The sequence below is a fragment of the Dipodomys spectabilis genome, unplaced genomic scaffold, assembly GCF_019054845.1.
Source record: "Dipodomys spectabilis isolate Male_0828 unplaced genomic scaffold, ASM1905484v1 ptg000175l, whole genome shotgun sequence".
Classification (NCBI taxonomy): Eukaryota; Metazoa; Chordata; class Mammalia; order Rodentia; family Heteromyidae; genus Dipodomys; species Dipodomys spectabilis.
In genome coordinates, this window is record NW_024870852.1 from 12,921,111 (window position 1) to 13,186,831 (window position 265,721).

The window sequence follows — 265,721 nt, forward strand, 5'->3', positions numbered from 1 at the left end:
CTCCTTGCTGAATGGGCCTCCGCCATCCCTAGTCCAGGCGCCTCCTCGCAGCCGTCTGAAAGGTCTTTCCTTCTTTGCTAATCGCCCCTAACCTTCCATCTCCCACTCTGATGGCTGTTCAAGGTCGCCGTAAGATGGCCTAGTGTGTTTGGCCAATGGATAAATCGGTCGTTCTCAATGATATTCCAAAGGGAGCCTAGGAGAGATGCCGAGAAGAGACCCTACGGGGGTTGGGGGAAGATTTAGAAAGTAGGATGCAATTATGATTTCCCTTCCCCTCAGTGCCTCTGAACTAGGTGTGGCCTCCCCGGTCAAGCTTCGAAACACGCGGAAACTGGAGAAAAGCAAAAAAATGCTAAGTAGGTTTTGCTTCTCTCAGCCATAGAGGACTTCCTCTCTCTCAAATTAATCTAGAAAAAATACCAGAATTGCTGTTTTTTCAAAAGTGGCCCATTTTCACGTTAAATTGAAGTCTCCCAGAATCCTCTCAGCCCAAGCACAGATTTTACCGCTTGTTTTTGGCTAATACTGTCACAAATAAAAGGAAACAGTTCACTGACTTTTTTCCCCCTCCTACATAAAAAAATTTAAGAACTATGTCTTTAAGCAAGTCACAAGATTAACAGCTTAATAATGGTGGCTTATAAAGGGTTAGAAATGAGACACTTGGTTGATGTAGTTGCTCCAACACTGTAACCTTCAACAAATGAAAGACCAAATCTTTAATTTCCTTCCACAAAAAAGGAATTCATTAGTTACAAGGCTAAATTTCTTGAGACTGACCAAGGCTGAAAATGATCACTACTGGATTCCTGAATTTAAGATGGACCTAATTATGTGGATATTCAGTAAATGAATACTCAATAGAAGTATAATAGAGGAAGTGGCGCTGTGGCTCAAGTGGTAGAGTGTGCTCGCCTTTAGCTGAAGAGCTGAGGGACAGCACTCAGGCCCAGAGTTAAAGCCCCATGACTGACAAAAAGCAAAAAAAAAAAAAAGTATAATGGAGAACAGATAAAATATTTTCATGGGCTGGGAAGGTGGCTCAGTGGCAGAGTGCTTGCCTTGCATGCATGAGGCCCTGGGTTTGATTCCTCAACACCACATAAGCAGAAAAAGCTGGAAGTGGCGCTGTGGCTCAAGTGGTAGAGCGCTAGCCTTGAGCTGAAGAGCTGGGGGACAGCGCCCAAGCCCACAGTTCAGGCCCCATGTTCAGTAAAAATAAATAAAATATTTTCTTCAAAATAAGGTTATTTCTGTTACTGCTAAACATTTGTTTGGCAAAAATGTAGACCAGGGAACAGATGTCTCATGGCTATAATCCCAGCTACTCAGGAGGCCAACCTGGGCAGAAAAATCCCTAAGAGTCTTATCTTCAATTAACAAACAAAAAGCAGGAACTAGAGATTTAACTCAAATGGTAGAATGCCAGCCAGTGAACAAAAAACCTAAAGGACAGCTAGAGACAATGAGTTCAAACCTTAGTACTGTTAAGGTCCGCTCTGCAAAAGCTAGGCTGACTCTTCTCAATTCTTGGCTGTCTCCACCCAGTACCTGTGTCACCTAGGTAACTGGCACACCTGGAGGCAGTCACCTCCCCTCCTCCAAAGTCACATCCTGGGCTACCCCTCCTCCCCCTCCTCCCATGGCCCCATAAGACCAACAGAAGATCCCAGGTCCTGAGGTCACATCCCCATCAGTAATCACACCGTCCCTCACCTGGCCCCACTTTCTCCCTGCCCCTTCTGTAGTTAAGGCCAGGCCTCTCAGATATGCACAGTGGCACAGGCAGTTCAGAATAAACTTCTCTTCCTTCCTGAATACCAAGTGGTGTTTATCGCCCACCCAATTAAACCTACCTCTTTAATAAACCTAACAAGTATGAACACACAAACACAAATACAAAATGTTTCTTCCAAGCATATTGTCAGAATATATTGACACTCCATCTCCAAAAGCCAAGAAAAAAAAAAAGGAAAAGAAACTGGTCTTGGCTCAAGTACTTAAGAGAGGTAACATAAGGCCAGAGTTCAATCCCCAGAAACAACAAAGCTTTGGTTTTTCAGGTTAACTTTCCACACAGAGATAAAGATTTAGCCCAGTGCTGGTGGCTCAGACCTATAATCCTAGCTACTCAGGAAAAGCTTTGAGATCTATCATGGTTTGAAGCTGAATGAGTCAAAATGTACAATTCTTCTTTTTTTTTTGAGGGGGGGGGGGGGGTCCGGTCGTGGGGCCTGAACTCTGGGCCTGGGCGCTGTCCCTCAGCTCTTCAGATCAAGGCTAGCACTCTGCCACTTGAGCCACAGTGCCACTTCGGTTTTTTTCTTTTTTGCTTATGTGGTGCTGAGGAATCTAACCCAGGGCCTCATGCATACAAGGCAAGCCCTCTACCACTGAGTCACCTTCCCAGCCCAAAATGTGCAATTTTTATTTCTAGTTAACCACCTAAAAACTGGAAATGGAGGTGTGGCTCTAGTGATAAAGCACACCAGCCTTTAGGTGAAAAAAGAGCTCAGGGACAATACCCAGGTCATAAAGTTCAAGACTTAAAACACACAAGAAAAAAAAAAAGAGTATTTATCTTACAGGGTTAACAGGTTTTTGTACTTAGTAATACTTGGTTAATCATATAGTCCCAAAGATTCAAATTTTCTTTTTTTTTCTTTTTTTGGCCAGTCTTGGGGCTTGAATTCAGGGCCTGGGCATTGTCCCTGACCTTCTTTTGCGAAGGCTAGTACTAGCACCACTTCTGAGAAATCAAACCCAGGGCTTCATGTATGCTAGGCAAGCATTCTACCATTAAGTCACCTTTCCAGCCCCTCCTTGTATTTTTATTCTCTCTTTCCTCTCCTCTCTTTTCCCATCCCGTCCCTTTCTTCACCCCTCAATATTTGGCTGGATTTGGAACTGTGGACCATACTAGGTAGTTTTCCTCATTTTGTGTGAACCCAGGGCTTTTGTATATATGCTAGGCAAGTATTATACCACTAAGAACTATGGTTACCACATCTTGGTTGTTGGGTTTTTTTGCCAGTCGTGGGGCCCGAACTTTGGGCCTGGGCGCTGTCCCTCAGCTCTTCAGCTCAAGGCTAGCTCTCTACCACTTGAACCATAGTGCCATTTCCGGCTTTTTCTGCTATGTTGTGCTGAGGAATCAAACCCAGGGTCTCATGCCTGCAAGGCAAGCACTCTACCACTGAACCATCTTCCCAGCCCCTTGGTTGTATTTTTTTTTTTTTTTTTTTTGTCGGTGGTGGGGCTTGAACTCTGGGCTTGGACACTGTCCCTTTGGTTGTATTTTTGTTTTACTTTGTGCTAGTACTCAGGCTTGAACTCAGGACCTAGGCACTGTCCCCAAGCTTTTTTTTTTTTTCCCCTCAAGGCTAGAGTTCTACCACTTGGGCCATAGCTCTACTTCCAGTGTTTTGTTGGATAATTAAGAGATGTCAGCCTCAAGGATTTTCCTGCCAGAAGCTACTGGTGTCTAGCTACCTATATAAGTTGTTGTTGTTGTTGGTTGGGAAGAGGGGAGGTGGTTTATTGCTGGTCCTTGGGCTTGAGCTCAGAGCCTGGATGCTGTCCCGAGCTCTTTTTTTCACTTAAGGCTGGCACTCTATCACTACAGCCACAGCTTCACGTCTGGTCTTTTGTCCCTGAGCTTCTTTGTGCTCAAGGCTAGCACTCTACCCCTTGAGCCACAGAGCAACTTCTCGTCTTTTCTGAGTAGTTTATTGGAGATGAGAGACTCATGGACGTTTCGGCCCAGGCTGGCTTCTAACCACCATCCTCAGATCTCAGCCTCCTAAGTAGCTAGGATATAGGCATGAGCCCCCAGAGCCTAGCCATGTAGAAGTTTCAAGTGTCTTAAGTAGAACAGGAAATTGAGAAATAATCTTTTTCTTTTTTTTTTTGCTTTTTTTAATCCATTGTGGGGCCTGAACTCTGGGCCTAGGCACTGTCTTTCAGCTCTTCAGCTCAAGGCTATAGCTCTTATCTCTTAAGCCACTACGCCACTTCTGGTTTTCTAGTGGCTTATTGGAGAAGAGTCTCACAGACTTTCCTGCCTGGGCTGGCTTTTAACTGCAATCCTCAGATTTCAGCCTCTTGAGTAGCTAGGATTACAGCCATAAGCCCAATGCCTGGTGAGAAATAATTTCTAAGGAAAGAACAAACTAACCTTTGCCATCTGTTTTCCCCTGTATTGTTTTTTTGTTTTTTTTTTTTTTTTGCCTGTCCTGGAGTTTGAACTCAGGGCCTGGGCACTGTCCATGGGTTTCTCTTGCTCAAGGCTAGCACTCTACCACATGAGCCACAGCACCACTTCCGGCTTTTTCTATTTATGTGGTTCTGAGGAATTGAACCCAGGACTTCATCCATGCTAGGCAAGCACTCTACCACTCCCAGTTACCATCTTGTAATTTTATGGTGTTTTGTTTTGTTTTGTCATTGTGGGGCTTGAACTCTGGGCTTGAGTGTTGTCCTTGAGCTCTTTAGTTCAAGGCAAGTGTTCTACCACTTGAGCCACAGTGCCACTTCCAGTTTTCTGGTGTTTTTCTGGAGATAAGAGTCTCATGGAGGGCTGGGAAGGTGGCTCAGTGGTAGAGTGCTTGCCTTGCATGCCTGAGGCCCTGGGTTTGATTCCTCAGCACCACATAAAAAAAAAAGAAAAAAGCCGGAAGTGGCACTGTGGCTCAAGTGGTAGAGTACTAGCCGAGCTGAAGAGCTGAGGGACAGTGCCCAGGTCCAGAGTCAGGTCCCACAACCTGACCCCCCCAAAAAAAAAGTCTCATGGATTTTCCTGCCCAGGCGGGCCTTGAACCCTGATCCTCAAATCTCAGCCTCCTGAATAGCAAGGATTATAGATGTGAGCCACCAGTGCCCTGCTACACTATAATTTTATTTAATTATTTATTTTGAGGGTGGTCCGGTCATGGGGCCTGAACTCTGGGCCTAGGCACTTTCCCTCAGCTCTTCAGCTCAAGGCTAGCGCTCTACCACTTGAGCCACAGTGCCACTTCCGGCTTTTTTCTTTTTGCTTATGTGGTGCTGAGGAATCGAACCCAGGATCTCATGCATGCAAGGCAAGCGCTCTACCACTGAGCCACCTTCCCAGCCCTACCCTACCCTATAATTTTAATATTGTAAGTTATTGTGCAAGTATCCAAGCATAAGGTGACCCATAATTTTTTTGGTTTGTCTGGAAATATCACAAGACAAAATTTTACTTTAATCTCTCAACTTCTTGTTTATGAAAAGCATTTATGGCTAAATCATTTGATCAAATATCCCTTAAGTTGTTTTTAGGCCAGGTGCTAGGGTCTCAGACCTGTAATCCTAGCTACTCAGAAGGCTGAGCTCTGAAATCTGACAACTGAATTTCAAAGCTAGCTTAGGCAGGAAAGTCCATAAAACTATTATCTCCAATTAACCAGCAAAAGGCCATGGCTCAAATGGTAGAGCATGATCCCTAAGCAAAAGCAGATCAGAGACAGCCATGGGGCGCTGGTGACTCATGCGTGTAATCCTAGCTAGTCCTAGCTGAGATCTGAGGATCAAAGTTCAAAGCCAACTGGGGCATAAAAATTGCCATGAGACTTTTTTGTCAGTCATGGGCCTGACTCTGGGCCTGGGTACTGTCTCTCAGTTCTTCAGCTCAAGACTAACTCTGGCTGGGAAGGTAGCTCAGCGGTAGAGTGCATGCCTTGCAAGCAGGAGGCCCTGGGTTCGATTCCTCAGCACCACATAAACAGAAAAAGCTGGAAGTGGCGCTGTGGCTCCAGTGGTAGAGCGCTAGCCTTGAGCTGAAGAGCTGAGGGACAGCGCCCAGACCCAGAATTCAGGCCCCATGACCGGACCCAAAAAAAAAAAGAGCTGAGGGACAGCGCCCAGACCCAGAGTTCAGACCCCATGACCGGCAAAAAAAAAAAAAAAAGACTAACTCTCTACCACTTGAGCCATAGCGCCATTTCTGGCTTTTTATGCTATGTGCTGAGGAATCAAAAGTAAAGTCTGTGAGACTCTTATCTCCAATTAACCACTCAAAAACAGGATGGCTCTTTGGCTCAAGTGGTAGAGTGCTAGCCTTGAGCACAAAGAGTCTCAAGGATAGTGCCTAAGCCCTGAGTACAACCACTACTCCCAGTGACTGGCAAAAAATATATTTATTATTATTATTTTTTTTTTTTGCAAAGTGGGATTAAAGTAGGGAAGAATGGAAAAGAGAAGAAAACATTTTCTGCTTTCCATCCTGGAAATAGGAGGTAAAGATAAAAATGTACCATTCTGGGCTGGGAAGGTGGGTCAGTGGTAGAGTACTTGCCTTGCTTCAGCTCAAGGCTAACACTCTACACTTGAGCCACAGAGTCACTCTGGTTTTTTGGTGGTTAATTCCAGATAAGAGTCTCACAGACTTTACTGGCCCAGCTGGCTTTGAACTGTGATCCTCAGATCTCAGCCTCCTGAGTAGCTAGGATTATAGACAAAAGCCACCACCAGGGCTGGGAAGGTAGCTCAGTGGTAGAGCGCTTGCCTTGCATGCCTGAGGCCCTGGGTTTGATTCCTCAGCACCACATAAAGCAAAATGAAAAAAGCCGGAAGTGGCGCTGTGGCTCAAGTGGTAGAGTGCTAGCCTTGAGCTGAAGAGCTCAGGGACAGCGCCCAGGCCCAGAGTTCAGGCCCCATGACCGGACCAAAAAAAAAAAAAAAAAGCCACCACCAGCACCTGGCTCTCTAATTCCCTTTTTAACTCTGGTAATAGTTTCTAGAGTCTGAAACTTTTTTTTGATGTTGTTGGTTGTAGGGCTTGAACTCTGGGCCCGGCTGCTGTCCTTCAGCTCTCCAGCTCAAGGCTAGCACTATAACACTTGAGCCACAGCACCACTTTGTGGTTGAGTCTCACTGACTTCCCTGCCCAAGCTGGCTTTCAACCTCAATCCTCAAATCTCAGCCTCCTAAGTAGCTAGGATTACAGGTGTGAGCCACCTGTGCCTGGCTGGGCTCATTTGTTTTTATATTTGGTGCTGGGGATTGAACCCTGGGCCTCAGGCATACTAAGCATTCTCTGCCAGTGAGATTCTTTTCCAGCCTAGAGTCTAGAATTTAGAATCTAGATGTCAGCAGAGTGGGCATCAGTAATTCATACCTATGATCCTAACTACTGTGGTGGTTGAGATCTGAGATTTGCTTTTCAAAGCCAGCTCAGGCAGGAAAGTCTGTGAGACTGTTTTTGTTTTGTTTGTTTTGTTTTGTTTTTTTGTCAGTTGTGAGGCTTGAACTCTGAGCCTGGGTGCTGTCCCTCAGCTCTTCAGCTCAAGGCTAGTATTCTGCCACTGGAGCCACAGTGCCATTTCTGGTTTTCTGGAGATTCTCATAGACTTTTGGCTGTGAGACTCTTTCTTTTTTTGGGGGGTCCGGTCGTGGGGCCTGAACTCTGGGCCTGGGCACTGTCCCTCAGCTCTTCAGTTCAAGGCTAGCGCTCTACCTCTTGAGCCACAGCACCACTTCTGGCTTTTTTCTTTTTGCTTATGTGGTGCTGAGGAATCAAACCCAGGGCCTCAGGCATGCAAGGCAAGCACTCTACCACTGAGCCACCTTCCCAGCCCCTAGGCTGTGAGACTTTTATCTCCAATTAACTACCAGAATGCTGGAAGTGGAACTGTAGCTCAAATGATAGAGCACTAGCTTTGAAGACAAGAGCTTAGGGACAGTGCCCAATCCCTGAGTTCAAACCTAGGATTGGCGCACACACACATTAAAAAAAAAAAAAAAAAAGAGATTTGCCGGGCGCTGGTGGCTCACGCCTGTAATCCTAGCTACTCAGGAGGCTGAGATCTGAGGATCGCGGTTCAAAGCCAGCCCGGGCAGGAGAGACTGTGAGACTCCTATCTCCAATAAACCACCAGAAAACCGGAAGTGGCCAAAAAAAAAAGAGATTTCAGATGAGGCTTAAGGGAATTGTGGGCTGTTAGGCAAGGTGGTAGAGTGAAGTGAAGGAAGTACTATTTACATCCAAACTGGGGTTGGGAATGTGGCTTAGCGGTAGAGTGCTTACCTAGCATGCATAAAGCCGTGGGTTCAATTCCTCAGTAACACATCAACAGAAAAAGCCTGAAGTGTGCTGTGGCTCAAGTGGTAGAGTGCTAGCCTTGAGCAATAGAAGCTCAGGGACAATGCCCAGGCCCTGAGTTCAAGCCCCAGGACCGGCAAAATAAATAAATAAGTAAATAAACAAACCCACAAGTATAGAACAACTAAGAAGGGGAGAACTAGTATACAGGCAAAAACAAAGGGAAAGAGGTTTGCTCTTCTGTAGCACATGAATTATCCCACACTACTACCCTCATAAGCAAGTAAATACACTGTTAAAATCACATCGTTGTTCTTGGTGCTTGGGGTATGTGTGTTTGTGCCTCCTGAGTAGCTAGGATTATAGATGTAAGCCACTAGTCCAGGACACTACAAGGTTTTTCTTTGTTTTTTTTTTTTGAAAAAAATGTTTACTGAGGCATTGTTTAGAACAATTGGAAATATGAGTGCCCATCAGGGGAGAATTATTTATTTCAGCATTGTTTATCAATAATAAAAATGAAAAAAAACTTTTTTTTTTCTTTTTGGTCAGTCTTGGGGCCTGAACTCAGGGCCAGAGTGCTGTCACTGAACTTTTGTGCTTAAGGCTAGTGCTCTACCACTTTGAACCACAGCTCTATTTCCAGTGTTGTGTGGGTTAATTTGATGTAAATGTCTCACAGACATTCCTGTCTGGGGTGGCTTTGAACTGGAATCATCAGATCTAAGCTTCTTCTTTTTTTTTTTTTTTTTCAGTCATGGGGCCTGAACTCTGGGGCCTGGATGCTGTCCCTCAGCTCTTCAGCTCAAGGCTAGCGTTCTACCACTTAAGCCTCACTCCCATTTCTGGCTTTTTCTGCTTATGTGGTGCTGAGGACTCAAACCCAGGGCCTCATGGATGCAAGGCAAGCACTCTACCACTGAGCCACCTTCCCAGCCCCCAAGATCTCAGCTTCTTGAGTCACCAGTGCCCAATTATGGCTCTTTTTTTCTTTGAGACAGGGCCTGCTGATTTTGTATTCACTAAGTAGCTCAAGCTGACCTCATACAATACTACTGTCTCAGTATTCCAAATGCTAGGATTACACTTATGCTTGACTATGCCAAAACCTCTCTATATAGTTATGTATTTTTTGTACCAATTCTGGGGCTTGAACTCAGAGCCTGAGTGTTGTCCCTGAGCCTTTCTGCTTAAGAGTAGTGCTCTATCCCTTGGGCCAAAACTCCACTTCTAGCTTTTTGGTGGATATTGGAGATAAGGCTCTTGTGGACCTTTTTTCGTGGGCTGGCTTAAAGGGGATTGTCAGATCTCAGCCTCCTGAATAGCTTACAAGAGTAAGTCACCAGTACCCTGCTTACACACACACACACACACACACACACACACACACACACACACACACATTTTGGTCGGTTTTGAGGCCTGAAGTCTGGGCCTAGGCACTGTCCCTCAGCTCTTCAGTTCAAGGTTAGCGCTCTACCACTTGAGCCTCAGTCCCACTTCTGGCTTTTTCTGCTTATGTGGTGCTGAGGGATCAAACCCAGGGCATCATGCATGCAAGGCAAGCACTCTACCACTGAGCCACCTTCCCAGTCCCACATATATTTATGTTAATGTAGAATTTATAATATTTTCCTAATCACTTATTCTTTAGATATCTTCTGGATATTATTCCCTACATGAAGTCATGAAGATCATTTCTATTGTTTGTGATGTTGATCCAAGGGCTTGATCTCAGGGCCTCGGCACTGTGCCAGAGCCTCTTTGTGCTCAAGGCTAGCGCTCTACCACTCCAGCCACCGTGCCACCTCCAGCTTTTTTGAGCAGTTTATTGGAAATAAAAGTCTCACCAGGACTTTTCTGCCCAGGCTGGCTTTGAACAGTGATCCTCATATCTCAGCCTCCTGAGTAGCATGGATTTGTAGATGTGAGCCAACAGCCCCCAACTTCATGAAGATTATTTCTAGTTTAATTTTCCTTTTATTTATTTAATTTATTCATTTCCTTTTCATTTTATTTATTTATTTATTTTTGTCGGTCGTGGGGCTTGAACTCTGGGCCTGGGCGCTGTCCCTCAGCTCTTCAGCTCGAGGCGAGTGCTCTACCACTTGAGCTACAGCGCCACTTCCGGTTTTCTGGTGGTTTTATTGGAGATAGGAGTCTCACGGTCTTTCCTGCCCAGGCTGGCTTTGAACCGCGATCCTCAGATCTCAGCCTCCTGAGTAGCTAGGATTACAGGCGTGAGCCACCAGCGCCCGGCTTTCCTTTTTATTTTTTGGGTCCAGTCGTGGGGCCTGAACTCTGGGCCTGGGTGCTGTCCCTTAGCTTTTCAGCTCAAGGCTATCACTCTACCACTTGAGCCACAGTGCCACTTCCTTGTTTTCTGGTAGTTAATTGGAGGTAAGAGTCTCAGACTTTTCCTGTCCAGGCTGGCTTTGAACCGTGATACTCAGATCTCAGCCTCTTGAGTAGCTAGGATTACAGGTGTGAGTCCCTGGTGCCCCGCTGAGGATTATGGCTTAAAGCCAGCTCAGGAGGAAAAGTCTGTGATACTCCTATCTCCTGTTAACCTCCCAAAAGCTGGAAATGCATGGCTCAGTAGGTAGAGCACTAGCCAGTGAGAGTCAAAGGGTCATGTACCTAATTTGAGTCTCAGTTTTGTACAAAAAAACCCAACAAGACTAATTAGGGGTTGGGCCCCAGTGGCTCCTGCCTGTAATCCTAGCTACTCAGGAGGCTAAGATCTGAGGATTGCTGTTCAAAGCCAGCCTGGGCAAGAAAGTGAGACCCTTATCACCTATTATTATTATTATTATTATTTTGGGTCCGGTCGTGGGGCCTGAACTCGGCCTGGGCGCTGTCCCTGAGCTCTTCAGCTCAAGGCTAGTGCTCTACCACTTGAGCCACAGTGCTACTTCCGGCTTTTTTCTCTGTGCTTATGTGGTGCTGAGGAATCGAACCCAAGGGCCTCAGGCCTGCAAGGCAAGCGCTCTACCACTGAGCCACCTTCCCAGCCCTCTTACCACCAATTATTCACTAGAAAACCAGAAGTGGTGCTGTGGCTCAAGTGGTAGAGCACTCCCCTTGAGCTGAAGAGCTCAGGGACAAAGCCCAGGCCCAGAGCCCAGACCCAGAGTTCAAGACCCACGACTGGCAAAAAAAAAAAGACTAACTTAGGGACAAGAATTTGAGACATATTTTATATTGTATACATTTTATATAATTACTGGTAGTTGAAATTGTGATATAGTTATTTAAATTATATGCCAGGTGTCCTAGTACACACCTATAATCCCACTACTAGATAGATGAAAGCTTGGAAGCAGAAAAGGTTTAAATTCAGTCAGCCCAGCAAAGGTTATCCTATTGGACTGGGAAAGTGGCTCAGTGGTATAGTGCTAGCCTTGAGCTAAAGAGCTGAGGGACAGCGCCCAAGCCCATAGTTCAGGCCCCATGACCAACAAAAAATAAATAAAAATAAAAAAATAAAAAGTAATCCTATCTCAGAAACAAAGTTAAAAAACTGGCTAGAGGCATGATTCAGCAGTAGAGTACCCTCCTGCCAAACTCAAGGTCCTAAGTTGAAACACCAGTGTAGCAAAAGTAAGGGGATGAGGAAACAAAACAAAATAAATTAAGCTTAATGTGGTGGTGCACCTCTATAATCCTAGGAGGATTGTGACTTTGAGGCCAGCAAGCTCCAGAAGTTTCAGGAAAAGTTTGGCTGCACAGCAAGCTGATGTTTCAAAAAAAAAAATATTAAGTTACAAAATGGGAGAAGAGGAGATGTAGAGATTTTATTTAATTAACCCCTTTTATTTAATGAACCTTAGTCCCTGGGGCTAAAATCCTACTCCTTTCTCTTTATTCCTGATCTGGCAGAAGTTTTAACTCACAAGAAACATTTATTATCTATGCCTAAATTACAGGGAGCAGTATTATCTAATAAGGCCTCCCAGGGATACAGTATCACCGTCCTGGCACTTGAAGTAGTCCAGGTGTATTTTATGTCATTAGTGGCCAAGAGAAGAATAAAAAATGTTCTATCCTTCCTCCTTTTCTTTCCCTCTTTACAATACTGCAAAATGCTGGGAATATATTGGAGTTCCTACTTTATTCTGCTTGTCGTCCTCCTCCTCACTAAGAGAGCAGTTTGTTTGTTTGTTTTTGCCGGTCATGGGGCCTGAACTCTGTGTCTGGGCACTGTCCCTCAGCTCTTCAGCTCAAGGCTAGTGCTCTACCACTGGAGCCACAGCGCCACTTCCAGCTTTTTCTGTTTATGTGGTGCTGAGGAATCGAACCCAGGGCCTCATGCTTGCAAGGCATGCACTCTACCGCTGAGCTACCTTCCCAGTCCCTAAGAGAGCAGTTAAGGTTTGAAGAATTTAGGAAGTTTCCATCAAACCCAGACTAGAGAGATTTTGGGCCAGGGCCAAGATTCAACCATCTTCCCTTGAACCCCTGGTTTTTTTGAGGTTCATGAAACTCTGAAATGCTACTGACTGTGGTTTCTAGCTTCCGGAGTTCTCAAACTCAACTTAGAGATCACACCCAACTTCCTGTTTCAGGGACTGACATGACCAAACTTGATGATATTCAGTACCTGGACTCTGAGAGTTAAGAGACTTACTGTTCCAGTTTTTATTCCCCCCTGCCCTATTTTTTCCTTTGACTCAATGTAAGTGCCTTTGGGTTGCATAAGGACAGAGTATAAATGTTTACTGGGTAAGATTGAGAAAGATCCATTGACCATTTCTTGATTAAATAGCTCTTTTTGTACATGTGTATGCCTGTACTGGGGCTTGAACTCAGGGTTTAGGCATTATCCCTAAACTCTTTTGCTCAAGGATAGCACTCTACCACTTGATCCACAGCTCTATTTCTGGCTTTTTGGTGGTTAAATGGAAATAAGAATCTCCTGTTTAGGCTAGCTTTGAACTGCCATCCTCAGATCTCAGCTTCCTGAGTAGCTAGGATTACAGATATGAGCCAGTAGTGCCTGGCTAACTAATCATCTTATTTTATGGTAGGGTCTTTAATTTGATTCTCTTTCATAGAGGTTTTATATATGTGGCATAGTAGACCTTTGGTGCCTAGGGGCATGTGATTACAAGGAAATCACCAATGAGGAAAATCTGCACATGTTCAGGATGCATAGAGTTCAGCTTTCTATTGTTGATACTTTTTTCATAATGTTGCCCAACTTCTGCCAACCCACCTTTCCACAAACAGAATTTTACTTTATTCATGTTATTCAGTATATACTAAGTAGAAAACAACCTCCATAACTTGTGGGTAGGGATGGGAGGGGGAAACTGAGGTAAAGCAAAAAAAGGGGTGACATTGTCCAAAATAGAAAAGCATTCATTACCACAGCACCACCTCCAGTTTTCTAGTCATTAAATGGAGATAAGAGTCTCATAGTATTCATTACCCCTCTGTACAACACTTTAATAAAAATAATAAAATTAGCCAGATGCTAATGGCTCATGCCTTTAATCTTAAGTACTCAGAAGGCTGAGATCTGAAGATCACCGATCAAAGCCAGCTGGGGCAGGAAAGTCCATGAGCCTCTTATCTCCAGTAAACCACCAGAAAACCAGAAGTGGCACTGTGGCTCAAATGGTAGAGCACTAGACTTGGGCTGAAATGCTGAGAGGCAGCACCCAGGCCCAGAGTTCAAGTCCCACAACTGACAAAATAAAAAACAAAAAAAAATTATATTTTGCTGTATTCTGAATCTAGTAAGAAAACAATTGGAAAATTATTTGTGTAGATATTTGCAGCTTAAAATACATTCTCCCATATTATTCAATTTAATGTGATAATTCGGTGAATGGGATTAGATTATTACCCAGTGAAAGAAAAATGTGAATATTGAAGAAAAATAATACTTGGGAAGGTAAAGGCTTCTCCATGTACAGGCTAATTGATCCTCCTCCTCTTCCTCCTCTTCCTCCTCCTCCTCCTCCTCTTCTTCCTCTTCCTCCTTTCTTCTTGTCAATTGTAGGGTTTAAACTCTAGGCCTGGGTGCTGTCCCTCAGCTCTTCAGCTTACAGTTAGTACTCTACCACTTGAGCCACAGAGCCACTTCCTGCTTTCTGGTTGTTAATTGGAGATAAGAGTCTCACAGCTTTCCTGCCCAGGCTGGCTTTGAATGGTGATCCTCAGATCTCAGTCTCCTGAGTAGTTAGAATTACAGGTGTGAGTCACAGGCTCCCGGTTTGCTAATTGTTTCTTGTTTCACTGTAAACCTTGTTTTTGTTTTTTTGGGTCCGGTTGTGGGGCCTGAACTCTGGGCCTGGGCGCTGTCCCTCAGCTTTTTAGCTCAAGGCTAGCGCTCTACCACTTGAGCCACAGCGCCACTTCCGGCTTTTTTCTTTTTGCTTATGTGGTGCTGAGGAATCAAACCCAGGGCCTCATGCATGCAAGGCATGCGCTCTACCACTGAGCCACCTTCCCAGCCCCTCACTGTAAACCTTGTGTGTCAAGAATTTTTTGTGGAGTTTTTTTTTTTCTTCTTCTTCTTTTGGTACTGGGGTTTGATCACAGTGTGTGAGATTGTTGGCTTGCTTTCTTGGCTTGCTTGTCTGGTGTTATACTCTTTGTTGTTGTTGTTGGTCAGTTGTGGGGCTTGAACTCTGAGCCTGGGAGCTATCCCTCAGCTCTTCAGCTCAAGGTGAGTACTCTACCACTTGAGCCACAACACCACCTCCAATTTTCTAGTCATTAAATGGAGATAAGCATCTCATAGACTTTCCTGTCCCGACTGGCTTTGAACTACCATCCTCAGATCTCAGCTGCCTGTGTAGCTAGGATTACAGGCGTGGGCCACTGATGCCCAGCTTGGTGTTATAATCTTTGAGCCACACCTCCAGCCTAGTTTTTTGGTATTTTGCAGACGGACTTTAGTGCCTAATCTGGCTTCAAACACTGATCTGCCAAATCTCAACCTTCTGAGTAGCTAGGGTTACATATACTCACCACTGGCATGAGGCTTGAGTTTATCGTTTTATGGACTATGGTTTGGAATAGACGGATACTTTCTGAAGTTGAGGCTGCCATTCCTTCAGTCACTCATCTAAAACTATTTATAAGGAAAGATTTCCTAAGAACTGGGAAGATGAGACCAATTATGATTAAGAAGCTGTACAAGGGGGGAGGCTGGGAAGGGAGGTGAAGGGTAAACAAAGGAGGAGGCTGCAATGCTTGGTAAGAAATGTATGCATTATCCTGACCATGTAATTGTAACCCCTCTGTACAGTATGTTCTCAAATAAAATAAAATAAAATTTAAAAAAAAAAAAGAAAAAAAAAAGAAGCTGTACAAGATCCTAAGGCAGAAGGTAGATGCATCTAAAAACACAGTGGCAAAACCTGGTCTTTAGACCAAAACTTTTTTTTTTTGCTGGTTGTGGGGTCTGAACTCTGGGCCTGGGTGTTGTGTCTCAGCTCTTTAGGTCAAGGCTAGTGCTCTACCACTTGAGCCCCAGTGCCACTTCCAGCCTTTTCTGCTTATGTAGTGCTGAGGAATGTAACCCAGGGCCTTATGCATGCAAAGCAAGCACTCTACCACTTAGCCACCTTCCCAGCCCCAAACTTTTGATTTCAGTGAGTGTTCTCTCCCTCCCTCCCTCTCCCTCCTTCTGGCCTCTCTATTTTCCTCTTTCTCTTCTTTTCCTTTCCCTTTTTATCTTTCTTCCACTTCATTGGAGATCAAACTGAGAGCCTTGCTCAATGTAGCAAAAACTCTACCACTAAGTTCCATCCATAACCTTATGCTAGTTTTTGCTTTTTTGGAATACAGTGTTGTGGTAGCCCTGCTTATCTCAATCCTTATGCTCAATTTTCTGTATATTGGGATTGCAGGCACAGGCCACCATGCCTGCATTGCAATTTTTTAAATTAAAATGAGTTTAGCTGGGTGCTAGTGTCTTATATCTATAATCCTGGCTACTTAGGAATCTAAGATCTGAGGGTCTGGATTTGAAGCCAGCTTGGGCAGGAAAATTGGTGAGAATCTTATCTCTAATAAACTACTAAAACAAAGCCTGAATTGGAGTTGTGGCTCAAGTGGTAGAGCACTAGCTTTGAGCAAAAAAGCTCAGGGGCAGAACCCAGGCCCTGAGTTCAAGTCCCAGAGACAACTACCCCCCCCACCCCCCCACCCCCCCACACCCAAAAAGCTGGGAAGGTGGCTCAGTGGTAGATTGCTTGCCTTGCATGCATGAGACCCTGGGTTCTATTCCTTAGCACCACATAAGCAGAAAAAGCCGGAAGTGGTGCTGTGGCTCAAGTGGTAGAGCACTAGCCTTGAGCTGAAGAGGTAAGGGACAGAGCCGACCAAAAAAAAAAAAAAAAAAAGGTTTAAGTCCTAGCACTCAAGAGGCAAAAGCATAAATTGAATGTGGGTTACATGGTAAGTTCCAGGCTACTCTGGGAGTGAGAGTGAGACTTTGCTTCAAAAAAAGCCCCCAAAAAACAAAAATGAAAAAGTTTAATTCTTAATTTTTTTTTGTTATTATAAAGGTGATGTACAGAGAAAAAAGTTTAATTATTAAGGTACTCTATATCAGGTTATTTTTGCCTTCGCTCTTGATTTCCTTCCCTTTTAGAAAAATAGCCTTAGGGAAAGATCACTCTTCTTTCTCTGGCAGACTGGACTCATCCATGTGACCTAAGATTGGCCAATCAACAGTGGCTGCCAGCCAAGACTTTGCCTCTTGAGCAAGTGACTCAAAGACAAAGGGATATTAGGACTGAATTCCAGCAGTGCTGCCAGGAGCAGCAGCTGCTGTTTCTTGCTTGAGCTGCCCTTCTGCCTCCTTGTTTTTGAACTCCTGTTGCTGCTCAGGCCCCCTGATGTCCTTGTAACATAGCTCTCTTTTGCTTGTGACTACAACAGTGACAGTGCTTCTATTTGCAACGACAAAAATAATTTTAACTTACAAATTGTGACCATTTGTTTACTAGGCTGTGAGTTCCTTGATAATAGGGTCTAAATCTCATTCTGTTCTGAGTCTTTGGTGTTCAGCCTCACTCCGAATATCACTATCTGTAGGTGGAATAAGAAATAATATTTGTGTTGAACTACTTAGTCTGAGATTCTTGACATTATTATCCTGGAGCAAAATCTCCTCTATGTGCTACCATGATCATTAATATTTGAAAAAATCAGACATTTAGAAGAAGGCAAGAGCCCATGACTCATATATGTAATCTAACTACTCAGATGATGGTGGTTTAAGACCATTCAGGGAGCTGGGAGGTGGTGGCTTATGCCTGTAATCTTAGCTACTCAGGAGGCTGAGATCTGAGAATCAAGGTTCAAAACCAGCCCGGGCAGGAAACTCCTTGAAACTCTCATCTCCAATAAACCACTAGAAAACCGGAAGTGGCTCAAGTGGTAGAGTGCTTGCCTTGAGTTGAAGAGGGCAGGGAAAACACCCAAGCCCAGAGTTCAAGCCCTACAACCAACGAACCAAAAAAAAAAACAAAAAACAAAACATTCAGGACAAAAAAGTTCTCAATACTTTATCTCTAAAACAATCAGCAGATCCTAGGGCTGGAAGTATGGCTCAAGAGTTACAACATCACCAAGAACTGGTGGCTCGTGACTGTAATCCTAGCTACTCAGGATGCTGAGATCTGAGGATTAAGGTTCAAATTTGAAGAAGGATGTCTATAAGACTCTTTATCTTCAATTAATCAGAAAGAAAAAGCCAGAAGTAGAGCTGTGGCTTAAATGGTAGAGTGTTAGCCTTGAACAAAAGAGCTCAGGTTCAGGGCCTAGGCCTGAAATTAAGCCCTAGGACTGGCACGTGTCTGTGAGTGCGCCCTCTCTCCCTGTCCTCTCTCTCTCTCTTCCCTAAAGTAAAAAGGGCTGGGATCATGGTTCAAGTGATAGAGCACCTGCCTACCAAGTATGAGGCTCTGAATTCAAACTCCAGTACCATATCAAAAAAAAGAAAAAGAAAAAGAAAAAGCTAAGTGTAATCTGGCTGAACTGTATTTCCAGTGTGAAACTTGATTTTTTTTTTTTCCCCCCAGTAAGAGTAATTTTAGCATTTCTCTGTGGCAATTGGGAAGTCCTACAGGGGAAACATTTCAGACTCTTCAGTAGGGCTGCAACTTTGATCTTGGTCCCTAGAGACAAAGTGCAGTTCTTTTTTTTCTCTTCAGCAATTGAAATTCTTTCCTGTGAGGTAATGACCCAAAGTGGAGGAGAAATTAGAGCAAAGGTGCGAAGGAAGCAAAGGTGAGAAGGAACTTGGCTCATTTGAGGACCTGAACCTGTAGGGAAGCTGGACAAGTGACAAGGAAAAAGAGGAAAGTTAAAAACTCAGATTATTGGGCTGGGAAGGTGGTTCAGTGGTAGAGTGCTTGCCTTGCATGCCTGAGGCCCTGGGTTCGATTCCCCAGCACCACATAAGCAAAAAGAAAAAATCTGGAAGTGGCGCTTGGCTCAGGTGGTAGGGTGCTAGCCTTGAGCTGAAGAGCTGAGGGACAGCGCCCAGGGCCAGAGTTCAAGCCCCACAACCGGAACAAAAAAAAAATAAAAAATAAAAACTCAGATTATGAAGGGCTGAGTAGAAAGTCCAAGTGAAGATTTCGACGTGCGGGGAGCCGGTGGCTCACACCTGTAATACTAGCAACTCAAGAGGGCTGAGATCTGATGATAGCGATTAGGAGCCAGCTGGGGCAGGAAACTCCGGGAGACTCATATCCAATTATCCACAAAGAACAAGACCTCTGGTTCAAGTGAGTAAAATAAGCTCAGAGCCAGCGCCCAGGGCACGTCCAAGAACCAGGGTGCGCGCGTGCACACACACACACAATTTAGATCTGAATCTGAAAAGAAGAAAACAAGCCTTTGAGCAGGGCATGGCGTTTTAAAAAGCTGTATGTGAAGAATAGATTGGAAGATGGGAGAGTAATTGGGTGGAGAGACCTTTGGAGACCAGGGTTGTGACCGGGGAGGGAGGGAACTTGAATGGGTTTGAGATGCAAGTAGGAAGCAGAACGAACAGTGGAGACGGATAGTGTCCGGTCACCGGCTTCGCCGGATTTCAATGGTTACTGGTGAGTAGGGACTTCGTGTTCCTTACCGGGCGACGGCTTGGTTCCCGCGCGGCAAGGCAGTGGGCGTGGCCTTCGCGAGCCGTCGCCACGGAGATAGGAGGGGAGGGGCCAAAGGCGGGGCCACTGGGGCGCTGCGTCACTCAGTGGTGGCGATAGTGCGTGTATGTGGGGGGCGGGGGATACGCTGGGCGCGTCCCAGGGGTCACGTGGTGCGCAGCACGCAGAATCCTTCTGTCGGTTGGTCCTGGAGCGGCGCAGCAGGAGCGGGGCCGTGAGGTGAGCTCGCGGCGTGGCGCGGCTAGGCGAAGCCGGCTGGTCAAGGCTGGGTTGGGTCGTGCTGGCGACGCGCGCGCGCGGTGCGGGCGGGAACGGTGACGGACGCCACCGCTGCTCTGGTCCCCTTCCCGGCCCCACTCCCCGCCTGGCTCCGCTCGCCTAGCCGGGAGGGAGGCCCGGGGACCGCTGCTGTGAGCGTGGCGGGCGTGCGAGCGGCGCCCAATCCCCGGGGCTGTCCGCGGGAGTGATGGCGGCTGTGGCCAATCAGTGTCGCCCGAGGGGGCTGGGCCGCAGGGTGCGGGCCGGGGCGCGGAGCTGGCCGTGTTGCGGGTGGGGGTTAATCGCCTTAGGGCCTGACCCTGAACTGTGTTGGCTCTCCCGAGCTCCATCACCAGCCCCCTGCTGTCGCCTTCTGGTTTGGGAACGCGGCTTCTTTTATTATCTCTCTCATCCTATTCTGGGGTGCACACCCCTTTCTCAAGACCCTGAATATGGGAGTGTCCCTTTTCTCAATAGTTTTGAAAATGTGGTCGGCGCACCCCTTTCTTAAGCTCTGTCCCTGGGATTTTATCTTTCTCTGAATCCCTCCGAATTGAAGGTTGCGCTCTCTTCCTCCCCCACACTCTCTTTTTTCCAAGCTTTCAGTTTGAATATTCTCTTCGATTTGGGGATTCGCCCTGTTAAAAGGTCCTTCAGACCTGAGGTTCGGTAACTAAAGTTTTGATATATTTTCTTATATCCTCACAACTCAGCTTTCTAAGCTCAAATATGACACTTGTTCAGTTTTTAAATTTAGGGGCTACTTCCTTTTTTTAGCCCTCCAAATCTGGAGTACATCGCATTTTCAGGTTCGTGTCCAAATCCTGACGTTTATGGGGACATAGTCCCAGTTTCACAAATAAGGGGATTAACTGCCTTTTCCTTAACTCTGTCTTTTGGGTTGCACCTTCTAAGTTTCCCAAACGGCCTTATTCTTAGGAGAGACTCATTTATTTTCTTACCTAAGAGCATATTTGTTTCTTATTCCTCGTAAAGTTGTACAAAATGCACCACCGTTAATACAAATGCATTACTCCGGGGATAAAGCCATGTTTTTAAAGCTATTCCTATGCTTGAACTCTGGGCCTGGACATTGTCTCCAAGCTTTTTTTACTTCAGGCTAGAGCTCTTATCACTTGAGCTATGGCTCCACTAGCTTTTCTGGTGCTTAATTGGCCCCACGGTTTTCCTGTCTGGACTGGCTTTTGAACCGTCGTCCTCAGCTCTCAGCTTCCTGGTTAGCGAGGATTACAGGTATTAGCCACCTTCTGTGAGGGGTGTGAGTGTGTGTGTGTTCGTGTGTGTTAGGTTGTGTACGTGTGCGCTAGTCTTGGAGCTTGTATTTAGGCCTTAGGCGCTGGTCCCTGAGTTTTTTTTTTTTTCCCCAGTTCTGGGGCTGGAACTCGGCCTGGAATAGCGCTCTCTACCATTTGAGACACAAGGCCACTTCCCTGCGTTTTCTGAGTGGTTTATTGGAGATAAGAGTCTCATGTACTTTTCTGACAGCCTAATTTTGAACTATGATCCTTACATCTCAGCCTACTGAGTAATTAGGATTACAGGTGTGAGCCACCAGCACCCACCCTGAAGTTTTTTTTTTTTTTTTTTTGGGTCCGGTCAAGGGCCTGAACTTTGGGCCTGGGCGCTGTCCCTCAGCTCTTCAGCTCAAGGCTAGCACTCTACCACTTTGAGCCACAGCGCCACTTCTGGCTTTTTGCTTATGTGATGCTGGGAAATCGAACCCAGGGCCTCGTGCATACAAGGCAAGCGCTCTACCACTGAGCTACCTTCTCAGCCCGTTTTTTTTTTCTTGCTCAAGGCTAGTGCTCTACTACTTGAGCCACACTCTACTTCCCACTTTGTGTGTATGTATAGATGTGTGTGTGGGGGGGGGCAGTTAAAGTGGAGATAAGTCTCTTGGACTTTCTTGCCTAGTGTGGCTTCGAACCTTAGTTCTCAGATCTCAGCTTCTTTAGGTATTACAGGTGTGAGCCACAAGATCCTGGCTGGTCTGTTGATCTTAAGAGTGGTTTCCTACCCTTTATAGCAACTCAAGATTTTTTCAGGCTAGGAAGGTGGCACAGTGGTAGAGTGCTTGCCTCACATGCATGAGGCCTCTGGGTTTGATTTCTCATCACTACATAAGCAGAAAAAGCCTGAAGTGGTCCTGTGGCTCAAGTGGTAGAGGGCTAGCCTTGAGCTGAAGAGCTGAGGGACAGGACAATGCCCAGGCCCAGAGTTCAGGACCCATGACAAACTCAAAAAAAAAAAAAAAGATTTTTTTCAGTCCTCTATTTGCTTCCCTCTTTGGTACCACATTCCCTTTTAGGTGCTCTCTCAGTTTCAGTCCTCTAAGTGAGGATCTTTGCACTTCCTGTGCTTCTGTGGTCTTCTGAGCACACTTCCTATAGTCATACCTCTTGAATTCCCTCTCCCCCTGGGATTCCTTTCCTAAAGTGGCACCTGCACATGGCCTTGTGTGTGTGGTTGTGTGTGTGTGGTTGTGTGTGTGAGTGTAGGTCTTGGGGCTTGAGTTTAAGGCCTGAGTGTTTTCACTGAGTTTTTTTGCTTAAGGCTAGTGCTCTACTACTTGAGCCACAGCTCACCTTCTAGCCTGTTCCTGGTTAGTTGGAGATAAGAGTTCCATGGACTTTCCTGATCATGCTGGCTTTGAGGTATGATCCTCACATCTCAGTCTCCTGAGTAGCTAGAATTGCAGGCATGAGTGCCTGATGTCTGTTTAACCTTTCTACAAGCAAGAACTCTTCTTTCATAGCTTGCCTTATGCCCAGGCATTTTCCAATTTCTGCTTCCCTTTGGACACTGTTCTGCTTACTAAGTGATTGCAGACTCCTCAGGCCTTCCTCTTGTGTTGGAGATGACCTCCAGACTAAGTCTAACTGACCATTTGGCATTGGATTCAAACTGGAAAAGCATCTGCTTGCATTTCTTTGGCTATTTACTGTATTCTAATCCTCTTTGATTGCTTGCTTCCAGTAAGATTTTGGTTAGATGGGTTGTTTTCTCCCTGTGCTGGTATGTGTATGTGAACCTCTCAAGAGATTTTTTTCCCCCCTAATATTATATAGTTTCTAACCCATAAGATTCTTCCTCTACTGATTTTCTTTTTTTTTTTTGAGTCCGGTCGTGAGGCCTGAGCTCTGGGTCTGGGCGTTGTCCCTGAGCTCTTCAGCTCAAGGCTAGTGCTCTACCACTTGAGCCACAGCGCCACTTCCGGCTTTTTGCTTTTTGCTTATGTGGTGCTGAGGAATCGAACTCAGGGCCTCTGGCTTGCAAGGCAAGCACTCTACCACTGAGCCACCTTCCCAGCCCCTCTACTGATTTTCTTTCTTTATTGTTCGGTTGTGGGACTTGAACTCTGGGCCTGGGTGCTGTCCCTTAGCTCTTCAAGTCAAGGAGAGCTCTACCCCTTGAGCCACTGTGCCACTTCTTCTTCTTGGTTTTTTTTTTCTTTTCTTTTTTTTTAAAATCAAGAAATGAGGGCTGGGAAGGTGGCTCAGTGGTAGAGCGCTTGCCTTGCATGCTTGAGGCCCTGGGTTTGAATCCTCAGCACCACATAAGCAAAAAGAAAAAAGCTGGAAGTGGCGCTGTGGCTTAAGTGGTAGAGTGCTCGCTTTGAGCTGAAGAGCTGAGGGACAGCGCCCAGGCCCAGAGTTCAAGCCCCATGACCGACAAAAAAAAAAAAAAAAAAAAAAGCAATCCACCACTTGAACTATACCGCCAGCCAAATGATCTCATTTCTTTTTTTTTTTTTTTTTTTTTGGGTCCGGTCATGGGGCTTGAACTCTGGGCCTGGGCGCTGTCCCTCAGCTCTTCAGCTCAAGGCTAGCGCTCTACCACTTGAGCTACAGCGCCACTTCCGGTTTTCTGGTGGTTTATTGGAGATAGGAGTCTCACGGTCTCTCCTGCCCGGGCTGGCTTTGAACCGCGATCCTCAGATCTCAGCCTCCTGAGTAGCTAGGATTACAGGTGTGAACCACCAGCGCCCGGCTGTGGATTGCTTTCTTAGCATTTGTGGATGTCCTAGGTTCTATCCTCACATAGCTTTGGGGAGGAAGGAGTCTGTGTGTGTGGATATTTATCTCTTCCTATCTCTTCCTCTCTTTTTCTCATCTAATTGATAATCTCCTTTTTTCCTACCCTTCTTCCCCTTTAAAAATGTACAAATACTTGGCAAGCTTGTCTTTTTGGAGCCTTTTAGTAGGTATTGGTATTTCCTTTTCCCTTTCCAAATCTTTCTCTGGGTTTTTCAGGTCAAATCCCAAACAGATTAATTTCTCCACAGCTGGAAACTCAAGTGCTTAGGGGATAATAACACCTCTGACCTCTCACTCTTTTGGGAAGTACTTGATTATGCAGCTGCGTCTTGAGAAGCTACACCAGTAGGACAAGGCAGAAATACAGCATTTTCAGGATCAAGACCTGAATCTCATTTGGAAACTGGACATTTGCCAAATATCTGCTTCCTAGGGATGCTATGAGATTTAATGACACTCCCAAGAACCTGTAGGAATTAGTGGGGCTTGTGGGGAAATGGTCTGAATTCAATATTGGAACTTGAATAAGATTAACTATTGCTATATTTTCAGAACAACCGAGCTTGTACTGTAACAACTTTTTTTTTTTTTTGTTGGTCATGGGGCTTGAACTTTGGGCCGGGGTGCTATCCCTGAGCTCTTCAGCTCAAGTTGAGCGATCTACCACACTTGAACCACAGAGCCATTTCCAGTTTTCTGGTGGTTAATTGTAGATAAGAGTCTCATGGGCTTTCCTGCCTGGGCTGGCTTTGAACTGCAGTCTTCAAATCTCAGCCTCCTGAGTAGCTAAGCTTACAGGCAGGAGCCACCAGTGCCCAGCACAACTAACTTTTTGTGGATGAGAACCGTAGAACTAAAGTGTCTTAGATTCCACATTTAGATATCTGCTAGTTAGTAAGTACTAAATTTATGAAACAAATGTGTTGGAGTTGTGCCTCAGTTGGTAGAGCACTAGTCATTGAGCGAAAGCATCAGGAGTCTAGTCCCAGTTTTTGTTTTTTGTTTTTTTTTTGGGTCCAGTCGTGGGGCCTGAACTCTGGGCCTGGGCACTGTCCCTCAGCTCTTCAGCTCAAGGCTAGCGCTCTACCACTTGAGCCACAGCGCCACTTCCGGCTTTTTTCTTTTTGCTTATGTGGTGCTGAGGAATCGAACCCAGGGCCTCGAGCATCCAAGGCAAGCGCTCTACCACTGAGCCACCTTCCCAGCCCCTAGTCCCAGTTTTGTATCCAGTAAACAAATGAAAAAAATTGAGGTCTGTTTGAGCAGTATCTAGTAAAATAAGGTATACTGAAAATGAACAGATACTTTGTCTATTTATTTGGCTGTTTGATATTTACTTGTGTATTGCTGTATATTGCATTCTTAGTGTATCCTACAGTGCTTCTCAAACTTGAATACAAATCACCTGGGGTCTTGTTAACATGCTGATTCTAATTTGTTAGATCTATGAAGTGATGTGAGTTTTTGCATTTCTAAATTGCAGGTGATTCTAATGTTACTGAATTGCAACTTTGAGTAGCTAGAGATTCCATACACAAAGCCAAAAGAGTTTTTAGTGAAAATAGAAAGGTAATGGTTAGCTTTATGCCAGGGTATTGTTTTCATTTTAGCATTTTAGTTTCATCCATATACACATTCCATAAAGTTTGGACAAGGCCATTATTTCCTTCTGAGGATTTTTTTTTTTTTGGGTGGGGTGGGGAGCTTGAACTCAAGACTTCACACTGTTGCTCTGTGTTCTATCGTTTGAGCCGTTTTCAATTCCTTGTTTGCCTTTTGGCACCGGATCTCTGTAGCTTTGCCTGATCTGGATCTTGCTATGTAGCTCAGGATGGCTTGAAACTTAGAATATGGGGCTGGGAAGGTGGCTCAGTGGTAGAGCGCATGCCTTGCATGCCAGAGGCCCTGGGTTCGATTCCCCAGCACCACATAAGCAAAAAGAAAAAAGCCGGAAGTGGCGCTGTGGCTCAAGTGGTAGAGCGCTAGCCTTGAGCTGAAGAGCTGAGGGACAGTGCCCAGGCCCAGAGTTCAGGCCCTACAACTGGACCCAAAAAAAAAAAAAAAAGAAACTTAGAATATGCATGCCTTAGCTTCCCAAGTTGTTGGGATTACAGATGTGTACAACCATGTCTGGCTTCTGAAGACTGTTAGTTGTACTCAGTTATAGTTCTGGTCTGTTTGCCTGCCTGCTTTCCTTTCCTTTTCTCCCTTCCTCTCTTCCTTTCTTCCTTTTTATTTATTTAGAGAGTTGGTATGTTGTTCTAAGTTATCCTTGAATACATGGGTTCGGTGATCTTTCTGGCTTAGCTTCCTGAGTAGTTGGGAGTATAGTTTTTAAAGTTATACTTAAAGCTGGGTGCCTGTAGCTGACACCTATAATCCTAGCTACTCAAGAGACTAAGATATGAGGGTTGTGTTTCAAAGCTAGCTCAGCCAGTGAAGTCCGTGAGACTCATTTTTTTTTTGTCAGTTGTGGGGCTTGAACTCTGGGCCTGGGCGCTGTCCCTGTGCTCTTCAGCTCAAGGCAAGCGCTCTACCACTTGAGCCACAGCACCAGTTCTGGTTTTCTAGTAGTTTATTGGAGATGAGAGTCTCAGAGTGGAGCTATGGTTTTAAGTGGTAGAGTGCTAGCTTGAGTAAAAAAGCTAGGTTCAGTTCCCAATCCTGAGTTCAAGTCCCAGGACTGGCACGAGTGTGCATGAACACACATACACTAAAATCTAAAACTTTTTTTTTTCTTTTTTGTCGGTTGTGGGGCTTGAACTCTGGACCTGGGCGCTGCCCCTCAGCTCTTCAGCTCAAGCACTCTACCACTTGAGCCACAGTGCCACTTACAGTTTTATAATTGGTTTATTGGAGATGAGAGTCTCATGGAGTTTCCTGTCCGGGCTGGATTTGAACCGTGGTTCTCAGATCTCAGCCTCCTGAGTAGCTAGGATTAAGGTGTGAGCCACTGAAGCCCAGCAGCCTTTTTATTTTCTATTTATATTGTGAAATTTATGTGCTTGAGTATTAAATATTTTACGCTTAAATGTGAATTTTTTTTTTTTTTTTTTTGTCAGTAATGGGGCTTGAATTCTGGGACTGGGCACTGTCCCTAAGCTCTTCAGCTCAAGGCGAGTGTTCTACCATTTGAGCCACTGTGCCACTTCCAGTATTTTCTGGTGGTTAATTAGAAATGAGTCTCACAGACTTCTTCCCTGGGCTGGCTTTGAACAAGTGTGAGCCACCAGTGCCTGGCTAAATGTGAACTTATTAATTTATATTTTTTTGTGGGTCACAAGACTTGAACTCAGGGCCTGGATGCTGTTCCTAAGCTTTTTTGATGAAGGCTGGTGGTATTCTATCATTTTGAACTACAGCCCCACTATCTGAATTTTTTTTTTTTCCTTTTCCTTTTTGTGATACTGAGAATTGAAGCTACTTTGTGCATGCTAGTCAAGTGCTCTGCCGTTGAGCTATATACCCCAAGCCCTCATAATTGTTGACATAGAATCTTTCTTTTTTTTTTACTTTTTTTCTTTTTTCTTTTTTTTGTCAGTCCTGGGGGCTGAACTCTGGGCCCGGGCACTGTCCCTCAGCTCTTCAGCTCAGCTCTTCAGCTCAAGGCTAGCGCTCTACCACTTGAGCCATAGTGCCACTTCTAGCTTTTTTTTTTGCTTATATGGTGCTGAGGAATGGTACCCAGGGCCTCATGCATGCGAGGCAAGGACTCTACCACTGAGCCAACTTCCCAGCTCTAACATAGTTAGCTTGTTTCTGTGGCTCCTCATCTGTATTCCTATCATATTAAGGATTGAGATATCCCAAATCAAGCCTTAGATGATTGAATTTCCAGAGTCCTTGGTTTTCTAGGTTCTGGAAATGTGCCTGAGAAAAGCCAAGGTAGATGGGAGGAAAAGGAGGATATAGGAATATAGTAAAGCAGCAGATTTGCTCAAAGTAAACTGTACACATCTATTATTACAGGCTGGAAATGTGGGTTAGTGGTAGAGTACTTACCCAGCATGCATGAAGCCCTGGGTTTGACTCTTCAATACTACATACACAGAAAAAGCCAGAAGTGGTGCTGTGGCTCAAGTGGTAGAGTGCTAGCCTTGGGCAAAAGCTCAGGGACAGTGCTCAGGCCCTGAGTTCAAGCACCAGGACTAACAATAAAAAAAAATTACAATGGAGGCTGGGATAGTAGCTCAGTGGTAGAGCGCTTGCTTTGCATGCATGAAGCCCTGGGTTCGATTCCTCAGCACCACATAAGCAAAAAGAAAAAAGCCGGAAGTGGCGCTGTGGCTCAAGTGATAGAGTGCTAGCCTTGAGCTGAAGCACAAAGGGACAGTGCCCAGGCCCAGAGTTCAGGCCCCACAACTGGACCCCCCCAAAAAAAATTACAATGAAATCTCTTATGTTGTTAATGTATGCTAATTAATAACATTAATATTAAAATAATGTTAAAAATAAATGTCAAGGTTAAAGTAGGTGGCTGAATCTTGAATGGACTGATTTGTTGCTAAGTGGGTGCTCTAGAAGATGACATTCTTTCATGGGTTCATGATTCTGATGTTCTCTCTCCTTCTGTACCCATAGGTCTATTCTAGGTTTCTCTGGGTTTTTCCATTCTTAATGTCTTAGATTGTGTGTTCCTGTTTCCCTGACTGTTATCTTTCATGGCTTTTTCTAGTATGATCCTATTCTAGGGCCTAATCAGGATGAGCCTGAATAACTAGACTATTTTTTATCCTTAGACCTCCCATAGCCCCTCTGTTATTCTCATGAATGTCAGATCATCTCCAGTAGCAGTTTTGATGTGGATTTGGCTCTGGTCCTAGCTCTTCTACTCACCGTGAGGCCTCAGGCAAGTCATTTAATGCTACTGGCCCTTCTCCCCATTTGAAAACTAAGGGGCTGATTAGATAATCAAAGTCTCCTTGTTTTGAGTCTCTGTCATTCCCTTGCTTAGAAACTCAGTTGTCTATGGAGCTGTTGTAGAAGATCTGATTTCCTTCACATGCTTTGTTAGGCAGACTGCCAGTCACTTCCTTGTCTGAGTAACTTCTGCCACTGTCTCTTTTCTAGCCTCTAGTCCTCACACCCAGCTTCAACATTTTTATGCTTCCATGTCCTCTGCAAGTTGTGGGCTATATTTCATTCAAAAACTGCCTAAAATGCTCATGTCTGCCTGGAGTTCTTGTCAATGATAGATGCTTCCCTGTATCACTAAGAGGGAGGCTGGATTTTATATACAATCATACCAACTTATTTTTTTCAGTAACATAATTTTGTTATCTCAGTTCTTTTCGTGGTACTTGAGTTGGAATTCGGGCCCTTATACTTGCTAGCCAAGTGCTCTAGTACTTGAGTAACACCTATGTGGCTGCTGGTGACTCATGCCTGTAATCCTAGCTACTCAGGAGGTTGAGATCTGAGGATAGTGGTTCCAGCCCTCAAGAGACCGAGGAAGGCTTTTGAATTGAAGGCCAGCCTGGACTACATATTAAGACCGTGCCTCTGTGCTGAAGGTGGTAAACCACCTGCCTAGCAAGCTTGAGGCCCCACTTCAGTAACACCAAAAAGAAAAAAAAATTTACTCCAGAGGGACTCAGGATGTAGCTCAGTGGCAGAGCACCTGTTTAGCATGTTTGAGACAGTACACACACAAACCTTGATTTTAACTAAATAACAAATGAGTAAATAAACAGTTCTTATTTGGAGAATAATTGTTTATTCTTAGTTGCTGGTGCTACCTGGAATTTAAGATTCAAAAGCAGGCAGGGAATGTGGCTTAGTGGTAGAGTGCTTGCTTAACATGCATGAAGCCCTGGGTTTGATTCCTCAGTACCACATACACAGAAAAAGCCAGAAGTGGTGGTATAGCTCAAATGGTAAGAGTGCTAGCCTTGAGCAAAAAAAAGCTCAGGGACAGTGCCCAGGCCTTGAGTTGAAGCTCCAGGACTGGCCCAAAAAAAAAAAAAAAAAAAAAAAAAGCATATTTATTTTTTGGCCAGTCCTGGTGCTTGAACTCGGGGCCTGGATGCTCTCTGTCCCTGAACTTCTTTTGCTCAAGGCTAGCATTCTACCACTTGATCCACAGTGTTACTTCTGGTGTTTTCTGTGTATGTGGTACAGAGGAATTGAACCCAGAACTTCATGCATGCTTGGCAAGCACTCTATCGCTAAGCCACATTCCCAAACCATCAAAAGCATATTTCATTTCCTGCCTTCTCTCCCTTTATCTTTCTAAGAAGTAATATAAGGGACATTTGTATTTTTCTTCATTTTGGCCCAAATATATTCTTAGTTACTCATCTTGATTAGATTATAAATTTAGAGAAAGAGGATTATGCTTGTCATATATATATACTTTTCTCAGGGACTTTCTACTATATATAGGATGTTGACTAACAGTGGGACAATGTAATCAAAATTGAAATCTTGTAGCCAGGTACCGGAGGCTCAAGCCTAGAATTGTAGCTACTCAGGAGACTGAGATCAGAGGACCATGGTTGAAAGCCAGCCTGGGCAGGAAAGTGCATGAGACTCTTTTTTTTTTTTGGGTCCAGTCGTGGGGCCTGAACTCTGGGCCTAGGTGCTGTCCCTCAGCTCTTCAGCTCAAGGCTAGCACTCTACCACTTGAGTCACAGCGCCACTTCCGGCTTTCTTTCTTTTTTTTGCTTATGTGGTGCTGAGGAATCGAACCCAGGGCCTCATGCATGAAAGGCAAGCGCTCTACCACTGAGCCACCTTCCCAGCCCTGCATGAGATTCTTATTGCCAATAAACCACCAGAAAACTGGAAGTAGTGCTGTGGCTTAAGTGGTAGAGTGTTTGCCTTGAGCTGAAGAGCTGAGGAACAGTGCCCAAGCCCAGAGTGCAAGCCCCACAACCGAAAAAAAAAAAAAACCAAAAAGGAAAAAAAAATTGAAATCTTGATTTTTTTTTTTTTTGGGTCCGGTCGTGGTGCCTGAACACTGGGCTTGGGCGCTGTCCCTCAGCTCTTCAGCTCAAGGCTAGCCGCTCTACCACTTGAGCCAGAGCGCCACTTCCGGCTTTTTTCTTTTTGCTTATGTGGTGCTAAGGAATAGAACCCAGGGCCTCAGGCATGCAAGGCAGGTGCTCTACCACTGAGCCACCTTTCCAGCCCTGAAATCTTGATTTTATAAGAAAAATTTGTTGACTGTGCTAGATCTGCCAGTCCTGGGGCTTGAACTCAGGACCTGAGCACTGTCCCTGAGCTTCTTTTGCTCAAGGCTAGTGCTCTACCACTGGAGTCACAGCACCATTCTGGCTTTTTCTGTTTATGTGGTACTGAGGGATGGAACCCAAGGCTTCATACATGCTAGGCAAGCATTCCACTACTAAGCTACCTTCCTAGCCTCTCTACAGCTATTTTCTTTTTTCTTTTCTTTTTTGTCAGTTGTGGGGCCTGAACTCTGGGCCTGGGAGCTGTCCCTCAGCTTTTCAGCTCAAGGCTAGTACTCTACCACTTGAGAGCCATAGTGCCACTTCCGGATTTTTTTTTTTTTTTGGGTCCAGTCGTGGGGTCTGAACTCTGGGCCTGGGCGCTGTCCCTCAGCTCTTCAGCTCAAGGCTAGCACTCTACCACTTGAGCCAGAGTGCCACTTCTGGCTTTTTTCTTTTTGCTTATGTGGTGCTGAGGAATTGAACCCAGGGCCTCATGCATGCAAGGCAAGCACTCTACCACTAAGCTACCTTCCCAGCCCCGACTTCCGGATTTTTCTGCTTATGTGGTGCTGAGTAATCGAACCTAGGTCCTTATGCATGCAAAGCAAGCACTCTATCACTGAGCCACCCATTCCCTCTGGTGGTTTATTGGAGATAAAAGTTTCACCAACTTTCCTGCCTGGTCTGGTTTCGAACCGTGATCCTATGATCTCAACCTCTGAAGTAGGTAGGATTGTAGGTGTGAGCCACTGGCGCCTACCTTCTCTGTACTTCTACCACTGAATCATATCCCTAACCTCTTTTTAAAAAAATTTTTATTTTATATTAATTAACTTATTAATTAAATTATTATTATTATTTTTTGGTCAGTCGTGGGGCTTGAACTCTGGGCCTGGGTGCTGTTCCTGTGTTCTTTAGCTCAAGGCTGGCGCTCTACCACTTGAGCCACAGTGCCACTTCTGGTTTTCTAGTGGTTTATTGGAGATCAGAGTCTCATGGACTTTTCTGCCCGGGCTGGCTTTGAACCTCGATCCTCAGATTTCAGCCTCCTGAGTAGCTAGGATTATAGGCGTGAGCCATTTGCGCCTGGCTTTTATATTTATTTTTTGAGACAAGACCTTGCTATATAGTTCAGACTCACCCTGAACTCAGGATCTTCCCATTTTAGTTTCCCATGTACTGGATTATAGTCATAGATCACTATGGCCAGCTTAAAGGTCTTGTATATTTCTGATCTGGTTCTTGGGCTTGAACTCAGGGCCTGGGTGCTGTCCTTTTGTTAATTTATTGGAAATAAGAGTTATAAACTTTGGTGCTGGGGCTGGCTTTGAGCTGTAATCCTCAGATCTCAGCCTCCTAAGTAGCAGGTATTTTTTGTTTATTTGTTTTTTGGTAACACAGTGATGCTTCAGTTAAATACAGTAAGAACAGTTTAGTCAGATGTGTTTAAGACTCTTTCTGAGAAGGAACTAACACATAACTCACTCCAGAGCTAAAGACTGTATAGACTGTAGAGGCTAAAGCCTCCAGGATCTGAGAAAAGTTACAGCATTTTTGTCAGGCGCCAGGATTGTGGCCTGTCTTCAAGTGCCTCATTCCCTGTGCTTTTCTTCTTTTCTCCGATGGATTTGTAACAATTCTTATTCTTATCCATGGAGAGCACTTCTCAAAGAGCTTCCACATGATTAGGTCCTTTAATCCCTACAAAAGGATGATTCTACCCTTGTCCAGTGAGAAAGCTGAGGTTATCTCACTTAGCAAACATCTGAGTGCAATCTCAAGCCACTGCTTGTTAAATGTCCAGGAAAAGTTCTTCTCTTGGTAGAGATCAGCTCAAATAGGCAGTCTTAGTGTTGAGTGATGAGTGCTGTAGAAGGTAGGTTAGGCTGTCATGGGAGAATGTAGGAGTGTACTCTGATCCACTAAGCCCTTCAGGAGGCCATGATTAGGACCAGGGAGGCAGAGGAAGTGAACTGTTTTTGTTTGCAGAGGTCCTGGAGGTTGTAACTGCAAAGAGTACATGTGGCAGGAGTAAGGGCTGCAAGAACAGTTAATAACTTGGAGAGCCTATTGTATGTCAGGCTCTATGCAATTCACTATTGCCTTCAAATTTTTATGAGAGAATGCAACAGGGACACATACTGTCCCTGATTGTTACACAGACGAGGAGCTTGAAGCTCAGAGAGGAAATGATGTGTGTAAGATTATCTGAAAAGTAGTGCAAAGTAGGCTGGGAATGGGCATAGTGGTAGAGTGCTTGCCTAGGTGTATGAAGTCCTGGGTTCGATTCCTTAATACCACTTAACAGACAAGGCCAGAAATCCTACTGTGGCTTAAATGGTAGAGTGCTATCCTTGAGCAAAAGAAGCTCAAGGACAGTGTGCCCAACACTGGCAAAAAAAAAAAAAAAAAAGTCTGAACAGTATGGAACGAGGATCTAAACCCAAGCAGTCTTACTCCAGAGTTCTGGTTTAAAATCTCTGTGTGCTAGCTGGGCGACAGTGGCTCATGCCTGTTATCCTGTATAGTCAGGAGACTGAAATGTGGGGATTACGGCTTAAAATCAGCCCGGGCAGGAAAGTCTGAGACCTTTTTTTTTTTTTTCCCAATCCTGCAGCTTGCATTCAGGGTCTGGGCTTCTTTTGCTCAAGGCTAGTACTCTACCATTTGAGTCACAGTGCCACTTTTGACCCTTTCTGTATCTGGGGTACTGAGGAATTGAACCCAGGCTTTATGCATGCTAGGCAAGCACTCTTCCATTAAGTCACATTCCCAGCCCCTGTGAGACTCATATCCAGTTAACACCAGAAAATCAGAAGTGGAGCTGTGGCTCAAAGTGTTAAAGCACTACCCTTGAACAAAAAAGTTCAGGGACAGCACACCCTGGCTCTTGAATTCAAGCCTCATGACCATCTAAAAATAAGTAAACAACAAAAAACAAAAAATGATATGATGATATATATACATGAAATATGTAAAATAGTATTTGTTGGTTGGCTAGGAATGTGGCTTAGTGGTAGAGTGCTTGACTAGATTGCATGAAGACCTGGGTTCGATTCCTCAGTTCCACATAAACAGAAAAAGCTGCAAATGTGTACTGTGGCTCAAGTGGTAGAGTGCTAGCCTTGAGCAAAAGAAGCTTAGGAACAGTGCTCAGGCCCTGAGCCTCAAGTCCAGGACTGGCAAAAAAAATTTTTGTTAAATAGGCATTGAAAATGTCAATTCAGGGGGCTGGGAAGGTGGCTCAGTGGTAGAGTGCTTGCCTTGCATGCATGACGCCCTGGGTTCGATTCCTCAGTACCACATAAGCAAAAAGAAAAAAACCGGAAGTGGCACTCTGGTTCAAGTGATAGAGCGCTAGCCTTGAGCTGAAGAGCTGAGGGACAGCGCCCAGGCCCAGAGTTCAGGCCCTACAACTGGACCCAAAAAAAAAAAAAAAGAAAGAAAATGTCAATTCAGGGGCTGAAAAGGTGGTTCAGTGGTAGAGCGCTTACCTTGCATGCATGAGACCCTGGGTTCGATTCCTCAGCACCACATAAGCCAGAAGTGGTGCTGTGGCTCAAGTGGTAGAGCGCTAGCCTTGAGCTGAAGAGCTGAGGGACAGCGCCCAGACCCAGAGTTCAAGCCCCACGACTGGACCCCCCCTCCAAAAAAAAAAAAAAAGAAAGAAAATGTCAATTCAGTAAGATGATACTGTTTTAGGTCTAGAGAGTTTATCACAGAGCTGGGCATTGGTAGCTCACACCTGTAATCCTAGCTACTTAGGAGGCTGAGATCTGAGGATCACAGTTCAAAGCCAGCCTGGGCAGGAAAGTCCATGAGACTCTTATCTCCAATAAACCACTAGAAAACTGGAAGTGGCGCAGTGGCTCAAGTGGTAGAGTGTTGCCTTGTGCTGAAGAGCTGAGGGACAGTGTCCAGGCCCAGAGTTCAAGCCCCAGGACTGACCAAAAAAAATCCTCACTGGAGGATTGTTCTGTTGAGTTGTAGCATTTGCTTAGAAACTGGTAGAGGCAGAAACTAGGCTACCACTCAGAAAATGGATGCTTTGAAGTGGGTTCTATAAAATGATGAGTAATGGAAAAAGAAGACAAAATGAATGAGAGTGGGAGATGGGGAAGGGAGGTGGTAAGGACATTGCCTGTATAGCACAATATGCTCTACAGACCTTAAACTATGATGAGAAAAGAAGGCACTTTTCAGGGTAAGATGATTAATTCAGTGAATTATGTAATGTGCTACAGATCTTAGAACAAAAGTAGTCTGTAGTCAGGTGTGTGTGCCCAGTACTGGAAGGCTGGGTAGGAATATTTTGAATTCAAGGCCACCTGGGATATATAGCTTAAAACAAAAAGCCTTTGAGTGCTTCTGAAAGATCTAATGATCTAAACACCTTATCTTCTGAATGAATAAACTCAATGCAAGTTTGCTGTCTGTCTGAGTTTTAATTATAGTAGAAAAAAAAACGGCTTTTGGAGAAAGCATGTGTGTAGTATGAGTGTGGGCATATGCAAATATACATGCTCTCTTGGGGTTTGAACACTGGGCCTGGGTACTGAACTTGAGCTATCTTGCTTAAGGCTCGCATTCTACCACTTGACCCATAGCTCCACTTCCAAATTTCCGGTAGATAATTGGAGATAGAAATCTCATGGATTTTTCTTTTTTTTTTTTTTTTTTTTTTGGGTCCAGTCGTGGGGCCTGAACTCTGGGCCTGAGCGCTGCCCCTCAGCTCTTCAGCTCAAGGCTAGCGCTCTACCCCTTGAGCCACAGCGCCACTTCCAGCTTTTTTTCTTTTTTTTTGCTTATGTGGTGCTGAGGAATCGAACCCAGGGCCTCATGCATGCAAGGCAAGCGCTCTACCACTGAGCCACCTTCCCAGCCCCTCTCATGGATTTTTCTGCCTAGGCTTATTGAACCAGGATTCTCGAGATCTAGATCTCAGCCTCCTGAGTAGTATTACAGACTGAGTCACTAGTGCCTGGTTCTGAGACACCAGTGCCTGGTCATGCTTGTTCCCTCCACTCCCACCCCCATCATGTGGCCTGTGTGCTGTCCCTGAGCTCTTCAGCTCAGGGTGAGTGCTCTATCACTTGACCCACAGCCCCACTTCTAGTTTTCTGGTGGTTTATTTGAGATAAGAGTCTCACAAACTTTCCTGCCCAGGCTAGCTTTGAACCTTGATCCTCAGATCTCAGCCTTCTGAGTAGCCAGGATTACAGGAGTGAGCCACCAGCACCCGCCTCTTTTTTCTCTTTTGTAGACAGATTCTCACTATGTTGCCTAAGCTGGTCTGGAACTCCAGGATTCAAAAAACTTTCTTGCTTTTGCCAGGTACCAGTGACTCACACATATAATTCTAACTTCTCAGGAGCCTGAGATCTGAGGATCCTAGTTTAAAGCCAGCCCTGAGCAGGAAAGTCCATAAGGCTCTTCAATTCACTACCGGAAAACTGAAAGTGGTACTATGATTCAAAGTGGTAGAACTCATATACAGCGCCCAGGCTCTAAGTTCAAGCCCTGTGACAATGAACACCACCACCAGCAACAACAAAATTTCTGCATCAGTCTTTAAAGTAGCTAAAACTATTGTTATATACTACTGTTCTTATTGATGGTATTCTTTATTTCACCTATTAAGAATCTATTGTCCAGATTATCATGCAGTCCTGCTATTTTTTTTTTTTTTGTCAATTGTGGGGCTTGAACTCTGGGCCTGGGTGCTGTCCCTCAGGGCTTCAGCTCAAGGCAAGGCTCTACCTCTTGAGCCACTTCTGGTTTTCTAGTGGTTTATTGGAGATCAAAGTCTCACGGCTTTTTCTGCCTGGGATGACTTTGAACCATAATCCTCAGATCTCAGCTTCCTGAGTAGCTAGGATTACAGGTGTGAGCCACCAGCGCCGGTCCATGTAGTCCTGCTATACTGAGTTTTGTGTAAATACTAAGTTGGATTTTGCTTTTTTGTTGGTTGGCATAATTCACTTGTTTTTAAAGTATGATCTATATTTTCTCCAGAAGTGCTTGTAAACTGCTCTTTGTTTCTTCTCATTTTCATTCATGATTTATTTGTATGCCAAGTTGTATTCTTCAGATTGAAATAACTGAATTACAGATTATAAGCAGTTTTACAGTTTGTTCCTTGTTTTTAGATTGAGTTAAAAAGATGGCTTGGGGAGGGAAGGGATAGTAGCAGAAAAACAAAGAAGGGAGTAACAATGCTCCATAGGAAATTACTTTACTCATGTAACTGTAACTCCTCTGTACGGTATCTTTCTTTTGTGGGGCTTGAACTCTGGGCTTCGGCGCTGTCCTTGTGCTCTTCAGCTCAAGGCGAGCGCTCTACCCCTTCCGGTTTTCTAGCGGTTTATTGGATATAAGAGTCTCATGAATTTTCCTGCCCGGGCTGGCTTTGAACTGTGATCCTCAGATCTCAGCCTTCTGAGTAGCTAGGATTCCAGGTGTGAGCCACCGGCACCCAACTCTGTACAGTATCTTTACAACAACAAAAAAATATTAAAAAGAAAAGAAGATGGCTATGGTGAGTGCCTCAGGCAGTATTCCGGTTTTCCTGCTGGGCCACTGTTAGCTGTTGTCTTCTCTGGAAATCTAAAATATTTTTGCTTTTAATAAAATGGTGTAATAACATTCAAAAAAGCATCTAGTTGCTTTATCATTTGCATTCAGATTCTGTTTATTTCTTAAGGCATGAATATAAACATAGCAACAACTTTAATAAAGAGGAAATGGTTTGTTTTCCTGAGATAATGCTTCCTTTGTGTGTGTCTGTGTGTATGTGTGTTTGTGCCAGCACTATGGCTTGGATTGAACTTGGGATCTTATTGTCTTGCTTGACTTTCTCAACTATGGCTGGTGTTTTATCACTTGGGCCAGACCGACAGTCCAGAATTTTTGCTGGTTAATTGGAGATTGAGTCTCTTAAGACTTTTCCTCCTGAGTAGCTAGGATTACAGGCCTGAGCTATCAATGGCCTTGCTTTTACTTTTTTTTTTTTTTTTTTCCAGTTGGTCCTGAGGCATGAGGCTTGAACTTAGGGCTTGTGGGCCCTGAGGTTTTTTTGTTTTTGTTTTTGTTTTGTTTTTCTCCAGGCTAATGCTCTGCCACTCAGTGCCATTTCCAATTTTCTGGTGGTTAATTGGAAGTAAGAGTCTCACAGAATTTCCCACCCAGGTTGGCTTTGAACCATGATCCTCAGATCTCATCCTCCTTAGTAGCTAGGATACAGGTGCAAGTCACTGGTACTGGGCTTTAGTTATTATTTTTTAAATATAATTTTGTTGTTATTATTAAGGTATTGAACAGAGGGCTTACCATTTCATAAATCAGGCAATGTGTACAGTTCTTTTTGGACAATATCAGACAATCCTGTTAAATTTTTTAAATTTACAGTTTAGGGAGGGTCCAACTCAAGGCTTTGCATTTGCCAGGCAATTGCTCTTCCATGGAGGCAAATCCCCAATCCAGTTACTTTTTTTTTTTTTTTTTTTGGTCAGTCCTGGGGCTTGAACTCTGGGCTTGAACCCTGAGCTCTTCAGCACAAGGCAAGCACTCTATCACTTGCGCTACAGTGCCACTTCTGGTTTTCTGGTGGTTAATTGGAGATAAGAGTGTCACAGAGTTTCCTGCCTGGGCTGGCTTTGAACAGGGATCCTCAGATCTCAATCTCCTGAGTAGCTATGATTGCAGATGTAAGTCACCGGCGCCCAGTTCCTGTAACTTCCAGTAAGAGAAATGTTTCCTGCCTTAAAGAGCTTTGAAAGTTGTTGGCTCCTGAGCATCTCAGTTTCTTCCGTTTCATTTCTGTACTGTGGAAATATTACATTAATTTTTTTTTTCCTTTGGTCGTGGGGCTTGAACTCTGGGCTTGGGCACTATCCCTGTGCTCTTCAGCTCAAGTTGAACGCTCTACCGCTTGAGCCACAGTGCCACTTCCGGTTTTCTATTGGTTTGTTGGAGATAAGAGTCTCATGGACTTTCCTGTCCGGGCTGGCTTTGAACTGTGATCCTCAGATCTCAGCCTCCTGAGTAGCTAGGATTACAGGCATGAGCCACTGGCACCCGGCTAGTTTTGATTTTTTTTATCTGATTGTTGCAAAGATTCAATAAGAAAGTTATAGGTATATAATTCTTGTATTAGGCTGAGAATGTGGCTTATTGGTAGAGTGCTTGCCTAGCATGCATGAGGCCCTGGGTTCGATTTCTTAGAACCAAATCAACAAAAAATAAAATTAAGTTTTAAAAATAACAAAACTTCTTACATTAAAAAATTTAAGGGAGAGAAAAATGGGGAGAGAGCAAGGGGAGGGGTGACATTGTCCAAAAAGAAATATATTCTTTTTTTTTGATGGGTTGTGGGGCCTGAACTCTGGGCCTGGGTATTGTCCCTGAGCTCTTCAGCTCAAGGCTATCAGTGCCACTTCTGGCTTTTTCTGCTTATGTGGTGCTTATTCTGGGCCTGGGTATTGTCCCTGAGCTCTTCAGCTCAAGCCACAGTGCCACTTCTGGCTTTTTCTGCTTATGTGGTGCTGAGGAATTGAACCCAGGGCCTCATGCATGCAAGGCAAGCACTCTATTACTGAGCCACCTTCCCAGCCCTGAAATATACTCTTTATCTGCCTTTTGTAACTAATCCCTCCGTATATCACCTTTATAATAACAATAGAAAAAAATTTTAAGAATTTATATAAGATGGTTCATGCCTGTAATGCTAGCTACTTAAGAGGCTGAGATCTCAGATTTCCTGCCTGAGCAGGAAAATCTATGAGACTTACCTCCAATTAACCACCAGAAAACCAGAAGTGGTGCTGTGGCTCAAAGTGGTAGAACACTAGCTTTGAGGGCAAAAACTCAAGGATAGTGCCCAAGCCTTGAGTTCAAGCCCCCTGACCAATTCCTCTACCAGCCAAAAGATAGTTTTGTGCATGCTTCTACATCATGGAAAGTCTCATTGGCTTTTCTGCCTCATCAGGCTTTGAATTTCAATTCTCAGATAGCCTTTTGAGTAGCTCGAAATATAAGCATGAGCCATCAATACCTGGCTTAATATTCCTTTTAAAAGTAGTGCAGGGCTGGGAAGGTGGCTCAGTGGTAGAGCGCTTGCCTTGCATGCCTGAGGCCCTGGGTTCTATTCCTCAGCACCACAAAAAGAAAAAAGCTGGAAGTGGTGCTGTGGCTCAAGGGGTAGAGAGCTAGCCTTGAGCTGAAGAGCTGAGGGACAGCGCTCAGGCCCAGAGTTCAGGTCCCACCACCGGACCAAAAAAAAAAAAAAAAAAAGTAGTGCAATATTCTTTTGTATAGATGAACTATAGTTCATTTAATTTTTAGATTTTTATTTATTTTTGCCAATGTTGAAGCCTAAACTCAGGCCCTAGGGGCTGTCCCTGTGCCTCTTTGTGCTCAAAGCTATTGCTGTACCATTTGGGGTCCGGTTGTGGGGCCTGGATGCTGTCCCTCAGCTCTTCAGCTCAAGGCTAGCTCTCTACCACTTAAGTCACAGTACAACTTCCGGCTTTTTTTTTTCTTTTTTTTTTTTGCTTATGTGGTGCTGAGGAATCGAACCCAGGGCCTCAAGCATGCAAGGCAAGGCCTTTACCACTGAGCCACCTTCCCAGCCCCTTGCTCTACCATTTGAACCGCAGCCACACTTTGGGCTATTCCTGAGTAGTTTATTGGAGATAAGAGTGTCATGGCCTTTCCTGCCTAGGTTGCCTTCAAAGATGATCTTCAAGTCTCACCCTCCTGAGTAGCTAGGATTATAGGCATGAGCCACCTGTGTCTGGCAGGAAATATACTTTTAATGAACTGACAGTGGGTTATCATTTCTACAGAGTGTAAGTATGTCCTAAACTCTTGATCCTCTTGCCTTACTCTTTCTTCTGAGTACTGGAACTACAATGTGTGTGCTGCCACCCCAGGTCATTTTTTGCCAAATTGAAACAAGATTTTTAATTTTTTTTTTGTTTTTTGCCTGGGGATAGAAATGTGGCTTAGTTGTAGAGTGCTTGCCTAGCATGCATGAAGCCCTGGGATGGATTCCTCAGTACCACATAAACAGAAAAAGCCAGAAGTGGCGCTGTGGCTCAAGTGGTAGAGTGCTAGCCTTGAGCAGAAGCAGCTCAGGGACAGTGCCCAGGCTCTGAGTTGAAGCCTTAGGACTGGCAATTTTTTTCTTTTTTAACCAGTTCTGGGGTTTGAACTCATGTTCTCAAGCTTGCTTGGCTCGGTGTCCTACCACTTGAACTATGTCTCTAGTTTAGCATTTTACTAGTTATTTGTAGTTTTTTTTTTTTTTTTTTTGGGTCCGGTCGTGGGGCCTGTACTTTGGGCCTGGGTGTTGTCCTTTAGCTCAAGGCTAGCGCTCTACCACTTGAGCCATAGCACCACTTCTGGCTTTTTTCTTTTTGCTTATGTGGTGCTGAGAAATCGAACCCAGGGCCTCAGGCATGCAAGGCAAGCGCTCTACCACTGAGCCAACTTCCCAGCCCCAAGTTATTTGTAGTTTTCTGCCTGGGCTGGCTTTGAACTGCCATTCTTCACATCTCAGCTTCCTGAGTAGCTGAAATTAGTGGCATGTGCCACTGGTGCCGGCTTAAAACATTATTTTGATATGTGTCAATTTAACTTAGGGTGAGGTTATATGGATATAATAGTATCATATGCCTATTAGACCTTTGCATCTCCCCATCTCTCATAATGTGACTATATATATCTATATCTATCTATATGTATATATATATATATATATATATTGTTGTTGTTGGTCGTGGGGCTTGAACTCTGGGCTTGGGCACTGTCCAAGCCTTTGGGCTCTTCAGCTCAAGGCAAGCGCTCTACCGCTTGAGCCACAGCGCCACTTTCGTTTTTTTTCTAGTGGTTTATTGTAGATAAGAGTCTCATGGACTTTCCTGCCCAGACTGGCTTTCAACTGCAATCCTCAGATCTCCAGAGTAGCTAGGATTACAGGCGTGAGCCACTGGTGCCCAGCTTAATGTGACAATTCTTATACTTTTTTGTCCTTACACAGAAAAAGATCTGTGTGCCCCTGTTAATAAAGGCAGTTAGCTCTTCATGTTATGTGTTGCAGTTACTTTCTCTCCTGGTTTGTTGTTTGTGAAAATGCCCTTTGAACTGTGCTACTTATATTAAAACTTCCATTATCATGGATGTAGGGGACATTGACTGAATACTGTACTTAAGGAAATAAACTAAGCTTTCTGTGTGTGGAGCAGTGGGCTCCCCTTTGGGGAAATTTGGATGTAGAGGAGTAATTTGAATTCTTGCCAAAATCTTGATAATGGAATCCTACATGAATACCGATTGCATCAGACTTTTTTTCTCTTGTGAAATTTCCCCTGTGTCCGTATTGAACGGACTTTCTTTTCGTTTCATTCTGCAAGCTGAAGACTTTTGGAATAAAGAGCTAAAGCTCTGGAGAATTGATAAGTTAAAATGATTTGTGTTTAAAAAACTAAATGCAAGTAGTAAAAAAATGTACTTCTTATTTTGTTTTTTAAGTTCCTTTATAAAAGTTCTTGCTTTTGCCAGGCACCAGTGGCTCATTCCTGTAAACCTAACTACTCTGGAGGCTGAGATCTGAGGATCGCAGTTCAAAGCCAAACCGGGCAGGAAAGTCCATGAGATTCTTATCTCCAATAAACAACCAGAAAACTGGAAGTGGCACTGTGGCTCAAGTGGTAGTGTGTTTGCCTTGAGCTGAAGAGCTGAAGGACAGTGCCCAGGCCCAGAGTTCAAGCCCCACCACTAACAACAACAAAAAGACCAACCCCCCCCTCCAAAAAAACCCCTCCAAAATTCTTGCCCCCACCCCCACCTTCCCTCCCTCCCTCCCTCCCGCCCTCCCTCCCTCCCTCCATTCTTCCCTTCCTCCATGATGGGGCTAGGCCCTGTCCCTGAGCTCTTCAGCTCAAGGCTAGCACTCTACCACTTGAGCCATAGTGCCACTTCTGGCTTTTTCTGCTCATGTGGTACTGAGAAATTGAACCCAGGGCTTCATGCATGCTAGGTAAGCACTCTATCACTGAGCTACCTTTAGCCCTATCTACTCCTTCCTTATTTACCTTCCTCCCCTCCCACCCCCCCCAGGTGCTGGCACTTGAACTCAGGGCTTTGAGATTTAGTACTGTTTTTTTTTTTTATTTTTATTTTTTTGCTCATGGCTGGCGCTGGCACTTGAGGTTTTTTTTGCTGGTTAATTGGAGAGAAGAGTCTCTTGGAATTGTCTGCTCCAATTGGCTTTGAAATTCTATCTTCAAAGCTTAGCCTCTTGAATAGCTATGATTATAGTCATGAATCATAGGAACCTGGCTCTATTGCTGTATTTTAGTGGAATAAATTGGGCAGATCTGGACTTTTGTTCTGGAGCTGATTCTTAGCACCTGAATTTCAACCAGGTTACTTTTTCTATGTGCAACAATTCAACTATTAATGGCTACTTACTTTATACTAGCCTTGTGCCTTTTACATGGATTGGCTCATTTAATCTCCACATCCACTGCTTAGAGATAGACATTAGTACCACCATTCCATTTTATAGGGAGGAAACAATCATAGAGGTTAAGTTTAGAAAGTCATCCACCTATGTAGCTGGGGACTGAAGGCCTACCATTTACTTCTACTATATCAAATTACATCATCTTACAAGAATCTGACAAAAAGATGGCAGCTCAGCACATTTTCAGTCTGTCTTTTTGTCAGATTTTTTTTTTTTTTTTAAATTTTGTCACTAGGACTGGTTAGGTGGCTCAGAGGTAGACTGCTTGCCTTGCATGCATGAGGCTCTTGGTTCGATTCCTCAGCACCACATAAGCAGAAAAAGCTGGAAGTGGCACTGTGGCTCAAATGGTAGAGCACTAGCCTTGAGCTGAAACAGTGCCCAGGCCCAGAGTTCAGGCCCCACAATGAACACACACACACACACAAAAATTGTCACTACAACATATTTATAAGATGATTCTTTTTGCTTTGTTCCTCCCCCATGGTATAATCCCTGTTCTCACTGTATTTGATGTTGGTATAATTTGTGGAGGGGAAGGGCAAAAACAAACCGCTTAAATAGGGATACAGGTGGACCTATTGCAACAATGAGATGTACAAGTTGTTATGTTGAAAAACGAACTTTAAAACTTGGGAGTGGGGGTGGGGTGGAGGTAGGGGTGGGTGGGGGGGAGATGGGAAGGGATGAGAAGGGGAAAGAAAGGAGGAGGCAACAATGCTTGATAAGAAATGTACTCATTGCCTTGCCCATGTAATTGTAACCCCTCTGTACAGTATTTTCACAATAAAAAATTAAAAAAATGTCACTACAGCTTGAATTCAGGACTTGAAGCTTGGCCTTTTTGACTACAGCTGGTGCTCTACCACTTGCACCATACCTCTAGGCTAGCTTCCCTCTCCCTTCCATTAAGGAGTCTGGTGGTCCTTTCTGCCTATTGGCTTTTTGCCACAGAGCAACTTTCGGTTAATTGGAGATGAACCTTAGGGCTTTCCTGCTCGGGCTGGTTTTGAATCATGCTTCTCATATCTCAGCCTAATAGTTGGGCACTGGGCCCCAGACTAGCTTTGAATTGAAATTCTAACATCTCCCTCTCCTGAGTAGGTAGGATTACAGAACTGTTACCAGAGCCTTTTCATGTTTTTTTTTTTTTTTTTGGGGGTGCTGGGGATCAAATTGGGCCTGGTGCACTGTTGGCAGTTGTTCTGTCCCCGAGCTGCATGACTTATCCTTGCAATACATTTACATATATGTAATCTGATAAACTATTGATTGGAATGTCATATTACTTAAGCTAGACATAGTTGAGCCAGGACAGTTATCCCAGCTCTTGGAGGCAGAGGCAGAGAGGATCACCAGTTGGAAATGGGCCTGGCCCACACAGTGGGACCCTATCTTGAGACGCATACATACATACAATAAGATGAGTATTGCTTGGTATGTATGAGGTCATATGTAAAAGGTAAATGATTTGACATGGGCAAGCACAAATGAGTAATTTCTTACTGATTATACTTAACATGTCAGAGTTGATTTCCTGGTGAATGTTGTCATTGTTCTCAGAGTCCATATAGTGAAAACACTAATAAAACTTTCAGTTTATTATATTTCATCATCCTTAGTTATAACCATCAACTTTCTGTACTCCAATTTGGTTTCCTTCTCAATATCAACCCTTCAGAAGGTTTTTCTATTTCTTTTCTTTTTAAAAAAAAATTATTTTTTTTTTTGGGGGTCCGGTCCTGGGGCCTGAACTCTGGGCCTGGGTGCTGTCCCTCAGCTCTTCAGCTCAAGGCTAGCGCTCTACCACTTGAGCCACAGCGCCACTTCCGGCTTTTTTCTGTTTGCTTATGTGGTGCTGAGGAATCGAACCCAGGGCCTCATGCATGCAAGGCAAGCGCTCTACCACTGAGCCACCTTCCCAGCCCCCAAGAAAAACCTTTTTTTTAAAAAAAAAAAAAAGAGGACTGGGAAGGTGGATCAGTGGTAGAGCGCTTGCCTTGCATGCATGAGGCCCTGGGTTCGATTCCTCGGCACCACATAAGCAAAAAGAAAAAAGCCGGAAGTGGCGCTGTGGCTCAAGTGGTAGAGCGCTAGCCTTGAGCTGAAGAGCTGAGGGACAGCGCCCAGGCCCAGAGTTCAGGCCCCATGACTGGACCCTCCCCCCCCCCCCCCAATTTTTTTTTTTGAATGGATAAGAAAAAGTAAGCTGGGCACTGGAGGCTCATACCTGTAATCTTAGCTCCTCCTCCTCCTCCTCCGCTTTCTTCACCTCCTCCTCCTCCTCTTCCTCTTCTTTTTCTTCTTCTTCTGTCATGGGGCTTGAACTCTGGGCCTGAGCGCTGTCCCTCAGCTCTTCACCTCAAGGCTAGTGCTCTACCACTTGAGCTACAGTGCCACTTTCGGTTTTCTGGTAGTTTATTGGAGATAAGAATTTCACAGACTTTCCTGCCGGGCTGGCTTTGAACCTCGATCCTCAGATCTCAGCCTCCTAAGTAGCTAGGATTATAGGCGTGATCCACCGGCGTCCGGCTCCCCCCTTCTTTTTTGCAGTGGTACAGTGCTGGGAGTTGGTGGTGGAACCTAGCAGCTTGTACGTGCTAGGCAGGTACTCTTATCACTGAGCTGTAGAACTTTCTTACCAGCCTTTGGAAAGTAGAACCAGGTATCTGTGTCTCAGCAGGATTGTTTATTTTGTTGAGTTGGGGTCTTGTGTTTCCCAGGCTGCAGATTTCTGCCAAAGCTTCCCAAGTAACTGGTAGTATAGGCATGTACCACTTGGCTAGTATCTCAGCTTTTGTTTGCTTTCTTTGCCCTTAAAAATCAATTACAGCTTGAAGTTGTTACTTTTATTGGATAAATTTTTGTCTGAAGGCTACTTGAAGACAGGAACTGCGGATGTTTTGGTCATGACTTTTTCTCAGTAGTGTCTGAGTAAATATTTGTTGAAAGAATCAACAAAGGGTTGAATTTAACCATAGCCCAACTTGGTTTCTTTTGAAATTCTGAGGGAGTGCTTCTTGTATATAGGAGTCCCTGGTAAGCATTGTCAAGGGAGAGTCTCCTACATTTCTAGAAACCACAGGATTTGACATGATAGGGGATGAGCCATAAGAGGACAGGGAACCAGCGAAGGGATTCCTGTGTTAGAAAGAGGCAGGAGGAAAAGAGAAGGTGCTGACAGGGTTCATGGAGCTTTGTGTTTTGAATGCCTGTTTTTTTACATGTAATGAGTGCTGCTATACTCTGGGCAGACTTTGCCTAAGTTTCATAAATATTTAATTGGCTTTTTCAGGAGAATAAAGGCAGCCCCATTGATGACTGAAAATGACAAAGCATCCACCTAACAGACGAGGAATCAGCTTTGAAGTGGGAGCCCAGTTGGAAGCCCGGGACCGTTTAAAAAACTGGTACTTTTACATTTTTTCTGTTAATTAAAGGTTGTTGTCGGAAGTGATAAAGAATGGTAGCCTAGGCTTTTCTGTGGTGTTTTCCAGCTTAAGTTTAGAATATGGAAATATCCTTTCTGCTGTGTGTGTGTGTGTGTGTGTGTGTGTGTGTGTGTGTGTGTGTGTGTGTGTGTGTGTGTGTGTGTGTGTGTGTGTGTGTGTGTGTGTGTGTGTGTGTGTGTGTGTGTGTGTGTGTGTGTGTGTGTGTGTGTGTGTGTGTGTGTGTGTGTGTGTGTGTGTGTGTGTGTGTGTGTGTAGGGACATCCTGTGACCTTTCCGTTATACTTGTTCCCTTTTTGTCTGTTCATCTGAAGGAATTAGGGGAAAAGAAACGTGAGTGTCCACAAGGAAGGAAAGAATTAACAGTGGCAGCATTCTTGCTCTTGGGTGCCTGTCTGGAAGAAAAGAGGAGAGAAAGATCAGAAAGGGAAATGCTCCTCTGTTATGCACAGCCCCTCCTTTTTCCTGAGTGTGATTGGTATGGCTAATATATGCTCATCAGTAGTGCTCTGTAAGAGCTATTTGATTTAGAAGCTGAGGGATGTGACTTTTGGACCTGATACTGTTTTGATGTCTGGCTGGTAGTTACTTTGTAAGTTGGCTTCATCTATAGATGTAGGTACTGTAATACTGGTTACATGGAATTTTTCTGAGAGTAAAATTATTATAGAGTATATGGGGAATGTTCTTAAAAACAAAAGATATTGTGGTTCATGCCTATAATCCTACCTACTCAGGACACTGATACCTGAGGATTGAACTTTGGAGCCATCTCAGTCACAAAATTATCTCTATTAGCCAGCCAAAACCTGAAACTGGAGGTATGGCTCAAATAGTAGAGCACTAGCTGTAAGTGAAAAAGCTTATTAGCAGAGCTAAGTGGAAACTCTAGTACCAGTATTCAACAAACAAGAAGAAAAACCCTATGGTTGTGGTAGTACACCTGGAATTTCACCACTAGGAGGATTATGATTTTAATGCCAGTCTGGGGTATATATCAAGATTCTGCCTCAGTTCTCTCATATACAGAAGCTAGATCTAAAACACACTGGGACATGATAAATTATACAGGACTCTTGGCATTTATACACTGAGATGAAAGGAGAATATTCTTAGGAGAGGAATACAAAGGCACAATGCCTATGTGTATTTGATCATAAAAACTAATATTTATAGCCGAGTGCTGGTGGCTCACGCCTGTAATCCTAGCTACTCAGGAGTCTGAGATCTGAGGATCAAAGCCAGTCCGGGCAGGAAAGTCCATGAGACTCTTATCTCTAATAAACCACCAGAAAACCGGAAGTGGCGCTGTAGCTCAAGTGGTACAGTGCTTGCCTTGAGCTGAAACACTGAGGGACAGCACCCAAGCCCAGAGTTCAAGCTCCACGACTGACAAAAAAAAAAAAAATTATCAAACTGAACTTCAGGAAGTGGAAACAGAGGTTTTTTCTTTTTTGCTATTTTTTGTCTTGTTAGTTCATTTATCTATCTTTGGGAGGGTGGTAGGGGGACAGAAATGGAGGGACAAAGGGTGAACAAATGCAGCAGTGGTATAAACTAGGCACTGTTGAAAATGAACTGTCCAACAACTTGGGGGTGGGATGGAAGGTAAAACTGGGGAGACTAAGGCGAGCATTGCCCAGAAAGAAATGTATTCTTTTTTTTTTTTAAATTTTTAAAAATTTTTTTTGGTCCGGTCGTGGGGCCTGAACTCTGGGCCTGGGCTCTGTCCCTTAGCTCTTCAGCTCAAGGCTAACACTCTACCACTTGAGCCACAGCACCACTTCCGGCTTTTTTCTTTTTGCTTATGTGGTGCTGAGGAATCGAACCCAGGGACTCAGGCATGCAAGGCAAGTGCTCTACCACCTTCCCAGCCCCAAGAAATGTATTCTTTACCTGACTTATGTAAGTGTAACCCCTTTCTACATCACCTTTATAATAACAATAAAACTTAAAAAAAAAAAAAAGGCATTGAGAGCCGGAGAGAGGGAGAAATTGTTGAATAGCTTCTATCCATATGTTTTGGGCCTTAACTTACAAATGAATTATAGGGAAGAACCCATAGGGGAGGTACCTGATGCACTGCCAGTGCTTCAGAGGCCTAGGAATAGGGAACTATCGTTTTCACAATCAAAACTGGAAATTGTATAATATAAAACATTGACTTATAAACAGTAAAAAGATTCTACAACTTCTAAAAAGAATGGTTTGAGAAGGCTGTAGGAAGGAAGCCTGAATTGTGAGAAACATGTGGGTTCCTAATAAAAACAAATGTTGACTTAAAAAAAAATTCTGCCTCAGTTAAAAAAAAAAAAACGGGCTGGGAAGGTGGCTCAGTGGTAAAGCGCTTGCCTTGCATGCATGAGGCCCTGGGTTCGATTCCCCAGCACCACATAAGCAAAAAGAAAAAAAGCCGGAAGTGGCGCTGTGTCTCAAGTGGTAGAGCACTAGCCTTGAGCTGAAGAGCTGAGGGACAGTGCCCAGGCCCAGAGTTCAGGCCCCACGACTGGACCCAAAAAAAAAACAGAAAAAAAAAACCAACCAAAAAAACCCACAACAACCTTAAAACCCATGTAAATGGTATCAGATTGTATCCTCTCTATAGTTTACATTTATTTCTTTATTTCTTTATGTATTCAGGTCCTGGGGCTTGAGCCTGGGTGCTTTCCCTGTGCTTAGGGCTGGTGGTCTACCACTTGAGCCATAGCTCTACTTCTGCCTTTTTTAGTAGTTAATTGTCATGAGCTTCATGAATGGCTGGGAAGGTGGCACAGTGGTAGAGTGCTTGCCTCACTATGTGTGAAGCCCTTTGGGTTTGATTCCTTAGCACCACATAAGCAGAAAAAGCCATAAGTGGACCTGTGGTTCAAGCGGTAGAGCGCAAGCCTTGAGCGGAAGAGCCCAGGTCCACAGTGCAGGGCTCCAGGACTGACCCACCCCCCCCCCAAAAAAAAAAAAAAAATAAAAAAGAGTCTCAGACTTTCCTGCCCAGGTTGATTTTGAACCATAATCCTCAGATTTCAACCTCCCAAGTAGCTAGGATTACAGCCAGGTGCTCAGCTGTAATTCACTTTTCTTTCTCCTTCCTGCCTTCTTCCTCCTACCCTCCCTCCCTCCCTTCCATCTGTCTTTCCCATTTTTTTTTTTTTTTTGTCGTTGGTTGTGGGGCCTGAACTCTGGGCCTGGGCACTGTCCCTCAGCTCTTCAGCTCAAGGCTAGCGCTCTACCACTTGAACCACAGTGCCACTTCCAGGTTTTTTTGCTTATGTGGTGCTGAGGAATCAACCCAGGGCCTCATGCATGCAAGGCAAGCACTCTACCACTGAGCCACCTTCCCAGCCCTATCTTTGCCATTCTTGAACTCAGGGGCTTGAACTCAGGGCCTGGGCACTGTTCCTGCTCTCTCTTTGTTCAAGGCTAGTGTTCTACCACTTTGAGACATAACGCTACTTCCAGTTTTCTAGTGGTTAGTTGAAGATGAGAGTCTCAGGGGGACTTTTCAACCTGGGCTGGCTGTGAACTGTGATCTTCAGATCTCAGCCTCCTAAGTAGCTAGGATTATAGGCATGAACCACAGACACTGGGCAAAACTTACTTTTTATATCCAACATGTTTGTGATTTTCCTATGTGATAATAAAATATTTACCCTAAATTCTGTTTAGAGTTTCATGAATATATCATTTGTTTTCTTTCTTTTTTTTTAATATATTTTTTATTGTAAAGATACTGTATAGAGGGGTTACAGTTACATGAGCAAGGTAATGAATCCATTTCCTATCGAGCATTGTTACCCCCTCCTTTGTTTTTCCCCTACCATCCCTTTCCTCTCCACCTCCCCAACTTCCCCCCACCAAAGTTGTAAAGTTTGTTGTTACAGTAGGGTCATTCTGTATCCTTATTTCAGCATTTTGGTATTTCCCTTCTCTCCCCAAATCAGAAAAATGTATATACAAGATGCAGGGCACCAGAATCAAATACAGTGAAAACAGGGGTTATACCATGGGGGAAGAACATACAAAACAAAAAAAATCACATAGTACATTATAATACATTAAAAACAACAGCAAAAAAGATAAAAACCCTTGTGTCCCTATCTTGGTTTATTTTGCTTAGCATCATCTTATATGGTCATATATGCATAGCTTTTGACCTTTTCTGCTTGTCCTAAACATACACTAGTTAACCATGGGACCTATTATAACATATTTTTATTTAGGCCCCTACTGATGGACATTTAGATTCTTGTTTTTTTTTTTTTTTGTCGGTTGTGGGGCTTGAACTCTGGGTTCCTGCAGGCTGGCTTTTTTTTTTTTTGTCATGGGGCTTGGACTCTGGGCTTAGGTGCTGTCCCTGCGCTCTTCAGCTCAAGTGAGCGCTCTACTGCTTGAGCCACAGTGCCACTTCCGATTTTCTAGTGGTTTATTGGAGATAAGTGTCTCACGGACTTTCCTGCCCAGGCTGGATTTGAACTGTGATCCTTAGATCTCAGTCTTCTGAATAACTAGGATTATAGGTGTGAGCCATTAGTGCCAGGCTGCTTCTTGTTTTTAATTTTTTAAATATTTTAATTTTTTTTTTTGGCTCTGGGCCTGGGCACTGTCCCTCAGCTCTTCAGCTCAAGACTAGCGCTCTACCACTTGAGCCACAGCGCCACTTCCGGCTTTTTTCTTTTTTCTTATGTGGTGCTGAGGAATCGAACCCAGGGCTTATGCATGCAAGGCAAGTGCTCTACCACTGAGCCACCTTCCCAGCCCCTTTGTTTTTAATTTATTACACAATGCTACTATGTATATCCCTGTAAATGTCTGTCCATGTTCATATGCAAGACTATTTCATAAGCTCGGCGCCGGTGCCTCACGCCTCTAATCCTAGCTACTTAGGAGGCTGAGATCTGAGGATCGAGGTTCAAAGCCAGCCTGGGCAGAAAAGTCCGTGAGACTCTGATCTCCAATAAACCACTAGAAAACCAGAAGTGGTGCTGTGGCTTAAGAGGTAAAACGCTCGCCTTGAGCTGAAGAACGCAGGGACAGCGCCCAGGCCCAGAGTTCAAGCCCCATGACCTACAAAAAAAAAAAAAAAAAAACTATTCTTTTTTTTTTTTTTTTAATTTATTGTGAAAATACTGTACAGAGGGGTTACAATTACATGGGCAAGATAATGAGTACATTTCTTATCAAGCATTGTAGCCTCCTCCTTTGTTTCCCCTTCCCGTACCTTTCCATCCTCCCCTGCCCCCCCAATCCTCCCCACTCTCCCCCCTCCACCAAAGTTGTAAAGTTCGTTTTCGACATAACGACTTGTACATCTCATTGTTGCAATGGGTCCACCTGTATCCCTATTTAAACGATTTGTTTTTCTCCTTCCCCTCCACAAATTATACCTACATCAAATACAGTGAAAGCAGGGGTTATACTGTGGGGAAGGGACATACAAAGCAACAAAGAATCTTATAAATGTGTTAGAAACAATCGCATGAAAGAAAAAAAACTTTTGAATACATATCTTAGGGTTCATTTCTCTAACATCACCTTATCTGCAAGACTATTTCTTAGGTAATCACTTCCAGTTTTCTTTGACCCAAACTCACATTAAGAAAAGTATGTTTAAAATTTTTTTGTTGGGGCTGGGAAGGTGGCTCAGTGGTAGAGCGCTTGCCTTGCATGCATGAGGTCCTGGGTTCGATTCCTCAGCACCACATAAGCAAAAAGAAAAAAGCCGGAAGTGGCGCTGTGGCTCAAGTGGTAGAGCGCTAGCCTTGAGCTGAAGAGCTGAGGGACAGCACCCAGGCCCAGAGTTCAGGCCCCACAACCGGACCCCCCCAAAATTTTTTTTGTTTTATTGTTATTATAAAGATGATATATAGAGGGGTTACAGTTGCATAAGTCAGATAATTAGTACTTTTTTTTTTTTTTTTGTCCGTCATGGGGCCTGAACTCGGGCCCAGGCCTGGGCCTGGGCATTGTCCCTCAGCTCTTCATCTCAAGGCTAGCACTCTATCACTTGAGCCACAGCACCATTTCCATCTTTTTCTGCGTATGTGGTGTTGAGGAATCGAACCCAGGGCCTCATGCATGCAAAGCAAGCGCTCTACCACTGAGCCACCTTCCCAGTGGGGGACCCCACTTTTTTTGTCGGTCATGGGGCTTGAACTCTGGGTCTGGGTGCTGTCCCTCAGCTCTTCAGCTCAAGGCTAGCACTCTACCACTTAAGCTACAGTGCCACTTCCCACTTCCAGCTTTTTCTGCTTATGTGGTGCTAAGGAATCCAACCCAGGGCCTCATGCATGCAAGGCAAGTATTCTACTACTGGCCACCTTCCCAGCCCTAGAAGGGTATTCTTTTTTTTTTTTTTTTTTGGGTCTGGTCGTGGGGCCTGAACTCTGGGCCTGGGTGCTGTCCCTCAGCTCTTCAGCTCAAGGCTAGCGCTCTACCACTTGAGCCACAGTACCACTTCCGGCTTTTTTCTTTTTGCTTATGCGGTGCTGAGGAATCGAACCCAGGGCCTCGAGCATGCAAGGCAAGCGCTCTACCACTGAGCCACCTTCCCAGCCCTAGAAGGGTATTCTTATGCTTTTATCTGCACCACCTTGCTTCTGCCCTGCCCCTCTTGGCACCTCCACTTCAGCACTGACTTCATTCCACCTTGCACCAGGTTTCTCCTTCCACAATGCCAGCTGGGATAAGTTGTTTTAGGTTAATGTAAAAGACTTCAAATACTAGATGAAAACAAAAATACCCTCTTATCTGTCTGAAAGGGCTTCCAAGACCAACGAACCTTCCCCCCTCAATCTTCTACTGAGCCACCTTCCCAGTCCCCCTCCTTTTTTTTTTTTTTGTGTTTGTCGTGGGGCTTGAACTCTGGGCCTGGGCTCTGTCCTTCAGCTCTTCAACTCAAGGCGACTGCTCTACCATTTAAGCCATAGTGGTACTCTTGGTTTTCTGGTGGTTAATTGGAGATAAAGAGTCTCATGGACTTTTTTACCTGGCTGGCTTTGAACTGAGATCCTCAGGTCCAGCTTCCTGAGTAGCTAGGATTACAGGTGTGAGCCACCAGTGCCTGGTTAGTACTTGGCCTTAATATGTGCATTACCCTCTGAACCAACATTTCTCTCCTTACTTCTCTTTTATCTTTTCTCCTTTTCCTCCTTTCTTTTTTCCCCTTTTTTCTTTCTCCCCTTTCTCCTTTCTCTTTCCTCTCTCCCTGCTCCTCTCTTCCCCTCTTTGTGCCTTCCTCTGATGGGGATTAAACCCCGGGAATATATACTAGGCAAGCCCACTGTAGAATATTGATAAAAATGCGTATTTCAGGTTTGGCATGGTGGCTCTTGCTTATAATCCCAGTACATAGAAGAGAAAGTAGGAGCTTTGTGAGTTTGATGAAGCTACACAGCAAGTTCTGGGATAGCCTGGGCTACATAATAAGAGCTTGTCACAAAATACCCCCAAATCTAACTTTGGAGTAGATAGAAGGCAAGCTGTTTGCTCTGCCTAATGCCTCCCACCTTCTCCTTGTCATCTGTCAGGAGTGCACTATCTACCCCAAGCAGTAAGCTGGCCTTTGCTGTTCTTCCTATGAACACAGTGAAAAAGCTCCTTTTGTGTATTGCTTTCCAGTCTTTTGGCATGTTTACATTACTTTGTTTCCAGCGATCACAGTTTTCTTTGATTTCACCTACAAATGATTTAAAATTTTTGAGTTTTGTAATGTGTTCACATTCTTTTGTTTGTTTTTCAATAGAATTATTTGTAAGATCATGTCTGAATGTTTATGTTCATACTTCTTCAATTCTTATACCATTTTTTAAAAGAAGTCTTTTTTTTGTTTTCTGTAAACATGTACTAAATGTCTGTGGTGAGTCAGGCATTATACTGTGTACTGAGTAATAAAGACAAAGTCACAGGTCCCTCAAGAAGCTCACAGAGATGAGCCATTGTTTTTGGCTTATAGCATTGATTGACAAGGGTTATTAATCAATATATTTATATATTTCTGTCTTTTTTATTGTCTCACATTTAATGATTTGTACTGTATTAGGCACAAATCTAAAAGCTTTGCATGTAATGTCTCACAATTTTATGAATTAGGTACTTTTTTGTTTTTATTTTGATTTGGTGGAAGAGAAATAGATTTATTTAAAGATGGCCCTGAAAACAGAGAGGAGTCTATCTGAATTGTCTGGTTTCAAGAGGGGTTAAGGCATAAAGAGCTTTCCTTTTCTTTTTTTGTTGCGATATTGGGACTGGAACTTGGTATCTGACACTTTGCTCATTGGCTGGTGCTCTACCAATTCAGCCATGCTTCCATCCCCACAAAGACAACTGGGAGTATAGCCAGTGGGCAGCCAGTAGGCAAGAAGTCCACTCACTGGCTGGTTTTTATCATGCAGAGGTATGTCTTTCTGTTCTGGCAGGAACTTCAAAGTGAATAGGGTACATTTATTATTCCCATTTTGTATGTGAGGAAACAAACTCAGCAGTTAATTAGGTTGCCTAAAGTTAAACGCTAGTACACAAGTGCTTAGAATTGAAGTTAGGGCTTTGTTCTTGCTAAGTTGCTCTATCACTGAGCTATTCTTCCAATCCCCTAGAGTATGACTTCAATCCCAAGTTGAGTCCTGTCCCTAGAATAGAGAATGAAGTCCTCAAATTAATTATGTCACCAGGAGATATTACTCTGTACAAAGTTCATGTAAAAAAAAAACTGAGAGAAAAATGTCACATGTGATCATTCAGAAGTCTTTACAAGATGACTTTTGAAGCCAAATCATTCATTTTCTGCCAGATGCTGACGATATAGGTAAGATTGGGATAGGCATAGTGTGGTCTTTAGGAACTGACATTCAGTGGAGGTATACAGATCACAACAAATTGGTATGCATAAATTATCCCTCAGATGGGCTTTGTTTTGAGAGGGATTTTGGAGAGGAAGATATGAAGTATTGTTATCACACCATATTAACAGTACTTACTGTCACTGTGGTTTATACTTGTTGATATTCACCTTGGTCACCTCTCTGGTTTCTCCACTGTTACTTCTTTTCTTCCTTCCCACACATTTTGGAAGGTAGTCACTATGTGCTTCTACATATAAAAAGCAGAAACTTTTGGTTGATTATTTTGAGAGAAGCATTGCATAAATTATTCACAGACATTTTTATTCATTTGTTTATTCAGATATTCAGATTATCTGTATCAGTGTATTCCTTAAGGTTTGGGTTATAATCCAGTACCACTTAATTTATTGCAAATATTGTTCTGTTGGCAGCTCTTTCAGTTAATTCCTTGGTCTGTTTGACATATCTATTACCACTATGTGTGTTTTTAACAACTCCTTTCTGGCTCTGAAATTTATTCCAGATTTTCCTTATATATTTCCTTCCCTAACCTAGAATCAAACATTTCTCTGAGCCTCAATTCCATTTATTATAAAATGGAATTGAAAAATAAGATCTAGGTATTAGATCAAGCTTGTGGTACACATCTGTAATCTTAGCACTCAGGACCGGAGACAGAGGTACTATAAGTTTGGGATCAGCGTGGGTTATATAGTGGGACCCTGCTGAAAAAAAAATCTGAATATTTGGTGTATTCATATCTAGTGGGGTGGGGTTTGGATTTATTATTATTATTATTTTGCTAGCCCTGGGGCTTGAACCAGGACCTGAAAACTGTCCCTTAACTTTTTTGGCCAAGGCTGGAGCTTTCCCACTTGAGTTATAGCTCTACTTGTAGCTTTTTTTTTTTTTTTTGGGTCCGGTTGTGGGGCCTGAACTCTAGGCCTGTGCGCTGTCCCTCAGCTCTTCAGCTCAAGGCTAGCACACTACCACTTGAGCCACGGGGCCACTTTCAGCTTTTTTCTTTTTTTTTTTTTTGTGGGTCGTGGGGCTTGAACTCTGGGCCTGGGCGCTGTCCCTCAGCTCTTCAGCTCAAGGCGAGTGCTCTACCACTTGAGCTACAGCGCCACTTCCGGTTTTCTGGTGGTTTATTGGAGATAGGAGTCTCACGGTCTCTCCTGCCCCGGCTGGCTTTGAGCCGAGATCCTCAGATCTCAGCCTCCTGAGTAGCTAGGATTACAGGCGTGAGCCACCAGCGTTTTATAATATATATATATATATATATATATATATATTTTTTTTTTTGTTTGTTTTGTTTTGTTTTTTTTTGGTCCAGTTGTGGGACCTGATCTCTGGGCCTGGCCGCTGTCCCTCAGCTCTTCAGCTCAAGGCTAGCACTCTACCACTTGAGCCACAGCGCCACTTCCGGCTTTTTTCTTTTTTTCCTTTTTTTTTGGGTCCGGTCATGGGGCCTGAACTCTGGGCCTGGGCGCTGTCCCTCAGCTCTTCAGCTCAAGGCTAGCACTCTACCACTTGAGCCACAGTACCACTTCCGGCTTTTTTCTTTTTGCTTATGTGGTGCTGAGGAATTGAACCCAGGGCCTCAGGCATGCAAGGCAAGCGCTCTACCACTGAGCCACATTCCCAGCCCTTATTTGAAGCTTTTTTTGTGGTTAGTTGGAGACAGTCTTATGAACTTTACTGTCTAGGCTGGTTTCAAACCATGATCCTTAGAACTCACCATCTTGAGTAGCTAGGATCATAGATGTAAGCCATTGGTTACCAGTTATGATAACTTTTACATATGTATAGCCTTCCATAACCACTGAAATCAAGCACTAGATCATTTTGGATACCTCAGAGAAGTCCTTTTATTTTCTCATACAGTCACATAAGCTCCTTCTTCTCCAGAAGAATGTTCTTCATTTATTTATTTTTTTGTATGTTTTTTATTGTAAAAATACTGCACAGAGGGGTTACAGTTACATGAGTAAGGTAATTAGTACATTTCCTATCGAGTATTGTTGCCTCCTCTGTTTTTCCCCTACCATACCTTCCTTCCCACCTCTACATCTACCCCCCTCCCTGACAAAGTTGTAAAGTTTGTTTTCAACATAGTGTCTTGTACATCTCATTGTTATAATGGGTCAACCTGTATCCCTATTTAAGCATTTTGTTTTTTCCCTTCCCCTCCCCGAATTAGAGAAGTGTATATCCAAGATACAGGGCACTGACATTAAATACAGTGAAAACGGGGGTTATACATGGGGGAAGAACAATCAAACAAAAAAATCACATGGTACATTATAAATAAGTTAGAAACAATAGCAAGAAAGAAAAAAGATACTTGGGGTTCATTTCGCTTAACATCATCTTAATGGTCATATGTACATAGCTTTTGACCTTTTCTACTTGTCCTACACATGTACTAGTTATTGAATGCTCTTCATTTAAAGTGAGCCCTATGGGCTGGGAATGTGGCTTACTGGTAGAGTGCTTGCCTAGCATGCATGAAGCCCTGGGGGTTGATTTCTCAGTACCACATAAACAGAAAATGCCTGAAGTGGCGCTGTGGCTTGAGTGGTAGAGTGCTAGCCTTGAGTAACGGGATAGTGCCAGACCCTGAGTTTAAACCCCGGGATTGGCGCGCGCACACACACACACACACACACACACACTGGCACACACACACACACACACACACACACACACACACACACACACACACACACACACACACACACACACACACACACACACACACACACACACACACACACACACACACACACACACACACAGTGAGCCCTAAAGCCGAGTGCCCGTGACTCACTCCTGTAATCCTAGCTATTCAGGAGACTGAGATTTGAGGATCAAGGTTCAAAGCTAGTCTGGGCAGGAAAGTCCATGAGACTCATATCTCTAATTAATCACAGATAAAGCCAGAAGTAGCACTGTAGCTTATGTGGTAGAGTGCTAGCCTTGAGCAAAAGGAGCCCAGGAACAGAGCCCATGCCCAGAGTTCAAGCCCCAGGACCAGCAAAATAAAAAATAAAATCAATAAAATGAACCCTAGCAGCCTATTTTTTTCTGGCTATGTTCAAAGTCCTGGTGGGTACAGGAATGGAGAATGTGGAAAGTTTGAGGTAACCAGGGTTTTGAGGTAGTTGTGATGGAGAGAGAGGGGCCAGGAAGTTGAGCATATATTTAAATTATATTCAGGATGAGAGTAAGTGTAGCAGAAGTAACAGGTCCTTAACAAATGTTCAGGGTTTTAGCTGGGTTTTGGTGGCTCACACTTGTAATCCTAGCTACTCAGGAGGCTTAGGTCTTTTGAAGCCAGTCTGGGCAGGAAAGTCCATGAGACTGTTACTTTCCCTCTCTATATCTATATCTATATATCTGGAGGTGGACCTGTGGCTTATGTGGTAGAGTGCTAGCCTTGAGCAAAAGAAGCTCAAGAGACATCACCCAGGCCCAGAGTTCAAGCCCCAGGGCTACCACAAAACAACAAAAAAACAAATCCAGGGCTTGAAAGAACATGGTATGTCCTTGAGAGTTCAGAGGGAATAGAGTAGGAATGATGGGAGCTGCAACTGGAAGGGAAGGTTGAAAGCAGGGAAAGATATTCACATCTCTGTTAGGAATCATCAAGTGGTTCTGTTCTTTCAGACACTGAGGATTTACTGAGTAGCAGCACTGCTTCAGGCCTCTGCTTCTTATTCATGGAAGGGTTTCTGGCTCTCTATTCACTGCTCCTAGTGAAAGATTACTGAGATAAGGGAGGGAAAATGAATTTAAATCCTGTTAGAAGTGTCAAATGTTGACTAATGAAAGTAGTGAAAGGATGCCAGGGTGCTGGTAGTTTACACCTATAATCCTAGCTATTCAGGAGGTTGAGATCTGACAATCATGGTTCAAAGCTATCCTAGGCGGGAAAGTCCATGAGACGTTTTTTTTTATTTCAGTAGGTCGTGGGGCTTGAACTCTGGGCTTGAGCGCTGTCCTTGTGCTATTTAGCTCAAGGCAGGCTCTCTACAACTTGAGCCACAGCGCCACTTCTGGTTTTCTAGTGTTTTATTGGAGATAAGAGTCTCATGGACTTTCCTGCCCGGGCTGGCTTTGATCTGTGATCCTCAGATCTCAGCCTCCTGAGTAGCTAGGATTACAGGCGTTAGCCACTGGCACCCTGCTTCCATGAGAATCTTAACTCCATTTAACCACCAGAAGACCAGAAGTGGCTCTGTGGCTCAAGTGGTAGAGCTGGCCTTGAACTGAAAAGCTGAGGGATAGTCACCAGGCCCAGAGTTCAAGCCCTACAACCAACCAAAAAAGAAAAGAAAGTAGTGAAAGGGTAAGGAAAGAGAAGACATGCCAAACAGCAATTTTCCTGCAGCCTAATAGTCAACTCTTTGTCTTTCACTAAATATATCTTCCTTTCTCATCCTCTCTCTAACTGGTGATGGCTTAGATTGTTACTTTTGTGCATAGAAATCTTTGGCTTCTGGTGTATGCCCCAAGCCAGAAATAGAGGCATACTCTGATTGCTGAAGCAAGATGAGTGGTCTATTGCAGAAAGGCTATTTATATAAGGAACAGTCTGGAAGCAGCCTGAATGCCTTAAACCAACCCTGGGTGAAAATAGACAATTCTGTGCTAGCTACTAGATGGACTTTTAGGTAGCTAAGACAGAAAGTACTTCTACTGATGCATCACTACAAGGTTATTTACATGTGAAATCAAATTAAGAGCAGAAAACCCTTCACTGGGTTTGGAACTTTAGCTTCTGATCTTGGTGTTTTTGTTTTTGTTTTTTGTGGTTTATTGTGCTGGTCCTGGGGCTTTAACTCAGGGCCTGAGCCCTGTCCACAACCTTTTTTTCACAAGGCTAGTGGCCACTTGAGCCACAGCACCACTTCTTGCTTTTTTATGGTTAATTGGAGATAAGAGTCTCACAGCCTTTCCTGCTTGGAATAGCTTTGAACTTCCATCCTCAGATCTCAATTTTCTGAGATGCTAGGGTGTAAACCACTGGCATTCAGTTTTGACCTTTTGTTACATCAGTGTTTTTGTGACATTTATGGGAACTCAGTTGGGAAGTGATATCCAGATTATGTAAAGTACAATTGAAACATTCCTCATGGAGACCTGGGGATCAACAACTCTGTTTGCCAATATCCCAGGACATGGACTGCAACCTTCACTTAAAGCCTATCTGTCTATCCATAAGGTTCCAGCAGGATCCAGGATCCACTACACAGACTTGCTGTTTCTTTTCTCATCTTTAATTTCTCAAACTTCTTTGTCGTGTGCTCTTACCTCTGGGTGTGCTATTATTCATGCCATATCCTTTTCCCGAAATACTCCCCAACTTCACTGCATTTTTTTTTTTTCTTTTTTTCATTTTGTTGGTCGTGGGACTTGAACTCTGGGCCTGGGTGTTCTCCCTCAGCTCTTCAGCTCAAGGCTAGCACTCTACCACTTGAGCCACAGCGCTACTTCTGGTTTTTCTAGTGGTTTATTGGAGATTAGAGTCTCGTGAACTTTGCTGCCTGGGCTGACTTGGAACCAGGATCCTCAGATCTCAGCCTCCCAAGTAGCTAGGATTATAGGTGTGAGCCATTGGCACCCAGCTTCATTGCATTCTTGACCACCTGAAAAATGCCTACTCATCCTTCTGACTTGAGATCAGATGTGCCACAACCCCAAGTTGTCTGGGCCACCTTTGGTCCTCTCTTCTGCCTTTTGATCATCTGTATCCTACTTTAAGGAGTCTTCTGTAATTGCAGCTGTCATTCTTTGTTGTAATTACAATTACTTGCACTTGTAGACACAGGTTACTCTTCTGAGGATACTGTAATAAATAAGAGGTAGATGCCTTTAGAGGTGCTTTATCCCCTGGGAATGCAGCATTTACATAATCAAGTAAACAGAAGCAAATGAAATGATTATAGATTGGTCAATTCTATGAAGGGAGTAAGCAGCAATCTGACACAGATAGGAAGGACATGGGTTCTCCTGTAGCATGACTACAGTTTAAGGTTGTTGTCTGGAAAGAGTAGGCAGGGCTATTGTTTACAGGTAAAGGAAGCAGACTGGATATGGGAATATGTCTCAGAACTTGAAAAGCCAGTCTGTTTTGTATCTTTTTTTTGGGGGGGTGTGGGGGGTCTGGTCGTGGGGCCTGAACTCTGGGCCTGGCTGTCCCTCAGCTCTTCAGCTCAAGGCTAGCACTCTACCACTTGAACCACAGCGCCACTTCCAGCTTTTTTTTCTTTTTGCTTATGTGGTGCTGGGGAATCGAACCCAGGGCCTCATGCATGCAAGGCAAGCGCTCTACCACTGAGCCACCTTCCCAGCCCCTGTTTTGTATCTTAGGGTCTATCTTCTCTTCCTTCCCTTTCCTCTCTTCTTTCCCTCTTCCTCCTCTTCCTTTTTTTTTCCTCCTCCTCTCTCTTTTTTTTTTTTTTTTGTCGGTCATGGGGTTTGAACTCTGAGCCTGGTTGCTGTCCCTCACCTATTCAGCTCAGGGCTAGCATTCTACTACTTGAGCCACAGCACCACTTCTCATTTTCGGAGTGGTTTATTGGAGATAGCCTCATAGCCTTTTCTGCCAAGGCTGGCTTTGAACCACAATCCTCAGGTCTCAGCCTCCTGAGTAGCTAGGATATAGGTATGAGCCACTGGCTCCCAGCTTCTTTTTTTTTTTCCCCCCCCAGTAGGTCTTTCTACTGCTGGCCTACGGCTCACTATGCAGCTGGCTTTGAACATGTAATCCTCCTGCCTCAGCCTCCCCAGAACTTAGATTTCCCGTTTATGTCAGGTGTATATGTCAGGTGTGTCACTGTGCTCAGCTATGTCACACATCTTAATAGATTTGGTTCTACATTTCCAAGTCCTAGCACAATTCCTAGCTTTTAGAGTACATGCTCAAAAAGTTTCTGAGGAATTTTGGTTTGGTGTCATTCTTTCTCTAACTTTTGGCCATTTTCATCCTATTCTGTTTGATATTAACTGTAATACATAGCTGGGAGCAACAAGTTAAAGGAGAAAAAGGTTTTCCTTACAGTTTCTGAGGTTTCTGTCCATGGTTGTTGGTTGGCTCCATTACTTTTAGGCTCATCTCAAGGCAGAAACATCATGGAGGAAGGGCACTGCAGAGGACAGCTGTGTACTTAATGGCGGCCAGGAAGCAGAGAGGTCACAGGAAGAGGCAGGGGACAAGATAAATATTTAGGATGAAATTTGAACCCTGGTCTTTTGCCCTCCATAATTTGTTATCTGGTCCAATTATGTAGCATTTGTAAATGTTAGGACTTCAATACTTTTGGGAATATGCTTCTATGGGAACAGATTTAGAAGGATGCTGTTTTGGGTGGGTGTTAAAGGAATTTCAATTTCTTTCTGGCTTAGGTATCCAGCTCACATAGAAGACATTGACTACGAAGAAGGAAAAGTACTCATCCATTTTAAGCGTTGGAACCATCGTTATGATGAGTGGTTCTGTTGGGACAGTCCTTATTTACGCCCTTTAGAGAAAATACAGCTGAGGAAAGAGGGCTTACAAGAAGAGGATGGATCTTCTGTGAGTAACAAGGCTGGGGGGCTATAATGAGCAGGGACAGCCGTTGGGCAATTTAATGTTCTTTTGTGAAACTTAATAGCTGCTGCACAGTCCTTCTTTTGGCTTGTAGTTGTAACCCTGAGATCTCTGTGGTGCCTAGGGCTCTTTCTTTTGTGTTTTTGTTTTTGTTTTTGTTCAGTCATGGAGCTTGACTTCAGGGCCTAGCCACCATATGTAAGCATTCTTGCTTAAGACCAGCACTCTACCATTTTGAGCCATAGCTCTACTTCCAGTTTTCTGGTGGTTAATTGGAGATAAGAGTCTCACAGACTTTTCTGCCTGGGCTGGCTTTGAACCTTTATCCTCAGATCTCAGCTTCCTGAGTAGCTAGAAGTACAGGCCACCAACAGCCAGCATACCTGGGGCTCTTGAAGAATTCTAGTCTTCATTTGTTTAATGTGATTGATATTAACAGCTCCTAAACTTAATTCCCCTGAGGCCATATTGATGATTAATGATTACTTGTCTTTTATACCATCATTTTTCTGGCCTCTAGAATGCTGCCTGGCACATAATATGTCCTCAGCAAGTATTTGTTGAAAGGCTAATGAATAAATGAATTTTAGAGCAACTGTGTCTAGAATACTGTATGTATACTGGATATTCTAGATCATTTATTAAGCTGATCTGCTCTCTTTTATTAAATAACAACAATTTTATGCATGGATTCTGTGTTAGTTTCATATGCAAGGTCTCTTATAAGCCTTGAAGAATTTGGAATCAATTGGACTATATTTCTGCTTTCTAAATTTTATCATTGTGCCTGGAGCTTTTATTGACTGCAATATGACATATAATAGAGGATTAGTTTTATGTTTTTTAAGTACATATGGAAACATCTGTAGTAGTCTTTCCACTTTGGATTTGCTTCAGCCTGGATTCTGTTTTCTATTTTAACCTTCACCAGGGAACTTGATCTCTAGCTGGCCTTTTTTGTTTTATTTATTTTTTTCTTTTAATTTGGGCTTGTTCAATAGTGTTCCTTTTGATTATTCAGTACTCATTCTACATAATTTATCAATGCAAACTATGTGTTGGGAAGATAGTACAACATATGAAAGGTGCTTCCCTTGGCAAAAGACCTTTGTGGAAATGTGAATAGTGTTAAATAGCATGAATGCTGCCTCCCTGAAGATGAAATAGCTTTATTCTCTCCAGCTCTTGAATGGAGTGTGCTCCTTGGTGTCCCTGGGCTCTTAAGACTTGCTTTCAATATATATCCTAGATAGGGGAGGGTTAGTCTCAGAATTGTGCTGTGCCTGCCCAGATCTCCCTGGCTTGGAGAGGTCTTGTGTCTCACAGCCTTCTTCTTCTAACTCCCTATGCTGAACATCAGAATCTTATTCCTACATTTCAGTAGCTCATTCCCTTCCCATTCTCTTATCTATCCAATCTCTTATGAATTCTGGTACAATGTACATTCTACGAAATTTAGGTGATAACAGGATCTTTTATTTTAATTTTTTTTAGGAATTTCAAATAAACGAACAGGTGCTTGCTTGTTGGTCTGATTGTCGATTTTACCGGGCCAAAGTCACTGCTGTTAACAAGGATGGTAAGGCATTTGAGTTGTTATTTTCAGTCCTGATATAGGGGGAAGTGTGTAATATGAGAAACTGATAGTACATTGTCATTATTTATTACCTGTGAGTCCTCTTCAACTTATGCCAGGAGTTAGGAAGAAATTATAAATGGACATCAGGGGTTTCTGCTCTGGTTTTACTCCTTAACACTGTATAAATGAAGGGGGGGAGGGTTTAACTCTTTGTCCCTTTCAGCCCTTGTGTTTTAAACTAGTCATCGTTTAGTTGTCACTATGATGGGAAGTATGTGGATCTTCGCTGTCTAGAAGTTCATAATATAATTGGTGAAATAAATTCCTGTGGTTCCTTTACTTCATTTTGTAATATTTTAAAATATGATTGGATTGAGGGTGAGAATAGAAATTCAGATCCTGGCAGACACTGAGTTGAATTCCTTTCTCAGTGCATAGAACGTGTGAGGAGACAGGACATGGAACTTGACTCAGAGAGCCTCATTTTGCTAGTGTCAGGGAAGGAGAAGGTACTGAGGCTAATATGCCTCAGAAGTCAGAATCCTGCCATTCAATTCTGGGTGCCAGTGATACTTTTTCTATCAGGATGTTTGCAGTGTGGTTATGAATGTGTAGAGCTGTCAGGCCTGTTCATGCTGTTGTTAGAGGTGATTGCAAAGCCTGTTTGAGAGGCTGATGATGTAGTTCTGTGGTAGAACATTTCCTAGCATGTATGTGGTCCTTTGTTCTATACCCAGTACTGCTAGGGAAAAAAGTTAAAAAGCCACACTGATTTTTTTTTTTTAATTTAGTGAAGTTCTTTGAGTATTTAGTCAGTATGCTGCTAATTTCTTAGCACTGGCCTGACCAGTGTTTTTTTGTTTTTGTTTTTCTCTTTCTATTTCCTTCCCCCGCCCCCCACCCCCCCCTTGGTTGTTGGGCTTGAACTCAGGGTCTGGGCAGTCCCCGAGCCTCTTTGTGCTTAAGGCTAACACTCTACAACTTACCACAGTTGCCAAATTCAGTTTTTGAGTGATTAATTGGAGAGAGGAGTTTCACGATGACTTTTCTGTCCATGCGAGCTTTGGAGCTTTGAACTGCAATCCTCAGATCTCAGCCTTCTGAGTAGATAGGATTACCGATGTGAGCAACCGGTGCTTGGTTCAATTTTCTTAATTTCCTAGGATGTGCATTGAATATTATGATTGTATTCTCTCCCCTCAAAATAACCCAACTTATTTTTGGTTTTAAAGCTTACATATTATTTTAAGTCTTTTAGGAATAGACTTAATTAGGTATTAAGAAGAAATTAAAACTATACTTTGCCTTTTCAGAATTTTATTTCTAGGATAATCTTTTACTGACTTTTGAATTTATATGATATGAAATACATATAAAATTTTTTAGTTGATGGGCTGGGAAGGTGGCTCAGTGGTAGAGCGCTTGCCTTGCATGCCTGAGCCCCTGGGTTCGATTCCTCAGCACCACATAAGCAAAAAGCAAAAAGCCGGAAGTGGCGCTGTGGCTCAAGTGGTAGAGCACTAGCCTTGAGCTGAAGAGCTGAGGGACAGCACCCAGGCCCAGAGTTCAGGCCCCACGACCGGATTAAAAAAAAAAAAAATTTTTTTTTTTTTAGTTGAATGTTGAACAATATGCAATTAATTTTTTTTTTTTTTTTTTTTTTTTTTGGTGCCAGTAGTTGGGCTTGAATTCTGGACTGCCAGCTCTTACTTACCTTTTTCTGCTTATGGCTAGTACTCTACTATTTGGAATCATACCTCCTCTCTTCTAGCTTTTTGTGTTTAAATGGAGCTGAAGAGTCTCAAGGATTTGCCTGCCTGGCTACAAACTTCAGTTCTTAGATCTCACACTTCTGAGTAGATAAGATTATAGGGAGTAGCTAGGGAGCCACAGGTACCTCATGTATATTCTTTTTTGTATGTATGTGTGTGCTGATACTGGGTCTTGAATTCAGGGCCTCTTGCTCAGCTTTTTTTGTCCAAGGCTTATACTTTACTATTTAAGCCACATCTCCACTTTTTGAAATATGAATGCTGAGGATTTTCTTTTCCCACTGGCTTCAAACTTCGATTCTCAGATGTTAGCCTCTTGAGTAGCTAGCCACAGATACCCGGCTAATGTATATTCTTCATGAACATAAATGTGCTTCTGAAAAGTCTGTAACTTTATTTATGCTGGTAAATCATTTTCCCTCTAAATAATATCAATTGGAGGTCTGAGTCCTTGGGGAATGCTTGACCTTGAACTTAGATGAAAGTGCAAGGTAGGCCGGGCGCTAGTGGCTCACGCCTGTAATCCTAGCTATTCAGGAGGCTGAGATCTGAGGATCGCGGTTCAAAGCCAGCCCGGGCAGGAGAGACCGTGAGACTCCTATTCCAATAAACCACCAGAAAACCGGAAGTGGCGTTGTAGCTCAAGTGGTAGAGTGCTCGCCTTGAGCTGAAGAGCTGAGGGACAGCGCCCAGGCCCAGAGTTCAAGCCCCATGACCGACCAAAAAAAAAAAAGAAAGTGCAAGGTAGTGCAGGAGTCACTCTCTGGTACCAGAGAGAAGGGAACATTTCATTTTTGTTCTAGTGATGTCCTGGTGAACAGAAATGGAGGTAAGGGGATTAGATTCAGGAAATGCAAAGGAGGGGAAGACTGAGGGGGGAAGGTTTGTTGGTCTTGGAAGCCCTTTCAGACAGATAAGAAGGTATTTTTGTTTTGATCTAGTATTTGAAGAGTCTTTTACATTAACCTAAAAGAACTTATCCCAGTTGGCGTTGTGGAAGGAGAAACCTAGTGCAAGGTGGAATGAAGTCAGTGCTGAAGTAGAGGTGCCAAGAGGGGCTGGTCGGAAGCAAGGTGGTGCAGATAAAAGCATAAGAATACCCTTCTAGGGCTGGGAAGGTGGCCAGTGGTAGAGTGCTTGCCTTGCATGCCTGAGGCCCTGGGTTGGATTCCTCAGCAACACATAAGCAGAAAAAGCCGGAAGTGGGAAGTGGCACTGTAGCTTAAGTGGTAGAGTGCTAGCCTTGAGCTGAAGAGCTGAGGGACAGCACCCAGACCCAGAGTTCAAGCCCCATGACCGACAAAAAAAGTGGGGTCCCCCACTGGGAAGGTGGCTCAGTGGTAGAGCGCTTGCCTTGCATGTATGAGGCCCTGGGTTGGATTCCTCAGCACCACATAAGCAAGAAGAAAAAAGCCGGGAGTGGCACTGTGGCTCAAGTGGTAGAGCGGTAGCCTTGAGCTGAAGAGCTGAGGGACAGCACCCAGGCCCAGAGTTCAGGCCCCACGACCGGACCCCAAAAAACAAAAATAAAAACAAGAATACCTATCTACTGGTTTTGTTGGGTGTATGGGTTTTAAGGTTTTTGAAATTGTTATTTAAGGACTAAATGTCATTGGGGAATGCTTACATATTATTTCAAGTCCACATTATTGGCTGTAGTTAATTAGGATTAATTAGGAGGTTGAGATCTGAGGCTCACGGTTTGAAGCCATTTTGGGTAAGAAAGTAGGTGAGACTCTTATCTGTAATAAACTACTCAGAAAAAGCCAGAAGTGGCTCAAGTGATAGGGTGCTAGCCTTGAGCAAAAAGAGGCCCAGAGACACAGAGACAGCATCCAGGTTCTGAGTTACACACACACACTCTCTCTCTCTCTCTCTCTCTCTCTCTCTCTCTCTCTCTCTCTCTCTCTCTCTCTCTCTCTCTCTCTCTCTCTCTCTCTCTCTCTCTCTCTCTCTCTCTCTCTCACTCCCCTCCCAAACCTGGGGCAACTAGAGCCTTCCAAAAAAAAAATGAAGGAACTTTTTTTTTTTTTTTTCTGTCGGTCGTGGGGCCTGAACTCTGGGCCTGGGCACTGTCCCTCAGCTCTTCAGCTCAAGGCTAGTGCTCTACCACTTGAGCCATAACACCACTTCTGGTTTTTTCTGCTTATGTGGTGCTGAGGAATTGAACCTAGGGCCTCATGCATACAAAGCAAGCACTCTACCACTGAGCTACCTTCCCAGCCCCCATTTTGTTTTTTTTTGTTGTGTTTCTTCCGTGAGATAAAATTAGAGGAGGGGTAGTCTTTAGGTTATAGTGTTCCTAAATGGTCATTTCCCACCCTAATCTGTTGGCTCGGTATGCTCTGAATTACAAAGATTTTTAAATCATTGAAGGACACGAAGAATGAGTAGAGATTTCTATCAAAACCAGCTTTCCTAAGTCTGAAGTTCCATATTAAGTATACTAGTGGAGAGGCTCATTGGAAGAGGGATGAGAGAACACAGGCTTGGGAAAATGCTGATTGGAGGTTAGTGGAACAATCAGGTATGTGGTACTGTGATACTGTAGTACCGTTGCTATGGTGTGGATGGTGAAGGAAAGCCACCGTTTAGGGGCTCAGAGCTGTGGCTGGTTTAGAGATAAAGGCAAGTGATTCTTCTTTTGGAGGTGTTTATTTATTTATTTTTAATTTTTGGGTCCAGTCATGGGCCTGAACTCAGCCTGGGCGCTATCCCTCAGCTTTTCTGCTCAAGGCTAGCGCTCTAGGGCTTGAGCCACAGAGCCACTTCCAGTTTTTTTCTTTTTTGCTTATATTGTGCTGAGGAATCGAACCCCGGGCCTCAAGTATGCAAGGCAAGCGCTCTACCACTGAGCCACCTTCCCAGCCCTTGGAGGTGTTTAGAATGGAACCTAGGACCTCAAAATGCTATGCAAATGCTCTGTCACTGAGCCCTGCCCTTCAGTCAAAGATGATTGTTAGGTACTGTGTTTGTGCTTAGAATTGGAAGACTGTGTCAGAAAGAGTTCTGTTAGTAAGGTGCCCCCCTTCAAGTGGCACTTCTGTCTTGGTGCTGCTAGTAGGAGGCTGAGTTAATGAAGTGCATTCATTTTTTTTTTTTTTTTGTGGGTTGTGGGGCTTGAACTCTGGGCCTGAGCGCTGTCCCTCAGCTCTTCAGCTCAAGGCTAGTGCTCTACCACTTGGGCTACAGCGCCACTTCCGGTTTTCTGGTGGTTTATTGGAGATAAGAGTTTCATGGACTTTTCTGCCCAGGCTGGCTTTGAACCGTGATCCTCAGATCTCAGCCTCCTGACTAGCTAGGATTACAGGTGTGAGCCACTGGCGCTCCGTAAGTGCATTCATTTTTGACTTGATTTCTTGCTACTCTTTACCTCCTTGATGGCTTTACTGAGGCTCAGCTTTGACTGATCAAGCTAGGGAGGGACTTTGGTCAGAGTTGGAAAGGAGCAACTGCTGGCATAGGGAATTTGGCATGATTGAAACATCTAAATACAGTTTGAGAGCACTTGGAAGAGAGGGAGGACAATACTATATTATTTAGTTTTTTTGCTTTTTGTTTTACACCTGTAGAGGTTCTTTGGCATGGGAAACAGGCCTCATTTAGTGTGAAGCAGTCACAGTTGGTAGGCACCCTTGTTAGACTCTCAGTCCATGCTGTAGTGAATGATACGATTTTGCTTTTAGGAATTTTTGTTTCAAAGCCATCACTGATGATGGTTTTTGCCAGGCTCTTTCTGGGGACTGTTCTGCTCTTCCCTAACTTTTGATTGTGGAATCTTGTTATGTTGCCGAGGCTCACCTTGAACTATTGGACGTAAGCAGTCCTCTTGCCTTAGCTTCCAAGTAGCTTGGGTCTAAGGCATATATCCAGCAGCTTCCCTTTTCTCCATGGGTGAAGTCAGAGTGACATGTCCCTCAGTAGTGGACCACTCTGTTTGTAAGGCATTCTCTCTGGAGAAGCTGCAGGTTGACTAATGTTTACAAAAGAATGGAGGATTCCTTTCTGTTGAATTGTGGCTCCCCTCGCCCTGTCTTTTAAATTTGTGCCTGTAGTAGAGCTAGAACTCAGGGCCTGGATACTTTCCCTAAACTTTTTTTTTTTGGGGGGGGTCCAGTTATGGGGCCAGAACTCTGGGCCTGGGCGCTGTCCCTCAGCTCTTCAGCTCAAGGCTAGAGCTCTACCACTTGAGCCACAGCACCACTTCCGGCTTTTTTCTTTTTGCTTATGTGGTGCTGAGGAATCGAACCCAGGGCCTCAGGCATGCAAAGCAAGCGCTCTACCACTGAGCCACCTTCCCAGCCCACTCCCTAAACTTTTTTTTTTTTTTTTTGCCGGTCATGGGGCCTGAACTCTGGGTCTGGGCGCTGTCCCTCAGCTCTTCAGCTCAAGGCTAGCGCTCTACCACTGGAGCCACAGCGCCACTTCCGGCTTTTTCTGTTTATGTGGTGCTGAGGGATCGAACCCAGGGCCTCATGCTTGGAAGGCATGCACTGTACCACTGAGCTACATTCCCAGCCCCTCCCTAAACTTTTTTACTCAAGGTTAGTTAGCCCTCTACCACCTGAGCCACAGCTCCAAACCTTGATTCCACAGATCTCAGTCTCCTGAGTAGCTAGGATTATAGGTGTGAACCATCATTGCTTGGCTTGAACGGTGATTGTTTAACTTGTGTGAATGAATAGATCTGGTCCCTCTACCTAATAAAATGCTTACTTGGGGACCATGTGGTTCCCCTTCTCCCAGCTCAGTGTCTGAGCCAGTACTTGCAGTTTGCATTCATAACAGGAGGTGCCGTGGAAATGGGCTTACTTCTCCAATCTGGCCTCAAGAATTACTAGTTTTTGTTTTCCTCATATATCTCCTCTGATGTTTGAAATATAGGGAGGTTGGTGCCTTGTGAACAGCTTTTCACAAAGGAAAAAAAAGGCTTAAGCTCACACACGTAGGAACTAACTTCCTTGTTTTTTTTTTTTTTTGTCGGTGGTGGGGTTTGAACTCTGGGCCTAGGTGCTGTCCTTGACCTCTTCAGCCCAAGGCAAGTGCTCTATTACTTGAGACACAGTGCCACTTAAGTTTTCTGGTGTTTTTTTTTTTATTTTTTTTTTTTGGGTCCGGTTGTGGGTCCTGAACTCTGGGCCTGGGCGCTGTCCCTCAGCTCTTCAGCTCAAGGCTAGCGCTCTACCACTTGAGCCACAGTGCCACTTCTGGCTTTTTTCTTTTTTGGCTTATGTGGTGCTGAGGAATCGAACCCAGGGCCTCAGGCATGCGAGGCAAGCGCTCTACCACTGAGCCACCTTCCCAGCCCCTCTGGTGGTTTATTGGAGATAAGAGTCTCACAGACTTTCCTGCCCAGTCTGGGTTTGAACTGTGATGCTCAGCTCTCAGCCTCCTGAGTGGCTAGGATTACAGGCACGAGCTTTCGGTGCCCTGCTTTCACTTGACTGTTACTCAGGTGAGGGAGGGTTGGTTCTTCCCTTTTAAAGTAATTTGTTTGTGTCTTTTTTTCTTTCTCCCTGCCTTCCTCCCTTCCCTTCCCTTCCCTTCCCTTCCCTTCCCTTCCCTTCCCTTCCTTTCCCTTCCCTTCCTTTCCCTTCCCCTCCCCTCCCCTCCCCTCCCCTCCCCTCCCCTCCCCTCTCTTTCTTTCTCTTTCTCTCTTTCCTCTCTCTCTTTCTTTTCTTTCTTTCTCCCTTTCTCTGTCCTGGGGCTTGAACTCTGGGCCTGGGCACTGTCCCTGAGCTCTTCAGCTCAAATCTAGCACTCTACCACTTGAGCCACAAATGCCACTTCAGTTTTCTGGTAGTTTATTGGAGATAAGAGTCTCCTGCCTGTGCTGGTTTTGAACCGGGATCCTCAGATCTCAGCCTCTTCAGTAGGTAGGATTACAGGCATGAGCCACCAATGCCTGGCTATGATTTTCTTTTTAAGTTAAACATGAAATCATGAAAGTAGGTTTTGGACATTATTCCAGAAGTGGTCCTAGGCCATTATTACCAGCTGTTCTTTCTGATTTCTTCAAGCCCAAGTTAGGCTGTATTTAGCATGGTTAAGGGAGGAAGTTTCAAGATGATCCCCTATACTCCTTTGGAGGTAAAGGATCAGGACTAGGAGATTGATATCTAAGATCAATGGCCGCTGAGCAACTTTGGCATAGTTTTGGTCATTTCCAAGTACTAGTTTGCTCTGGATCTGTGGTTTGGACTTAGACTGTGGGGCTTGGGCAGTAGGTAGTGTGAGGTGATTGGAGAATGTCATTGGTGAACAAGCAGGTTTGTGTTCTAATACTAGCCCTTAGACTTACCTTATTTCCCCCTTTTTTTTTTGGGTCCGGTCATGGGTCCTGAACTCTGGGCCTGGGCGCTGTCCCTCAGCTCTTCAGCTCAAGGCTAGCGCTCTACCACTTGAGCCACAGCGTCACTTCCGGCTTTTTTTCTTTTTGCTTATGTGGTGCTGAGGAATCGAACCCAGAGCCTCATGCATACAAGGCAAGCGCTCTACCATTGAGCCACCTTCCCAGCCCCCTTACTTTCTCTTTATAGAGCTTGTCAACAGGAATAAGCTTCAAAATTGACTTTAAAAAGCTGATATTAATTATTACTACTTAGTATTGACCTTTGAATATTTGAAATGTCTGTGAAAATGATAGTTTTCATTCTGAGGTAATTGAGCTTCCTTTGTTGATAATATAGTTGAAAGTATCGCCTTAGGAGGCTTGTCAGCAAGTATAGGAGTATTTGTGATCCCAGCACTGGAGAGGCAGAGACAAGAAGATCTTGAGTTCAGGGCCAACCTGAATTACACTGTGAGACCCTGTCTGAGCTGCTTCATGTAGAGAATTATTTATGCTTGCTTCCTTTATTATGGCCTGCCATCTAGTTTCTGTTGTTTTCTGGCCTAATTGTAAGTCCTGATACTTTGTTTGTTAGTCACTTTCCATATTAGTGAAAGCTATGATATATATGCATCTTTATGTTGTAATACCCAGTTGTAAAGGTCAGCCTGTCATTTGTCTGTGACTGTGGTTCTGAGATTTGAACTACATGAGAAGTACCTGGAGAACTTCTGTGCCTCACTCCCAGAATTTCTGATTTAGAAATTGAGGTGGGAGGGTTAGTTGTGGATGGCTTAGTGGTAGAGTGCTTGCCTACCATGCAAGAAGCCTTGAGTTCGATTCCACAGTATCACAAAAAAAAACCCCAAAATTGGGGCTGGGAAGGTGGCTCAGTGGTAGAGCGCTTGCCTTGCATGCATGAGGCCCTGGGTTTGATTCCTCAGCACCACATAAGCAAAAAGAAGAAAGCTGGAAGTGGTGCTGTGGCTCAAGTGGTAGAGCGCTAGCCTTGAGCTGAAGAGCTGAGGGACAGCGCCCAGGCCCAGAGTTCAGGCCCCACGACTGGACCCAAAAAAAAAAGAAAAAGGAAAAAAAAAAAAACAACCAAAATAGCTGAGTACCAGTGGCTCATGCCTGTAATCCTTGCTATTCAGGAGGCTGAGATCTGAGGATCGTTGTGTGATGCCAGCCTGGGCAGAAAAGTCCCAGTTAGACTCTTATCTCCAACAAACCACTCAAAAACTAAAGTGGTGCTGTGGCTCAAGTGGTAGAGCACTAGCCTTGAGCACAAAGCAGCTCAGGTACAGCACCCAGGCCCTGAGTTCAGAACCCTTAACCAACCAGAAAAAAAAAGTCAGGGGTGGTGCTGTGGCTGACGTGGTAGAGTGCTAGCCTTGAGCAAAAGAAGCTCAGGATCAGGGGGCTGGGAAGGTGGCTCGGTGATAGAGTGCTTGCCTTGCATGCCTGAGGCCTTGGGTTCAATTCCTCAGCACCACATAAGCAAAAAGAAAAAAGCCGGAAGTGGCACTATGGCTCAAGTGGTAGAGCGCTGGCCTTGAGCTGAAGAGCTGAGGGACAGCGCCCAGTCCCAGAGTTCAGGCCCCACGACCGGACCCAAAAAAACCCCCAAAAAACCCCAAAAATCAACAACAACAACAACAACAAAAAAGAAGCTCAGGATCAGTGCCCAGGCCCGGAGTTCAAGCCCCACACTGGCAGAAAAAAAAAAAAAGGAAAAACTGAGATGTGGCTGGTAAATTATTACATTTCTGACAGGTTTCTTGGAATAACTACTGCTGCTGAGAAGCACTGCTTTGTTATGAGCCAGCCTCTGTGTGAGGAAGAAACTGTGAGCCATGGGCTCTGACCATGAAGAATTTTCTTCCATTTGGGATTTTTATTTATTTGGATGTAGACTTAGTGCTAAATCTCTTTGTAGGGCAGTTGCCAAATGAGTTTTTTAGAGGTTAGAGCAGGAGGAATTTACAGTAGCTGGGACACTGTGGAATTGTGGTCATTTGAGTTGGCCACCTAAAGATCACTGAATTGCACATTCTAGACAGGACACCACTTTGATCAAGATGTGGAGATGGATATGCTACAGGAAGTTTCAGTGGGTCGTAAGTAGCAGGTAATGAATCACTTTGAATTGATGGGTATTTGATGCTTTTCCCCTCTCCCTATTGCTAATGATAAAAACTAGGAAAGTACACTGCCACTGAGCTGTATCTTCAATCTCTAATGTTGGTAAAGAGAAATAAAGAGAATAATAATTGGGCTCATGTTGCCTTGGCCTTTGACTACCTAGGCACAAGCATTTGGACTTGACTTAGAAGGGCCTAGTCATTGACAAGGCCCTACTTAGGACTGGAGGACTGGAGGACAGATGGGGAAGGGACAGAATGGACAAGAAGGAAGTAAAAGCTACCTGTAGTAGTGGATACTTGTAGTCCCAGCTATTTGGGATCCTGAAGCAGAGGATTGCTTGAGCTCAGGAGTTTGGGACCAGCCTGGGACATACACATTTCTTTTCTTTTTCTTTCTTTCTTTTCCTTTTTTTTTTTTTTTTTTTTTTTACCAGTCCTGGGGCTTGAACTCATGACCCGGGCACTGTCCCTGAGCTTCTTTTGCTCAAGGCTACCACTCTACCACTTGAGCAACAATGCCACTTCTGGCTTTTTCTGTTGATGTGGTATTGAGGAATCAAATGCAGAGCTTCATGCATGCTAGGCAAGCACTCTACCATTAGGTCACATTCCAAGCCCCGAGGGTCTCATTTCTTCAGAGGATAGAGTAAGGAGATAACTAAGAACACTACTTACTTCTTGTATTCTACCTCTTGTGGCTTTTTTTTTTTTTTTGGGTGGTGTATGTTTGTAAACCCAAGGCTTCATGCCTGACAGAGAAACACTCTACCACTAAGCCACATGCTAGGGTTTTTCAAAAAAAAATTATTTTTATTTTTAATTAGTTGGGAAATAGGGAGTATAAACAGAACTGTGTTTCCCAGTATGAACCCTGATGTGGTTACCAGTTCTTCCCTTTTTTTTTTTTTAAATTAACTATGATTCTATTTTTAAATCCCCATGACAAAAAATGGAGTGCAAAGGTAGGATAAGAATTATTTCTAAGGTGGGAAACTTTTCAAGCTTTGGTTTGAATGGACCTAATGAGAATTTTTGTAGCTGAATGTTCTATTAAGATAAGATTAGCCAGGCACTGGTGGCTCATACCTATAATCCTAGCTGTTCAAGAGGCTGAGATCACGGTTCAAAGCCAGCATGGGCAAGAAAGTCTGTGAGACTCTTATCTCCAGTAAACCATTCAGAAAACCAGAAGTGGCACTGTGGCTTAAGTAGTAGAGCACTCACTTGAGCTGAAGAGCTGAGGGACAGCACTCAGGCCCAGCGTTCAAGCTCCATGACCAACCCCATCCCCCTAAAAAATCCATAATGATCCTTTGTTGAACAAATAGCACCCATCACTATTTTGGTGTACTATATCTTAAAGTATTGCAACATGAATTTTGAGATTAATACAACCTCTAAAAACTATAACCTGCAGTAAAACCTTTAAAGTTTGAAAGATATTATTGACTCCAAACCCAGAAAACAAATATTCCATTACAGAAATTAATTATGCATCAAGAAATAAATCTTCATTTTCCTCACATATGTAATTGTTTTACTGTTCCTTGTTCTTGGTCTAAATTTGATTTACAAATTAAAATTGTGTGTGTGTGTGTGTGTGTGTGTGTGTGTGTGTGTGTGTGTGTGTGTGTGTGTGTTGCCAATCCTGGGGCTTGAACTCAGGACCTGGGCATTATCTTTGAGCTTCTTTTTGCTCAAGGCTAGCACTCTACCACTTTGAGTCACAGCTCCAGCTCCACTTCCCAGCCTTTTCTGTTTATATGGTACTAAAGAATTGAACCCAAGGCTTTATGCATGCTAGACAAGCACTCTGCCACTCAGCCACATTCCCAGACCCTTTATTTTTATTAAAGTAGATAAATGAATTTTCTAGATAAACAACAACAACTAATCTTGACTAAGATGTTTAGGCAAGCATATAGTTTCTTGGATATAAGACAATTGAATTTGATTTTTTTTTGTTGTTGTTGTGGTTCTGGGAATCAGACTAAAGGCTTTGTGCATGCCAAGTACGCATTCTATTTCTGTACTACATCATTAGAACTGTGAGTCTTAGATTTTTTTTTTTTTTTGGTCGGTCCTGGGGCTTGAACTCTGGACTTGGGCGCTGTCCCTGCCCTCTTCAAATCAAGGCAAGCACTTTACCACTTGAGCCATAGCGCCACTTCTGGTTTTCTAGTGGTTTATTGGAGATGAGAATCTCACGGACTTTCCTGCCAGGGCTGGTTTTGAACCGAGATCCTCAGATCTCAGCCTCCTGAGTAGCTAGGATTACAGGTATGAGTCACCAGCGCCCAGCTAGATTTTTTTTTGGGGGGCGGGGGGTGGTGGTGGTCAGTAGTGGAGCTTGAACTCTTGGCCTAGGAGCTGACCCTGCGCTCTTCAGCTTAAGGCTAGTGCTGTACCACTTGAGCCACAGCGCCCACTTCTGGCTTTTCTTTGTATCTGGTGCTGAGGAATTGAATCCAGGGCCTCATGCATGTAAGGCAAGCACTTTACCACTGAGCCACCTTCCCAGCCCCTCTTAGAAAATTTTAATTCATGCCAAGTACTGGTAATTCACACCTATAATCCTAGCTACTCAAGAATGTGAGATCTGAGGATTGCAGTTTGAAGCTAGCCAGAGTGGACAAATCTGTGAAACTTCCTCTGCAGTTAATCAGTAAAAAGCTGGATCTAGAGATGTAGCACAAGTGGTAGAGTACCATCCTTGAGCAAAAATGCCAAGGGGTAGTAGAGGCCCTGAGTTCAAACCCCAGTATTGACGACCAAAAAAACCCCAAAACCCATACGTTTATTATGTGGTTGGAACTCCCTTGTGTTTAATAGGTTGAAAGTTGCTGCTTTCATGAAACTGTGAGTTAAAATCCTATCTTCTTGAATTTTAGGTACTTACACTGTGAAATTTTATGATGGAGTAGTTCAGACTGTCAAACATATTCATGTCAAAGCTTTTTCCAAAGATCAGGTGAGAATTGTGGTTTTGTGCTTTGTGTTATGACAATGCTAACATTGTACGTTGGTTTCTCAAATAAAGAGATATTTGTTTATGATGACAAGTCTTTATTTCCTCCATCTGACACATTTTCACCAGAAAGTAACACAGATTTTCAAAAGTTGTAAATATTTGTTTCTTTGCCAGTTTTTTTTAATGCTTAAAATTGTTGTTATAAAGGTGATGTACAGAGCGATTACAGTTACATAAGTCAGGTTAAAGAGTACATTTCCTGTTTCTTTTAACACATATTCTTTTTTAAACTGAATGCCTACTGCTTTTCTCATCTTTTCTCAAAAGTATCTGATACCTACTGTTTCCTTTTCCTGGAGATAGCCTGCTTCCACAGATGCTTCCCATTACAGGGATCTGTTGAACCATTTATCAAGACCTAGAACATATTTTCTCTTCATCTTCATGACTTAGGACCATGACCTTATGGTTTACAGAGCTATCCTGTACTATTGACTTAGCAGCCATTTTAGCTTAGATATGCCTGGTTTAAGAATCTTGTATTTGGAAGTACTTTTCCTGCATATGGAGTCTGAGTGCTGATACTAGAGATAGGGTCCATAAAACTATGAGCCCTTTCTTTCTTTCTTTTTTCTTTCTTTTTAAGTCTCTTGTATTTATCTTTTAATGAAAAGTTGAGGGGAAAATGGAGACCAAAATTTTGATATGTGTTTTTTTTAATTTTTGATTGATATTCATGTGTTAGTTGTTGATAGTTAAGCAAGTTAGCAAGAGTTTTTGTTTTCTGTTTTGATCAGTTGTGAGGCTTGAACTCGGCCTGGGTGCTGTCCCTGAGCTCAAGGCTTCAGCTCAAGGCTAGCGCTCTACTACTTGAGCCACAGTGCCACTTCCGGTTTTCTGGTGGTTAATTGGAGATAAGAGTCTCACAAACTTTCCTGCTGTGACTACTGGCTTTGAACTGTGATCCTCCATCTCAGCCTCTTGAGTAGCTGGGATTACAGATATGCATTACCAGTGCCCAGTTTAGCAAGGTTTTTTGTTTTTGTTTTTGCCAGTCCTGGGGCTTGAACTCAGGGCCTGGGAACTTTATCTGAGCTTCATTTTTTGCTCAGGGTAGCACTCTACTACTTGAGCTACAGCACCACTTGTGATTTTTTTTCTGTTTATGTGGAACTGAGGAATCGAACCCAGGGTTTCATGCATGCTAAGCAAGCACTCTACCACTAAGCCACATTCCTAGCGCCTTAGCAAGATTTTTTATTACTGGTTACTCATCTTTGGTTGATAGTTGTTGACACAGTATTTAGTAATTCTCTGACCTCTTGTATCTTTTCTTGTGATGACAATATGCTTCAAATTCTTTTGTGTATTTATACATTGTATATGCACACATTGAAGTTTGAGGCATAACTTTTTTTTTTTTTGGTCAATCATGGGACTTGAATTCTGGGCCTGAGTGCTGTCGCTCAGTTCTTCAGCTCAAGGAAAGCGCTCTACCACTTGAGCCATAGTGCCACTTCCAGTTTTCTAGTGGCTTATAGGAGATAAGAGTCTCACGGTTTTTCTGCCCAGGCTGGCTTTGAACCCTGATCCTCACATCTCAGATCCTCACATCTTAGCATCCTGAGTAGCTAGGATTACAGGCGTAAACCACTGGCACCTGGCTGAAGCATACTTTTTAAAATATTTTACTTTGTTTATTTACTCTTTTTTTTTTTTTTTGTCAGTTGTGGGGCCTGAACTCTGGGGCTGGGCGCTGTCCCTCAGCTCTTCAGCTTAAGGCTAGTACTTCTGGCTTTCTCTGCTTATGTGGTGCTGAGGAATCGAACTCGGGGCCTCATGCATGCACGGAAGCACTCTACCACTGAGCCACCTTCCCAGCCCTTTATTTTTTTTAATGTACCAGTACTGTGGCTTAAACTTAGGGTTTTGAGTTTTCACTTGGCTTTTTTCCCCAGTTAGGGCTCTGTCACATGAGCCACACCTCTACTTCTGGCTTTTTGCTGGTTATTTGGAGAAAAGAGTGTGATGGAATCTTCTGCCTTGGCTGAAACAGAACTTCAACCCTCAGCTCTCAGTCTTTTGAGTAACTAGGATTACAAGCATGAGCCAAGTCATTAGTACCTGTCATGGCTACCTTACTACTACTGTTGCTACTACTACTACAATTACAACAACAACAACAACTGCTGCTACTACTACTATACTACTATTACCAGTATTATTAGTTGGGGAGGTTGTGCTGGTACTTAGGCTTGGTACTCAGGGCCTGGACACTGTCCTGTAGCTTTTTTGCTCAAGACTACTGCTCTACCATTTGAGCAATAGCTCCATTTCTAACTTTTTGTTGGTTAATTGGAGGTAAGTCTCATAAACTTACCCATTGGGCTTGCTTTGAACCACAGTTCTCACCTTCCTAGTAGCTAAATTTACAGATATGAGCCACCAGTGCCTAACCCTGTTTTTACTTTTTATTTTTGAGTTAATATACTTTTGAGATAAGAAGGGGTTTCATGGTGATATTTCCATACATGCACTTAGTGAGAACATGATACTTTTAAAGATAGACTGAATTTTTTTCAAAATTATCTCTTTTTTATTTATTTTTTTTGGGCTGGTCATGGGGCTTGAACTCTGGGCCTGAATGCTGTCCTTCAGCTCTTCAGCTCAAGGTGGGCGCTCTACCACTTGAGCCACTGCACCACTTCTAGTTTTCTGAGTGGTTTATTGGAGATAAGAGTCTCATGGACTTTCCTGCTCATGCTGGCTTTGAACCATGATCCTCAGATCTCAGCCTCCTGAGTTGCTAGGATTACAGGCATGAGCCACCGGGGCCCAGCTAAAGTTATGTCTTTTTTAAAAGTTTAATTCAAAAAAAAAAAAAAATGTACAGAGGGGTTACATAAGTCAGGTAAAGTTACATTTCTTTTTGGATACTGTAACCCCTTCCCTAACTCTCCCCCAGTTTTTTTCTCCCATTCCACTCATGTGTTGTATATAGTTCATTTTCAACAGTTTCTTGTGAGTACCACTGATATATTTGTTCAGCCTTTGCCTCCCTCCATTTTTTTTTTTTTTTGCTTCCCTCCATTTCTGTGACCCTCCTTGCCCTCCCAAAGACAAATGGACAAACAAGACAAAAGAAAACAAAAACAACAAAGAAGGGCTGTGAAGGTTGCTCAGAAGTAGAGCCCTTGCCTTGCATGCATGAGGTCATGGGTTCGATTTCTCAGCACCACATAAGCAAAAAGAAAAAAAACCGGAAGTGGCGCTGTGGCTCAAGTGGTAGAGCAATAGCCTTGAGCTGAAGAGCTGAGGGACAGCGCCCAGGCCTGTAGTACAGGCCCCACGACCAGACCAAAAAAAACAAAAACAAAAAAAACAAAGAAAAAAAAAGCCTCTTGTTTCCACTTTCTGGTGATCATTTCAATAAACATTATTTTGTATGATCAGATGCACATAGGCATTGTGCCATAATGTTCCTCTTCCAAGAATGTCCTCCTTTAGTTTCACTGTGTATGAGTTTTTTTTTTTTTTAACTTTTTCTGCTTTTCCTTTACAGTATTGACAAAATTACAGAATTTTGGCCCTGGATGATGCTTTTGCTTTGATTATTTGCTTCCTAGGCATCTCGAGGAGCCATACTGTATACTATAACATTATTTTGCCCTTTAATATGGAATTTTTGGTGTTAAGTTTGTACAATGAGTTAATCTCGAGAACTAAAGTATGAACCTATCTGAATTGGCAGATTGTATTCTGAAACTCCCCCAGTAAAAATTCAGGTTCCCCAGAGTGACAGGTGTTAACTGTTTATTTAGTAAGTTGGTTAATAATATCACAGAGCTTTGGCTTGGAGATAGAACCTTAGTGACTAAGTTTTGTGGATGTTTCACTTCTTGAGTTTTGTGTGTGGCTCCCCTGATAACAATCCAGGCCAACCACCACACACAAAGCGAAATGCCTCCTGGACTTTGATTTTTTAAGAGTATAATGCTTTGACTAAAGATAGCTGACATGTACAGTTTTAAAGTTTTTTCACACAGTATTAGAATAGATTGAGATTTTCTTTTTATTTAGTAATGTTTTTTAGCTTACAAAAACAATATTTATTGTAGAAATCTGAAAAGTCTCATCATCCATATATAATATATATACATACATGCATATATGTATGTACACATGTATAGTCTATATTTGCTCTTATATATTATATATATTTGCCCTCGACATTTTGTTACATATCCTTATGAATTTTTTTTTGTTGCTAACATTATATACATATGTATCTTTCCAAAATTGAACTCATATGGTATATTACTATTGTATAACTTGGTCTTTTCTCTTAACAAAATAACATTTCCCCAAGTTTCTCAAACTTCTTGTCTTTTTAATAGCTGTGCAGTATTTGTAATCTGTATACATCTGTCCTTTAACCAATTCCTAAGTGGGCATTAAGGATATTTGTAGATCTAGGTTCGAAGTCAGATCATTCTGTTAGCAAATGACATTTCTTGATATTTTAGTTTACAAGTATAAACAAAAAAATTAACGGAAGCATAAACTTTTAAGTCAATCAGATTTCTTATATATCCCTTTCTAATAGGGTAGTTGGACTTTATATTTTTGCCTGACAGGTACTAAGAGTATCTGGCTTTTTTCAGAATAATTTTTGGGATTTGGGAAAATGTCATTTCCCCTAGGGAATAATTTTTTTTTTTTAAGTTTTTCCTACCAAACAGATTAAACCTTTACTTCTATTGTGTACTACATGCTAAGGATGTCAGGTTCTTTCTTAAAGGACTTGTTAGAGAGATACGCAGACTTAATTGTAACTTAAATTATCCAGAGACTTCAGAGCTGGCTTTATTATGAGACACTTACACTGGGACACGAGATTTTTAGGTTAAATTTTAAAATAATTCAAGAATAAAGTAACCAAGAAATATTACTTGCTTCCATTGGACAGAAACTGAATAGCTTAAGACTACAGGAGGTAGTTTGTTGAGCTGAGCACAGTCTTTATCCAGGGTAGGACGCTGAGACCATAATTCTAGGTAGAGCATTCTCAGCAATTTGGGTTTTGTTTTTTGTTTGAGTTTTTCCTCCAAACTGGGCATTGACATATATTGGCAATCTGAGGTAAGGCCACTGAAAACCTTGGGTAAGGGTAAGAAGGATAGAACATGAAAGCATTTTCTTAGAACATCTGTCAGAAAGATTGCTTTCAAAAAAGGATTTTGCCTAGTTGCCTGACCTTTTAGTCTTTAGTGACTTAGTCATCACAATAAAGGAGAGCTTATTCAGTCTGAGATTGAATATGACATTTGTTTTAAGTTTAGTATTGGTTCTCAAAAACAAAGCAAAAAAACAAGATTGATTCTGAAATCTAAGTGCAGGTGGATATTTTCAGATACTTTCCATTATGTAACCTGGCATATGTCCTCTCTTAGTATCTTCATTTGTCTTCATAAATTTGCAAGCAATCTCCTCATTTTATGTTTGCAAGTAATCACAAAGTGTGTTTCATCACTATTTTGCTCATTTTAGAATATTGTGGGTAATGCTAGGCCTAAAGAAACTGATCACAAAAGTCTTTCATCAACTCCTGATAAACGAGAGAAGTTTAAAGAGCAGAGAAAAGCCACCAATGTGAAGAAAGACAAAGAGGACAAAACCAAGACAGAAAAGCGACCCAAGCAGCCTGACAAAGAAGGAAAGCTAATCTGTTCTGAAAAAGGGAAGGGATCTGAGAAGAGTCTTCCCAAGAATGAGAAGGAAGATAAGGAGAACATTTCAGAGAATGACAGGGAGTACTCTGGAGACGTCCAAGTGGATAAGAAGCCTGAAAATGACATTGTGAAGAGTCCACAAGAGAACTTGAGGGAGCCAAAGAGAAAACGAGGCAGACCCCCTTCCATAGCTCCTACTGGTGAGTTTCCCAAGTGGGCTCTGCAATGGGCGATGCCAGAGTGCTCTTCTGTGGTTCTTGCGGTTCTTTGTATCTTCTGTACTTCAGTCCTTCCTTCGTGTTTGTGACTGACTCTGTCTTGTGCTCTGAGAACAAGTTGTGCTGTGGAGCTGAATTTTAGTGAGGCATCTATCCAGATGGACATATTGGGGAGCGAGGCTGTGATCAAGCTTCTAGAATAGTAGTTTACGGTTCTCAGATACTCCAGCTTACAGACAAAGCCAAAGGAGCTAAGGCCTTCTGCTGTACCTGTACAAATGGTCTCTGTTTAAGGAAGCCTGATAGAATCTGGGATCAGGAAATAGACTTTTACTGAGACAGACATGAAAGAAGAAAGGAAGAAGCTTGCCTGGTGATACACCCCTGTAGTCCCAGTTACTTGAGTCCGAGGCAGGAAGATCGCCAGTTCAACGCCAACCTGGGCAAAGTTAGTGAGACCCTATCTCAAACAAAAATGCAAAAAAACACAACAGCAGCAGCAGCAACATACAAAGGAGCTAGAGACATAGCTCATGTGATAGAGCGCTTACCTTAGCATGTGTGAAGTCCTGAATCCATATCCAGTACCACAAAAAAAAGAAAGAAAGAAAAAGAAAAAAAGAAAAGGGCATCTGAAGAGATGGATCCAAACAATGTTGGATCAAGGGAGGCATGTGTACATTCTGAAATTGAACTCTTCAGAGAGTTATTATTGGTTGAGGAATTTTTATAGCCTAAGTAAAAAGGTGAGATGGCTAACTAATAAGACTCATGGTTATGGTTAAAAATACACAGATATTTAAGGAAATATGTAAATGTGTGAAATTCTTCTAGAATCACCAGGAATGAAACAAACACTGATTTCTTCCTAAGCCAAATGCTTATTCTCCAGAATGACTCATTAGCATGAAGATACTCTGCTTCCCCATGTGTAGACTAAACCTGTTCATGTTTAAATAAATATATGCTTTTCATTGGTCTTTAGACCTTCTTGCTTATGTGTTCCCTACATGAATATTGACAACTGAATCCTCTATCACATTTTCAAGAAATAATCTATTTGTCACTCAGATACCTTCAACGGATATATTTAAAATATAAAATTTGAAGGTTGGAGGCATGGCTCAAGCAGTAGAGTACTACCTCTAAGAAGTGTGAGGCCTGACTTCAAACTCTAGTTCCACCAAAAAGAAAAAAGCAAATAGAGCTGGAAGCATGGCTCAAGTGTTAGAGTGCTTACATAGTAATCATGAAGTCCTGAGTTCAAACTAATACCACCAAAATTTAAAAAAACAATTTATACTCCCAACTAATAATTTTCTCACATCTGAATTTTATAGGAAATAAGATAATGGATTGATTTGTTCCCACATGAAATAAAGGACCCTCTCAGTATTTGTAATTGGGTTTTGCCTTCAAAAGCTGAGCTTGTTGGACTTGTTTGTAGATCTAAATAGAGTTTAGATCTATAATGTCTAAAATGGTAGCCACTAGCCACTTGTGGCTATGAAATTGACTAGTCTGAATATGGATGTGCTGTAAGTATAAAATGAACATGCTTGACCTCAAACATTTAAGACTGTAAACAATATAAAATATGTGTTTATAAAATGATTAGAAAGTAAATTAATTTAGATTTGGGGGTAGTGGGGGGCTTGAACTCAGAGCCTGGGCCTTTATGCTGTCCCTGAGCTTTTGTGCTCAAGTTTAGTGTTCTATCACTTAAGCCACAGCTCCACTTCTGGCTTTTTTGGTAGCTAGCTGGAGATTAAGAGTCTCATGGCTTTTTCCTCCCTAGGCTGGCTTCAAACAGTAATCCTCAGATCTCAGCCTTCTGAGTAGCTAGAATTATAAGTATGAGTCTCTGTTGCCTGGCTACAATAATTTAGAATTTTAAAGACTGTAAAATATTTTTTGTTTTTATGTGCTGGGATTGAATCTAGGGCCTATACATACTAGGACTAGGCTCTAGCACTGAGCTACAGCCTCAGATCTTCACCCTTTCCCCCACCAATTTTGTTTTATGTTGACCTAAATATATTATTATACTCGGTTTCATTTTCAAACTTTTTTTTTTGTTGTTGTTGTTGCTCCAGTAGTGGGGCTTGAATAATGGCCTTCCCTGTACTCTTGCTTAGCTTTTTATTTATTTTTGGTCATGGGGCTTGGACTCTGGGCTTAGGTTCTGTCCCTGTGCTCTTCAGCTCAAGGCAAGCACTCTACTGCTTGAGCCATAGCACCACTTCCAGTTTTCTAGTGGAGATAAGAGTGTCTTGGACTTTCCTGCCTGGGCTGGCTTTGAACCATGATCCTCAGATCTCAGCCTTCTGAGTAGCTAGGATTACAGGCATGAACCACTGGTGCCCATCTTTTTTTTTTTTTTTCCTAACAGCTGGTACCTTAACATATAAGTCTCACTTCTAGTTCTTGCTTTTTGCTAGTTAATTGGAAATAAGAGCCTCTTGAATTTATCTGCCTGGGCTAGCTTCGAACCACAGTATAGCTACTAATTTGTTTATTATTTTTATATTACTGGGGTTTATACTCAGAGCCCATTTGCTTGATGGGCACATACTCTGTCATTTGAGTCACACCCCTAGCCATTTTTGTTTTGGTTTATAGCTTATGTTAGTTATACAGAAGGGATTTTATTGTTATATTCCCACACAATATTCACCCTTTCTTTTGGCTTTAGTTAATTTTTTTAATAGTTTTGCTTTTTGCATGGATGGCTTGAGTCACCATCCTCTTATTTATACTTCCTGAGTGACAGTCATTTACCAACACACCCAGCTATTTATTGGTTAAAATAAAGGCTCATGACCTTTTTTGCCCTGACTTGAATCCCCACCTTTGAACAGCTAATATTACAGGTGTGAGCCAATATGTCCAGCCTAAATTTTTTTGTTTGTTTGGCAGTTCTGGGTTTTGATCACAGGACCTTGCACTTTCTAGGCAGGCTACCACTTGAGCCATGTCCCTGCCTATTTTACTTTAATTATTTTTTAGATTGAGTCTCAGGTTTAGCCCAGGCTTGCCTGGACCATAATCCTCCTACTTAGGCTTTCTACATAGTGGGGATGACAAGTGTGCACCAAGCCCAACTTTTTAATGGTTGAGGTTGAACTTCACAAACTTTTTGCCCAGGCTGGATTCAAACTATGATCCTTCTCATCTTTGCCTCCCAAGTTGCTAGGATTACAATATTAGATACAGTGCCTGAATCAGCCCCCCCTTTTTTTTTTTGGGTCAGTTGTGGGGCCTGAACTCTGGGTCTGAGAACTGTCCCTCAGCTCTTCAGCTCAAGGCTAGCGCTCTACCACTTGAACCACAGCGCCACTTCTGACTTTTTGTTTACGTGGTGCTGAGGAATTGAACCCAGGGCCTCATGCATGCAAGGCAAGCATTCTACCACTGAGCCACCTTCCCAGCCCATCAGCCTAAATTTTTAAAAATCACATATGGCTTACATTTGTGGCTGTTACTGTATTTCTATTGGACAGCATTGGCCTTAAACATATTTACTTTAATGACAGGCTTCTGGGAGAGAAGCCCTGAGGCTCAAGTGAATTGAGAAAATAACCTCTGAGCATCTGTATTCAGAGGAAGAACCCAGGCAATATACCACTTTAAGATAGGTGCTGAATGAGAAGTAAACTTGTTATGCAAAGTAGAAGGACATTTATGGAAAGAGAGGTGAAAATGTGAACTGGTGAGAATTTGATGTATCCTTAGCTTACTTTGGGACAGAATATATGTGAGATTGATGCTTCTTTAGTTAATGATCCTCTGGCTTGTACCATCTGGGATACATATCTAGGGTAGTTGTACTCCAGTTTGCAAACTGCTGTTATGAAGCCACTTGATGTCATTTATTACCTTAATTTTATAAGTGTAGAATTTCATACTATATAGGATAAATTTAACAGAAAAAAAATTTTAATCCTTAACATTAACTCTTGCCTGAAGCATTTGTAAAAAGCTTCTAGCTATACTTCAGTCCCCCTCAAATCAGAATCTCTGCATGGAAACTTGGAAATACAAATAGTTAGCAAGCTTCCCCAGTGGTTGTTATTATTAGGAGAGTTTAGAGAACATTTATTTGTATGGTCAGTCTTCATTTGTATATGACTTCAATGGAAAGAAGGCTTGCTAGATATCTTGTACATAATTCAAATCCCCTTAAAAGGTTGGGTTAGGGGCTGAAGGTATGATGAAACAGGTGGAGTACCTGCCTAGTTAGTGCAAAGTACTGAGTTCAAAGCCTAGTACCAGAGAGAAAGGGAGAGAGAGAAGACCGGGAGAGAAGGAGAAAGTGTGTGGGGAGAGAGATTGGTGATACAACTCAGTGATAGAGTGCCTGGCTCTCGGTTCAGCCTCTAACAACTAACTCTCTCTCTCTCTCTCTCTCTCTCTCTCTCTCTCTCCATCCTGAGTTTTACTTGGTATAAGTTCATCAGTTTGATGGAGTCTTGAGTTCTCTACTTGAGTAAATCTGATTGGGAACAAAATTTCAGCTACTAAGAGAGAGTTGTGTAGCTGGGTGCAGCAGTATACAGCATAAGTAGGAGCACAGGTGGGGAAAAAAATAAAAGCAAGGTGCTAGGAAAAAAAAAAAAACAGAGGGAAAAGAGCTGCTTCAGTTGTGGCTCAAGCAGTAGAGTGCTTGTCTAGCAAGTCGAAGGTCCTGCGTTTGAACCTCAGTACTGTCAGAACAAGTTTGTGGGTGGTATGGGAAGAGGGAAAGAGACTGAGAAAGAGAAAGATGTTTGTTATTTGTGTTTAACTTGGAGTCTATGTGTTCTAAAATTTACCACCTGCAACAGAATGATATTGATTGACATGTTGGGAAGATTGAACCCAGCAAGTCCATGAATGAAGGTTGCCTTCTGATAGCTCAGGTCTGTCTCTTGTTCAGCCAGTTGACATGGTAGATCTGAAGTTACTGATCTTATGAAGAGTTGTTTTCTTCCCCTTCCCTCTCCACCTCGTCTTTTCTTCCTTTGCTCAGTTCTTTTTCCTTTTCCTCCTTCTGCCTTTTTGAATTTTCATATTTCTGGATTGAGGAAGAGAGTTTTACATTTTGGGCTTAGAAATAGAGTAAGCACTTTTCAAGGCTTAGCATCTGCATTGCTAAATTATGTGGAAGCTGAATTCACTGGGAATCAGCAGTCTTGCTTGGAGCACTGATAGCCAATAGCACAGTCTCCTGAGGTTTATCTAGGCTTTTTTTTTTTTCTTTTTCTTTTTTAAGAGAACATAAATGTTGATTTTGGGGACTCTTAAGGAACCAATAATAATTAATTTAGGAATTAGAGATTGAAAACAATAACTAAGCCTTACAGGCCCTTCCCCTTTCATCCCCTCTTTTTTAGTCTGTTGTGGGGTTTGAACTCAGGGCACTATCCCTGAGCTTTTTCACTCCAGGCTAGAGCTCTGCCACTTTGAACCACAGCTCTACTTCCAGTTTTCTGGTGGTTAATTGGAGATAAGAATTTTCTGTCCAGGTTGGCTTTGAAGTATGATCCACAGGCCTCAGCCTCCTGAGTAGCTAGAATTATAGGCATGAACCACTGGCACCCAAGTTTTCTTTTCTTTTGGACAGGATATCATTAGAGCCCAGGCGGGCCTCAAATTTGTGATCTTACTGCTTTTAGCCTTCCAAATGCTGGAATTATAGGTGCATACCGTTATACATTTCATCTTTACTGAGATGATACAATGGTATTTTAAATGACCGACAAGTGCCAGCAGTTATCCTTACTACTTGGGAGGCTGAAGCAATAGGATTGAGAATCGAAGCCAAGAGGCAAGAATTTGCCTCAAAAGAAGAAAGACTTTGATTTTGCTCATATTCATATATATATATATAATATATATATGTTATATATTATATATGTAATTTTTTTTTTTTGGTCATGGGGCTTGAACTCTGGTCCTGGGCACTGCCCCTCACCTCTTTGGCTGAAGGCTAGTGCCCTACCATTTGAGCCAGAGCCCCACTCCCGTTTTCTGTTTGTTTGTTTATTTGGTGCTGAGGAATCAAACCCAGAGCCTCATGCATGCGAGTCAAGCACTCTACCACAGAGTCACCTTCCCAGCCCATATTTTCATATTTTTAAGCAGTCATATTATGGTATGTTAAGGCGCTGGAAAGTAGATTATAGACATCCATATAGTGATTCAAGAAGATGGCCTGCAAGGTGTCATGATCTTCTGAAGTAATTTTTCTCTCATTTTAATTTTGCTTTTACCTTAAGTAACAATACTCTTTTCAAAGGTTGGGGTTTTTTTGTTTGTTTTTTGTTTTTGTTGGTCATGAGGCTTGAACTCTGGGCTCAGGCACTGTCCCTGTGCTCTTCAGCTCAAGGCGAGCCCTCTACCGCTTGAGCCACAGCACCACTTCCAAAGGATGGGTTTTTTTGAGACATGGTATCACTATGGCTGATGATTTGTTTATAGTTTAAGGGTGTTTTGGATATAAGATATATATGTGTGTGTATATATATATATACACACACACACACATAGGCAAAATTGGGTATTAAAAATTGCATGCCTTTTGTGTGCTTTTGTATACGTTATAGCTGTGGATTCAAACTCTCAAACTTTGCAACCAATAACATTGGAATTAAGAAGACGGAAAATATCAAAAGGAAGTGACATCCCATTAAAACGACCTCGCCTTGACAGAAATTCATGTGAGTCTCTGATTTTTGTGTGTGTGACTGCAATTTGACACTGAGTCTTCCCTATGTCCATCCTGTCCCGTATTCCTTATAAATTCTAATCACAAGAGCTAATAGGAACAGGATGTGATTGAATTCAGAGTGTTTGGTTGAAGATGCATAAACTGTGTTAGGGTTGAGTGGTAGCATATCCATTTCTATAAACCACATTTGTTTGGATTCCTCTGGAAGTTTAATGGCTTAGAATAGGATGATTTTATTTATTTATTTATTTATTTTTGTGTCCGGTCGTGGGCCTGAACTCTGGGCCTGGGCACTGTCCCTCAGCTCTTCAGCTCAAGGCTAGTGCTCCACCACTTGAGCCACAGCGCCACTTCCGGCTTTTTTTTTCTGCTTATGTGGTGCTGAGGAATCGAACCCAGGGCCTCATGCATGCAAGGCAAGCGCTCTACCACTGAGTTACCTTCCCAGCCCCAAGGATGATTTGATATGCTGAGTGAAACTCAAAAAATATTACTTAATGGTTAGAAAATTAACTTTTTGGCTTCAAGGAGAATTTTGTGATATCTCTCTTTTTTTTTTTTTTATTTTTTTGGTTGGTCGTGGGGCTTGAACTCTGGGCCTGGGCGCTGTCCCTGTGCTCTTCAGCTCAAGGCGAGTGCTCTACCACTTGAGCTATAGCGCCACTTCCGGTTTTCTGGTGGTTTATTGGAGATAGGAGTCTCACGGTCTCTCCTGCCCGGGCTGGCTTTGAACCGCGATCCTCAGATCACAGCCTCCTGAGTAGCTAGGATTACAGGTGTGAGCCACCGGCACCTGGCTTTGTGATATCTCTAAAAAAAGATGTGGGGTTTTTTTTTGGGGGGGGGGGGGGGGATGGTCATGGTGCTTGTACTCTGGGCCTGGTCGCTGTCCCTGAGCTCTTCAGCTCAAGGCAAGCACTGTACCACTTGAGCCACAGCACTACTTGCAGTTTTCGGGTGGTTTATTGGAGCTAAGAGTCTTATAGACTTTCTTAGCCAGGCTGGCTTTAAACTGCAGTCCTCACATCTCTGCCTCCTAAGTAGCTAGAATTTATAGGTGTGAGCCACCAGCACCTGGCTTAAATAAAGTTCTTGACTCTGGAAGTTAACATATAAGATTTTTTGGGGGGGTGGGGGGAGGTCAGTCATGGGGCTTGAACTCTGTGCCTGGGCACTGTCCCTCAGCTCTTCAGCTCAAGGCTAGTGTTCTGCCACTTGAGCCACAACACCACTTCCGGTTTTCTGGTAATTTATTGAAAATAAGAGTCTCACAGACTTTCCTGCCCAGGTTGGCTTTGAACCATGATCCTTAGACCTCAGCCTCCTAAGTAGCTAGGATTACAGGTGTGAGGTGCTTAGCTTCATATAAGACTTTTTGTTGAGAAATTCCAAAGTAGAACTTAGTTGTTAAGATTGACACATGAAGCCAGCTGCTGGTGGTTTAAACCTGTAATCCTAGCTCCGTAGGGACCTTAGATCTGAGAATCACAGTTCAGAGCCAACCCAGGCAGGAAAGCTTGTGAGACTCTTATCTCCAATTAACCACCAAAAAGCCAGATGTGGAGCTGTGGCTCAAGTGGTAAAGTGGTAGTCTTGAGCAAAAAAAGCTCAGATAGCACCCAAGTCCAGGTTTCAAGCCCCAGGACTGGCACAGAGAGAGAGAGAGAGAGAGAGACAGACAGACAGACAGACAGACAGACAGACACGGGGAGAGGGAGAGAGGAGAGAGAGAGGACTTGGTATCTATTTTTAGACTGAATCTTGAATAAAGTAAAATTCTATCCTCACAAAGAGACTTTGCCTTTACTTAAAACTGGGAAGGTATATTGTATATTAATTTCACATTCTAAAGTCTTTTTAAAGGCAATCAGCCTATGTACTTGTAGAAGCAGAGTTATTTCTTCTTGTTGGTATTTGGACTCCATCTCTCTTAATGGTTTATAGCCCAGGAAAAGTCAAAAAACTGCTCTGAAAACACTGACAAAGACCTATCCAGGAGACGGTCTTCCAGGCTGTCTACTAATGGGACCAATGAGATCTTAGATCGTGGCTTGGTTGTACCAGATTTGGTTGATACAGTTGATACGGATCCTGTAAAAGACCCATCTTCTAGTACCAAGCAATCTGAAGAAGGTAAGTCAGAGCATGTTAGAAACTGTTGTTTGTCCATCTAATGCCTGCCTAATGAGAGTAACTCTAAATTATCATTTATGTACTGGTTTCCATAAGTGTTAGATTATCTTAAAATGAAATTACTGGAATGGGCTGAAGTATTCTTGTAGTATGTTCTTTTCTGTTGATTCATTCCTTCAATAGCAAGCTTTGGATGCATTTGTATGGTTTTGTTTTGGGTAGTTGTTGTTGTCCCTCCCTCTTACCCTCCCTCCCTCCCTCCCTCCCTCTTTCCCTCCTTCCCTCCCTCACTTCCTTTCTCCTTTTTTTTTGTGGGGGGGGGAGGGAGGGGAGGGTCCTGAGGCTTAAATTCAGGGCCTAGGCATTGTCCCTGAGCTTCTTTGGCTCGAGGCTAGCACTCTACCACTGGAGCCACAGCACCACTTACGGCTTTTTCTGTTTATGTGGTACTGAAGAATTGAACCCAGGGCTTCATAAATGCTAGGCAAGCACTCTGCCACTAAGCCACATTCCCAACCCCTCCTTTTTTTTTTTTTTTTTCTCTCTCATTTACTACTGCATATGGATTGGAAGCACAATGCTTGAAGAGCTCTGCCTCACTGTCTTTGTGGTGCCATCTCATTCCATGGCTCTGCTTTTTGGTTGACCTCCTTTCACTTTAGCCCTGTTCTTTGGAATTACCCACAGCCCTGACTAGAATGTGTTAGACTTGTGAATGTATTCTTGCCTGTTGTGAGATGAATGGCTTCTTCTAACAATTCCCTGCCTTGTTTAGTCTGTTGTTTTCCAGATTTTGTGTGTGTGTGTGTGTGTGTGTGTGTGTGTGTGTGTTGTGTGTGTGTGTGTATGTATCAAGCTTTTTTTTTTCCCCCCCAGGTCAGTTGAAGTCTACTTTGGAAGCTAGCCAGGTTTCATCTGCTCTAACTTGCCACTCCTTTGGGGATGAATTGGGGTTTACAGACTTGGAATTGAACTGCAAGTCAATGGGAGAAAACAGTATGAAAACGGAACCACCATCTCCCCTTGCTGAATTACAAGAGGTTTCTGCTGTGGAAGGTTCATATTTATAGTTAACTCACTCTTCTATTTATATATACTTGTGTTTCTACTCTGATTTGTGAACTGAAAAAGACTTTTCTGATATTTCCTCCCTTTTTAAACAATCTTTATTTTAATGCTGTACCTTGCATTTTTTTTATTTGTTTCTACCGTTTCTCCAGCAGTTGTAGTTGCATGGAACATTGTCTCCTTTCTTCATTCAGTAAGACTGAGGGCTTCTTTTGGAATTATAGCTACTAGTGTTATTGACTTGAACTTGCTTCTGGGCAAAAAGGCTGAAAAAAAAATTGGGAAAACTTGCTTACACCCCTTTTATTTAAAGAAGATATTTAGGCAGTGCTGGTGGTTCATGCCTGTATTCCTTGCTACTCAGGAGGCTGAGATCTGAGGATCAAGGTTCAAAGCCAGCTAGAGCAGGAAAGTCCATGAGACTTTTTTTTTCTTTTTCTTTTTTGTTGGTTGTGGCACTTGAACTCTGGGCCTGGGTGCTATCTCTGTGCTCTTTAGCTCAAGACAAGCAAGCACTCTACCACTTGAGCCACAGCACCACTTCTCGCTTTCTGGTGGTTAATTGAAGAGTCTCACAGACTTTCCTGCCCAGGCTGGCTTTGAACTGAGATCCTCAGATTTCAGCCTCCTGAGTAGCTAGGATTACAGGCATGAGCCACTGGCGCCCAGCTCTGTGAGACTCTTGTCTCCAATTAACCACCAGAAAACTGGAAGTGGTACTGTGGCTCAAGTGGTAGAGTACTTGCTTTGAGGTGAAGAGGTCAGGGACAGCGCCCAGGCCAGGAGTTCAAGCCCCACAATTGACAGCCCCCCCCAAAAAAAGAAGCCCAAAAAACAAAAAAAAAACCCCAAGCCCCACCTAACATTAATACACAGCCTTAGGAAATGGTATACTGCTATGACCACATGGGAATTTTTTTCTCTCATATAGCTGTTGCATTGGTAGCTAATGGGATGTAAATAATGCAAACACTTAGTTTTGATAATGTCAGGCTTGTGAACCCAACTTCTCTTTCTCTCTCCTTCCTTCCTTCTTTCCTTTCTTCCTTCCTTCTTTCCTTTCTTCCTTCCTTTCTTCCTTCCTTCCTTCTTTCCTTCCTTCCTTCCTTCCTTCCTTCCTTCCCTCCTTCCTTCCTTCCTTCTTCCTCTCTTTCTCTTCCCATTCTTCTCCTTCTTTCTCCACCACCCCCCTCTCTATCTGGAATGAACTCAGGTCCTCTAGCATGCTAGGCAAGTGCTTTACCAGCTAGATGTTATTATATGTGTTTACACATGTTAGTATTACATATTTATATTTATTTTCTTTTGTTTGTATAGGTGTTTTTCTATAGCATAAACTTTTTTTTTGGGTCTGGTCATAAGGCCTGAACTCTGGTCCCTCAGCTCTTCAGCTCAAGGCTAGCACTCTACCACTTGAACCACAGCACCACTTCCGGCTTTTTTTCTTTTTGCTTATGTGGTGCTGGGGAATCGAACCCAGGGCCTCATGCCACCTTCCCAGCCCCTATTAGTTTTATTTTTAATGTCATTTTCACTATTGACTATATATCTACAGAATTCTATAACTCAAATTTGTTTTATTTGCTAGTACCTGGCCAAATGCTAGGAAGTTACCATCAGTGTTGGCAGAGCAGCTGTTTCAAAATAGTGAAGTTGAAAGTATTTAAGAATTAATTCCAGGGGCTGGGAAGGTGGCTCAGTGGTAGAGTGCTTGCCTTGCATGCATGAGGCCCTGGGTTCGATTCTTCAGCACCATATAAGCAGAAAAAACCGGAAGTGGCGCTGTGGCTCAAGTGGTAGAGGGCTATCCTTGAGCTGAAGAGCTGAGGGACAGTGCCCAGGCCCAGAGTTCAGGCCCCACGACCGGACCCAAAAAAAAAAAAAAGAATTAATTCCAGCCGGGTGCCGGTGGCTCATGCCTGTAATCCTAGCTACTTGGGAGGCTGAGATTTGAGGATCGTGGTTCAAAGCCAGCCTGAACAGGAAAGTCCGAGAGACTTTTTTTTTTTTGGGTCCGGTCGTGGGGCCTGAACTCTGGGCCTGGGCGCTGTCCCTCAGCTCTTCAGCTCAAGGCTAGCACTCTACCACTTGAGCCACAGCGCCACTTCCAGCTTTTTTCTTACGTGGTGCTGAGGAATCGAACCCAGGGCCTCGAGCATGCAAGGCAAGTGCTCTACCACTGAGCCACCTTCCCAGCCCCGGGAGACTCTTATCTCCAGTAAAACACCAGAAAACTGGAAGTGGCGCCATGGCTCCTATGGTAGAACATTAGCTTTGAACTGAAGAGCTGAGAGACAGCACCCAGACCCAAAGTTCAAGACCCATGACTGACCCAAAAAATAAAAATAAAAATAAATAATTCCATGAGTAATTCCATGGGATGGCTTAGTGGTAGAGTGCTTGCCTAGCATGCATGAAGCTCTGGATTAGATTCCTCAGTACCATATAAACAGAAAGGCCAGAGTGGTGCTGTGGCTCTAGTAGTAGAGTGGTAGCCTTAAGCAAAAGAAGCTCACAGACAGTGCCCAGGCCCTGAGTTCAAGCCCCAGGACTGGCAACAATTGCCACCATTCTTTGGTGCTTTCTTTGTCCAGCTACGTTTGATGTTGTGTCTTAGCCTCCCAAGCATTCTTCTTTTTCTTACTGGCTCCTGTCAGCATTAGGGTCCTTTTCCTCCAGCCTGCTTTTCTCTCATCCACCCCTGAAACTCTTTTAAAGATGACACATATATAGTGAGGTGGAAATTTATTCTCAGAACTCTGTTATGTTTTTTAAGAGAGTACACTAGATGACAGCCATATCCCTCATAATGCAGCAAACTAAGCTTTTAATATGGTGTTTTGGGATGGTGTTGTGTTAGACATCACTTGAAATTAGCAGTTAATGTTCCTGCACCGCAAGGAAATACCACATGTATGAGATAAGTGAGAAAACTAGGTTAGAACTAAGTCCCGTGCTTGTTGTAAAGTTGCCATGTTTTCTAGGGTCTTAGGATATCTTGGCAAAATATAAATACATGTTCACTTTTTGTATTATGTCAAATATTTTGGTATGTCTTTTGTTTGTAGAGTAGGCAGAAATAACCCAAAGGACAGATGATATACATTACAGTGATGTTTACACCAAGAACAGAAGTGTGGAAGACAGCAAGGCCAGAAGGGAGTATGTGGCATGTCTTTTGTCAATACTCTAGGATGGTATTTGGAATTCTTTACTTGTTTTTTGGGTTTTTTTGGGTCCGGTTGTGGGGCCTGAACTCTGGGCCTGGGTGCTGTCCCTCAGCTCTTCAGCTCAAGGCTAGCACTCTACCACTTGAGCCACAGCGCCACTTCCGGCTTTTTTTTTTTTTTTCTGTTTATGTGGTGCTGAGGAATCGAACCCAGGGCCTCATGCATGCAAGGCAAGCGCTCTACCACTGAGCCATCTTCCCAGCCCTTGGAATTCTTTAGAATAAGGGGGAATGTGTTCTGTCTGGAAGTAGAATAGTATTCCTGGCGTTTCTTTTGGAACAGCAGCTTTTTAGAAGATACAGGACAATCCAGAAAGATTGCTGGGGAATGGAGGGCATTGAGGACTCATTCACCAGGAATGTATTTTGTAAGTGAGCAGGAAATTGTGTGGCTTGTCATCAGAGCCTCCAAATGGGAGGGCTAGAGACTTCCTTAATCATAGTTTAGTGATGGTTGCCCCAAGCTGCTGCAGCTTTGACATTTCCAAATGGAGCCAGTGTCTGAGAAAGTGTGGGAGAGGCTCTAGGTAAGAGGAGGAACTGGCAAAGGAAACACATGTATTTATTTCCCAGTAGAAGAAAGGCATTTGGCCCACCCAGCCAAGCTCTGGCATTTGATGCAGTGCTGCCATCTTGTGGAGTAAATGTTCAATGTTTGGTTGGGCCAAGTGCAGAGATCTGCTTTCTGGGGAGAATCATGAAATGTTCACCAGTACTATGGGTTTCAGGAGCTCTACTTGAGCCACAGTGCCACTTCTGGTTTTCTGGTGGTTTAGTGGAGATAAGAGTCTCATGGACTTTCCTGCCCGAGTTGGCATTTTTTTAAAAATATATATATATTTTTTATGTAAAGATACCATACAGAGGGGTTACAGTTACATGAGTAAGGTAATGAGTACATTTCCTATCAAGTGTTACCCCCTCCTTTGTTTTCCCCCTACCATCCCTTTCCTCCCCAACTTTTCCCTCCCCAAATTTGTAAAGTTTGTTTCCAACATTTTATCTTGTACATCCTGTTGTTACAGTGGGTCATCCTGTATCCTTATTTCAGCATTTTGTTATTGCCCTTCCCCTCCCCAAATTAGAAAAATGTATATACAAGATGCAGGGCACCGGAATCAAATACAGCGAAAATGGGTTATACCATGAGGGAAGAGCATACAAAAGAAACAAAAATATCACATAGTACATTATAAATACATTAAAAAACAGCAAGAAAGATAAAACTTCTTGGATCCCTATCTTGGAATTTATTTTGCTTAGCATCGTCTTATATGGTCATAGTACATAGCTTGTGACCTTTTCTGCTTTTCCTAGACATACAGTAGTTATTATAGATAAGGGAAACCATGGGACCTATGTTTCTTTGGGCCTGGCTTACTTCACTTAATATAATTTTTTCTAAGTCTTTCATTTCTTTCTGATGGAGGCATAGAATTCCATTGTGTATATATACCACATTTTCTTGATCCATTCATTTACTGAGGGGCATCTGGGTTGGTTCCATATCTTAACTATGGTGAATAATGCTGCGATAAACATAGTTGTGCTGGTAGCTTTAGTATGGCCTTGTTTGTGATTGTTTGGGTAAATGCCTAAAAGTGGGATTGCTGGGTCATAGGGGAGCTCTATATGTAGTCTTTTGAGGAACCTCCATACTACTTTCCAAAGTGGTTGAACAAGTTTACACTCCTACCAACAATGCAGTAGGGTTCCCTTTTGGCCACATCCCCTCCAGCATCTGTTGTTATTAAATTTCTTGATTATAGCCATTCGGACTGGGGTGAGGTGGAATCTCAATGTTGTTTTGATTTGCATTTCTTTTATGGCTAGAGAAGTTGATCATTTCTTCATGTGTCTATTGGCCATCCTTATTTCCTCTTCAGAGAAGTCTCTCTTTAAGTCTTTAGCCCACTTATTAATCGGGAGGTTGTTTCCTTGAGGATTTGTTATTGGGGATTTAAGTTTTTTTGTTTTTTGGGTCTGGGGCCTGAACTCTGGGCCTGGGTGCTGTCCCTCAGCTCTTCAGCTCAAGGCTAGCCTCTACCACTTGAGCCACAGCGCCACTTCTAGCTTTTTTTCTTTTTGTTTATGTGGTGCTGAGGAATCTAACCCAGGGCCTCATCATGCAAGGCAAGTGCTCTACCACTGAGCCACCTTCCCAGCCCGGGGATTTAAGTTTTTGACTTCTAAGTATGTTTTAGATATGAGACCCTTGTCTGTTGTATGGCTAGTGAAGATCTTCTCCCAATCTGTGGGCATTCTTAGAATTAAGTAACTCAGTGCCATTATGTAATCTCAGTACTCAGGAGACTCAGGCAGGAGGATAGTATGTTCTAGGCCAGTCTGGACTGCAGAGTAAGCTCCAGGCTAGCTTGGGATATATCAAAATCTGTCTAGAACAAAACCCCAAATCCCAGCACTGGGCATTTAAGATGGGCATGTTAACTTATAACCCTCTTGTACACCATTTGAAATTCAGAAAAAGTAAAACAAAAACCCACAAGAGAGTTACATAATAAGGATGGGTGTGGTGGTAGGGGTGGAGGGTGGTATTGGGGCTTGAACCTAGAGCCCAGGCAGTCTGCCACTTGAGCTATGCACACAGTCCTTGTGAACATTTGGTCGCTTAGTTTTCTTTTCTTTTCTTTTTTCCCTATTCTAAGCCTTTGGCTGGCTTATGAATATTTAATCACATTTGTGTTTCTCTTTGATTGCTTTTTGTTGCTTCAAAGCTGAGAAAGTTACTCCTCGGATCTGAAAAACATTTGTTATCATGTTATAGCAAGGTACATGACTCGTCAAGAGGCATTAAACTATTGGGCCTTGTGGTATCACTGCTGATAGGAATACCAGCTATGCTGGATCTTGGTTCTGAGGAAGACAGTGAGAGTGGCTCTTTTCCTCTGGCTAGAGGTGTGTCACATAATAGGATCCAGGAACAGATGCTCAGTGCTCATGATGAATTGCAGCGGATAGTCATTTGTGTTAGGTGTGGATGACATGTACTCCTTGAGAGCCAGGGCCATCTGGATGCCTTCCTGAATGTGGAGTAAGCTGAGTCTGGATGTAATTTAAGACTTGCCTGAGCCAAGGAGGAATGGCAAGGAGAAGGCACAGGACCAGCAGAGGTGTGACTTTAAATTTAAAAGGTAACTGTAGAAGTTAGGGTGAGGGCATTGTGAAAGGAAGTCTTCTCTGAACAGTTAGCTCCTCCTTCCCTCCCTCCCTTCCTTTCTCTTTCCCTTTCTCCTTCTTCCCTTACTTCTGTACTTTCATGTATGGTAAAACAGTAGTGTATGGTGAAATTACAAGGATTCAACACTAAAACTTGTAACAGTTACATCCTACATCATTTTCTCTAGTTCTCTCCATACATATGATGGTGAATATTAATTTTATCCAACTCATGAGTAGCAAGTGCCAGCTTGAGATCTCTGCATTTTTGTTCTCCCATGAAGTCTGTGAAACCTTGAGAACTTAAAGATGTTTAAATAAAAACATGTTAATGCCTTTCTAAAGACAAATCATAGTTGTTTACCAGAAGTTGAATTCATTTTTTCAGACAATAATTTGTGGAGGTAATAGTAGTCTGCTTGATGTCTCAGCTAGGTACAGGTTGCTCTTGCACTTTGCCTTGCTATATGCTAGTACTGCCTTTGTAATGACTAATTGCAAGGGATCTTGTTTGTTTTCAGCACCAAATACATTTAAGAAAACAGAAGATGTCACATCTAACTCACCAGCAGTGGACCTAGACCACAAGTTTCGATGCAAGGTTGTAGACTGTTTAAAATTTTTTCGCAAAGCTAAGCTGTTGCACTATCACATGAAATATTTCCATGGAATGGAGAAGCCCCTGGAACCCGAGGAGAGCCCAGGGAAGAGGCATGTTCAAACAAGGGGCTCTTCAGCTTCTGACAAGGCCAGCCAAGAGAACCTGACCAGGAAGCGGGTCTCAGCCTGTTCCCCAAGTAAGTATCTTAGTTCTGTGTTGTATTGTAGAGGCCTAGGGATCTTCAACCTGAGTAATGGAGGAGTGACTCTCCCTGGCAACCCACTCAAGTCCTTGGGGGCAAAGAAGGTGTTTCCAGGCAGAGCCAGGCCAAGAATTCAGCTTTGCCGCTTGCTTTATCTCTTCCTACTGGACTTGCTTAAGTACTTAAGAAAACAGCATTGGAAATAAATTATTATGATTCCAACACTTAGTCATGTGTTTCATTCTAGCTGCAAAAGACAAGGAAAAGAATAAAGAAAAAAAATTCAAAGAGTTTGTGAGAGTGAAACCAAAGAAGAAAAAGAAAAAGAAAAAGAAAACCAAACCTGGTAAATGCTCTTGAGGATTCCACTTGGGTTTCCTTGCCATGGCTAGAAAAGTGTCTTCTTCTCCCAATGGCCTCTGAGCTTGCACTTAAAGTGGAAGGACCCAGGGGCTGTAGATTCAGCCTAGTACAGACCCTGGCAGGAGAATGATGTGGTAGGACATTCACAGGCCTTACTGCATTTATAAAAAGCCCTCTCATTTGCCACATTGTCCAGTGTTCCCTGTCAGAGGGTGGTATATATGAAAATATCAAAGAGGGGATGTGCAGGTGAATGAATGTCTGTTTTCATATACAGCTTAAAACACACATCCCCCTAAGAGAGGGTACATTTTCAAAAAAATGTGTCTACCCCCATAAAAATGTTTAAGAGAGCCTCTGTTTCAACACTGGAAGTTAAAGGTATATCATGTTTTATTATTATTTTTTGTTTTTTTGGGTCCGGTCGTGGGACCTGAACTCTGGGCCTGGGTGCTGTCCCTCAGCTCTTCAGCTCAAGCCTAGCGCTCTACCACTTGAGCCACAGTGCCACTTCCGGCTTTTTTCTTTTTGCTTATGTGGTGCTGAGGAATCGAACCCAGGGTCTCATGCATGCAAGGCAAGCGCTCTACCACTGAGCCACCTTCCCAGCCCTCATGTTTTATTCTCAGTATTGCTTTTGGCTTAGGAAAGAAAACTTATCAGAAAAGGGGGAGGGGATGATGGTGAGATGAAAGTGTTTGGAATTGAGATTCTCACAGGTAGTTGCAAGTAAGAGTCCCCATCTGCCCTCAACATCTCTGGGTGGTTACATTGTCCTCCAGCCTTTGAGCTCTTTGGACAGTAGGCTTGTTGGTTTAATGACATCTACTCCAGAACCCTTCGATGATGTCTGAGGTCATTCCTTCCTTCCTTATACCATTACAGAATGCCCCTGCAGTGAGGAGGTCAGTGACACTTCCCAAGACCCTTCTCCACCAAAGGCATTTTCTGTCACCAAGTCTGGGACCTCACACAAGTCTGGGGTCCATATGAGCCCACAGCTCCATGGCTCAGAATCTGGAAACCACAAAGGGAAATTGAAGGCATCTGGTAAGCTGATCACTGATCATTTGGTAGAAAATAGTACTTAGACCAGTGTCTGTGACAGAATACGCATGTGGCAAAGGTAGCTATGATTGTAACTAATGAGGTGTACAAAGACCTAGTGATTCTACTGTCCCTGGGATCTTCTTCTTCCTTCTTTCTCCCGTCTGCAGTGTTAAAGATGGCTGTGGAAGGACACAGATGACTGTAAAGTCATGTCCTGACTAGATAGGGAAGAATGTCTTAGACCATGTTAGGGATATGGGAAGTTGAAGCTCCTGTGACAGTGAATGCTATGACCTGAGTGCCCACTGACTTTGGGCTTCATGCTCCTGGGAAAATGGAGTTCAGTTCATTGCCAGGGAGCATGCTTAGTTTAGACTGTTACCAATAACAAACTAGCATTCCCATTTTTAGCCCCTTGGGAAGTTTCTGCAGAAGTGGATCTGTAAGGTCATTTCTGGATAGTCTGGGCTTCTTAGGAATTTTATAGCTAAACTTAAAATTGTGACTGTTGTCTTCCTTCTTCCAGAGGAGGATAATTTGAGTGAGTCCTCTTCCGAGAGTTTTCTTTGGAGTGACGAGGAGTATGGCCAAGATGTCGATGTGACCACCAATCCAGATGAAGAGCTTGATGGCGATGACCACTACGATTTTGAGGTGGTCCGTTGCATCTGTGAAGTCCAGGAGGAAAATGACTTCATGATTCAGGTATATAGAGGTTTCACAACATAGGTCTAAAAAGCATAAACTAGTCCTTGGGGAAAATGTTGAGACCAATAACAATGGCAAATCCCATTAGGAAACCCCAAACATACCTTCCTAATAGCAGCCAACCAAGTTTGTGTTTTGTCTCAGCTTCCTGGGAATTCCAGGCTGCCATAAATAGCCCATTGATGGAATAAGAGAAAGCTTGAGGACTGATCGAGTCCAAAGAGGAGAGACCTTGCCTGTAGCTACCTAGTAAGGAATTAGCAGAGACTCAAACTTTGGGGTGGCCCATGTCTTATTGAGGTAAATTTTCCCAGTAGCCTGAAGAAATGGAGAGTGGTTTTATAAATTGTTTATTTGCTGTTATTTGCTTGAAATTTCTGCCATCTTCCTTTTTGGGTTGTGCTTGTGCGGTGAGACCTCCTTACCTAGTTAGGGGAGACCATTACTGGCTTATCCTCCCCTTCTCCTGCTGTGACTAGATGGAGACTATTGCTGTCTGGTGACACTTGAGGCTGTCAGAGATATACTGGGGATTTGGGTAGCTGTCCAGCTGGCCAGGAAATCTGAGTTTGTCTTTTTTTCTGTTTTTTTTGCCAGTCCTAGCGCTTGAACTCTGGGGCTGGGTGCTGTCTCTGAGGTTCTCTTTGCTTAAGGAGAGCACTCTACCATTTGAGCCACAGTGCCACTTCTGGCTTTTTGAGTAGTTTATTAGGTGATAAGAATCTTCTCTGGCTGGCTTTGAACCATGATCTTCAGGTTTCAGCCTCCTGAATAGCTAAGATTACAGGTGTGAGCCACTGGTGCCCAGCCTTTTTTTTTTTTTTTTTTTTTTTTGTCGGTGGTGGGGCTTGAACTCTGGGCCTGGGCACTGTCCCTCAGCTCTTCAGCTCAAGGTGAGCGCTCTACCACTTGAGCTACAGCGCCACTTCCGGTTTTCTGGTGGTTTATTGGAGATAGGAGTCTCACGGTCTCTCCTGCCCGGGCTGGCTTTGAACCGTGATCCTCAGATCTCAGCCTCCTGAGTAGCTAGGATTACAGGCGTGAGCCACCAGCGCCCGGCCAGCCTTTTTTTTTTTTTTAATACCTGTCCTGGAGCTTGAACTCCAGGCCTGCATTCTGTTCCTGAGCTTCTACCACTTGAGCAAATAGCACCACTTCGGGCTTTTTCTTTTTATGTGATACTGAGGAATTAAGCCCAGGGCTTCATGTATGCTATGCAAGCACTCTACATTCCCACATTCCTAGCCTTTGTTTTTGTTTTTTAAAGTCGGTCATGGTTATGTTAGGATTAAGTTACAAACATTAGTGAGAAAATAAACTGGGTCCTAAATCTCAGAGGAGGGATAGAGCCAGGCTCAGAAGCATCAAATGCCATCGTTAGGAGTTTGGTCTCTGAAATTTAATCTCCAGATTCCTGATGGAGCCAGTTTGTTCTTTGTTTGTATTTTTTTTTCTTTTCCTACTTACTTTCTTGGAAAGTGCAAAATGGTCATCCACAGCCTCTTCCTACCTTCCCTATTTAACATTTTGTGTTCAAAAGGATAGATAGGCAAGGTTGGAGTCTCAGTCCTAAATTCCTTGGCCAGGAATTCCAGCCAGGTTTAGGTCGGATATTAGTGTTCAGGAACAGTCACTTCTGGGGAGTGGGAAGAGGCTTGTTCTGGGCTGAAAGCCCATAGTTGGTCTGATCATCTGCTTTGATGGAGGTTGGGATATCTGGGCAGATTCACATTGTATGTAAAAAGGCTGTCTGGGGCCCATGTCTGTTGCTATGTAGATGGGTCATAATGGTTCCCAGTAAAGGGGTAGTTGCTCATCACCAGGTTGCCTGCCTAATTTATGGAGATTGTGAGAAAAAGGGCCAGGCTTCTTGGCTTCCTTTCTGTTAGAACTTTGTTTTTTTGTTTTTGTTTTTTTTCTGCCTGTACAGTCACATTTTGAAATTCACTTTTGGTCTTCATTTAATATTCATTGAACTTATGTGTTTTATTTTTGCATTTGTCTTTTTATAACTCATAAGGCTTTACTGTAGTTTAAGTTTTCAGGACCAAAGTGAACAAACCCACTTGATTTTTTATTATTTACCAAGTACTTACCTTTGCTCATGTTGCTTGCTTAATTGGTGCACTCCCATTTGAGCTATACCTAGCCTGGGTTTTTGCTGGATAATTGGAGATAAGAGTCTTGGACTTTTCTTACTTGGCTGGCAGACACTTCAGTAGCTTATTTTCAGTTTTTATTTACGTGTTTTTACTTATTTTTTGGTCAGTCGTGGGGCTTGAATTCAGGGGCTTGGCACTGAGCTTTTTTGCTCAAGATTATTGCTCTACCACTTTGAGCTGCAGCTCCACTTCTGGCTTTCTGGTGTTTCATTGGGCTTTTCTGCCTGGGCTCATTTTTTAATTTTTTTTTTTTTTTTGCCAGTCCTAGGTCTTGAACTCTGGCTCTGGTGCTGTCTCTGAACTACCTTTTGCTCAAGGCTAGTGTTCTTCTACTACTTTAGCCACAGCACCACTCAGCTTTTTTTGTAATTAATTGGAGATAAAAGTTTCATGGACTTTTCTGCCTGGGCTGGCTTTGAACTGTGATCCTCAGATCTCAGCCTCCTGAGTAGCTAGGATTACAGGCATGAGCCACCAACACCCAGCTGTTTTTACTCCCCCCCCCCCCCCCCCTTTGGTCCTGGGACCTGAATTCTGGGCCTGGATGCTGTCCCTCAGCTCTACAGATCAAGGCTAGCGCTCTACCACTTGAGCCACGGCACCACTTCCGGCTTTTTCTGCTTACGTGGTGCTAAGGAATCGAACCCAGGGCCTCATGCATGCATGGCAAGCGCTCTACCACTGAGCCACCTTCCCAGCCCCTGTTTTTGAGACAACTTCTCACTATACCCCTGAGGCAGGCTCAATGTTAGCATTCTTTTACCACAGCCTCCCAAGTTCTGGGATTATAGTAGGCCAGAACCCTGTGTACAGCTTCATTTCTTTCTTTGTATGTGGTTATGGATCAGTAGACAAGTTTGATGTGCATAGTCATTGTCAGGGTGCCTTTTAATTTTGTGTATGTGTGCACTTGCTAGGGGGCCCTCTGGCTATAGTTGAATTAAGGTCTTTTTTGCTCAGGCCAGCCTGGACCAGAATTTTTCTGTTTATGCTTCCTATTGTACTTGGGATGGCAAGTGCATAGCACCTAGCTATTAATAGACATGTGGTCTCATGAACTTTCTTTTTGAGCTGGGCTTAAACTACAGTCCTGGTCTTAACCTTCCATGTACCTAGGCTTGCAGACATGAGCTACCAGTACCCTACCAGTGCCCATTTTGGATGATTTTTCATAAAACAGCATGCTGTGTAGTCATGTTGATTAATTAGGAATAGAAGGAAAAACTTTGTTCCAGGACATTTTAACAGTGAGCTAGTTTGCCAGTACAAAATTGTGTTGCTGGATTCTGTTGTCTTACCATTTGGCTTGGAATGTGTTCAAGTGTGTAATTTTAGTTTTGTTTTTTAACTAATCCCATTTTTTAAAAAAATCCCACTTTTGCAGAACCTCTGAAGCTTTGTAGATACCACTAGAAAATTATGTGACATGATGACTACGTGTGTGTGTGTGTGTGTGTGTGTGTGTGTGTGTGTGTGTGTGTCAAAAATATATATAAGCCCCAATCCTGGGGCTTGGACACTGTCCTTGAGCTTCTTTTGCTCAAGGTTAATACTCTGCCACTTGAGCCACAGTACTACTTCAGGCTTTTTCTGTTTATGTATACTGAGGAATCAAACCCAGGGCTTCATGAATCCTAGGCAAGTATTCTACCACTAGCCACACGCCTGGTCTCACTACTAGGATTTTTTAGTAGACATTTCAAATAAGTTTGTTTTAAAAGGCTGGGTGCCTGTGGCTCACACCTGTAGTCCTAGCTACTCAGGAGACTGAGATCTGAGGATGGAGTTCAAAGCCAGCCCGGGCAGAAAAGTCCATAGACTCTTATGTCCAATAAACTACAGAAAACCAGAAGTGGCCCTTTGGCTCAAGTGGTAGAGTGCTCGCCTTGAGCTGAAATGTTCTGGGACTGTGCCCCTTTGTTTCAATTCTTATCTCTGGGTGTATGCTAAGTTTGTGCCTTAGTAATCTAATTGGATTTGGCCCTTGTCTGTTTGGAGTGGGCAATTAATGCCCCTCCTAGTAGGACTGATCTTCCAGTATGAACCATTTCTGATGTTCTATAGTACTCTCACCACAGACCTTTCTCAGTGTAGAGACTAGAAAGGTAATGGGATATTAGAAAGTAGAATCCCTCCTTTTTTTTTAAAATGCTGTTCGTGGGGCTTGAATTCAGGGCCTAGACACTGTCTTTGAGCTTTATTGCTAAAGGCTAGTGCTCTGTCATTTAAGCCACAGCTCTAATTCTGGCTTTTGGTGGCTAATTGGAGACAAGAGTCTCTTTTGGTGGATACTTGGAGATAAAAGTTTGACAGACTTCGTGCCAAGGCTGGCTTCAAACTGTGATCCTCAGATCTTCGTCTCCTGAGTAGCTAGGATTGTAGGCATGAGCCACCAGCCCTCGAACTCAATTTTTTTTTTTTTTTTGGTTGGTCATGGGGCTTAAACTCTGGGCCTGGGCTCTGTCCCTGTGCTCTTCAGTTCCAGGTGAATGCTCTACCGCTTGAGCCACAGTGCCACTTCCAGTTTTCTAGTGGTTTATTGGAGATAAGAGTCTCATGGAGTTTCCTGCCAATTCTGGCTTTGAATAGCGATCCACATATCTCAGCCTCCTGAGTAGCTAGGATTACAGGCGTGAGCCACTGGTGCCCGGCTCAAACTCAACTTTTTTGATTCTTCAAATTAGGTGAGGATTGAACAATTTCATTCATTCCACAGAGAGTGATTAGGCAAATAAAAGCTTTAGAAATGGAGTGAAAACAGTCATAATCTGACATGAGCACTGCTCATTTGATCTAAATGTTCTTTATCTGTGCTGGTCGGTTCAGTAGCCAGCCATGAGCCTATGTGGTGGTCATGCACCTAAGCTGTGGCTCATGGGATTGAGGTAGTGAATGTTTAAACTTGTTCACTGAAATGTATTAAATGTATAGCCTCATGTAGCTAATGGTGGCTATATTAAATAGTGTGTTCCTGATCTGTGATTATAGCTCTGTTTAGTGAAAGTCAGTAGGGCATGCTCATTCTTCTCCTTCTCCTCTTTGCCTCACCTCCTCCATCAAATGGTCTTATTTTGGATGAGGATGTCTTCTGAATTTAACTTTTGTTGTCTTTTCAATTTTCACAGTGTGAAGAATGCCAGTGTTGGCAACATGGGGTCTGCATGGGATTACTGGAAGAAAATGTGCCCGAGAAATATACCTGTTATGTTTGTCAAGACCCTCCAGGTAGAGTTTTCTGGAGTAAGAGATGGTAATAGTATGTAGTTTTTTTCTTAAAAGCACAGCTGGCCATGAAATAATGCTAAATGTGGTCACAAGATACATTTCTTTGGTATTGACTAGATTTCAGCTCCTCTAGCCTACCTGGTGGCCAGCTCTCTTGAACTTAGCAGGAAAATAAATGTGTATGGAAAGACTCACCTAGTAGAAGGACTGCCTTGAACTAGAATTTAGGAATAAGCAAATATGCCATCTAAATAAATACTGTTTATACACAGTATGATATTGCTAATAATAAATACAGTGTTGTGCTACAATGTAGAACTATAACATGGCCTGACTAAAATTCTATGAAGAATTTTGACTGCTTTGTGAATGTTTCCTTGCTTAGGTTCCTGATAATCTCTATGCTGCTCACTATATTGTAGAAGCTGCTGCAGTGAACATCTTTTCTTTCTTTTTTTTTTTTGGTCCGGTCCTGGGGCCTGAACTCTGGGCCTGGGCACTGTCCCTCAGCTCTTCAGCTCAAGGCTAGCGCTCTACCACTTGAGCTACAGTGCCACTTCCAGCTTTTTTTTTTCTGCTTATGTGGTACTGAGGAATCGAACCCAGGGTCTCATGCATGCAAGGCAATCGCTTTACCACTGAGCCACCTTCCCAGCCCCCCCCCCCCTTTTTTTTTTTATTTCAGTATTGAGGATCATACTTAGGGCTTTATGCTTGCTAGGCAAATGTTGTATGATGGAGCCATTTTTATCTTTATCCCCACAGTTCCTTTTCTTGAAGAGCTCATTAGTATGGGCATATGGTTCTATCTTCTGTAGTGGCATCCATACCACATTGTATCACCACCACTGGAAGGGATACTCCTTAAAGGAAAGGCAAAGGTGTGATTGCGGTGTGCTGTAGGATGGGTCTGGTGGGGCTTCTACTCCTGTTTCTGCTTGTAGAAATTCATTTGCCACATAAACAAATGACTTTATCATTTCATAAAGTAACTGGCATTAAAACTGGTTGGCTGGGCCAAATCTCTAAATTCTGCTGGTTATATAGCAAAGACTGACTACTATGGTTCTGTTGTTGTTGTTGTTGTTATTGTTATTGTTGAACTCAGGATCTGGGTGCTGTCTCTAAACTTTTTTGCTGAAAGCTAGCACCCTGTCATTTTGAGCCACAGCACCACTTCCAGGTGGTTAATTGTAGATAGTCTCACGGATTTTTCCTGCCTGAGCTTCCTTTGAACCATAATCCTCAGATCTCAGCCTCCTGAGTAGCTAGGATTACAGGCGTGAGCCACTGGTACCCGGCTATCTTGGTTCTTTGTTCAGCAAGCAGGTCTCCTCTGAGCCTGAAGACCTCTGTTGTAACTTGTCTTAGATTAGTCCATAGAATAATCAGTCTCCATTTGCCTTTTTATCCTAAGGGAAGAATGTGGTCAGGTGATTAGACAGGTGAGCAAACACAGGCCAGGAAGGGATTTGACTGAACCAAGGTGACCCCACCATTTAATGCTAGGCAGGTGATGGGAGCCACTTGTCCCTAATTTTGTCTTATAAACAGGTAGTACTGTTCTGAATCTTGCTACTATGACTTCTGCTTATAGTGATTGTCCCTGTCATTTCCCTGGAATCCTGAGGATTTTGTAAGGGCAACTTTTCAAGATTTTTTTGGAGCTGGGAGCATAGCTTAAGTGTTAGAGGACTTGCCTAACATGCATAAAGCCCTTGGTTCAGTGCCCAGTACTGAGGCTGGGGGAAATCCTCCAAAAGAAAAAGATGGGTTTTGCCCTGTCTTTCTCTCTACTTTTGTCTCTTTAGAGAATAGAGATGATATATTCCATTTTCATCAAGTCCTGTACATTTTCTGAATTTCTTGTGTAACCCTGATCACCAAGGCCATGAATATTCTCCCTTGAATAGAGCCCCTGGTATCGATACAAGGTCTGTGTTTGTAACTATTGGACTCTGTTGTGATTTGAGCCAAACTTTAACAGGGCTGGGGATGTAACTCAGTGATAAAGTACTTGTCTGGAATGGAAGTTTAACCTAACAGATTCATGTCTTGAAGGTTACTTATATATATATATATATATATATATATATATATATATATATATATATATACATATATATATATATTTAACAGAATCTATGTGTGTTATTGCCATGTGCCTTGGTAAAACCAGAAAAGGCCCAAGGAACCTCATAGGAATAACTTGTTTCACAGTTACTAACAGATGAATAATATCTTCATTGGTTAGGAGCTGTTCATTGGGCTTTTTGAGTAGGAAATGCTGCTGAATCCTGTGTTTATGTTATCAGTCCTTTCTAAGGAGTCATAATAAGCAGGACCACTGAAACCAGGTCTTCATCTACCATATAACAGATGGGAAGCAGAAGTGCAAAGGAGGAACTAGGCTTGGTCCTCTAGTTAAGTAGTAGGTGGTACAGCTAGAAAGGGTGTTAGAGCTTCTTTCACTTATTTGATAAATCCATCCATAACATTTTTTACCAGGCTCTGGGGCTGCAGCCCTGAAGGAGATGGTTTCTATTCTGGCTGTTAGTAGGACAGAGAAATAAATAGATGTTAAAGCAAGCTAAATAAGCAAGACTTCATTGGGTGCTAATGGTTCATGCCTAGCTGCAACAGGAGGCTTAGATCTGGAGGATGTGAGTATGAGGACAACCCAGGTAAAGAAGTCCTTAAGACTCCCATCTCCAGAGTTACCAGAAAAAAGTCTGGGCTCGTGTGGTGGCTCAAGTGGTAGAGGATCAGCAGAGCAAGCAAGCCGAATAAGTGTGAGCCCTTTGGTTTTAAATACAGTTCTAGTCCCTTCCTCCCCCACCAAAAAAAAAAATGGTTAGGCCCTGGTGGCTCATGCCTGTAATCCTAGGTACTCAGGAGGCTGAAATCTAAAGATCTAAAGCCAGCCCAGGAAGGAGACGCTTATCTCCAATTAACCAGAAAACTTGAAGTGGGACTGTGGCTCAAAGTGGTAGAGAGCCTTGAGCAGAAGAGCTCAGGGACAGTACCCAGGCCCTAAGTTCAAGACCCACGATTGACACACACCAAAAAATTATGCTGACTATGGTAGGTAGGGTTGGAGAAGTAAGAAGAGAGGGAATGACTTAGGGTCCTTGAAAAGGTTTTCTTAACTAAGGGAGTTGTGAAAGGTCTCTCTCAGGAAGTGGTGAGGAGCCAGCCATGCAAAACCCAGTGTAATAGTGCTCAGACACTACAGCGAAGAGAGACCAAGCTTTGGAAATGCATGTGCGTGTGCGCTCTAGAAACTCAAAGAGTGCTACTATAAGGATGGGGGGAGGGAGGCAGGAAAGTTGGGTTGTGTGGGCCTCACTAATCCTTGTTTGGGCTTTAGGTTTTCTTTTGTAAGTAGTAGAAAGTTGTGGAAGGTTTTAAATGGAGGAAGGAAGGATATGTTTCAAATTTAAAGAGCTAATCCAGACTCCTGTTCCACCTCTGGTGTGTTCCAGGAGATGAGGTTGTGTACCTTATTCACTACCTTACTACCAACACCTAGTAGATGCCAAGCAGATGTTCATTGGTTAAGTGAAGACAGTGATTGTGTAGTGTCAAGGAGATGGCTTTTTTTTTTTGTTGGTGGTGGTCCTGGGGCTTGAACTCGGCCTGGACACTGTTCCTGAACTCTTCAGCTCAAGCCTAACACTCTACCACTTGAGCCATAGCCACTTCCAGTTTTCTGGTGGTTAATTGGAGATAAGAATCTCATGGACTTTCTGCCCAAGCTGGCTTTGAATTGCAATCTTCAGATCTCAGTTTCCTAAGTAGCTAAGATTACAGGAGTTAGCCCACTGACATCAAGGTGGCATTTTTTGTTGTTGTTGTTGTTGTTTGTTTTCAGCCATGTTTAACTCTCTCTGTGTCACTGCTTTAGGTCAGAGGCCTGGCTTCAAGTACTGGTATGACAAGGAGTGGTTGAGCAGGGGACATATGCAAGGCCTGGCATTTCTAGAAGAGAATTATTCCCATCAGAATGCCAAGAAGATTGTGGCCACCCACCAACTTCTTGGTGATGTGCAAAGAGTGATTGAGGTTCTGCATGGCTTGCAGCTCAAGATGAGCATCTTGCAGTAAGTGTAGCACTTGTAGCAAGAAAGAGTCTGCTTTGGTGTCAAGTTGAAAGTGGGGTGGAATGGGTGATTTAAGAAATTGGGAAGGGCTGGGAAGGTGGCTCAGTGGTAGAGCGCTTGCCTTGCATGCCTGAGGCCCTGGGTTCGATTCCTTAGCACCACATAAACAAAAAGAAAAAAAGCTGGAAGTGACGCTGTGGCTCAAGTGGTAGAGCGCTAGCCTTGAGCTGAAGAGCTGAGGGACAGCACCCAGGCCCAGAGTTCAGGCCCCACGACCGGACCCTCCCCCCCCCCCCCCCAAAAAAAAAAAAAAGAAAGAAAGAAATTGGGAAGCCACAGAATCAAGTCAAAAGACCAAAAAGTTTAAGAGTTTTACTAAAAATTCTATTACTTATTATATAGCTAAATTGTAGACTACTTATCTAGCATGTGATAGGACCTGGGTTTGATTCCTAGGCACCACAAAAAACAACAAATGAACAAAAAACCAAACCCTTAGTTTTATATGACAAACATTTCTTTTTCTTCCTTTTTTTTTTTTTTTTGGTAGGTCATGGGGCTTGAACTTTGGGCCTGGGTGCTATTCCTGAGCTATTCAGCTCAACTAGTGTTCTAGTGTTCTACTACTTAAGCCACAGCACCATTTCCGGTTTTCTAGTGGTTTATCAGAAATGAGTCTCACAGACTTTTCTTGCCCGAGCTGGCTTTGAACTGCAATCCTCAGATCTCCGTCTCCTGAGTAGCTAGGATTACAGGCGTGAGCTACTGGGTGCCCTACTAAACATTTCGTTTTCAAAGGAACTGATGTCAGGCTTAGTGGCTCATCCTAGTTTCTTGAGAAGTAGAGATTGGAAGCATTGCAGTTTGAGGCCAGCATGGACAAAAAGTTAATGAGATCCCATCTCAGTACAGGGGTGATTCATGCCTGTAATCCTAGCTAGGCTGAAGGCAGAGGTAGGAGTATCATGGTTGGAGGCTGGCCCTTATCTGAAAAATAAATTTAAAAAGCAAAAAGGCCTGATACATGTCTCAAGTGGTAGAGTACCTGCTACTCAAATGTAAGGCTCTGAGTTGAAACACCAATATCACTAAAAAGGAAAAAAAGATAAAAATTGACTTTATTGAGGTTACCTATTTAAGGGCTTACTGAAGCCAGGCACTTGTAGTTCATGCCTTAGAGGCTGAGATCTAAGGATTGTGGTTTGAAGCCCGAGCAGTAAAGTCTGTGAAACTCTTCTCTTCAACAACAGAAAAGCCAGAAGTGGAGCTGTGGTTCAAGTGATAGATCATTAAACACAAAAGCTCAGGGACAATGCTGAGATCCTGAGTTCACGCCCCTGAACTAGTACTGGCAGGGGAGCATGCATGCTCATGCACACATACACACATATAAGAGCTTTACTTAATTTTTTTTTTTTTTTTTGGTCAAGTCGTGGGGCCTGAACTCTGGGCTTGGGCGCTGTCCCTCAGCTCTTCAGCTCAAGGCTAGCACTCTACCACTTGAGCCCCAGCCCCACTTCCGGCTTTTTCTTTTTGCTTATATGGTGCTGAGGAATCAAACCCAGGGCCTCAGGTATGCAAGACAAGTGCTCTACCACTGAGCCACCTTCCCAGCCCAAGAGCTTACTTAATTTTGACAAATGTATGCAATCAGTACCATGTGTCTATTGTATGTTTTTAAGGTAAAATATACATCACACAAAATTTACCATGAAGTCCTTTTTTTTTTTTTTGAGATGAGGTCTTGTTCTGTTACCTGAACTTGAGCATCTTCCTCCTGCCTTAGTTTACAGAGTAGTTGGGATTATAGGCACATAATACTGCCTGGCTTCCATCTCAACCACATATAGACTATATATTTATATAAACTGTTAGGATTATTGTGACTGTTTATTAAGTATTAATAACTAATTTGAAGAGCACCAGCTAACATTCCCATTCCTTACCCCTCTAATCTTTATAAAACTTGGTATGAGTGGCAAACAGATGTCTACTCCAGTTTCCAGAGGAGGAAGTGGGAAGGAGTCTGGTTGAGGAGACAGCCCTGCTGCTCAGTGACTAAGTCCACGCATGTTATGCCTGCAATGGACATTCTTGGGAAGTGCTCTCCTAAGAGACTAAAGATGTATACTTCCTCTTGTTTAGAAAATGGTGTGGTGTGTCCCAATGGCCTAGGGGGATGCTGCCCTCCCTTTTGGGAGAGCATTTGGGAATTGAGAAACCTTGTAATGGTGCCAGTTACCCTAGAGTCCTTCCATTTTTATTTCCCAACAGAAGCAGGGAACATCCTGATCTGCAGCTGTGGTGCCAGCCTTGGAAACAGCATTCAGGGGAAGGAAAAGCTCATTCCAGACACATCCACATCACAGATGCCAGGAGCAAGGAAGAAGCCCCAAGCTATAGAACTTTGAACGGGGCAGTAGAAAAGCCCCTGCCCCGGTCTGTGGAAGAGTCTTATATCACCAGTGAGCACTGCTACCAGAAGCCCCGCGCCTATTATCCTGCTGTGGAGCAGAAGTTGGTGGTGGAGACTCGGGGCTCTGCCCTTGATGATACAGTCAACCCCCTCCGTGAGAATGGTGATGATTCCCTCTCCCCGCGCCTAGGCTGGCCTCTAGACCAAGACAGAAACAGAGTGGACAGCGACCCCAAACCCAGCTCCCCAAAGGTTTGCGGTTTACTTGAATTTGTCCATCATTCAGTGCTCGAGGGGTTCTGAGCTCTCTACCTGGGTTAAATATGTTATAGAAGACAATTCTTAATAGGACTGCATTGGAGTTTATTATATTTTTTTGATCTAGTAAAATGGATATAAGTTCATTAGAGCCACTTAAGCCAAAGATCATTGGTTCCAGGATACCTCACAAAATGACAGCCAGTGGTGGTAGATCTCAAGGTGAGAAATAACAAAGAGACAAGGGATGATTGCAACTTGAAAAAGTATAAATTAGGAATATTTGTCTTTTTTTATTTTAAAAAACATTGTTAGGTTTTGTTAGGCAGGTTTTTAATATAATTGTATGATAGCCAGGTACTAATGGCTCACACTTATAATCCCAGCTACTTAGGAGTCTGAGATGAGGATTGAGTTCAGAATCAGCTTGGGCAGGAAAGGCTGAGAAACTGCATCTCCAATTAACAAGCCAATTCCTGGACTAGAGGTGTGGCTCAAGTGGTAGAGTTCCGGCCATAAGCCAGGAAGAGTGATGGAAGGTCTTGAGTTCTGGTATTGGCATTCCCTCCATATGATAATTTTGTATCATTTATAATTTCACAGCCCTGCCATGGAAGGGTATGTTTCAGAAAAATATTTGCAGCTTTCAACAGTTTTCTAGGAGCCAGTCTGTTTTATATCCTTCAAGTCACTATCTTCCTGAACCTCCTGAACATCCTCTTTGTTGTTGTTGGTGGTGGTTGTGGGGCATGAACTCTGGGCCTGGGTGCTGTTCCTCAGCTCTTCAGTTCAAGGCTAGCGCTCTGCCACTTGAGCCACAGCACCACTTCCAGTTTTCTCAGTGGCTTATTGGAGATAAGAATGTCACGGAGTTGCTTGCCCGGGCTGGCTTTGAACCGTGATCCTCAGATCTCAAGCCTCCTGAGGAGCTAGGATTACTGGCTTGAACCACTGGCATCTTGCACGGAACATCCTCTTAATTGCCAATGTTGCCATGCTTAACTTTTCTCCCCTTTTGGTGCCTGTCCTTTGTCAGTGAGGTTTTGTGTGAATTCTTGGCTCCTATGCCATTGTTGTCCTTACTTTCACAGACTTTATCCTGTGAAGTGGTGTTACCAGCAAGTCTATTGCTACACTTTGCTCCAAGGGTGGGGATTGTACTACATTTAGTCTTTGCCCTTGTCATTGTCTAAAATGGGTTAGGCCAAGGTCATGCAGACGTACTTTGTTATTCCGACCTGGCTACTTTCCCTCCTGATTCAGTCCTGCTTCTTTACCTATAGAATGGGACATGGAAGCAGCAGGCATGTGTCTACTCAACACACAATGTATGTGAAAAGCTCTCAGCACATTGCTTTGCACATAGCACTAAATCAGTGTTGGCTGGAATTTGTTTCTTTTCAAATGAATGAATGAAGGTTGTGATTCCAAAATGTAATAAAAGATTGCTGTAGTGTGGACTATGCAAGTTTCCTAGAGGTGTCCGCCACATACTACAAAGTCAGGAAATACCCCACCTAAGCAAAGCAAATCTTTTCCACTACTGGTGGGTTGATAAGTGCTGACACCTTATTCTATTTAATCCTCATTATCCTTCAAAGTAGATTTTACCTCCTCCATCTCTAAATAGAGACTCAGACAAGGAAAGTAGCTTATCAAGGCCTGAGGAAGATTTGCCAACCTTGAGTAACTCCCGCATGTTAACCCTTGCCCTTCTAGGCCTGTTCTAAGCAACTGTCAGGCCATTGGGAAGTCTGCTTTAGGCTGTGCCCGCCAGGGGAAACAGTCCTGTGGAAGTTGCATTAGTGCAGCCAGGAGGATTCCTCCCAGTGCCCACATGGGACATTAGGGTCGGGATCATTCATGCTATAGCTGCTTTTTCCAAAGGTTTCCAACACAGTTGAAAAAAGGACTGGAGGTTGTCTAGACTCAGTAATTTATGTCATTGCTTCTCCAGGTGAGAGAATATGTCTCCAAAAAGGTCTTGCCAGAAGAAGTCCCCACTCGGAAGCTGCTGGACAGAGGTGGAGAGGGGCTTCTGACATCCCAGCACCAGTGGCAGTTTAACCTGCTGACTCACGTGGAGTCCCTTCAGGATGAAGTCACACATCGGATGGACTCCATTGAGAAGGAGCTGGATGGTAGGCACTTCCTTGGCCCCTATCTCATGGCATCACTTTGAGCTCCTCCTTCATGTTAGCTGTTTCTGAATACTCTTTTCCCCACCTCAGTAAGGCAACAGAGTTGTCGAACAACTCTGTTCTTGTCTCTTCTTTCCATACTCACTGCACCTCCATTCTCCCCCCAAAGTGGACAAGCCTTACTTGAATTTATTGGGCACATACAGGCTCATAATGTCAGGGGTCCTGCCTCATGTGGTTTGTCCCTTCTGCAAAGGTTAGTATGTAGAGCTAGTAACATAACTCAGTGGTAGAGTAAAGTTTAGTATGTGGGAGGCTCTCAGTATAATCCCCCGCATCACATACATACATTCTGCATATACCTTGTGTATATGTAAAAGAGAGAAGTAGACTTTTTGTTTTGTTTTGAATTACAGCCTAGACTTTTTTTGTCATGTGCTTTTTATTCAGCCTGTGATGAAATCTAAGATGAAGTCTTCTGTTTAGCTGGTACAGAATTTCAGTGAGTCATTTTTGTAGCTCTGGGGATTTGTCTTAGGTGGGAGTGATAATGAGCAGGCCTGAATTTGTGAGAATGGACATGATTAAATTTGATCTCTCTTATTTTGTTTTGTTTTTGGGTCCGTTCGTGGGGCCTGAACTCTGGGCCTGGGCGCTGTCCCTCAGCTCTTCAGCTCAAGGCTAGCGCTCTACCACTTGATCTACAGCACCACTTCCAGTTTTCTGGTGGTTAATTGGAGATGAGAGTCTCATGGACTTTCCTGCCTGGCCTGGCTTTGAACTGCAATCCTCAGATCTCAGCCTCCTGAGTAGCTAGGATTACAGGTGCCTGGCCTATTTGTTTTTATCTTAAAAATTGACCTAATTAGTCAAGTGATGGTGTTCCATGCCTGCAATCCTAGCTACTCAGGAGGCTGAGTTCTGAGGATTACAGTTTTTTTTTTTTTTGTCGGTCATGGGGCTTGAACTCTGGGCTTGGGCACTGTCCCTGTGCTCTTCAGCTCAAAGCAAGTGTTCTACCGCTTGAGCCACAGCACCACTTCTGGTTTTCTAGTGGTTTTATTGGAGATAAGAGTCTCCCGGCCTTTGTTGCCCGGGCTGGCTTTGAACTGCAATCCTCAGATCTCAGCCTCCTGAGTAGCTAGGATTACAGGCGTGAGCCACCAGCACCTGGTTTAGGATTACAGATTCATACCAGCTCTGGCAAGAAAGTCTGTGAAACTCTTATCTCCAATTAACAAAAAATAGAAAAAAAAAATTAAAAAAAAAAAAGCCATAAGTATGGCTCCAGTGGCAGAGCACTAAACTTGAGCAAAAACTTGAGCATAAAAGCTCAGAAACAGCACCCAGGACTAGCACAAAAATCAGTCAATCAATCAGTCAATCAATCCATCCATTCATCCCCAAACATTTGACCCAATTAAGAAATAAATGTTCAATTTGGTGATTCTGGGTATACTCAAATCTAGGATGATTATAACTGGAGATATCAAGTATATATAAAGTACCTCAGAGAGAAATGACTTTGTTGCCAAGCATCTATGGTTCATACCTAAATCTGTTACCTGGGAGGCTGAGATTGGGAAGACAGCAGTTTGGTGATAAGAGTCTCAGGAACTTTCCTAGCTGGCTGGCTTCAAACCATGATCCTCAGACTTCAGCCTCCTTTGTAACCTGGGATTACAGGTATGAACCCTTGGTGCCCAGCAGTTTCTGCCTTTTTTGCTAGTTAATTGGAGTTGGTTGTCTCAGACTTTCCCATCAGGGCTGGCTTTAAATTGTGATCCTCAGATCTCAGCTTCATGAGTAGCTTGGATTACAGGCATGTGAGCCACTGCATCCAGCTCTTGAGTGCAATTCTAGAAGGCTGATTTTTTTTCTCTTCTAAATTGCTTTGTTGGGCTCCTTAAAATTTTAACTGGTACCACTGTCTATGAAAAATAAGCTGAGAAATTTGAATGCCACAGTAGAAATTATAAGTAGAGGTATTCCTGGGTCCCTAAAAGAGGCTTAGCTCCATGGAAATAGGGTGAAGTTCTGGTATTACCAGAGGTTCCATCCTTAATAGAAGAAGTCAGAGCCTGCACAGACAGTCCTTACCTCCTGCAACCCTAATCTGAGTGGACAGTGGGGTGAGAGGGTAAAACCAGGTGCTCTGTGATCTTTCAGAGCACCTCTCATATGGCCCACTGATTTGGGACCCACATATATTCTCTCTCTTTTCCAGCCCTTTAACAAATGGATGACTTTTTTTTTTGTTGGCAGTATTGGGGTTTGAACTCAGGATCTTCCTGTTCACTCAGCTTGCTTGCTCAGCTTGCTTGCTCACAATCTGTTACATGAGCCATGCCTCAAGCCTAGCGTTTTGATGATTATGTCACATGGAATCTCATGGATTTGTTGCTTGGGCTGACCTCAAATCCCTCTCCTGTGGATCTAAGCCTTCTGAGGCTTGGATACAGGAGTGAAACACTGCAACCCAGCTAAATGGATGACTTTATTAAGAAAGCAGTACAAGGACTGGGAATGTGGCTTAGTGGTAGAGTGCTTGCCTAGCATGCAAGTAGCCCTAGGTTCAATTCCTCGGTACCACATAAACAGAAAAAGCGGGAAGTGGTGCTGTGGATCAAGTGGTAGAGTGCTAGCCTTGAGCAAAAAAAGAAGCTCAGGGACAGTGCTGAGTTCAAGCCCCAGGACTGCCAAAAAAAGAAGAAAGCAGCACAAGACAAATGTTTACCTCAGTCAAACTGTTGAGGAAAATAAAACATGTACAATTCCTTACATGATGCTTTGGTTTAAATATTATAACATCAAAGTTAGACTTGATGTTTGAAGAAACAAATATAAGGAAAGAATACAAACTATGATGATATAAACTTGCATAAATGAATGTAAATATACATGTGACAGTTAAGGAAGGTTGAAGCACAGGAGAGAGTCTTAATGACGTTGACCACCAACACAGAAGTAATCAGCAATGTGCTTCTTACCTTCCTTGAGGAGGTTATGAGCAAAACAATCTGCACTATAGGAAGGTGAACTGAAATACTGTTTTGTCAGTCTAACTCAGACGAACACATACAGGACCACTAGTAGTATTCATGAGCTACCTTTAAGGTATACGGAGTGTTCTTCGTGGTTTCACTTCATCTTTAGATGTGTTTTGTCCTCATACAACAACTATATTCTGTCAAGATTCTGTTCTTATCTACTCCATGAAATAATTTGTTTTTCTCTCTGGGTTTGGATATAAATTGATAGCCTCTCATTAAATTCCAGAGCTTCAGGAAAGTATTGTGCCAATGATAATTATGTACCAATCAGGAATATAAATCAGAAATGACAATGATAAAAAGCAGATAGTTTCCAGTCCCTGTAGATTTTTTTTTTTTTGGTGCCAGTGCTGGGGCTTCAACTCAGGGCGTGGGCACGCACTGTCCCTGAGCTGCTTTTGCTCAAGGCAAGCACTCTACCACTTAAGTCACAGGGTTACTTCCTGTTTTCTGGGATAAGAGTCTCACAGACTTTCCTGCCCTGGCTGGCTTTGAACCGTGATCCTCAGATCTCAGCTTCCTGAGTAGCTAGAATTACAGGCATGAGCCACTGGTGCCTGGGTTACAAGCCACATTTTAAACAGTCAATAACTACATATGGTAGGGCTAGTGACTTATGTATTCCACAGCAGAAAATTCATTTTCACCACCAGAGACTCTGGTGTAAAGCATTTGTGTTAATTTGTTGTCACAATGACCAGATATCTAACAAAAACAACTTAAAAGAGGAAGAACTTATTTCTATTCATGTTTTTAGAGTATTCAGTCCATGATCTCTTGGTTCCTTTAACTTGGGTAGAACATGATGGTGGCAGTAGTGGAAGACTGGAAGCTGGTGGGGGTGGGGGGGGGAGTGGAGGACTGATAGCCTGATAGCCAGGTATAAATCTGTAGAGGTACATCCCCACTGACTTACTTGCTTCAGATAGGATCTACCAATATCTACCACCTTATACCAGCTAGGGACCAAATGTTCAACACCTGAGCCTTTGGGGGACATTTTATATTCAAAATCATAGCAGCACTTGGAGCTTTGTCTCAGAAGTGATACAATATAAAATGAAATGATCCTCCCTTCCCTCCCACATGAGTAGTCTGATGGGATAAGTGAAACCTTAATTCTTGTAAATTAAGTTCTGGTTCTTTTTCTTTCTTTTGCCAACAGTGCTGGAAAGCTGGCTGGACTATACAGGGGAACTGGAGCCCCCGGAGCCACTGGCCAGGCTTCCACAGCTCAAGCATTGCATCAAGCAGCTGCTGACGGACCTGGGCAAGGTGCAGCAGATTGCCCTTTGCTGCTCAACTTGAAACTGGGCCTCTAAGACTTAACAGGGGCACAATCCTGGGCACCTGCAGGAGGAGCTAAGCGTATTTAAATAAATAAAACTAGCATGCTGAATGCACGTGACACCAACCGACTTCAGGGATATGGCCAGGAGTGATGAATATTGGACAGAGACCATTTTGGCTGCCAAGGGCAGTTTCTAATCTGGAAACCTACCAAGAAGGCAGCAGAGAGTCTTGGGATCTTTTTTTTCTTCTGTGCACATCATTAAATGAAGAGAATCTTTGCACAAACTTGACTTGAAATCGTGCCACTGATGATAGATGGAATGAGAGCCAAAAGAGTTTAGTTGGAAACAGATGTAAATTCAATTTCCAGTTTATTTAATTGACTTTCCTGTCAGGTTGAGGCACATGCCAACCCTTCTGGTTTCTGCCTGGTATGGTGTTTAGGCAGCCAGCATCATTTTCATTTTCAGCTTCACAGGAATGTTGGGACTTTATTGTGCTGTGGAGGTTAGGGAGGAGGAGAGCAGCAGAGGCCTCAATTGCCCTGCCTTCTTAGGACTTGTCACTTTCCTCACCACATCTCTTGCATGACTTCATGGTACTGGGGATAAGTTTTTTATGCTTTTCATGTGAGTTGGCTGAGTGTGGCTTTTGTTACAAAGCCCATTCAGCTGATGGAAGAACTAGAATCTTACTATAAAATGAATCTAGAAGGAATTCCAAGTGGAAGCAGGCAGGGTCTGGAACCCAAAGGACAGCATTTTCTACCACATCATATTGATAGCTTCCCAATTCTATTTGAAGTCCAAAATAACCCTTTTTCCTAAAATTTTGAACTCTTCACTGTAAAGATTTGTTACAAAGAATGTGGTTTGGAGAATTACCTTATTTTATATTGTCAACGAACTTCAGATTCTGTATGTGCCACTTTTTTCCTTCCCTGAAGGTCATGTTCAGTAGTTGGCAGTTTCAGGATTGCTGACACTTTAACACTTTAAATTTTCTGTTTGTATTACTTTGTGAGATCAAGGTGATTATGCTGCTTAAAGTCCAGGTACAACTTACTTGTACCTTTCAAGACAATGTTGTGTTACTTTGGAGGTTATGATTCCATGTGTAATTGCTATATTTGTTTCTTACTAGGCAAAGTTAAAAAAAAAAAAGTTTCATGCTTTGAGGAGTGACCTGTTCCACTAGTTTTCTTATCACTAAAGGCAAAAAAAAAAATCAGTACAGTTTTCCATTAACTCACAAGTTAATTATGGGTTTATGAATCTGTAATGTTACATGCCGCAAATATTTACTATGTAAACATGAAATAGCCAGTCTCTCAATAACAATGACAGTATCTCCAGTGACCTTTAGAATGGTTAGGTATGAGGCACGAGTCATTGTCGTCATGAATTCAGGCTTCTGTGCTAAGATCTGTTTCAGGGAATGCTTTGTCTAGTGATTCATTCATCTGATACAATGAATTATAGTTTTTATTGACTTGTTATAGCTTATCCATCAGAGAGAATACATGCAGCTTTAATATCTAATGAGGCCAACACAATTCCTCTACAAGAGGCTGTTTCCCATTAACATTGGTGTTTTTGGTGTGGGAAGGAAGTTTGTATCTGCATGGCAACCATGTTCTGATTATCAGACAGCTGCATTAACAAGAAGTGTGTGATGCTTGTCTAAAAAGGGAAGAAACAGGATCATTTTTTTAATTACCACAATTGTGAGGTATGATGATTGTTATATGTGAATGATTTTTCTGAAACTACATTTGAGTATCACATCTGGGGAAGTGGTAATGTTCAAGGTAAGTTTCATGTCTTATTGCAGATGGAAGTGGAAACTGAATGATCCTAATTTTGCTGAGTGGCCATTACTAGTTTTATCATTTAGGATTTGTGAAGGAAATAACCCATTTTTACTCATTGTGACTTTTGTTCTTAGGGAAGTAGGGAAGACTCCCCATATTCTCTGTACTTCCCTAATTTGAAGCCATTTGAGGGGCTCCATTCCCAATTCCTGGGTCAAGATGAGTTAACCCCAAGTTGGAGCACTGGAAACTTATTTACAAACAATGCCGATACCATTTAGAAGTATGTGCACTACCTAAGTTTTGTCTTTTGAGAAAAACTATCCATCCAACTATAAAAATTGCCTTGACAAAAATAGTTCTGGTTTGAGTAATTATTTTGCTTTAAGTGATGAGTGTATGCAAGATGGATCCTTGAGAACCAATACTGCACCGTGGATACATGTCTATTGTTTATGTGCTGTTAGAACAGAAGGCGCTGTATATACAACATTGCTTAGAAAAATTGCTTTAAAGCAATATTTGCAAAACATGCAAACTATTGTATCTGTATTTGGAAAAAATAAAAAATGGGTTCTTGTTGCTATATTTCAGTCATATTACTGAAATATAATTTTTAGTCTTTTGGGGGTTTTTTTTGGAGGGGGATGTGGTCAGAGGAAAGTAAGTTCTCATGTAGCCCAAATCTTATTATGTAGCTCAAGTCTGGCCTTGAACTTGCAAAATTACAGCTCAACTTTCTGAGTGCTGGGATTACAGTTACCATGGCCCAGGAAGTCTAAAGTTCTTTACCCAATTGTTATAATATTACTTGATCATTTGTAGCCATTACCTTGTAAAAGAAACCTGCATTTTTCTTTTTGTGCTGTTCCTGAGGCTTGAAGTTAGGACCATTTCCTCCCATTTTTCCTTTTCTGCTTAAGGCTGGCATTCTTGACACTTGAGCTTTTACTGCCACTTCTGGCTTCTTAGTAATTAATTGAAGATTAGAATCTATCAGATTTTCCTGCCCAGGCTGTCTTTGAACTATGATCCTCATGTTGAAGCCTTCTGGGTAGCTAAGATTATTTGTGTGCGCTACCAGTTGCCCAGCTTGTTTTTTTTTTTTTTTTTTGGGGGGGGGGGGTCCGGTCATGGGGCCTGAACTCTGGGCCTGGGCGCTGTCCCTCAGCTCTTCAGCTCAAGGCTAGCACTCTACCACTTGAGCCACAGCACCACTTCCGGGTTTTTTCTTTTTGCTTATGTGGTGCTGAGGAATTGAACCCAGGGCCTCAGGCATGCAAGGCAAGGGCTCTACCACTGAGCCACCTTTCCAGCCCCTTGTTTTTCTTTTAAAAGATTTTGGAGGCAGAAACAAATTGCCAAGAAATCCTATATGCAAAATACTTTTGAATGTCTCATATTTCAAAGCAAAATGCCTTTTCCTAGCTTTTCAACTAGTCTGGTCTGTGAATTATGGTGAGGAGTTTCACGTTTATTATTGGAAGCAATACAAGGAAAATAAGCCTGGCCTTTCTTAGAATTTCAGTCTTTTCATCCAGAATAATGCAAAGTAACATTGTTATTTTTTTTTTGGTAGTACTGGAGATTGAACTTAGAACTTTCTGCATGCTTCTCCGCATGACCTACCTTCCTTATATTTTACCTAAAGGTTCTGGGACCAAGCCAAGTTGGCTATGCATCCCAACTAGCTCCTCTCTAGTCAGGCAACAGCCTCAAAGGCAAGGCAAGGCTTTCATATTTTATAGAATGTCATCATCATCACTTAGCTTCTTAATTACATTGGTTAGAAAGTTGGGTGGGTGGCTGGGAAGGTGGCTCAGTAGTAGAGTTCTTGCCTCACTGGTTCAATTCCTCAGCACCACATAAGCAGAAAAAGCCGGAAGTAGCACAGTGGCTCGAGTGGTAGAGTGCTAGCCTTGAGCCTGTAGAGCTGAGGGACAGCGCCCAGGCCGAGTTCAGGCCCCATGACCGACCAAAAAAAAAAAAAAAAAAATTGGGTGGGCAACAGGTGCCAGCGGCTCACACCTATAATCCTAGCTACTCAGGAGACTGAGATCTGAGGACTGCAGTTTGAAGCCAGCCCAGGCAGGAAAGTCCATGAGACTCTTGTCTCCAATTAGCCACCAGAAATCTCGAAGTGGCTCAAGTGGTAGAGTAGAGCACTCACCTTGAGTTGAAGAGATCAGGGACTGTGCACAGGCCCAGAGTTCAAACCCCATGACTGACCAAAAAGAAAAAGAAAAAAAGAAAATTGGGTGGGTGGGGGCTGGGAATGTGGTAGAATGCTTGCCTAGAATGCATGTAGCCCTGGGTTCGATTCTTCAGTACCACACACACAGAAAAAGCTGGAATTGTCGCTGTGCCTCAAGTGGTAGAGCAAAAGCAGCTCAGGGACAGTGCCCAGGCCGAGTTCAAGCCCCAGGACTGGCACACACACAAAAAAAACAAGAAGTTGGGGGAGGGGGAGAGAAGGGTGGTACCTGTGGCTCATGCCTACAGTCCTAACTATTCAGGAAGCCAAAATCTGAAAATCATGGTTCAAAGAGAGTCCAGGAAGAATCCTAGATTCTTTTCTCCCATCAACCAGCAAAACTGAATGTGTGGACTTACAAGCCAAGCAACAACTGGAGCCTGAGCTCAAATTAGCACAAATAAAGATAAATGAAAGTGTTGGGGCAGATTTGAGAGGCTGAGTTTGGAGGACCCTATCTCAAAAAACAACAAAACACAGCCGGGCAACAGTGGCTCAAGTCTGTAATCCTACTCAGGAGGCTGAGATCCGAGGACTGCTATTGAAAGCCAGCCCAGGCAGGAAAGTCAGTGAGACTCATCTCCAATTAACTACCAGAAAATTGGAAGTGGCGCTGTGGCTCACCTGGTAGAGCTGAAGAAGAGCTCAGGGACAGCGCCTAGGCCCAGAGTTCAAGCCCTATGACTGACAAAAAAAAAGAACAAAACGGGTTTGGGGATTTGGCTCTGGGGGAAAAAAACAAAAAAACTAGGAGCGGCTGTAAGGGAGTCCGCTGGAGACATTATTAGCAACATTATTATAAGTAACCCAATAGCTCACTGAACCCAGGCCCAAGCTCATCCTATCCATGGGAAAGTCAATCTGGAGACAGGTTGGAGAAAGGCTGTATTCAGTGACCAATGAATGGAGAAGAGAGTTGTACTCACAAAGCTTTTCCACTCCAGGGGTTTCAGATATAGGCTAGGAATAAGTGAGAGAAGCTAATAAAGGGGAGGGATACTTCTGCATTTTCTGGGACTATATGGATGTTCCACTTCTTTAGTTGTTTTCCTGTCTTTAGCTATGAAGGGGAGTGGGGGGGACTAGTCAAGGATAGGTTAACCTTGTAGTGTTGGACAACCATTTCTCCAATGTTCAACAAGATACAGAGTAGAACCTAGCTCAAAATTTAAGGGAACAAAGCACAATATGAAGACAAGTGATGCTGCTAAGCCTTTTCATCCTGTCCTGAGTCATTCATTAGACAGCTACACACCAAAGAGAAAGTTAGTGTCATCAACAAGTGACCTCAGGTTCCTGAAAAGAAACCTAGACAAATGTTACTATAGCCCATAGACCAGAGGTGTTACCTGCAGCAAAGCTAATGGAAAACCAAAATTAGTCATCTTTAGCAGCTAGTGAAACTAAGGAAGCTATGTTTTCCTTCAGTAACACTTCTGAATAAATCCTACCTCAGAATAGAGAATTGGCAAAAGGGCTAGGAATGTGGATTAGTGATAGAGGGCTTGCCTTGCATGCATGAAGCCCTACGTTCAATTCCTCAGTACCACATACACAGAAAACGCTGAAATGGCACTATGGCTCAAGTGCTAGCCTTAAGCAAAAAGAAGCTCAGGGACACTGTCTGGGCCCTGAGTTTAAGCCCCAGGACTGGCAAAAAAAAAAAAAAAAGGGGGGGGGGGCGGGTGGAGAGGGGACAAAAAAAGAAGTTGATCAATCTAGAAGAATAAATGAGATGACAAGACCTGTCCTAAATGTAAGGAACAGGGGCTGGGAAGGTGGCTCAGTGGTAGAGCGCTTGCCTTGCATGCGCGAGGCCCTAGGTTCGATTCCTCAGCACACATAAGCAAAAAGAAAAAAGCCGGACGTGGCACTGTGGCTCAAGTGGTAGAGCGCTAGCCTTGAGCTGAAGAGCTGAGGGACAGCGCCCAGGCCCAGAGTTCAGGTCACACTACCGTACCCAAAAATAAAAAAAATTAAAAAAAATAAGGAACAGTAGTAAAAACGTTTCACATTATGCCAATGGCTCACACTTCTGTAATCCTAGCTACTCTGGAGGGTTGAGATCTGAGGATCTCGGTTCAAGGCCAGCCCAGGAAGGAAAGTCCCGGAGACTCTTATCTCCAATTAACCACCAAAAAAACCGGCTGAAGTAGTATTGTGTAAGCCTTGAGCTGAAGAGCTCAGGGGCAGTGCCCAGGCCCAGAATTCAAGCCCCTACAACCGACAAAAAAACTGGCCCCAACAAAAGCCTTTTGGGAAGCCTGTGCCCAAAGGGCAGGTAGGACAAGTTGGTAGTGATATTAGAATAGATATGTAGTTAAGTTAGCATTCAATAGAGCCAATTATTTTGCCTGCTGGATCCCCACAACTACAGTACTCAGGAAAACGAGTTTAGATGCTAGCTGCTAAGCAATACAGGTGGCATGGAATTCAGATTCCTGGAATCTTCATGACACAGCCTACTAAAAACCCAAGCGGGTCCTTTGAATCTAGGTTCAGAAAATTCTTTGCAGATGTAAAGGGCTGGCCCAGGTGTAACCGACACTGAAAGATCAACACAACAGCTTACGATGGTCTTATTACATAATTCTTGGGTTCTCAATTTATCAATTCGGTTTTAAGAAATTTAAGGACGAACGATAGAAACACATCAGACAACAGCAATTGTCAAACCTTTTCATTAACTGTCAAACTTTTTCATTAACACCAAGTGGAGAGGGGTGGAGTGCCAGATTCCACCTCCGACCCCGTCAATGGCACCAGTCCTGGAAACGAGACGCTCGCTCCTCCCGGTTCAGCCGGTGAGGCGCACGTCGGGGCGGCGCCGGAGCCGCCGGGCCCGGGCCAACTCGGGCACGATGGCCATGAGCTGCTCCTGCACCAGCATCTCCACTATCTGCTCCTTCGTGCGGATGTCGGGCCGCAGCCACTGGCGGGAGAGCTCCCGCAGCTGCCGGAACGCCTCCCGCGGGCCCGCCGCATCCTGGTAGCGGAACTGCCGGAAACGCTGACGGAACGTCTCGGGGCCAGGCCGGGAACCGCCAGGGCGTGGCGGGGAACGAGCCCCGCCGTCGGCCTGAGGCGCAGGAGCCGCAGGAGCCGCAGGGCTGGGCCCACGGCGGGGCTCCCGGGCCGCCACTGCCTCCGCCACCGCGGGCTTCTCCTCCGCGGCTGCGGCGCCGGGGCTGGAGAGCGCCGGGGCAGGCGGGGAGGAGCCCGCCGAATTCAGCTCAGGGTCTGGGCTCGGGCCGGGCCCCTCCGCCGGCAGTGGCGAGGTCGCCGCGGGGTCCTCCGGGGCCGCCATGACTCCTCTCGACGTCACTATTCGGCCACTGTGGAGTCAGCACCGCGTCTGCACGGGAGTAGGGCGATGAAAGAATGTTTCCCGATAGGGAACCGAGTCGGCGCGACCCTCGTCTGGGGACGGACGTAGGACTCAACCGACAGTTCGCAGGCTGCTTACCTGTGAGCGGCGAGGCTCCAACGGAGGCCGGAAGTGGGTGTCTGCGCTCCGGTCAATATGATTGTACGGCCACGGAAGCTTCCGGAAGTGGAGTTTCGGTTTCCGGAAGTGGAGCCTCAGAGAGTTGGTCGGCTGCCAGTGGTGGAGGTTGCAACCTTCCGGGAGGAGCTGTCCAGTAGCGACGAGCAGTTGAACTGGTTCAGTGATGTCGACTCCGATGAGGACTGGGATGTGCCGGAGGTGCCGATGGAGCCGTTGGAAGTGTTCAAACATAGAAAGGTAGACGTCTGGGTTGGAGGAAACGGGCGCCCACCAGGAATGCCGGCTGCTCGGTGTGGGGTGAGGGGTGAGGGGTCGGGCCGCCGAGGACTCGTCCGGGGTCGCCAGATGAGCGGGGCCGGACAGCACCGGGTCTCCGGAGGACGGCCCGGCTCACAATGACCCTCTCATCTGGTCCAATAAGGAGAGCAACAGTAGCACCCATCTTATTTTGAAGAGGACAAAATGTATCCGTGTAAACCCTAACAATTGACAGCCGCCAAGTAGATGCTCGTGAGCGCCAGGCCCCGATTTTGTGTGTCTTCTGAAACTTTGTGGAGTGTGAACTCAGGACCTGGGCGCTGTCCCTCGGCTCTTCAGCTCAAGGCTAGTGCCCCACCACTTGAGCCACAGCACCACTTCCTCTACCTTTTCGGATGTAGTATATATACTCCATAGACTTTCAGGTAAGTTGCATATATTCCTGGATCTATCCAGAGATCCCAGATTAATGTCCTATTCTTCCACATTTTGCAGGAGACATCAAGAGGCAAAATGAAGTTTTGGAGGAACATCAGAACTTTAGTAAGTGACTGAGAACAGAAATCTTTTTACTTCTATTCCAATACTTTTTTTTTTTTTTTAAATCTGTGGTGGGGCTTGAACTTTGGACCTGGGCACTGTCCCTCAGCTCTTCAACTCAAGGCTAGCACTCTACCACTTGAGCCACAGTGCCACTTCTGTTTTTCTGGTGGTTTACTGGAGATGAGTCTCATGGACTTTCCTGCCCAGGCTGACATTGAACCATGATTCTCAGATCTCAGCCTCCTGAGTAGCTAGAATTACAGGCATAGCCACCGGTGCCCTGCCCCATGAACCTTTTTCAATTTGTTTTTTTAATTTGGAAAGAGTACCCAGTGTGTCTCTTGGTACTCTTGATCCTGTTTTCCCCAGTACACATCCTGCATAAATATAGTACAGTATCAAAACCTGGAAATTGTTGGATACTGGTAGCTCACACCTGTAATCCTAGCTACTCAAGAGGCTGAGACCTGAGGATTGCAGTTCAGAGCCATCCTGGACAAGAAAGGTCCATGAAACTCTTACTTCCAATTAACCATAAAAAGCTGGAAGTGGAGCTGTGGCTCAGTGAGAGTGCTAGCCTTGAGCTAAAGAATCAAGGACATTGTCCAGGCCTGGAATTTAAGTCCTGTTACCAGAACACACACACACAAACTCTGGAACTGATATAGGTACAATCCATAGCATTCTCCAGTTTTACATGCTAGCATTTTGTTTACATATGCATGTATATATCCATATAATTTTATGTAGATTTGTGCAACTATTATGTTAATCAGTATCTAGAACTATTTGGTCACCACAAATACCCTTTGTGCTTTTTGGGGGGGAGCGGGGGGGGGGGGGGGTCAGTCATGGGGCTTGAACTCATGTCCTAAGTGTTGTCCCTGAGTTCTTTTGCTCAAGGCTAGCCCTCTATCACTTTGAACACCAGCACCACTTCCAGTTTTCTGGTGGTTAGTTGGAGATGAGTTTCACAGACTTTCCTGCTCTGGCTAGCTTTTAATCCTGATCCTCAGCTATCAGCCTCTTGAGTAGCTAGTTATAGGTGTGAGCCACCAGCGCCTTTCCCTTATTTTTATTGCTGGTAGTTGTTCTCTTACTGTTGAGGGTGTTTATTGCTTTTGTTATTGTTTTCTTTATCCTCTTGCCTAGACTAGCCTTGAACCACAATCTTCAGATCTCAGCCTCCTGAGTGGTATGAACTACCAGCACCCAGCTTTTTGCATACATTTTTTGGACATTTTTAATAAAATATACATAGCATAAAAACGATTTGAAAGTATACAGTTCAGTGGCATTAAGTACATTCACCTTGTGGTATCACCATCCTCACTCTCCATCTCCATAACTTTCTTACTGTCCTACAATGAAACTCTGCCTGTTAAACCTAACTCTCCATTCATCTTCCTACTAGTCCCTATGACCACTATGTCCCTCTTATAAGTGGAATAATAAAATTTGTCCTTTTGTATCTGTCTTATTTCACTTAGAATAATGTCTTTAAGTTTTATCATGTTGTACCATTATCAGAATTTTATGCTCTTTTAACAGTAATATTTATATGTATGCATGTATATTTACATATATTCCATGCTTCTTAATTTTGCAGATTAAGCTAGCAAGTGTTCAAAATGTGAAGGAGCTGACCAAAGTAAAAAAACCTAGTATGTCATTCCATTTTAATTATCCATTAACATGTAGTGGTTATTTTTGCACATTCCTACCTTTTGGCTATTGTAGATAATATTGCTAACAATATTAGTGTATAGATACCTGTTTGAATCTCTGCTTTTATTTATTTATTTTTTATTAATTTTTTGGGGGGGTCCGGTCATGGGGCCTGAACTCTGGGCCTGGGCGCTATCCCTCAGCTCTTCAGCTCAAGGTTAGCGCTCTACCACTTGAGCCACAGCGCCACTTCCGGCTTTTTTCTTTTTGCTTATGTGGTGCTGAGGAATCGAACCCAGGGCCTCAGGCATGCAAGGCAAGTGCTTTACCACTGAGCCACCTTCCCAGCCCCAATGAATCTCTGTTTTTAATTGCGTCAGATCTCTATCCAGAAGTGGAATTGCTGGATCATATAGTAATTCTATAACTTCCTTTTCTATTTTTTAAAATATTTTTTATTATTATAAAGGTGATGTATGGAGGGGTTATGGTTTCTTAAGTCAGGTAATGTTGGCTTGAACTCAGGGCCTAGGAGCTATCCCTGAGCTCTTTTGCTCAAGACTAGCACTCTACCACTTGAGCCACAGCACCACTTTTGGTTTTCTGGTGGTTAATTAGAGATGAGTTTCATGGATTTTCCTGCCCAGGCTGGCTTTCAACCACAATCCTCATAACAGCCTCCTGAGTAGTTAGGATTATAGGCATAAGCCACCAGTACCCAGCATGAATACATTTTATTTGGATAATGTCACCCCTTCCTTCACTCTCTCCCAGTTTTTCCCTCCTGTCCCACCCAAAAGTTGTATAGTTCATTTTTTTTTTTTTTTTTTGTCGGTCATGGGCTTGAACTCTGGGCTTGGGTGCGCTGTCCCTGGGCTCAAGGCAAGTGCTCTACCGCTTGAGCCACAGCGCCACTTCTGGTTTTCTAGAGGTTTATTGGAGATAAGAGTCTCACGGACTTTCCTGCCGGGGCTGGCTTTGAACCCTGATCCTCAGATCTCAGCCTCCTGAGTAGCTAGGATTACAGGCGTGAGCTACCAGCGCCCAGCTTGGTAGTTCATTTTCAACAGTGTATAGTGAGTACCCCTGCTGCATTTGTTCATCCTTTCTCCCTCTATTTCTGTTCCCTCCTGATCTTCCCTGGGCACTGTCACTGAGGTTTTTTGCTTGAGGATAGCACTTGACCACTTGAGCCACAGCTCTACTTCTGGCTTTTTGATGATTAGAGATAAGATTCTCATATATTTTCCTTTTTTTTTTTTTTTTTTTGGGTCCGGTCGTGGGGCCTGAACTCTGGGCCTGGGCGCTATCCCTCAGCTCTTCAGCTCAAGGCTAGCGCTCTACCACTTGAGCCACAGCACCACTTCCGGCTTTTTTCTTTTTGCTTATGTGGTGCTGAGGAATCGAACCCAGGGCCTCATGCATGCAAGGCAAGAGCTCTACCACTGAGCCACCTTCCCAGCCCCTCTCATATATTTTCCTGTCTGGGCTGGCTCTGAACCATGATCCTCAGATCTCAGCCTAAGAAGTATCTAGGATTGCAGGTGTGAACAAGCAGCACCTGACTAGTAGTAGTAGTAGTAGTAGTAGTAGTGGATTTTGAACTCTACTAGGCCTCCAGCCTAGTAGGCAAGTGGTATATTGCTTAAGTCACATCTTCAGCCTGAATTTTTAAATATAAAGTATTAAATAGATGCTTTTGCTGGACATGATGATGAACATGTGTAAATCCCAGTACTTAAGAAACTGAGGCAGGAGGATTTTGAGGTTAGCCTAGGTACATATCTACACCCTGAGGTCACAGAGTTCTAAGCCTCACCAAGCTAAGATGTTCAATATCCTTAGTTGTAGCTAGAAGCTTTATGCTTTCTTTATGAGGGCCCCATGACTTCAGTAGTCATTTAGCAACTTTGAACCTGAGTTCTCATGCATGGATTTGGTGTTTGTGAAGATTAATTGAGATGATGTAAATGAATATTCAGTAAATTGGGCTTTCAATTCTAACCAAAAAAGACTCTTTGTCCATCATTTTCTTCCATGACATCAGTATGTTCTGAGAAAGAGATTCAGTGTCTTTTCCTTCCTCTAGTCTATGACATCAGGACATTCTGAGAATGAGGTTTTCTGAGATTGAGGCTTCCAATGACTTGGGAGGATAAGAGGTATAGAAAGGAGTTCTCACTTGATGTCGAACCTTTTTTTCCTCCTTGTATAATTGCATTATTGGAGGAAGATTTGTTTTTCTCTCCTTGAAAGGCAAAAGGGCTAATTGCTCCATTTGCCAACTCAGGAACTATGAGGAAATATCTAGTGTCTCATGCCTGGCAGCTCCTAAAGAAGGAACAGGTAAGCAGAGTCAAAGTCTCTGGGGAGGAATTTCTGAGCAGAAGAATTTCTAAGGAAGAAAGAGGAAGGTTTAAGAGGGACCTTGGGTGAGTAATGGCCATGCAGTGCCTTTTGTAGTCCATGACACAAAGGAAGGACAACCAGATGAGGCTCAGAGGACTAAATTCTGACATCTGCCAAGTTACTCTCTGGACACTGTGCTATACTCTAGCCCCTATATTTTCTTTAGAAATTTCCTTTTCCTTTTTCTTTTTGTGCGTCGTGGGGTTTGAACTCTAGGCTTGGACGCTGTCCCTGCACTCTTCAGCTCAAGGTGAGTGCTCTGTCTCTTGAGCCACAGCGTCCAACTCCTGTTTTCTGGTTGTTTATTGGAGATAAGAGTCTCAGGGACTTTCCTGCCCAGGCTGGCTTTGAACTGAAATCCTCAGATCTCAGCCTCCTAAGTAGCTAGGATTACAGGCGTGAGCCACCAGTGCAGAGCTGCTGCTGCTGCTCCTGCTCCTCCCCTTCCTCCTCCCCCCCTCCTCTTCCTCCTTCTTCTCCTCTTCCTCCTCCTCCTCCTCCTCCTCCTCCTCCTCCTCCTCTTCCTCCTCCTCCTCCTCCTCCTTCTTCTTCTTCTTTTTCTCCTCTTCCTCCTCTTCCTTCTTCTTCTTCTCCTCCTCCTCCTCCTCTTCCTCCTCCTCTTTCTTCTTCTTTCTTCTTCTTCTTCCCTCCTCCTTCACCCCTGTGGAAATGGAATAGATTTGAGCCTGTTTGGGCCTCAAACTCAATTTTTTTTTTGTTAGTTTGTCTTGGTACTAGGGCTGAACTCAAGGCCTGGACTCTGTCCCTGAGCTTTTATGCCCAAGGCTAGTGCTCTCTACCACTTGAGCCATAGCTCCACTTTTGGTTTCTTTGGTGTTTAATTGGATCTAAGAGTCTCATGGACTTTTCTGCCTGAACTGACTTCAAACCACAATCTCTCAGGCATGTAGTAGTAGCTAGGATTACAGGTGTGAGCCACCAGTGGCTGGCTAACTTTTCTACCTTTAAAGGTAACCACATTCCTTGGTTTGTAACTCTTTGACATTGGAGAACCTCAAACATCAGTGTTGCATCTGTCTGACCATTCTTCTCTCAAAGTTCAGGACCTTTGTTATCATTCCTACATTGTCTGCAATTACTTGAACCATTTATTTATTTATTTATTTATAGCAGAAGTTAAGGACTTAACATTTAGCTAGTCCTGTGCTAGGGAATAGTTAACTGTGACTGCTGGGAATGTCCCAGTTTGTTGTAGCTGCCAAATTTTTTGGCATAAATACTCTGAGTCTCAAGCTATCAGTATAAATTCAGTAGGTTTTCAAATTTTTCTGTGAAGACTGAGAAGGTAGCCAAATGGTCAAGCCTCACATGTGTCGCCATGGTCTTAACCTCCAGACAGCAGAACTAAAAACAAAAACAAAGGGAGGAATGAGAGGGAAAGAGGGAACAGCTTACACTAAGCAAAAGAAAAGAAATGTAAACTTTACCTGATGTGGAACAAATAATTGTATTGTCAAAGCTCATAGAATTCACAGATTTTATGGACCATGATAAAGACAATTTGCCTTGTGGAGGTTAAAATGTGTTTGTGACTTTAAGTATCACTATTCCACAATACTGTGAAATATGTGAAATTTATGTAATCGCCTGATCTCAATTTTTAAAAAAAAAAAGAAAAAGTGAGAGAAGGGATGGGTTAGGAGTGATGGGTGAGAATGTTTTCAGACACCTTGTATTGATATACTGTTTTGTAGAATGGGAACTTCTTTGTACAACTACTGAAAGATAAAAATGAGTTAAAAAAAAAAGACAGCAGGGCATTGGTGGCTCACGCCTGTAATCCTAGCTATTCAAGAGGCTAAGATCTGAGGATCACAGTTCAAAGAAATCCTGGGAAGGAAAGTCCGTGAAACATCTCCAATAAACCACCAGAAAACAGGAAGTGGCTCAAGTGGTAGAGCACTTGCCTTGAGCTGAAGAGCTGAGGGACAGTGCCCAGGCCCAGAGTTCAAGCCCCATGACCAAAAAAAAAAGGCAAAAATTCTACAGTTTCCTGAGAATGTAACCATTGCTCCAGTATAACACTGAATTTAATCCTGTTAAAGTTCACCTTGTTCAGAACTGAGCAGCCTTCTGCTGCCTGTTGGCAAATAGATGCTTTCCATTGATCTTCTTTGCTTATTTCATAGGGACTGTACCAGCTTGCCATGGATATCATAACGATGATCCGAGTGTGTAAAATGTTTCGTCAGGGCCTCAAAGGATTCCGGGAATATCAAATCATTGAGGCTGCTCACAGAACGCACCCTATCTTCTCCTTCTGGGATGTAAGCATCCGGGCTTAGCAGGATTATTAAGATTTAAGGTAGTCTAATAAATAGCATCCCACTTCTTAGCTTATGCTAAGAGAGAGACGAGAAAGGGTAAAACAGGTGGGAACTCCACCTGTCACCTTTATTAGTCAAGCAAAAGAGTTACCTAATATGGAACCCCAATATTATCCCTTTTTGCAGCAGTGGATGAAGCCTGTTTCCAGTGTCTTGTGTATCCAGGATTATAGCATGAACCACCATTCCTGATTTAGGACTTTCTTTCTTTCTTTCTTTCTTTCTTTCTTTCTTTCTTTCTTTCTTTCTTTCTTTCTTTCTTTCTTTCTTTCTTTCTTTCTTTTTCTTTCTTTCTTTCTTTCTTTCTTTCTTTCTTTCTTTCTTTCTTTCTTTCGCCAGTCCTGGCGCTTGAACTCAGGGCCTGGGAACGGTCCCTGAGCTGCTTTTGCTCAAGGCTAGCATTCTACCACTTGAGCCACAGCACCACTTCCAGCTTTTCCTGTGTATGTGGTACTAAGGAATCAAACTCAGAGCTTCATGCATGCTAGGCAAGCACTCTACCACTAAGATACATTCCCAGCCCAGATTTAAGCTTATTTTAAGATGATATTCTGGTCAAACTGAACATGAGATCGGGAAGAGATGGAGTGGAGAAATTATAACTTGAAAGATTCAAGTTTGTGCTCAGGAAAAACATTCTATTATCAAGGTGGCATGCAAAAGAGACTGAGTGGTCCTGGGGAGGGGAGGGAGTCAGATGACTGGTTTCCAGGAGGCTGGAGTTGGTATAATTTGGAAGCTGATAACCTAGTGTAAAGCTTGGTGTGAGGAAATGTGAAGCCAGAGCCAACCACATTGCCCAGCTACATGGCCACACACCAGAAACCTTTCAAGGACAGCACAGGGTCAAGTGGAGTAAGCTACTACAGTCTGAGTGTTTCTGAGCATTGCCTCTTCATAAGCTTTTTTTTTTTTTTTTTGGTCGGTCGTGGGGCTTGAACTCTGGGCTTGGGTGCTGTCCCTGCACTCTTAAGCTCAACGCAAGCGCTCTACCGCTTGAGCTCCACTTACGGTTTTCTAGTGGTTTATTGGAGATAAGAGTCTCATAGACTTTCCTGCCCATGCTGGCTTTGAACCGTGATCCTCAGATCTCAGCCTCCTGAGTAGCTAAGATTACAGGCCTGAGCCATCGGCACCCAGCTTTCATAAGTTTTTCTGAAAAGCACCACATGGATTCACAAATGATAAGTAAGGAGTGGGGAGAAAGCAGGGACTGGGTGGACTCCAAGGAACGGTTTGAGGTATGCTCAGAGAGGAGAATGGTTTCCCTGGTTTTGTCTAGGGTGCGTAGGTTTGTCTTTTTACTTTTCCCTTTTCCCATTCCTTCATCTTCTCTTTCCCTATCCTCTGTTCATCTATCAGAAGATAGGGTTGGATTACTTCATCTCTGAGATTGCTTAGACAAAGCTTTCAGTTCAGATTCCCAGTGGTCCTTGGAAAAGTCTTTTGCCTACCCTACATCCAGTGTGAGTCCAGGGGCTTGATGAAACTTGCTTTGTCCCAATGACTGAAAAGAGTAAGAAAGGAGCTTTGCCATGCTTGTCTTGCTATGGACACTTAACAATACTTGTCTTTATTTGTTCCTTTTTATCTCTCCTTTTTTTCCCTCTATATTTTCCTGTTAGTTGTTGCTTTTCCCTCTTCCTTTTTTTCTCCAACTGGCTGATTTCTCTGTACCCTCCATTCCCTTTCCCTACCTCCATGTTTCTCTGTCTTCACAATTCTGTTGTTGATGCTCAGCCCACATATAGGAATGAGTTGGGGTTTCAGCCGAGGTGGACATGATAGGGCCAGTAGATAAGAAGTTTCCCATGGCTCTCTGCCTGCCATAGTGAGACCCGAGTTCACAGATTTAAGATACGGAATTCTTATAGCCAGTCTTACTGATTCTCCCTCGTGTCCTGTTTTTTCTTTCAGAAAAAGAAGCAAGGCCGAATCACATTTGATACCCTGGACTTCATTGCAGAAGAGGTAGGCATAGCTCTAGTTTATGTGGGGAGGAAGAAGCACTGTGTTGGGCGTCAGGAGAGCTAATTTTGGCCCAGATTCTGCTAGTGACCCATTCTGTCACCTTGAACTAGCTATTTAGTTTCTTCATCTCTAGAGTGGCTGATCTCAGTGATCCTGTCTAATCCTGGCATGCCAAGACTGTGAGCATCCTGAACCAGTTGTCACTTTATAACTGAGGGGAACCAGAGTGGGAGAATTCCTGGGTTTGGACCTGTGGGAAAATAGCAACAAACAGAATGGAATATGAGAGGAACAGAAGGAATAGAAAGTAGCCAGGTGGTGAGAAAGGCATTAGACTGTGTGTGCATTCTGGTTCTGTCCTTGAACTCTGAGAAAAATGCTGGGCAGACTTGTCCCACACCTGAATGTTGGATGTACTTTTAGCTTTCCCATTCTAATGAGGAATGCCTTTATATCTGTGTGAGGTTTGGGGCCATGTGACTTGTTCTCTGAATTTCAAGCATCCTTTTTTTTTTTTTTTTTTTTTGGGTCCAGTCGTGGCCTGAACTCTGGGCCTGGGCACTGTTCCTCAGCTCTTCAGCTCAAGGCTAACACTCAACCACTTGAGCCACAGCGCCACATCCGGCTTTTTTTTTTTCTGCTTATGTGGTACTTAGGAATCGAACCCAGGGCCTCATGCATGCAAGGCAAGCGCTCTACCACTGAGCCACCTTCTCAGCCCTCAAGCATCTTTATCATCTTCCTCATACCCATTGAATTATGGAATATTAAATTTTAGAATCAAAATTTAAATTCAAAGAAATTTATCTATTTACAGGAAAAGCTGTTGTTCTAACTAGTACAGACCTGACTTGACCCCAGTCTGGAAGTAGGTATGTTTTTTTTTTCTCTCAGGGAAGAGGAGAGAACAACTTTTACTGGTACCTGAACCACCAGTGCCATCTCTTACCATACCTCTTGTCCCCTTGGAGATAGGGCACAGGTATATTCCCTGCTTCTTCTGGGCACTTGTTCTCATGTCCCCTCATGGATGAAGTGTAATCAGATAAGTTATTTCAACTATTCTGTACCTTCAGTTCTTCAGGCCTGCCAATGCTTGACATTGGGCATAGAAAGTTACTCATGTTTTACCCTTCATACAAGAGAAACCAAGGAACCGGGCGCTGGTGACTCACGCCTGTAATTCTAGCTACTCAGGAGGCTGAGATCTGAGGATCGCAGTTCAAAGCCAGCCTAGGCAGGAAAGTCCGTGAGACTCTTAGCTCCAATAAACGACCAAAAAACTGGAAGTGGCACTGAGGCTCAAGTGGTAGAGCACTTGCCTTGAGCTGAAGAGCTGAGGGACAGTGCCCAGGCCCAAAATTCAAGCCCCATGACTGACAAAAAAGGGGGAAAAAAAAGTCTATGATCACGGTGTTCATGTGTTGAGGAGACAATTGAGTCCTGGAGCTTAAGGAGCCCTGTACTGTTGGCAAGAGGTAGGAGAGGCCTTGATATGTAGCAGATCTACTCATAAACCTGCCTGAATCTCTTAATCTCCCAGTGATACTTGAGCTGCAGAGGATGCAATTAAAAGGGCATGCAAGATGCCTAGCTCTGTCCTTGGCATACAGTGAGCCCTCAGTATGTACTATTACATGGAACAGGAGAATATATTAGCAGGAATGTGGGGAATTGCCAGCGATAGCCTTGTGTGTCATTCATTGTCTTTCTCCCCAGGGTCACTTCCCTCCAAGGGCCATTCAGATTACACAGAAAAAGCCTTCCTGGAGGACAGAGCAGGAGATCCAGTCCCTCTGCAACCTCCTTCAGGTTATGGATAGTTACCGGAACTATGATGAGCCCCTACAGATGCTTCTTGCCAAAGTCACACGCTTTGAACGGTCAGTGAGAGACCGTAGGGTAGGAGGAGCCCAGCTGAGTAGGGGTGGCAGGTCCTTCCCATACCTCTGAAGATACCAGCCATAAAATCTATCAGTTTACCTGAGTGATCACTGTTACCCTGGTAGCTTAGTTAATCTCAGTCATCTATTACTGAGACTGTAATTCTAGCTACTCAGGAGGCTGAGCTCTGAGGATCACAGTTTGAAGCCAGCCCAGGCAGGACAATCTGTGAGGCTATTATCTCCAATTAACCACAGAAATAAAAAAGAGAAAAAAAAAATGGAGCTGTGATTCAAATAGTAGAGTGCCAGCTTGGGAAAAATAATATTCAGGAGCCAGGCACTGGTGGCTCTTGTCTGTAATCTTAGCTACTCAAGAGGCTGAGATCTGAGGATCGCGGCTCAAAACTAGCCTGGGCAGAAAAGTCTGTAACAGTCTTATCTCCAATAAACTACTCAGAAAAAGCCAGAAGTGGTGCTGTAGCTCAAATGGTGAGCATATAGCATTAGCCTTGAGCACAAAGAGGCTTAGGGACAGTGCCCAGGCCCTGAGTTCAAGTCCCAGGACCAGCAAAAAAAAAAAAAAGGTACATTGAAATGAAGAGGACTGGCAGTAACCCCTGAAAGGATCTATTCCTATTTCCTCACTTTTCAGTTGGGGAAACTGGGGTCAAGGTAGGGAAAGAATCATTGTATCACCCAGTGTCTTGGTCTATAATCTCCTACTAATAATAGTACCATAGACTATGAAGTTGTAGAGACTAATTTCATCAGGGCCTGGTGGTTCATACTTGTAATCTTACCTTTTCAGGAGACAAATTAGAAGTTCAAGATTCTAGTCCAACCCTGGCAAAAAGTTAGCAGAAAGGCTGGGCGTTGGTGGCCCACACCTGTATCCTAGCTTCTCAGGAGGCTGAGATCTGAGGATCTCAGTTCAAAGCCAGCCCGGGCAGGAAAGTCCCTGAGACTCTTATCTCCAATAAACCACCAGAAAACTGGAAGTGATGTAGTGGCTGAAGTGGTAGAGCATTAACCTTGAGCTGAAGATCTGAGGGATAGTACCCAGGCCCGGAGTTCAAGCCCCACAATGGACAAAAAAAAAAAAAAAAGTTAGCAGAACTATTATTTCAGTAAAAGCTGGGCATGGTGGCTTGTGCCTGTGGTCCCAGCAACATATGGGAGGTTATAAGTAGGTAGGTAGGATGGATCTTGGTCTAACCAATGCATGCCTGGACCAAAGCATGAGACCCTACCTAAAAAATAACTAAGGCTATGGGCTGGCATTGTCTTTTCCCAGGTTTGGTCGAAGGCGTGTGATCGTCAAGAAAGGACAGAGGGGTAACAGCTTTTATTTCATCTACCTGGGCACAGTAGCAGTGACTGATGATGAGGATGGCAGCAGTGCCTTCCTAGACCCCCACCCGACATTGCTGCACAAAGGCTCCTGTTTTGGGGTAAGCCTAAGGGAAGAGATTTGCCTCTGGGTTGGCATGGGGGTGGGGAGGTCACGGGCTCTTGCTCCAACCTGTTGAACAAGGCTCTATCTTGCTTTATCAAATGCTAAATAAGTTGGGTCACGTAATGTCCAAGGCAGATCTTTTCCCACTTTATCCATTCAGAGAGGCGGTAACTTGGAAGCACAACCCCTCCAGCTTTCTCTCCTCTGGCATGTTCTGGCCTGTTCTCTTTTTCAATAGACACTACAGATATAAGGACTATGAACAGGTTGTACAGCTCATACTTGCCTTTGTCCCTGTCTATCCAACAGGAAATGGGCCTTCTGAGTACAGCAGTAAGGAGGGCCACAGTGGTCTGCATGGAGGAAACGGAGTTCCTGGTTGTTGACCGTGAAGACTTCCTTGCTAATCAGCTGGATGAGGAAGTTCAAAAGGAATCTCACTATCGGTTTAGCTTTTTTAGGTAATTTCATTAAACATCTTTTTCCACTCTGTGTGTGTGTGCACACACCAGTACTGGGGCTTGAACTCAGGGCTTTCACTTAAGGCTGGTACTCTGCTTGATCCACTGCTTCACTTTCTTTAGTGGGGTTTTAATTGTTTTGGTCTGTGGACCCACATTAAGGCCTAATTCAAATGCATGGCTGCAAATTCTAATAGACTTTGCAGTGGTATAACTTTGCATAAGTCACTTCATTTCCCTAAGCTTTAGCCATCTGCTGTGTAAGATGAGAGTAATGATACTTCTCGTCCAATGTCATGGTAAAGATGGAGTGGGATGATCTTGGGAAAGTGTGGTCCAGTGCATGGTACATAGCAGGTATTCTTCCTGTGAGGTGACCCTGTTTTTTTCTTTTCCTGTCTCCAGATCCTTGTCCTCATAGACCCTGTTCTATTTTGACATTTGAACTGGACTTAGCGTCTTTGAGGCCTGAATCACCTTATATTAACCTGAGCTAATTCAGTCAGCCTGAGTCAGTTGGGTTTTGAGCCCATAAAGGTTGGAGCTGAGAAAAGTCTAAGATGATTATTAGTAGCCCCACAAGCCCTCACAAGCACATGACAGATTGCTGGTACACAAGATGAGAGGAGGGGACAGTCACCGCAGAGTGGGTCTTCAACCACAGGGAACAACAGGCAAAAAATTTCCTTCCTCGGGCTAGGAAGGTGGCTCAGTGGTAGAGTGCTTGCCTTGCATGCATGAGGCCCTGGGTTCAATTCCTCAGCACCACATAAGCAAAAAGAAAAGAAGCTGGAAGTGGCGCTGTGGCTCAAGTGGTAGAGCGCTAGCCTTGAGCTAAAGAGCTGAGGGACAGTACCCAGGCCCAGAGTTCAGGCCCCACAACCGGACCCAAAAAAAAAAAAAAAGTTCCTGAGCCAGCTACCAGGGCCTGTATTCCCAGCTACTCGGAAGTCTGAGATCTGAGGATCATGGTTCGGAGACAGCCCGGACAAGAAAGTTTCCACTAAACTACCAAAAAAGCCAGAAGTAGAGCTGTATGGCTTAAGTGGTAGAATACTAGACTTGAGCAAAAGAAGCTCAGGGACGGAGCCCTGAGTTCAAGCCCTAGGACACACACACTATGCCCCTGGGTGAGGGCATAGTGAGAAAAGCAGTGAGCTGGGTCACCCTTAGGACACCTGATCAGCAGCAAAGAGGGGCACTTGCCTGGAAGAAGTCCTTGAGGAGGGGATGTACAAGGCTGGCTCAGGCGAGGTGAGGCGACTGAGTGGGTAGTATGAAATCTTCCATCTAGCAACTATATCAAGAGTTTAAAAATGCTAAGGTCTGGATGCCTTATAGTATGGAGAGTGATGACTTCTAACAGGCTTTTCCTCCTCAGGAAGTTAGATCTATTTAATTCTTGGCCTGATGAGAAACTCTGGAAGCTTGTCCCTATGGGGAAGGTAGAGAAGTTTGCTTATGGGCAGCTGATCACAAAAGACTTTGCAGACTCATCCTTCCTCATTTTTATATGCAAGGTAAGAAGTTTGGTGGGCAAAATGAAGTTGGAAAGAATGGGCCTAACATAACATCCTGTAGCCTGGAACACAGGTTGAGCCTGATCTGCAATACATACGCTTCACTTCCTTTTCTGACCTTCCACATCCTAGCTGTATAAAGCAATGTCACATTGGCTGGCTGGCCTCAGACGTTGTTGGGAACTTTGAGATGTAGAGTAGTCCTCCATTATTGGAAAGGATGCATTTCAAGACATGCAGTGATAGCTGAAACTGTGGATAGTACCTAATCCTCTATGCACTTTTTTCCCTACATGCATATATAACTATGGTAAAGTTTAACTTTTAAATTAGACATTGTAAAAGATTAACAATAAGAAAGCATAGTATAAAACAATTACAATAATATACCTTAATAATAGTTATGTGGATGTGGTCTTTAAAAGTCTTACAGTGCTATACTCACTTTATGATGTAAAATAATCCTTAAAGGAAGCAGTTTAAGACTTCTCTCTGGCATATTTGAGTTGCCAGCATTACTTGGTGGTCTTATGCTTTGAGGCTATTACTAAATAAATAAAGGTTACTTAATACAAACACTATCATACCAAGACAGACTGTGTGATAACTGAGACAGCTACTAAGTGACTAGCAGGCAGGTAGCATTTGTAGCATGAATAATACTGAACAAAGGGGTCATTTATATTTCAGGCAGAACAGACTAGGACAAGATTTTAATCATGCTATCAGAATGATGTACAGTTTGAAACTTATAAGTTGCAAGTTATAAGTTCTGGAATTTTCCATTTAATGTTTTTGTTAAGCAATGAATAACTGAAGCCACATTAGTCATGCTTCACCTGGTATTTAATTTCAGTCTCATAATAGCCCCGAGGAAGTTAGTATAGTCATTATTCCCACTTTACAGAAGAGGAAACTGAAGCACAGGAAGGTTAAGTGGCTAAGGTCACATAGTTGAGACAAGAGGCAAAGTTCAGCTCAGGTCTGTCTGGCTCCAGAGCTCTTCTCAGGAGTTGGGATTTGAGTTGCCCTGGCAGTTCCTTACATCATAAGCCACCACAGATATTTGCTGAGTTTTTGCAAAGGTCATGCCGTATTAGTACAGGATACAGAAGAATACAAAAATGGAATAGACTGATTAGATATATAGACAGAAAGATAGGCAGGCAGATAGAATGGAGTATAGAGAATTTTAAATTTTGGTAAGCATGAAAATGTCTTGGATAATTTGTTGTGGGTTTTTTTTGTTGTTGTTGTTATGGGGCTTGAACTCAGCACCTAGGCTCTGTCCCTGAGCTTTTTTTGCTCAAGTCTTAATGCTCTACCACTTTGAGCCACAACTCCAATTCCAGATTTTTGGTGGTTAATTGGAGATGAGTTTCATGGAATTTCCTGCCTCAGCTGGCTTCCTTCTCAGATCTCAGCCTCCAGAGTAGCTAGGATTATAGGATTACAGGCATGAGCCACTGGTGCTGTGCTTGAGTTTTTTGTTTTTTGTTTTTTTTGTCAGTAGTATGGCTTGAACTCTGGGCCTGGGTGCTCTTCCCTCAGCTCTTCAGCTCAAGGCTAGCACTCTACCACTTGAGTCACAGTGCCCACTTCCCGCTTTTTCTGTTTATGTGGTGCTGAGGAATTGAACCCAGGGCCTCATGCATGCAAAGGCAAGCACTCTACCACTGAGCCACCTTCCCAGCCCCAAAAGTTTACCGTTTTAAAAATCACTCAGGAGCTGGCGCCAGTGGCTCACGCCTGTAATCCTAGTACTCAGGAGGCTGAGATCTAAGGATCTCAAGGTTCAAAGCCAGCCTGAACAGGAAAGTCTGTGAGATTCTTATCTCCAATAAACCACTCAGAAAACCAGAAGTAGTGCTGTGGCTCCAGCGGAAGTGGTGCTGTGGCTCAGGTGGTAGAGCACTAGCCTTAAGCTGAAGAGCTGAGAGACAGCGCCCAGGCCCAGAGTTCAAGCTCCAGAACCGATACAAAAAAAAAAAAAACAAAAAACAAAAAAACACTCAAGGGCTGGGAAAGGTGGTTCAGTGATTGAGTGCTTGCCTTGCACGCGTGAGGCCCTGGGTTCCGTTCCTCAGCACCACATAAACAGAAAAAGCCAGAAATGGGCACTGTGGCTCAAGTGGTAGAGCGCTAGCCTTGCACTGAACTGCTGAGGACAGCGCCCAGGCCCAGAGTTCAGGTTTCACGACCCATAAAAAATAAAAAGGTAAATTTCTGTCTCATGCTAGGCAATGATTTATTGTTTCAGAACCTTTATTAGAGTGAGTGCTGCAGGGACTTTAATGCAGGAGAGCTTGGATTTCATGGTGAGAAAAGCAAGAGATCATATTGTTAGACTCGAACTCGAGACCCCCAAGCGACCCCCAGAGACCATGACCAATGCAAACAGCAAGAGTCGTTTATTTGCAAGCTTGAGCTTGGACTCAACAATCGTCACCGACGCAGCAGGTCAAAGTTGTGAGCCCCGACCCCTTGTCCAGCAGGGTTTTTATTGAGTATGTAGCAGGGAAGGATGTCAAGCTTTTTGGTTAAGGGTATGATCATTTCCAGTAAGGACATGAACTTTCTAGCTTAGCAGTTACGGGATAGGTTAAATCATACATCATTGGATGGATAAGTGGGGCTAATCACAGGAATGCTGAATTATATCTTATCCTAAATGTTTTCTCTACAGAGTTGGGGGAGAGACTGCCCAAATTCCTGCACTGGTCAGGGCAGCCTGACCCCTTAATAATGCTTACTGTTATCTTGCCTTGGTGCAGGATCTAACACTTACTTTCCAGTAACAGATGACAAATGATTTAGTTTTGTCTGAAATTACTGCTTAACTTTTTTTTGTGTGTGTGTGTGTATATCCGGTCGTGGGGCCTGAACTCTGGGCCTGGGCGCTGTCCCTCAGCTCTTCAGCTCAAGGCTAGCGTTCTACCGCTTGAGCCACAGCAACACTTCTGGCTTTTTTCTTTTTTTTTTTTTTTTGCTTATGTGGGGCTGAGGAATCGAACCCAGGGCCTCAGGCATGCAAGGCAAGTGCTCTACCACTGAGCCACCTTCCCAGCCCCTGCTAAACTTATTTTTGGTCTCTCAATATCACCAGATAAATTGGGTTTGGCTCTTTAAAACTTTCACTAAAAGCCGGGCGCCAGTGGCTCACGCCTGTAATCCTAGCTACTCAGGAGGCTGAGATCTGAGGATCACAGTTCAAAGTCAGCCCAGGCAGGAAATTCGTGAGACTCTTATCTCCAATAAACCGCCAGAAAACTGGAAGTAGTGCTGTGGCTCAAGTGGTACAGTGCTTGCCTTGAGCTGAAGAGCACAGGGACAGTGCCCAAGCCCAGAGTTCAAGCCCCACGACCGACCAAAAAAAAAAAAAAAAAACTTACACTAAAATCTGATAGTTAATGTGAAGCTTTTATGTAACAATTATAATTTCTGGTTTAGAGAATTCACAGGAACTGGAAATTGCAGGCTACACTACACTACCCTCTCTTCCCCCCCTAACCCCCCTTTCATCTTCCACCCCTAGAATTGAGAAGCTCCTTCCCATTGCCTTCAGGGTTCTCTTTTGGGTAGGAGGTAATCTCTGCACTTCCAACACCTGTACTTTTAATGCCACTAGGGGGCAAAATCAACAGCTGGAGGCTAGGCATCCTTGGGATTGAGGGAAGTTGGGAAACACGATTTCTGCTGGCAATGCAAACATGATGAATACCCATGATGAATCCAGTCTAAGCAGCTTTCTCATTTGGGGACACACAATGAGACTCCACGGATACAGACACAAACAAGCATAAAGGAACTTTCTAAGTGGAAACTTCACATTTTTCTGGTACCTTTAGTTCTTGGGTGATGAATGTTACATAAAGCTCCAAGTGCAATGGCTGACATGTAATGAGGGCTTCTTAAATATCTGCTCCTGGAGCTGGGAAGGTGGCTCAGTGGCAGAGCGCTTGCCTTGCATGCATGAGGCCCTGGGTTCCATTCCTCAACACCACATAAGCAAAAAGAAAAAAGCCAGAAGTGGCACTGTGTCTCAAGTGGTAGAGCGCTAGCTTTTTTTTTTTTTTTTTTGGGTCCGGTCATGGGGCCTGAACTCTGGGCCTGGGCGCTATCCCTCAGCTCTTCAGCTCAAGGCTAGCACTCTACCACTTGAGCCACAGCGCCACTTCCGGCTTTTTTCTTTTTGCTTATGTGGTGCTGAGGAATCGAACCCAGGGCCTCAGGCATGCAAGGCAAGCACTCTACCACTGAGCCATCTTCCCAGCCTAGAGCGTTAGCTTTGAGCTGAAGAGCTGAGGGACAGCACGCAGGCCCAGATTCAAGCCCCACGACCGGACTCAAAATAAATAAATAAATAAATAAATATCTGCTCCCTTCTTCCTTGTCAAAAGGAATCTATCTTTAACTACAAAAATTCATAATGTTTCTCTTAGAGATCCTACTTAAAAGTAAGATTTTATAAAGATAGGAAATTTAAAAAGAGAAATTACCTCTCCTCTTTTCTTCTCTCTTCTTCTTTCTTCCTTTCTTCTTTTTCCCTTTCTTTTCTCCTTTTCCTTTTATTTCCCTCCTCCTTCCTTTTTTTCCTTCTTCTCTCCTTGCCTCTCTTGTCTCTCTCTTTTTCCCTCTTGCTCCATATATGCTGGGCAAGTGCTTCACTACTGAGCTCACAGCCATGACACATCTTTCTTGCCTGTCAAATTGTCAAAATAAAAGGACTATGAAGTCAGGTACTGATGGCTCACACCTGTAATCCTAGCAACTCAGAAGACTGAGATCTCAGGATCCCAGTTCAGAGCCAGCCTGAGCAGGAATTCTAAGATACTCATATCCAGTTAACTACCTGAAAATTAAAAGTGATGGCTCATAGTGCCCAGGCCCTAAATTTAAACCCCATGACCACCACCAACAACAACAAAAAAGACTATGAAAACATAGTGTCGGCAAAGATTTTCACATCGTAAAAAGTTCTGCCATGTACTGTTGTGGGAGTAAATAATGAGCCATTGGGTTTTTTTGTTTTGTTGTTGTTCATTGTGAGGCTTGAAATCTGGGCTTGGGAAACTCCCTCAGCTCTTCAGCTTAAGGCGAGCTCTCTGCCACTGGAACTACAGTGCCAATTCCTGTTTTCTGGTGGTTAATAGGAGTTTCACAGACTCCTGCCTGGGCTGGCTTTGAACTGTGATCATCAGGTCTCAGCCTCCTGAGTAGCTAGGATTATAGGTATGAGACCGGTGCCTGACAACATTTTAAAAGGGTTTTCCTTCAGCTCTTCAGCTAGAGGCAAACCTACTACTTAAGCCATAGTACCACTTCTATGAACCATTTTTTTTTTACATGTAGGCTTTTTTTTTTTTTTTTGCTTATGTGGTGCTGAGGAATCGAACCCAGGGCCTCAGGCATGCAAGGCAAGTGCTCTCCCACTGAGCTACCTTCCCAGCCACGAACCATTTTTTTTTTTTAATGCCAGTGCTGGAATTTAAACTCAGGGCCTTGAAATTTGTTCAGGACTGTTGCCCTACTACTTGAGCCTAGCTTCTTACTGGTTATTTGGAGATAAAAGTCTTGAGGAAATGTCTTTCCAGGTTGTTTCCAAACGTTAGTCCTCAGATCTTAGCCTCCTAAGTAGCTAAGATTATAAGTGTGAGCCGCAAGCATCTAGCTTGAGTTAACTTCTCTGGAGGGCAGTTTGACAAAATTTAAAACATGGATACCTTTAGGAAATATTCTCAAAGAGATAATTAGATGTGGATATTAAGCTAGGATAAACTATGTTGTAGTTATAAGCATTCTTCAAGTCTTAATAGAGTGACTAACCAAGATTTATTCCTTCATCACATTACTTGCCCAAAGCAGGTAACCAGAAAGACTTGCTGGGGCTGGGAAGGTGGCTCAGTGGTAGAGTGCTTGCCTTGCATGCATGAGACCCTAGGTTCAATTCCTCAGCACAACATAAGCAGAAAAAAAAAGGAGGTGGAGCTGTGGCTCAAGTGGTAGAGTGCTAGCCTTGTGCTTATGAGCTGAGGGACAGTACCCAGGCCCAGAGTTCAGGCCCCATGACCGACAAAACAAAAACAGAAAGACTTGCTTCTCATGGTTACTCAGGACCCAGGCCATTGAGATTCTCATGTTCTCTTCTCTCTTTTTCTCTCTCCTCTAAGAATTATGATATATACATATCATACCTGCTGTCTGTAACCACATGCAAGTGGCTAAATAGTAACTTATTTTTTCATGTAATAATCCATCTAGAACTAAGTATTACAAGTTTAGAACTGTTGTAGAAAGCCCGCCAAAACTCAGGCTTCCTCCTGGTTTTCCTTGCCCTATTATTCATCCTATCATCCTAGTATTCACAGTGTAGCTGCTACTTCTGTAGCCATCATGTCTAAAGGAAATAAAAGCAGCAAGGCAAAGGAGAAAAGATAGTAATGACTTTCCTGGGAGTTTTATCCAGCAGTCATACACTTTTTTTTTTAATCCCATTATAGAGCCTGAACGCAGGGCCTGGGCACTGTCCCTCAGCTCTTCAGCTCAAGGCTAGCGCTCTACCACTTGGGCCACAGAGCCACTTCCGGCTTTTTCTGCGTATGTGGTACTGAGGAATCAAACCCAGGGCCTCATGCATGCAAGGCATGCACTCTACCACTTAAGCCACCTTCCCAGCTCCTTACACTTACATTTCATTGAACAGAACTAGGTCATTGTCAGGGCTGGGAAGATGGCTCAGTGGTAGAGCACTTGCCTTGCATGCCTGAGGCCCTGGGTTCGATTCCTCAGCACCACATAAGCAAAAAGAAAAAAGCCGAAGTGGCGCTGTGGCTCAAGTGATAAATTGCTAGCCTTGAGCTGAAGAGCTGAGGGACAGCTCCCAGGCCCAGAGTTCAGGCCCCACGACCGGACCTAAAAAAAAAAACTAGGTCATTGTCACCCCATTGCAGGGAAGATGGTGAGGTTTTGTTTTAAAACTGGGGACTTTGTTTTCCTGAACAAAATTAAGAGTCATTTATATATTACTGACAAGTTAAGAACAGCTAAATAATAATATTTAATAAAGCTGGGCACCGGTTGCTCAAGAGGCTGAGATCTGATGATCATGGTTCAAAACCAGCCCGGGCAGGAAAATACATAAAACTCTTAACTCCAATAAACCACCACCAGAAATCCAGAAGTGGTGCTGTGGCTCAAGTGTTAGAGCACTTGCTTTGAGCTGAAGAGCTGGGGGACGGTGCCCAGGCCCAGAGTTCAAGCCCCATGACTGACAAAAAAAAACAAAAAACCTCAGAGAACAGCACCAAGGCCCTGAGTTCAAGCCTCAGGACTGACCAAACAAACAAAACCTATATTCTAATATCCAGAAATAATTAGTAGTAACATTAGAGAATGTTTTTTCTAGATTTTCTCTATATACATACAAATGGTACATGGTAAGTTTTTTTAAGTGAGTTATTCAGTAGGCTTGTAAACTTTTTGAACTAATATATTGAGAATATCTTTTTGCTCAAAGCTAGCTCTACCATTTGAGCTACAGCTCTACAGATTCTAGCTTCTTTTTGATAGTTTATTGGAGATAAGAGTCTTAAGGATTTGTCTGCCTGGGCTGGCTTTAAACTATGATTCTCAGATTGTAGCCTCCTGAGTAGCTAGGAATACAAGCATGAGCAGCAGGTACCCAGCGAATTAATGTAGTTTTAACTACATTAATGTAGTTAATTAATGTAGTTTTAATGTTGCTTTGAATAATTGTATAAATTTTAATTATAATTTTAAATTTATAGAAAAAATTATAAGAGCAATACAAAGAACTTCAGAATATTCATCCAAACCACCAGTTAATGTTTTGCCAATTTGCTTTCATGTTTTTCACTGCCTAAATTAAGAATTAAGTTTCATTCATTGTGCTCATCTATCCTGTTAACTTGATGGTTGGTGGGGGCAGTAATAGGGTTTGAATTCATTCTTGAGATTGCTAAGGAGGCCCTCAACCACTTGAGCCACACCCTCAGCTAGTTGGGTTTTGTTTGTTTTGTCAACTGTGGGGATTGAACTCTGGGCCTGGGCACTGTCCCTCAGCTCTTCAGCTCAAGGCTAGCACTCTACCACTTGAGCCACAATACCACTTCCAGATTTTTCTACTTACATGGTATTGAGGAATCAAACCCAGGGCCTCATGCGTGCAAGTCAAACACTCTACCACTGAGCCACCTTCCCAGCCCCACTCAGCTATTTATAACAGATAGGGTCTCAAGTTTTTGCTTGGAATGGGCCTCACAGACTTTGATCCTCCTACCTACAGCATCCCATGTAGCTGGAATGTCTCTAGGATATTATCTGAAACAAACTCTCAGTTTTTGTCTGGCCTGGTCTTAAACCATGGTTCTCTCATTGTCTGCCTCCCAACTAGCTACAAATAGGCATGAGTTCTGCCTGTGACTATTTTCTGATACCAGAAATTAGCCACAGAATAATTGCAAAATGCAGAGAATTTTAGTATTCATAGACCTGTATAATTGGCAAGTTTATAGTGCATTTCACTGTAAACTGCCCCAATAATGACCTTCATTGTGATACTTGTTCGTGTTAGCATTGTATTTGTTTTTTGCTACTTTAGCTGTTTGACTTTTTATGGCAAGCTAATATTTTTATTAAGAAAACAAAGGACAATGTCAGACACCTTGTACTCATACTGTTTTGTAGAATGGGAACTTCTTTGTACAACTACTTAAAGATAATAAAAAAAAATTTTAAAGAAAACAAAGGAACATGAAACAACTGCATTGAGCAAATAAAACAAAATGGGGTCAGATACAATACAGAGGGCTTATTTGAGAGCCTGGTCAAGCAGAAGCATCCCAGCTTAACCCTGTGTTTGTGTTCTTCTATGTGTACAGGGCAGCTGTGAAATCTTGAGGCTGGTAGACCTTGCCTCCTCACTTTCCTATTACAAGTGGATCTGGCAGTGTCTGGAGCTGATAGACGACAGACCTCTGAGGGCTCACCTCAAGGGTAAGCCAGATGGCCACATCTGTCAGCCAGCAGCACAGCAGGGAATATCCAGGCATCGCCTGGCTCTAGTTTCCAGCCCGAAGAATTCCAGACATCTGGAGCTCAAAGGGCCAGACAGGATGTCTGGTTTGATTCCTTCTTCTACCAGTCATGGGAACCTGGTTTTTAGGCCCTGCCTCCTTTCCAGCCTCTTCCGTTGTGCTCAGCAGGTTCTGCCTTGTGGCTGTCTACTCCTTGCCTCACACATCCTTTTCCCTCCCTTTCCTCTTTTGCCTAGATCATTTCTGCCATTTAAATTTTAGATTAAACATTCTTTCCCCCAGGAATTCTCCCTGATTCTAATGCTGGATCAGCATCTTCTTTCCTCATTATAGCCCATTCACGTACTCTGCTTTTCTCTTCTATGCCATTTAACCCCACTGAAATATAATCGACTCCAAGATTATTAAATAGCTGTCTCCTTGGAATTTAAGCCCTATAAGGACTTTATATTCTCAGGGCTTAGGGCCATTCCTGGCATCTAGTAGCTACTCAGAAGCAACTCAGTTAGCTACTGTGTCTGGTTTTAGATGCATCCCAAGCTGCAAATGTTCATAGACAATCTCTAGATTCTACCCAAACTCATAAATACATTAATAGGGGTAGCAGCATTAATGATTGTATACCAAGTATCTAGCTTAACAGTTTATATTAGCTTTTCAAGAAGGTGTGATTATATCTCCATTTGACAGGTATAGAAACTGAGGAAGAGCAGTGACTCTTTTCTTCAGATCATAGGAGTAATAACAATGGAGGACTTCAGAGTCCTGGCCCAGCTGATTCCAATGACTAGCACCCTTTGTGATGTTGGACAAGTGACTCTGTTCCATATGCCATGTCCTCAGGGTCTGTAAAACATGAATTACAATCCTACCTTATAGGATTGTTAGAATATTAAGCCTGCTAACATACAAAACTCTACCTGGATGCATTAGTTACGTTAGTTATCATTGTCATGTGGCTACAGGGAGGCTGAAATGAATGATGTATATTCATGGGGCTTAGTAAATGTTTACTAGATGTCAGTCCTGTCATTTTGTCTTTTCTACTGCCAAACTACTAGAGATTTTGATAATGTCATGTTTTCATTGTCATTCAGTTCAAAATATTTTTCAATTTCCCTTTTAATTTCTTCATCTTTGACCCATTGAATATTTAGAAAGGTTTCCAAATATTTTGGGACTATTCAACCATCTTCCTCTTTTTGATTTCTAAAATAAAATACTTTGGGTAGTTGGAATGTTTTTAGATATATAGAAACTTGTTTTATGGCCCAGAATATAATCTATTTTGGTAAATGCTTCATTTACATATCAAAAGAATATGCTGCCATTGGATGCAATGTGCTATGAATGTTAATCAAAGTTAGTCTGTAGCCTTAGTCATCTGTATCCTTCCTATCTTTCTCTACTTGCTATATTGATTGTTAATAAAGAGTTGTAAACATTTCCAATTGTACATAATTGTAGATATATTTTCTCCTTGCATTTCTATCCTATTTTGCTTCATGTATTTTGAAGTTTTATCTTTTAGAGAATTGATGGTTAGACTTGAATTCTGTATCACTATAAACTTAATTTCTAAGGCCAGGCGCTGGTGGCTCACACCTGTAATCCTAGCTACTCAGGAGGCTGAGATCTGAGGATCTCGGTTCAAAGCCAGCCCAGGCAGGAACATCCATGAGACTCTTATCTCCAATGAACCACTAGAAAATCAGAAGTGGCGTTGTGGCTCAAGCGGTAGAGCGCTCACCTTGAGCTGAAGAGCTGAGGAACAGAGCCCAAGCCCCACAACCAACAATAAATAAATAAATAAAATTAATTTCTTTGCTCTAAAACCTTTTTTGGGGGAGGGAGGACCAGTCCTGGGGCTTGAACTCAGCTCAGAGCTTAGGCACTGTCACTGAGTTCTTTTTGCTCAAGGCTAGTGCTGTATATCACTTTTAGCCTTAGCTCCACTTCCAGTGATAATTTGGAGATGAGTCTAACAGACTTTTCTGCCTTGGGCTGGCTTTGAATTGTGACCCTCAGATCTCAGCCTCCTGAGTAGCCAAGATTACTGGGGCTTGAACTCAGGGCCTGGGCATTGTTCCTGAGCTTTTTTTTTTTTTTTTTTTTGGTCGTGGGGCTTGAACTCTGGGCTTGGGCCCTGTCCCTATGCGTTTTAGCTCAAGGCCTACTGTTTGAGCAACAGCGCCACTTCCAGTTTTCGAGTGGTTTATTGGAGGTAAGAGTCTCATGGACTTTCCTGCCCGAGCTGGCTTTGAACCGTGATCCTCAGATCTCAGCCTCCTGAGTAGCTAGGATTACAGACGAGAGCCACCCAGCGCCCGACTCCCTAAGCTTCTTTTGCTCAAGGCTAGTGCTCTACCACTTGAGCCACAGCACCACTTCTGGCTTTTTTTGTTTATATGGTACTGAGAAATTGAACCCAGGGCTTCATGCATGCTAGGCAAGCACTCTACCAATAACCCACATTCCCAGCCCTCTTTTTTTTTTTTAATACTAATTTAGCCACTTCTTTTGATTTAGTTTAACTTCCTTATGATTAATATTAGTTTGATATATCTTTTTTGTATCCTTCTATGTTTATTTTATTTGTATGTGTAAAGTGAATTTCTTGCTGGAGATAGAGTGCTTGCCTAGCAAAATGAAAGGCCTTAAGTTTAAATCCCAGTGCTGAAGGAGCTGGGGGCAGGGGTGAAGTGGGGGTTTTAGTTTAGTTTTGTTTTTTTTGTGCCAGTCCTGAGGCTTGAACTCAGGGCCTGGATGCTGAACCTAAGCTTTTGTGCTCATGTCTAAGTACTCTTGAACCACTTGAACCACAACTCCATTTCTGGCTTTTTTTAGTGGTTAATTGGAGATGACTCTCACAGACTTTCCTGCCTGGGCTGGCTTTGAACTGCAGTCCTTATATCTCAGCCTCTTTGAGTAGATAGGATTACAAATGTGAGCCATGGTGCCCAGCTTAAAGTGCATTTTCTTAGCAGCAGTACAGAAAAAAACTAGGTTACTTCTTTTTTTTTTTTTTTGGTTGGTCGTGGGGCTTGAACTCTGGGCTTGGGTGCTATCCCTGTGCTCTTCAACTCAAAGCGAGCACTCTACCACTTGAGCCACAGTGCCACTTCCGGTTTTCTAGTGGTTTATTGGATATAAGAGTCTTACGGACTTTCCTGCCCAGGCTGGCTTTGAACTGAGATCCTCAGATCTCAGCTTTCCTGAGTAGCTAGGATTAACAGGCGTGAGCCACCAGCACCCTGCTAGGTTACTTTTTTTATTATTATTAGTCAGGCTTTTCTCTCTCTCTCCTCCGATCCCTTCTCCCCTTTCTTCCTCTCTCCTTCTCTCCCTCCCTAGCAAGCTCCCTCTTGGCCCTTCCTAGCCACCTCTCAACCCTGGCCTAGGCAACCACTTTCACTATACATTAGGCTTCTCTTTCCTGGGGTTCCATGGAAGTGGAATCAACCAGTTTGAAGTCTTTGGTGTCTGGATTCTTCCACTAAGCATACTATTTTAAGCATACTATTTTAGAGTAGTTGATTTGTTCATTATTTCCAAACAATATTTCTTTTCAATAACTGTATGGAGGGCCTGTTATATGCTAGCATTATCCTAGGCATCTACTACTTTATCTGTAATTCATTCTTTCTCTTTTTGTTAGCATACAGTTAGTGTATGAAGGGGTTTCATTGTGATATTTCCATACATGCAAACTCAGCCCCTCTGTTACCCTGTAATTCTTTCAATAATGCTGTGGAGGCAGCAGCAGGAGTGAGCGGGGCTCTACAGATTACATGATTTAACCAAAGTTCTGTGCCAGTCATCCCGCCCCACTCCCTCTCTTTGGTGCAGGCACTGGGGCTTGAATTCAGAGCCTGGATACTATACCTGAGCATTTTAGCTGAAGGCTGGTGCTCTACCATTTGAGCCACAGCTCCACTTTGGGCTCTTTGCTGCTTAACTGGAGAATAGGTGTCTCATGGACTTTCCTGCTCAGGCTAGCTTCAAACTATGATCCTCAAATCTCAGTCTCCTGAGATTTGTTAGGAGGATTACTGATATGAGCCACTGGCATCTATCTCACCCATCTCTTATTACTGTATCTTCCCCAATATTGAACCCAGGACCTTTTTTATGCTAGGCAAGTACTGTACTATAAACCCCCTTTGTGTCCTAATTTGGAAGGCCAGTTTGAAAGCCAGGGAAAATATGATCTATTAATAGAAAGATACAAGCTTTGAAGCAAATAGATCTTAGTTTAAATACAACTTCAACCCTATTCAAGGCAACTTGTTATCTGTGATGTTCATATTACCTCTTTTCTGCCTAATTGTACTTCTCTGGATGGAAAGTTCAAGCATAGGGTACACACCAAAGGACATTACATGGAGGCTATCATGTTTTTCTTTTCTTCTACATTCTCTTATTGCCATGTTATTGAAGGCAGGTTACTATAAACTACACTGTTACATTGCAAATACCCATTTAATGTGCTTTCCTGGGCTTTCTCTAACAGAACCATATCCTGAGAAGAGATTTAAAGAATTCCAGATTAAATCATATCCTCTACAGGACTTCACTGCTTTGAAACTCCTACATCTCCAGAAAGCTTGTGAGCAAGAGGGGACAAGTTTAAATGAGAGGTTCCAAGACCCAGAAAATACTCTGCCAAAGATAATGGGCCCTAAGATCAGGTAAGCTCAGCTCTTAGCAAATAAAAGACTTAGTGTGGCTTGGTTTTTTTTTTTCTCTTCCCAAGGCCTTATGTTTTCTAGCAGGCATTATCTCTCTGAGCTATATCCCCAGCTCTACAGATTTGATTGTAGAAGGGGTAATAACTTATAGAACAGAATGTCAGGGATTCTGGGAAGGAAGTAGAGGTGGCAGATAGGCTATCCCCAGCGGGGTGGGCACATGTAGAAGATAGCATAGAAAAGTCCTAAGTTTGACATCCAGGACCTGTGTTCTCTGCCTCAAACTAACAGGCCCACTGTTTTTTGGCAGTCAGCTACATCTTTTCTCTGACCTCAGTAACCCATTTAAGGAAAGCAGCAGGAAAAATCTTCTGGCTCTTTATATGTATTACTAGAGCTTCTTCAGAAATTCTGTTCTGCTAAGAGCACACTGTAGCACAGCAGATTAGAGCCTGATTATCAGTTGGCTCAACCCAGGTTCTCAATCTGGCTTGGACACATATTTTGGCTGTTGACCTCTCAAGTCTTATGTTTTTTTTTTTTTTTTTCTTTTTGGTCGGTTGTGGGACTTGATCTCTGGGCCTGGGCGCTGTCCCTGCACTTTTCAGCTCAAGGCGAGCGCTCTACCGCTTGGAGCCACAAAGCCGCTTCCGGTTGCCACTTCCTGTTTTCCAGTGGTTTATTGGAGATAAGAGTCTCACAGACTTTCCTGCCCTGCCCGGGCTGACTTTGAACCCTGATCCTCAGATCTCAGCCTCCTGAGTAGCTAGGATTACAGGCGTGAGCCACCAGCACCCAGCTTCAAGTCTTATGTCTTAATAGAAAGTCCCAGGGTTGTTGCAAGCCAGGCAAATGGAGTAATAACTATTATAGGTGACACAGAATGCTTCTGTACCTATTACTGTATTATCTAATTTAATCCTCACAAAAACTCTAGGAGTGCTATTATTATCACTTCATTGTTTAGGTGAGAAAACAAAGGGTACAGAGGGTGAGTTGCTTGTTCAAGGTCACAGAGGTAGGAAGAGCGAGTGTTCAAATCTGGGAAATAATCTTTATCATCCCAACAGCATAACCTTCTATCCCTTGTAATTTATAAAACCACCAAAGAAAGCACAATGGATTGTATGTGTGAAATTAAACCTACTATTAACAAGGTCTAGGGTCTGTAGCCTACCCAGGGAAACAGACAAATCACCTCTCCTCTGTCTTCCTGTCCAAAAGAGCCCCTAGTTTTGCTGCTGTAACCAAGGATATAGCAATCTTTTCCATTTCTAGACAGCTCTGACTCTTAGATATTCCTTCCTCCACCAAATAATCCTGAGTACCAACCCTTATCCAGATCCCTTGGACTCTCTAGACTTCTAACCCATCAGGCCTAGTTCCACTCATGAGATCATCAGCCCTTTAAGTAAACAGCTTTCAGGTGTGTAAGGAGTCCTTGTTCCTAAGTCTCCTCCCTATTCCACTTCTCCAGCTCCTGACTGTTTGATCTGTGTCAGAGCTTCATTTTGAATTTTCTCACCTTCAGGAGGCAAGGGTTCTCAGTGTGCAGTAGTCAGGGTGATTACTCAAACCTTATGAGCTGTGCGTTAGAGTTCTCTCTAACAAGCTTTCATGTTTCAGATCCAGGTTTCCTTATCCAATCAAATGTTCTATGGTCAATACCAAGTTTGGTGAGCTCCCCAAGGAGGCTGTAGTGGGGGTCTATATGAAAGTCCATACTGTGGAAGAAGGAGAAACTGTGGTAAGTGCACAGGGAGCTCTGTTCATGATGTAGTGTGTAAAATGATTGGGCTGGGAGTGTTGGGCACTGAGAGATTTAGAAACATCCCTCTATATTTGATGATACTTGGAAATACTGTTGATTTTTAAAAGGGTAGAAGTATATTGTGGCTATTTTTTTCCCAAAAAGTTCTTATATTTTGAAGATAAATGTCAAAATACTTAAAGATGAGCTAGGTATAATATAATCCCTATAATCCCAAAACTTGGGAGGCTTCACTCAGGAAGATTGTGAGTTCAAAAAGTCAGAATGGTGCTGGGAATGTGGCTTAGTGGTAGAGTGCTTGCCTAGCATGCATGAAGCCCTGGGTTCAATTCCTCAGTACCACATAAACAGGGGGGAAAAAGCTGGGAGTAGCACTGTGGCTCAAGTGGTAGAGCACTAGCCTTGAGCACAGAGAGGCTCAGGGAGCCCAGGCCATGATTTCAAGCTCCAGGACTGGCAAAAAAAAAAAAAAAGAAGAAGATTAGAAAGGTACACAGATCGTGTTGGGTGCCAGTGACTCAAGCCTGTAATCCAAACTACTCAGGAGGCTAAGATCTGAGGATCACAGTTCAAAGCCAGCCCGGGCAGGAAAGGCCGTGAGACTCTTATCCAATTAACCAGCAGAAAACCAGAAATGGCACTGTGGCTCAAGTGGTAGAGCACTTGTCTTGAACTGAAGAACTCAGAGACAGCTCCCAGGCCCAGAGTTCAAGCCCCATGACTGACCAAAAAAAGAAAAAAAAAGTGGGGGGAGGGAGGGGTATATAGGTTGGTAGATAGGTAGGTGGTGAGGGGGAAGGAATGATGCTTAGTTGTGGAATGTTTGCCTAGCATTTATAAGCTTTGGGTTTGAATCCAGCAAAACACACAGACACACACACACACACACACACACACACACACACACACACACACACACAATTATAGATGAAGTGATATTCCCACAGAACTTGCTTTAAAATAATCAACAAGGGCGCTGGGAAGGTGGCTCAGTGGTAGAGCGCTTGCATGAGGCCCTGGGTTCGATTCCTCAGCACCACATAAGCAAAAAGAAACAAAACAGATTTTTAACTTACATTTCTGCAGGCTAGAAGTCTAAAGTCACCAGATCATGTTCCTTCTGAAACACAAGATATTCCTTTCCCTTCCTCCCTCTCTCCCTCCCTCCCTCCCTCCCTTCCTTTCTTCCTTCCTTCCTTCCTCTCTCTCTCTAAATATAAAAATAAAATAATCAACAAGGCCACGCCAGTGGCTCACGCCTGTAAATCCTTGCTACTCAGGAGGCTGAGATCTGAGCATCATGGTCCAAAGCCAGCCCGGGCAGACAAAGCTGCAAAACTCTTATCTCCAATAAACCCCCAGAAAACCAGAAGTGGCTCTGTGGCTCAAGTGGTAGAGCACTAGCCTGAGCTGAAGAGCTGAGGGACAGTGCTCTGGCCCAGAGTCCAAGCCCCATGACCGACAAATAAATAAATAAATAATCAACAAGTAGTAAGGCAAGGATGTTCTCTGTTACCACTCCAGACCAACATTTTGTTTTGTTGTTTTTGTACTGGTCCTGGAACTTGAACTCCAGTCCTGTAGTCTTTGTGGGTTTTTGCTCAAGGCTAGCACTCTACCATTTGAGCAACATTTCCACTTCTGACTTTTTTGGTGGTTAATTGGAGATAAGTCTCTCAGGGTTTTCCTGCCTGCACTAGCTTCAAACCATGATCCTCAGGTTTCAGCCTCATGATTAGCTAGCATTACAGGCATGAGCCTGCAAGTGCCTGGCTCTTGTCCAACATTATCCTGAGACTCCTAGCAAGTCATACATTAAGCGGGGGGGGGGGGGGGGGGGGGGGGAATAAAAAGTATATAGGCAAGAAGGAAGGAAGAAATAAAATTGACTTTATTTTCAGACAACGTGATTATCTATGTAGATAATTCCAAAGAATCCATTTCCGAACTAGTAAGTAATTCCAATGAGGCTGGTGGATAGAGGATTGATGTTAAAGACAGTTGTTTTCCTTATTCTAGCAATGAAAATTGGAATTGAACTCAGGGCCGGGGCTCTGTCCCTGAGCCTCTCTTTGTTCAAGGCTAGTGTTTTACTACTTGAGCCACAGTGCCACTTCCGGCTTTTTCTGAGTAGTTTATTGGAGATAAGAGTCTCATGGACTTTCCAGCCCAGGCTGGCTGGGAATTGCAGCCCTCAGATCTAAGCTTCCTGAGTAGCTAGAATTATAGGCATGAGCCACTGGTACTCAACTAAAATGTTCAGATTCTTTTTTGTGTGTTTGTGTGTATGTGACAGTCCAGAAGTGGTTTGAACTTAGGGCTTTTGGATATTGTCCCTGATATTCTTTCTCTCAAGGCTGTTACTCTCCACTTAAGCCACAGCACCACTTCCAGAAAAAACATGAATTTCTGGGCTGAGCACTGGTGGGTAATCATTGCTACTCAGGTGTCTGAGATTTGAGGATTGCTAGGCAGACAAATCCAAGAGATTCCTATTGTTTGTTAGCCAGCCAAAAACTGGAAGTGGGGGGATGCGGTAACATAGTAGAGTGCCATCATAGAGCAGATAATCTAGGGAGAGCATGAGGCCCTAATTTCAAGCTGTCAGAACCAACACACACACACAAATTCTTAGCTATAAACCCAACAAAATATGTTGAGAATGTACATGCTGAGTATGTAGCTCAATGGTGAAACCCATACTTGGCATGTGTAAAGCACTAGGTTTGGTCCCCAGTACCTCTCTACATACACACACATCTACGTACACAAAGAACATATATGTAAAACTACATAAAAGATTAAAGAAGCCAAGGAGGCTAATGTGGTAGTATATACCTATATTCCCAGCACTCAGGGGGCTAGGGCAGAAGATGGGGATTTGAGGCAAGCCTAGGCTACATAATATGATCTTGTTTTAAAAGAAAACAAAGCCGGGTGCTGGTAGCTAGTCAGGAGGCTGAGATTTGAGTATTGTGGTTCAAAACCAGCCCTAGGCAGGAAAGTCTGTGAAACTCTTATCTCTAATAAACTACTCAGAAAAAGCTAGAAGTGCCACTGTGGCTCAGGTAGTGATAGAGTACTAGCCTTGAGCAAAAAGAGCTCAGAGACAGAACTCAGGCCCTGAGTGCTCCACAACCAACAACAACAACAAAAGATGAATAGAGAAAGTGCAGGGGACTTCAGGCACAGTAAAATTATTCTGTTTGACACTGTGATGGCAGAAATAAAGCCATCACTTTTTAAATTGTATAGAATTTATTTTATTTTTTATTTATTTTTGTTTAGTTGTGGGGCTTGAACTCAGGGTCTGGGTACTGTCCCTGAGCTCTTTGCATAAAAATTAATGCACTAGCTGGGCGCTGGTGGCTCACGCCTGTAATCCTAGCTACTCAGGAGGCTGAGATCTGAGGATTGCGGTTCAAAGCCAGCCCAGGCAGGAGAGACCGTGAGACTCCTATCTCCAATAAACCACCAGAAAACCGGAAGTGGCGCTGTAGCTCAAGTGGTAGAGCGCTCGCCTAGAGCTGAAGAGCTGAGGGACAGCGCCCAGGCCCAGATTTCAAGCCCCACGACCGACAAAAAAAAAAATTAGTGCACTACCATTTTGTTTTTTGTTTTTTGCGGTCCGGTCGTGGGGCCTGAACTCTGGGCCTGGGTGCTGTCCCTCAGCTCTTCAGCTCAAGGCTAGCACTCCAGCCATAGCGCCACTTCCGGTTTTTTTTTTTTTTCTGCTTATGTGGTGCTGAGGAATCGAACCCAGGGCATCATGCATGCAAGGCAAGCACTCTACCACTGAGCCACCTTCCCAGCCCGTATAGGGTACTCTTACATCCAATTAACCACAAGAAAACAGCAAGTGGTACTGTGGCTCAAAATGGTAGTGCAGGGGCCGGGCGCTGGTGGCTCAAGCCTGTAATCCTAGCTACTCAGGAGGCTGAGATCTGAGGATCGCGGTTCAAAGCCAGCCCGGGCAGGTGAGACCGTGAGACTCCTATCTCCAATAAACCACCAGAAAACCGGAAGTGGCGCTGTAGCTCAAGTGGTAGAGCACTCGCCTTGAGCTGAAGAGCTGAGGGACAGCACCCAGGCCCAGAGTTCAAGCCCCACGACCGACAAAAAAAAAAAAAAAATGGTAGTGCAGGGGCTGGGAAGGTGGCTCAGTTGTAGAGCACTTGCCTTGCATGCATGAGGCCCTGGGTTCGATTCCCCAGCACCACATAAGCAGAAAGAAAAAAGCTGGAAGTGGCGCTGTGGCTGGAGTGGTAGAGCAGTAGCCTTGAGCTGACCCATGACTGGACCAAAAAAAAAAAAAAGTACCCTAGACCTTCCTGTGTGGGCTGGCAGTCCTCAGATCTCAGCTTCCTGAATAGCTAGGATTAATTGAGCCACCATTATCTGGCTAAAGCCCATAGAATTTTATGACGAATCAATTTTTTAATTTGTTTTAATGAGACCAAATATCGCTCTTTAGCCCAAATTGGCCTCATATTCTCTCTGCATAGCCAAGGAAAGCTACAAACTCAAGATCTAGCGCCTGGCTAGAATGTCCTTCTTGTAAAAGACTAGATGAGCCGGAATAAGTCAAATCTTAATTTCTAAGATTTCCTAAAAAAAGAAACAAGAAGTCAGGTGCCAGTGGCTCATGCCTGTAAATCCTAGCTACTCAGGAAACTGAGATCTGAGGATCATGGTTCAAAGCCAGCCCGGGCAGGAAAGTCCGTGAGACTCTTTATCTCCAATAAACTACTAGAAAACTGGAAGTAGCGCTGTTGCTCAAGCAGTAGAGTGCTCTCGCCTTGAGCTGAAGAGCTCAGGGACAGCTCCCAGGCCGAGTTGAAGCCCTACAACCAACCAAAAAAAGAAAAAAGGAAACAAGAAATCCTTGGAGAAATGGTGGATGCTTCTGGTACAAGAAATAGGTAAGATGTGCCTAGAACATTTTGTCATGCCTGAAAACAAGAAAGTGTTTAGAACATAAAACCTATATGGGAAGGCTTTGAAATCAAAGGAATCTGAAGGTTAATAAAAGAGCTCCCACTGGTCAAAGCTGGAATAACTTGAGTAACAAAACTACTGAATTGCCAACCCAAAGTGTAAATTAAACATCATGAACACATATTGATATAAATGAGTCAACAGGAAAATTAGTAAATGGAGAAGAGACAAATTTCCTTGCAGAATAATTCCACATAACTTTTCAGATACCTTGCCCTTGAGGGAGGCATGACTCTTGATACTTAGGTATGAGCTGTTCACGTTGACTTCCTTCTGAAGAGAACAGAATGGAAAGGGGGAGAAAGGTGCCAGGTGATGAAAGGCCAACATCAATTCTCATACACAGTGTTGCCTTGGATGTGATGTGATGAAAATGGCACTTTAAGCCAGTACCAGTGGCTCACACCTATAATCCTAGGTACTCAGGAGGCTGAAATCTGAAGATTATGGTTCAAAGCCAGCTTGGGCAAGAAAGTCCATGAGACTTATTTCCATTTAACCCTCAGAAAACCAGAAGTGGTACTATAGCTTAGAGTGGTAGAGCACTAGCCTTGAGCAAGGTAGCTCATCACTTCTCTTTTCATCCTTTTAATAGCCCATAACCCCTATATAATAAGCAAAAGAAAAGTATCACATCCTACAAAATTCCTGATGGGTAACTTTTCATACTGGAAAAGTAAGTCTAAAACTGTCACCACTAAGAGGTAGCTGAAGAGACACAATAATTAAATATATCCTGAATAGTTTACCAGAAAACAACATTAGGTTAAAAACAAATTAACTCATTGACTTGGGTTAATAATACATTAGTAGTGGTTTCTTCAGTGTAACAAAGACATCATATTTATGTAATATGCTGGTAATGGGAAACTGGGTGTAGAGTGAATGGGAGCTGATAATCTTTTCCGTTTTTCTGTAAACCTAAAACTGCTCTAAAACAGTTCATTACAAGCTGGGTTCTGGGGGCTCATCATAGTTATTCAGGAGGCTGATATCTGAGGCTTGTAGTTCAAAGCCATAACAGTTAACCATCAAAAAGGCCATAAGTAGAGCTTTGACACAAGTGATAGAGCACTTGAGAGTTCAAGCCCTAGGAACAGCGTGCTTGCACGCATGTGCGGACACACACACACATACACACAGAGCAAAATTAATCTAGTAGCAGGGGAATGGGTATGGATGAAACAAACATGGCTATGAGCTGACCACTGCTGGGGATGGTGGTAGATGTGAAGCTGAGAAGTTGGCAGAGGTGGAACTGGCCAAAGGCCTTTCTCAGCCTGACTGGGAAGGGCTCATTTTCTTAAGTCACTGTGTTTGGTCATCTGGGGCCTAGGAAGGTGCTCCATCTACAGGCACTTTCAACTGTTCCTTAGTTACAGTGTTTCCAAGGTCATCTCTCTGTCCTTCTTTCTCCTGCTGTGTTTCATACTCTCTTCTCTCTCACTGGCCAGAGTCACAGAGGTGGTCTGCAACTTTAAACTAGTTCCTTTTTCACCCTCCCCACCCCCAAACAAAACAGAAGTATATTCCCTTGCCATTAGATGGCCCCTTAGGTATTTCAAGAATGCTGTTTTGGTTTTCATTGAGCATTTCTGCAGCCAGGCACAGTGCCAATATTCCATTAATGGATCCTCTTCAGGCAGCACATCTTCCATTCCTCCAACTGATCTTCATGTGGCATAGTTTCCAGCCCCCTCATTGCCTTGCTTTTTAGCACTTTGTCAGTGTTTCAGAGCTGCTCAGAACTCAACAAACACAGGCACCAAGTGAAGGAGCTGGATATGCTCTGGATCCTTGTGCAGATGGAGGGAGGTGCAATAGGACAAGTTGATGGTGACTGACAGGGAGAAGCTATGTAAGGTATGACAATGCTAGAGTGGGGAGTTTGAACTTGATACCCCAGGAAGTCCAAGGAGGCTTTGAGAGGGGCACAGGCATGTAGCAAGAACAGCCCTGAATTGCCCCTCCCCTTTAGCACTCCTCAGCCTTATATGACCTCTTTTCCCTTTGAGGCCTTGTTTTTCCCACCTGGAAAATCTACTGGTAGAACTGTCTGCGGGCTAAGGGCTAGTTTTTTGTGTTTCTCTAGGGTTTTCACCAGGCCTTCCTCCCAGGGGCCCAACGTGACTTGCGACCCATGGGTCTTATGAGCCTAGGAGCTGAGCTGATACGGGTGAGAAGAGAAAAATTTTGTGAATTGATGGATAATGAAACAAAAGAAAAATTGTTAAGTACCGAGATTGACTACCCCAGGTCAGTGCAGGAAATGTGTTTATGTCTGATCAGATGGCATGAACAAGTTTTTCTTTGTTATTTTAGTAAAAGAAAAAATGATATCAAATGCTGGGACAAGGGTGAAATGAAACAGGTAGTTTTTACACTCTAAATTGGTGTGGTCCGCCAGGCACCAGTGGCTCATGCCTGTAATCCTAGCTACTTAGGAGGCTGAGGTCTGAGGATTATGGTTCAGAGCCATCCCGGGCAGGAAGGGCTGTGAAACTCTTATCTTCAATAAACCTCCAGAAAACCGGAAGAGGCGCTGTGGTTCAAGCCATAGAGTGCTAGCCTTGAGCTGAAGAGCTGAGGGACTGCACTCAGGCCCAGAGTTCAAGTCCCATTACTCAAAAACAAAACACAGAACTAAAGTAGATACCTTAAGTAAGAGAAACTGGATAGATTTTTTTTTAATCAAAAGCAAATTGAAAGGACAGGTGATATAAGTAGAAGGTTTCTGGCGGCATCTTCCAGCACAGAGATGTCACGCTGCTCTGTTCCTTACATTTTAATATGGAAAACAGCTACTCAGCATGGCTTAAAGAAAAATCTTAGGAGCCTCAGCTTGATTGCTGCCTGGTTGGTTTGGTGTCAGTGTTTGTGAAATTTCAGTTCCACTAAGGTTCACATTGCCATGATTGCACAGATGTTTGAACTCTCAGCCTTGCACTGTCCAGTCAGCATTCTGTAATGCTAACAGGCAGGATCCTTATTCATTCATTGTTGAATTCATGGTTTCCTACACTGCTAAATCAATCAGGACATACCCATTATCTAGCTCAATCCCTGTGTTGAGGGATCACAGAGTTAGTGGTGAGATTACATATCCTATCAATACCATGGGCTAGATCACATCTCCATACAACCCAGGGCATGCTATGCCTGAGCCACATTTGTTAAAAAAAAAAAAAAAAAGTCAGGGGACTCCCCAAGGCCAAAGTAAGCAGTGTGATCTAACACTGGTCTTGTCCGGTGAGGGTATAAAGGGCTATGTGTCTGAAGTGTCAGGCCTCTGAGGACAGGAGAAAAACCTCAGCTTATGTGATTAATACCAGACCCCCTCATCAAGCTGAGGCTCTGGAGTGCTGTTCTAATTAGTGAAAAGTAGACTAGAAACCAGTGTGTCCATCAGCATCTGAAAGGGGAATCTTGTCTGTATCAACTTAGCCTCTGGTTACATAAATAAAATGATGCCCTAAAAAGTTGTAATCAAGCTGGGCTTGGTGACTCATGCCTATCATCCTAGCTACTCAGGAGGCTGAAATCCGAAGATCATGGTTCAAAGTCAGTGGGGCAGCTAAGCTAAGTCTGTAAGACTCATCACTAAAAATATCAAAAGATCTGGAAGTAGAGCTGTAGCTCAAGTGGTAGAGCACTAGCCTTGAGCACAAAAGCTCAGACAGCGCCTGGGCCCAGGGCTTAAGCCCCAGGAGTGGCAAAGAAAAGAAAAAAACAAAACAAAAAACGTAATCACATGCTTTGCTTCTTTGATCCCCAGTTTCCAGATTTGTTAAATGGATTGGTATGAAAATTGAGTTAACCAGTGTAAAGTACTTGTTTGGTAAATACTAGATCAGGGTCTGACATTGTTATCCATTATTGAAGACATTGGGAGTTCATGGAATTTTTTAAGGGGAGATTATCCCATGACACACTGGTAAATGTTTCACAGCCAGCCGTCCTGGAGGTAGAAGACACCCTCACTGGCAGTGTTTGCTCGTTTCTGTAGTATGAATTTGCCCACATGGACAGTTTCAAGCTGCCAACCTAATGTCACTAAACATGGAGTTGAGAAGTGCAACCCAGTTAGCTTTCTTGAGCTGGCTTTGGCTCATCACTGAGACCAAAAGGACTAGCTTGCACCCTATTCTACTTTTAGATTGTTTTTCCTTAAGTTGATCGCTGTGGATCATGGTTGACTTTGTTCTGATTAGTAATGTCCTGAATCTGTTTATCACCTGTTAGTGAGTTGTTAGTCTTACCCCATTGGGTAGGACAATGAAGGAAAATCAGCAGAGGTTTGATATGCCCTGCTCTTACAGTGAGCCAAACAGTGCTGAGCCTGTCCTGATGCCTCACCTCTCATGTTCTGAGGGGAGGGGCCAGGACTTAGTAGGTTGGCAACCACCAACCTACTGTCTGTCTAGAGTTGCCTGTTTGGACATTACATAGAAACAGAGTCATACATTATACACACTCCTTCCTTTATCCACTTGCCATTTAGTGAACCTGTGGGCAATTTCCACATTTTTAGCTATTATGAGTTACGCTGTTATGAACATTCTTGTAGCCACTGCTGTGACTAAGCACCTGAAATGTGTTTAGTACGAAGTAGAGCTGTTTTTTCAAGTTTGTGTATGGACATATATTTTTATTTCTGCTAGGTATCTGCCTAGGAATGAATGGCCCAGTCATATGCTGTTTAACCTTCTGAGGGGCGTGGCTCCATCCATTTATATGCCCCCGTCAGTGTCAGGACCCTCATTCTAATATTTCATGTCCTCACCAGAACTTAACAGCCAGCCTTTTCATCATGGTAGCCATCCTAGTGGGTCTAAGTGGTATTTCGTTGTGATTTTGGTTTAGATTTCCTTGGTGGTTAATGATCACAAATATAATTTACACTTTTTTAAATATTTATTTATACCAGTTCTGGGGCTTGAACTCAGGGCCTGGGTGCTGTCCCTGATCTTTTTTTTTTTTTTTTTTTTGGGGGGTCCAGTTGTGGGGCCTGAACTCTGGGCCTGGGCGCTGTCCCTCAGCTCTTCTGCTCAAGGCTAGCGCTCTACCACTTGAGCCATAGTGCCACTTCCGGCTTTTTTCTTTTTGCTTATGTGGTGCTGAGGAATCGAACCCAGGGCCTCAGGCATGCAAGACAAGCACTCTACCACTGAGCCAACTTCCCAGCCCCGTCCCTGATCTTTTATTCAAGGCTAGGACTCTACCACTTGAGCCACAAAACCACTTCTGGATTTTTCTGAATAGTTTATTGAAGATAATAGTCTCTCAGGCTTTCCTGCCAGGCTGGCTTCAAAACTACAGTCCTCAGATATCAGCCTCCAGACTAGCCAGGATTATAGGCATGAGCCACCGGTGTACCTCAAGAGTACATTTCTTGGGGAGAAAGAGGGGGGAGGGGGAAAGTACATTTCTTTTTTTCTTTTTCTTTTTTTTTGTCAGTTGTGGAGCATGAACTCTGGGCCTGAGCTCTTCAGCTCAAAACTAGCACTCTACCATTTAAGTCACAGTGTCACTTCTGGCTTTTTCTTGCGTATGTGGGGCTAAAGAATCGAACCCAGGGCCTCATGCATACAAGGCAAGCACTCTACCACTGAGCCACCTTCCCAGCCCCAAGAGTACATTTCATTTTATACAATGTCACCCTCTCTCCCAGTTTTAATTTTTTTTTTTAGTCAGTTATGGGGCCTGAACTGTGGGCCTGGCTACTGTCCCTCAGCTCTTCAGCTCAAGACTGGCACTTTACCACTTAAGCCACAGCACCACTTCTGGCTTTTTCTTCTTATATGGTTCTGAGTAATCAAAACCAGGGACTCATGCATGCAAGGCAGGCACTCTACCACTGAGCCACCTTCCCAGCCCTTAATGTAAATTTTTAATTTAAATTTTTAATAGCTATAAGATCTAAAAAGAAATTATTTTTAATGTATTTACTAGATTAAGAATCTTTAAAGTATTATTGTTTTGACATATTAATATAAAATTATTGATATATGTTTCATTCCTTTTTTGGTGGTGGTTGTAAGTCTTGAAACCTGATATGTATTTTACATCCACACTACAGCTCTAATTCAGGCTGACCACATTTCAGGTACTCAGTAGACACATGTAGGGTGTAAGGGAAGGTATATAGGAAGAAGGGATTAGGTCAGTAGAGCAGGAGGCAGGAATGGAGGGGCAGAGGCTAAAGTTCTGTGCCTGCCCTTCAGTGATGAAGAGTTATGCCAGAGGTTCCTCAAGGAGAACAACTGGAACGTCTTTCGGAAGGACCTGATACGGCTGCTTGTGGAATCTCAACAAAAGCCACCATTCATCCCAAGCTACCCCAGGAAGAAAGAGATCTACAACCCAAAGTCTTTGATCCTGGATTTGTGTAACATCAAAAAAAGGAGTAAGCCATGTCGCCCAGTGTTTATGGCATCCCAGAAGTACCTTCCTCCGTTGCGAATTATCCAGGCCATCTCAGCACCTCGGCATAAAATCCAAGAACTCCTGCCTCAGTATAAGAATGCAGGGGTTCTTATTTAGCACTAATAAAAGATTTTGTTGTAGTGGCTACCATGTTTTCTGAATGACATGACCTCCGAGGGATTTGGACTGGGAGGGCTGATGTGGAGTCAGGAGGGTGGTGTGTGTGAATTCATCACTGGAGTTGGTGTCAGGGTGGGAGGAGCCTTCTTACAATGAACAGAATGAGACGTTATAAATGCAAATACCATCATCACCAGACAGGTCATCTAAAGAAAAAGAGGGCCAGGGTTGTTCTTTTCTAACAACTCACTCTTGAAATACCTAATTTTGATCCTGTGACCTACCTTAATCCAGTGAAGGGCAATCCTCAGGACCCAGTAATCCAAGGGACTCTAGCCAAGTCTGACCTCTTAAAGGTCTCACTACTTCTTAACATTTCTACACAGGAGACCAAACTTTTAACACATGGACCCTTGGGGAACCCATTCAAAATCTGTCCAAATCACAGAAAAAGGCTGTTACCCTAAAAGTATTTCCTTGGCAATGAACTAGGTGGCATCATCCCATGTGACAGATGGGAAGCTTGAGGCCCAGTGAAGCAAAGGCCTCATCTCAGCCGTGTGCTACCAGGCGCAGAAAATGTGTTCACTTTTGCTGTAGCTGGTACCATCCTAGTCTATCAGCTTGCTAGTGTGTGTGTTGCAAACGCCATTGCTACTCATCTAGCCCCCACCTGTTTGCCCTGAGACTGTGCTAGTGAATCCATTCACTCTGCAGTGATTTTTCCATATGGAAACAGGCATAGTCATACTTGGAGAGGCACAACTAGGCCCTGTGAGCCAAAAATAAAAGCCCCAACTTTAAAAGCTTCCACTATTTGAGAAAAATGAAAAACCTATTTGAAAAATAAACACAGAAAGTGTTGCCAGCACTTATTATAGGAAATGTTTAAGATTCCATCTTGGGGCTAGAGGCAAAAGCAATCTTAAAATCCTCTGTTCCAGCAGGGAGCTGGTGGCTCATGCCTATAATCCTTGCTACTCAAGGGGCTGAGATCTGAGGATCATGGTTCAAAGTCAGCCCAGGCATGAAGTTCCGTGAGACTCATCTCTAATTATAACCACCCCAAAACCAGGAGTTGTGGCTCAATGTGGTAGATTGCTAGCTTTGAGAACAAAAGCATGGGAATTCAAGCCTCATGACTGACCAAGAATATATATATGTGTGTGTGTAGATACAGATATACATACACACACACATACACACATATCCCTTCTGGGGCTGGGAATGTTGCTTAGCAGTAAAGTGCTTGCCTAGAATGCATGAAGCCCTGAGTTTGATTTTCTAGCACCACACAGAAAAAGAAGTGGTGCTGTGGCTCAAGTGGTAGAGTGCTAGCTTTGAGCAAAAAGCTCAGGGACAGTGCCCAGGCCCTGAGTTAAAGCCCTGGGACTCGCAAAAAAAAAAAAAAAATACAGAAGAATTCTCTGTTCCTTCTGGTAAGTCATGGGGGGTCATATTACCTTCCAGTTAAAGCAAGTCTAAGGGGTGAAATGGGTCACAGGAACACTTGTAGGATACTGTGGCTTGAAGCCACTTTGCCCATGTGCCTGCCTGTGTGCTGTTTGGGGCACTGTTTAGACTTTGGCTACAACTGACCCTGAGCAAATATTGGAGGTGGCCCCAGATTCTAGATGGCTGAGAAGTAGCACCAAAACTGGTTGGTTGCAGGGCTGTGGCAACAGCCACTGTGAGAGCCGGGGACAGTGAGAAGTGGCAGTCAGCATTGCTGTATGGCTTCCAGGGAGAAGTGTTCCTCTCACCTGGCCTAAAGGGCTGGCAGGGCTATGACCCTCTCTTGTCTTGCCCCAAACATCCTATTTCCAAAGCCTTGCCTTACTCATCAAAAGATCAGGATCAAGATGAAAGCAGAGGGCTAGGGGCATGGCTCAAGTGGTAGAGTGCCTCCCTAGCAAGCTTAGCACCTTGAGTTCAAACCCCAGGAAGAATAAAAGGAGGAGGAGGTGGAGGAGAAAGAAGAAAGAAAGCTGGGCACTGGTGGCTCATACCTGTAATCCTACTACTCAAGGAGGCTGAGATCTGAGGATTGCAGTTCCAAGCCAGTCCTGGCAGTAAAGTGTGAAACTTTTTTTTTTGGGGGGGGTGGAGGGGGTATCCAGTCGTGGGGCCTGAACTCGGCCTGGGCGCTGTCCCTCAGCATTCCAGCTCAAGGCTAGCACTCTACCACTTGAGCCACAGTGCCACTTCCAGCTTTTTTTTTTTTCTGCTTATGTGTTGCTGAGGAATCAAACCCAGGGTCTCAGACATGCAAGGCAAGTGCTCTACCACTGAGCCACCTTCCCAGCCCCTAAAGTGTGAGACTTCAATTAACCACCAGAAAACCAAACGCAGAGCTGTGGCTCAAAGAGCTCTAGCCTTGGGCAGAAAAGCTCAGGAAACAGCGCCCAGGCCAAGTTGAAGGCCCATGACTGACCCCTCCCCCCCCCCAAAAAAAAAACCAATGACAGACTAAGGACCTTGGTGACAATTGTGTACAAATGAACTGTGAGTAAAAGAATAGTATTATCTTTGCTGATGTTAACTGTACTGAGTTGTGTAAGAGAATCTTGTTATTGGGAAATACATACTGCTATACTTCGTGGTTAAAAGAGATTTCTCCATGCCTGTAATCCCAGCACTTGGGAGGCTGAGGCAGGAGGATAGGGAATTCCAGGCCAATCTGAGCTAAAGAATGAGTTTGAGGCCAGCCTAGGCTTCATAGTAAGACCTTGTCTCAAACACAAAAAGAATTCTTTGACTTACTCAAATTATTTGCAAATATATATATACTTAAAAGAAAATATAACAGTTGACACGTTTGGGTGAAAGATTGAGGTGTGTTCTTTTGTTGTTACGGAGCTTGGGTTCTGTCCCTGCGCTCTTCAACTCAAGGTGAGCGCTCTACCACTTGAGCCACAGCGCCACTTCCAGTTTTCTAGTGGTTTATTGGAGATAAGAGTCTCAGGAACTTTGCTGCCTGGGCTGGCTTTGAACCGTGATCCTCAGATCTTAGCCTCCTGAGTAGCTAGGATTACAGGCGTGAGCCACCTGCTCCCGGCTGTTGAGATTCTTATATCCAATTTACCAACAAAAAGATGGAATTGGAGCTGTTGTTCAAGTGGGGCTGACTCGTACATGCCCCCCCCCAAAAAAAAACACTGATATTTTCATTAATATCTTCAGATAGCTGTACAAGGATGTTTCCACTTACCATGCACACTTATATGTACAATGTATCTTAACCGTAATCACTCCTTCCATCCTTCTCCCTCCTACCTACCCCTTCCCCGCCTCAGTCACGTCGTTTCCTAATTTCAAACCCTTCCAACTTTTCTCATGTCCATTGAGTTTTATGTATTCGGTTACCTCTTTTCATTTATCTTTTCCCTTCCCATTACCTCCTGCTCCCAGTCAAGACATGTTTCAGCTTTCTTTTTGCTACACTGCCTGTTAAACATTTAATCATTTAAAGGGGTCAGACTTGGAATCTTGTGGGATCTTGTGTTTACTATAGTCAGTTTCATACATATACATGTATATACATACATATTATGCCTACCATGTATATACATGTATATATACCTTAATGTGTATGTCTACATATGCTTGTGTATATGGCCATGCATATGTTTACCATATACATATATATATATATATGTTTTCAGCATGAGAGAGAAAACTTGCCCTTTGTCTCTCTGAACCTGACTTTACCAAATCTATCCATTTCCTTGAAAACTGATAATTCTTCCTCTTGGCTGAAAAAAATTCCAGTGTACATGTACATGCTTATACATATATAAATATATACATACACATAAAATATACACATACATATGTCACTTTCTTGATCTGTGCCATCAGTTGTATGGCATCTGGGTTGTTTCCATACTTTGTCTATTGTGAGCAATGGTACAGTGTACATGAGTGTGCAGGTAAGTGCCTTTATTGTATCCTGATTGACATTCTTTAAGGCAAATGCCTTCTTAAGGCATTGAAACCAGGACCTGACACTAGACCAAGTGCTCTACCACTTAAGTCACACCCTGAGTCTGTCGAGGCCATTTATTGAACTTTTTCTGAGTCATTATACAAATCTTTCTACATTTCTGTAAACTGGCTTATGTCCTTTTGACAGGTCTCCATTCCCCTTTGAGCACTTTCTTGCCAGACACTTCAGGATGATCTTATCCTTTCCCCGATGCAGCCCTGTAACTAGCCAGTTCCCCAACAATGGTTCCTTTAGTAGAGAATGGCATTTAGAAGCTTCTGACCACAGCTTTTCCACTGATAAAACATGGCTTTGGAAGGCTCTTAGATCTGGAGAGGCAAACCTCATCAACCAAGCCAGACCAACTTATTACAAGACTAAGCCTTGGACAAAGGACAGTTGTTTGTGGACCTGGGTCACCATGTGACCAGATTCAAGAAGTAAGTGCCTTTCTGAAGCCTGCCTCCAGTCAGCTCATGCCAGTCTTGGGGTCCAGACAGGGGTCCAGGCATTTAGGCAGTTAGAAAGCCACTGCCTTCTTCCATCCGCCCTCAGGATCCCAACTACCCAGGTTACAGCAGCACCCAGAGAAACTACTTTCTACACCTAGAGGTCTAAGTGGAAAATAAGAACTTTAGTGCTATTGAAATGTTTCCTGTACCTGACAGGCAGATGTCTGATTTGTGCATTTGGCCTTGGGCCTCCAGTTTGATAAAACCTGAAGAGCCCTGATTATTCAACTTATGCCTATAACCACAATGCCATCAGCGGTATGTGAGCTTGTATCTGTCATGCTCGGCAGAGTGCCTAGACACCTGCTCCCCTTCAGACATTGTAGTGCACCCTATGGCTGTGTAGGTGGCTTAAAGGTGCCTTTCAGGAAACAGTGGCACAAGCAGGTTCCAAATTCAAGAGGAACAGGTAGGGGCTGCAAAGAAGAGGACACACTTTAATTCTGGGATATCAAGTTCTTATAGGTAAGACTTCAGAAATTAGAATCTGATTGGAATTGAGTCCTGAAAAATGACTTTACCAAGTGAGCCATGAGGAAAAGGCAACATGGGCAGAACAGCATGAATAGAACATGCGCTGCTCCAAGTGCAGGGTCCTCATGCGAAGCAGCACAGCACAGGATGGGGCTAACATCTAGGCAGTGAAAAAGGCCTTTAACTCAGAGTGCAGCCAAGGAGCAGAAAACACTGCTTCCATGGAACACACTAGCTTTATTCCACAAACAATAGGGACTGCAAGTGTTTGTTTTAGTCCTGGGGCTTGAACTTATGGTCTGGGCACTGTCCCTGAGCTTCTTTTCCTCAAGGCTAGCACTCTACCACTGGAGCTGCAGCGTCACTTCTGGCTTTTTCTGTTTATGTAGTTCTGAGGACTCAAACCCAGAGCTTTATACATGCTAAGCAGGCACTCTACCACTGAGCCACATTCCCAGGCCTTCAAGTTTTGTTTTTTTTAAATAACCTTTATTTAACATGTGAGTTACAGAAAACATATTCGCAAAGTGCAAAGTATTACTGCCACAAGCAGTTCAGGTGGACATGACTGTCTAGATCCTCCATGTACATACACCAATCCCTTTTTAGGTAACAGATCTATGGTTTGTGTCATGCTTTTCCAAATGTTACAAATTCACCAATTCAAAATCCCAAAGCTACATGAATATTTTGATAACCAAGAATAAACTACACAAACTCAATCTGTTTGGTTAAAAAATATGCATTCCTGCTTTTCTTAGGGATAAAAATTTCACTGAAGACAAAAACAGCAACAGGCTTCTAGACAGAAGTATTGGCAGAGTTACAATTAAAATACTGAATTTCCTTTATGCTCAATTTAAAGAGACATAAAGCAAGATATACTAAGCAATTTCTAAACTCATTAGTAGGCTTATAGCATACTATTAAAATATTAGCAAGAATGTTTCTACTAAATATATGTATCCCTAGGGGACAACCAGAACCATATACATCAATGGTTCTAATCAAAGTAAAATTCTGAGCACACCTGCACACATCTCTCTCCCTGCAGGCTTCCTATTCCTACCCTCTGCTGCCAGCCTCTAAGTAAGTCCTGACTTCATTGCCCAGAGGTGGCACAATCCATCCAAGATGGATCTGCTGATTGTAACAGGTATTTACAAGTTATTTAATTCACTACTTCTACTTTTTACCATACATTATCTCAGGATATCTATAAAGATTAGATGTTCTGAAATAATGAGAGCTTTGTGTACAATGTAAGTATTTTACCAAAAACGCACATCTTCTAGATGTGGCGGTGCTAACAGAGCCCTTCCCCCACCTTCCTCTTCCCCCTCACCATCTCTCCAGACACGCTGAGATAATTCACTCCTAGGAGACAGTTTTTCCTAAAAACTAACAGAAGGACATTTCTATAGGGATTATTTTCTACTTTTTACTTTTAGCATTAAGACTTAACCCTTAATACTTGATAATATTAACTAAAATACACATACAAAACCAAGTCTAGACCAACAAAACAGGCCCGAGATAGCCTTCTCTTTGCACAGTTCCTCCCCAACCCCACCCCTGCTGCCACCCAGTAAACAGCATAGTCTCTAAGACATTACAATTCATCCCAAATTCAATCACAAAAAATACTTCAAGGGCATTATGTTAGCCTTCTACTTTTACAAGGTTATACACATTTGGACATCTAGAAAAACTAGATGCTTCTAATAAGGTCTTAGGTTTCCCACCAAACAAACATACAAGTAGTGCCAGATAAAGCACACACACTTAGCAAAAGCTCTAATTTGAAAGAGAAGATTCTGGCCTAGAACCCTTCCCATTTCCATCAACCCAATGTCAGGGTTATTTACACATCTATAATATTTCAAGGGGATTTTTAATAATTTTACTTTAATGTTTAAAGTCTTTAAATTTTAACACAAAATGTACTCAATGTGTTAGCTTACTAATTCTACTTTTGTCACTGGCAACCTCTTTAACATCTAGCAAGACTAGATATTCTAAATTAGGACTCATCTGTCCTTTATATACACTATATACAGAACAAAATTAAAATGCATAGACGCAAGAGACAATGGTCAATCTTGCTTCACCATAAACCCACTGGTAGAGAGCCCTCCGCACTTCTCCTCCCTCCCTCCCTGAACCAGAACACACACACACCTTGCGTACTGCTCAGAAGCCGTTTCATCATTCCATTTCCAAAAGACAAAATGTCATTATGAATTTTAGCAAAACAGTATCTACAAAATGAATTATTTACTACCTCTACTTTTAACATACTTTGTGCACTTCTAAACATCTAGAGAGACCAGATGTTTCAAATAAGGACTTACTTGTCCACTATATACACAGTAGTGTTGAATAAGCCACACACATGTAACAATGGTTCTATCTGAAAGTGTCTTCTAGGCGGGAGCAGTCTAGCCTAGATCTTTTCATTTCTTCCAACTCCTCTCCAGTATCACACTTGATACTTACAGTCACTTACAGATGTTACAATTTTGCTTCTAAAGCCTTTTTCAGAAGACAGCCTTTCTATGAATTTTAACAATGCATACAACATGTGTTAGTTTACTAACTCTACTTCTGTCATACACTGGCAACCTCTTTAATATCTAGAGACTAGATATTATAAAATTAGGACTCATTTGTCCAGTCTGTACATAATATATACAATACAGCAAAATTAAACGAAATGTACGTAACGTAGAGGGTAAGGGATAAGCTGAAATTTTCTCACACACACTAACAAAATTAACTTTTGCAGCAGTTTCCTTTCCATCACCTTCAACCCAGTGAACAAGTACAGACAGTACACTGTTCACAGAGGTGGTTTAACAACTCCATTTCCAAACACAGTATTTCCCAAATTTTGCAAAGCTATTTACAGTTATTCTACTTCTACTTTTAAGTACACCAAACACTTCTAAATACCTAGGACTGACTATTTCATAGGCAAACTTGCTTGCTGTGCTCACAGCACTGGTAAATACAATTGCACATGCAACAGTGGTTATAATCCGAGGTATCCTCTAAATACGGCCATTTTGGCCATGGGCCATTCCCTCCTCAATTCCTTCTATCTGCCTTCAAACCAGTAGACCAGTACAGGCATATGTAATGCTTAGAGATAGTTAAACAAATTCATTATCTAATTGTCATTTACAGAAAAAAAGCTTCCTATGACATTTTAACACAAAGTACACAAAATGTGCTAATTTTACTACGTTGTCATACACTGGCAACCTCTTTTAACATCTAGAGACTAGATGTTGCAAAAGTTGGGCTTTTTTTGTCTATTATATATACACTATATACACAGCAAAACAAAATGCACAATACAGAAAAATGGCATCTGAGGATGTCCAGGTATGAATACACTAGCACATTACTTTTTGCAATTGCTCACTTCCACCTCTCCTCCAAACCAATAAATGAGTACAGTCAGTACCTGCCATTCTGCTCACAGAGGTGGTTCCCCCATTCCATTTTCTAAAGACAGTGTTTCATGTGAATGTTAGCAAAAAGATACCTAAAAAGTGATTATTTTACTATCTCTACATTTAACATACGTTGGGCACTTCTAAACATCTAGAGAGACTAGATGTTTTCAAGTAAGGACTCAGTTTGTCCACTATATACACGGCAGTCTTCACTGACTGCACACATGTAACTAATTATAATCTGAAAAATGTCTTCAAAATATGAACATTCTAGAACCTTTGTCCACCTACCCAGTGGGCTAGATTGCTCAGATTTTCAGAAGACCTTTTCTAGGGATTTTAACACAAAACATACAAAGTCTACTAATTCTATTTTTGTCATACACTGGCAACCTCTCTAACATCTAGAAAGACTAGATGTAAGTTAGGACTCCTTTGTCCTTTATATACACTATGTACACAAGAAAGTAGAACAAAATGGGACAAGGTTCCTCTTCCCTGTAAGCACTGGAGTGGCCCTCTTTACATTTCTTTCACCTGGGTACCAAGGCGTAAGCACCACGCCTACAACTCAAGCGGTTAACCGTTCTCCCTCCCCCCCCCCCCAAATGCATTTCACAAGACTTTTAATAGGGACGTTTACAAAATGTGTTATTTTCCTACTCCTACTTTAAAAATACATCAGGCACTTCAGAATATCAAAGGTACTTAAGTGCAGTCAACTCTATATACAGCAAGGGGAATGAGATGCACACAGATCAATGGCTGTCACTGGAAAACGTCTTCGCCGATCCCCTCTTCCTTCTCACGGGTCTTCTATTCCATGTCCTCCAACCACCGAACGGAACAAACGCGGACGAGTGTGGCTCTGGCTGTGTCCTCTGGAGGTGGTCTCACACCGCCATTCCAAGTCACTTCCAGAAGACGTTTCTATGGTCTTTACAAACACATGGGCATTGACAGGTGCGACTTTCTACCTCTACTTCATCATACGTCGGCAACCTCTTCGCATCTGGAATGCCCAGATGGACTCAAAGTCGTCTTTTAAAAGGTTGGGGGAAGTTGAGAGCAGCTTTTTCATATTATATACACAGGCCTGCTAGCGGCCAGGAAATCTTCGTGGGCTTCCGGTGGGCACCCGTGGCCATCACTCTACCGTTTCTCCGCGGGCACCAGCCCAACCGCCGGGGCCGCCAACCGTTGCCCCTGCCGTCATCCGGGGCTCCGCTCACCTGCCAGGACCGTTAGGGCCTTCGTGTGTCCTTGTCGCGGGGTGCGGCCTCCCTGTGGGGCAGGGAGGTCACCCCAGGTCCCGGATCGGCGGCCTAGAATGCGGGCGAGCTTCCAAGGCCTCCTGCGGTCTCCGTCCTCCAGCCCGTCAAAGCCTCCGCCGCCGCGGTGGCCCGGCTGCGCCATGCCCGCCGCCACCAAGGGCGCCGCGTCCTCGGCAGCCGGGCGAGGCCTCGATGACCCGGCAGGGTGGAGCCCGGGCTCGCTGGGGCCGCCGCCGCCACCAAGTCATTGCGGCGGGGATGCGGGAGCCCGCTGCCGCGAGTGCCCCCGCCGGTCCCCGGGGCCCTCCGCTCGGCCTCGGGCCTGGGGCCGCAAGGCGCCGAGGGCCCCGGGGAAGCAGGCCGCGCTCCGCTCCGCTCCTCTCCGCGCTCTCGACCGGAACTGACTTGGCACTTCTCGACGCGGCCAAGAGAGGAGCGGAACCGGAAATGCTCTTGAACCAGAGCCAGAGAAGTACGGTTCCGGGATCCCAACGTTCCGGCACGGAAGAGTGGCAGTGCGAGCGGTCAGCCCGGCCTCACCACCCCCGCGTCTTGCGCCCTGCAACGGTTGTTACCGGCCGCGGAGTCCCGGAGCCCCCGAGCGCCTCGGTTTCCTTACTCCCCCTCCCACTGTGGTAGGACGGCAGTCTTCCTCTCACCGCGTTTCTCTTGCGCACCTACTGTGTGCCCGGAAGCATTGTGGAAGGCAGCAGGGAAGGAGGAAAAAAACAGAAGATGAACATTTTTGCTTTCCTAGAAAACACAATAAGCAAGAGCCTTACGATTAATAAAGGGCAGGGCTGGGAAGGTGGCTCAGTGGTAGAGCGCTTGCCTTGCATGCCTGAGGCCCTGGGTTCGATTCCTCAGCACCACATAAGCAGAAAAAGCCGGAAGTGGCGCTGTGGCTCAAGTGGTAGAGCGCTAGCCTTGAGCTGAAGAGCTGAGGGACAGCGCCCAGGCCCAGAGTTCAGGCCCCACGACCGACAAAACGGGGCGGAATTAAAAGTGAGAATACGAAGTGTGGGTTTGGGATGTTTTAGGTGATGGCCAGGTGGCTTTTGGACAGACCTGAAGGACGCAGGAAGCCAGTCATGGGAGGAATTGTGGTGGGAGAGCCTAACGGAACAGAGACGCCGGCAAACACCCCAGAGACTGGGCCTCTCCTTCACAGTGAGACAAGAATCTGAGCCAGGGGAGTAGTACTAGAGAACAGGGGTGGTGAAGTAGAGGGGAGCTGTGGCAAGTGACACAGAGCAGAAGGACTGATGGCCTCCTTTCTGAGCTTCCACAGGCTGGTATTCCTGCAGTCCATAACCATAACCATTACATGTCACTAAATATACTTCAAATGTGCCAGGGTCTCTATCCCACTTTGTTCTTATAGTAGCTATGAATTGCACAAGGATATTTATGTTTTAATTAAAAGTATAATGAAATTAAAAATTCAGTGCTTTGTCAACATTAACCAAATTCCAAGTTCTCTGTAGACCATGTCTGTTAGCCTGCCATCCATCTCAGTCTCAGCCCCTTCCACTTCACTTCCTGGAGTAGCTTGTATCTGCCCCCAGCTGCATCAGCAGAACACCCTACACCCAAACCTGAACTGCACTTTGCCCTTCACAAAGAACTCTCTGGGGGCTCCTGCCAGTTTCCCTCTCTCTGCCCAGATTTAGCTGTGCACACAGAGTACTCCCACCTCTATCCCTAGTGTTACAAGGACGTCCCTAGATATGGACAGGCGCCATTTTGCTCCCTCTCCTGTGGGGGAGATGGCCATGTCAGCCCCTCTGGTAAACCTCCTTATAAGCCTTCCTCTCTTGTATATGACAGTGTCCACGTAGGCTTTTGGGATAGCTGCTTTCAATGTCCACCAGCCCAAAATGTCTGTTGGACAGTGTTAATCTATAGTCAAATCCAAACCAGCAGCATTGCTCACTTGGATGCCTCTGAGTTGTTCTGACAATTCCTATTGTTCCTCATAGTTCCCTATCTATCCTACAGAGGACAGTTAACTTTTAGTCCAAAATCAGATCTTGTATTGTTAGCCTGACAAGTTCCTTTCCCTAAGACTGGCCAACGAAGGGCCCTTTTGGTGCAGGCAGCTGATAACCAACTTTCTCCCTCTCACCTTGAAATAATATTCCATCTGGTCAGTTACAGATACAAATGGTAATAGCAGGCCCCCTTCTCTACTATTCAGGCAGCTGCCATAAATCGTAGCTCACCATCATGAAAATCTCTGCTCAAACATTTCACATGAATCCCTGCCCTTATCTCCTGTAGGTTATAAATACCCCCTAAATAAAGGACAGGCACCATTTCTCCCTCTCTAATGAGAAAAGTGGCCTTGTGAGCCCCTGCTGACAGTAAACTCCTTTTGCTGGCAAGGGTGCTTTCAGTTACTCCTGCATAAGCCTTGAGGGCTTTAATCCCACTTGGGACAAAATCTAGACTCTCCCATGGCATTTAACCTCTGCCTCCCTCCTTCCTGTCTTGGACCACTCTCTCCATCTATATAATGACAGCTACATTATAGAATGTAGATGGTATATCACAGCCACATTGCGAATTGGCCTAGCCATTCCTTCCACTATCCAAGCTCTGCTGTACAAATGTCCTCTGGGTAACCTGGCTCTTGATATGGCTTTTTTTTTTTTTCCAGGTCCTGGGGCTTGAACTCTGGCGGCCTGGGTATTGTCCCTGAGCTCCTTTGGCTCAAGACTAGTGCTCTACCACTTGAACTACAGTGCCACTTCTGGCTTTTTCTGTGATTAACTGGAGATAAGAGTCTCTTGGCCTTTCCTGCCTGGGCTGGCTTCAAACCATGAACCTCAGATGTCAGCCTTCTGAGTAGGTAGGATTACAGGCATGAGCCACTGGTGCCTGGAGGGCTTTCTTCTTAGCCTACAGTTCTCATGTCTGGTAGGTCTTACCCCCCATCACATCCGAATCCGGTGTGGCCACACCTTCTTCCGCCCCTGGACTTGATAAGTCTGACCTGGCTTTGGTTCGATCCTTTTTATTCCTGCTGCTTGGGCTTCCAACTTGGCCAGAGGTGCCCTGCAAATAAACCTTTCCCTTCCCTGAATAACACGTGCTGCTCTCTTTAGTCAGCTGCCAATTTAATTTACCTAACACAGATATCATTACCACAGGTAGGTTTTGGTTTTGTTTTGCTAGTCCTAGGGCTTGAACTAAGAGTCTGGGCTCTGTCCCTGAGCCACAGCTCCACTTCTGGATTTTTTGGTGCTTAATTGGAGATAAGTGTTTCACTGCCCAGGTTGGTTTCAAACTCTAATTCTCAGATCTCAGCCTCCTGAGCAGTTAGGATTATAGGCATGAGCCACCAGTGCCTGGTCCTGGTTTGCTTTTTAATCTTGAACTGTGATCCTCCTATCTCCACCTTTTAAATACTTGTGATTACAAATGGGTTCCTAATACCTAGCTCTGTGCATCTCTTATATTCAGGTCATTGGACCATGGACTTAGTTTCAGATGCTTCAGTTTTCCAATGAATTTAGTGGCTTATTTTATTCTTTCCCCCTATGTCTCTAACACCAGTACAGTGGCTGGTATATAGCAGGCATTAATAGTTATGAAATAGACTTACTGAGCATAGCAGATAACTAAGCGCTTTACATATATTATCTCAAGTTACACAGCAATCCTGTGAGGTACTACTACTGTGCTCTTTTTGCAACGGAGAGGCTAGGTAACCTATGTGGAACTTATTAGAGAAAAGCAGGATTCTAATCCAAGACATGGTGAGGATGTGGGCCTGAACACACACTAACCCACAGCTTAGATTAGATTCAGGAAAGCTAACAGGTTTGTGTGTGTGTGTGTGTGTGTGTGTGTGTGTGTGTGTGTGTGTGTACACATGTATATATAAGCTGGTCTTGAACTCGGCCTCATGCTCTTGCTTGGACTTTTTTCGCTCAAGGCTGGTGCACTCTTACCACGTGGGCCACACCTCCATTTCCACAGACTCCTTTCTTAAAGACCTATTTCAGATCAGAACAGAGATTCTAGAGTGTCACTGTTCCAACAGGAGGCAGATTCCGGGCCTGGACTCAGGGCTCAGGATTGTGCAGTTGGGAAATCTGAATGTTACAATTGGATTCTGACCAGCCTCAGTGAGGCTGGCTTGAGGCCCCTGACACTGCAGACAAGATGCTGAGCCAGAGGTGCAGCAGCATTGGCAGCTGAATCTGCTGGTTCCATCTGTCTCTCTCAGACCAAGGATGATGCAAGAGAAAAAGTAAAAATAACGAACATCCCTAACACGTCTCCAGAAACATCACATGTCAGCCCTGTGACACACAGCCCTGTTGATTAAGCCAAGGCTCTAAGCTCATTAGCAGGCAGGGTGCTGAGCTGCCAGCCACCCACACCGCTCACTTGGGAAACAAACACAGTGTGCCCACCCTTCGCTGGGCGTGGGCCTGGGCCTGGGGCTGCAGTCCCATCTTTATCCACAGCAGCACACATCTGCATCCAGGCAGGTCAGATTGGCAGCAGAGCCCTGGAAATAAAGGAAGGGAACGGACAGCCTGCTCATGATCCTCATCAGGATCACCAATGTCTGAATTTAGGACTCCATTGTGCCCACATGTAGAATTTCTTAGACTTGAATCATTCCCAAATCAATATACTTCCTTTCTCTCTGTGTAACACAGTGTCAGCCTGTTCAGGCTGCTGTAACTAAACACCATTGACTGCTACATCAAAATAACATCAACATCAGAAATGTCTTTCTCACAGTTCTAGAGGCTTGGAAGTCTAAGATGATGTGCTAGTAGACAGTGACTGGTGAGCAATGAGTCCTAGTTCATTGACAGACTTCTTTGGCTGGCCAGGCTCCTTCCAGAACCAGGCTGGTTTCATTGGTGCACGATGGCCTACATCTGATGGCCCAACTGGGTCTGGCCACAGCCACCATCACTGCCTGGTAATCCAAGTGTGTCTGGCTCTGTCTGACTGAGCATGGATTTCATGGGTGCCTGACAGACCAAGACTGCCTGATCTGTCCACCTGATCACAGTTGACTGCACTTACCAGGCTAATGGCATCTGGGCCTGACAGGGTGTGTCTGACCGAGGGAGCCTCACTGCACCTGACTGACCAGGCACCATCTGTGCTTGACAAGCTATGTCTTGCCCTGCCTCTGTGTCTGACTGACCTCAGCTTACTGACTGATTCCATTTGTACCATGCTCTTGATCACATCTCTGTCTAATCAACTCCGATGGGGGAACCGACAGCTTGACCACACCTGGGCCTGAGTTCTGTGACTGGCTTCAGGAGACTTAAGATCACCTTGCCCTCTCGGTCAGCCTCAACATTGAGATGCATGGATGAGACACACCTGCATGGACTCCACCCACATCTGGCCCTCAAGTTCAGGCTGACCACCCACCTATATTGGGCCTACATGTAGTAGCCATTCAATAGATGTTGGTACAGTCAGATTGCTGGCCTTACCAGCTGTCTGACAGGATCTCTGAAATTCCTGTCACACATGGCCTCTTTCATCATCATATATATATTCTGCCGGGCATCAGTGGCTCATGCCTATAATCCTAGCTACTCAGGAGGCTAAGATCTAAGGATTGAGGTTCAAAGCTAGCCTGGGCAGGATAGTAGTCCTTGAGACTCTTATCTCCAATTAATCACCAGAAAACCGGAAACTGTGGCTGAAATGGCAGAGCCCTTACCTTGAGCTGAAGAGCTCAGGGACAGTGCCCAGGCCCAGGGTTCAAGCCCCACAACCCACAAGTCCTAGGAATTGAACTCAGAAACTCGTGAAAGCTCCACTACTTGGGCCACACCCCAGTCCTTTTGCTTTTTAGAGTTTTTGCTTTGTTTTTCCTCCCCTATCCCAAGATAAGGTCTCTTGCTTTCTTCCAGGCAGGCTTCAAACCACGACCCTCCACCTCAGCTGGAGTTATATCTGTGAGTCACCATACCCAGCCAATGATGGCTTCTGAGGTGTTACTTGTGCATGGCCTAGAACCTGACATCTTCAGCTATAAGATGGGGCCTGAGGCTATCCAATGCAAGTGCCACAATGGGGAAGGAGGTTCAGAGCAGGCCCCTCCCAGAGCAGGGGCAGGTAGCTTGAGAGGACTTGGGCCAGGTCAGAAGCAGGTAGAAGCATGTTGGCTGAACAAAAGGCTTTGGGATCTCAAGGCCCTTGAACTCAGGGACATAATTCTGTAGCAGTCAGTATGTGGGGGAGGTGGCTTGCTATGTGGTGCCTAAGAATAGTGTTGAATGACTTTGCAAACCTTTTGTTCCCTGTTTGTGGGAAATCTCTGTCTTCTGCTTGGCAAGGGAACATCCGGTAGATCCCAGATTTCTGAATTTAAACCTTTTCTACTATACCTGGGTGTGTGTGTGTGTGTGTGTGTGTGTGTGTGTGTGTGTGTGTGTGTGTGTGTGTAAAACACCCAGGCAAACTCATAGAAAGTTTTCCCCTCTGGAGAGAAGTTCTGTACTAGAGTAAAGAGGAAGAAATTACTAATTACTGCTTAGAGGAACTTTTTTTTTTTTAAAGCAAGCTTATTGATTGCCTGGATATGCTATGAATTATATCTGTTGCTATTAATGCTAATAAAATGAAAGCAGTGGGGCTGGGAAGGTGGCTCAGTGGTAGAGCGCTTGCCTTGCATGCTCAAGGCCCTGGGTTCGATTCCTCAGCACCACATAAGCAAAAAGAAAAAAGCCGGAAGTGGCGCTGTGGCTCAAGTGGTAGAGCGCTAGCCTTGAGCTGAAGAGCTGAGGGACAGCGCCCAGGCCCAGAGTTCAGGCCCCATTACTGGACCCAAAAAAAAAAAAAAAAAAATGAAAGCAATGGACTTGCTTGTCTGGATGGAACTCTAGCCTGCTAAGATGTTGTCTCTCCATTAATAACAGGGGCTTGGCTGACTCATTGATTACATTATAAGCCAGGGGAGGTATAGGAGAAAATGAACAGCTTCCTTCCCAAGGGTTCTCACAGTCTGAATTTGGATTTCAGCCAGGGAAGCCAAGGGTCTTCCCAGGGGCTGGAAAAAGAGGCAGCAACAAATTGCATGGAGAACTTTGCATCTCATTTATTTATGCATTCGTTCAACAAATATTTATGGAGTATTGTGGTGCAGGCACTGTGCTAGACTCTTCCCCTGTCCTCGGGGAACAGACTCAGGTTCTAGGAAGCCTTTGCTATGTCCCTAAAGGGCCTTCTTTCCAGGCTATCTAAATAGCTAAAGTAGTAGAGTAGCAGAGGGTAATGCTTCTCAAAGTAAGTATCAAGATCACCTGAGGCTGGAATGTGGTTTAAAGGTAGAGTGCTTGCCTACCATGCATGAAGCCTTGGGTTCAATTCCTCAGTACCACATAAACAGAAAAAGCTGGAAGTGGCACTGTGGTTCAAGTGGTAGAATGCTAGCCTTCAGTAAAAGGGATAGTGTCTAGGCCCAGAGTTCAAGACCCAAGACTGGCAAAAAAAAAAAGTCACCTGAGAGCTAATTAACATACAGATTTGAGGCCTTGCCAAAGAACACTAAATCAGAAACTTTTAGGATCTGACATAATTATTTCTATGTTTGTTTGTTTGTTTGTTCTCAGTTGTGGGGCATGAACTGTGGGCCTGGGCGCTGTCCCTCAGCTCTTCAGCTCAAGGTGAGCGCTTTACCACTTGAGCTACAGCACCATTTCTGGTTTTTCTAGTGGTTTATTGGAGATAGGAGTCTCACGGTCTTTCCTGCCCGGGCTGGCTTTGAACCGTGATCCTCAGATCTCAGCCTCCTGAGTAGCTAGGATTACAGGCATGAGCCACCGGCTTCAGCTTATGTTTTAAGACAGTCTTAGGCATCAGTGGTTCATGCCTGTAATCCTAGTTACTCAGGAGGCTGAGATCCAAGGATTGTGGTTTGAAGTCAGCCCAGACAGAAAGTCCTGGAGACTCATCTTCAATTAATCACCAGAAAGCGGAAAGTGTAGCTATGGCTCAAGCAGCAGAGTACTAGCCTTGAGCAAAAAATGCTCAGAGACAGTGCCCAGGCCCTGAGTTTGAGCCCTAGGTACATGTGAGTGCACATGGGCATGCGTGGGGGGGGGGGGGGGAGGGAGAGGGGGGTGCAGCCAAGTAAGACAATCTTGCTATGTAGCTCAGATTAGACTCAAACCCCATTATCCATGTTGAGATTATAAGTGTATAATACCAACCAGACCTGTCTGTCTGTCTGTCTGTCTGTCTTTCCACACACCCTGCCCCTGCCCTGTCTCCCTTTACTAGGGATTGAACCCAGGATTTTACACTTTCTTTTTTTTTTAATTGTGAAAATACCATACAGAGGGGTTACAATTACATGGGCAAGATAATGAGTACATTTCTTATCAGGTTTTACACTTTCTAGATAATCATTCTACTACCTGAGCCATACTCTCAGCTCATCCTCTATATATTGTTTGCTTTGCTTTTTAAATGTTTTAATTATTATTATTATGTTTATATTATTGTACGGAGGGGTTACAATTACATAAGTCAGACAAAGAGTACATTTCTTTTTTTTTTTTTTTGTCGGTGGTGGGGTTTGAACTCTGGGTTTGGGCACTATCCCTGTGCTCTTCAGCTCAAGGCGAGCGCTCTACTGCTTGAACCACAGCACCACTTCTGGTTTTCTAGTGGTTTATTGGAAATAAGAGATAAGAGTCTCACAGACTTTTCTGCCCGGCTGGCTTTGAACCATGATCCTCAAATCTCAGCCTCCTGTATAGCTATTATAGGCGTGAGCCACCGCTGCCCGGCTAAAGAGTACATTTCTTTTTTGGGGAGGGGGTCCGGTCGTGGAGCCTGAACTCTGGGCCTGGGCGCTGTCCCTCAGCTCTTCAGCTCAAGGCTAGCGCTCTACCACTTGAGCCACAGCGCCACTTCCGGGTTTTTTCTTTTTGCTTATGTGGTGCTGAGGAATCGAACCCAGGGCCTCAGGCATGCAAGGCAAGCGCTCTACCACTGAGCCACCTTCCCAGCCCAAGAGTACATTTCTTATTGGACAATGTCACTCCTCGCTCTCTCCTAGGTGTTCCCTCCCATCCCAGTCACAAGTTGTATAGTTCATTTTCAACATAGTGTCTGGCGAGTATCATCTTCTATGTTTTAACAAGCCCCCCAGGTGATGCTGATATATGAGACCTACTAGTAGAATGATTGAATATTTAGCTCTAATTTTTTTTTTGCCAGTCCTGAGCTTGAATTTAGGGCCTGGACTCTGTCCATGAGCCTCTTTGTACTCAAGGCTAGCCCTCAACCACTTGAGCCACAGTGCCACTTCCAGCTTTTTCTGAATAGTTGATTAGAGATAAGAGACTCATAGACTTTCCTGTCTTGGCTGGCTTCTAACCGTTATCCTCACACCTCAGCTTCCTGAGATCTATAATTCTATAATCTTAAGATTATAGGCTTGAGCCATTGGTGCGCCATAGGCACCAGGCAGACTTCCCTTCCTGAATCTCAATTCTACTTCTTAAGAGCTGTGTTACTTTGACCAAGTCATTGAACCTTTCGGTGTTTTGGTCTTTCTCATTTGCATCATTAGTATACTTATCATTGCCTTAAACAGTTGCATTAAGTCAGATAAAGAATTTTCAATGCCAGCGGGGCGCCGGTGGCTCCCGCCTGTAATCCTAACTACTCAGGAGGCTGAGATCTGAGGATCATGGTTCAAAGCCAGCCCAGGCAGGAAAGTCTGTGAGACTCTTATCTCCAATAAACCACTAGAAAACCAGGAATGGGGGCTGGGAAGGTGGCTCAGTGGTAGAGCGCTTGCCTTGCATGCCTGAGGCCCTGGGTTCAATTCCTCAGCACCACATAAGCAAAAAGAAAAAAGCCGGAAGTGGCGCTGTGACTCAAGTGGTAGAGCGCTAGCCTTGAGCTGAAGAGCTGAGGGACCGCGCCCAGCCCAGAGTTCAGGCCCCACAACCGAACCCCCCCCCAAAAAAAAAACACGTAGAAAACCAGGAGTGGTGCTGTGGCTCAAGCGGTAGAGTGCTCACTTTGAGCTGAAGAGCTGAGGGACAGCGCCCAGGCCCAGAGTTCAAGCCCCACGACTGACAAAAAAAAAAAAAAAAGAATTTATAATGCCAGGTACTCACGTCTCTAATCTTAGCTACTCAGGATGCTGAGATCTGAGGATAACAGTTCAAAATCAGCCTGGACAGGAAAGTCCATGCAACTTATCTCCAATTAACCACCAGAAAACCAGAAGTGGAGCTGTGACTCAAAGTATTAAAACACTACCCTGAACAAAAGAGCTCAGGGGCAGTGATCAGGCCCTGAGTTCAAGACCTATGACACACACACACACACACACACACACACACACACACACACACACACACACACACAAGAATTTACAGCTACTTTGAAGGTAGAAATCAGGAAGATCAAGGTTTGTAGTCAGCTTGAACAAAAGTTAGCAAGACCCTATTTCAACAACCAAGCTGGGTGAAATAGTTCACACCTGTAATTTCAGCTTCCTGAGAGGTATACATAGGAGGATAGAGGTTTGAGGTTGACCTGGGGCAAAAAAATAAAAAAGGACTGGGACATGGCTCAAATGGCAGGGTGCCTGCCTAGGGGAAGGTTCAAGTTCAAATTCCAGTATTGTCCAAAACACCAGGGTTTCGTATGATTTTTTTGCCAGTCCTGGAGCTTGAACTCAGGGCCTGGGCACTGTCCCTGAGCTTTTGTGCTCAAGGCTAGCACTCTACCACTTGAGCCACCGCATCGCTTCCAGCTTTTTCTTTTTCTTTTTTTTTTTTGTCGGTCGTGGGGCTTGAACTCTGGGCCTGGGCGCTGTCCCTCAGCTCTTCAGCTCAAGGCAAGCGCTCTACCACTTGAGCTACAGCGCCACTTCCGGTTTTCTGGTGGTTTATTGGAGATAGGAGTCTCACGGTCTCTCCTGCCCGCGCTGGCTTTGAACCGCGATCCTCAGATCTCAGCCTCCTGAGTAGCTAGGATTACAGGGGTGAGCCACCAGCGCCCGGCTCCAGCTTTTTCTGTGTATGTGGTACTAAGGAATGGAACCCAGGGCTTCATGCATGCGAGGCAAGCACTCCACCACTAAGCCACATTCCCAGCCCGTTAGCATGATATTTATTCTAGGGTTATGTCCTGGAGACATTCCTTCACATGCTGAATGATATATGTACAGTATATGCACTGCTAAATTGTTTATATTAGAAAAGAATCATCCTAAATATCTGATGGTAGAGGATCATAAATCATAGTTCTATCATAAGGAAAGAGGCAGCTCTTTCAGATTTTATATTTGTGTGCTTAAGATGGAGCCAGGGGGTTCCAATGTGCTAAACACACATGCTAGCACTCTGCTACTGCACTGAGGCATGTGAAAGACCTCCAGAACTCCCAAGTAAAAAAAAAAAAAATGAAATGGTATCCAAGTACCGTGGCCCACGCTTGTAATCCTAGCTACTCAAGAGGTTGAGATCTAAGATTGCTTTTTTGTTGTTGTTTTTGGCCAGTCCTAGGACTTGAACTCTGGGCCTGGGCACTGCCCCTGAACTTCTTTGGCTTAAGGCTAGCACTGTACCACTTGAGCCACAGCGCCACTTCTGGCCTTTCTGTATATATGGTACTAAGGAATGGAACCCAAGGTTTCATGCAAACATTCTAGCACTAAGCCACATTCTGAGATTGCATTTTGCAGACATCCTGGGCAAGAAAGTCTGTGAGACTCTTATCTCCAACTAAGCACCAAAAGAGCTGGAAGTGGAGTTGTGGTTCAACTGATAGAGTGCTAGCCTTGAGCAACAAAGCTTAGGGACAGCATCCAAGCCCTGAGTTCAAGCCCCAGGGCCAGCACTGAAGAGAAAAAAAGGTGAAGAACAATGGGTTAAATATGCTTCCATTTCTGCAAAGAAAGGAAGGACATCTATGTATGCATAGATTTTCTCTGAAAAGATACTCAAGAACAACAGGAATGGAGGAAGATAAATGGGTGACAGAAATAGGGGCAGGAAAGATTGATGTGTGGGTGTGGGGGGGGGGTTGGGTGTGTGTGGGTGTGTAATTGGAGATAAGAGTCTCATCAGCTTTCCTGTCTGGGCTTGGCTTTGAACTGTTATACTCAGATCTCAGCCTCCTGAGTAGCTAGGATTACAGACATGAGCCTCTGGTGCCTGGCTTAATTCCTATACTTTAAAGAGAAGTATAGAATAGTTGCCTGCACTTTGGGAACTGACAAAGACAGAGCCAGCTCCTCATGCCTTGATTGTCCATTTCTGCAGCTATGAAATTTGGCAAATGACCTTATCCTTCCTTATTGTCTCAGGTAAGTCCTGGGTGAGGATGCCACTGAGCTTCCTGGAGCCAGGAGCTAGTCTGCAGAAACTGCTTGACCTGTTCTTACCCTGATGTTTACTTGGCCCAGAGGCCTAGCATGATGAAACCAGGCCCTGTTGCTGAGCACCTTGGGAGGCCTTCTTCCAGGGTCCCTCTGTGGCTCAGACAGTGGCCCTTTGTGCAGTAGAGTAGACTGAAAGCCGAGCTGCTGGAACTCCATCCCTCCCCCCTGCCTCTAGCCAGCTCCACCAGCAGCCACTGACCATCCTGCTCCTGGGTGGCCTCTACTTTAAGTCCAGGCCTGCTGGGTGAACTAGAGCCTCCCAGCCAGCCGCTAGGTTTGAAGGATGTGGCATCTCACAGGATGCACATGGAAACTGAACGTCCCTTAACTCAGCAAAGGCTGTGCATCAAAGAGACTAGTTGCCCTTTAGGTCAGTCACACTTGAACCATTTCCACAGCTGTTCCTCGGATTTAGGGCCATATCTTCCAATGTGGCTTGTCCCTTCCATCCACACTGTTCCTACCACAGGTACTGGGGACTCCTTAGATGTAATCCCAAACCAGGCATAGTATAAGGAAAGACACAAAGAAAGGGAGAGAGCTCTGGGAAGCAAGTGAAAGGCACTCGCCGGTCTCAGGCACAGGTCACTGGGATTCCAGCCCCTGCCTGTTGGGTGACTTTACCTAGCTTCTTCTGTCTTGGGTGCCTTAGTTTCCCAGCAGTAAAATTACAGAGGTGGAGTAAATGACTAACAAGGTTAATTTTTTCAGGGCTGCATTTTCTTAATTCTTTGACGAGAGGGAGGAAAGGGAGGAGCCGGGTGGGCTGGAGGTAGATAACAGGCATGATGTTCTCCTGAATTTTCTCTAGCAGTCGCTAGGCAGCATCTCCTTTGCCGCCAGGATCCCTTCCCCCTCTGCTGCTCCCCCTTGCCTTTCCACCCTACTTTGAGGGCTCCTTGTGATGTGAACTAGAAAGCCATTTAGTTTAGATTTGTCATCTCCTTTCTTCTCACACTCAGTGAGAGGGTCTGTGCATGGGGTGCCACTGGCAGGTTCCCAGTGGAGAGGAAATGGGGGTTGGGAGATAAGAGAGAAGGATAGATGGACGCACGTATCAAAAAAAGAGGTCAGGGGAAGAGAAGATGGTGAGCAGGAGAATAGAGGGGAGTGGAGGGGACCGGGAAAGAGACGGTGAAAGGAGGAGGAGGAAGGCCAGGATGGATGAGAATCTGGGAAGAGTGTGGAAAGGCTCCCGTCCTGGCAGCACACACAGTGGGGATGGCTTGGGGGTTCCAGGTCCATCATCAGGTTGGTTTGGCTGGAGATAAGAGAATGTAGAGCAAGTCAACTAGAAATAGACAGGAGGTCTGGAATGCAAGGTCAAGTATTTTGAACCTTGTATCTATATCGTTTGCATCTGCTCAAATATCTGATGATAAACAGGAGCATTTTCAGACGGTGTCTCTCTCCCAGATGCTCAGAGTGGAATAGAATGGACTTGGGGTGGGAGCTGTGTGTCGGTTTTAGGTGATGCTGAGGATGGGTCTGAAGGCCATGCAGACTGCTAAACACCAGCAGACTGTGCACCTTCCAGGCAGAGTACTTGATCTGCTCACTGCCATTCATAGTTCTACTTCTATGCATTTTGTGCCCATATTCTTTGCCCATTTGGCAAATATAGATCCCAGAATTCTTTTTTTTTTGGGGTCTGTCCTGGGCTCTGTCCCTGAACTTTTGTGCTCAAGGCTGGTGCTCTACCACTTGGAGCCACAGCACCACTTCCAGTTTTCTGGTGATTAATTGGAGATAAGAATCTCACAAACTTTCCTGTGGAGGCTGGCTTTGAACCAGGATCCTCAGATCCCAGGTCCTGAGCAGTTAGTATTACAAGGGTAAACCAACATACCTGGCTTCCCAGAATTCTTTATGTCATTTGGATTCCCATCTTTCATCAGCCAAAAACATTGTAAGGGGCTGGGAATGTGGCTTAGTGGGAGAGTGCTTGCTTAGCATGCATGAAGCTACGGGTTTGATTCCTCAGCACCACATAAACAGAAAAAGCCGGAAGTGATGCTGTGGCTCAAGTGATATAGAGCACTAGCCTTGAGCAAAAAAAGCTCAGAGACAGTGCCCAGGCCCTGAGTTCAAGTCCTAAGAATGGCAAAAAAAATACAAAGCCAAACAAAACAAAACAAAAAGCACTGTAGAAGTTTCTTTCTAGCTAGTGGCTTATCTTTTCTCTTTGTGACACCTTTTGATACCAGAATTTCTACATTTAGTGAAGTTGACTTTGTCAATCTGTGTGTGTGTGTGTGTGTGTGTGTGTGTGTGTGTGTGTGTGTGTGTGTATGTGTATGTACAAATACTAGGGCTTGAATTCAAGGACTGGGTACTATACCTTAGTTTTTTCTACTCAAGGCTAGTGTTCTACTAATTGAGCCACATCTCTACTTTCAACTTTTTGGTACTTAATTGGAAATAGAAGTCTCATAGACTTTCCTACCAGGCTGGCTTTGAACTGCGATCCTCAGCTCTCAGCCTTCTGAGTTGTCAGTATTATAGACATGAGCCACTGGTGCTTAGCTCTTTTCATTTTTTACTTGTGTGATGGAGCGTTTTATGTGTCAACTAGAGTGGGCATGGGATGCCCGGATAATTGGTCCTACAGTGTTTCTGGGCATATGGATGAGGGTGTTTCTGGAGACTGAGTCCTCAGCTGGGGGCTGTCCCAGCCACTGAAGGCCTTCACAGAACAAAGGGACAGAGAACGGAGTTCTTCTGTCTTTGAGCTGGGATGTTGGTCTCCTGCTGCTTTTGCATTCTGATGTGAACTAAAATTTACACAGCGGCTTACCTGGTTCTCAGTCCTTCAGATGCAGACCAGAACTAAGCCATTATCTCTCCTGGGGTCTCTGCTGTTCTGTCTGTTGATCTTGGGACTTTTCAACCTCCAAAACCACATGTGGCAATTTCTTTTTATAAGAAATTCATCTTCACCAGTCACTCTATTAGTCTGTTTCTCTGGAGAACTCAGACTAATGCCATTGGTGATATTTATGTGTGTGTCTGTATGTGTGCCTGTGTGTGTACATGCTGGTCCTGAGAGACTTGAACTCAGGGCCCAGTCACTGTCCTTGAGCTCAATGCCAGAACTTTTCCATTTGAACAACAGCTCTACTTCTGGCTTTTTTGGTAGTTTATTAGAGATAAGGTTCTCATGGACTTTCTTGCCCAGGCTGGCTTTGAACTGCAATCCTTAGATCTCAACTCCCGAGTAGCTAGGATTATAGGTGTTAGCCACTGGCGCCTGGCACCAGTGGTGATTTGTGTGTGTGTAAGTCTTGTTGAAGAATTATTTCCTCACCTCAGTATACTAAAGATGACTTTCTTTTGTCATTTCTAGGTTTGCTTTTTAAATGTAGGTGTGTGTGTGTGTGTGTGTGTGTGTGTGTGTGTGTGTGTGTGTGTGTGTGTGTGTGTGTGTTTGTACAGGGGCTTGAACTTGGGGCCTCTTGCTCTTGCTTTTTTTTTTTTTTGAGCAGTTTATTGGAGATAAGAGTCTCACAGACTTTCCTTCTTCGGCTGGCTTTGAACCTTGATCCTCAGATCTAATCCTCCTTAGTAGCTCAGATTATGGATTACAGGCGAGAGCCACCAACCTGGCTTTACTCCTGCTTTTTTTTAAAATATCAGTTCTGAGGCTTGAACTCAGGGCCTGGGCACTGTCCCTGAGCTGCTTTTTGCTCAAGGCTAGCACTCTACCACATGAGCCACAGCACCCCCTCTGGCTTTTGTGGTACTGGGTAATTGAACCCAGGGCTTCATGCAAGCTCTCTACCACTAAGTTACATTCCCAGCCCCTGCTCCTGCTTTTTTATTCAAAGCTAGTACTCTACCACTGGAGCCATACCTCCACACTTCATGCCTTTTGTTTTGTTTTTGCTGGTTAATTGGAAATAAGAGTCTTGTGTTTATTTGTTTTTGTCAGGTAGGGTTGGCTTTGAACCTTGATACTCAGATCTTAGCCTGCTGAGTAGCTAGGATTATGGGCATGAGCATCCGTGCCTGGCTTCAAATGTAGGTCTTTAATAGGATTATTTTCATGTATACTATATGGCAAGAATCCAATTTTATTTTTTTCCAAATGAATAATCAATTGCTCAGAATTATTTTTAAAATTATCCATATGTACTAGTTTCCCAGAACTGTCACAATAAATTAGTACAAACTAGGTGACTTTAAACAATAGAAATTTATTTTCTCCCAATTCAAGAGTCCAGTGGTCAGGTGTCAGCAAGTTGATTCCTGCTGGAGCCTCTGAAGGAGACACCATGGTGACTGTCTGGTGAATGGGAGTGTCTAGCCATTTTACCTTCTTTTCTTGCTAAAATGTCTCTCTGAATGTTGGCTCCATTTGCACATTTGCTGCTGCTGCTCTTCCTCCTCCTCCTCCTCCTCCTCCTCCTCCTCCTTCTTCTCTTTCTTCCCCAGTCCTGGGGCTTGAACTCAGGGTCTGGGCACTGTCCCTGAGCTTCTTTTGCTCAAGGCTGGCATTCTACCACTTGAGCCACAGTGTCACTTCTGGTCTTTTCTGTGCATATGGTACTAAAGAACTGAACCCAGGGCTTCATGCATGCTAGGCAAGCACTCTACCACTAAGCCACATTCCCAGCATTTGCTTCTCTGTGCCCTCTACTCTTCTTATAGTTAGTGGCTATCTGAAACTCTGAAACACGTCAAATGTTGTTTCTTCTCCTCCTCTTCTTCCTTCTTCTTTTTTTTTTTTTTTTTTTGGTCAGTCGTGGGGCCTGAACTCTGGGCACTGTCCCTCAGCTCTTCAGCTCAAGGCTAGCTCTCTACCACTTGAGCCATAGCACCACTTCCAGCTTTTTCTGTTTATGTGGTGCTAAGGAATCAAACCCAGGGCCTCATGCATGCAAGGCAAGCACTCTCCCACTGAGCCACCTTCCCAGCCCTCCTTCTTTTTTTAAAAAAAATTATTTTCTGGCAGTACCAAGGATTGAAGTAAGAACTGAATTCAAGGATTCACACTTGCTAAGAAGGAGCCCTATCACTTGAGCCAAGCCGCTAGTTCATATGCATTTTTTTTTTTTTTTTTTTTGTATAGAGTTTCTTGCATTTGCCCAGACTGGCCTTGAATTGTGATCCTCCTACCTCTGCTTCTGAGAAGTTGATATTAAAGGTATACTCCATTGTGCTCATTTTCTTAAAAAAAAAATGAGTTAGGGTCTCACTGTGTATCTTAGACTGGCCTTGAATGTTCTTGTCTCGGTCTCTTGAATGCTGGGATGACAGGTGTGCCACTACACCCATCTTAGGCTGAGTTTTTATTGAAATCCTTAACTAAATGCATCTGTAAAGACTATTTCCAAATAATTTCATAGGTTTAATTTGTAGAAGAACATGCAGTGGAGAGGGAATACAACTCACTGCCATGTCTCCTGCTACCCTTGCTATTTACCAAATTTTTATTTCTTTGTGGACAGAGTGGTACTTTTTATAATGCAAAATTCTGATGAAATGGTAATACATTTTTTGGAAGATAATCTTACTACAACCAAACTGTAGGCATTATTGAAATTACCCCCACTATACCCATCAGTCTGTATTTATAAGTTTTGATGTCATAATAAACATTACACCCTCCCCCAAACCTCAGTGGCTTTTTTTGCATTCTACTTCAATAGGCCTTGAAGGGGATGGGTCACAGTAGCTCTGCTGTGTTTGTTTTTCAGGCCCAGATCCTCTCCAAGACACAGTGTTCCAGTGGCAGAAACGGAAGAATGAGCTTTTACATCGAAAATGAGCAATGGTTTTTCAAGTTTCTGCTTTGAAGTGGCCTTCAGCTGGCCAGCTTATACTTCATTGGTCAAAGCAAGTCATGTGATCCATCTTAAACTGGGCTGACCAAGTGCTATGCCTCTTTCTGGGGACTTCTCAAGTCACATGGCAACTGGCTGGGTTGGTTGCACAATCCTCTTACTGGCAAAGAGGAAGAGCAAATAATGGAGAAAAACACACCTAGATCTCAGGGGTTGAGTAACTAGCGCAGGCTTAACTGACTGGGACGGAGAAGATTCAAACTCAATCTTTTTTTTTTTTTGGTCCAGTCGTGGGACCTGAACTCTGGGCCTGGGTGCTGTCTCTCAGCTCTTCAGCTCAAGGCTAGCCCTCTACCACTTGAGCCACAGCACCACTTCTGGCTTTTTTCTTTTTGCTTATGTGGTGCTAGGGAATCAAACCCAAGGCCTCATGCATGCAAGGCAAGCGCTCTACCACTGAGCCACCTTCCCAGCCCCTCAAACACAGTCTTTATCCAAGGCCATAGTGTATCTCAAAGCAGGCAACAGGCATGCTAGACCGAGCGCAAATCTATTATGCTGTAGGGATGTGCATTCATGCAGCCTGGAGAGTCTCTTCCCCTCTTCTGTGTGCCCAACTCTTCAAGACACCACCCCGTTCTCAATTCTTTAGGGAGAATCACCCTACATCCCCACACCCCACTCTTCATAAATACATACAGTCAGCTCTCCGTTTTGTAGACTCTACACATTCAGTCAACCAAAATATGCAAAAAAGAAAATTGTACTAGTTACTTAGGAGGCTCATCTGAAGATTGTTAAAGCCAATCTTGGCAGGAAATGCTTCTCTAATTAAGTATCTCCCCGTCCCCTTAAAAAAAATCCAGAAATGGAGGTGTAGGTGGTAGAGCATAAAAGTCAGAGACAGTAGTCAGGCCCCAAGTTCAAGCCCCAGGACTGGCACAAAAAAATAAAAAAGAAAATGGCATCTTTATTGAACTTGTACAGATATTTTGTGTTAGTTATTCCCTAAATAATTCAGTATGATAGTTATTTATATATATTTACATTGTATCAGGTATTGTAAGTAGGGCACACTGGTGCCTCATACCTATAAATCCTGGCAACTCAGGAAGTTCAGACCTGGAGAATCAAGGTTCAAAATCAGCCTGGACAGAAAAGTCAGCAAGACTCCATCTCCATTTAACCAGCAAAAAGCTGGAGGTGTGACTTGTTATCAGCTGTGAGCAAACAAGCCTAGCAAGAGCATTAGGCTCTGAGGTCAAGCCCTGCTACCAACACAGTAAAAGAAAAAGTAACCTCAGGCAGGTGCTACATATCTGTAGCCCAGCTGCTCAAGAGGCTAAGATCCGAGGCAAGCCTGGACAGGAAAGTTCATGAGACTAGCTTATTTACCACCACCACCACCACCACCACCACCACCACCACCACCACCACTACCACCACCACCACCACTTTATTTTTTTGGTGCGGGTCCAAGGGCTTGAACTTAAGGTCTGGGTGCTGTCCCTGAGCTTTTTTTGCTCAAGACAAGTGCTCTACTACTTCAGCCATACCTCTGCTTCTGACTCTTTGGTAGTTTATTGGGGTAAGAGTCTCACAGAGTTTCCTGCCCATGCTGGCTTTGAACTGTGATCCTTAGATCTCAGACTTCTGAATTGCTAGGATTACAGGAGTGAGCCTTATCTCTAACCGTTATCTCTAACGGCCAGAAGTGGAGCCGTTACTCAAATGGTAGTGTACCATCTTTGAGGGGAAAAAGCTTATGGATAGCACCCAGGCCCTGAGTTCAAACCTGAGTATTGGCACATACTCAACACACAGAGTATACAGAAGGATATGTACATCTATATGTAAATACTATACCATATTTTTTCTCTTTTTTATTTTTTCAATATATATATATATTTTTTTTTTTGGTCGGTCGTGGGGCTTGAACTCTGGGCCTGGGCACTGTCCCTCAGCTCTTCAGCTTAAGGCGAGCACTCTACCACTTGAGCTACAGCGCCACTTCCGGTTTTGTGGTGGTTTATTGGAGATAGGAGTCTCATGGTCTCTCCAGCCCGGGCTGGCTTTGAACCGGGATCCTCAGATCTCAGCCTCCTGAGTAGCTAGGATTACAGGCGTGAGCCACCAGCGCCCGGCTCAATATATATTTTTATTGTAAAGATACTGTACAGAGGGGTCACCGTTACATGAGAAAGGTAAAGAGTACATTTCCTATTGAGCATTGTCATCTACTCCTTTGTTTTTCCCCTCCCATCCCTTCCCTCTCCCACCTCCCCAGACTATGCCATATTATATAAAGGACTTGAGTATACACAGTGAGACTTCCTGGAACCAGTCCCTCTCCCAGATATGAAGCGACAAGGTTATTACTTTATTCCCACTGTCTGTATCTCCCTGGGCGGGCAGGGGTGCATTCTTTGTCAGGGATCTCCTTTGCTCTCAAGGCCTTGCACAGTGCCCCCCCCCCCCAGTTTGCAGTGATGGGGTGGGAGATGAGTGCAGGTGTTCAAGCTGTGATTGTCCCACCTCCTTGGGATGATGACGCTTGGCCTATTTTGCACCCCTCTAAACTAAGCTTAGCACCTTGTGCTTGGGTGCTTCTGCAGGTCAGCCCCACCTGACTTACTGTGCCAGCCCTCAGCGCTGTCACCACAGGCGCTGGCCTGGGGTTTATGTATTAGTGGGTGAGGGGAGTGGGAACTTACTTTCACCTCTCAAAAATCTTCCCTAGGAAAAGGTCAAGAAAAAAATCTTTCCTTAGCAGAATACCAGGCTCATGCCTGTAATCCTGCCTACTCAGGTGGTTGAAATCTGAGGCTAGAGATTCAAAACCAGCCTGTGCAGGAAAATCCTTAAGACTTATCACCAGTGAACTACTAAACAAAACAAAACAAAAAAGTGAAACCAAAATCAGAAGTGGAACAGTGGCTCAAATGGTAGAGTGTTAGCCTTAAGCAAAGAAGCTCATGAACAGTATCATCCAGGCCCAGAGTTCAAACCCCAGGATTGGTGCGTGCACAAGCACGCGCGCGCGCACACACACACACACACACACACACACAGAGTCCTTTCCTTAAGCAAATCCCTACCCATCAGGCCAGAGGGGCCCTGGGAAATGCAGAGAGGAAATTGCTAGGAGCGCAACTTGGCTGAATTGGGTTTTGGTTTTTTTTTGGCCAGTCCTGGGGCTTGAACTCAGAGCCTGGGCATGGTCCCTGAGCTGGTTTTGCTCAAGGTTAGTACTCTCACTGGAGCCACAGGGCCACTTCTGGTTTTGTCTGTTTATGTGGTACTGAGGAATGGAACCCAGGGCTTCATGCACGCTAGGCAAGCACTCTACCACGGAGCCACCTTCCCAGCCCCTGGCTGAATTTAACCTCTCTGAGCAGCCACTTTTCCTATTGCAAGCTGGAAACAACACTGACCTTGTCCTTCTCCCTCTGCTGTTGTGAAAATACATAGTAAAGTGCTGAGTGGTCTTCAGGAATGCAGACTTGAAGCCAAATAACCTCATGTTGACAAGTTATGTAGCTGCAGGAAAATTAGGAATTGTCATGATCCCTGGTGTCCTTCTCTATAGAATGAAGATAATGATTAGAGAAACTTCCCAGGGTGAGAAACATCACATAAGGAGAGGGCTGAGTACCTACTAAGTGATCAATAATGTTGGCCAGTTCTAAATGAGATGATAATATTAAAGGGAAGGCTCAGATATGACATATTTGGGAACATTAAAGAGGAGGAATCTAGTACAGTAGCTCACACCTGTAATCCTAGCTACACAAGAGGTAGAAATTGGGAGGATGAAAACTGAAGGCTAGCCTGAGCAAAAAGTCTAATAACCTCCATCTTGTCATCTGGCTAGTGTAAATAGGACAATCCTGGGCAGAGAGCCTATGTGGAAAAAAATGAAATCAAAATGACTGGAAGTGTGGCTCTCAAGTGGTAGAGTGCCTGTTTCAGCAAGTATGAAGGTCCTAAAATCAAATCCTAGTACTGCAAGAGGGAAACAAATGGCAGCTGCGGGTTGAGGGTGCAGTCAAATGGTAAGTCATGTGCTCTGCTCAATCTGTACATGGAAAAAAAAAATTTTAAGTCAGACTCTAACTTTTCTTAGAACTGGTGGCTTCTTTTAGCCAAGTTTGGGGTGTGGCTCAAAGGAATGAGGAAGCAGCTCCAGAGATGACAGGGCACAGGGCACAGAGCACTGTTTGTGTGTAAAGATCCCAGGGGAGACAGTGTTAGGTGACCCTTGCAAAAGCTCAGAGGCCCTTGTCCCTCATGCTACCCCCACATCTACTCACCAAGACTTTTGGGGGGTGATTTTGTAATGACACTAATGAGTTATTTGGGAGCTTCTAAAGCCGTGTGTGTGTGTGTGTGTGTGTGTGTGTCCTGGGGCTTGAACTCATGGCCTGGGTGCCATCCCTGAGCTTTTTTGCTCAAGGCTACTGCTCTACCACTTGAGTCGCAGCTTCATTTCTGGCTTAAAACTAACCCATCTTTACCTTGTTCTTGGTTCAGCCTCAATGAAGCCCTGGTCTTGTTTGAACACGTTTACTGATGAGTTCATAACTCCTATGGTAACCCATTTCATTTTGGTGTAGCTCTGATGGTTAGAAGTTTTTTGTTGTTGTTTGTTTTGTTTTTTTTTTGCTGGTCTCAGGGCACTGGGTGCTCTCTCTGACCCTCTTTTTGTTCAAGGCTAGCACTCTAACAGTTGAGCCACAGTGCTACTTCCAGCTTTTTCTGAGGAGTTTATTGGAGATAAGAGAATCATGGGCTTCCCTGCCAAACTTGGCTTTGAACCACAATCCTCAGATCTCAGCCTCCTAGTAGCTAGGATTATAGACATAAGCCACCAGTACCCAGATTTTTTTTTTCCTGGTGGCTAATGGAGATAAGAGTCTCATGGACTCTCCTACCTGGTTTGACTCCAAACTGTGATCTTTAGATCTCAGCCTTTTGAGTAGCTAGGACTCTCCTACCTGGTTTGACTTCAAACTGTGATCCTTAGATCTCAGCCTTCTGACTAGCTAGGATTACAGATGTGAGCCATGGTGCCTGGCTTTGAATGTGAGAGGACTTTGTGTTGTCCTGCTGGATGCCTGTCCACTGAGGCAAGTGGAATCCCCTCCTATTTGCTCAGTCATCCAAAGTGTATCAGTGTTTCTGTTAGTCAGGTCTTGAGTGGACCAGGTACCAAGAAAAGAGAGGTAACTTCATCTGTCCTTCCTTTGAGGATCCCTAAGGCTTTGCTTATACGGGATTTTTGGTTCTGTTTGTTAGACTTACATAACAGGAAATATATCACATCCCTATTCTGTGTCAGGGCTTCAGATATCTGGAGATGCCACCACACCCCCTCATGCTTTCTCCTCTCCATGCCACTTCCAGTATTCATCATGTCACACGATGACTAGCTCATCCACATTCTGGACCCCTCCTTTAGACATGTTCCAGTGTGACAGTGTCCACCTCAGAAGATGGGACTCCAGAGCTGAGCCCTGTCTAGCTATGATGTATTCAGGGCAGCACAGACAGAGCTGGCCTCATCTCTGCTACTTACTGTATGCCATAGCACTTCCCCTCTTTTCCTTCCTTCCCTTCCTCCCTGCCAGCCTTCTTTCCTTCCTTCCTTCCTTCTCTTCTTTCTTTTTGTGCTGGTCCTGGGACTTGAACTCAGGGCCCAGGTGCTGTCTCTGACTTGCTGTGCTCAAGACTAGCACTCTACTACTTGAGCTACAGATCCACTTCTGCCTTTTTGGTGGTTAATTGGAGATAAGAGTCTCACAGCTGGGTGCTAGTGGTTCACACCTGTAATCCTTAGCAACTCAGGAGGCTGTGATCTGAGGATCATGGTTCAAAGCCAGCCTGGGCAGGAAATTCCATGAGATTCTTATCTCTAATTAGCCACCAGAAGTGGTGGAAGTGGTGCTGTGGCTCAAAGTGGTAGAGCACTAGCTTTGAGCAAAGGAGCTCAGGGTCAGCACGCAGCCCCCAAGTTCAAGCCCTGTGACTGACTAAAACAAACAAACAAACAAACAAAAAAGGGAGTCTCAAGGCTTGCCTGGAACTGTGATCCTAAGATTTCAGTCTCCTGAGTGGCTAGGATTACAGGGATGAGCCACTAGCCCTGGATCCCAGTTTTCTTTTTTCCCCTCTCTCTTTCATTCTCTTCCCATCTCCCTCCCTCCTTCCATCCCTTCCAGCCATATTACATTATTGAGCTCAAGCTCAAATAAAACAAATTATTTTCACTTCAAGTACTCATAATGTAAATTCTTTCTGTAGTGTATTTTGGATACTTGACCATTTGGAACTGTACTGTCCAGTACAGCAGTCATTAGATCTATATGGCTATTAAATTATGTACTGAAGTAACACGGACTTTGTTTCCATTCGTGCTAGCCACATTACACTTGCTCAGTAGGCACACAAGCTAGTGGCTGGAGTGTAGTCAGGACAGTTTCATCATCATAGAAAGTTTCATGAGCCTCCTCTGGTTCGGACTTTCTTCTCACTTGGTGTGGCGTCTCATCTTGTTAGTCCCAGCTCAGCCTCCAAGGCCTGCTGAGAGTTTTAGGAAACTTATCTGGATTCCAAAGTATTCATGTCTCTCCCAAGTTCATAACAGTGATAGATGGGAATGAGCATTTCCACCCCCCCTCCTCTAAAACTTCTGATAATAGCTCTCCACACTGTCCTCCTATTGCTCTCTTGGCCAGAGGGCCCTCCCACCTCCTACCACAGGACTATGCATCCCAGCTGTCTTGGGGGGGGCAGCACCCTAGATTCTCCTGCACTCACAGAGGCCCCAGATCCTGATATCCAGCTTCCCTGAACATCCAAAGTCATATACAGAATTTACAGTGCCAGGTGCTGGTGGCTCATACTTGTAATCCTAGCAACTCAAGAGGCTGAGATCTGAGGATCATGGTTTGAAGCTAGCCCAGGGACAAAAGTCTCTGAGACTCTTTGATTTCAATTTTTCTTTTTTGGGGGGTCTGGTCGTGGGGCCTGAACTCTGGGCCTGGGTGCTGTCCCTCAGCCCTTCAGCTCAAGGCTAGCACTCTACCACTTGAGCCACAGCACCACTTCCAGTTTTTTTCTTTTTTGCTTATGTGGTGCTAAGGAATTGAACTCAGGGCCGCAGGCATGCAAGGCAAACGCTCTACCACTGAGCCACCTTCCCAGCCCATCTCTGAGACTCTTATCTCCAATTAACCACCAAAAGCCAGAGTGGATCTGTGACTCAAGTGTTAGAGTGCTAATCTTGAGTACAACAGTTCAGGGACAGCACCCAGGCCCTGAGTTCAAGTCCCAAGACCAGCACAGAAAGAAAGAAAGAAAGAAAGAAAAAAAGAAAGAAAGAAAGATGGAAGGAAGAACGCAAGCAAGCAAGAAAGAAAGAAAGGAAGGAAGAAAGGAAGGAAGGCAGAAAAGAAAGGAGGGAGGGAGGAGGGGAAGTGCTATGGCATACAGTGAGTAGCAGAGATGAGGCCAGCTCTGTCTGTGCTGCCCTGAATACATCATAGCTAGACAGGGCTCAGCTCTGGAGTCCCATCTTCTGAGGTGGACACTGTCACACTGGAACATGTCTAAAGGAGGGGTCCAGAATGTGGATGAGCTAGTCATCGTGTGACATGATGAATACTGGAAGTGGCATGGAGAGGAGAAAGCATGGGGGGGTGTGGTGGCATCTCCAGATATCTGAAGCCCTGACACACAGAACAGGGATGTGATATATTTCCTGTTATCTAGGTCTAACAAACAACCAAAATTCCTGTCCTTCTAGGACAGTCCTTCTAGAACCATCCTTCTAGGTTTGCATGCTGGCTGTCAGTTTCAAGCTATGCAATGCCTTTGCGTTATTACCCTTGAAGCATGTCTAAAGTGAGGCTAAGAATAATCTCCATCTCATGGTGTTAATGTGCAGATCAAGTCCAGCTCTTAGAAAAGTGATGGAATATAATAAGTGTTTCAAACATGTTAGATATCTTTCATTCTTACAACTTGATTATCATTTCTATCCTGGATCTTCCAAGTCACAATGACAAGCCAGGCTCAGTCCTGGCCGTAGGGCCTGGACTGCCTTAGTTTGGGCATTTCTCAGTTTGTGGAAGCCGTTGGAGGAAGGCTCCAACCAGCCCTATCTCTGAGTTATGTCTGCAGCTGTTCACATGGAATCTGCTCTTAGCATCCTGTACTGGGGGCGGGGACCATAGTTGAAGAGCCATATTTGCTTCCCCTTAGCTCTGTGCTGTGTGGAAGAGAAGACCCAGGACCGACTTCTCTGGTTTGTGGAGAATCGCTGCCTCGCCTTGAATCAGGGCCAAGCAAGGGAAGGAGGGAAGCGGGTGCAGGTGTCTGCCTTCAGAAGGCTTTCACTCACGTCCTGACTGACTTCCCTTTTCCTCAGGCCTCAGTGTCTAACAAAGGAGCCTCATTATTCTGGGCAGTTCTGGAGGGCCTGGCCAAGTCCCAGGAGCCCTGGGGGCAGGAATTCCCTGGGTTTCTCCATCTATGCCACGGGGACACTAATTGGTGCCCCACCTTCTCCAGATGCTATCTTGGGCTCCCTGTACTTGGGTTACTTCCTCCCTTTCCAGAGCTTCTGTCTACATTCAAAGCTGGATCTGAAGGCGCCCCGTTAGGCCAAGGTGATTATCACCCTAATTTCGGGGGCCCCTGGCTTTGGGCGTGCGGGGGACCTGTGGAAGCTGGACATCAGGGTTCGGGGCCTCTGCGAGCGCGGGAGGGTCCGGGGCGCTGCCCCCCCTCCCCAGAGGGCTTCAACGCGCGGCGCGGTCCCCGGCGGGCTCTGGCCGCGGGAACAATAGGAGGGCGGCGTGGAGGCGGGTGGGCGGCGGCCAGGTCCCCGCCGGAGGTGGACGGGGCTTGGGGAGCAGGGCGCTGAGCCGCAGGGTTAGCCCAGGGCACCGGGCGCAGAGCCGAGGCGTCGGAGCTCGGGGAAGCCGAGGTCGGCGCGGGCAGGAGGGCCGGGGAGGCGGGGCGGGGCCGAGCCCACCCGGGTGGGGTCTCCTCGGCCGCTCCGGGCCGCTCCGCCGCGGCTCAGGTGGACGCGGGGCCCACGTGGGGAAGCGGGCAGCGCACCCCCGGCGCCGGGCGGGCTCGCGGAGCGCAGGCCGCTGCCCGGCTGGGCGCCCGGCGGCCCCTCCCGACGCGCGCCCGGGGCCCCGGCGGCTCTGCGCTTCCCCGGCTGGTGGCGATCGCCGCCGCCGCCGCCCGCCCGCCGCTGCCTGGCGGCCGGGATCGCCGCCGCTTCCTCCGGGGGAGCGGGTCGGGGCGGGGCGGAGGGGGAGAGGGGTGTGGGGGGCGGGCGGGGAGGGGGCTGAGCGCCGCGGGAGGGAGCGGAGCGGCGAGCGAGCGACGAGCGAGGGCACCGGGTATTTCTGCGCAGCTCCCCAGCCCCGAGCCTCGGAGCCCGACCGGGCGGCCGCGGGACGCGAGGACCCAGGGACCCACAGCGCCCGGAAGCCGCGCCGCCGCCTCCAGGTCAGCCCCGCCGCTCCGGGGAGCCCCGGGAGCCCCTGGTACCCGAGCTCGCGATCGCCAAGGCTGCGGGCTCGGTGCCGATCCCCCCCGAGACGCGGACGGGCGGACGGGCGGACGGGCGGGCTCCGGGGGGCGGGCGCGCGTGCCCCTCGGTCCCGGCGCGGGTTCGTAGCTCGGGGCCCGGGTCTCCGGGCGGGTGTTGGTGTGAGCGCGCGTGTGCCCGTGCATCTGTGCAAGTGGATGCCCAGTGCGCGCGCGCGTGTGCGCCGAGTGTCAGGTACGTCTGCGTGTGTCTGTCCGGAATGTGTCCGTGAGAGGGTGTGTCCGGTTGTGCAGCAGTGTGTACTTGTGGAAGAGGATCTGTGCCAGTGGCTTCGCTTGTGGCTGGAGCCCGTGGCAGAGTGTGTGTGCGTGTGCGCGCGCGTGTGACCCCCGGGTGTGCGCGCGTGTGAGGGCGGGAGTACACCCGCGTAGCCCCCGTGTGCATGTGCTCGGCTTTGTCTCCGCACTGCCTAGAGGAAGGGGTGGGGGCGGCGGCCCTGGCGCTGCCCTGGCCGGGAGCCGGGCACCTGGCTCAGGCGGTGGGTGGGGACGGAGGCCCGGGCGCCGGGGCCCGGCGGAGACACCCTGCTGGCAGGTGGGCAGCCACACCCCAGAGGCCGGGGCGGACGGGCTGACAGGGCGTCCCGCGGTCCCCGGAGCCGAAGCGGAGGGCGTGGCCTGGAATCCCGGGTGTGTGTGTCTTGGGGGAGGGGTGCGTGGCGAGGTGCGGACGGGTGGGTGTGGAGGGGTGGCGGTGGGGGTTGTCTCAACCACCGCGGCCTCAAGGTTGTTGACCCAGCTGGTTCAGCGATCAGTTTCCTTGTGGTGCCACAAGTCCTGTCCCCCCAGGGCCAGACATACCCTGGCCAGGTCAGCCACACTCCTCGCTCACCTGCCGCCGGGCAGAGCAGCGGCTGGGGGCCCTAACAGGTCTGGGAGGCAGATACTCTGTAAAGGCCCAGCGCCCCCACTCCAAGGAATCCCTTCTCAGGAGGTGTCTCTAGTTGGAGCGAGATGCCTCTGGGTGTGTCTACCTACCCTTTCTCCCATGCATTAGGCCATGCATGCATACATTTCTAGACCTGTAGTCGGTGTGCGTGCATGTATTTCCTGTGCATGGGTATGTTTTATCAATGAATAGTGATTAAGGGGCCTTTTGAGGTATATGGGTATCTTTTTATAAGTTTTTGTAAATATATATTGTTTTATTTTGTTTGTAGAGCGGTTTGTGTATTAGTGAATCTGTGAGTGAGGGTTTATGAGATACGTGCCATTTTGCTGCCAACTAAAAGAGGAGAAAAAATTTTCTGCCCAGGGGCACTCTATTTTTGAGGGGAAAAAAGATGAAAAAGAAGTTTGGGAATTTAGTGTCTGGTTTGTGAGTATCAGATATTGGTATTGAAATGCAGGTAGACTGGGGGTTTGAGGTAAGTAAGGACAGAGAGAAGGATTGCTGGGAGGAGGATATGCAAGTTGCTAGAATTCTTCAGCCTTTCTTCTCTGTAACTTCACCTCCCTCTTTGCTGCTGGCTTGCCAGGATCGGCTCGCAGGATCCCGAGTGTAAAGGGAGGGAGCTGGAGTGTAAAAGGAAGGAAGGTGGATGGGCGATAAAATTGGGGCCAACAACAGATTTCTGCAGTTCTAAAGATGTTTTCCTGCCAAAGGCAGCAGAGACTGGGGAGAGTTGAGCTTCTTGTCTCTTTCCCTGAATCAAAGCTCTAGAGAAAACTCTGCCTGGAGCTCAAATGCCCTGCAGCCTGGTCCAGGGGTCTGCTTTTGACTTTGATCAAACCTTTTGTGTTCATCTGCTCACCCAACCAACACACGAGGCGTGTCTTAGTAAACAGTGTAAACTCCCAATGCCTGTTTCTAGCTGGGTTTGAGGTCTTTGAGGCTTCAAGTCTTGCTCAGACTTAGGAATTCATTCTTGCCCCCAGGGACTCTGGCCAGTGTCCCCATTCACCACCTGTAGCTTTTCTCACCGCAGTCTGGAGCAGCCATTCTACTCTCCTCACCTGTAGGATCATTGGGAGTTTATTAGAAATTAATTTTTTTTTGTTTGTGCCAGCACTGGGGCTTAAACTCAGGGGCTCCTGCTCTTGCTTGGCTTTTTATTTTTATTTAATTTTGGGTCCAGTCGTGGGCCTGAACTCTGGGCCTGGGCGCTGTCCCTCAGCTCTTCACCTCAAGGCTAGTGTTCTATCACTTGAGCCACAGCGCCACTTCCGGCTTTTTTTCCCTTGCATATGTGGTGCTGAGGAATCGAACTCAGGGCCTCATGCATGCAAGGCAAGCGCTCTACCCCTGAGCCAGCTTCCCAGCTCATTGCTTGACCTTCCCACCCCACCTCAAGACTGGTGCTCTACCACTTAAGCCATGCCTTCGCTGCTGGCTTTTTGCTGGTTAATTGAAGATAAGAGTGTCATGAATTTGTCTACTTCAGTTGGCTTCAAACTGTGATTCTTGATCTCAGCCTCCTGAATAGCAGGGTAACAGGGAGCCAGGGATCTCCTGGAAAACCTTCCCGACTCCAATACCTCACATATATAATTCACGTTACCTCAAAGCTTTACCTGGTAGGTAAGGGTGATCTCCAACCAATCCCTCCTTCACTGAATGCAGGACATGGAGAGTGCCTGCTGTGTGTTCTAGCATGGGATTTTCCTGCTCTGTTCAGTGTTTCTCTGACTTTGATCTCTAAGCCCTAGAGGAGATCCAGGCCTTGCCCACTTCTCTGAAGCCAGCCACTCTGTCCTTTTAGTTCACCAGGCACCATGAGTTCATTTTCCTCTGGAATTTTGTATATGCTGTTCCTTCTGTCTGGCACACACTTCTCCTTTTTATCTTGGTTGACTTTAGCCCAACAGCCAGTCAGCTTTTCCTCATCACAAATTCCTAGAGTACTCTGGGTCTCATAGGACTTAGGAGAGTTTGTAATTATACCTGAACTTGAACTTGTTTGTTGTTTGACTATCTCCTCTCAGGAGTCTCTGAGGTAAGGTCATCTAAACTTGCTTATTAACCTTGCTTTGGTCCCACAGAATGGGACATTTATCAAATTAATTTATAAAATGAGAGGTGGTAATAAATAGCACCTAAAGTGGTTTTTGTTGTTTGTTTGGTTTTTGTTTTTTGGGGGGAGGTCAGTCATGGGGCTTGAACTCTGTGCCTGAGCTTTGTCCCTCAGCTCTTCAGCTCAAGGCTAGCACTCTACCACTTGAGCCACAGAACTACTTCCAGTTTTCTGGTGGTTTATTGGAGATAAGAGTCTCAGGGATTTTCCTGCCTGGGCTGGCTTTGAACCATGTTTCTTAGATCTTAGTCTCCTGAGTAGCTAGGATTACAGGTATAAGCAACCTGTGCCTGGCTGCACCAAAAGTTTTTTCCCTCTACCCCTGACAATTGGTTATCCAAACAGGATACAGATCTTCCCTGCCCCCACCCCCCAACAAATCTGTCTTTTTTTTGTCAGTCCTGGTGCTTGAACTCAAGACCTGGACATTATCCCTAAGCTTCTTTTGCTCAAAGCTAACACTCTACCACTTGAGCCACAGCACCACTTACGGCTTTTTCTGTTTATGTGTACTGAGGAACTGAACCCAGGGCTTCAGGGATGCAAGGCAAGCCCTCTATCACTGAGCCACATTCCCAGCCCTGGCCTTAGGTTCAAGTCCTCACTGTGTGCCCCTGGCCACATTGGCTCTGCCCTAGGGGAGACAACAGAGGGCTCTTCCGCAGACCCAGCCTGGCTCGTGTTCTGTGCCCTTCTGGATTAGGATCCTGTAAGGAGGAGGAGAGGAAAATCATTGAATGACGAGTCTAACAACCTGGGTCAGCACCTGGCCACATCACTTCCTTTTTTTGTATATTTCCTTTTCAGTGAAAAAGAAGGAATTGGGATAGATGGTACTTAGCACAGGCATCCCCCTTCTCCATCAGGGATGTGTTCCAAGATCTTCAGTGGATACCTGAAACTGGGTAGTACCAAACCAAACCCTTTATCTGCTATGTTTGCTCTGTGTGTGTGTGTGTGTGTGTGTGTGTGTGTGTGTGTGTGCGCATGCACGCGCGTTCATCCATGCGCACATATTCACTGGTCCTGTGGCTTAAACTCAGGGCCCTGAGCCTTTTTGCTCAAGGTTGGTGCTTTACCACTTGAGCTACAGTTCTACTTCTGGTTTTTTTTTTTCTTGCCAGTCGTGGGGCCTGAACTCTGGGCCTGGGCGCTGTCCCTCAGCTCTTCAGCTCAAGGCTAGCACCCTACCACTTGAGCCACAGTGCCACTTTCTGCTTATGTGGTGCTGAGGAATCAAACCCAGGGCCTCGTGCATGCAAGGCAAGCACTTTCCTACTGAGCCACCTTCCCAGCTCCTCCACTTCTGGCTTTTCAAATTGGAGATGAGTCTCACAGACTTTTCTGCTAGGACTGACTTCCAACCGCAATTCTCAGCTCTCAGCCTCCTGACTAACTAGAATTCTGGGTGTGAGCCACCAGCACCCAGCTATGTTTCCTGTTAAATTGAGAAGTTTCACCTTTTCACTTAAAGGAAGCACTTTATGGCTTCTCTTTGGCATATGCTAAATTGCCAGCATTTCCATTCTTGTACTTTGGGGGCATTAGGATGGAAAACAAAAATTGAATACAAGCTTTGGGATGCCAGTGCAACAGTTGATCTGATAGTTGAGAGGGCCATTTAGTGACTAATGGGTGGGTAGCATATACAGGGTGGATACACTGGAGAGAGGGACGATTCTCATGCCAGCGGGTCAAAGCAGGATGCTGTGAGATTTCATCTTACTACTCCATATTTAAAGTCTATAAACTATTTCTGGAATTTCCATTTAATATTTTCGCAGTGCGGTGGACAGCAGGAAACTGAAATCACAGACAGGGAAGTCTCAAAGAGTGATTACTCCGGAGGTTACCAGCCCTGGAATTATTTAGGATTTGCCATATACTAATTGCGTGACTTGAGCAAGTGATTTCACCCCTTCATTTTCTCACCTGTAAAATGGGAACAATAGTTGTCTCTGTTGCACAAGCTTGTTTATGAGAATTAAGGTGACATACACTCTGTGCTTGACACTCTATGGGCACTTAGTAAATGTTTTGTAAAATGTGAGCTATGATTACTATTGAAGCTGCTTTACAGTTCAGTTCAATATTCTTGAAAGCCTTTGTGTTTGGCCTTTGGTCTGCGGAGAGATGAATGCCCTAATGTTTATCTGTGGCATGAACCAGCAGGCATGTGAAGGTGTCATACCAGAAGGACACCTTACATGCTAGCTCCTTATGGAGGAAAAGATTTGTGGAGGGGAGAGATGGTGTTTGGGTTCGACTTGGGCCTGGCTGTTTACAGTGTGGCTTGTTGGGGGAAATCCCAATAGTCCCTTTTGCATGGAGACGGTAGTGGGTGGCAGGGCCTGGTGGGGTAACTGGCTGGAGGTAAGGCCAAGGAGGCCGCCTGGAGCCAGATCCTACAGGTGTGTGTGTGGGGAGGGGGATGGGTGTGTGTGGAGGGGGGGGTTGGGGGGCAGAGGGTGGCGGGAGAGAGGTATGGAAGAAAATTAAGCTGGCCAGCCAGGATCAGATTTGCATTTCAAAAAACCCAGCTCTGCAGGTGGTGAGAAAGGAGGAGTTAAGATAGAACAAAAGGATTGTTGACTGGCAGCGACTGCTTAACGTGCTCAGTGGGAGGTCCCAGCTGGCCGATTGAGGCGGGAGAAAAGCCCAAAGTCCAGAAGATGGAGTGAATTCTCTAGGCCTCTGGCCTCCCTTGACCTCCACAGCTGCCTCGTGAGTGTAAATGGGAAAGCCAGAGTTGGAGGCTCTCAGTTCTGCTACCCATAGAGCATCCAGTATGTTGATTTCCTGGGGTTACTACAGGGGAGTGCCTTGTACCTGGGAGCTTAGAGCCAGGGCTCCGCTTCTCACAGTTGCGGAAAGCTGGAAAATCAAAGGCTGAGCTTGAGCTTCAGTTAAGGTTGCTCCTTCTGGAGGTTCCGAAGGACCCCCCTCCCCGCCCCCGGCCGGCGTGTGTCTCCCCTGGCCTGCAGTGGTTTCCCCAGCTTGCCCCTGCCTCTGCCATTGCAAGTCTTCTCCTGGTCTCTGTCTCCCTTTCTTCTAAGATCATCAGTTATATATTAGGTTTAGGACTGCTTTAATCTCAAATGACCTCATTTAAACTTATCTCATTATATCTGCAAAGACCCTATTTCCAAATAAGGTTATATTCTGAGGTTCTAGGTAGACATGATTGGCTGGGACTCATTGTTCAATCCTGTATCAATAGGAGATAGAATACTGTAGGCTTTAGAGTCTCCCTAGCCTAGGTATGAATTCAGGCTTTGAACAAAGCAATGGTAAGCCTTACTTTTTCTTTGCCTCAGTTTCCTCTTCTATGAAGTGGGGACAGAAGCACCTTAATAGTAATGTGAAAACCGGGAGCCGGTGGCTCACGCCTGTAATCCTAGCTACTCAGGAGGCTGAGATCTGAGGATCGCAGTTCAAAGCCAGCCTGGGCAGGTAAGTTCATGAGTGAGACTCTTCAATAAACCACTCAGAAAACCAGAAGTGGCGCTGTGGCTCAAGTGGTAAAGCGCTAGCCTTGTGCTGAAGAGCTGAGGGACAGTGCCCAGGCCCAGAGTTCAAGCTCCACGACCAACAAAAAGATAAAAATAGTTATGTGATGGTTGAGACTCAATAGAAATAACAGCTTAGGCACTCAGTGAGGCAGCACGCAGGAGGCACTCAGCTGCTACTTCTTCAGCCTTTAGTAGTGAGGGCAAGTTACTTAATCTTGCTTCACTCTCAAATGTGAATACTCATCTTCCTACATTCCTGCCAGATTGCAAATCCTGGGAATTAATGAGAAAGCTCTTTGTTAATTGCTTAAGGGTTTGTTGCTGTGATTTTTAATTATAACCGTCATCATCATAATAACCCTCAGCCATTGTCACATGCTACACCTCAGTAGGGCCCAGCCCAGCCCACTCCTCTCCCAAGCCTGGTTTTCTCTGTCCCTTTGTGCCTTGAGCATTTGCACGGAGCACACTCACTGTAAGAGTTAGGAGGACCTCAGAGAGGTGACATCCCAAAGGTAACAGTGGCAGTTGGAACACCTTAGTCACGACTCCTGTTTGCACTGAATGGTGCTTTTTTCCTGCTTGCCACTTTAGCACCAGAAGCAGTTGCTCAGGGCCTGCCCAGAGAGCCTGGGTTGGGCTCTGCATAGGTTCTAGAGGTGAAGATCTGATCAGAATGATCAGCCAGGAGTCCTGGGTCCTAAATGAGCTTGTGGTGCCTCTGCAGACCGAGCAGCAGGTGGTTTCGTGTATCTGTCAGCCTGGCTGTGGCCATTACTCTGTCCCAGTGGGAAGGAAGGGGGCCACACCACGCAGCATAGGGAGCCAGCCCCTGTAACCCAAGGCTTCAATGCCCTATTACCAACCAGGGCTGTGTCCCTCTTTGCCTTGACTTGGGAGGGCTCTGGAAAGGAGAGAGAATCTATCCTGTTTTGGCACTTTCTGCCCAGTGATCTTCTTTTCCCTTAAGCTTGGAAGCCAGTCCCCCACCCCTTGAATTTTCCCCTTGTTTCTTTCTTCTTCTTAGTTTACTCCCTTCTTTCAGCCTCCCCTCTTTCTTTTTCCCACCTTTTGTCAAGATTAGAAGTCGAAAGATAAGTTTTTAGATCCACTCCAGGTGGCTGGGTTTAGGGTCATCTAAGAATGAGAAAACCTGGGGTCCTCCGCATAGGCATACTCTGATAACTTAGAAGTTAGTTTGTGGGCTGGGGCTGGTAGTATGTTTCTGTATTCCCAGCTTTGTAGGAAGTGATGGTAGGAAGATCATGGTCTGAGGCCATGAGAATAAAACTAAAGTAAAAAGGGGCTGTCTCAGGTGCGAGAGCGCTTGCTTAGCAGTGTGAGAACTGAGATTAGTCCCCAGGCAGAGAGATGGAGGGAGGGGGGGAAGAGAGGAGAGAGAGAATAAAGGAGAGAGAGAAAAAAGAGAGAAAGAGATCACTGTTTGCATTTATTAACTTCTTTGTACAGGTCTTATGCTAAGCGCTTCACCAACCTTAGGTCCTTTAATCTTTTTTTTGTCGGTCATGGGGCTTGAACTCTGGGCCTAGGCGATGTCCCTGAGCTATTCAGCCCAAGGCAAGTACTCTACCTCTTGAACCACAGCGCCACTTCCGGTTTTCTGGTGGTTAACTGGAGACAAGAGTCTCATGGACTTTGGCTGGCTTTGAACCCCGATCCTCAGATCTCAGCCTCCCAAGTAGCTAGGATTACAGGCATGAGCCACCTGCACCCAGGCAGGTCCTTTAATCCTTGCAACTATCCAACAAGGCAGGTGATGATCCTCATTGCATCAAAGGATGCTAAATAAATGCCAAGGCCTACCCAGTTCTCAGCCAGCAGGAGGCACAACCAGGATTTAAATCTTCATCCATCCAAAGCCGTCAGCTACTCTTGAGTCCTTTGGATACTGCTTCCAATGGGGCTTGTGAGAAGAATGCCCCATAGAGGGGCATTCATTTGCTCAAATTCTGAGAACGAATTCTTGACACAGTGCAAGGTCTCCAAGCTAGGAATCTTTCTTTCCAGGCCTGTGCTCTGGGTCTTTACGGTGTCAGCCTTTGGACACCATCTGTTTGTAGGTAGCTGCTCACTTTTCAGGAGGCATTTCATCAGGGGAAGGTGACAGGGCAGGTCCAAAGGCCCTTTCACTTTTTTTTTTTTTTTTTGGTGCCAGTCCTGTGGCTTGAACTCAGGGACTAGGTGCTGTCCTTGTTTGTGCTCAAAGCTAGTGCTCTACCATTTGGGCCACAGCTCCATTTTGGCTTTTTTGGGGAGCATTTAATTAGAGATAAGAGTTCATGGACTTTTTTGTCTGGGCTGGCTTCGAACTGTGATTGTCAAGATATTTCCCAGTCTCCTGAGTAGCTAGGATTACAGGTATGTGCCAACTTTGACTTGTTCATTTGTTTTTGTTTTCCTAGATGAGCTTGATTCTTCTGTTGAGGAGCTTAGCATCTGAAAGCATATTAGCCCTCTGCTCTGAAGGGGGCTTAGAGCCTTGGGGATCCTCCATTGGGCTCAGTGAGGGTCAGAACTCTGTAGAAAGTCTTCAAGGAGGCAGAAGAAGACCGGGCTTCAGGGTATTCTGTTAGAAACACTGGAAACCAGGGTGGCTCTGAGTAGGGTATTTGGGGGGTCTCTTCCCACTCCAAATTCAGTCCAGATGTCCAGACTTCCTCTAAGACAGGGTTCATAACTTACAAGTATCTCTTTAGAATAACATTATTTGGGTAGCCTAGCCCAGCCCAGCCGCCTGCCTGCCTGAGCAGGTGGCTCAGCCACAGGGACATTGACTATAACTATTGTCCACAGTTTTTCTCCACAGTCAAGGAAGGTGAGATTCAAGGGTAAAATGGCTGGAGGTGGGGTCTTTCCCATCACTTAGCTCCTGGAGTTCCCTGAGGTCGGGGCTCTCAAACCTTGTTCCTGTTAAGAATGGTAACAGGAGCCGGGCGCTGGTGGCTCACGCCTGCAATCCTAGCTACTCAGGAGGCTGAGATCTGAGGATCACGGTTCAAAGCCAGCCCAGGCAGGAGAGACCGTGAGACTCCTATCTCCAATAAACCACCAGAAAACCGGAAGTGGCGCTGTAGCTCAAGTGGTAGAGTGCTCGCCTTGAGCTGAAGAGCTGAGGGACAGCGCCCAGGCCCAGAGTTCAAGCCCCACGACCGACAAAAAAAAAAAAAAAAAAAAAAAAAAGAATGGTAACAGGGCCCAGTGCCTGTGGCTCACGTCTGTAATCCTAGCTACTCAGGATCTGAGACCCATGGTTCAAAGCTAGCCTGGGCATGAAAGTCCGTAAGACTCGTATCTCCAATTAATCACCAAAAAAGCAGGAAGTAGAGCTGTGGCTCAAATAGTAGAGTACTAGCAGTAAGCAAAGAAAGCCCAGGGACAGCACCCAGGCCCTGAATTCAGTTGTCAATCAGGACACACACACACACACACACACACACACACACACACACACACACACACACACACACACACACACACACACATATCTATGGTAGTACCAGGGTTTGGCCTCACAATTTTTAGGCAGATACTTGACCACTTGGGCCATTCTTCAGCAGCATGAACAGTTTTGAGTGTGCCTTGTCCCTAAGAGAGGATTCATCAGTACCATCCTAGTCTTTGAGAGTTACCAGCCATCAAAATTTTTTATTTTATTTTATTTTGTTTTCGCCTGTCCTGGGGCTTGAGCTCAGGGCCTGGGCACTGTCCCTGAGCCTCTTTGTGCTCAAGGTTAGTGCTCTACCACTTGAGCCACAGCATCACTTCCGGCTTTTTCTGAGTAGTTTATTGGAGATAAAAGTCTCACAGACTTTCCTGCCTGGGCTGGCTATGAATCGTGATCCTCAGATCTCAGCTTCCCGAGTAGCTAGGATTACAGTTGTGAGCCACCGACGCCCAGCTCATAAAAATTTCTAATTGTCCTCTTCAGGAGGTTTTATGAAGGTAGAGCTAAGATCTGTGGAAGGGTTGGAGGAAACGAATGACAGAGTCCAGTGGAGAAAGCGTCTCTTCAATCTTGGTGCACTGCTGATTTGCAGTGAAGGCACGTTTGTGCCTCGCTTTTCTCAGCTATGAAATGGGGTTGAACAGGATAATATAAAGGTCCCACTGAGGCTTCAATCTGGAGTTCTGGGAGCCAGACCTCCTTTTGCCCAGGTCATGTTGTTTGCTCCTTGTGACTGTCTCTTCAGATCATCCTTTTAGCATCTCTCTCTCTCCAACCTCTGGACAAAAGCAGCATTCTAGATCTTCTCTTTTGTAAACCCCTGTACCCAGGTATCCAGGTCATTTTCCCTTCCCAGGCCCACATAGCATAAATGCACCATGTTACTTTGAGCCTGGGGAATCCCAAGGTGTGTCTTTAGGACTGCACCACTTGGAGGAATGCCAAGGGGAGGGCAGGGAGAAGGCCTTCTCTGAGGTTCCCAGTGCAGGCCCAGTGCTCACCTGTGTGTTCACGCTTGCTCCCTGCTCTTCCCTGCCACCTCCACTCTTCCCAATCCCTGGCAAAATCCTGTATTCCTTTTCAAGGCTCAGCTCAGATCTAGCTGATCTCACCAAAGCTATGAGCCGGCCTTTCACCCCAGGAGAGCTTCCTTTACTTTCTTTACCTTCCCTTAGTGGATCTGCTCCCTCCTGGGCAAAAGTTCCTCTGTCTGAGCCATATCTGGGAGAGGACTGGTCTCTCTTGTTAGGCTATGAATTCTCAAAGCACTGACATGTCTCATGGCTCATTATTTTCTCCTCAACTGGCTTAATCCAGGCGGAAGTTTTATTAGCAGAGAGAAGCCTCTGGCTTGGGGCTGGGCTGGTTTCTTGGGCGCCCCTGTGGCTCTAGGCTCTCTGCACTGGCCAGTCACTACTTCCCACATAGCTGCTCTTTTATTTGTGGATTGGGGAGTGGCCAAGTAGGGCAGTGACTTAGAACTTAAATTCCATTCTTGAAGCTGCCAGTTCCTGGCTAGGTGACCTTGGACAAGTCACTTCCTCACCCTGAGTCCCCATTTACTCAGCTTAAAGGGGCAGGGATGGCGGTTCTGTCAGGAACTTGGGAGAATGAACTATAAGGCTTTATGTAAAATAAATACTTAGCTAGCATTGGAAAGAATAAATGACCATGAAGCAATTCTAATTCTTATTATTTTTTTTTAATGGGCTGGTCCTGGGGCTTGAACTCAGGGCCTGGGTGTTGTCCCTGAGCTTTTTTTGCTCAAGGCTAGTGTTTTACTACTTGAATCACAGCTTTACTTCCAGCCATTTGGTAGTTAATTGAAGATTCTCATAGACATTCCTGCCTGGACTGCCTTTAAACCTTGATCCTCAGATCTCAGCCTCCTGAATAGCTGGTATTACAAGCGTGAGCCACCAGTACTCAGCTAATTCATTATTATTATTATTATGTTACTTGTTATTACCCTGCTGTATCAGTAAACATGTTCTATCTGCTGGGACCAGGTTGAGATACAGGAAGTCCTGAGGTCTCCAGGGTTATAAGATCATGTGGAGACAGAAGACCTTAGCATCAGGAGTCGGTGTTAAGCAGAGACATAGATGGCTGAGTGAGTTGAGGGTAAAAAGGCGACCCTGAGCTGGAAAGGTCCTGAAGCATGAGAGGCTCTCTGTGTCTGATGGGGAAGTAGGCATGTTCAGAGGGCAAAGGATGCAGAGGAGAGGCAGGATAGAAGCAGAGGTGGTTCCAGAAGGTCTACATAGAAAGAGCTCAGGGTCAGGAGGAGGAGGAGGGGGCACACCCAGCTTTGTTTTCCCAAGAATAATCTGGGCAAGTGTTGACTCTATGTCTCTCCTGAGAGCAAGATAGTAAAGACTAGAAAGTAGGACAGGGAAATGAGTGTTTTCTGAGGACAGTGAGGAGCCCATGTGGGGTGCTGAACAGAAGCTGGTACAGGCACAAGGTCCTTTCCTGTCCAGGCTGGAGCTGAGAATGGTTTGGAGTGAGCTGCAGTTTTAGGCCTCTTGCAGGGCTGCCTTGTATTAAAATACAAAATGACCTCAGAAATGTCAGAATCTCTAATAATCAGAGCTGACCACCAGAAGAAACCCCAAACCTCTAAACCCACTCCCAAACGTGTCTTTTGCCACGTTAGACAGTTGGAGGCAGAGGCGCAGGAAGGACACAAAGCGAAGGCTGTGGGCCTCGGTCTGTGTTAGAGGATGGGGAAAGAGGATGAGGAGGGCGCCGGGGAGCTCAAGGAGGATGGAAATGACAAGCCAACATCAGGTTGGAAACTTATCTGTTGCCAGCTGGTGGGGGGTCCAGGTGAGTGGGCCGGGAGGAGGCTGGAGTAGAATCATTCCAGCCTTTGCTTCTGGAAAAGGAGAAGAGGCTGTGTAGGTGGGTGACAGGGACTATTGAGATGTGGGGGATATGAGGGTTGGCCTGAGAAGAGAAGGCTGTAGCCAAGCAGTGAGAGACAGGACTACTTTACAGGAGCCCAGGCCCCTTCCTTGTGGGCTAGGCTCTATCCACCCTATGCTGGGGCAGGGCCATCACCACTACTTGGAAACCTCAGGGGGCACTGCTAAGAAGACAAGAGTCAGAGTAGGTCCTAGGCTGAAGGACCTCAGAGCCAGGTCCCTGTGTGCCCTGGGAGGCGACTGGCTCAGGCTTTGTGAGGTCCTGCAGTTAAGCCCAAGTCCAAACCATCTTTTTTTTTTTGGTCAGGTGGGGCTTGAACTCTGGCCCTGGACGCTGTCTCTCAGCTCTTCAGCTCAAGGTGAGTGCTCTACCACTTGAGCCACAAGACCACTTCTGGTTTTCTGGTGCTTAATTGGAGTAAGAGTTTCATGGACTTTCCTGTCTGCTCACCCACCTGACCTATTTTATTCTAGTTTGCTTTTATCCTCATAGTTTTTGAACATACGTATTGAGTGCTTGTGATGTGTGGGCTACTGCCACTGACTTCATAGAATTGTGTCACCACCCCTTGGCAGAGGCTCGGAGGTGGGGGTATCCCAAGTCCTCCTCCTCCCCCTTTACCAGCACATGGACTTCTGGCTGGAACAACCTCCTGCTGAACTGGAAGCCAATCAGAGTTAATTGTTAAACCTAATAGCTGGTGAGTTTCACCCTGCTGAGCAAGGGGGGGGGGGGGGGGGGGGGGGGGGGGTAGGCACTGCCTTGTACTGGCGAAGCTCCTGCTTCGGAGGAGAAGGGTGGAGCCAGCTCTGTTTTTCTGGCCTATACCAGCCACCTCTTCCCTACTCTGGGATCTGCCTCCAGGGCCTCTCCTCCCCAGGGGGGCAGGTTGCCACTTGGACACTTTCCCCAGCCTCCAGCTGAGGTGACCCTGGGAGGTGAGTACTGGCTCTGGCTCTAGTTCAAGGCCTCTGCCTGAGTGCTCTCGGGGAGGGGTGGGGGTGGGGAGGACATCTGTCCCTGGGCATCCACTCAGCCAATGGAATGTTGGAGGTAGGGGTGGGGTCCTGGGGACCACAGGACCACATGGTGGAACAAGGTTTCAGAGATAGGGGCAAAGGCTCATTTCTTTCTATAGAGCTGAGCCTTGGGGCAGGTCCCTGCCAGGTTGCAGGGATAGACCTTAGGCTTCTAAATCAAAGCCCCATCAAGTTGGGTGTCCCTGGCTCACGCCTGTAATCCTAGCTACTCAGGAGGCTGAGATCTGAGGACTGCAGTTTGAAGCCAGCCCAGGCAGGAAAGTTCATGAGTAACTCCAGTTAACCACCAGAAGATTGGAAGTGGTGCTGTGGCTCAAAGTAGTAGAACACTAGCCTTGAGCAAAAGAGCTCAGGAACAGTGCCTAGGCTCTGAGTTCAAGTCTCTCCCTCCCCTCCCCCCCTCCTGCCTACCCCCCAGAAATAAAAAAAGCCCTGTCAAAGCTGGTGATTTGGCTGGGCATGTGGCCCAGTCAAACAAGGGGTGCTCTGATCCTTCTGTCACTGTGAATCTAATGTTGATATTAGGCTTAGTGGGATTGCTAAGTGAGAAGCAGTCTGCCATTCATCCCTGTGCAACTGTATTCCTGGGGCTGAACTCTGGGCTGGATGGAGCCTAGGAGGCCCCAGACCTCGCCTGAGGAACTGCTACCAGGCACTCGTGGCAGCTTTGCATGAGGCTAGTGTGACTGTGGAAATGAATTGTGCATTGTGGTTAGGATTTGGTTTCATTTGATTTTGAGTAATGAAAAATTTGAAAATAATACTTTAGTTTTGGACAAACTTCTTGTTGTGCAATGTTTGGGAACTTAGATTTGTGAATATGCTTTTTCAGTTGTGTTTGACCCAAGATTTAAAAAAAAAAAAACCCGAAAAACAAAAACAACTCATTCAGTTCTTTCTTTTTTCTTAAGGATGGTTAGTGGAAAAAATTTAAATTATATATGTGGTTCACATTTTGCATTATGTCTTGTGTGTTTGTGCCAGCCAGTCCTGGGACTTGAACTCAGGGACTAGACACTGTCCCTGAGCTTTTTTGTTCAAGGTTAGTGCTCTACCATTTGAGCTGTAGCTCCACTCTGGCTTATTGGTGTTTAATTGGAGATAAGAGTCTCAAGGATGGGGCTGGGAAGGTGGCTCAGTGGTAGAGCGCTTGCCTTGCATGCCTGAGGCCCTGGGTTCGATTCCTCAGCACCACATAAGCAAAAAGAAAAAAGCCAGAAGTGGCGCTGTGGCTCAAGTGGTAGAGCACTAGCCTTGAGCTGAAGAGCTGAGGGACAGCGTTCAGGCCCCACCACCAGACCAAAAAAAAAAAAAACAAAACCAAAAAACTTGACTGTGGAACTTTCCAACCCAATGGTGAAATTGGAGTCTGTGTTAAAATGCCAGCACTGAAGGCTAAAGGAACAGGAGCCTGGAGCTGTTGAGGGACAGGATCGCTAGTCTATAACTGAAGGAGGTCTTGACAGGATTTAGTAACAGTCATCTCATTCATAGAGAGGTAGAAGAGAAATGGAGGGAAGGCAGGAAAGAGGGAGGGAAGTAGGGAGGGAGGGAATATGAGATGGGGGGAAGGAAGCAGGCCTAGGATCATATGGCACAATGGTGACCAAGCTAGAGCTGCTTCTGTTTGTTTAGACTGAGCCTTTTGCTCAGTGCTGGCAGGATGGTGGTCCTGCTTGCTTGCCAGCCCCTCCTCTGCTGCGCAGTCCCCAGAGAGGGCTTCTGAGAAGAGGCTTTTGTTTCACTAACTCCTTCTGATTTCCTCTCAAGCTAACTGCTCTCGTGTGCATGGCAGGCACACACACATACCCCATTACCCGATTTGCGTTTGTCCCCATGGGTGATTGAAAGGGCTCTGAAATGTGAATCTTCTCTACTCCTCTCTACTTTCTGGATATCACAGGGCCACCAAAGCAAGAACCAAAGTACTATATGTGCAACCAGTGGTTAAGAGTCCAAGCCTCTCAGTGTGGTGGTGAGAAAGTATGTGGTGGTGGTGGGGAACAAGGGGGGGTGTCTCATCTCTCCTAGCACTGTGTGGCCTTTAGGGAGGCATTTCACTCTCTGAGTTTCAGATTCCACATCTGTAAATGGAGTCTGTTCCCTGTTCATAGGCTAAGCTCTCCACGTGGTTGTCCCATCAAATCCTCCCATTGGTCCCGGAAGCTTGCTATTACTTAGACTTTCCAGATGAAGAAGAGAGGTGATTTACCAGGCCATGTAGTAAATGGGGCAGCCATAATACAAGTCAGGTCTGGGTGACTGTGTAACTATAATCTGCTTTTCTTCCTGTTCTCCTGAGCCTCATGTTCCACATGAAGCAGAAATAACTTGTCCCTTCAAGAGTATACTATGCAGTATACTTGTGCTTTTTTCTTCTGAGCACCCCTGCCCCAGGTATGCCAGGCCTGGACTGAGAGGTTGGGGCCCAAAGAAGGCCAGGGGCTAAATACCTATGAGAGAAATTAACCAGAACAGAGTACTAATGTTGAAAAGACACCGAGAGGTCTGAGAGGTCTTTCTTGAAGGTTAACCACATTTATTTCACAGTTGAGGAGACTGAGACAGGATAGGTTGAGAAGGTAGTGGGTGGGTCTGCTCTTTGTTAGGTGCTAGTATGGAAGGAACCCATAAAAGTGGGACCCTGCTGTCCCTCCTCCTTGTCTTCCCAGTATATCAAGTCCATGGATCCATCATGTGTGTATGTATGTATGTATGTATGTGTGTATGTGTGTGTGTGTGTATATTTATTTATCAGTCATGGGGCTTGAACTCAGGGTGTGGGCACTGTCCCTGAGCTTTTTAACTCAAGGCTAACACTCTACCGGTCTGAGCCACAGCACCACTTCTGGTTTTCTGGTGGTTAATTGGAGGTAAGAGTCTCACATGCTTTCCTGCTGGGTTTGACCCATGATTCTCAGATCTTAGCCTGCTGAGCAGCTAGGATTACAGGCATGAGCCACCAGCACCAGGCAATTCCAATTCTCAAGTCCTTCCCCTCTCCTCTTCTGTGACTATTCCAGGTTAAGACTTGTCTGCGTCCTCACTGATTCTCCCATAGTCACTACTGGCTCTTTCTAGTCCATTCTCCAGCCTGAGAGTCAGTGCTTTCCCATTGCTGAGAAGGAAGCCTCAGCTTCAGCTTGACCTCCATGGCCTCCACTGCCCGGCCCCCAAGGGCTCAGATGTGTTATCTTCCCTCCTGCTCTTTCTGCTTAACAGGTTCAGCAACTTCCTTAGGACTCCTCCAGGAGTCCAGTGCCAGTCTCAGTTGGCAGTGCTGGGCCACCGGGCCAGAGCTCCTGTACTGAGAAGCTCACGCTGTCCCCTCCTTCTAGGTGCCTGGCTGAGGACATCTTCCCTTGGGAGCCCGTTTACAAAGGAGGGGTGAGTGTTCCAGAGACTCTGCCTAGTCTCCTGCCTGAGCTGAGGCTGGGTGAAGAGCTGCTTGCTTTTGATCTATTTTACTGCTGGGCCCTGTGAAGGTTTGTCTAGGCCACAGTTTCTGCTGAGAATGAAAGTGTGAAAGGCTGGCCCTGGCTCGGGCTGGGGTTGAGGTAGAGGCTGCGATTCATATTCTGTGTTGGCAATGTGCTTTGCCTGTTTGGCTTATCCATACTATCAATGGTGGAGGGCGAGAAGCTGGATCCACAGGCCCTGTGGCCCTTGCTTTCTTTGGCTTAACCACTCCTGGGTGTAGACTAGATTCAGGAGAGGGTGGGTCCCCGCTGGCTCTGCCATCAGTGTGTGACCTCTCTTTCGCTTGGCCTCAGGGTCACATTGCCTAGGCAGGGACTGAAAGAAGGGAAGACTAAATGAGGTTTTTTAAACTTGACATCAGGGATATTCCTCCCCCCTGCCCCACATATACCAGTACTGGGGCTTGAACTCAGAGTCTGGTTGCTCTTGCTTGGCTTTTTTGCTCAAGTCAAGACTGTCTACTGCTTGAGCCATAGTAGCTCCACTTCTGACCTTTTTTTTTTTTTTTTTTTTGGGTCCGGTTGTGGGGCCTGAACTCTGGGCCTGGGCGCTGTCCCTCAGCTCTTCAGCTCAAGGCTAGCACTCTACCACTTGAGCCACAGCGCCACTTCCGGCTTTTTTCTTTTTGCTTATGTGGTGCTGAGGAATCGAACCCAGGGCCTCAGGCTTGCAAGGCAAGCGCTCTACCACTGAGCCACCTTCCCAGCCCAACACTTCTGACTTTTTGATGGTTAATTGGTGATAAAAGTCTCCGGACTTCCCTGTCCTGGTGGGCTTTGACCCTCAATCCTCAGATCTTAGTTTCCTGAGTAGCTAGGATTACAGGGGTGAACCACCTGTGCTGAGCGAGTCCCCTCCCCCTTTTTTTTTTGTCAGTCATGGGGCTTGAACTCTAGGCTTGGGTTCTATCCCTCAGCTCTTCAGCTGAAGGTGAATGTTCTACCACTTGAGCCACAGCACCACTACCAGTTTTCTGAGTGGTTTATTGGAAATAAGAGTCTCATGGGCTTTTGTGCCCGGGCTAGCTTTGAACCGTGATTCTCAGATCTCAGCCTCCTGAATAGCTAGGATTACAGGCATGAGCCCCTGGTGCCCAGCTGAATTTCCCTTTTTTAAATGAACTTCCAAGAATCCCAATGTATGAAATAGCTAAAAGGGTTGTGCTGGTGGCATGGGCATAGGGCTAAGGTCAGTATAATTGTTCTAAGTCTTCAGGCATCAGCAGCCCTTAGACCTTCCTTGGCTTTGGGTACAATACTTTAAAAATCTCTGGCTTGGCCAGGCATGGTGGCACACATCTGTAATCTAAGCACTTGGGAGGCTGAGGCTAGATGATCATCAATTGGAGACTACCTAGACTACATATTAAGACCCTGTCTCAACAGGGAAAACAAAAAGGGAGAGAGGGAGAGAGAGAGAGACAGAGACAGAGAGAGAGAGACAGAGAGAGAGAGAGAGAGAGAGAGAGAGAGAGAGAGAGAGAGAGAGAGAGAGAGAGAGAAAAGGGAATAAAAAGGAAACCATTGGCCCAAAGTATGTCAAAACCCTTTTCCTAAGCTGGGAGCTGGTGGCTCACCCCTGTAATCCTAGCTACTCAGGAAGCTGAGAGTTGAAGATTATGGTTCAAAGCCAGCAGGGAAGTCCATGAGATCTTAATCTCCTATTAACCACCAGAAACCCGAACTGGTGCTGTGTCTCAAAGTGGTGGAGTGCTAGCCTTGAGCAAAGAAGCTTAGAGATAGTTCCCAGGCCCCAAGTTCAAGCCCCATAACAGACACTAACAAGAACCCCCCCCCCCCAAAACCCTTTCCAACCTGGAGGTAGTGTGACTGTCAAGACCATGGAACCAGTCAAGTTATATTGACTGAGAAATTACAAAGTGACAGATTTGCACATGTGTCATGTGGGGTTGTTAAGAAGGCATGACTGCTGGGGTTGTGATGTTACTTTAGAATCTTCTGTGAGATACCTCTGGCGTGTGTGTGTGTGTGTGTGTGTGTGTATGTGTGTGTGTGCAAGGAGCAGGGGCTGAGCCAAGCTGGAGCAGGTAGTAGGTTAGAATGAGCGCAACAGAGCTGGGAGCATGTTAGGTTATTAGCCCTGGTAGCTGGGACAAGGGTGACTTTAGCTCAGTTAAGAGGAGCGATTTTGGTTCCTTCCTGCCATCACACGGGGCCCCCTGGAGCTCCCTGGGCAGGAAGCAGGGGGAACAAGGACTCCTCTGTCCACAGCCACAGCACAGGCCAGACAGAGGAGGTGGATTAGCAGTTCCCAGGAGCAGGCCTGCCTAGCCAGTCCCTGACATTCGGGCAAATGTGGGGGCAGAAGGGGAGCCCAGGATATGTGTGTGGCAGGGAGGTAGAAGTTGATGCCTTCATGTATTCCACACATTCCTCTGGCTTCCTAAAGCCCTCCAAGGAGCCAAGCTCAGCAACAAGCGATTCCTTAGGATCAGAGTAGAGAAAGATGAGCCTCTAGGTATGAACTGCCATCCATTTACTGAAGGAAACTAGATGTGAGAGGCAACACATCCAAGTACTTCTTCTGCAGCCTTTACCTCATTACTTTCCCTTTCTGGACCTGTTTCCCCTTCTGTAGGAATTCAGGCAAATACACAAGCCCTAGCTATCTTTGTTTTGCTTTTTATTTTGGTGGTATTAGGGTTGGAACTCAGGCCTTGTCTTGCTAGGGCTTTGCGTTGCTGAGCCATGACTCTATCCCTTTGTTACACTGCTTATTTTTAAGATAGGGCACTGCTTTTTTGCCCAGGCTGGTACCTGGGCTGTGATTCATGATTTTATGGTCCCCCCTCCCTCCTGTAGATGGGATGACAGGTGCATGCCACCATTCCCAACTCTTCTGGTGAGATGCAGTCTTGTGAAGTTTTTTGCCCAGACCAGCCTGAATCTCCAATCTTCCTGATCCCAGATTCCTTTGTAGCTGAAATGAGGCATGCAGCAGTGTGCTCAGCTAATGACAGAGAAGGGACTCTTGAACTTGTTACCTGGGCTGACCTCACATCTTGACCCTTTTGCTCTCCACCTTCCAAGTAGGTAGGAATATAGGCATGAGCCACTGTACCGTCTTAATGTACTTCTGAGTGTCAGTTAAAACAATGATATTCAAATTTTTCTTTTCTTTTTTTGTCTGTCATCAGTATTTGTAGCAGAGGGACTGATTGAGCTGGAGGCAGCTTACCCAGAATCCTGCCCTTCTTACTGTCCTTTGTTCCTGGGAGGTTCTTTTGGAGATTCTTCTGCAAACACCTAGAATCTAGGGAGCAGTGTGTAAACTGCTGCTGAGTCAGAATCATTCTGGAGAGCATGTTTTGTAAACTGTCCCTTGCAGGCTAGACGATAGGGGAAGGTGGGGGGGTTGTGTGCCCAAATGCACAGAGAGTTACAACACTGACTTCTGCCTGGCCTTGCCCTTGCCTGATCTTGGCTGTCCTGGGGAAGTTCATAGGACTGAAGGACTGCTTGTCTCTCCTCTTTAGCCTGTCTATTACCACAGTTTTAGCAGGCAAAACAAGAAAACAGGGACTATTTTTCTTCTAGGGCCTATCTGTCAATCAAAGAGAAGGACTGTGATTGGTCCCATCCTTGTGAGGGGGAGGATAGAGATCCTCTCAGGTGCAAGCCCATGTGCCTAACCGAAGGATTGGGGGACCACCAAACTATGAGGATGGAGGCCGTTCTAGACCACCTGAGCATACTGAGAAGCCAGTGGAGCCTTGGTTATGGGAGAATGTACATCTTATAAGCCCACAGGGGATGAAAACTCTAACTTTTCAGTAATAGGAACATAAATTAGCAACAACTGTGATAGCTTAGGTTGATTGAGTTACTCTACATACTAATAAGTATCATCTCATTTAATCCTCATGACAGTCCCTCGGACGGGTATTGCTATTGCTATTATTGCCCCATTATGGATGGGGAAACTGAGCAAAGTCTACACGCTGAATAGAGGAAGAACTGGGATTCCAGCCCAACTCTGATCACTACATCTCTTGCTTTTGCTTCTTAGGCCAAAGGTCTGTCTTGCATCTGCTAGCATGCCATCAGTGACATAGAGCTCATGACCCTCCCACGTAGCCTGGACTCAGGCTGCAGGGCTCTGCCTGTTGGAAGGGACCTCGCTGTGCCACACATCTGTGTGCTCTGTGCACATCTGTCCTTACAGTGTGGCTCTGTGCTAGTTGCTTGAGAAGGTGGAATGGAAAAGTCACCCATGCACCTGCCTGCACAGTGCCCATAAGCAGTGCCACATTACTGATTTCTCAATCCATGGTGCTCTGAACAGCTTTGTTGTTGTTGGTGGTGGTGGTGGTGGCGGCGGTGGTAGCGGGGCTTGAACTCTGCGTGCTGTCCCTCAGCAATTCAGCTCAAGGCGAGCACTTTACCGCTTGAGCCACAGCGCCACTTCTTTCTGATGGTTAATTGGAGGTGAGAGTTTCATGAACTTTCCTGCCCAGGCTAGCTTTGAACCTCGATCCTCAGATCTCAGCCTCCTGAGTCGCTAGGATCACAGGCGTGAGCCACCGGAGCCTGGCTCTGAACAGCATCTTATCTCATGTAATTGCAAGCACAGCTTCAGGTAGAAAACTGCATCATTGCCCCCATTTTCTAGACAAAACGGAGGCTGAGTGACTGAGTCAGGATCATGTGGTTATTGAGAAAGGACCAAGCTAGTGTTTTGAATTCACATCTACCTGCCTCTGAGCCTGTGCTAAAGCATCCTATGTCTTTGTGCAGGTATCCCTGTGACAGTGTGCAAAGCGCCATGGAGAGGGGCTGGTAAAGCACAACAGAATTTCATGAGAGCGAGCTAGGGGGAGAGGGGAGTGGACGCTGGGTCAGGTTGAAGGGGCTGGGATCTGGATGTTTGGTTTGAGGAGGACCCTCTAGGAGAAGGGAGCTGCCTGATCAAGGGCGAGGAAGGGATGAGTAGGGCCCCCTCCCCTTCCTGATGGTGGTGATGAGGGAACTGTGCTCCCCCTTCCAGCCACTGCCCAGGCTCCACCCTCCCTGCAGGCAGTCCCGAGCTCCAGCAGCCAGCATGGCTTCACGCAGCAGAAGACTCTGACCCACGGAAAAGGTCCCCCCACCCCCTCATTTTCCCCAGCTAATCTCATCATCCACTTTGTCAGATGGTGGCTATACCCCTAGAGGCCTGGGCTCTGCCCCTAAAGTGCCTTTGGGCTTTTCTCCAAACACCCCAGGTGGCGGGTTGGGGGAGGTTGTTAGTGGCAATCATACTTAGCATGTTGGAGGTTTGGCCACCCCATTTTATAGATAAGGGTCTGAGGCTCAGAGCAGGAAAATGACACCAGTGCATGTGTCAGATTGAAGCTGGCTGTGTCATAGTCTCCTAAAGGAGGACTTGTCTTGTTCTTGTTAGTGAGGAAGGCTGCCCTTCCTTCTCCTACCCTTGCTCATCTGGATTCTTTTATTATTATTATTATTATTAACCATTGTGGGGCTTGAACTCTGGGTCTGGGTGCTGTCCCTCAGTTCTTCAGCTCAAGGCAAGTGCTGTACCACTTGAGCCACAGTGCCACTTCTGGTTTTCTGGTGGTTTATTGGAGATGAGTCTCACAGACTTTCCTGCGTGGGCTGGCTTTGAACCGTGATCCTGAGATCTCAGCCTCCTAAGTAGCTAGGATTACAGGCGTGAGCCACTGGTGTCTGGCTCTGATTCATTATTTTTATGCCGCTAGGACCAAATCCCTGAGAGAACAGAGTGATGGGGAAGGATTAATTTGGGCTCACCCATCATGGCAATGAAGGCAGGGAAGAGCAGCTCCTGTGGTGCTGGGCAGGAAGCAGAGAGGGAATGCAGGAAGAGGTCAGGGCTGGTACCAGGCCCAAGACTGGTCCTGCTTCCTCCAGCCATCCCCCACCTCCCACCCTTTCCCCTCCTCCCCATAGCACCATCCTTTTAGGAATCCATCAAGCCATTCATCCCTGCGTTAGGTCATCGCCCTCAAGGATCTAATTGCCTCGGGAAAGGCCATCATAGATACCTGCAGAGGTGCGTGTGCTAACCTCTCAATCCAATCAAGTCCACAATTAAAATTAACCATCACGCTGCCCATCCCTCCCCGGCCCTCTGCTGCCTCAATCACCGCCCTAACCTTTCTCCCACAAAGTAACACAGGATTCCCCTTGGCCTGAGTCAGAGGGACTGTTTCTGGGGGGCAAACAGAAATATCACCTAGCTAAGGCACAGATGTCCAGCATTTGTTCCGAGACCTCTGTTTCTGGGACCCTTGGGGCAATTTCCATATAGGGAAGAACAGAAGAGCCCTTTCGTTGAGGCTTCTTCAACCTATGGCCTTTGTCACCAGAACCAACGTTTCGTACATTTTCCCATGAAGAGCTTTTCAGTTCATCATCTCTGTCTTTCTGTCAGTCAGTCAGATAAGTCAGTCAGTCAGTCAGTCTCTCTCAATTATCTCACATTCCTGACGGGCAGGACCGAGAAGATATAATTATCTCATTTTCCAGGTGGGTTAAGGCTCAGAGAAGGTAAGTGACTTTTCCAAGGACACTCAGCTAGTGAGTAGAGTTAGATGTGGGTTCACAGGAACCCTGTTCTTTCTTGCCATTGCCCGGTGCTGACAGTGACTGAGAGCCTCTGGGCTGATCCCTCAGTCCCTCCCCACCCCCAGGACTCCCTCTCTGGTCCAGCCCAGTGTGTGTGGGTAGCAGCCTCAGCTCAGCGAGCCCCCAGGCACTCTGTAGTATTTCTGAAATCTAGCCACAACCTGCTGCTCTTGCCAATCCTGGCTGATGTAACAGGCTGCACTCTTCCTTTTGTGAAGGTGGAGGGGAGAGAGCAGCCATTTGGCAAGGGAATCTGTCTGTGCAGTGTTGGAGGTGTGGGTGTCCCATCTAGGGAGTGGATGGGGAAACTGAGGCCAGGCTCAGTACAATTGCTGCCTCTAGGGCAACTGGAAAGGCAAGACTAGGAAGAGGTACAGGGTGGGTGAGTAGAGTGGGCCCTTCTCCCAGAAGCTGGCAGCTTTGTTTCACAGAGTAGAAATCAGTTGGTGCTGAGCACTCACACAGCATTCTACATTCATCCCACAAAATTATTCCTCCTCCTCTTCCTCCTCCTCCTCCTCCTCGTCCTCGTCCTCGTCGTCGTCCTCCTCCTTTTCCTTCCTCTTCTTCTTCTTCCCAGTCCTGGGGCTTGAACTCAGGGCCTGGGCACTATCCCTGAGCTTCTTTTTGCACTAGCACTCTACTACTTGAGCCACAGTGCCACTTCCAGGTTTTTCTGTGTATGTGGTACTGAGGAATCGAACCCAGGGCTTCATGCATGCTAGACAAGCACTCTACCATTAAGCTACCTTCCCGGCCCTAGTTGACTTTGTGTGTGTGTCTGTCTTTTCTTTCTTTCCTTCTTTCTTTCTTTCCTTTCTTCCTTCCTTCCTTCCTTCCTTCCTTCCTTCCTTCCTTCCTTCCTTCCTTCCTTCCTTCCTTCCTTCCTTCCTTCCTTTCTTTTTTCTTTCTTTCTTCCTTTCTTCCTTTCTTCCTTTCTTCCTTTCTTTCTTTCTTTCTTTCTTTCTTTCTTTCTTTCTTTCTTTCTTTCTTTCTTTCTTTCTTTCTTTCTTTCTTTCTTTCTTTCTTTCTTTCTTTCTTTCTTTCTTTCTTTCTTTCTTTCTTTCTTTCTTGTTTTCTTCTCTTGGTACTGGGAATGGAACCTAGGACATCACACTTGTTAGACAAATGCCTTTGCCCCTGAACCACATCCCAGACCCTCCATAGAAATTCTTCTAAGCAGCAGCTTAGGCATTCCCAGAAAAGTGGCATGTGGAACAAACCAGAGCCAGAGACCTGGTTCCTTGGAGCCCTGGGGCCTCTTGCTAAGCCTAACTGGGATCTTGGGACCAGCAGCAATGGTTGCACAACTCTGCAAATATACTAAAAACCATGTAATTGCATGCATTAAAGTGGCTGAGTTTATGGCATGAGAATGAAATAAACTCAGTATTTTTTTCAAAAGAAAAATGCCTAGCTCATCTTAGAGCATACACCACACATGGTAGATGCTTAACAGATACCTACTGAATATGTGCATTAATGAACCTAGCATCTTTTTTTTTTTTCCAGACAGAAAAGATTTCTTGCAGGGAGAGCATACTGGTGACCTGGTGACCTGCACCAGGTGGAGGGTGCGGGGGTGCCAGGGATGCAGGGGGCAAGGGCAAGGGTGAAAAAGGAAAAGGGAAAGGGGGAAAAGGGAAAGGGAAAAAAGGAATGTGGTATCTTATACAGCATATCTGTTTGATTCCTGCATCGGCGTTGAGGAGGAAGCAGGGTAAGAATAATGATCTCCATTTAACAGATACAGAATGATACAATGACTCACCTGGGTTGATTGAGCTGAAGGTTTTTGGGTTTTTTGTTTGGTTGGTTATTTTATTTTATTATTATTATTTGTGTGTGTGTGTGTGTGAGAGTCATGGAGCTTGAATTCAGGGCCTGGGCACTGTCTCTGAGCTCTTTTGCTCAAGGCTGGCACTTTACCACTTTAAGCTACAGCGACACTTCCATTTTTCCGGTGGTTCATTGGAGATAAGAGTCTCATGGACTTTCCTATCAGGGCTGGTTTTGAACTGGGATCCTCAGATCTCAGCCTCCTGAATAGCTAGGATTACAAGCTTGAGCTCCTGATGAATTTTAAAGAGGGGAGGAGCAATGATAGCTTGCCCATTGCCCTGCATTTGGTGAAGCCTATCTCCCTACTGCTCTTCCTACCTGCCTTCCTCCTCTTTCCCCCCTGGCCCTGGGCCTGGAGGAGGCAGAACCAGGCATCTTGCCTCCCAGACCAACCTCATCTTTGCTTCACCAGTAGAAACGGCTTTCCAGTCTGAGTTACCCCCTAACATTGCTGTCCTTGCCGCGCGCTGATGATAGGGTAAAGGCTTTTAGTAATGTTATTAAGAGCTACTAATCATTAAAACTGATGGCTATCTATTAAGCTCCTACTCTACGTTGGGCATAGTTGTAAATGATTTATGGCTGTCTAGGTTAATTTCATTTAATCCCCACTCTAAGAGATAGGTAATAGTGTTATTCCTGGTGAGCAAACAAGGAAACCGGGACACAGAAAGGTCTTACCATTTGCCTCCATGTTGTTGGAGCTAGATTCAAAGCCAAAGGCGGTGCTGCTGAACCTTTCACCACTGGGCTGGAGGCGCAGAGGAAGTTTAGCTGGAACTTCAGAGATTTCCCCATCAGTCTACTATGGAGTTGTGTAGCATCCAATATTACAAAGGGAAAAACCCAACCTGCTTCAGATCAGAGAAGACGACTGACCTCGGGCTTCAGAGGATGTGGCTTCCACAGGGAAGCAGATGACTGATCAGCCCTGAAGTCATATGTATTGTGATTCTGGAGGTGCTGTAGACACCCAGATCCTGGCTTGACCAGTCACCAAGTTGTACATGACCTTGAGCTAGAACTCTCTCTATTCACAGCCTAATGACAAATGTCCATCCAGAGGCTCCCATTAGGTACCACTCCCATGGTGCCTTGGGCCTGAGACATGGAATAAGAACAGGGCAGCTTGTTTGAGAAGCAGCTCAGGACTGTGTGTGGTCTTGCTCAGGAGGTCCAAGTGTCAACCCAGTCTCCATCCCCAGATCTTCCTGGAGATGGTGGTGATGGGGAGCAAAGGCACAGAGTCTGGCATCTTGGGTTCTGTTTGGCCTGTGGAAAACTGGGTGGCCTCTAGAACTTCTTGTTGACCAAGATCAGTTCTCTTGATTGGCACCCAGGGGTCACCAAGATCTAGCCTAGAGAAGCCAACGGCTTTAGTTGGGCAGAAGCAGCCTTGAAGACAATGTGGACAGAGAGCTGCGGAGGGGCAGCATTATAGAACTAGAAGGAGCAACATGCCTTCCTGTGATTCCAGGAACCAGGCCTGGGGAAGATACCAGGGAAGGTCTGAATGGATGACGTGTCTGGGCCCATCTTTCTCCCTGTGCCTCAGTTGTTCCCTTTGGATTCCTGGTTTTCTGTGATTGGTGTGTTGAGACATGTGTCTACCAAGTTTTTTCTGAGGGCTTAGTTTCCTCATTTGTCAAATAGGAACGCCACAGGGGTTCACAGACTGATAGTTAGGGACCAAGTCACATCAGGCTCAGGCAACTGAAACAGCTGCTTTAACAGGCCAACAGGCTTCTGTACTCTAGGGGTGAAGTGCAGCTGCACAGTTGGACCTTCAGTCAGGCACAAGCATGCTGGTAGACCTTGCTCCCACTGCTGTGAATTTGAACAAACTGCTCCATTTCTCTGAGCCTTGGTTTGATCATCTGTAAAACAGAGGAAAAAAAATGCTTCTTAATTCAGATGTTATGGGTGGGAGAAAATCTGGACAATGGGCCTCATTAGTCCTGGGCCTAGTACATAATTGATGCTTAGTAATATTTGTTGATGATGATAAGGGTAATGAGGACTTTTAGATATGGGCATTCAATGGGAGCTAGCTAGGCCAATGATGGCAATATTGTTATTAATAATATTTTGTGATATTGGGGATTGAACCTAGGACTTTATATGTATTAGGCAAGTGTTTTATTATTTGAGCTATGCCCCCAAGTCTTTATTTATTTATTTTCTGGTTGGTCAGACTTGAACTCTGGCCTGGGCACTGGCTCTCAGCTCTTCAGCTCAAGGCTGGCACTCTATCACTTGAGCCACAGCACCACTTCTGGCTTTTTCTGTGTATATGGTACTGAGGAATGGAACCCAAGGCTTCATGCATGCAAGGCAAGCATTCTACCACTAAGCCACCTTCCCAGCCAGCTGTTTCTCTTTATTCTTCGGTAAGATGCATATACAGATTCAAACCCCAATACTACCAACTATGGTAGGACAGTTCTTGCTAGGTGCTCCCTCACGGTAGCCAAGTTCTTTTCTGCTTTAGTTAGTTTTCATGTCAGACCCTAAGTTTTTGCTTAGGGCTAGTTTCAGGCAGAGATCCTTCTACCTGCTGTCTTCTGTTGTAGCTGGAACCATTGGTATGTACCGTTGGCTTATTGCTTGAGATGAGGGTCTTGCTAACTTTTTGCTTAGGCTGGCATAGACCTGCAACCTCTCAATCTCCTGGATTATAATTATGAGCCACCACACCTGGCCAGGTACCTGACTTTGGATTCTGGAAACCTACTGTGGGAGGTAGCGTATCCCTAAGCACACAAGCTTTGGCTGGGGTCCCACCTCTACTAAGGCCTTGCTGCATGACATTAGCCTCTCTCTGGCCCTTTTCATCTTCCAAAGGAGGTGACTAGTTGAGACATAGGACAGCCTCTGACATTTGTAGGGCACTCTCCTGACCATTTGTCATGTGTTCATAGGAGCCTAGGCTGCCTGGTAGTTGGCCCTGGGTCCTACAGGCCCGGAGCAGGGGAAGGGGGTTCTGTCATTTTGCCACCTTTTCCTGCCTCCTGCCTTATTTCTCAGAAAAGTTCCTGCATCCCTTGCCCATGTGACACATACAGCTGACAGGTTAAGAGCCCCAAGCAGGAAGAGAAGGGAAGGGAAGGGCCGGCAGCCTTTGTGCACACAGGGACAAAGAGGCCTGGGTAAACCTGCTATGCCCACTCCCCAGTGTCGGCTGTGAGCATGATCTTGTCCCTGGCAGTGCCCACTGGCCTGGTCTGACAGCCAAGGAGGAGCCTCATGGCTCCTCCCTGTCCCTGGATCTGGCTGTCTGCTGCCTTCTCTGTGTCTCTGCAGCTCCAGCTCTGCCATTTGGCTCTGGCATGGGGACTGGTTTGGCAGGTTTTACCTCCCCCAGGAGCTGGGGAGGGCAGGCCTGAGGAGACAGCTGTCCTTGCCCCCTCCCCACCTCCTTCAACCCCAAGTCACCATCAATCACCTTCTGTCCCACCTTTCAAGGGTGGCTGCCTGGGAGCAAAAGCAGAAGCCCATGAGACTTCTGGCATGTGGCTGTGGGCAGGCTCCATTCTCTTCTTGAGCCTCAGTTTCTTTATCTGTGCAGTGAGGCTTTAGGCTCAACACTCCTCAAACAGCCACATTCTCTGCTTCTATTAGAGCTCTACCATGTCAAATCAGTGATGCTGACAGACTCAGGTCCCGAGTGGGGGCGGGGGGGTTGCATCTCTCTCTTGATTCCTGGCCTTGTTGGACTCAGCCAACATACCTGGGAGCATCGCATATCTTGGGAAATGGCTCCTTCCTATAGCCTGTCAGAGAGAACTTCCCTGGGGGGACTTTGCCAACCCCATGTCCATCATCTTCAATCTGAACTCATCATTCCCTGAGAGTCAAGCTTTCAAGGCCTCTCCAAGATGGGGGAGGAGTAGAGCTCTGGAACCCAGGAGGCCTCCACCTGCTTCCTGAGTCCTCTTTTTCTTGACCACCAGATAATCCCAGTGTCTGCTTCAAGGAAAGAAGCAAATTGTCTCTTGTCTGGCCATTTAATTCAGTCACAGGAGTCTCTCCCCTCTGCATTGAACAAATTCTTTCCTACCTCGTGACCTTCACATATGCTGTTCTCTCAGTTTAGAATTCTTTCTCGAGCTCTTTGCAGCCATGGCCCCTTATCTTTACATCTCAGCTAAATTAGACTGTCCAGTCCCACCCACACTACTTTCTACTTTTTTTTTTTAATTGTATTCCTTTTCTTTTTGAAACAGTATCATGAAATCTGAGCTGGTCTGCAAACTCAGGATCATCCTGCCTCAGCCTCCCTAGTGCTAGGATTATAGGATATGCTACCATGACTAGTCTACCTGATTCCAGCTTTTTGTTTCCATTCTCATACTTACCATAATTTGTAGTTATTTGTCTTATTTTTAAAAATCTCATTTAAAAAATCCCTCCCTTCTCTCTCTCTTTTTGGCCGGTCATGGGTCTTGAACTCTGGGCCTGGGTACTGTCCCTCAGCTCTTCAGCTGAAGTCTAGCACTCTACCGCTTGAGCCACAGTGCCACTTCTGGTTTTCTGGTGGTTTATTGGAGATAAGAGTCTCATGGACTTCTCTGTCAGGGCTGGCTTTGAACTGTGATCCTCAGATCTCAGCCTTCTGAGTAGCTAGGATTACAGGCGTGAGCCACCAGCACCAGGTTTCTTCTTCTTCTTCTTCCTCTTTTTTTTTTTTTTTTTTTTTTTAGTACCAGTCCTGGGGCTTGAAGTCAGGGCTTAGGCACCGTCCCTGAACTTTTGTACTCAAGGCCTGTGCTATATATACCACTTGAGCCATAGCTACATTTCTAGCTTTTTGATGGTTGATTGGAGTTAAAAGTCTCATGGGTTTTCCTGCTGGGTAGAGTACTAGCCTTGAGCTGAAGAGCTGAGGGACAGCGCCCAGGCCCAGAGTTCAGGCCCCACGACCGGACCCAAAAAAAAAAAAAAAAAAAGAATGAATATGAGCCAGATGCTGGTGGCTCACGCCTGTAATCCTAGCTAATTAGGAGGCTGAGATCTGAAGATAGTGGTTCAAAGCCAGCCCAAGCAGGAAAGGTCCTAAGACTCTTATCTCCAATAAACTACTCAGAAGTAGCACTGTGAGTCAAGTGGTAGAGCACTAGCCTTGAGAATAAGAATCTCAGAGACAGTGCCCAGGCCCTGAGTTCAAGCCCCAGGATCAGCATGTATGCGTGTGTGCGTGCATGCTCAAACACACACACACACACACACACACACACACACACACACACACACACACACACACAATGAATATGAAAGCCTAGCTACTCAGGAGGTTAAGATTGAGGATCATGGTTTGAAGCCAGCCCCAGCAGGAAAACCCACGTTTTTACTTGGCTTTTTTGCTCAAGGATGGTACTCTACTACCACTTGAGCCACAGCTCTGCTTGGGGCTTTTGGTGGTTAGTTAAGGATAAGAGTTCAGGATAAGAGTCTCACGGACTTTTCTGCTCAGCTGGCTTTGAATGGTGATCCACAGATCTCAGCCTCCTAAATAGCTAGGATTAAAGGCATGAGCTACCAGTGCCTGGCTGAGTTTAGACATTCTGAGAGACAGAGCCTAGATGTCATTCTGGGTTATTAAGAACCCTACTTCTAAGCCGAGGTTCCTGTCACTTTGTGTGCTGAGAGAAGCCACGCTCTGTACCATGGTGGAATGTGGGATGTGGAAAATTCCAAGAGGAACGAGCTGGGCCTTCTCTGATGTTGCTCCCTGAGGCAAACTATTTCCCCAGACCCAGAGGGAGGGCTTGGCTGGGAGCACTTGATTTTTCTGATTCATGTGGCCACTGCACTGTTTCTGGGGGCAGAGGCTAGGGATGACCTGAGTTTGATGCTTAGATTCTAGTAATCCCCATCCACCACAAGGTGTCTGCTGGATTCATTCCCATCTCTACTTCTGTTTCTTTGTAACAGGCTGCTAACAGTGCCTGCCTTACAGTGTCTGGATGAGGGTCCTCAAGGGAGCAGGCTGGGGTCCTTCATTCAACAGTGGCAAATCCAGAAAGCACATTGCAGGCAAAAGGGACACAAGTAGAAAGAAGTGCTCAGGCCTCTAATAGGAGGGTACTTTGGAGTGGCCCATGGTTGCTGGGCAGGGTGGGGTGGAGGAGGCCCTGGGCCAGCTCCCATTGGTGGGAGCTGAGGCCACATGTGAGGCTGATGAGGCTCCAGTAGGGTGCTGGGCTGGGAATGAGGCAGTCTGCTGTCAAGCAGTGGCAGGATGGATTGGGTGCAAGAGGCAGGCTGCTGGTGTAACAGGTGATGGGCGCACATCAGACATGTAGAAGTGGAGAATGGGGGACAGGTCAGAGTCGGGAGGGAAGGAGGACAGAGCATGGGGCCTGATAGGTGTTGGGAAAGGGCAGGGCGGGAGATGGAATCAGCCTGGATGCTGTGGGCATAATTTGTGTTTATATGTCTCTGGGGTTTGAACTCAAAATCTCATGCACTTTACCATGTGAACCACACCCTCCCAGACCTTTTGGTTTTAGCTGTTTTTCTAATAGGTTATTACATTTTTGGTCTGGGTTACATTGGACTGTGGTCTTTCTACAAATGCCTGGAATGACAAGTGAGACCCACTCTGCACAGCTTATTGATTAAGAAGGTGTGGGTGGGGGTGTGTCTCACAAACTTGTTCCCTGGACCAGCTTTGAACCCAGATCTTTCTGATCTCTATGCCTTTATTGTTCTGACTTTCTCGGTGGAAATTCAAAGTCCCTGAGTGATTGGCTCCTCCCTTAGGGACAAGGGCCTTCTTTGGAAACACTTCTTACCTCTCAAGGACTCAGTGAGAGCCGGGGTGGCAGCTTGACCTTTGTTTGTTTGTTTGTTTGTTTTTGTCAGGTATGGGGCTTGGATGAAGGATGTGGGCCCTGTCCTTGAGCCTCTTTGTGCTCAAGGCTGGTACTCTACAGCTTGAGCCACAGTGCTACTTCCAGTGTTTGAGTCCCTAATTGGAGATAAGTGTCCCAGGGGACTTTTCTGCCTGGGCTGGCTTCGCACCATGATCCTCAGATCTCAGCCCCCTGCGTAGCTAGGATTACAGGCGTGAGCCACTGGCACCTGGCAGCTTGACCCTTTTGTAGATGGCAAAGCTGGGGTTAGGCTCCACTTGGAATCTTCAGAACCCTTGACTTTTCTCTTGCTTTTCTTCCAAGTGTGCCCAAGGGGTCAATTCTAACAGTCAAATACTCTGGGTATTCTAAGACTTTTGATGAGACTGTGCAACTTTCCCAAAATGATATAAAGGTTCCTATAGGCTGGAAACCCCAGGTTGTAAATGATCCAGCCCTTTTCCTTTTTACTCATGGGGAAACTGAAGTCCCAAGAGAGAGGGGAGGGAACATTTTCAGATTCAACTGTGAAGGAGCACCAGAGCTGAGCATGCGCTCAGGCAGGATCCCCTGTGTTCTGCAGCTTCTATTGCTACAGTAGAAGAGGCAAGATTGACAACTGAGGAACTTCCACGTAGACCCTCAGCCCATCTGGAGGTTATAGCTTGGAGACAGTGGACCCCAGCAGACAAGAAAGAGGAGTTGGCTGTTATTCCAGGTTTCCTACTCTGAGGTCCATCTACTTCCTGCCTGTTCATCTCTGAGATGGGCTCAAAGGCATGACTGAAACTTAGGGGCTAAAACCAGAAGGACAGGGTTGTTTCTTCTGCTTCTGAGGAGAGAGGAGAGCCCTATGTGGCGGACTGGAATCCAGTCAGCATCCCTACTTCAGCTGCTGCTTCTGTGCTGAGGAAAGGCCTTTGTCTGCGTTGCCAGGGGAACCAAAGTTTCTGCCTTCCTCCCGAGCCCTGATTGGCTCCTGGTAGAGCTTGAGCTTTGGTGAATGGAAGAGCCTCTCTTCTGCTTACACCTTCTGTGGGGTGAGAGGCCCAAATGAGGCTGAGGTCTCCATGGAAGGACTGTGTTAGTATCTATGCTCCACATAACAGATCCTGTTACCACACCCATTCATTTATCCCCAGTCCCTCACTCTTGTTGCTCCAGGAAAGCTAACTAGAGTTGAAGGATCCGTATATGAATCCTGACAAGCCAGGATCTCACTCTTGGCCTTGGGCAAGACTTTTCCTTCTCAGGTCTCAAGTTTCCTTTCCTGTAAGTCACTGGGATAAACCCTGATGCTTACAGCTTTTATTTCTGACCACAGAGACCAGATAGATCCTCTCTTCTCTGACCTTCCAAGGTCAGAGGTCCTCTTGCAAGGTCCTGTTGCAAGGCTCTGACCGCATTCTGTGTTTTCAGTTCAGGTTAGGGAATTCAGAAAGTGGGAATAGTTGATGCATGACTGGAGCACTCTGGAGGCAGAGGCAGGAGGATCTCCAGTTGAGGGCAGCCTGGACTACATAGTGAAATCTCTTCTCAAAAAAAAAAAAAAAAAAAAAAAGGACAATGATATAGCTCAGGGGTAGAGTGCTTGGTCTAGCGTTCAAAGGCCCTAGGCTTGATCCTTATCACTGGGGGGAAAATAGGGGTTTGCAACCAACGTTTAGCATTATTTTATCTTTCCTTCTAGGCAAGTTGTGTTCGTTGAAGCCTCTTCTAGAAGCCTCCAATCCCACAGCCTTTCTTGTCCTCGGGTAATAAGGCAAGGAGTGCTATATGATGGATACCCCATTTCTGGCAGGGTGGGGCTGGGCAGCCCACATTGCCGTGGATGCTGGGATGGGAGAAGGCAGGTAGCAGAGCTTTGGAGCTTCCTGGGTGTCAGGCATAACTTACCCCATGCTGGTGAGGCATGGGAGGTTCGGCTTGGGAGGTTCGGCTGCAGCTTCTGTGCCTATTCCACAGGAATAATGTCACCTTGCGGGATTGTCGCCAGGAGGCTGACAAGATGACACGTGCTGTACAGAAGGCCCCACGTGCCTTCTTGCCGCTGCTATGAAAGGCCGAGGTGAGGGAAGTCCGCAAGGCGGGGTCCTGGGCTGCAGCACCCATGGCACCGTGTGCACAGCCCTTAGATATGCTCTCAATCCTGGCAGTGCCAATGGCAGGAATAGCAAAGTGCCGCCTCGGGCGGGCCGTGTCTGAGTAGGGAGGCCTGTGTCAGAGCTAACGCCTGAATGACACTTTTAAGGTTCTCCAGGGACCTCCACGAGGATGTTTCCGATGTGCTGAAACGGTTCTGAAAACAGAGGACTGTACTAACACAGCGCTCTGCCGGGAAGGGGGCTGGTCCCCACCTGAGGAAGCTCCAGTCCTGCCTGTGGGCCACAACACAATGTCCATTTTTCTCAACAGGCTGGAAGGGAGGACATCTTGGGGTGACTCAACCCTGCTTCTTGTTGACTCACCAAGACTGAGGGTCAGACACCAGAGTCCAGTGTCATATTAGTCTTGTGGCCCTGGGCCCTGCAGCAGCCTGGACTTAGCCACTGCCCACCATGGGTGTAGTGGGAGGAAGTGATGGGACATAGAAGCCAGGCACGACTTGCCAGGAACCTTGCCTGTTGGGCTCGGGCTTGTCTGAGGTCAGTGACCAGGTGGACAGAGAAGGAGGAAGTGGGGGGGGGCACTCAGGAGAAGAGGGAGGGGGCGGCAGTGAAGGTGTGTCTGCGTGCACGTGACTCTGGGCATGTCCTGCCCTTGCATCAAAGAATGTAAAGGACATGTCTCAACAAGGCTGGGGGAAGGGCTGGGCCAAGAAGTGTGTGCATGCTCGGAAGGGACACACAAGTGGCATGACTAAGCAAGTCCCATCCTGAGGACACTAGCAAGTCTGTCCAGGCCCTTCTTCATGAGCGCCCACTCCCCTGCTGTTCCCCTGGGCCGGGCTGGCCTATGGCTGGGTGTGGCAGTTATTGCTTCTCCTAGGTTGTCACTCCTGGGGACACTGGTGAGGACACCGCAGCTTCCTCACGGCCATGGTGCTTGTGTGGGCCATGTGATCTTGCATTTGCATTATGAATGCCATTAGGGGTTGGGGAGCGAGCCTTGGGTCACTGATGACTCCCAGGCCACACTGACCCCACTCATGATGCTTCTGGAACTTTCTCTGCTCCTCTACTGTACCCTTCTTTTCTTTAAATTTTTTTAAAATTGTGGGCTGGGAAGGTGGCTCAGTGGTAGAGTGCTTGCCTTGCATGCATGAGGCCCTGGGTTCGATTCCTCAGCACCACATAAGCAAAAAGCAAAGAGCCGGAAGTGGTGCTGTGGCTCAAGTGGTAGAGCGCTAGCCTTGAGCTGAAGAGCTGAGGGACAGAGTACGACCGGACCCCCCCCCCCCCAAAAAAATTTTTTTTTCATTGTTATTAGAAAGGTGATATACAGCAGGAGGTTCCAGTTACATAAGTCAGGTAAAGAATACATTTTGGGGGGGGGGGAAGCTGGTCCTGGGGCTTGAGCTCAGGGCATGGATGCTGTCCCTGAGCTTTTTTTTTAATTTGCTCAGGGCTAGTGCTCTACCACTGGAGCCACAGTGCTACTTCTAGCTTTATCTGTGTAGTTTATTGGAGATAAGAGTCTCATGGCCTTTCAAAGTCAACCTGGGCGGGCTGGCTTTGAACCATGATCCTCATATCTCAGCTCCTGAGTAGTTAGGATTACAGGCATGAGCCACTGGTGCCCAGCTAAGAGTATTTTCCTTTTTGGATAGTGTTGCTGCTTCCCTCACTCTCTCCCAGCTTTTCCCTCCCATCCTCCAGCTGCAACCTTCTTTCTGGCCTCCCCCTGGCTTCTCTTGTGCCTCTGGGGCCTGGCCCTGTTCCTGCAGTGACTGTATCGTTTTTAGTATTTTTTAATTATGAAAATGATCATACAGTAGAGAGATTTGGTGAACAGGAGGCAGAAGGTGACTCCTGAGTATCATTAAGAGTCTGGTGCATTTCCTCCCAATTTTTTTCCTCTCTTTGCTCTTTCTTTGAATAGCTACAATCCTGTTTAATAGGTCTGTGCTGCCCACAGTTTGCATCTGCATCCATCCTTCCAGAGTGCCTGGGTGGCATTACCAGTTATTCCACTCTGAACAAGACTGGCAGCCCCTTTTCCTGATGGGCACTTGGAGGCTCCATGCAGCTTTTGCTTTAGCAGGGAGGCCTGCAGAAAGGGCTCATTCTATGTCCACACGCCTCCTTTCAGGAGATCTACCAGGGAAGTTCTAGGGCAAAAGCTGTAGGTGTCATTCAGTTTTCCAAGGCCAGGTGGAATAAGCAGAATCTGTTGTTTTTTGTTTGTTCTTTGTTTTTTTTTGGTCAGTTATGGGGCTTGAACCCTGGGCCTGGGAGCTGTCCCTGAGCTCTTCAGCTCAAAGTGAGTGCTTTACCACTTGAGCCACAGGCCACTTCTGGTTTTCTGGAGATAAGAGTCTCATAGACTTTCGTGCCCAGGGTTGGCTTTGAATGCGATCCTCAGATCTCAGCCTCCTGAGGAGCTAGGATGACACGCGTGAGCCACCAGTGCCTGGTACAGAATCTGGTTTGTTTTAGTGTTTGTGCTGGTCCTGGGTCTTGAACTTAGGGCCTGGGCCCTGTCTCTGAGCTTTTCCTCCCCCCCCACTACCTCTGTACCATCGCCTTCCCCCTCAAGGCTAGCACCCTTACTACTTGAGCCACAGCTCCACTTCTGGCTTTTTGGTGCTTAATTGGAAATAAGAGTCTTACAGACTTTCCGGCCCAGTCTAGCTTCACACTACCATCTCAAGTCTCCTGAGTAACTAGGATTACAGGCATGAGCCACTGGTGCCCAGCAAGACCTGTTTTGTTTTTTTTTTAACTCCCTGGGGTCTGAAGAGCTTGTTCCGCATCCCCTCCACTCTCTGCCCCTCCCTTTATTCTTTGTTCTCAGCTATAAGGGAGATTAGATGGGGGGGGGGGGGGGCAGGGCATGGAGTCCAGCTGTCAAAGTTTAAGTCAGGCCCCTCCCCGCTGCCTTGCCTCTGTTTCCTCAGCTGAACTTGTGCTTTGTAGGCCTATATCCTCTCATCCCCACCCCCCAGGTTCTTCTGGCGCTTTCTAGCCACATGAGCCTCAGCCCAGCACTGGGGCCATGCCCTGGACAGAGCCTTGCAAGAGGAAGGGGCTGCTTATCTCAGGGCTCAGGAGCAGAGATAAGAGCAGAACAGCTTCCAGTCCCGTGGGTTGTCTCCTATCCTGACTCCAGGATCTTTGGTTGATAGCGTGGCTGTCCCGAAGGTGGAGAATACTTTGGAAGGGTTGAGTTCACAAAGTGGGTCTTCTCCCCTGTTCTCCTCTGTTCTGTCCACCAGTGGTCTCTTTCTGGTTTGAGGGCTCGGATCTCCCACCAACCTCTTCCATTCAGACTACATCTACTCCAGAAAGGCCCTTGGCTGGTCCTGGAGGAGGTAAGCTCCCAAGGTCACTCCTCAGGAGGCTGGATTCCTTTTCTGCTATTGACCTGACAACTTACCCTACATTTAGTGGATTAAAAAAGACAAAATTATCTCCTGTATCTGCAATTTAAAAAATCTGAACAGGGCTGGGGACATGGCTTAGTGATAGAGTGCTCGCCTAGCATGCATGAAGCTTGGGTTCCATTCTGCAGTACCACATACACAAAGGAAGCCAAAAGTGGCGCTGTGGCTCAAGTGGTAGAGTGCTAGCCTTGAGCAAAAGGAGCTCGGGGACAGTGCCCAGGTCCTGAGTTCAAGTCCCAGGACTTGAAATCTGAACATTTTAGCCTTCTGGGGCAAAAACCAGAGTTCTAGGTAGCTACCAGGGGGAGGATTTATACTTTGGCCGTGAAAGCATTGTCAGGTTGCCGCCGTGCCGGGATTCCTGGCCGCTTCCAGCAGTGACCTCACCCCAGCTTCTACTCTCTCAGCACATCCCCGCTGGCTCTTCCCCTGCCTTCTCTTTCCTGTCCTAGTACCCTGTGATTACACTGGACCTTGAAGATAATCTAGGATCACCTCTCCATCTCAGAGTCCCTTTTGCCAGGTGAGGTAATGTATTCACAGATGATGGGGATAAGGATATGGATATACTGGTGTGTGTGTGTATGTGTGTGTGTGTGTGTGTGTGTGTGTGTGTGTGTGTGTGTGTGCGCGCGCGCGCGCGCGCATGCGTGCGTGTGTGCATGCGTGCGCGTACACATTATTCTGCCTACCACAGCAGTGAATCCCAGGAATCTCTTTTGATTCATGACCTCAGGTCCTGATGGCCTTTTAACAACAACAACAAAAAAAACCTCAGACAATACCCTGGCCCAGAGTTCAAGCCCCCAGGACCTTCCCCCACCCCCCCCCCCAAAAATAGGAGTGTAACCTTCAAGATAGAGGTAGGACCCACAATGAGGTACAGGAAGCCAAGTGCCATTTCCTCACTGCTGCGTGTGTGTGTGTGTGTGTGTGTGCACGCGCATGCGTGTGTGCATGTATGTATGGGTATGCAGGCAAGCGTGAGGGTTATATGTACTCATCTGTGACTCCATGAATACTCTTGGGCGGGCTACGGCACAACACTTTCAAAAGGCCCATTCTGCTCTCATTCTAAGGAAAATAATTACACAAGTAACTAATTTTATCCCTAATCCCATAATTACTTTATTATGTAGCCGGTGAGAGGGCCCTGAGCTGTGCTTTTGGCGCCACGCTGGCTGCTGGCCCAGTTGGCCTGGTCCTGCTGCGTGGAGCCCCACCCTGCTTCTGGCATGACCTACCTGGGGGCAAGGTGGTTTCAATAAGTAGTCTTCTGGATCGGAAAGATAACCTTCTTTCATCTCTGTACACACAGAAAAGGCTGTCTAGAGAGGAAGAGTTTCTTCTCTTGGGACTAAGTCAACAGGGATTGAGAAATCTGGGTTCCAGTTCAATTCTTGTGTGTGTGTGTGTGTGTGTGTGTGTGTGTGTGTGTGTGTGTGTGTGTCGTGGGGCTTGAACTCAGGGCCTGGGTGCTGTCCCTGAGTTCTTTTGCTCAAGGTTAGTGCTCAAGCACTTTGAGTCACAGCTCCATTTCTGGTTTTCTGGTGGTTAATTGGAGATTAGGGGCTCATGGGGATTTTTCAGTCCAGGCTGGCTTCAAACTGCAGTCCCTAGATCTCAGCCCCCTGAGTAGCTGGGATTACATGCGTGAGCCATCGGTGTCTGCCTCAATTCTATTTAACTTGTTTTCTGACATCAAGGAAGTCATTTCTTATTTCTTACTTATTGTCAGCTCTTATTTCTGTTGTCTGTAAAATGAGGCTTTGCTGTCTTGCTTGCTTATTTGTTTGTTTGTTTATATATTTGTGCTGGTACTGGGGCTTGAGCATAGGGCCTTTTTCCTCTCAAGGCTAGTGCTCTACTACTTGATCCAAGCCTCCACATCGAGGTTTTTTTTTTTTTTGCTAGTTAAGCATCTCCTGAACTTTCCTCCTTGGGCTGGCTTTGAACCACAGTCTTCAGAGCTCAGCCTCTTCAGTAACTAGGAATACAAGTGTAAGCTATTTGTACCCATCTTCTTCACTGGTTTTAATGCTCCACAAGAGGAACTGAGAGCTAGAGCTTTGTGACTGAGCTCCTTCTTGCTACCTGCTAAAGACATACACCGTGTAGCTCAGGGTAGAGAACCTGTTTAGCAAGTGTGAGACCCTGGGTTTAGTCCCTAATGCTACAAAAAATGTAGGCCAATAGGCCCCAGTCATAACATTAAGGATACAGCTCTTAGTTTGAATGCTTATTCCATAGCAAGTTCCTTTATGTATCTCTCCTCTTTCTATGCTCTGATGGCTGAGTGAAGCCAGCTTCCTATCAGATTAGATGGAAGAGGCCATTGCTCAAGTCCTGTGTCCACCAACATTACAGCCTAAGTTTTTAGCCCACAGTGTATACATCTAATACATAAATAAGTGAAGGGCTACTCAGCGGGGAAGAGATGGAGCGGAGATTTGAACCCAGGCCTGTCTGTCCCCCAAATTCTTGCCCTATCCATAAGGCTACCTCTGAGAATGAGACTTATAGAAGTTATTAAACTCTTCAAGTTAGACTATATAAACTTGAACTTGACACCACACAAAATAAGAATGGCAAAATAAATGGCAGTTTCCACAGACTAGGTGGTAGGGTGGCTTAAGATTGTGTGACTATGTCTCTCCTTTGGATCACATCATCTCCAACTTACTGTGGTCTCACTTTTACAGCTCTCCCTATCTCTCTAGCTTCATCTTTTAATCTTTTATTCTCTTTTCTTCTTCCTTCCCTCCTTCCTTCCTTCCTTCCTTCCTTCTTTCCTTCCTTCCTTCCTTCCTTCCTTCCTTCCTTCCTTCCCTCCCTCCCTCCTTTGCTCCCTCTCTCTTTCTTTCCTTTCCTTCCTTCCTTCCTTCCTTCCTTCTTTCTTTCTTTCTCTCTGTCATGAGACTTGAACTCAGGGCCTGGGCACTGTTCGTGAACTCTTTTGTTCAAGGCTAGCACTTTACCATTTGAGCCATAGGTCCACTTTCTGATGGTTAGAGATTAAAGTCTCACAGACTTTCCTGTCCAGGCTGGCTTTGAGCCAGGATACTCAGATCTCAGCCTCCTGAGTAGTTTGTGAGCCACTAACAACTGGCTTCTCTGACTTGTTTTTCTGTTTAGCACTTTAATTAAAAAAAAAATTGTGGCAAGATACACATACCCTAAAATTTACCATCTTAACCATGTTTAAACGTCTCATTCAGTGGTGTCAAGTATATTTTCATTGTGAAGCCATCATCACCACTTATCTCTAGAACTTTCTTTTATCTTGAACAAGTAAAACTCAGTTCATGCATGTATTTCTCAGTATTCAGGAGGCTGAGGCCAGAAGATACAAAGTTTGAAGCCAGCACTGCTGTTGTAAGCAAAAGCAAAAGAAAATTGAAACCCTATATCCATTAAACAATAACCTCCCCCTCCCCCCAGTGTTCTACTTTCTGCTACTGTGAGTCTGACTAGGTATCTTATGTAAGTGAAATTATGCAGCATTTGTCTTTTTGTGAATGGCTTATTTCACTTAGCATACTGTTCCCAAGCTTCAGTCATGTTGTAGCCTGTCAGAATGGCTGTATTTTCTAAAGCTGAATAGTATTCCATTGTGTGTATGCGCCACATTTTGTTCTGGATGCGTACTTTTTAACTTCTACCACTTGGCTATTGTGTATAAGGCTGCTGTGGCGTTGGGTGCATACATATCTCTTTGACACTGCTGTCATTTTGCTTGGATGTGCACCCAGAAGTGGTTAGCACTTTTTCTTTTTCTTTTCTTTTTCTTTTTTTAAGCACTGTTTATTGTGTACTTAGCATGTGCCAGGAACTGGGTTAAACACCTGACATATTGCCTCAGTGGGTCCCCATATGCACTGTGTATGGCAGATAAAATTAGCCCATGTTGGCAGTTGAGAGAATAAAGGCTCGGAGAGGCTGGCTTAGTAGCTCAAGTCTCCCTGCCAGCCAGGAAGCCTTGGAGCAGGCTGGAGCGCTGCTCTCTGCCAAGGCCCTGCTTTGAGAGCCGTGCTGTGCTGCCGCCCCGTGGCCTCAGTCTCTACCCAAGGACACAATTTTCAGCCTCAGCTGTGGGTTTCTCACTCATGCTCACATTTCCACGTCTCTCCCGCCTTGTGTGTGTGTTCTTGGTCTCTGAAAACGCTGAGCAACTTGTGTGAAGGCCTTTGGACAGCTGGGGAGTTTTTGTGAGATGGAGAGGCCTGTAGGGGAGGCCTGTAATTTGCTTTCTAATCATAGTCCTCTGCTTTGTAACTGCCTCTCTCCCGTGGCTGCAGGGATCTCCTTCTACTCCCATGGTGACTGGCTGTGGATCCTCAAAGAGTCAGCCCCAGTCAGCTCCTCTAGGCGGGGGACACTGCCCTGGGCTCCTGAAAAAGGCTGTGTGTGTGTGTGTGTGTGTGTGTGTGTGTGTGTGTGTGTGTGTATGTGTGTGTGGGGGGGGGCAGGGAGGTGGGACACCAGGCTGAGTTTGCTTCTCCTGGCTCCCTACTTCCTAGTCAGCTCCTCCAGGCAGGGACACTGACCTGGGCTCCTGAAAAAGGGTGTGTGTGTGTGTGTGTGTGTGTGTGTGTGTGTGTGTGTGTGTGTGTGTGTGTGTGTGTGTGTGTGTGTGTGTGTGTGTGTGTGTGTGTGCACGCCTGGGCTCCTGAAAAAGGGTGTGTGTGTGTGTGTGTGTGTGTGTGTGTGTCAGGGAGGTGGTGGGACACCAGGCTGAGTGTGTGTATGTGTGTGTATGTGTGTGTGTCAGGGAGGTAGTGGGACACCAGGCTGAGTTTGCTTCTCCTGGCTCCCTACTTCTTAGTCAGCTCCTCCAGGCGGGGACACTGCCCTGGGCTCCTGAAAAAGGCTGTGTGTGTGTGTGTGTGTGTGTGTGTGTGTGTGTGTGTGTGTGTCAGGGAGGTGGTGGGACTGTGTGTGTGTGTGTGTGTGTGTGTGTGTGGCAGGGAGGTGGTGGGACACCAGGCTGAGTTTGCTTCTCCTGGCTCCCTACTTCTTAGTCAGCTCCTCCAGGCGGGGACACTGCCCTGGGCTCCTGAAAAAGGCTGTGTGTGTGTGTGTGTGTGTGTGTGTGTGTCAGGGAGGTGGTGGGACTGTGTGTGTGTGTGTGTGTGTGTGTGTGTGTGTGTGTCAGGGAGGTGGTGGGACACCAGGCTGAGTTTGCTTCTCCTGGCTCCCTACTTCCTAACAAAAACACAGAGCATATTCTCAAGAAAATTCTATAAAAAGATGGAGAAAGAGGTTGCTATAAAGGGGGCAGGAAATGTTCCTAAGATATTTAGCTTCAAAATGGTTACAGTAAAATATCCCAAAATTTTTTGGGTGGTTTTAGGGACTTTTTCTTTCTTCCTTCCTTTCTTCCTTCTTTCCTTTCTCTCTCTCTTTCTTTCTGTTGTGGGGCTTGAATTCTGGACCTGGGCACTGTCCCTGAGCTCTTCAGCTCAAGGCAAACACTCTACCACTTGAGCCACAGCACCACTTCTGGTTTTCTGGTGGCTAATTGGAGATAAGAGTTTTGCAGAGCCGGGCGCTGGTGGCTCACGCCTGTAATCCTAGCTACTCAGGAGGCTGAGATCTGAGGATCGCGGTTCAAAGCCAGCCCGGGCAGGAAAGACCGTGAGACTCCTATCTCCAATAAACCACTAGAAAACCGGAAGTGGCGCTGTAGCTCAAGTGGTAGAGTGCTTGCCCTGAGCTGAAGAGCTGAGGGACAGCGCCCAGGCCCAGAGTTCAAGCCCCACGACCGACAAAAAAAAAAAAAAGAGTTTTGCAGACTTAACTGCCCAGGCTGGTATTTGAACCATGATCCTCAGATCTTAGCCTCCTGAGTAGCTAGGAATAGGTATGAGCCACCAGTACCTGATGGGATTTTCTTTTTTTTGTTTTTGTTTTGTTTTGGGTCTGGTTGTGGGCCTCAACTCTGGGCCTGAGTGCTGTCCCTCAGCTCTTCAGCTCAAGGCTAGCGCTCTACCACTTGAGCCACAGCGCCACTTCTGGCTTTTTTTTTCTGCTTATGTGGTGCTGAGGAATCGAACCCAGGGCCTCATGCATGCAAGGTAAGCGCTCTACCACTGAGCCACCTACCTAGCCCAAGGGATTTTCTTTTATTATTAGTGTATATTAATCATACAAAGGGGTTTCTCATTGTGATATTTTCATGCATATATATAATGTACTTTGACAAATTCACCCCTCTTTTTTTTTTTTTTTTGGGGGTCCGGTCATGGGGCCTGAACTCTGGGCCTGGGTGCTGTCCCTCAGCTCTTCAGCTCAAGGCTAGTCCTCTACCACTTGAGCCACAGCGCCACTTCCGGCTTTTTTCTTTTTGCTTACGTGGTGTTAGGGAATCGAACCCAGGGCCTCAGGCATGCAAGGCAAGCACTCTACCACTGAGCCACCTTCCCAGCCCCAAATTCACCCCTCTTTGACACAAATTTACCATCTTATTACTCTTTCTTATCTCCTTGTTCCCTCTCCTTTTTCTGTTTTAACAGTTTTTAGTGGGTTTCATTATGCTGTTTTCATACATGTCTGTAATTTCTTTGATCATATTCACCTCCAATCATTCTTCTCCCCCCACGCCCTTTTACATTTGTCTTTTTTTGGGGGTGGGGGGTTATGGGGTTCCAACTCAGGGCCTTGGTGCTGTTCCTGAGCTTCAAGGCTAGCATTCTACCACTTTGAGCCAAAGCTCCATTTTCAGTTTTCTGGTGGTTAATTGGAGTCTCACAGACTTCCCTGCCCAGGCTGACCTTGAACTGGGATCCTCAGATCACAGCCTTCTGAGTAGCTAGGATTATAGATATGAGCCACTGGTGCCCAGCTGTGGGTTTTTGTTTTTTGTTTTTTGGGTTTTTTTGGTGCCAGTTCCAGGGCTTGAACTCAGGCCTGGGCACTGTATCTGAGCTTCTTTTGTTCAAGGCTAGCACTCTACCACTTGAGCCAGAGCACCATTTCTGCCTTTTTCTGTTTAGTGGCATTGAGGAATAGAACCCAGGTCTTTTTTTTTTTTTTGGATCCGGCTGTGGGCCTGAACTCTGGGCCTGGGCACTGTCCCTCAGCTCTTCAGCTCAAGGCTAGGGCTCTACCACTTGAGCCACAGCCCCACTTCCGGCTTTTTTTTTCTGCTTACGTGGTTGGTGCTGAGGAATCGAACCCAGGGCCTCATGCATGCAAGGCAAGCACTCTACCACTGAGCCACCTTCCCAGCCCTAGAACCCAGGTCTTTATGCATGCTAGGCAAATACTCTACCATGAAGTCACATTCCTAGCCCTGTTTTTTGTTTTGTTTTGTTTTTGTGCTGGGGCTTAAACCAGGGACTGGGTATTGTCCTTGAGTTTTTATTTATTTATTTATTTGGTTGTGGAGTTTGAACTCTGAGCCTTGGTATTGTCCCTCAGCTCTTCAGCTCAGGGCTAGAGCTCTACCACTTGAGCCAAAGTGCCACTTCCGGTTTTCTATCTGGGTTATTGGAGATAACAGTCTCACTGACTCTTTCCTGCCCTGGCTGGCTTTGAACTGTGATCCTCAGATCTCAGCCTCCTGAGTAGCCAGGATTAGACATGAGCCACCAGTGACCGGCAAGTTTTTCTTTGTTAAATATTATTGTTTTATTTGTTTTGTTTATGGGGTATTGAGGAATCGAACCCAGGGCTTTATGCATGCTAGGCAAGCAAGTCTGCCATTAAGCCACATTTCCAGTCCCTCCCCATGCTTTTTTGTTCAAAGCTAGTGCTCTACCACTTGAGCCATAGCTCTACTTCTAGCTGTTTTGGTAGTTCATTTGAGGCAAGAGTCTCAAGGACTTTCTTGCCTAGGCTGTCTTCAAACCAAGATCCTCAGATCTCAACCTTGCCCAGGCTGTCTTCAAACCAAGATCCTCAGATCTCAACCTTCTGAGTTATAGGCTTGAACCATCAGATCCTGACTTGCCTCCCTTTAAAAAAAAAAAAAAAGAAAAATAAATAGAAATCAACTAGAATTCAAGCCCTAGGATTTGGCTCCTATTTTGTCTTAGTCAGCAGACAGATGTGCCGGATAAAGGTCAGCACAGTTCAAGCCAGTGGCCCCATGTGGAGCTGGGAGCATGCCCAGAGTGGGAGCCATGCAGGCTGATTCCATCTAGCTCTCTTCCCCCTGCCAAGTGTGGGTGCCATAACCCCCAGGAGAGGAGCTGGCCAGCTGGCCCCTCCCTTGGTAAGATAGGCCCAGCTGGAAGAGCCCAGAGGTGGAGAGTGGCGCTGCAGGATGCCTTGTTGCTAGGAGACCTGAGGAGACAGCAAGGACCCGTTGCCAGAGCAGGGAGGGAATGCGAGTTGGTGTGGAGATGCAGGGCGCGTGGCCCCAGATGGGCTTTTGTGAGATGCTGAGCAGGGGATGTTGATATAGCAGCTGGGAGCTCTGCCAGGCAGAGAGGAAGGGGACAGAAAGCAGGGCACAGGGGAATATGACTTCTTCATTGACCAGGGGCTCTAGATCACTTGTTCATTTCTTCTGTTTAGCTCCTTTTATTTCTAAACCAGATCTGCATTTGAATCCTGATCTGTTGTGTGACTTTTAGCCTGTGTTGTGCTACTACAGTTGATGGGCCTTAGTTTTCTCATGTACACAACAGGTGCAAGCATTTTGACAGCTGAATGGAATACAAATAAGAAAGCACACTTGACTGGGTGCAGTGGCTCATACTTCTAATCTCAGCTACTCAGGAGGTGGAGTTCATGAGGATCGATGTTCCAGGTCAGCCTGAGACAAAAAGTTAGATTCCATCTGAACTAATAGCTAGATGTCAGTCCAGCTACGAGGGAAATGTGAAGAGGAGGATCATGGATTAGGCCAGTCTGGGTAAAAAACACTGGAACCTATCCCTGAAGTGACTAGACTAAAAATGGCTGAGGTTATAGCTCAAGTGGTAGAGGACCTGGTGCCCTTAGTTCAAACCCAGCATCACCACACACAAAAAGTACAAAGACCAAGCTTAAATGTGCAGGTACTACAGTTGTTTTTCTTTATTATAGTAAACAGTTTTTTGTTTGTTTGTTGCCAGTCCTGGGGCTTGATCCTTGAGCTTTTTTGCTCAAGGCTAGTGCTTTACCATTTTGAGTCACAGCACCACTTCTGGTTTTCTGGTGGCTAATTGGAGATAAGAGTCTCAGGACTTTCCTTCCCAATCTGGCTTTCAATGGCGTTCTTCAGATCTCAGCCTCCTGAGTAGCTAGGATTACAGACGTGAGCCACTGGTGCCCAGGCCTGAGATTCTTTTCTGTTCAAGGTTAGCACTCTACCACTTGAGCCACAGCTCCACTTGTGGCTTTTCCTGAGTAGTTTATTGGAGATAAGAATCTCATAGACTTTCCTGCCCAGGCTGGCCTTGAACCACAATCCTCAGATCTTAGTCTATAAATAGGATTACAGGCATAAGCCACTGGTGCCCAACTTAAACAATTTTTTTCATGTACTGTAATATGAGGGAATAAGACTCTTGTCTGGGTTAGATTTGGGGGCTGGGAGCTTTAGAGGGGGCTTCCCCTGTGGGACCAGTGTTTCAGGCCTCTGGAGTATCACTGAATGGACTCCAAATTACTAAAACTCCCAAGGAAACAGGAAGAGCCAGCAAAGTTCAAAGGCAGAGAGGGAGCGAATAGGGGGGCTGTGAGGCTGAGAGGAGGGGCCGCTATGTGATTCTAGGCAGGACTTTGAATGGCTCAGGTTAGAAGCTGTGAGGAGAGGCTAAAGGGCCTTTCTTCTCATGGTTTTTATGTAAATAACATATATTCTCTCTCTCTCTCTACACACACACACACACACACACACACACACACACACCAGAATATAAGCAACCAAACCAAGCCTGAACAAGCATATAAATCATCTTACTGTCATAAAACAACCTCTGGTTGTTTTGTAAAAATATGTCCTTCCAATTTTCTTCTTTCCTTCCTTCCTTCCTTCCTTCCTTCCTTCCTTCCTTCCTTCCTTCCTTCCTTCCTTCCTTCCTTCCTTCCTTCCTTCCTTCCTTCCTTCCTTCTCTTTCTTTCTTTCTTTCTTTCTTTCTTTCTTTCTTTCTTCCTTCCTTTCTTTTCTTGTCTTTTCTTTCTCTCTCTCTTTCTTTCTGTCAGTCTTAGGCTTGAATTCAGGGCCTGGGCACTGTCCCTGGGCTTTTTCAACTCGAGGCTAGTAGTGCTTCACCACTGGAGCTATGGCTCCACTTCTGGCTTTTTGGTGATTAATTGGAGAAAAAAGTCTCATGGACTTTTCTACCCCGGCTGGCTTTGAACTGTGATTCTCAGATCTCAGCCTTCTGTGTAGCTAGGATTATAGGTGTGAATCATTGGTGCCTAGCCCAATTTGCTTTTTTCTATGTATGTACACACCCACACACCCACACACATTTGGTAGAAGTTGGACTGTATGTTTCATAATATTTTGTAGCTGATTTCCCTCCCTCCCTCCCTCCCTTCCTCCTTCCCTCCCTCCCTCCCTCCCTCCCTTCCTTCCTTCCTTTCTTCCTTCCTTCCTTCCTTTCTTCCTTCCTTCCTTCCTTCCTTCCTTCCTTCCTTCCTTCCTTCCTATCTCCCTCTTTCCCTCCCTCCCTCTATCCCTTCCTTCCTCCCTTTCCCCTTTCCTCCTTTTCTTCTTCCCTCCCTCCTCTCCAAACCCCTTCCTGCCACATAGTACAGGCAACATTGGGTCTATCATTTAAGGCTTCATTCTTACCAGTTGCCTTTCCAGCCCCAGGTGCAGGCCATGGACAGCAATGTCCTTTCTGACCCTGGGCCTATTTTATGCTTCTCTTCCATCTGTCTAGCTTGTCTTTCTGCCTCCCCCTTTAGTGTTCATCTTTGAATGTTACCTCTGACACCTGCTCCCCTCCTATCTCTTTCTCCTCTAGGCTCCCCAAAACCTTCTCTTGCAACGTTGAGTGCTTTGTCTTATAGTGCACTTGACTAGTGTTGGCATTCTCTCTTTCTCTCTCCCTCTCCCTCTCTCTCTCCCCCCTTCCTCTCTTCCTTTTTTTGTGCCAATACTGGGACTTGAACTCAGGGCCCTGGCATTGTCCCTTAGCCTTTTCATTCAAGGCTGGTGCTCTGCCATTTGAGCCATATCTCTATTTCTGGCTTTTTGGTTGTTAATTGGAGATAAAAGTCTCATTGACTTTCCTGCTCAGGCTGGCTTTAAAATTAGATCCTCAGATCTGAGCCTCTTGAGTAGATAAGGTTACAGGCATGAGCCACCAGCATCCAAGTAGCATTTTCTTTAACTGACTGTGAGCTTCTGCAAGGTGTGGCTGTTTCCTGGAGCAAGCTCTTACTTCCTCCTGCAGCTCCTTTCTGGTCCACGGAGGAGCTCAATAAATGTCACATACTTCCCACTGGTACACTGGGGATATAGAGATGATAAATGTATCTATCCTGCCCTCAGGCTGCTCATAGACTCCCAAGAGAGTCTGATCCTTGTCCAGAGAGCCATTAAAGCCACCGGGCAGAGAGATAAGGGCCACAGAGGGCCCAGTTAGCCAGGGAAGTCCGGCAGGAGCCACCTAGGCAGAAGGCTGTGTTTATACACAGACAGCTTCTCTGCCCAGGCTGGCTGGGGTGAGGAGATGGGACCGTTCAGACATCCCTGCCTGGCTGTTTTGTGATGTTGGGGATTAACTGGTGGTGCAGCGGCTGGTCTGGCCGTCTGGTCCCTGCAGATGGATGGATGAGGAGAAGGTTGCAGATGGCGGAGCATTGCCAGCTTCTGGAGGTGGTGTTGGCTGGGTGGTGCCTGGGCTGGGCGTGTGAGTGTAAGCACATGTTTATGACCTGAGTGATGGATGGCAGGAGAATTTTTGCCAGGCCTGGCTTGGGGTGTTTATGAGGTCTTCAGACTCGTCTTTGTTTTAAATGCAAAGACAGTGTAAAAAAAAAACAAGAGACACTGTACATGTCTATAATCCCAGAATTTAGGAGACTGAAGATTGAAAGTTTAAGACCAGCCTGAGCCATATAGATCTGTCTCAAGAACAAAACAAAACAAAAATCCCAATCCCCAATCTTCTTTATTGACATTATGACATAGATATAGAAAAGTGTATGATCATAAAACCATGACTATAATCCTAGCTACTCAGGAGTCTCAGATCTGAAGATCAAGGTTCAAAGCCAGCTTAGGCAAGAAAGTCTATGGAACTCTTATCTCTAATTAACCACCAGAAAACTGGAAGTAGTGCTGTGGTTCAGGTGGTAGGGCATTAACCTGGAGCAGAAAAAGCTCAGGGGTAGTACTTAGACCCTGAGTTCAAGCCCAAGACCAGCAAGCAATAAATAAATAAATAAAAAGTATAGATCATAACCCACACAAATACTTGTGTAACTATCCTCTGAGACATGTCACATCTCCACAGTAAATGTGTGTTAAAATCAAATGTGTGCAGGGTTATGAGAGACACACACAGGCTCAGAATCAGGTCTGTGACTGGGCCTATACTCTGGGTCTCTCTTTCCTAGTCATTAGCAGAACAACCTTGGACTGGTGACTTAACTTGGGTTTCCTCCCCAGTGAAATCAAGGTGGATAGTTCATGTCTGCCTTACAAGGAAGCAAGAGCTTTCAAATGCAAAGTGTAGGCAAATTGCTAGGCACAGTGCCAGCATGAAAGCGGGGGATTCTTGACATGCTTTGCGAAGATGATGCTGATCAAAGGTGGCGTGGCAGCCTCTTCTGGCACCCGGGACTACAGGCGCACACACAGCTTCTCTCCTCCTGCCTGCCCATGGGCCCAGTCTTTGTGTGACACTCTGCAAGATCTGTTCTGACTGCAAGGAGCCCACGATGCTGTGACACTAAACCTCAGGTGGCAGGTCGGGTAGATGTCTGTATGCAGTGGGAATGCAGTTGGATCTTCTCAAGCAGGGAGGTGAGAGAGGTAAGGGAGAGTGGCCAGAAGTATGAGGACCCATGAGAAAATGGGATGTTCTGGCATTCTGGTGAACTCCTGGCTCCTACTTGCTCCCCAGCCTCTAGCTCTGGCAGTGAAGGTGGTCCAAGGGACACACATACTATGCTCATATTATGAGCTGAGTACTGAGCTAGGTCCTCATGAGATAAAGAATGCAAAGTAGTCTCTGTCCTTTTTTTTTTTTTTTTTTTGGTTGTGGGGCTTGAACTCTGGGCCTGGGCATTTCCTTGAGCTCTTTAGCTCAAGGCTAGTGCTTTACCACTTGAGCCACCGTGCCACTTCCGGTTTTCTGAGTGGCTTATTGGAGATGTGTCTCATGGATTTTCCTGCCCAGGCTGGCTTTGAACCAGGATCCTCAGATCTCAGCCTCCTGAGTAGCTAGGATTACAGGTGTGAGCCACCGGCACCTGGCTTGTCTCTGTCCTTAAAACCTAGCATGCACTGGAAGATGAAGGTTCTTCAGCAAGTCATACACCCCAGGGCTAGAGGACAGAGTATGAGAGGGAAGGGGACAGACAAACAGGTTATTTCTAGCCACAAGGGCTAGAGAAGCCGGGGAAGCAAAAAAAAACTCTGGAAGATTCTGGAAGAATGGCCATTGGAAAAGGAAAAAGTGGCCAGAGCATAGGATAGAGGAAAGAGAATGGGTGAAATTGAGGGCAGGGTCAGCCTGACCAAGTGCCTCACTTGGAGCTGAAGAGCTAGGTGACAGCAGGTGGAAGTGGGTGCCATCAGAGGATGGGGTGCCACCAACGGCCCTTCTACCAGAAGGAGACACACCTGGGTGTGTCACCGGGAAAATGGCTTTTTTTTTTTTTTGGCCAGAAATGGCTGTCAACTGTCCAATCCATGAGATGCCAGCCCTGTGGGGGGCCTGGATGTGGGTATGGGGTTGCTAATCTTCCCACCTTTGAGAAAAGTCAAAGGCTTAGTTCAGAAGTGAGACAATCCAGGCGCCAGTGGCTCATGCCTGTAATGCTAGCTACTCAGGAGGCTGAGATCTGAGGATTCATGCAGGACTGTGCTTCCCACCACCTAGCTGGAAGGTGCCACGGGGAGGCCTGTGGGGTGTGCAGTGCTTTGGGGGGGCTTCCTAGAAGAGTGGAAAGGAGCGAGGCCCGGAGCAGCTGGGGAGAGGAGGCTCTGCCCGGTAGGTGCTGTGGTTTGTCCCCCCTGCCTGCTCCCTCTATTCAAGCACAGCCACTGTTCAGTGTCTTGCGGGCAGGACCAGCACTCAGGGGGAGCAGCCCTGCCAGGCAGAACTTTCCAGCCTTCAGGGAACGCTGCTCTGGAAGGTTTGGCTTTGGTCACTTCCTCCCTCTGGCTCAGCTCATCCCACCCAGGCCCTGCTGCCCTCTGGGATCAAAGCCAGTTGCCCTGAAATACCCTCTTCCTCCTCTGTCTTCTTGGTTTCGCTGCTTCCTCCTCCAGGAAACCTTTTTTCATCCCCACGGGCTGGATGAAGACTTCAGAATAGCTAAACCTGTGCTGGTTAAAAGAAATACAACATGAAACCAGGTGCTGGTGGCTCATGCTTATAATCCTAGCCATGCAGGAGGCTGATATCTGAGGGTTGCAGCTCAAAGCCAGCCCAGGCAGACAAATCTAAGAGACTCTTATCTCCAGTTAACCTGTAAAAAATGAATTGGAGGTATGGCTCAAATGGTAAAGTGCCAGCTGTGAACGTAAAACCTAGGCCCTGACTTCAAGCACTATTATGTGGGTACACGTGTACCCACACGCACACACACACACACACACACACACACATACACGTACACGCATACACATACACACATACACACACACACACACACACATAGTACTCCACCTAGTGGCATATGCCACTCAGGAGAATGGAAGGATTCCTAGATCCCAGGAGCTAGCTTGAGCAACAAAGCAAGACTAAGACTTAAAAGTAAACATAAGCCAGGTATTACCTACTCAGGAGGCTGAGATTTAAGGATCACAGTTCAAAGCCAGCCAGGGCAGAAAAGTCCAGGAGATTCATATCTATAATTAGCCAACCAAAAGCAGGAAGTAGAGGTATGGCTCAAGTGGGAGAGTACCAGTCTTGGATGAAAAAGCCAAGTGAGAGCTTGAAGCCCTGAGTTCAAACACCAGTGCCAGCACAAAAAGAAAAAGACCTGCTTAATAAATGAAATTATTCTAAAAGCATCTTTTATTTAGCACAGTTTTTCAGTACAAAAATTTCAAGCGAGGTCTATGTTCATTTTTATTTTAGTACTATTTTTTTTTTTTTTTTTTTTGCCAGTCCTTGAGCTTGAACTCAAGGTCTAGGCACCATCTCTGAAGTTCTTTTGCTCAAGGCTAGCACTTTACCACTTGAGCTATAGCACCATTTCCAGCTTTTTCTGTGTATGTGGTACTGAGGAACCGAACCCAGGGCTTCATGCATGCTAGGCAAGCACTCTACCACTAAGCCACATCCCCAGCCCCTTTTGTACTAAATCTTTAGAGTTGAGTGTATATTTTTATGTTCATTCTGGATGTTGGATAGCCACATGTGGCTGGTGGCCACCATGTTGATTAGCACAGCCCGAGAGCAGAGAGGACGTTCCAAGGCTTGAAGCTCAGGGTTTGACAAACCATAGACCTGGCAGACACATCCTGGCCCTGGCATTTATTAGTGAGTGAACTTTGACAAGTCCATAAACCTTCTGAGCCTCAGTTACTTCAGCTGTAAAAGGGATTAGTAACTTCAGAGCCAGAGAATTGTTTTAAGGATTGTTTAAGGATTAAACAAATGAATGCATGTCTAGTGTCAGGCCAGAGGAAGAAATCAGAAAATGGCAGTGAGATTAATCTTTTTGTGGTTAGCTTCGTGGAGTTGTTTGTTTGTTTGTTTGAAGATAGAGGTCTCACTGTCATCCTGAGTCTGCTGGGATTACAGGTATATGCTACCATGCCTGGTTTGTGAGATTAATCTCTGATGTGCTGCCTGTGTGCTGCCCTCCCCCACTGGGTTGATTATAAAATCAAGGACAGAAACTCCCCAGTTCTTCCTCCTCTAGTGCTCAGGTCTTGGCTGGGTGTGAATGTTACTGCTTGTTGAAGGTAAGACTGAAACTCTGAGCCGAGAGTACCCCCACCACATTCTGACCCGTTAGGACCAAGGGGTCCTTGGTGGCTAGATGTACTGAGATGACTACTTGTGAGTGACCTCAGCAAGTCTCTATCAAGGCCCTGTTCTCCTCCTTTGGAAGGTCAAAGGGGCTGCAGGAGGCGAGGGGGGCCTGCCTGAAGTATTTGGTTGTTTCTGCCTTACCATCAGTGGGGTGGAGATTGGGGCTGAAAATGTGCTTTTTCTCACAGCCGGTGGGTGAATCACTTCTGCCTATTTCCTGCGTTTCCCTACGCTGGACTTTTGTACCTTCAAGTTTCTTCATCAAGTTAAACTATAAGAGAAAATAATTCCTTCTAGCTCCTAGACAAAGCAGAGAGGTGGACGAGGAGTCCTGGCCTTTCTCTTCTGCCAGCATTTACTGGCCTTCCATCACAACAACCCAGTCACTGGTATGGGGTAGAGAGAGCTTCTCCCAATTTATAGGTGTGTGGGAAAATGGAAGCCCAGAGAGGTCAAATAACCTGTCTAACACAGGACAAGGATGAGCCAGGGCTGCTGGCTAGGTTGCTGGCATTTCTCCATGGAGGTGTTTATTTGTTTATTTATACATGCATGCATGCCAGTCCTGGGGCTTGAACCCAGAGCCTGGGTGCTGTCCCTGAGCTTCTTTGGTTCAAGGCTAGCACTCTACCACTTGAGATACAGCACCAATTCAAGTTCTTTCTGTCTATGTGGTTGGTGCTAAAGAATTGAACTCAGAGCTTCATGCATGCATGCTAGGCAGGCACTCTACCACTAAGCCACATTCTCAGTCCCTCCATAGGGGCTTTTATAAGACTCAGTCTAGCTGAGTATTGTTCCTATGACTCCTTCCTTCCTTCCTTCTTTTTTCTCTCTTTCCTTCTTTCTCTTTCTTTCCTTCTTTCTTTTTTCTTGTTCTTTTCTTTCTTCTTCTTCTTTTTTTGCCTGTCTTGGGGCTTGAACTCTGGGCCTAGGTGTTATCCCTGAGCTTTTGTGCACAAGGTTAGCCTCTGTACCACTTGAGCCACAGTTCTCAAGAACTTTCCTGCTCGTTCTGTCTTGGAACTGTGATCCTCAGTTCTTAGCTTCCTGAGTAGCTAGGACTGGTTACTGGGATGAATCATGGGTGCCCAGCCTCAGTTTTGTTACTTGAGGAATGAAAGTAGTCAAGAAAACTGGGTAGTGGCTTCAAATGATGCCTGTGGAGGCCCCACCCCCCAATCCTATCCCAACATGTGATTTCTCTGAAAAGGGGTATTGTTGGGGAAAGTGGAAAGTGTCTGCGCCACAGAGCCTGCATGACTGTGCAAGTGTGACCTTGGCCAAGTCACTCACTGTTCTGAGCCTTGGCTGCCTACTTATAAATGGGGAACATTCTAGAAGAGTGATCTGAACTCATAAGATGCTGTGAAAATGGAGTACTTTGCAAACTGGAAAGAGCCAATAATAGAAAATAATAACCAGGAAATAATGGTATGAATAACAAACGTAGAAATAATAATCATGCTAGAAGTAGCTTAAGTTTTAATGTGTCCCGTTAGCCGGATGTGAATTGGATCCTTTGGGTTTAAATCCAGAGTGAAGTCTGGGAACATCCTGCTTTGGGTCCTGGAGTGTAGCCTGGATTTTCCTGGGAAAGTAAGAGGCTCCATGTGGCTGGGGAGGGTGAGAACGGGCTGTGCCCCACGGGAGGAGTGTGTGTGTGTGTGTGTGTGAGTGTGTGTGCACGCACGCACGCGCATGTGTGGGAAGGCGCTTGTCTGGGGAAGGGACAGGGGATGCCCCAGGAGGGGTTGAGCTTGGAGGAGCAGGGAGGGCCTTGATGCAGCAGGGGAAGCTGGTGGTGTGGGAAGGCCAGCCAGCAGAGGAGGCTGAGCGTCAACTTGGAAGCCTATGTGCATATGGAACGGTCAGTGGATCTAGCGTAGTTCCTAAGTATGACTGATGGTTTCACTCATTCCCTGGAATAAACGCGTATGAACTGAAATCAAACTGCAGCTACCCCAGTGGCAGCCCCTTCTCCAAGGCCACACTCCAGGGCCTACGTGGGCTCTCTGGGGGAATTGAATTCATGGAGGCCTGGAGGGGGCTCTGTCTGGAGAAGGGTGTGGGAGGCTCACTTCATTCTGCTCTCGCCCATCCCTGAGCCTAAATGGCAAAGAGGGACAGCGAAGGCTTCTGATGCAGGAGTTTGTGTTTAACTGAGAGAAGGGAAGGCCTAGTGTAGGGTGAGACAAAGGAAGTTAGTCACCCTCTTGGGCTGTGTAAGGGGTGCTGGGAGAGGGCCCAGCCTGTTCTCTAGGTTTGGGACTAGGACTTAGGCTGGAAAGACACCATGATGGCAGCCTGGGTGTAGAGGCACCAAGTGGCCTGTCCCAGGAGTGTGGGACAACAGAGTGGAAATGGCAATCGGCTGGTGAGTCGCACATGGAAGCAATTGTAGCATGGGGACACAGAGGGGTCAGCTTCCATCTGGGTGGCTTTCCTGTGCTGTGTCCCACAATGGCCAACAGCCACTGCCAAACATAGGTATACAGCACATCTGGCAAGATGGAGGAAGAGCTGTGTGTGCCTGGCTTGGCCACAGGGGTCAGGTGGACCTCTAGTGCGGACTTATGGGCAGCATTGTTTGATAACCAAATGTGGGTTGTGCGCCATCTTCCCAAATGGGCACCACACACAGAAGCCTAAGCATGGCAGCAAGTGGCCAGGGGTACTTGGGGACCTCGGGCTGGTCTGAAATCCAGGCTCCCTGCTCCTCACAGGCTTCTGGGGTCAGAGTCCTGGCCTGCAGATTGGATGAGAGGGCTTGCCCGATGGAGAGTGACTTTCCAAGTTGTCACAGTGTGGCTGGAACAGAGGAGCAGGGCTTAGCTTGGTTTTGCATCATGAGTCCTGCCATG

At 45.1% G+C, this 265,721-nt stretch overlaps 3 protein-coding genes, 1 long non-coding RNA gene and 1 other non-coding gene across 12 annotated transcripts; 2 read left to right on the forward strand and 3 right to left on the reverse strand.

Moving 5' to 3' along the window:
- The first annotated feature begins 19,274 nt into the window (after nt 1-19,274).
- Nucleotides 19,275-124,154, forward strand: Phf20 (PHD finger protein 20). 3 transcript variants are annotated; one of them, XM_042694360.1, is made up of 18 exons: nt 19,275-19,425; nt 46,522-46,636; nt 62,923-63,094; nt 64,604-64,688; nt 77,830-77,909; nt 83,460-83,841; nt 90,447-90,560; nt 92,516-92,704; nt 93,581-93,760; nt 100,700-100,975; nt 101,229-101,327; nt 102,230-102,394; nt 102,921-103,099; nt 108,390-108,489; nt 112,397-112,592; nt 114,867-115,260; nt 117,224-117,407; nt 121,626-124,154. In XM_042694360.1, the coding sequence occupies exons 2-18, from the start codon at nt 46,554-46,556 to the stop codon at nt 121,766-121,768; spliced, it is 3,021 nt and encodes a 1,006-aa protein (XP_042550294.1). In that variant the 5' UTR covers nt 19,275-19,425; nt 46,522-46,553; the 3' UTR covers nt 121,769-124,154. The 3 variants fall into 3 exon arrangements, with proteins under 3 accessions (XP_042550294.1, XP_042550295.1, XP_042550296.1); XM_042694361.1 differs by lacking the exon at nt 101,229-101,327 and having other exon boundaries at nt 19,342-19,425; XM_042694362.1 differs by lacking the exons at nt 77,830-77,909; nt 83,460-83,841; nt 101,229-101,327 and having other exon boundaries at nt 19,342-19,425.
- Trnat-ugu lies at nt 21,184-21,253 on the reverse strand. The gene has a single exon. It is a non-coding gene; the product is annotated as a tRNA-Thr (tRNA).
- Nucleotides 124,155-128,485: 4,331 nt separating the features above from the next.
- Nucleotides 128,486-129,371, reverse strand: Scand1 (SCAN domain containing 1). The gene is made up of 2 exons (XM_042694801.1): nt 129,287-129,371; nt 128,486-129,175 (listed from the first exon to the last, which is right to left on the reverse strand). The coding sequence occupies exon 2, from the start codon at nt 129,125-129,127 to the stop codon at nt 128,618-128,620; it is 510 nt and encodes a 169-aa protein (XP_042550735.1). The 5' UTR covers nt 129,128-129,175; nt 129,287-129,371; the 3' UTR covers nt 128,486-128,617.
- On the forward strand, nt 129,344-170,935 carry Cnbd2 (cyclic nucleotide binding domain containing 2). 6 transcript variants are annotated; one of them, XM_042694795.1, is made up of 13 exons: nt 129,344-129,565; nt 130,082-130,129; nt 136,357-136,494; nt 138,472-138,525; nt 140,245-140,408; nt 141,706-141,862; nt 142,177-142,328; nt 143,710-143,848; nt 152,749-152,863; nt 157,418-157,595; nt 159,222-159,342; nt 166,457-166,620; nt 170,589-170,935. In XM_042694795.1, exons 1-13 carry the CDS (start codon nt 129,344-129,346, stop codon nt 170,905-170,907), a joined length of 1,971 nt encoding a protein of 656 aa, XP_042550729.1. In that variant the 3' UTR covers nt 170,908-170,935. The 6 variants fall into 6 exon arrangements, with proteins under 6 accessions (XP_042550729.1, XP_042550733.1, XP_042550730.1 ...); XM_042694799.1 differs by having other exon boundaries at nt 166,457-166,540; nt 170,589-170,676; XM_042694798.1 differs by adding an exon at nt 131,739-131,793 and having other exon boundaries at nt 129,472-130,129.
- LOC122120533 lies at nt 164,991-181,031 on the reverse strand. Its single transcript, XR_006149719.1, has 4 exons — nt 178,394-181,031; nt 174,481-174,492; nt 173,341-173,346; nt 164,991-165,001 (listed from the first exon to the last, which is right to left on the reverse strand). It is a non-coding gene; the product is annotated as an uncharacterized LOC122120533 (long non-coding RNA).
- Between the last annotated feature and the right edge of the window lie 84,690 nt (nt 181,032-265,721).

Coding starts and splice junctions, on each gene's coding strand:
- Phf20 (XM_042694360.1), top strand. CDS start 46,554: ATGACAAAGCATCCACCTAACAGACGAGGAATCAGCTTTGAAGTGGGA. Junction 46,637..62,922: donor CGGGACCGTTTAAAAAACTG/GTACTTTTACAT, acceptor TTTCTGGCTTAG/GTATCCAGCTCACATAGAAG. Junction 93,761..100,699: donor AGAGGTTTCTGCTGTGGAAG/GTTCATATTTAT, acceptor GTTTGTTTTCAG/CACCAAATACATTTAAGAAA.
- Scand1 (XM_042694801.1), bottom strand. CDS start 129,127: ATGGCGGCCCCGGAGGACCCCGCGGCGACCTCGCCACTGCCGGCGGAG.
- Cnbd2 (XM_042694795.1), top strand. CDS start 129,344: ATGATTGTACGGCCACGGAAGCTTCCGGAAGTGGAGTTTCGGTTTCCG. Junction 141,863..142,176: donor ACAAAGGCTCCTGTTTTGGG/GTAAGCCTAAGG, acceptor TCTATCCAACAG/GAAATGGGCCTTCTGAGTAC. Junction 152,864..157,417: donor TCTGAGGGCTCACCTCAAGG/GTAAGCCAGATG, acceptor TTTCTCTAACAG/AACCATATCCTGAGAAGAGA.